We start from the raw sequence: 288,358 nt of genomic DNA, 5'->3' as shown, positions 1-288,358 counted from the left end.
CTTTACCAACTGAGTTACAAGGCTCAAAGCGTTGTAGTAGTTCCAAAGAAGTTATTACTTCTTTTATTTCATTAATTGCATTTATGACCTCATAAGTTGAAATGTTGAGATGTTAACTCAAAATGAGCATTTTAAAATTCTTTTGCTGCTTCTCTAGGTTTTCCAAAATACAAAATCCCAGCAGTCTTTGTTTCTCCAGTGGCAATTATAATTTGACTTCCCTTCTGAAGACTTTCGTAATAAATTTAAACAAAAATACTTCCACATCCATCTAAACACAATGAAAAGCTTTTTTTTTAATGAAAAGCTTTTAAAAAATATTTCCTTTTTGTTACTGATGGAAGAAATGTTCACACTGAAGTATGAGAAAGTCATTTTGTCTTAAACTTGATTTAATTTAAACCTTATGCTACCTAGAACAGCCTATTTTGTGGCCTATTAAACATGCATTGCACAAATGCTTTAACCATGAAAGAAAACAATGCATTTGAAAAACCAAAATGGGATAACTGTGGTTCAGACATTCAAAACAAAGTCTGATGGCCATTGTGGATGTGGTTTCAGACACATACCTGTGTTACTGAGAACTTGAGTTTTCAGAACTGTGATCAGACTCAAGGACACCACCAGCCTTTCTCAAAACAATGGCTGCTAGCAGCTACAACTTTATGGTCTCAACGCCTCCCCCATAACTATCACCATTTTGAACCCCAACCAATCCTCGATGAATAAGCAAACTACATTTTTGCCAGCTCCAATCCTAATTATTGACAAACAGCTTATCAGTTTTGTGGGCTTTGTCTTTTATAAGCCTCCCCCATTTTGTAGTCTGGCAGAACACAACTCAAGGGCCTCTCAAACCTGTCTCTGGGCTATTGTCTTCAGCTTGGCTCAGATGAAGTTCTTTTTTATTCTTCTCATAGATTGCTTATTGATTATTTTCATCAACATTACCATCGTATCACCTAAATCAGATTAGGTGGAATTGTATATATTGTGTGTGTGTGTTTGTGTGTGTGTGTGTGTGCGTGCATGCACATGTGTGTGTGTTAGTCTCTTAGATGTGTCCAACTCTTTGCGACCCCATGGACTGTAGCCTGCCAGGCTCTTCTGTCCATGGAATTCTCCAGGCAAGAAGACTGGAGTGGGTTGCCATTTCCTTCTCCAGAGGATCTTCCTGAACCAAGGACTGAACCTGGGTCTCCTGCATTGCGGGCAGATGCTTTACTGTCTGAGCTACTTGGGAAGCCCAATATAGCTCTGGAGCAGGCATCTTCAAGCACGAGATCTCTTGCATGGGTCCGTATGATCAGGCAGAGGTCAGGCGTGCAGGGCTGACTTAGTTTGATGGGAGAGACAGGCTGCTAGCATGAGAAGCTTCTGAGGGTAAGCACTGCACCCTGCGCAGGGCCTCTCGCCCCCACTGCTGCCGGCTTCCTCTATGCTAGGAAGTGTGTTTTCGTTCAACAACTCTCACCAACAGTGAAAAAGACAGTGAACTCAGAGCTCTTTGGTGCCATTCCTATGTTTCTCCTCGCTTGTCTCCAAAGGCCATTGGAAGTTCACTTTGGAGTCCATCACTGTCTCCAATCTGCTAAAAAAGAAAAACAAAAATTTAACCGAGTAAATTAGAAGATCTAATTGACTTTAATCATGAATCTGGTAGCATCTCATCTGGCAAACAGAGAGGTATTCCCAGAAGTAATTATTTCTTCAACTTATGTTACCTAGAAGGCTTGGTGGAGGGTGCAACATGAGAGCGAATCTTGATCTAAGCAGAGAAGTTTTTAATAAATTACATACAAGTTCACTAACTCTTATCCATAATTCTAGAACCCAAAATGTTTTTCCCCATCTGGGGGGATTCTGTCACTTTGGTGGAGTCAGAATTTATTTGGTGACAAATAAGAAATTGTCACATCTGTCTATAGTCTTTGTTTACCCAACATGATGTAAGTATTCATATATTTCTCTTCAGTAATATGAATATTTTTATGGCACTACCTCAGATCCCACTGAGGACATTATAAAACATACAGTGTATGCTCCTTGGAATGTTTTCCCAAATCCCAAACTTTCTAGATTCTGAAACACAGTTGGCTCCAAGCACTTCATCCATTTGTATCACCCCAAAGTGCAATCCTTCTTATGGAACAAGAAATTAGGGAAAGGCTGTGTGTAGTTCTTAATTTTGATTTTGCTGGGATTAAGCAAATAATTTTTTACTTTAATACTGCTTATTATAATACTTAAAAAGCTAGACTTAGTGTGAGTGAGAGACAATCATGACACTTTACTTGGTGCTATGAGCACAGAAATGACTGATTGAATAAGTTATAAGAAATTAGCTTTTAAGGAGAATTTTTTAAAAAATATTTTAGGCCACACCATACAGCTTATGAGATCTTAGTTCCCCAACTGGGGATCAGACCCGGGCCTACAGCAGGAACAGTGGGGAGTCCTAACCACTGGACTTCCAGGGAATTCCTTAAGGAGAAATTTTTGATGATAGAAGTCACAGTTAGGTTTAAGAGGGGTTGGCTGAAAAGAGACACAAGGGAACATTCTTTATCACAGTCTGGACAGGAGCCACTCAAGTGTATATATGTATAAACATTTATCAGATTTGAATGACATAACTTGCACACCTTACTGCACGAATTTTATATCCACTCCAACAAATACATGTTTGAAAAAATGAAAGTGAAAGTGTTAGCCGTTCAGTTCTGCCTGACTCTTTGTGACCACATGGACTGTATCCCGCCAGGCTCATCTGTCTGTGGAATTTTCCAGGCAAGAATACTGGAGTGGGTAGCCATTCCCTTCTCCAGGGGATCATAAAATAAAATATTTGCATTATGCATTGCTGTTTCTTTTGGACCAGACATTCCCCACGGAAACTCTGTTGTGGATCTAATACCTTTCTTCTAGGCTTCTTCCTTGTCCTCCACTGAATGCGCTAAGAAAAAGGAAGGGACCATTCTTGGCTGCCCAGAATGTGGCTCACCAGGCCTTGTGGGGTTGTCAAAATAGCCATGCAGGGAAGTTCCCTGGTGGCCTAGCAGTTAAGATTCCATGCTTTCACTTCCTTGGCCTGGGTTCAGTCCCTGGTAGGGAAAATGAGATCTCACAAAATTTGCAGAGCAGCCCAAAAAAATGTAGTCATGCAGAGAATAGAAAAAATGCTGAGCCTGGAAAGAAGGCCCAAGCTTTTCATGGAAGGGTAAATTACAAAGCAGATGATCAGGTAAAACAAGGTGCCAAGGCCCAAATCAACAGGCAACAGGAGGAGGAAATAGGTTATTGGGCTAGGTTACTGAACAAATAGAGAAGGACGTGGGTGGGGATTAGTTTGTGTGAGGCTGGGATCTCTGGGTTTGCCTTTGGTTTGGCTGGTTCACCTGTGAAGCGGGAGGGGCTATAAAGCGGCAGGCTGCTAGTGTACACCTAGCTACATGACTTTCCTATAAAACTCTTCATTAGGCAGACTTTAAGGATGTGTGTAGCCAGTTGTCTCGAGATGGATACACATTTGCCCACCTTCTCCAAATCCATGAAAAATGCTTGGAAAAACATGCCATGAAAATAGAGCAGTTTGATTTACTTACTTATTTTTAGGCCATGCCAAGCTGCTTTTTCCCCAATGGGGGATGAACCCAGGCCCCAGCAGTGAAAGCACTGAGTCCTAACCCTGGACTGCCAGGGAATTCTCCAGAGCAGCTTGATTTCATCCCAACACCACAGTGTGTTTCCATAGTGTTAGTCACTCAATTGTGTCTAACTCTTTGAGACCCCATGGACTGTAGCCCATCAGGCTCCTCTGTCCATGGAATTCTCCAGGCAAGAACACTGGAGTGGGTTGCCATTTCCTTCTCCAGAGGAACTTCCTGACCCAGGGATGGAGCCTGGGTCTCCCTCACAGCAGGCAGATTCTTTATGGTCTGAGCCACCAGGGAAGCCCATGTTTCCATAATGGAAATCCATATTATTGACATTCCAGAGAATCATGGAGGGTCAGTCTCTTTGTAATGAGAATGTACGTGAGCAGGATCATTGGTTTTAGGTTGGCACGTTATCTATAGCAAAAGCAGACTGTCCTAATCACTATATTTAGATTTACACAACTCTATCTGCTTTAGAATTGCAAGTATTAACTATGAATGCTTCTGTGGAGCTGGGAGTTATCCTTCAATAAATCAGGGTCATTAAAAATGCAAACTCTTTAAAAATATAAGAGAAAGTAAACAGTATAACACAAAAGATATTTGTGTTAGACACTGTAGCAACAAACCTGTTAGCCTAGTCTGGGAGTGAGACAGAAAAACATTTGGTGAAGGTAAATACTATCATTAAGAAACAATAATGTTTTTGCTGTTCCTAAAATACAATGACATGCTAATGATGATAATTACCTCCAAAAAAGTGCTAACAACTCCTTACATAATTAAATATAACTTTGCAGACTGTCTGAAAAAGTCAGCTAATACCATAATAAGCAGTGTCTTCATTACCAAAATATTTTAAGGAAAGTTCTGGAAATTTTTGTGAAGAACAGAGAGGTTAATATCATAGGCTTATTAATAATAAAAGAACCTTTACCCCCCAAGGAAAACTAGCATTTTGATGCCTATGGATGATATTGCATCACAATTGATTTTTCTCTAGGACTTTCAAGTAACCTGGAGAGAGTAAGGCAACAATTTACTACTGTCATTGTCATTGTGAAAATACCCTCTAAGTGATCCAAAGTGATTCGGTCTTGCTAAGGCTCCCCCTAAGATCTTCCTGAACTGGCTGCTTGGTGTTACTTATTCTATATCCTAGTCCTGGCACCATCATTGTCTATAACCCCTTAAGGGAGGACTCCAGGAATAGCAACTTTGGTATCACCTGGGAGCTTGTTAGGGCAGGTTCAGGTGGTTCCACGCACATTGGCACTTGAGAAGCACAGAAGACTCCTGAGGTCCTAGATTCTGTGATCTCATGTTGCTGTGAATGGGGAGTCTCAGTAACCTCATGGACTGTAGCATGCTAGGCTTCTCTGTCTTTCATTATCTCCTGGAGTTTGCTCAAATTCACGTCCATTGAGTCAGTGATGCTCTCTAACCATCTCATCCTCTGCCAACCCGTTCTTCTTTTGCCTTCAATCTTTCCCATCATCAGGGTCTTTTCCGATAAGTTGGCTCTTGGCATCAGGTGACCAAAGCATTGGAGCTTCAGCTCCAGCATCAGACCTTCCAAATGAATATTCAGGGTTGATTTCCTTTAGGATTGACTGATTTGACCTCCTTGCAATATAAGAAACTCTGAAGAGTCTTCTCCAGCACCACAATTCGAAAACATCATTCTTTGGTGCTCAGTTTTCTTTATGGTCCCCCTCTCACATCCATACATGACTACTGGAAAAACCATACCTTTGACTATATGGATCTTTGTTGGCAAAGAGATGTCTCTGCTTTTTAATACACTGTCTAGGTTTGTCGTGAATGTATGCGAGCTAAATTGCTTCAGACACGTCGACTCTTTGTGACTCTATAGACTGTAGCCCACCAGGCTCCTCTGAACATGGGATTCTCCAGGCAAAATATAGTGGAGTGGTTTGGCATGCCCTCCTCCAGGGGATCTACCACACCCAGGATCAAACCAGCATCTCTTACATCTTCTTCATTGGCAGGTGAGTTCTTTACTCTAGCGCCACCTGGGAAGCCCAGGTTTATCATAGCTTTTCTGTTATTTCTAAGTATAGAATAATAAGCCTGTGTTACTTTGTATACCTTCAAATATTTCCTGAGTCAGGGAAAACACAATTATTTTCTCCTTCTCATAGTGAGGATTTGTAATGCTTAAATCATGAGCAGTGCAATTTTTTTTTTGTTAATTTCCAGATGTGTAATTATGAGCTAGGCACCAGGTGGAATGTTTACATGGAATAGGACGCATGCAAGTCTCTGAGTGATGTCTAGGAACAAAATCTTAGGAAGGTTTGCATTGATTATCCAAATAGTGTTCCTGGTATCTTGAGTATAACTCTGTATACAGGTCCTTAATAGACCAGGCAGGCTTCGTGTTTCTTTGACTACATGGGATGAAAAGCTAGCTCTGCGGTTCTATCTCTTGGGGGCAGTACAGGGACATATTTCTATAAAGTGCTTAAGATTTCTCTGGCCAAGAGGGTAACTACAGAACCTGAATTCATAAAGAGAATTTGATTATCCAATATGTTTTCCTACTGAGCAATAAATGGGGAGTGCTCGGTACATGCAATATCAGAAACCTAAAACAGCTCTGACATTGTTAAATTGGATATTTCACCTTTCTTTACATCAAGAAGATGTGGTCTATCCACAAAGGAAACCTAGTTGCCTCTCCTCCAGTGCTCTTTGACCTTAGACTTACTAGCATTCTGAAATGCTTCCCAGAATGAATCACCTCCAGCAGCAAGCTGCTCTCCTGGGCTGGGAATTCTAGATATTCTTTCCGTAACCATTCATTGCCTTAGGAATATCTGGGGGACCCCAGGACATCTCTGGAGGTTTGACTCCATTCTGATGGTTCATGTCAGGGTCTATACCAGCTCCAGCAATTAATTGGGAGCATTCTGCTTCAACAGGCATCCAAAGGGAGGTAGAACATCTTTCCTTTATTACACTTGAACCAAAATTAAGTTGCACAGAACAACATGGAGTAAATGATTAGTCCTAAACAACACAACCTTGCAAACATTATATCCGGATTCTAGCTTATTAAGGCACCAAATGGTATAAATCTGGTTCATATCTTTCTGCCTGCAACTAGAAATGATGAACCATAAGCTTTATCCATAAAGTACCAGACCAGGGTACTTAATCTTCTGTGTGTAATGATCAGCACTGAGAGTCTGGTGAAGTTTACAGACTCTTCTGAATTTTTTTTTTAATGCATAAAATAAAATACATGGAATCACTGAAGATCTAATTATAATGAAATAAAGCTACAAAATATTTTTAAACCTCAAATTTCTGGCATAATGATACATATGCTACTTTATAATGCATTAAATAAAAATCTAGTGATAGGCTGAATAACTAGTAATGATGAGTGTAAATCATGTTACATAGTACCTGCAATAGTTGGAAGGTGGTACAGAAATTCATGGTTTCTATAATCCTAGCAGTTTGTTACCTACATCCATAATTGAAGAGAATGCTAAATTCCAGGTAGAGTTTACTGAAATGAATAAACTTTTCTCAGTCCGCGTTCACATACTCTCTGTACTAGGCTGTTTTTGTCCGAGTTCAGCTAAGAACCTCGTTCCACCTGTTGACAATTTATGAGTTCAACTCTCACTACTGGAAAATAGTCTTCTGTACCAATTTCTTTCATCACAGCTCCAATTTCACGGTTATGTTAAGACATTCTCTGTCAAAAGGTCTTTCGTGACTTTTAGTAAATTTCCCTCCGTTTTCACCTGTTGAGCGTTGCTTGGGACACTGTTGCCTGGGATTTCCCTCACTCTGGTGATTCAGCCTTATGACACAAAAGCAGATTTACCAGGCTAGCATTGTAGGGGTTGCTTTCAGGTTGAAACTTGGCTAGATTTCCCAGCCTCCGAGGTGTGCAATTTAGAAAACTCCTGTTAGTCATCTTCTGATCCTTAAGAGGCACTTGTTCACGTCTCTCCCTGTTGCCAGAGGCACATACTGTTAGACATGTTAAGAAAGTAATTTATTCTCTACGTTCTTACTCATGGAGTAAAACTGCTCTAGAATATGTTTTTTAAAAAGTCCATGAAGATATTTTTAAAAAGCATTTAAAATTTTTTTCTCTTGGTAGAAGAATGTATGTTAGCACCTTTTGTGGAAAAAAAAAAAAAAAGACTATGTTTTTAGATTTCATTCACAATTTCTGAATAGACATGAAAAACCACCAGAGTCCTTATGTAAGTTTGGGGAAGGAAGAGAATGTTATTTTATGCCAGCTGTGAAAATAGCATTCAATAAACATTATGCTAACAGCAAGAAATGGGAAATTGAACTCTCTGTCATGAATTCAACCCATTCTGTACATCTAAGAGCAGAAAGAGAAGGGAGAAGAAAACGTGAGAAGGAGTCTACTGGAGCTTCTTTTACTTTATCCAAATAGGGGAGCTGGACTCGCCTCCATGCTGCTAAGCCCTTTCAAGAAACAGCCCACGTTTCTGCTCTCTTCTGGGAAACCATTCCCTTCTTCATTTCATAAATCTGGCTTCCATTTCTACAATGTTTTTTAAAACTGTGTAGAACTTCCTTGTTTTAGAGGAATTCAAACACCCCCCCATTTTTTTTTTTTTAAGTCCTCAACTTCCTTATTCTTTCAGCAAAATATGACCCAGTGAACTTGTCCTTCCTTCTTGAAACTTTTTTTTTTTAACGTCCCTGGCAGAGTAATCCTCTGGATCTCTGGCCTTGCCTTTGCTATCTCCTCTCCCTCCTGCCCCTCAATGAAGGTTGACCCCCAAAGTTCAATCTTAAATCATCATCATTGTGATGATGCATAGATCTGGGTCCTACGATGAATTCCCACTTCTGATCCTGTTCTTTTCCCCTCAAGAGGCTCCATTCATTCAGTAGACATTTTTTCTTGAGTGTCTGCGTGCGTGCTCAGTTGCTAAGTGACATCTGACTCTCTGTGATCCCATGGACTGGGAAAAAAACCCTGATGCTGGGAAAGATTGAGGGCAGGAGGAAAAGGGGACAGCAGAGGATGAGATGGTTGGATGGCATCACCGATTCAATGGACACGAGTTTGAGCAAGCTCAGGGAGACAGTGAAGGACAAAGAAGCCTGGTGTGCTGCAGTCCATGGGGTCACAAAGAGTTGGAGATGACTGAGCAACTGAACAACAACCATGTATAATGGGGACACAGAGAGGACACACCTAACCCATCTGGGATAAGGGTGAGGAAACATTAATTTCATTTAATTGTGTCATATTATTTTTTATTCCAGTGTTACTGAGATATAATTGACACACAGCATTGCACAAGTTCAAGGTGTTCAGCATAAGGACTAGACTTATGTACATTATGAAACGGTTACCACAATAAGTTTAACGATCATCCATCATCTCATATAGAGATTAAATTAAAGGAAAGCATTCATTTTAACTCAAACATTAATTGGCATTCATCCAACAAACTGTAGCAAGAAACAAACCATAGCCAGGACCTACTATGTGCTGGCTATCAAGTCAGGCACTAAGACTTCAAGACAAGCCTAGTCCTTGCCTCTGTGGAGCTTGCAATCTACCAAGTGGGAGAAGCAGGCTTTAGACAAGTCATGCAATTTTATAATTGAGATATTTTCTCCAAAGAGAGAAGCATAAAGTGCCAGAGAGTGTTTAAGACGGGGAGGTGAACTGGCTTAGAAATCCATGAAGGGACTTTCCTAACTGTCCAGCGGTTGACTCCATGCTCCCAATGCAGGGGCACAGGTTCCAGCCCTGGTTGGGAAACTCAGCTCCCTCATGCCACACAGTGTGGCCCCCCCCAAAATGAAAACGAATCAGTGAAGGCTTTCCTGGGGAAATAAACATTTATGCTGAGGCCCGAAGCAGAGTAGAAAATGGGCAAAGTTAAGAAAGGGTATTCAGGATATATGATGACCCAGTAGAAGGAGACTTTGAGGAAGGACTGTTTGGTTGATACCAAGATGATGAGCTGCGAAGGACAGGCCCAAGATGATTTGCAGGACTTTGAAGTTAAATAGTTTAGCCTTTAAATTTTTAAAGACAAATTACTATTTTAAAACAAAGATCAACCAACCGTTTTTAAACAGCTGATTGACAAGATCAGATTTCCATTCCAAAAAGGTCAGTTTGACTGCTGCTGCTGCTGCTGCTGCTAAGTCACTTCAGTCGTGTCCGACTCTGTGCGACCCCATAGACGACAGCTCACCAGGCTCCCCCGTCCCTGGGATTCTCCAGGCAAGAACACTGGAGTGGGTTGCCATTGACTACAGAATAAGAAATTGAGGGAGGCAGGAACCAGCGAGGAGAGAGATTATTAACAGTCTTCTAGATTGTTCCTGGAGAACTGTTCAGTTTTGAGATATGTGTTGGAGGGAGAAACTCTAGAGTCTAGAGGTTGGATGTGCTGGTATAGGAGAGGTGTACATAGAAAACTTCCCAGGAGAATCTGCTTCGACAAGAAGTTAGGGGAACAAGACCTGGAAGAGCTAGAATATTGTGGGGGCAGAGTGGGATGTGGACAGGGTGCCATGATTCTGGAGGTGAAAAACTGAAAGAGGAGCTCAAGCTCTGGTCCTCTTTGAAGAAAGAATTCAGCAAAGAGACTAAAATTATGAAAATGATAAAAGCATTTATTAGAAGCAAACTATGTGTGGAAGAAGCGACATATGTGTGGAAAAAAACAAAATACATGTGGAAGAGCACACAAGTGAGTTTGGAGTGAGCTGCCCTCAATAAGGATGGCTTAAGTTGCTTATATAGGAGCAGTTTTCTGGGTTTTCTCCTAGCCAGTCATCTCCAGGTTTGGCCTTGGTGTGAGCATGCATCTGTCAGCCAAGATGGCTTCCAGTTGGCATCTTCCCCCTCCTTTAGGAACTTCCCCTAGACCGAGGGCTTCTCTGCACAAGGGTCAGGCAGGGAAACCCACAAGAATGCACGCAGTCAGGGCCAGTGCTCCTGCTGGCATCAGCGGCTGCTCAGCCTCAGGCCTGTCGTCTCCTACCTCAGCAGGACTAGGCCACCAGCGAGTCCAGTCTGGCTCTGACAGTGGGGGTGGAGCAGCCTGGGGACCAGTGACTGGCGGGTGGAGACACCTCTCTGCCTGCCTCGCCAGTTGTCATGCCTCACGACTCCAGAATCTTCTGAGTGCTGGGGAAGGGTTTCGAGCGGAGGCATCTGCCCTGAGTTTGTCTGCTTGCCATGAGTTTTAAATGAGTAGCCTGAGCTCCAAGGGGCTATGAAGGAGGAAAGGTTTTCCAGGCAGAGGAAATAAAAGATGAGAAATAGCAGGCATGCAGTTCTTTACCACTAGCACCACCTGGGAAGCCCAAGAAATAGCATAGCTCAGGCAATTCAGAATTGTTGGAGCAGGGGACAGGATGGGGAAGGGCAAGAGATGATGCCGGGGAGGAGGCAGGGCCAGAGGAGGGAAGGACAGGAGGGAGTCACCGGAGACTTTATTACAGGAAAGGAGAGACTTGGGCTTTGAGTGGACCACTTAGGCAGCTGTGTGAGTTAAGGGGGGCAAGAAGAGACAGAACATTGAGGAGGTCATGGAATCCTCCAGGGGCAAGCGAATGGAGGCCTAAACTGGAACCGTGGAGCAGAGCTGGAGCAGAAGGGAGGGAGGATCTGAAGAGATATCTGAGAGACAAAGAAGCTATTGAGAGGAGGAGCCTGCAGGCTTCTGGAGGAGCTAATGGGCTCAGGTGGGGCCTGGCGGAGCCAAAGAATGCAGGGTTAGAAGCAGGCTGAGGAGGAAAGATGACAAGTCCAGTTTGTAGCCTGTTCAATTTGTGAGCCACCACCCTGGAGATTTTGAGCAGGCAACTGAAGAGAAAAACATGTGTGAAGTTCAGTAGAAAGATACAAGTTTGGGTGTCACCATAAGAGTTTACTGGGGCTTCCCAGGTGGCGCTAGTGGTAAAGAACCCTCCTGTCAATGCAGGAGACTGAAGAGATGCATGTTTGATCCTCGGGTCAGGAAGATCCCCTGGAGGAGGGCATGGTAACCCACTCCAGTATTCTTGCCTGGAGAATCCCATGGACAGAGGAGCCTGGCGGGCTACAGGTTCATAGGGTTGCAAAGAGTCAGATACGACTGGATGCAACTTAGTCTGGTATGGCAGCAGGTAAGAGTTTACTACTAGAAAATTGAAAAGCCTCCTCTCAAGTGGGTTTAGTAGAATGGTGGGCCCAGGCTAGAACCCCAGGCTCAGCGTTCATGCAATGTCTCCAGCTCCACATCCGCCCTCTAGACTCTTCGCTGAGGCTACTGCTGGGACTTCTGGTCCCCCCTCCCCCCGCCCTGCCCCTGCCCCTCCTCCCCCTCCTCCCCCTCCTCCCCCTCCTCCCCCTCCTCCCCCTCCTCCCCCTCCTCCCCCTCCTCCCCCTCCTCCCCCTCACATTATCAGCTGGATTCCTGCTGGCTTCTGCCAGTGAGACCGCTAAGGGGAGACAGGGAGGCCTGAAGGGGGCAGAATGGACTTTCTTCCTGCTTGTAATTGTTACCATTGTCCCTCAAGTCTGAGCACGGAGCAGCTCGGTGAGGGTCCAGGTTCCAGCTGGACTGCATGGAAGAGGCCCTCTGAGAACGTCTAGTTGCCCCTTGGGGATGTGGGGGAGGGGACATTTCCCCTTGCTCTTCTCGTGCACTTTCGGCTGGCCCAATAATTAAAATGGATATAACACAGTTTAACAGGAGGAAAAAGAAACAGGTTCAATTTATACATGGAGGTCTTATAGACACGGTCAAAGCACTTTTATACTTTTTAGAGAAATGATAAATGTGTGAAGAATTGACAGGACAAAGAAACCTAGACTTTGGGTACGTAATTAATGAAGAATCTAAACAGAATTTGGGCTTGGGGTAGTACATTAAAGAGGTAACAAGGTTTGTGTGTACAGAACTGTCTGCGTGAATTCCCAACTCTGGCAACAAGGGTGTCCTTCTCCTTCCAGGGGCAAGGAGGGCACCTTTCACAGGGGAGATTCCTTTCCTGCTTTTAGGGAGGAGCGTCCAGGTGTTTCTCTCTTGGATAGGCTGTTCCTTTCCTGTTTGGGCCGCACCTTGGAGCAGGCAGGATTTAATACCCTGACCGGGGGTTGAACCCACAAGCGGTGGAAGCATGGATCTTAACCACTGGAGCGCCAGGCACCAGGGACATCCCCATAGGCTGTTTCTTAAGTAATTTTAATTCAAAATAATATGCCATGGTGGCTGAGCCCCAGCGATGATGAGGGTTCACCTCATCTCTTCCTTTGTTCCCCAGTTCTGGGAGTGGGAGTGACTTCCTGTGGCCATTGAGTTGGGCTACCTTGACATCCCCCTTCACATCTTCTCAACTTTCCATTGACTGTGTGTAATTGACTGTGTAACTGACCATCTTTCTGCATCAAAGACCCTCTTTTTGAAAGGCAGTTTCTGTTTTTCTGAATAGACCCTGATGGGTGCAGACCCCATAGGGCAGGCAAAGGGAGAGCCAGAAAGGAAATGGAGAAAGAAGGATACAAAGAGAACTGGATGTTTAAACAAGGATGGTGTCTCACAGAAGCAGTGCAGCAGAGAGCTTCAGGAAGGAGGAAACGACAGACTTTAAAAATGGAGCAGATGAAAAAAAAAAAAAATGGAGCAGATGGTCTGATCTAGCAATCCCACTTCTCTGGGTATCCTAAAGAATGGAAAGCAGGGTCTCAGAGAGATATTTTTGTACCTGTATTTGCAACAAACAGTAATCTAAGGTGGAAGCAACTGAAATGTCCATCAACAGATGAATGGATCAAGAAAATGTGGTCTCTCCATACAATGAAATGGTGTGCTGTGCTGTTGCTCAGTCGTGTCCAACTCTTTGCAACCCCATGGACCATAGCCTGCCAGGCTCCTCTGTCCATGGGGATTCTCCAGGCAAGAATGCTGGAGTGGGTTGCCATGCCTTCCTCCAGGGTACCTTCCCAACCCAGGGATTTAACCCAGGTCTCCTGCGTTGCAGGCAGATTCTTAACCTTCTGAGCCATAAGGGAAGCCCACAATGAAATGGTAGTCAGCCTTAAATAGAAAGGAAATTTTGACCCATGCTATAGTATGGATGAATTCTGAGAACATTGTGCTAAGTGAAATAAGTCACACACATACAGACACAGACACTTATATATGTTATCTAGAGTTGTCAGATTTAAAGAAATAAAGTGGAATGGTGGTTGCCAGAGGCTGAGGGGAATGGGGAGTTGTTTCACTGTTACAGAGTTTCAGTTTTACAAGATGGTTGCACAATGCATATACTTAACACTGCTTAACACTAAAGATGGTAAGACAGTACATTTTATGTTATGAGTGTTTTGCCACACCCCGACACAGAATAGAGCAGAGAGGTCCAGGAAGATAAAAACTCTCTCAGTTCAAACCGTTGTTTTATGAGCTGGTTGGAGGTGACAGTGAGGCTGCAGTGGGTTGAGGGGCAAATATGAAGTGAGGAAGTGGAGACTGACTCTCGAGCAGTCTGAGTGAGCAGCGGAGAAGTTGGGCAACAGCTAAGGGGACAAGTGAGGGCAGGGGAGGTCTAGGAGGAGAAGCTGGAGCACGTTTAGAAGCTGAAAGAAAGGAGTCGGCTGAGGAAGAGAGATGGCGTGTAGCTTGTGTGGGAGCAGAGGAGGCTGGGGCCTGGCCTTGGGCAGAAGGGACAGTCCATTCTCTGTCGTGGGAGGAAACACAGTAAGGAAGGGAGTGTGTGTTGATTCATTTCTAGATGGGAGGGTGACAGGGAGAGCATGCATGGCGCTCCTAAGGTTTTCTCTGTAACAGGAGGCAAGAGAGAAGGAGGGCTTCCTTGGTGACTCAGTGGTAAAAAATCCGCCTGCCAATGTAGGAGACTTGGCTTCAATCTCTGGGTGTGGAAGAGCCCCTGGAGAAGGAAATCACAACCCGCTCCAGCTACTCTTGCCTGGGAAATCCCATGGACAGAGGAGCCTGGTGGGCTATAGTCCAATGGGTCACAAAAGAGTTTGAAACAACTTAATGACTAAATAACAACAACAATTGACAGGGAAACCAAGCAGGGAAAGAATTGAGGTAGTTGCTGAGGGCCCAGCTGAAGCTGGAGGATTTGTAAGTGTTCTCTGCAAGATTGAGACATTTTTCTCTAGTAATTAAGTAAGCAGGAAGGCAGATTGTAACACTGAGCCAGGCTTGAAGTGTTGTTTGAGATGCCACAGAGGAAGAGGGTGCAAGGGAATAAAAGGTGCTGGTAAGAGCAGGATCTAAATGATCAGCCAAGAAGTCTGGGGTCATTTGAGGAGATGGAGGAGCCAAGAAGAGTAAAGAAAAGTAAATCAGGAAGATCAAGGGATCAATGTTTCCAGAAAGTCAAAGCATATGTAATGGGACATTACTTTGCCAACAAAGGTCCGTCTAGTCAAAGCTATGGTTTTTCTAGTAGTCATGTATGGATGTGAGAGTTGGACCATAAAGAAAGCTGAGCACCAAAGAAGTGATGCTTTTGAACTGTGGTGTTGGAGAAGACTCTTGAGAGTCCTTTGGACTGCAAGGAGATCCAACCAGTCCATTCTAAAGGAAATCAGTCCTGATTATTCATTGGAAGGACTGGTGCTGAAGCTGAAACTCCAATACATTGGCTACCTGATGTGAAGAACTGACTCATTAGAAAAGACCCTGATCCTGGGAAAGATTGAAGGCAGGAGGAAAAGGGGACAACAGAGGATGAGATGGTTGAATGGCATCCTTGACTTAATGGACATGAGTTTGAGCAAGCGCCAGGAGTTGGTGATGGACAGGGAAACCTGGCGTGCTGCAGTCCATGGGATCACAAAGAGTTGAACACAACTGAGCAACTGAACTGAACTGAATGGGAATGAGAAAATTGCAAACCTGGGAGGCTCAGCAGTCATGGGCAACAGGTAGGGTAACTGGGTGGAGCAGTTGCGTGAAATGGCTGAATCCAGTGTGACCTGGGGAAGAGGTGCAGTGGAGGCCTGGACTCTGGGGAAGGACTGCGTTTAAGTGAGTGGGGATGGAAAGCAAGACTGTGAGCCAGGTCAGCACTGAACATCTATCTCCAGGATGTCCCATCACGGCTCACTTTCATGGATCCAGAATCAAACCCAGCCTGTGTCCCTTCTGTGGGCCGCTCCTCCAGCTGTGCCATTTCTGTAAATCCCGCTTCTCTAGATCCATAATGTCTTTTTATAAAAATTTATTTGGTTTTTTTTTTTACTTTTGGCTATACTGGGTCTTTGCTTCTGTGCATGTGAGGGCTTTCTCTAGTTGCGATGCGTGGGCTTCTTATATTACTGAGAATGGGCTCTAGGGTGCGTGGGTTTCAGTAGTCACAGCACACAGCCTCAGTAGGTGTGGCATGTGGACTCCAGATTGCTCAGTAGTTGTGACACATGGACCTAGTTGCCATGAGGCACGTGGGATCTTCTGGGATCAAGGATAGAACACATGTCCTCTGCACTGGCAGGCAGATGCTTGATCACTGGACCACCAGGGAAGTCCCATAGATCCATAATGTCTTGAAAAGAACATGGAACTCGGAGTTAAGACATCTAGATTCAAATTCTATCATTTCCTAGCCATGGACCATGGTGATTTCCTCAATATCTCTTATAAAACTTCTTTCTGCAGGGTTGTTCTGAAGAGCAAATTAAATAGGCATGTGAAAGCACCTACCCAAGTATAAAACCAGAAATATAATCAATGCTCAATAGATCACAGTGGAGTCTGAATACGATATTTCCTTCATCTCCTATAATCCAGTTATCACCGAGACTCAATTGTTTCTCTTTATATTGCCTTCTCTAGCCTTCAGGAATTGCCACAACTCCTACCTGGTCACAATTCTGTCTCCCTTCTCTTCCAGAGCTCCTCCATCTCACTAATGGTTGTCTAATTTATCTTTCAAAAACAACATTTTTGTCACATTATGACCCCATGTCAGGGTAGTGGGAAGAAGCAGCGAACTTCAAGTCATAAGTCTAGAAAATATTTTGTTATTTTTAGATTCTTCATCTTTCTGGAATCCAGGCAGTCACAGAGTGAAGCCAGCACCAGCAGCAAGCCAGTACAAATTACAGGAGCCTAAAGGTGCAGAAGGGGGCTTGTCGAGATTTGTTCAAGGACTTTATTGATGGGGTGGGGTCCTGAAATATTTTATTCACCTGTAGATGAACCTGCTCACCGTCGCTTTATCTCACACAACTCTTAGGGTACTTACTGTGAAGATCAGATGAGATAAGGGAGGTTTTGTAAAAGTCTGAAGTCCAGTATTTTCTGCCCTCTTCCCCTTTCCTATATCAAGATCAGATTTTATAGCCCAACTCTCCAGACTTTCCATAAGTGGAGCTCATTTTGTTTCATCCCCACTTTGTTAATTTTTTTCAACTGTGTTAGTTTTAGTTTCCCTTTATACTTCCCACAGATGCAACAAAGTCATGCACTCAGAATATCTGATCAAGTGAAGGGACTGCTCCAGATTGCAGCATTAGAGTTAGAAGGGGAACCATGGTTCCCTCAGTGGCTGAGAACCAGCTAACACCCAGCTCCTCTGAATGCTGGGCCAGAACTCACCCAGAGGGTACCGCACTGCTGGGACAGTCGTCTGTCCGCTAGATACCTTTCTTTAGTGTCATGTGCAAGATGCTGGTCAAATCACCTTGTTTATCAATTAGCACCTTCATCAGCTGCTTCATCAGCTGACACACCAGGGAGCTCAGCAAGAACCTTTCCTGCAACCTTGCAAAGTTCTAAATCTAATCTCATCCCTCACTTGCTGGGACCTTGAATTTGTTCCTTATCTGTCTGGTTTCCTTTCTTCCTCTGACTCAGGGAATACAAAAGAACTGTGTAAAATGCCAGATAGGCATACAGTTATCAGGAATAGAACATACTTGGATTTATTATTATTTAAGTTTATCTTTGTATAGATTAACCTTTGGACTGAGAGTACAGTTATATGAGAAATGATTAACATAATTCCTGGCAAAGCTATTTATTGATACACAAAGTTGTGGACGAAACTCAACACTGGTTAAAGGACTTAACAAATAGTGTCTAAGGAAATTTATGTAAGGAGATGTATTAGATGTTGAAAGACATAAAAATCTTGGACTTCCCCTGGTGGTCCAGTGGTTGGGACTCTGTGTTCCCAATGCAGGTGTCCCGGTTACATCCCTGGTCAGAAACCCTGCATCCTGATCCTCAACTAAGGATCCTGCATAAGGCAGCAAGGATCCCACCTGCCGAAACTGGGACCTGGCGCAGTCAAATAAATTCTTAAAAAATCAATAGTACTTTCTTGGGCCTTTGGAGTTTGTGATTTGGAAGAGGAAATAGGATGTGAATATGTTGCTGTTGTTGCTGCTGCTGCTGCTAAGTCGCTTCAGTCGTGTCCAACTCAGTGTGACCCCATAGATGGCAGCCCACCGGGCTCCCCCGTCCCTGGGATTCTCTAGGCAAGAACACTGGAGTGGGTTGCCATTTCCTTCTCCAATGCATGAAACAAAAAGTGAAAGTGAAGTCGCGCAGTCGTGTCCCCCTCCTAGCGACCCCATGGACTGCAGCCTACCAGCTCCTCCATCCATGGGATTTTCCAGGCAAGAGTACTGGAGTGGGGTGCCATTGCCTTTCTGGTGAACATGTCACTGTGAAACAAATAGCAGGTGAGGGCTCTGGAGAAGGTGTGTGGAGGTGCTGTGAGCACAGAGTAAGGAGAAAGCATCTCAGGTGGTGAAAATCAAGGGAGGCTTGGGAAGGAGCGTCATTGTTTCTGAGCCTTGAAGGATTGCCCAGGTTTGTGTTTTAAATAGACTGTTTATTTTAGAGCAGTTTCAGGTTCACAGCAAAGCAGAGAGGAGGGTACAATGTTTCCATACACTGTGAGCCCACAGGTTGCACAGCACACACAGGATCAACACCACCCCAGAGCGGTCCATTTGTTGCAACTGATGAACCAAAGTCAGTACATCATTATCACCTAAAGTCCATAGTTTACATTAAGATTCACTCTTGGTGTCCATTCTATGGGTTTGTGCAAATGGATAACATATATCCATGGTTATGATGTTATGCAGAGTTAGTTTTGTTGCTGAATTGAACTTGGGTCCACTTGCCCATCGTGCACCAAAGCCAGTTGACTGACGCCACGTTGTGGTGAAGGAAAGTACAGTGTTTATTGCACACACCAAGCAGGGAGAATGTGTAATTAAGATCCGAGTACCTTGCTCAACCATTTTGGTGCAGTAGACCCAGTTAAAAATAGGAGGAAGAGTGACAACCCAAACATTAATAAATCTTGGGAAATCAGATCTCATTCCCTGAGGAATTCAGGAAAATAAGCCTGAGATTCAATCTGGACCTGGTGTTTCTGGGGAAATTTTGTTGAAGCCAGGTAGTCAGTTGCCTAATTTTATCTAAACTAGCTTTTAACTTCTGAAGTGGTATTATACACATAACAGAAGCTATGGCCATTACACATGTCTTATTTTTATGCTGAAATCTAATCTGAAGCAAAAAATTTAATAATTACACGAGGAGATCTTGAGACCATAAGGTTTCATTTCAGCTGCCAGCTTCCAGGGGACACTGCTTGAAAGCAACTGGTAGTGTGCCCAAGTCCAACAGAGTTCAGAAAATTCAAGTCCTCAGCAATACATTGTGTCCAAAATCTTATCCGCAGTGGCCACGCAGCCCCACTTTGGATGCCTGAACCACAGCCGCTCCATTTTGACTTTCAAATGCATTCCCTTCCTCAAGAGCCAAAGCAGATGTACAAAACATGATCAGTGGGCCCCAAACAGGCTACTCTGGTCATTATTAAGTTCAAGTTAAATTAGGACTTCCCTATACTTCAGAATGTGAGCTTTTCTCCTATCATTTCCCCTTTTGTTTGCAAATCTTTCAATATTTATCCCTTGACCCCAGGGTGATTACTTCCTGTCCCATGTCCATCCTATCCCTCCATGCTAGGTAGGCCTTCTCTGTGTGTGTGTTTACACACACACACACACACATTTGTGTAGTTTTCCACTTTAGGGGAAAAGTAATCAGACATTGTGAAGAAGCTCAGAGGTATGCTAATTTATAGGCTATGCATGTTATCAATCGTACCTGGTTATAATACCAATATTTTACATAGGCAGACGCTTTACCGTCTGAGCCACCAGGGAATCTCGCATGGGCTTTTAGCAGTGGACTTAAAGCAAGCAGTGATCCATGTCAGGAGCAGTACATACTCTGTGACTGGAGAATTTTCTTTTCATCCTAAACATTGGGGGCAACAGTAAGATTAGAAGTAAAGCAATACCACTCAATGTTACAGGGAGACAAACATTAGTTAAACAATTCAATTGAGTTAGGAGGATGGGTCTTACAGGCCTGGTCTGGGTTTCGGTTTCAACTTCCTTCCACTGCTATCTTCTTCTTGCACTGATATGGGTGGCATTTCAGGTCAGCAGTCGTTTCTATAGACCTGTCCAGGGCAGAGGCCCTTTCTAACTGGGAATTCACAATAAACTAGTTAAGAGTACCCAGTTGTTGTTGTTGTTGTTGAGTAGCTAAGTTGTGACTGACTCTTTTGAGACACCATGGACTGTAGCCTGCCAGGCTTCTCTGTCCACAGGTTTCTCCAGACAAAAACAGTGGAGTGGTTGCCACTTCCTTCTCCCAGTAAGGGTCCTTTTAGCTAGGATGGAGACAGTTCTTCAAATTATGCCCTTTCCAGTATGCATAATCTCCTGGTTGCAGGTTGTGGGGCATCTGATTTTTATCCAAAGATAGATCATTGTGATAAGCTTCAGAAACAAATTTAGAAACAAATTATCTTTTAATAATTCAATTAAACTTTACAGTTGTGTAACATAACAAAGAATTAGCTCAGAGGTGAGTCTTAGATACGGACCTCAACTAAGAAAACTAGAATTTAATATCCTTTGAAACATAATCTTTTCCTCTCTAAAATTGCCTTCATTTTCTGCCAAATATAGCCAAATTAAGATTAATTTGTTTGCTCAGACTGAACTTTTAAAAGGCCTCTCAAAAGCCATGCCAAGGGCTTTGCCTCCAGGTTCTATAGATTTGGGTGAATTCATCTCTTTTCAGGTTCTCCCAAATCTCTTGAGATTCCTTCAGCTGTCAGGCGGTGACCTTTCTTATTAACCTTAAGGCTGCTGGGAACCTAAGTTTCCAATTTCTGGAGGGAGGGGGTACACAGAAAAGATAAATGTCTCAATTTTACCTACAAAGTTACAATTTACCAAGTTGCTGTGAGTCATAATGAGTTTGAGGGAAGAGGTTTCCTTATATCTGGGAAACAGATTAAAAGCCAGTAATATTTCACAACCCCACTGGTAGGAGAGAAAGGACCCCCTAGCCAGGGCCCAAGCCAAGATTCCCTGGTTATGAATAAAGTTGCTATAGAACACCCGTGTGCAGGGTTTTGTGTAAATGATTGCTAGGGCTTTGATAAGTAAAAATGTATTCCAGACAGAGAGGTAGATTTGAAATCTTAGATCTTGTTCCAATAGCTGGAATGTAGACTATGAGAATGTAAGAGTGGCGGGTTGGGGCTCGGATGTGGAAGCCTAGAATACCATGCTCAGTAAGTTTCTCCTTGTTTTGTAAGCAATGGAGTTGCCCAAAATTTTAGGGGAGGTCATACCTGGATGGAGTGACAGTAGTCACATAATGAAAATGTGCTTTACAATGAAACATGTGTGTTATCATATGTGAAATACATGAAACAGGGTGCTCAGGGCTGGTGCACTGGGATGACCCTGAGGGGAGGGAGGGGTGGGGAGGAAGGTGGGAGGGAGGGATGGGGAGCAGGGTGGGAGGGAGGAATGGGATGGGGAGTGGGGTGGGAGGGAAGGCCAGGATGGGGAACACATGTACACCCATGGCTGATTCATGTGAGCGTATGGCAAAAACCACCACAATATTGTAAAGTAATTAGACTCCAATTAAAATTTTTTTAAAAATCAAAAAAAAAAAAAAAAAAAGAAAGAAAAGAAAAGAAAATGTGCTTTAGAAGTATCATTCTGGGATGATATCAGAGATCAAGTGATGAGGTGGAGGGCAGAGGGATAAGCTAGACTAGTTATCCTATAATATTAAGAGAACCTAAACCTGGACAATGGGGATGGAATGGAAAGGAAGGGATAGAGGATAGAGCTTGCAGTTTTGCGGGGGATGGAGGAATTATTCTAAATTTTAAAACCAGTTAGCTAAAAAAATAGACCTAAGAAAATGGAAAGTGGTCACTCTTTGGCCAGAGACGTGGAACAGGAGAGTCCTAGAAATGCAAACCACCTCCTGATAGAGGACAGTGAAACAGTTCTGTGAGCCCTGTCCACTCCTGGGGTGAAGATCCAGCCAGAAGAAGGGGGTGGGTGGTGAGCTTTGCCTCTAGAAACAGAGCCTGGGAACCCCCTAAGGCTGTGACTTTTGAACACTGAAAACTATGCAGTGTTTATTTATAGATAGCTAGTGTTCCTGTGCAGGGAGTGGCTACCAAACTCTTCCTAGGAAAAATGATTAAGCTTTGTTTTGTTTTGTGTGGTGTGAATAGTCATTATCTTTTTTTTTTTTTTTTTAACTTTTATTGAGGTAGAATTGATGCTGAAGCTGAAACTCCAATACTTTGGCCACCTGATGTGAAGAAATGACTCCTTAGAAAAGACCCTGATGCTGGGAAAGATTGAAGGTGGGAGGAGAAGGGGATAACAGAGGATGAGATGGTTGGATGGCATCACCAACTCGATGGACATGAGTCTGAGCAAGCTCTGGCAGTTGGTGATGGAAAGGGAAGCCTGGTGTGCTGCAGTCCATGGGGTCACAAAGAGTCGGACACGACTGAGCGACGGAACTGAGTTGATTTATAATGTGTTAGCTTCAGGTATGCAGTAAAGTGGTTCAGATATATAGACAGGTAAATATGTAGATACATATATATATATTCCTTCTCAGATTCTTTTCCACTGTAGGTTAGTATATGATACTGAGTATAGCTCCCTATGCTATATGGTAGGTGTGACTTTTTTTCTTTTTTCTTTCTTTCTTCTTCTTCTTCTTTTTTTTTTTTTTTTTACTTAATTTTGGCTTCAGTGGCAACTTTTGCATAAGGAGGGGAACTCTGGCTTCATCCCTGGAGTTTACAGCAGAGATGGGCGGAGATCCTGGCATCTGATTAGGCCCAAGAGAGAAAGAGCCTTTAGGGCTGGTTAGTAGATAGATCTAAAGGCTTCCTGACCTGGGAGAGTGAGGTTAAATCAAGGCTTGACGAATCAAGAAGAAAAGCAAACGATATGTGAAAAGGCGAAGGGTTCTATTCTGGACACTTGAGTCTGAGGTGCTGGCTCTAAGAAGACCAGACCTGAACTGATGTACTCAATGGTTGGAACGAAGCTAGTGTCAAATGAACATAGCTCTGAGTTGGCAAGGATGATCACACAGCAGTGTGTGGGTGATATGCCTCTATCTAAGACAGAAGGTTCTGCCCCACCCCCCACTGACCCAGGCTAAGATGATTTATCCAGACAGTGTCCCGGGTGAGCGAGAGACAGCCTGGCATTGTAAGAACTGGCTTGGACTTTGTTGAAGAAGAAATGATTTGGCTGAACAAGATGTTCCTGTGATTTCTTTGCAGGAACGAATCTGCTCATAGGCAGTTGAGAGAAATTCCTGAGTCAGTCAGTTGATTGCTCTCAGAGGAGCACTCCTTACATTCTAGGGAAGGAATTAACTTGGCTTCTCAGAGTGCAAGCCTGTCTGCAGTTACCACGTATACATGCCTAGCTCTCACTTCTTTCTGCTGGCAAGTCAACGCATTGAGCAAGCGGACCCAACAGGCAGGAGGAGAGACAAGGGAAGGTCATGAAACAAAGTATCTCCCATAAAGAAAATGTTCCCAGCTGCATCCCTCTCCCCCCTTTCTCTGCCCCTTGTTTAGACATAATCCCTTTCTCTTATCTGTTGGCTTTTTTTTTTTTCATTTATTTTTATTAGTTAGAGGCTAATTACTTTACAATATTGTAGTGGTTTTTGTCATACATTGACATGAATCAGCCTTGGATTTACATGTATTCCCCATCCCGATCCCCCCTCCTGCCTCCCTCTCTACCCGATCCCTCTGGGTCTTCCCAGTGCACCAGCCCCGAGCACTTGTCTCATGCATCCAACCTGGGCTGGTGATCTGTTTCACCCTAGATAATATATATGTTTCGATGCTGTTCTCTCGAAACATCCCACCCTCGCCTTCTCCCACAGAGGCCAAAAGTCTGTTCTGTACATCTGTGTCTCTTTTTCTGTTTTGCATATAGGGTTATCGTTACCATCTTTCTAAATTCCATATATATGTGTTAGTATACTGTAATGGTCTTTATCTTTCTGGCTTACTTCACTCTCTGTTGGTTTTTTAACCCAGCTCTCTTTCCTTTTCTGCTTCTACACTTTCTCTTGAATACTCTCTTAGAGGACTTCTCCAGGTAGAAAACCATTTCCTTTAACTTACAGACTTAAAAGTTTGTTAGCTGTTTTTTTTTTTTTTCCTTCTTCCTTTGCTTCATTCTTCCTTGAGTTTACTGAGAATCCATTTCTTGTAGGATCTTCTGCTAAATGTGCCTAGCTACACATGAAGTCCAAAGACTTTATTCTCAACACTGAGGACTTTACAACTGAATAGAGCAAGATTTTTTTACATCTTTTACTATAATATTCAGGTAGCACTAGTGGTAAAGAACCTGCCGGCTAATGCAGGAAACTTAAGACATGCAGTTTCGATTGCTGGGTCGGGAAGGTCCCCTGGAGGAGGGCATGGCAACCCACTCCAGTATTCTTGCCTGGACAATCCCATGGACAGAGGGGCCTGGTGGGCTACAGTCCATGGGGTCGCACAGAATCGTACGTGACTGAGCAACTTGCATAGCACAGCACTGTAACACTAAATGCAAAGTTGGAAGAAACTGAAAAGTGAGATAAAATACTATGAAACAAGACAGGAAGTTCAAAAAAGGGCAGATTGCTTCCGGCTGGAAGGGGTGGGGAAGACTTCTTGAAGGGGGAGGACATTTGCATTAAGCCTTGAAAATTAGAGACAAGTGAAACATGTACTGTGTAGATTACAAAAAGCTATGGAAAATTCTTCAAGAGATGGGAATCCCAGGCCCCCTTACCTGCCTCCTGAGAATTCTGTATGCTGGTCAAGAAGCAACAGTTAGAACTAGTCATGGAACAACAGGACTGGTTCTAAATCGAAGAAAGGAGTATGTCAAGGCTGTATATTGTCACTCTGCTTATTTAACTTATATGCAGAGTACATCATGCGAAATGCTGGGCTGGATGAAGCACAAGCTTGAATCAAGATTGCTGGGAGAAATAGCAATAACCTCAGATATGCAGATGACACCACCCCTATGGCAGAAAGTGAAGAGGAACTAAAGAGCCTCTTGATGAAAGTGAAAAAGGAAAGTGAAAAGGCTGGCTTAAAACTCAATATTTAAAAAACGACGATCATGGCATCTGGTTCTGTCACTTCATGGCAAATGGATGGGGAAACAATGCAAACAGTGAGAGACTTTATTTTTTGGGCTCCAAAATCCCTGCAGATGGTGACTGCAGCCATGAAATTAAAAGACACTTGCTCTTTGGAAGAAAAGCTGTGACCAACCTAGACAGCGTATTAAAAAGCAGAGACATTACTTTGCTGACAAAGGTCCATCAGATCAAAGCTATGGTTTTCCCAGTAGTCGTGTATGGTTGTGAGAGTTGGACTATAAAAAACGAATTGATGCTTTTAAACTGTGGTGTTGGAGAAGACTCTTGAGTCCCTTGGACTGCAAGGAGATCCAACCAGTCCATCTTAAAGGAAATCAATCCTGAATATTCATTGGAAGGACTGATGTTGAAGCTGAAACTCCGATACTTTGGCCACCTGATGCAAAGAACTGACTCATTGGAAAAGACCCTGATGCTGGGAAAAATTGAAGGCAGGAGGAGAAGGAGACGACAGAGGATGAGATGGCTGGATGGCATCACCGACTCGATGGACATGAGTTTGAGTAAACTCCGGGAGTTGGTGATGGACAGGGAGGCCTGGTGTGCTGCGTGCGATTCATGGGGTCGCAGAGTCAGACACGACTGAGCGACTGAACTGAACTGAACTGAACTGAACCTTCCTTCTTGTTTTTTTTTAATCGAAACATTGTTGACTTATAACATCATATTAGTTTCAAGTGTGAGCACAGTGATTCAGTATTTTCACAGAATTTACTCTGTAAAAGAGGTTTACTCTCTTTAAACCTATCACAATGGAGAAGGAAATGGCAACCCACTCCAGTATTCTTGCCTGGGAAATCCCATGGACAGAGAAGCCTGGCCGTCTACAGTCTATGGGGTCATGAAGAGCTGGACATGACTGAGCGACTGAACAACAAATTTTTTTTTACTCTAAAAGATAGTGTCATGTTTTTCAAAGGTGATTTGCAGGGGTGGTTTGATGCCTTTCAAATCTGAACACATAATGCACTTCTCAGCTCCTCCTGGAACCTCATCCCTTCATTACATGCAAGTGTCCAGGCAGCCAGCGGCCACTGGGGCTGGAATGCAATCTCCACTGTCTCCGCTTATGCTGGTGGACAGAATACATCCTCCATTTTTTTCTATATCAGCTGCAGTTTAGAAAGAAATTAGTTTCCAGAGGCTACTGTAACAGGACCTTAATTATGGACTTTGCGAGGAAGTAATCTACTCATTATAGCTAAAAAAAAAAAAAAAAAAAGTATCACAAGGTAGTGGCTGTAATTCCTTGTTCTGTATTCTCGTTACGTATCTATTTATATATAGTAGTTTATATCACTTAATCCCATACTCCTAATTTTCCTGTCCCTCATTCTCTCTTCCCTTTGTAACCACTAATTTTTTCCTATGTCTGTGAGCCTATTTTGCATATACAATTGTTTGTATTATTTTTTTAGATTCCACATGTAAGTGATATCATGCAGTATTTTATTTCACTAAGCTTACTAGTCTCAGATTTATCCATGTTGCTGCAAAGGCATTGTTTCATTTTTTATGGCTGAGTGATATTCCATTGTATATACGTTAGGTTGGTGCAAAAATAATTTCAGTTTTGCATTGTTGAACTTTTCCATTTGATATTGGAATACATTCTTAAATAAATGTGGTTGTGTTATACATCATTTTAATGCACATTTTTTGCTTTATGTTTTTTTGCTAATAAATTATTACTTGCTGTTTCTTTTATATATATATATTAGACTATGGAAATGGTGTTAGACAAAAAGAAAATTTGAGTGATTTTTTTATTCAAGTCCAAAATGGGTCATAAAGCAGTGGAGACAACTCACAACATCAACTATGCATTTGACTCAAGAACTGTTAAGAAATATACAGTGTGGTGGTGGTTCAAGAAGTTTGGCAAAGGAGATGAGAGCCTTGAAGATGAGGAGGCCAGCCATTGGAAGTTGACAATGACCAACTGGAAACAGTCAATGAAGGTGGTCCTCTCACAACTACACAAGAAGTTGCTGAAGAACTCAACATCGACCATCCTATGGTCATTTAGCATTTGAGGCAAATTGGAAAGGTCAAAAAGCTCCATAAGTAGATGCTGCATGAGCTGGCCACAAATAAAAAAAATTGTCATTTTGAAGTGTCATCTTCTCTTATTCTATGCAACAGCAACAGACCATATCTGGACTGGATTGTTATATGCAACCAAAAGCAGATTTTATGTGACAACCAGTGGCCACCAGCTCAGTGGTTAGACCAAGAAGAAGCGCCAAAGCACTTCCCAAAGCCAAGCTTACGCCAAAAACAGTCACGGGCACTGTTTGACGGTCTGCTGTTGGTCTGATCCACTACAGCTTTCTGAATCCCGGCAAGATCATTACATTTGAGAAGTATATTCAGCAAATGGATGAGCTTCACCAAAGACTGCAAGGTCTGCAGCCAGCATTGGTCAACAGAAAGGGCCCAATTCTTCTCCATGACAATTCCCAACTGCATGTTGCAAATCAATGTTTCAAAAATTGAATAAATTGGGCTACAAGGTTTGCCTCATCTGCCATATTTACCTGACCTCTTGCCCACTGACCACCACTTCTTCAAGCATCTCGACAACTTTTTTCAGAGAAAATGCTTCCACATTTTCCACACAGAAAATACTTTCCAAGAGTTCATTGAATCCTGAAACATGGATTTTTTTGCTGCAGGAATAAACAAACTTATTTCTTGTTGGCAAAAATGTGTTGATTGTAATGGTTCCTATTTTGATTAATATAGTGTGTTTGAGCCTAGTTATAATGATTTTAAATTCAGGTTCAAAACCATAATTACTTTTGCACCAGGGTTATACCATGTCTTTATCTATTCATCTGTTGATGGGCATTTGGGTTCCTTCCGTACCTTGGCTGTTGTAAATAGTGCAGCTATAATCATTGGGGTGGAGAAGGAAATGGCAACCCACTCCAGTATTCTTGCCTGGAGAATTCCACGGACGAGGAGCTTGGCAGGCTATAGTCCATGGGGTTGCAAAGCGTTGGACACGACTGAGCCAACTGTCACTCATAAACATTGGGGTAAAATATGTCATTTGGTTCTTCTATTTAATACATATTCCAATGCCAAAATTTTATATTTTCTATTTATAGATGATGAAATGGTGGACTTACTTGTGCCCTTATGCGCAGATGGGGAAGCTGGATTTAATACATCCTAGGTCACACAGAGGAAAAGAAATGATGTCAGGATGATAACAGATATCAGTCTGTGACTAAGTTTTCATTAGTCTGTGGTGAAATGAGACAAAGGGGTTGCAATGTGTTTTTAAAAATAAAGTAAATGTTTTAAACATAAGGTTTATCTTTTATCCAGAGACTAAGTTTTTGGCTTTAAAATGTCTTCTTAAAATCATATGATGGTAATGATTGGCAGCATGGTGTTGCTTGAAATAAAAAAACCTCCTTCCTTATCAAAGTAAATAGCTTCCAACCCTCTGAATATTCCATTGAAATACACTGGAGATACAGGAGTTTACTGGCCTGTGTGCTTTTAAAACTAAATGCTCAAACTAATTAAGTTGCTAATTTAAGGAGCAGAAGATGATTGTCTAGCATATGAAATAAAATAACACCAAAATTGAAGGGAATACAGAGATCATCTGGTTTGCACAAACTCATTTTACAGATAAGGAATCTGAGGCCTAGAAATGTTAAGTGACTTCCGCAATGATATGTTCTTTTATTTTTATATTTTCAAGTGGCACTATTTATAGTTTATCTGATTTGTGTGAAAGGGTATGTGATCAAACAAAACAATGTTCTGTGGTCAGAGAGCCTCAAATTCTGTACAAAATGAAGAGGGTTTCTGGACCCAGTTCCATCCGGTGTCCTTGGAGGCTTTCCCACACCAACAAGCGAGTCGTGGATGGCAGCAGGGTGTCCTGCAATTCAACTCAGTTCTGACACTGTCTCACCTGGAGATAGAATAAGATTCCACAGGGGAAGGGCTCAGTCGCACAAACTTGCCCCCTACTTCAGGGGCCAGGACAAAGTCCAGATTGTTACCTGTGTTTCTGACTGTTTGGCCATACATCAGAGGTTCCCACAACCCCCTCCTTGGGTTCCATTAATTTGCCAGAATGGTTTACAAAACTCAGAGAAGCATTTTACTTGCTAGAGTGCCAGTTTAATATAAAAGGATATTAAAGGGCATGAACCAACAGCCAGACGAAGAAATACATCAAGAGAAGTCCTGAACAAAGGAGCTTCTGTGGTTGATGTGTTTAGGATCTGGCTCAGGGAACACGAAAGTCTTCTGGTTCCCCAGCATGAAAGCTCCCCCAAAAGCAATCAAGAAGCTGTCCTTTTTGGGTTTTTATGGAGACTTCATTACATTATCATGATTGACTAAATCATTGACTAAAGGCAGCTGATTCAACCTCAGACCCCTCCATGTTCCCCAGAAATGAGAAACGTGGGGTGGAGATGGGGGTGGTACTGAAAGTTCCAACCCTCTAAAGGCAAGGTCAGTTCTTCTGGCAACCAGTCCATACTTGAAGGGACTCTAAATGTCAACTTCCCTAAAGTGTTTCTGGGAGCAGAAGACAAGAGACCAAATATCCCATTGCTCTTATTGCTCAGACAATTCCAAGGGTTTGGGGAGTTGTGAGTCAGGAACTGTGGATGAAGACCAAACATATATTATTCCTATAAATCACCACATTGCAGCCAACTTTAAGAAATATTTGACATCAACTCTTCTGAGTCTATACTACCATTTACAAGTACTCATGAAATAATTGTGTTTTATTATTCTGCACTCAAGAGAAGGATTGCAAGAGCTTACAAGACCAGGCAAAGTACTGACCTGTCAAAATGCCCTTCCTGGGCTTTATTGCCTGTATGAACGTGAAACATCCACACTACTCCTTAACTCTCTGCTCCACTAATTATAGTCAATGGGTGATATGACCTACGCTGTGGACTTCAAGGTTCCTTGGTGGTTCGTTTGGCTGGTACTTACTCCCTGCCTACTCAGTGTTACAATGCGGGATCGTTAAGACCAGCTTTGCCATCCAGAATTAGAAAGACTAGCGGAGGAATCTTGTTTGTGAAGGACTTCAAAAACCTGGTAGGGGATTACAGGCTGAAGTTGGAGGTGCCAGGGGGCCACCATTGTATGTGTTTGTGCTGAGGAATGACTCAATGAAGATGGCATCACAGGGGTTCTGGTATGGATGTATCAAGCAGATGAGATGGGGAGGAGCTTAGGGCAAGATGTGATCAGCATGTAGTTACTGAGGACCTGCCCTGGCTGAGGACCGAAGAAGGGAGGATGTGAGACTTTTCAAGGAAATAATGCTTGGAAATTGATGACTACAGGGATTAGGGCCACAAAAGAAAGAAAAGTGAGTCAAGGGTACTTCTTTTGGAATTTTAAGTGATTAAGAAATGGGCAATGGCATTACAACAAAGCTAGGGATATTGGGAAAGAAACCTTTTCCTTAAGTTGAGGAGAAGAAACTCTGGGTCCTAGTACTTCTCCTTGTTGACCTGGATCTGTCTGTACATTCAGGGTTCTATATTTCAATGAGTTCATATGAAAGTCAATTAATGCTGCTAATGGTAGCTTATTTTATTACTACTAGATAATTACATTATAGAGAAGCAAACACATAATCTGCATGAAAGTTCTGGTTTATCCTTTTTGATTACATCTCAAAAATAGACAAGCTCTGTCTTTGTTTTGGCTGAGGGAGAGGTATATGACTGGGCAGAGTTTGTGTCTCTTTGTAGAATCCCGGTCTTTTTCTACATTGAGGGTGGTGCACATTTCCAATTCTATTCTTGGACCTGAAGAGCTGGAAATTTGAGTGTGGACTGGCTTGTCAAGCTAGAAGGGGCATGAATTGAAGCAGGAGTATCAGAGCAACTTTGACCATGCTCTGACTTTTGATTCAAAATTGATGGGACTTGCCTGGTTGTCCAGTGTTTAGGACTCCAAGCTTCCAATGTGGAGGGGTTCGATCCCTGGTAGGGGAACTAAGGTCTTGCTTGCCACATGGCCATAAAAAAGTGCTACTGGGTCAGAGATCAGATTTTAGGACTGAAATATCTTTATACTGCAAAGCAAAGTTCAAGCAAGTGTCTATAAGCCTAACTCACTGATAAGAATTTGGCCCTAGCCTAGTTTGGCCATCAAACCAGAGCTGATTCTGGGTTTATTATGCTATTTTGCAATCCAGTACCTACCCCACCCCACTGTGCTGTGGACAGAGTATATAAACTTGTCTCCTACCATGCTTTCTTTTATAGAAACCCCATCACCCCAGAATAATTTTACTTATTTGTGTTATAAAACAGTAGTTACTAGGTGGGAATCTTCAAACTGCATGTCTTTGAAGATAGTGCTTGAAGCCTATGGGTCTAGAAGTTTGAGGGGGCTGCTAAGTGCTATGCTTGAAGTCACTTTAGTAAGGAAAAGTGACAAAAAGTCTAAAGAAACTAGCATCTTAGGGATGCACATAATTAGAAGGGAAATCCCCCTTCCTTGTATTTTAAATTGTTTTTCAACCAAAAAACTGTGTGACCCTTGACATAATTTATTGTGGCATTTCCCATCATCCTTTCTAAAGAGTGCAAAGAGAACTAATTGGTTTGCCTTTTCCAAGTGGGGATATTGTGGCAGCACTTCTGAACAATGAATATCATGTTTTTTTGCTGACATCCACATTATGAACCAAACCCTAGGTGTGTGGGTAGCTTGTGCTTCTGACTTGGATGGTTCTTTGCTCTCTGAGAAGGGCACTTTGTACCTGCTTCTAAGGGGGGATAAAAAAGATGCTTAAGCAGAAGACTGTAACACCCTGATGAACATAAGTACAAGAAGCAGATATCTAGCTCCACAATAATACAGCTGGGATAGCCATGGGATTTACTGACAGATGGAAAGATTCTTGGGAATATTAGTTCTTATTTTGTCACTTAGAAAAATGAGTATAACTGAACAGGTGGCTGTCTATCAGTATCTCAAATTCCTCCCTGGGGAGGAAGCCCTATGGTTTTTCTCAGCTAGATTCTAGTCCTGGACTAATCTCCAGGCCTCCATTTCCTTAATTATGAATAGAGCTTTAGATCCTTCCTCTGCTGGGGGTGGTGAATGGGGAGTAATTATTAATGGGTATGGAAATTCTTTCGGGGGTGATAAAACTGTCCTATATTTGATTACAGTGATGGTTGTGAAACCAAACAGGACCCTGTGGAGCCTTCCCAGATACAAAAGTCTCTCTGTTTCTCATTTGTAGGAAAAAGGTTTTTGTTTCCCAGTACTTCCCTGAGTTCCAAAGAACAGGCACTTCTGTTACTAATTAGGAAAGTGAAGGAACATGGAGACCAAAGAAAAGCAGTTGAGCAAAAAAAAAAAAAAAAAAAAAAGAAATGACAATCATTCAGCAATGAAGTAGAGTCCTAGTTCCACCTTGAGGGGTATGCATAACAATATGATACATAGCCTTGAACTGTTCTGTAGAAACTAAGATCCCCCCACCCACCCAAGTGTAGAATGGTGACTACCTACTGACCAGAAGCACGTAGACCCCAGACCAACTGGAAGAAAAAGGGTGATGGTTATCATTCCCCAAATATCACCCCATTACCTCACTACCAACCCATCAGAAGGAAGTCCATGAGCTGCAACCTTCACTCCAAATGCTGCCTTTAAAAACCTCTCCCTGGGGACTTCCTGGTGGCCCAGTGATTAAAACCCTGTGTTCCCAGTGTAGGGGGCGTAGGTTCAATCCCTGGTCAGGGAACTAGATTCCACATGCTGCATCTAACACCTGGTGCAGCCAAATAAATTAATTAATTAATTTTAAAAAACCCTCCCTGAAATTTATCTCAGGGTGCCCTACAAAAAAACATTCAGGTTTTTGGTGCCCTACAAATAAACGCTGTACTCTCCTTCACTACAATCCAGTGTCAGCTCATTGACTTTGCTGTGTAGCAGGTGAGTGGACCAGAGTTCAGCTGTAAACTCTGTGAATGTGTTAAAAAACAAACAAACAAACAAAAAAAAACATTGAATTACACACTTCCAGTGAGTGAACTGAATTGTTGCTGAATGCAAATTCATGTGTCGGATGCACCATGAGGCCAGGCAAACCAAAATTGTTGGTTTGGAGAAGAGAAAGGTTTATCGCAGGGCCAAGCATGGAGAATGGATAGCTCATGTTCAAAAAGCTCAGACACCCTGATAGTTTTCCAGGAAGAATTTTATAGGCAAAATATGCAGGGAGGGCTGCAGGGCATGTGAATTTTTCTGATTGGTTGGTCCTGAAGTAACAGAGTGGTATTCTAGGAGTCTCAACCATCAGCCCTCTGTTTCCATCCGGTCTGGGGTCTCAGCATGTGGTTATCATCCTCCAACAACTAAGGGTGGAGGCCTTAGTTTCTGTGGAAGAACTTGGAGATGTATTATATTGCTTGAGGAGGAACTCAGTTCAGTTCAGTCAGTTCAGTTGCTCAGTCGTGTCTGACTCTTTGCGACCCCATGAACTGCAGCTCACCAGGCCTCCCTGTCCATCACCAACTCCCAGAGTCCACCCAAACCCATGTCCATTGAGTCGGTGATGCCATCCAACCATCTCATCCTCTGTCATCCCCTTCTCCTCCTGCCCCCAATCCCTCCCAGCATCAGAGTCTTTTCCAATAAGTCAGCTCTTTGCATCAGGTGGCCAAAATATTGGAGTTTCAGCTTCAACATCAGTCCTGCCAATGAACACCCAGGACTGATCTCCTTTAGGATGGACTGGTTGGATCTCCTTGCAGTCCCAGGGACTCTCAAGAGTCTTCTCCAATACCACGGTTCAGAAGCATCAGTTCTTCTGCGCTCAGTTAAGAATCCTTGCTAGAGGAGGAACTAGGACTCTGCTTTGTTGTTGTTCGGTTGCTCAGTCGTGTCTGACTCTTTGTAACCCCATGGACTGCAGTACACCAGGCCTCCCTGTCCTTCACCATCTCATGCAGTTTGCTAAAACTCATGTTCACTGAGTCAGTGATGCCATCCAACCTTCTCATCCTCTCATCCCCTTCTCCTCCTGCTTTTGATCTTTCCCAGCAGCAGGGTCTTTTCCAATGAGTTGGCTATTTGCATCAGGTGGCCAAAGCATGGGAGCTTCAACTTCAGCATCAGTCCTTCCAATGAATATTCAGGGTTGATCTCCTTTAGGATTGACTCGTTGGATCTCCTTGCAGTCCAAGGGACTCTCAAGAGTCTTCTCCAACACCACAGTTCAAAAGGACTCTGCTTTATTGCTGCACTATTGTTTCTTGACTACTCTTCCTTTGTTTATGCATCCCCTCACTTCCCTGGTTAACAACTGTTTGAGTCTGTCTTTTGGTACTCAGGGAAGGTCTAGAAGGCTGAAGCCTTTTCTTTGCAAACGAGAAACAGGGGACACAGAAAGTCTTTGTACCAGGAGGGCCCCACAGGGTCCTGCTCAGTTTCAGAATGGTACCTTTACAGGCTGAATTGTGTCCCTCTCAAAAGCCATTTGTTGAGGTCTTAACCCTCAGCCTTTCATAATGTGACTATATTTGGAGAGAGGGTCTTTAAAGAAGCAGTTCATTTAAAAAGAGGTCACTAGGATGAAGACTAGTCCAATATGACTGGTGTCTATTTAAGAAGAGGAAATTAAGACACAGACACACAGAGGAAAGACCATGTGGAGTTCCAGGGAGAAGATGGTCATCTGCAAGCCAAGGAGAGTGGCCTCAGAAAAAAACAATGATGCAAACACCTTAATCTTAGACTTGAACACTCCAGATTTGTGGCAAAGTAACTCCTAGGCTTTAAGCCACGCAGTTTGTGATATTTTGTCATGGCTGCCTGCAAAGGTTACTTTTAAGCATCAACTTGGCAGAACAACCAGTGCCCATATATTTGGTTAAACATTATTTTGGAGTTTTCTGTCAAAGTGTTTTTGAATGAGATGAATGTTTGAATGGTGGACTTTGAGTAAAGCTGTTTACCTTCCCTAATGTGGGTGAGTCTCATCCAATCAATCAAAGCCTTAATAGAACAAAGACTGACGTTCCTGAGCAAGGAGTTCTGCCAGAAGACCGCGTTTGGGCTGCAGTTCCTCCCCGGGTCTCCAGCCTGCTGGCCTACCCTGTCGATTTTGGACTTGCACCTCCACAATTGTGTGAGACGATTCCTTAAAATTAATCAACAAATCTCTCTCTTTCTGTCTCTCTGTCTCTTTCTCTCTCTCTCTCTCACACACGCACACACAGACACCCTTTACTGTTTCACTGGAGAACCCTAACTGATATCTTGTCCTAACAAACTAATACAATAATACAATTAGTAATACAAACTAATGCTAGTACAACAATATAATGAATTGTATTTCGATAAGGTTGTGTAAAAAAAAATCTTAGAAGCTTATACCTAAAATATTAACAATAATTTGTTGGTAGAGTTTGGAGTATTTTAGTTTTATTTTTAGTTTAACTTTTCCAGACTTGTGATTTTTTGTGACCATGTTTTATTTCTGTAATGATAATATAAGAAAAGATTTCCATTCAGCAGAAAGTTTAGAAGCAAGGTCAGAAAACACAGAACCAGAGGACGTGGGAAGATGGTGGGATGCATGGTAATACCACTTATTTGAAGATTAGATGAAGCACGAATTGGATTACCTCTACTACAGTGAGAAAATCTCAGCATACAACACAATTCGCTTATGAAAGAGCTATTAAGCTTGTTCTGGAATATGGGGAGTAAATGAATTTCTTTTTCCTATCAACTATTTTTCTGCCATTTTCAGTGATTCGTTCAGTCAGCTAGCAAGCTTTTGCTGGTCACCAGCTATATCCAAGGACCTCACTAAATACCAGAGATTGAAAGGCAAACAAAACAGGCTCACTCCAATCAAGATGTTTACGCTATGGTGGGGGAGATAATACGGTACAACGTGCTAAGGGCTCCTATAGGGTTAAGAATTGTTTGTGCACATAGGACAGGCTGTCAGCCTGGGAAAGAAGGAGATGAGAGGAGGTTTTTTGAATCCTCAGCACAATCCTACAAGTTTATTATGACTCCATTTTGTAGATGAATGCACTGATGCTCGGGGCTTCTCTGGAGACTCAGCAGTAAAACAATCTGCCTGCAATGCAGAAGAGGCAGGAGACACGGGTTCGATCCCTGGGTCAGGAAGATTCCCCTGGAGGAGGAAATGGCAAACCAGTCCAGTGTTCTTGCCTGAAAAAATCCCATGGAAAGAGGAGCCTGGAAGGCTATAAGTCCATGGGGTCACAAAGAGCTAGACAAGACTGAGCGACTATGCACACATGTACCCTGAGGCTCAGAGAGGTTAGGTGATTTGCCCAAATGTCCCAGGAAGTAAAAGAGGGATGTGAGCACAGTCTGACTTTGAAGTCCATGTTCTTTCCACTGTATGCTATGTCCCTTATGCTTTGTTATGTGTGCAAGCAGACAAGTAGGATACACTGAAACACAGAAAATTTAATTTCCACTTTGAAGTAAGGACACAAGTCTATAAACTCTCTATTATTTGTCTTAGTCTGAATTACCTTATCCTACTCTTTGACCAGTTCTCATAGTTGCTAATAATTGTAACAATGATAATGAACATTTATTGTTTCCTTTTGTAACTGAAAGTGTGGCCTGGCTGCTCTCTGCTCAAAAGCCAATACTTAGTGGAAAGGAAAGTTTGCTGTATTTTGGATGCTGGCAAACAGGGAAGGCCATCCTGTCCAAAGGTTGACTCCCCACAACTAACGATCAGGGGGTTAGAGCGTTTGTAGACAGATGGAGAGGTCTACAAGCAGAAATAGCACAGTCAGCTCTGACAGTCATCTTGAAATTGTTCATCAGCTGTCTGACCAGTGTCATCTCGATTGTTTTACATACAGTTGATCTTCAGTTCAGGGTCTGTTTGCTTCCATTGTTGAGGCCAGTTCTCAGAACTGTGGCAGCTCATGTCATCTACAATCGGCCATGGCATAGTTAACTTCTCCTCCTGGTGCTGGTTTCGGTATCTGTAAGACAGCTCACAGGATATGGCTCAGAATATTATCTAGAGTCCTTGAGAAGGAACTAAAGGTCCTTGACTATGCTTAATGACTAAACCGTTATTATTTGGTCTCCTTTGACTGTTTTCCTTTGTTTCTGCACATTCTCACTTCCTTGATTAAACTTATTTATTGGCTGAAGTTTTTCACAGACTGTAAAGGGCAGGCAGAGGACATGCGGGCCAAGGACCACGGGGTCCTGCTCTGTTCACCTATGAGCCAGATACTATACTCGGTACTTAAGATCGGTTCTCTTAAACTTATGCTCATAAGAACCTAATGTGGTAGGTTGTGGAATTATCCCTATTTTATAGATAGAGAAACTGAGGCTTAGCAGGTTAAGTGATGTTAAGTGACAAAGCTGGGATTTGATCCCAGATCTAGATTTAGCCATTTTGCTGCAGTGCCAAAAACCAGACAAATGACAGATTAAAACCTCCTTGCTGCTTGCTAGCTTTTTTTAAACTAGAAGATTCTGGAATGCAATTGATCTTCCAGATCACACAGGAGTGATCAAGAATTTCTCTTCAGTTTCTGAGGAGTACCCCCTTAAGGAAGTTTGAGCGTTCATGTTTATCTGTGGACCATCACGATCTGATCCCCTCCACCGGGCTGCAAGCAGGTCAGAGGCTGAGGCTTATTGACTGCATTCATCACCAGATACCCCTGCCACAACCCCCCACCCCCCAGTCTCCTCCCAACACCCCACTCTCCTCCCCTGGACCCTCAGGCAGGGATGATCTAGCGCACACAGCAGGGAGACGGAAGCACAGAAGGGCAGATGGGATGGTGCAGGCCCCTGCAGGCTTGGCCCAGATCTGCAAGCTGGGTACAGCCTGTGAGCGGCGTGGGCACTGGGAGTTCGGATAGTGGTGGCCCTGCCCAGCGAGGGACGGGGAGGTTGCGGCTCCCGGGAAGAGCGACGCCTATGATGACAGTGCCGGTGGGGTGGGCGGTCATCACAGCCAGAAAAAACCAGCGCTCAGCATCCACGGCGTGAAAGAGAACGCCAGGGACAGGTACCTGTGACAGCATCTATGCTCAGGGGCCAAGAGCTCGTGCCGAGTGGCCGGATTGGCTGTTAGGCAGCAGTTTGGGCTAGCACAGGACAGATTAGGACCTGAAACTTCTGTTTGCTTATGACCCAGGGGCTTCCCTGGTGGCTCAGATGGTAAAGCGTCTGCCTGAAGTGCAGGAGGCCCGGGTTCAATCCCTGGGTTGGGAAGATCCCCTGGAGAAGGAAATGGCAACCCACTCCAGTACTCTTGCCTGGAAAATTCCATGGACGGAGGACCCTGGTAGGCTACAGTGCATGGGGTCACAAAGAGTTGGACATGACTGAGCTTCTTTACTTTCTTTCTTTCTCAGGGGCTTCCTGCTTTGTAGGATCTGTTCAGGACACTGTTTAGAGACTTTAGGGTCTATTTTATACAGCAGGTGGGGGCTGAGCCAAATTAAGGTTATCAAGCAGTCCTGGTAAACAGAATGATTTATTCTTTAAAAAAAAAAAGAGCATTTACTGAAGCTGGTTAACCTTTGAAAGCCTGCTCTCATCCTTCATTTTCACAAAATTTAAATGAGGGGTCGCAATGGTCGATGTCATATACACATACAGGCTTAGTGTTTGTTGAGTAAATCTACAAACATACGTACAAATCAGGTCGATTCAACAAATATTTGCTAGATGGTTATCAATGTCTTTATGAGGATTAGAGTCTAGATCAGTGACTTAATTTCTTACGCAGTAAGAAATACAGTTTATGTTGTGACCACACACACACACAAGTGGGAATAAAAAGTTTCACCAATTTTTATCTTATTTGATGAAATGCATTCTGATATTTTCCATTTTACTTTCTTCTATTCTACTTCTTTTTATAAAAGCTGATTAAGACCCACTGAACTGATTTCATGACCTGTTAATGAGTCACAATCTGCAGGTCAGAAGCACTCGTTGATATAAGAAGTCACTGAATTTTAAATTTCATCCATATTTAGCTAAAAGTTGAGGAAACGAATTCAGAACTTGGAGATCACAAGTAGACGCCTGCTCACTTGCTAGTGCTGTGTGCTCCTGTTCGTCAGGAGAGCAAAGTGACCGAAGAGAAAAAGTCAGTGACTTCCCATTGACCTTGAAGGAAAGTAGGAATTCACATTTGCCTTTTGGCTATTTTCCTATAAACCAGCAATCGTCAAGACAGACAATGACAAATAGATCTGTCATCACTGCAAACACAAAGGGTTTCCCCAACTAACAGGACTTTATTAAAGAGCTTATGACAGGGCCTACCCTGGTGATCCAGTGGCTAAGAGTGCTGGATCAATGCAGGGGGCCCAGGTTTGATCCCTGGTTGGGGCGCAAGATCTCTCATGCTTCGACTAAAAAATCCCGTGTACTTCACCTAAGACACGATATAACCAAAGAACTAAGAGTTTTGACATATGCCACTGTTAACTAAGGGAAGATACATCTGAGGAGTCCTTGAAGATACAATCAATTCAGAAAATGCTAGTTGTGGAAAAGGTCTCTGATGTTAAAGACTCAGATTCTTAAATTCTGACTCTATTTCATCAGGAACTGATGACTCTGGCCTTTCTGTCCTCCACCCTTATAATTCTCTGGTAGACATACGACACCCAATTTCTTATGTTATTGGCTTATAAATCTGGCTCTTCTACATTATAAACTGCTTATAGACCAAAAACATGGTTTCTTCTCCATTTTTACATTCCCAGAATGAGGCACAAAATAAGAGCTTTGTCAACGTTTGTAGAAAGATTAAATGATACTGGTTTGAATGGTATTAATAGGAAAAATACAGACAGTTAACTTATTCAGGAAAAAAAAGCCGCAAAAAAGAAAAAGTGGACTTTATGAAAATGATTTTATTTATTAAAAAAAACTTATCAAGTATAGCTGATTTACAATGTTGTGTTAATTTTTGCTATACAGCAAAGTGATTCAATTATATATATATATATTCTTTTTCTATTCTTTTCCATTATGTTTTATCACACGGTATTGAATACAGTTCCCTGTGCCATATAGTAGGACCTCGTTGTTTATCCATCCTGTATATAATAGTTTGCATCTACTAATTCCGAACTCCCAATCCTTCCTTTCCCCATTGCACTTCCCTCTTGGCAACCACAGGTCTGTTCTCTTTATCTGTGAGTCTGTTTCCATTTCATAGATATGTTTGGTAGTTAGTTTTAATTTTTTGAGGACCCTCCATACTTTTTGGAAGCCCTAAAGTCAAAATTTTCAAGCAGATAAAAATCAATAATTCTTCATTCCTATTTCCTTTAAAACAATCAACTTCCAACTAATTTAAAAATCTCCTTGATTTCAGAAACACATATACTGAGCAGTGTGAGCTTCCGTTTATTCACCTTCTGGCTATAATGTTCCCACGTTCCAGAGCACGTCTCCCGAAGGTGACCGGGTGCTTCCACATTTGGAACCGTTCCTGGTTGACAAAACCTATATTGATGGCAGTTGTAAAGTCATCATGGATTAGAGACACTCTGTACTGTTCTACATTCAGCAAGTGGTGCTTCTTTTGAGTTTTACGTCTTTAAGGCGGAAGAGGATTGATGCCTGGATGTGGAGGGAAGAAGGAGGAAAAACAGATCACAGAGAATTTTAGCTAACATCTTCCAAGAAAGATAGGCGTTTCTACTCAGTATTCTGAATTTGCTGGCCTAAACTATATTACCAAAATTAAACTGCATTATATAGTCACCGGATGAAGACAAACGTCTCCTCCGACAGGCCCTTAGCGTACTGCAACAGCAAGAAGAGGGAATGACTAGTCTCGAGGCCAGTGATTGGGCAGATTCAAGCTTTGGTCCATTCGGTTAATTCTAGGATGGATTTCACAAAAGCTCAGGTGGGATCAATACCGAAATAATTGTGATAGATCAAATGCCACTGTACAGAGCGAATGCCATTAGTAAAAACTATGCTAAGGGCCCCAGCCCACTAACTCCTCCAGGACACCATCTGTTTTTTTTTATTTTGTGTTGGAGTACAGCTGATCAATAATGTGACAGTTTCAGGCGGACAGCAAAGGGACCCAGCCGTACATATGCATGTATCCATTATTCCCCAAACTCCCCTCCTGTTCAGGCTGCCACATAACATTGAGCAGAGTTCCCTCTGCTATCTAGTGGGTCTATGTTCATTACCCACTTTAAACACAGCCCATGAATGGCACCATCTTGAGAAGTACTCTAACTCATGTGCTTAGATGCCCGTCTGTGCTGGATGTGTGGTATTTCCGACAATGAGGGAGTGCCTTAGCAATACATAGAAAACGCTACTTATAAAATTGGCTGCATCCAATTCTATTCCACAACACATTATCATCACCAGGAAAGAGAAGATCTTGCGATTGTTGCCCAGTTTGAAGAGGGTCACCAGGGTGATTCTTTATTAGAAGCCATTCAGTAGTAGCCCATAGACCTTCACCCAGTGGCCATCTCTTACACCATAAATAGAAAGCCTATTTTGTCCTAACCAATTTACTCCCTCCCTGCCACACAGAGGAAATTAGTGCTGAACAAAATGTTCATTTACTTAATCTGTTGTTGCATTTAATTAGCTGCTAGGGAAAAAAACACACACACATTTTTTCTTCTTTTTTAGCAAGCTAACTTCTTTTTTTTTTCCATTTATTTTTATTAGTTGGAGGCTAATTACTTTACAATATTGTAGTGGTTTTTGTCATACATTGACATGAATCAGCCATGGATTTACATGTATTCCCCATCCCGATCCCTCCTCCCACCTCCCTCTCCACCTGATCCCTCTGGGTCTTCCCAGTGCACCAGGCCCGAGCACTTATCTCATGCATCCAACCTGGGCTGGTGATCTGTTTCACCCAAGATAATATATATGTTTCGATGCTGTTCTCTCGAAACATCCCACCCTTGCCTTCTCCCACAGAGTCCAAAAGTCTGTTCTGTACATCTGTGTCTCTTTTTCTGTTTTGCATATAGGGTTATAGTTACCATGTTTCTAAATTCCATATATATGTGTTAGTATACTGTATTGGTCTTTATCTTTCTGGCTTACTTCACTTTGTATAATGGGCTCCAGTTTAATCCATCTCATTAGGACTGATTCAAATGAATTCTTTTTGATGGCTGAGTAATATTCCATGGTGTATATGTACCACAGCTTCCTTATCCATTCGTCTGCTGATGGGCATCTAGGTTGCTTCCATGTCCTGGCTATTATAAACAGCGCTGCGATGAACATTGGGGTGCACGTGTCTCTTTCAGATCTGGTTTCCTTGGTGTGTATGCCCAGAAATGGGATTGCTGGGTCACATGGCAGTTCTATTTCCAGTTTTTTAAGAAATCTCCACACTGTTCTCCATAGCAGCTGTACTAGTTTGCATTCCCACCAACAGTGTAAAAGGGTTCCCTTTTCTCCACACCCTCTCCAGCATTTATTGCTTGTAGACTTTTGGATAGCAGCCATCCTGACTGGGGTGTAATGGTACCTCGTTGTGGTTTTGATTTGCATTTCTCTGATAATGAGTGATGTTGAGCATCTTTTCATGTGTTTGTTAGCCATCTGTATGTCTTCTTTGGAGAAACGGCTGTTTAGTTCTTTGGCCCATTTTTGGATTGGGTCATTTATTTTTCTGGAATTGAGCTGCAGGAGTTGCTTGTATATTTTTGAGATTAATCCTTTGTCTGTTGCTTCATTTGCTATTGTTTTCTCCCAATCTGAAGGCTGTCTTTTCACCTTGCTTATAGTTTCCTTTGTTGTGCAAAAGCTTTTAAGTTTAATTAGGTCCCATTTGTTTATTTTTGCTTTTATTCCCAATATTCTGGGAGGTGGGTCATAGAGGATCCTGCTGTGAAAAAATATGGAACGTTTCACGAATTTGCGTGTCATCCTTGCACAGGGGCCATGCTAATCTTCTCTGTATTGTTCCAATTTTAGTATATGTGCTGCCGAAGTGAGCACAGCAAGCTAACTTCTTACAATTTCTATTTTGCTTCTGTAGAATTAAATTCAAGTGCTGGGAATGACTTAGATCAATGTTTGCTTTTGTTAAAGCAAAAAGAATCCCTAAAAATGTGCTGAAGATTGTAAAGAATCAGATAAATAAAGGAATCATTTGCTAAAACACTGGTCTACGGGACTATTTGGGCTCCTCCCTAAATCCTTATGTTGAAACTTAGTTCCCAGTGTGATGGTATTTGGAAGTGTGGCCTTTGCGAGGTGACGGGGTGCTGAGAGCAGAGCCCTCAGGAAAGGGGTTGGCGCCCTTACCAAGGAGAGCTGAGAGAGAACTTGCTTCTGTGTGAAAACACAGCAAGAAGACAGCCAGCCGTCTGCCAACCAGGAGGCCAGTCCTCGGCAGCCACTGCGCGGCTGGCTCCTTGGGCTTCACTGCCTCCTGTGAGCTGTGAGAACCGTGAGAAGTACAGGTGTCTGTTGTCAAACCACGCGGTCGGTGGTATCTGTTACAGCAACCTGCGTGGACTAAGACACACACCCATTAAAGCGCTGTACTGGGTCCCGAAGGTTTGGAGTGAAGTCTGCAAAGACTGGAACACAAGCCTTGCTTTCCACGGGCACCCGACCCCAGGTTGGGGAGACAGGTTCTTATGTAATAAACTGAATACAAATGGCTGGTGTTAATCTTGTAATAACCTATAATGGAAAAGAATCTGAAAAAGAATATACCATATATTATGGTATATAGTATATATATATAGTATGCATGTGCGCTAAGTCGCTGCAGCTGTGTCCGACTCTTTGTGACAGAGGAGCCTGGCGGGCTACAGTCCATGGGATTCTCTAAGCAAGAATACTGGAGTGGGTTGCCATGGCCTTCTCCAGGGGATCTTCCTGATTCCTGGGTTCGATCCCTGGGTCTCTTCTCTCTCCTGCATTGGCAATTGGGTTCTTTACCACTAGCACCACCTGGGAAGCCTACTATATAGTATAGAACTCAGATCTCACAAGCTGTGGCATGACCAAAAGAAAAAAGAACCCCAAACAAAACCCTATACTTCAATTAAAAATTAAAAAAATTTTTTTTGGGGAAAAGGAAAGACTTATTACTTACAATAAGACTCTGAAGCTGGGAAAGATTGAAGGCAAAAGGAGAAGCAGATGGCAGAAGATGAGATGGTTAGAGTATCACCGACTCAATGGACGTGAATGTGAGCAAACTTCAGGAGATGGTGAAGGACAGGGAAGCCTGGTGTGCTGCAGTCCGCAGAGGCACAGAGAGTCAGACACAACTGAGCAACTGAACAAGTAAGGAGAAGACCAGGGGTCTCTCCCAAAGCAGTGTCTCCAAAAAAATTAAAACTAGTTTTTAAAAAGTTGGCTGGTGATAAAGGCCATTGCAGGAATGCAAGTGCGTGGGGAGAAACTGACCAGGCTCTTAGGCCTGGGAAGGACGTTCAAGGTGGGGATTGAACAAGGCCTGGAAGAAATGGTTAAATTCAGGATGGTTACTGGGAGGGTAACCTGGGCATGAGAAATAGACCCCGAGTGTAAACACTTTCGGGGAGTGACTGAGATAAGCGTGAGTGTGTCAGTGAACTGGGAGAAGGGCAGCAGATGGGAGGAAAAGGCCGTGTGGGCAGCTCAGGCAGCCAGGTGGCCAGGGGATGCCGTCTGCCTTTGCTCACCCCTGGGAATGAGCGGCTCCTAGAATTTTGTCCTACTGGGTAAGTTGGCCTTACTTCAGTCCTGGCCCGAAATGCACAGGAAAAATCATCCTCATGGACGTTGGATGGAAAAGCCCGTAACCTGCCAGCCTGTGACCTCTTAGGGGGCAGGGATCATGTCTTTGTATTTATATATTTATTTTCATCTTCCCTATGTCCTCGTGTTGAGCAGAGAGCCTGGCACAGAGGAGACTCTCAATAAATGTTTATTGAATGAATAAATATTTGTTTAATGACACAGTCGGGGGGCACACAGGGCAAATGTGGTCAGCAAATAAACACTGGGCTCTAAATCATGTCTCCAAACAGAAATTCAGCAAAGTAGAAAGTGTATTTGTTACATTAATGGGTCGAGGGAAGACCTTCCCCTGGAGTTCAGTATTTAAAACTTACTTTCCAATGTGTAGAATGTGTATAACTTGTAATCAAAATCAAGGTCTGATACTCTTAACACTGGAACAAATGCATGATTCACCAAGCTCCGAAGTAGAAAAATGTTCTGTAAAAGTTATCACATTCAGTGTGTTCTCCTCCTACATCCCAGAGAGACTTTTAAAAGAAATACAAATAGTTCTTCCTTATAAAAAAAAAATAGAAATGTCACTTTATTGTTAGAGTTGGGGTTGCTACTTACTTAATGATATTCAATGTCACTTCTGCTCATCCAAGAACAATCATTCTTTCCTTCTCTCTCTTTTTCTTTTTGGAATTATGTATATTATGCCTAAATAAATATTCATTTGGGGAGAGTGAATTCTTGGCACAAAATTTGTAATAATGAATTCAGTTTTTTTTTTCATTCTAACGAAGTTTTAAATTCAAGAACAAATAGAGAGGAACGATTAGAATTCTCTTTTCTCCAGAGATCAAAGGGAGAAAGACAGCTCATCTGATTCTTCTACGCCCACTTTGTATTATAAAGTGAAATGACATACAATTATCAGCTTTCTACCGGGTCCCTCAGTTTTAAATGACAGGCAACTCAGGATGAGCTGAATTTACACCCAAACATGAGTTTAGTCTCTGTTTTCAGAGGCACAAAGTGAGAGGTGGAAATGTCCTAAGAGGTGCAGAGGATTCTGTCTTTCCGTTCCTCCACCAGCTTCCTACCCACTCCCACTCCTCAGCCCCACTGCTACAAGACAGAACACAGAACACTGGAGGCTGAGTGATACATTTATGCCCTTGACAAAGGTAACCAGGGTGGTATGCTGAATTTTATAAAAAAAAATTTACCACGTGAAGCAAATCAGTTAAGTAGATTGAATATGTCAAATTTAGATAAACCAGGAGTTTGCATATTAGCTAAATCTTTGTACTGGGCTTTGTTCTCTTTTTTACTATGTATTTCTCAAGTTACCTTAAATATTTATAAATTGAACTTTTACTAAAAAAAATTTTAGCAACAATATTTACAAACCAAAAAAAACACCATAGTTTATTTTTAAAATGTATTCTATGGGAGGATGTGCACAGCAATTAAAAAATGTTCCTTAGATATTTTTATGCTCAAAAGTGCAAGAATTAAAAAAGATCTGTAAGGACTTCCCTGGTGCTCCAGTGGCTAAGACTCCACTCCCAACGCTGGGGGCTCCAGTTGCATCTCTGGTCAGGGAGTTAGAACTCACAGGCTGCAGCTGAGGATCCCATGTATGCAACTAAGACCCAGTGTAGCCAAATAAATAAATAAACATTTATAAAATAAATAAAAATTTTAAAAGACCTGTAAATTTCTATTCTGATTACCCCTGTTGATTTTTTTTTAATTGAAAGCAATAAATACATTTGGTAAGAAAAATTCAAAGTACACAAAAAGGTATACATTTGAACGAAAAGCTTCCTTCCTCCCCGTTATTCTTCTCCAAAGAGACTCCTATTGATTTCTTGAGTGTCTTGGAAGAAAAAAAAAGGCTATATCAGATTTCTTTTAAAAATTTTACAACATTGAGTTATAATATATTCTCCTCTGAACCTTGCCTTTTTTACTTAGTAATATATCTTGAACATTTCTTTATATCAGCACATATAGATCTACAGTGGCCAGGACTGGAAAAGGTCAGTTTTCATTCCAATTTCAAAGAAAGGCAATGCCAAAGAATGCTCAAACTACTGCACAATTGCACTCATCTCACACACTAGCAAAGTAATGCTCAAAATTCTCCAAGCCAGACTTCAACAGTATGTGAACCGTGAACTTCCAGATGTTCAAGTTGGTTTTAGAAAAGGCAGAGGAACCAGAGATCAAATTGCCAACATCTGCTGGGTCATCGTAAAAGCAAGAGAGTTCCAGAAAAACATCTATATCTGCTTTATTGACTATGCCAAAGCCTTTGACTGTGTGGATCACAATAAACTGTGGAAAATTCTGAAAGAGATGGGAATACCAGACCACCTGACCTGCCTCTTGAGAAACCTATATGCAGGTCAGAGAGCAACAGTTAGAACTGGATATGGAACAACAGACTGGTTCCAAATCGGGAAAGGAGTACGTCAAGGCTGTATATTATCACTCTGCTTATTTAACTTATATGCAGAGTACATCATGAGAAACGCTGGGCTGAATGAAGCACAAGCTGGAATCAAGATTTCTGGGAGAAGTATCAGTCACCTCAGATATGCAGATGACACCACCCTTATGGCAGAAAGTAAAGAAGAACTGAAGAGCCTTTGGTGAAAATGAAAGAGGAGAGTGAAAAAGTTGACTTAAAGCTCAAAATTCAGAAAACTAAGATCATGGCTTCTGGTGCCATCACGTCATGGGAAATAGATGGGGAGACAATGGAAACAGTGTCAGACTTCATTTTTGGGGGGCTCCAAAATCACTGCAGATGGTGATTGCAGCCATGAAATTAAAAAGACTCTTACTTCTTGGAAACAAAGTTATTACCAACCTAGACAGCATATTAAAAAGCAGAGACATTACTTTGCCAACAAAGGTCCGTCTAGTCAAGGCTATGGTTTTTCCAGTAGTCATGTATGGATGTGAGAGTTGGACTATAAAGAAACCTGAGCACCAAAGAATTGATGCTTTTGAACTGTGGTGTTGGAGAAGACTCTTGAGAGTCCCTTGGACTGCAAGGAGATCCAACCAGTCCATCCTAAGGGAAATCCGTCCTGAATATCCATTGGAAGGACTGATGCTGAAGCTGAAACTCCAATACTTTGTCCACTTGATGCGAAGAGCCTCATTTGAAAAGACCCTGATGCTAGGAAAGATTGAAGGTGGGAAGAGAAGGGGACGACAGAGGATGAGATGGTTGGATGGCATCACCGATTCCATGGACATGAGTTTGAGTAAACTCCGAGACTTGGTGATGGACAGGGAAGCCTGGTGTGCTACAGTCCATGGGGTTGCAAAGGGTCGGACAGGACTGATTGATTGACTGAGCTGAACCGAACTGATAAATCTACTTTTTTATTCCTGTAAGGTTCCCTAGAATTCCATTATATAAACATACCCTAAATTTTTATGTAAACTGTCCCCTACCGATGGACATCACAACAATCATTTTGTTATTACAAAAAAAGTTTCTATCAAGATTTTTTAACATATATCCTGATGCTGTCCTTCGTATGTATTTATAAGGTAACCAGGGTTAATGTGGGCGTCCCAGGTGGCGCTAGTGGTAAAGAACCTTCCTGGCAATGCAGGAGACATAAGAGACGTCGGTTTGATCCCTGGATCAGGAAGATCTCCTGGAGGAGGGCATAGCAACCCACTCCAGTATTCTTGCCTGGAGAATCCCCATGGACAGAGGAACCTGACAGGCTACAGTCCATGGAATCACAAAGAGTCGGACACGACTGAAGCCACTGAACATGCATGCAGGCAGGGCCAACGTGGACAGTTGTACAGGTTGTACACTACACAAAGTGACTCCTTTGTAGGGGCATATATCACTTTGTAGACGTCATAACTTTAGTTTTTAAATTTTTCATTCTATTTAAAGATTTTTTTATTGGCCTATAGTTGATTTACAATGTTGTGTTAGTTTCAGGTGGATGTCACAAATGCAAATACTTATTATGATAATTTTCTGGCAGATAAACATAAAGTGTCTTGAGGAAGAAATCCTTTTTGTCTAATTTACAAAAAATCATCTCTGCCCTGGGTGAACAACGAGCAACAGAATTACTGAGTCAAAGGGCACATGGGGGCTTCCTGGTGGCTCAGTGGGAAAGAATCTGCCTGCCTGCGCAGGGGACACAGGTTTGATCCCTGGTCCGGGAACAATCTCCCATGCCTCGGAGCAAGTAAGACTGTGGGCCGCAACTGTTGAGCCTGCACTCTAGAGCCTGGGAGCTGCAACTACCAAAGCCCCCGTGCCCTAGGGCCCGTGCTCCGCAACGAGAGAAGCCACGGCGATGAGCAGCTCATGCACCACTACCTAGGGAGTAGCCCCTGCTCCCCACAGCCAGAGAGGGTCTGAGTGCAGCAGCCAAGACCCAGCACAGCCAGGGCAAAACTGGGCGATTTGCCTGCTACCTCCTCCCCCTTCCTTCCAGGGGACCATCTAATGTATCGTTTCTCGAAGGAACAAAGACCAGCAGGAAAGAGAAGCAGCTGCTGTAGAACCTAAAAGCCTACAGACTTGATTCCTAAGCAGATGTGTGTTGATCAAACTGACTTCTTTTGTTCTTCTCTGGAGGGGTTAAGTGAGCAATATCAGGAAAGGTGTAGGAATACTGTGATGGAGCTATGGTGGGATGTTGGTATTGTGGGATCAAAGATGGAATTGTTGAAATACATCTGTTGTGGGCTATTAGAAAGAGTGCTCTAGTATTATAATTTTCACCAGTCTCTCAAAGAAGAGTCAACCGTCCCAGTCGCAGCCTGGATCTCTTTCTTTCTTTTTCTTTTTTTTTAATGTTTGACCCCATCCCGTGACATGTGTGACCTTCGTTCCCCTGACCAGTATCACCAGTATCGAACTTGCAGCGGCAGACAGAGCCTTAACCCCTAGGCTGCCGGGAACGTTCCCCAGCCTGGGTTTCTGACCCAGCCCGGGTTTCTGACCCAGCCCACGTTATAGAGCACTTCTGAATGTGGATGTATTGTTCTGATGGCCAAACTGTGACTGAGGTCTTTCCCATTGTCATCACATGGCTACATGCTCATCAGTCGGGAATTCTACTGGCTTCTACTGTAAACGCACCACTGAAGGGAAAGTAAACACAATCCTAAAACCAAGTCGTTGGGGAGGAAGGAGCGTGTGTAGCGATGCCCACGGCGAACTGAAGACGGGGACAAGGGAGGTGGGGGAGGGGAGGAGAAACCAAGGTGGCAAAGGTCAGGGGTGAGAGAAGGGAAGACCGCAGAGGGTGGGAACGGCCTGTAGAGGTGAGTGCCGAACCCTCCCACGACTGTGGCTGCTCAGAGCAGGAGAGGAAGCCCGGTCCATCAACCAGCTTGGAGTCTTTGGGCAAGACCCCTATTCACTCTACCAGCCCCTCAGCCTCCCTGCTGTCGGAGAGGCCTGAGAGCGATCCCTTTCCTAGGACTGTGGGAGACAACAGGACGGAGAGCATGAGAACGCTGGGGATGTGAAAAGCAGGGAGAATGTGACCTGTGATCGCGTTGGTGGGCTTGGTCTGACTCTCGGGCTATCTATTGTTTCAAGTCTCTGCCGCAGTGAGGCTCCTGGGGCTCTCTCCCTGGGCCCTTGCAGAAACAGGAAATGAACACAAAACTTTTCAAAGTTTGCAAAACAGCATGGCCTGTAATGAATCTCTAGCAACTATCAGGGACAGATAGCCTAAAAAGGCCTTATTATGCATTTCCCACTCATGATAAAATGTCAGTCTGCTCTATGTTTCATCTTCAAGGACAAAAATGCAACTGACGGACGGCCAGCCCCGAGCTTGTTTAAAGGACTGCGATGTTCCTGGGAGTAATCACTTCGTCTTTCACCAGAATGAGTTCCGAGGAGGAGGCCTCATCACCCAGCTCAGGTAAGGCAGCAAGGAATATTTTCTGGATTCAACCAATTCTATTCAACACTGTCGCTCAACACAGTTCATTGATTGCCATAGATTGAACCAGTTGGGCTGGGAAATGTTCACATATTTCTAGGATTATTTTTGCAAGTAGTAGGGGCTTTGGTGATGGTGTGGGGGTACTGGTGATGGTGTGGGTAATTAATGTCTCAGCTAGGAAAGATGTTTAAACTTGAACTCTTAAAAAAGGAGAAGAAGACAAAAAAAAAAAAAAAAGGAGAAGAAGAATCGGCCTGCTAACTCAGGTTCAATCGCTGGGTCTGGAAAATCCCCTAAAGAAGGAAATGGCAACCTGCTCCAGTATTCTTGCCTGGGAAATCCCATGCATAGACAGAGGAGTCTGTCCATGGGGTCATAAACAAACAAACAAAAAACTTGAACTTCTTCTTTTTTTACTTTTATTTGCACTTACTTTATGCTGAATTTATTCCTGCACCATAAGGTTTTGCTTCTTCAGTTTCTTCTGGGGCATGGTTTTCTTCTGTGCAACCATCTGCCCTTTTTCAGTAAGGCTCACTGGCCAGTCGCAGGAGTTCATGGGGATTACTCTGACTGTGAGCTCTGTAGACCCAGAGGCATACCCTGGGGCTTTGCTCACCTGGATGAGCTCAGCGCCCAGTGAGAAGTGACATCAGATTAGTTCAGGATCACTCTCTGCGTGTTAAAGCATTTTCGGCAAACACGTAGCACTCTAGGGCTCACCAACCCTGTGCCAGCCCTCTTGGGCTGGGTGTTCGGCCACTGGGATGACGGAGGGGCACACGTTGCTTCTGCAAAGTGACATCTTTCAGAGACTTGCCGGCTTTTCAGATACGCACACTTCGATGATCTGGGCAGTGAACACGAAGATTTGAACCTCTGGATTTGCATGACTTTGTAGGTTTTCTGGGTTGAGTAGCAAACAGTTTTCCGAGGTCATCTCAGGCTACTTAACAAAAAAGTTGGAACATATTCTTGCTTTCAGTACTGACAATGGCTGTCAAGTGATATAGTCAGGAAAACAGACCGCAGGGCAGCCAGATGCTGGGCTGGACAAGGAAACGGCTGAGAGCAGCTACTTGCTCTTGGTTGGTAGAACTGGAGAGACTTCGTAGGTAGGCTCCTGCCTCCCTGTGCCGGAAGGGATTTAAAGAGGGAGAAACCCTGTGCATCTCCTAGTGCTATCTATTGTATTCAAAGATTTGAAACAAAAAGACTGTTGCTTTTGTATTAAAATAAACCAGCTCTGTAGTAGAAAGTGAAAAGTGAAAATCGCTCAGTTGTGTCCAACACTTTGTGACCCCCATAGACTCTACAGTCCATGGAATTCTCCAGGTCAGTATACCGGAGTGGGCAGGCTTTCCCTTCTCCAGGGGATCTTCCCAACCCAGGGATGGAACCCAAGGCTAGCCTGAGGGACTGTTCTTTGTCACCTCCTCTCCTGGGCCCTGAATGACTTCTACCGACACAGAAGACCACGTCTTCTCTCTGCCCTCTGCGGTCTCCAGAGGGTACCTGGGAGCTCTCTGCCTTGTTGAAGCGAGGAGCTCTATGAGCAACTGAAGAACAAGAATGAATGAGAAATTGGCATTCCTAATTTGTGGCTGAGCAGACAGTTGATTAGATTTCTTTTTAGAAGTGAAAATCAAGGGAGAGTTTGGCCTGACCTGGAGGTATTTCCTGAAAGAAGATGAGAGGGAAGAAACTCAAAACCATCCCCTTTAGGCAAGTTTCCTGATGCAACCACACACAAGTACAGAAGGAGGGTCTTCTGAACATCCTGACCCTAAACAGGAAACCATATTGATTGCTGCCAGCCATTTGTCCTCATGTGCCAGGTCTAAGTTGACAGTGAATTGCTGACCAGTTTAGTTCTGCCTGTTGTCTTTTTCATCAGTAACAGCAGACTCAATAATTACCCTCTTTGATTTTTCCAGAGGCATAAGCCCCTGAACTTCCGACAATAAGGAAATATTAATTGAGAGTGAAAATAGAGTTGTTAAACAATAAAATGAAATAATTACAGCATGTGAAGGATACTGTGTCATAAGTACATCAGTCTGTTGCAATCGAATTATCAAAGAGGCTTCTAATTCCCAGAAGAGCTGTGCTGTGACCCAAGGCCACATTAGGTGAACCTTTGTTGCTTCGGCATTATGTCTTGGTCTGGATGTTTCCCAGATTTTGCTGTGTCTGGGACTCTCTGAGGTCGTTGGCTGTGTCCATGCTCTTTGTGGGAAGTGTTTAACAGAGCAGAATTTGGATCAGCAAGGCTCCTGACTACCAATTCTGGTTGTGCCCAGATTTTCTCTATGACTTGAAGCCAAACAGGCAAACTTGTCTGCCTTTTGTTTTCCCGTTTGGCAAATGAGGAACACATTAATTCTCTGCCAAATGTCTCAACACCTGCATACAAAGAAACTTTAGACCTAAGGGGTTATTAATAGTCTATCTGTTGTATTTCCGTCCATGGGGGCAGGGGGGCAGGTATATTTCAGTCCTGAGTCACCCGTGAGACTTGGCAGAGAATCTTGACACTTGCAGCATAGATTTTATTTCTCCATCTGCTTGTGTGGCCTGGCTTAATTTTATCTGCTTTTTGGTCATCCTAAGCACTGCATAGATTAGTTCGGTGCAAGGATATGACCTCCTCAATCTTATTCCCACTCTTGGCAGATAATCCAACTCTGGTCTTCCTGAGAAGGTAGAGGCTGATTTGGATGAATCGAACTTGCTCATTCTTCTCATTTTCACGTTGATGCGTCTCCATCTCTGTGGCTGTCTCCCAGTTTCAGATAAAAATTGGGGAGTGGGGGTGGGGAGGGTCCTCTCTCTCCCCCCCAGAGCTAACTCTCTCCCCTGTCCCCTTGATCCCTCCATTCAGCGGTTCCTATCTTCCTATTTACTGCTTACACTACCTACCTCTTATGTCTCCTTTGCAACAGTTTTGAAACACATCCAAGCTGTATTCTATTTTAAAATCACCCAGCAACACCGGAGTGCCTTTCTTGACCTTGCTGTCTCCTCTAGTTTCTTTATTGCCTTCCTTTTGCAGTAAGATGCCTTCATTCCTCTCTCTCTTCCCCAGCTCTGTAGTCTAGTTTCTTTTCCCTGTTGAAACTGCATTTTCAGAGGTCATCTGGGTGCCCGTGTATGCCCAAAGAGGCTTTTGTTTTAGCCTCATTCTTATTTTCTCAAGGCATCCGTTTTCTCTCCCTCTGCTTTGTCTTCCAAACTTCCACTCTGATATACTTCAGTTTATATTTGTCCAACTGTCACCCAGTTAGATTTCCCAAACTTGCCCACTGCCCAGTATCATGGCTAAGGGTCTAAGCTCTGACATGAGCCCACTTGTGGTTGAATTCTAGCTCTGCCACTAATGAACCATTCGACCTTGAGCAAGGTCATCTCTGTGCTTCAATTTCCCCATTATGAAAATGAGAATCATAATTAAGAGTACTAACCTAAGAATCAAACAAGATGGTCTATGCACTATCTACCCCAGTGTTTGGCACTCAGAAATATTCAATAAACATTACCTATTAGCATAACCAGAAGCTCCTGAAACTTTAAAAAAATAGAACTTTTTGCTTTTTCCCACACGTTGCCCAAGTTACCCAACACACACTCAGACAGTAAATAATTATCAACAGATAGATTTATGCACTTGGGTGGAGAGTCCAGGGAAGAAAGAATGATGGAAGGGAGGCTCTTTAATTGCGCAAGGACTTTTTATACACAGGATTTTTGTTTGGCTTGGTTTTCCCAATAAATCATTTACCTTATTGAGAGTTCAAATCAGTGCTTTCAGGACCTGTTTGCTGTGCAGGAAGCGACATCAACGGCCAACGCTCTGGCTGGTGGTGCAGCAATCAGTCACAATGAAGCCGCTTGGCCGGGAACACAGTGTCCCGTCCTGAGATTCAAAACTATTCCAACTGGATTAGGGAGTGAAGCGCCGCAGCGCCTGCCGTTCGCAGGGCCTCCCTGGAACCGGTCCACTGAGCGATGCCGCCATCTAGCGTCCACCCCCGGGATCGCGGCTGGGCAGGGCCCTCTCATTCCGCGCAGGCGAAGCAGCCTCAGAATTGCAGTCCTTCCTTTAGAAACTGTGGGTGGGACTCGGAGTGAGGGGCGAATAAGGGGCAAACACGGCACAGAGAGGTGGGAAAACACCTCATCCCGGTCTGGGGAAGGAAAGGATACAAGGGGGCTTGTGTCCACCTAGGACAGGGCTGTGGTTATCAGAGGTCGGCCCCCTCCCCACCTTCAAGCCCATCTAAACTTTGATTTGTGTTGTTTCCCCTCATCTGAGACTTTCCAGCACTCTGCGCTGACCCGTTATCCTAAACAGACCCTGCTTCTCGTTTCCTTTCTTCTATGTTAGGAATTCAGGGCTGGGAAAATTGAGCCGAGTCATCCCATCAGGCGGCTACCCCGGGAACAGCAGCTCTGCGCGGTGACCCGGGCTCCGGCGCACCTGCCGCATCGCCACGTGACCGCAGGTAAGGGCCGGCTCCCGGCGGGGGCCACCGGGCTGCGGCTGGAAGAGGCCACGGTCCACTTGCATCCCCAGACCTGTCTGGAATGTCCCTTGGGTCACCGCATCAGAGAGTTGATATTCCCTTTGTAAAACTGTAGTAAGCGATTTGATGAAGACTTTTTTCTTTTCTTTTCACAAACTATGCTAATCTATGGCCAATAGATTATAGATTATTATATTAAGATCATTGTATTAAGAGCTTTAGATGAGGGTGGGGCTGAAAAGATACCGATACTTTCAACTCAAGTGTCTCTGTGGTGTGTCCTTACCTGGCCAGCACGCAGGATATCATCTAGGAGCTGGATACAGGCTTAGAACACAGTCATGGGAAGTGTAGTCTTGGCATCTGAAACTCTTCTCTGCTAGTAGCTATTTTACTTTGAGTTGTTTATGGTCTAACCAGGTGGCAGGTGGTCAAGAATCTGTCTGCCATGCAGGAGATGCAGGAGACCGGGTTTGATCCCTGGGTGGGGAAGATCCGCTGGAGGAGGAAATAGCAACCCACTCCAGTATCCTTTCCTGGAGAATCCCATTAACAGAGTAGCCTGGTGGGCTACAGTCCATAGGGTTGCAGAGTCCGACACGACTGAAGTGACTAAGCCTGCATACATAGACATGGGTTGTCTATATTACTCTAAACTTCAGTTTCTCCTCTAAAGTAGGCATAAGTAAACCTATCTGTCAAAATTATTGTAAAGGTTAAATGAAATAAAACAAAGACTTCTTATTTGAGAGATTGGGAATGGATTTTAGAGAACTTATGGTTGAAGGAGTGAATTACTGATATAAAACATGATATTGATACAAAACATGACATCAAATATTTTACCTTAAAAGGTAGAATTTCCCAGTTTTTAATGTGGGCCCATGGCCTTTTCTTTGAACGTAGAATCCTCCAGGGGGTGTTTTTTGAGCTTTTTTGCATAAGCCACATGCATAACACTTCATCTGTGAGGTCTAGGTTGGGTTTCTTTCAATGTAGTGAGAAATTAAAGACATCTGGGAAGACTCAGGTAAAAGAACTTTCTCTACGAACATTCCAATTCCAGTAAATCATTACAGATTATTAACACTGTTTTCAAACTTCTGTCCACCCACACAAATCTTAATTGGACGGCATTTTTTTTTTTGGCCGCTTCCCCATTGTTGAAACCTCCCAACATATTCAATTTTGTTTTCACAGAAACAACTCCCTTTCTCATATTTCATCAGTTTCTGTAATAGTTAAAATTCACAGTTACAGTAACAAGTACAGCTGTTATAAACTGATTCTTGGTAAGCATATGAGGACTAACGCAGCAGAAGTTAAGTGAGTACTATGAGCCACAAGCACTGGTGGGTATGTGCCATTCGCAGAGGGCCTGCAGAGTATGGTTAACCTGGCAGGTCGGTTCAGTAGAGGTCAGCTAAACAGCCTCTCCTGCAATGTATACAAAGTGCTAAATATAGTGTCTAGCATACACAAGTGTCCAGGAGTGGTAGCTACTAATATTATTATCATCATTAATAACTTCAGTGTTGGAAGGATTGTTGCAAACCTACCAATTTCTTTCCCTCTCCCTAACAGACAAGAATTTTGGTCTTCATAATATAGCTTTTAGTTTTAATGAGTTAAAAGATTATTGATTATAAACCTAACATTTTGAGTCAGAAGGAATTAAATCTGCAGAGGCATTTGGGAGTCAGCCTAAAGGGCAAAACTCATCTAAGTCATGTCTGTTCAGGAAGACTAGGTAAGAACACAACGAGGCCATGAAGACAAGCTTCAGGGTCGCTGTGATGGAGAAACTGTCCCCATCGGGGGCAGGTCATCAGCACAGAGGGAAGGACTTTCCAGACGGGGAAGAATTCACTGAAGAATGTGCACAGGGGCGAACAAAACTCCAAGCAGAGCCTGGCCTTAGGCTCAAGGCGTCCAGGTGTCCTCCGGACTGAGAGGACTCAGTCATGCTAGACAAGGCGTCTGAGTCACCCAGCAGAAGAACCCAACTCTCATAGCGAAGAACGGCTGTTTGGGGCCAGTGGGCTTATGAGTGGAATTGTGAACACCTGTGGAGAAGGAAATGGCAACCCACTCTGGTATTCTTGCCTGGGAAATCCCATGGACAGAGGGGCCTGGTGGGCTATGGTCCATGGGGTTCCAAAGAGTTAGACGTGACAGCAATTAAATCGGAGAAGGAAATGGCAACCCACACTCCAGTATTCTTGCCTGGAGAATCCCGTGGACAGAGGAGCCTGGTGGGCTGCTGTCCCTGGGGCCACACAGAGTTGGACACGACTGAAGCGATTTAGCATGCGTGCATGCGTGAACACCTAAGTCTTCAAATCCACACACTCTGTTTCTTCACAGGTTGTTTATAACATTCCTCTTGGAGATTCTGTCTTGCAGCAGGTGGAGCTGATCCTGTTGTTTGATTGGTTTGGGTTGAAAGGGCTGAATTTGCAGGGAGGAGGGGGGAGGCAGGCAGCAAGGCAGGTGGGTGAAGGGAGGCATTTGAGAGCCCACAAGCTCGGGAGACAAAACTCAGCAGCCCCAAAGTAACTTTTACGTCTGTTGCACTTTTTAAAACAAACCTTTAAGAATAGTATCCAAGAGGTATGTCCAAGTCACAGCCTGTACAGCTTGGCCTGATTTTAATTTTATTTTGAAAGAGAAATTCAATGTGCAGCCTTAAGTGAGTGGAGTTTGCCACTTCTGGAGTTGGTTAATTTCCTCCTGAATATCCCGGAGGTTCTTCTACGCCAGCTGTGTGGACCGTCACCGGGCATCTTGTAAATGCAATCAGGCCCTCCGCTCCCTGGGACTCTGATCCCGTAATTATGGAGCAGGCCTGGCACTTCTAACAAGCACTCTGGGGCATTCTGACATAGGAGGCCCAGCCAAGGTGGTGAGAAATGCTTTGCTTTCTCCACCCCAAAGGTGGAGATGAGCCCTGACACCTGGAGATTAAACAAGATGACAGTGTTTCTCTTCTGCTGGGGAGGTGGGAGTTGGTGAGCTGCTGTGGGCCCTGTGTTTTTCTAAACACAACTGAATCCCCCAGGCAGGGTGCTCAGCCTCACATACTTTGCTCAGCTTGACAGCCTTCTATGGCCTTAAATTCTGTTAGGTGTGCCTCTTAAGAAATGACGAGGCTGGGGCTTCCCTTGTGGTCCGGTGGCTAAGAGTCTGCCTGCCAGGGCAGGGGAAACGGGTTCGATCCCTGGTCCGGGAGGATCCCACGTACCATGGGGCAACTAAGCCTGCGTGCCACAACCTTTGTGCTTGTATCCTGTGCTTTAAAACCCAGAAATCAAAGCTGCTGAAGCCCATGCAGCCTAGGGCCCGCTAGCCGCAACTAGAGAGTAGGCTCTGCAACTGGAGAAAACCTGCCTGCAACAACAAAGACCCAGTGTAGCCAAAAATAAATAAATAGATAAATTTCTAAGAAAGAGGTGAGGCCTTTCCCTTCTGAGGCCTGGGGAAGCGGCCTGGGTGGTGAAAGCTGTGCTGTGCCAATCCTGCAAGAGAGGCCATAGTGAAGACCAGGGAAGCAGGTTGGCTTTCCTTCCTTCGGGCATGATGGGGAGAAGCTTCAGGCATGATTTTCTTATGCCTCAGAACAGGGACACCAGCTGTTTATTACTGAGGCCTGGGCCCTCCTTGGGGAGTGACCATCAGCTCGAGGGAACTTTCTTCTTCTAAGCTCTGCATACCCATGGCTCAGCGCCCGTCAGCTCCGATCCAAAGCATTCAGCCTGAGGAGTGGCAGGTTCCTTTGATACAAAAGGCTGTGTCCAGAAATTCCCCAGAAAGGAACAACCAAGCATTTTTTTTTTTTTTTTTTTTGCCTCAGTGCAAATTTTTAAATCCCTTCATTCTGGAAGGGGATGACGTAGTAATACTGTGGGGGGTTTTTTGTTTGTTTGTTTGTTTTAAAGGCCCTGGATCTCAAAGTGTGGTGGTGCCTGGACTGGGACCATCCCAGCATCACTTGAGAGCTGGTTACAAATGCAGATGGTGGGTCCTGCTTCAGGTGTATGGAATCAGAAACCCTGGGGACGGGCTCTGGGAGTCTGTGTTTTAACAGGTCCTCCAGGTGATTCCGATGTGCACTTAGGTGTGAGAACCACTGGCTCAGTGTGAAGTGTATGGGAACACCTTTATTCAAGAAACAAAAACCATCTTGCTAGGGGACTTCCCTGGTCCAGTGGTTAAGACTTCACTCTTCCAATGCAGCCAGTGTGGGTTTGATCCCTGGTCAGGAAACTAAGATCCCACATGCCACGTTGCCGTAAAAAAGAAAAAAATCTTGCTAGTTAGTGGGAGTGCAGTGTTCGGGGGTGGGGGGGTGGGGGTTTGGGGTCCCTCATTGCAGTGGTGAGGGGAGGTGTGCTGTCCAGGGATGAAGGAGCAATAGAGACAGGGGTTATAGGGTGAAGAGGTGTCTTCATGGGTCTCATGAGTGTCTTCTAACAAGAGAGCATTACTGAAACCAGCTTGGGTTGGAGTAGGGAGGCAAAGATGATGGAGAAACCAAATCCCCGTGTACCTCCAAGTCATAGAGTCAAATGTTCCGAAGCACAGCTGTTTAACAGGATTGAGTTCTAGCCGTCACCTGCATTAAATAAATTCAGAACTCTAGCGAAATTAGCAGGGCCAACTTGTCCTGGCTTGCCCAGGACTTTTCGGCTCTTAGCTCTGAAACTCCCATGTCCCAGGAAACCCATCAGGGCCAAGCCCCAGTGTGATTTTTTTGCACACCACCAATCTATTCTCCAGTTCCTGGGTGGGTACTGACTGGGTGCCCCACAATTCATTTCCATTTAGTTCAGTTCAGTTCAACTCAGACACTATCTACTTGGAGATAGCATCAGATCCCACAGGTTAAGGGCTCAGTCCCCATACTTTAGAGGCCAATCCCAAGTCCAGGTTGTCACCAGCGCTTGTGACCAGCCAGCTGTAGACTGAGGGATCCCACAGCCCACCCCTTGGGTTCGATTAATTTGCTAGAGCAGCTCATAAAACTCAGAGGAACATTTTACTTCCTGAATCACGGGTTTATTATAAAAGGATATAACTAAGAAACAGCCAGATGGAAGAGATGCATAGGGCAAGACGTGGAGAAAGGGAAAGGAGCTTGCGGCATCTCCAAGTACACAACCCTCCCTAAAGTTCCATGTGGTCACCAATCCATCCTTTTGGGGTTTTGTGGAGGCCTCTTTACCTAGGCACGGTTGATCAAATCATTCACCATTGGTTACTGAACTCAATCTCTAGCCCTCTCCTCCTAGGAGAAGAGGTGGTGAGACTGAAAGTTCCAGCCCTCTGATCACTGGATTGGTTCCCCTGACAACCAGCCCCCACCTTTAGATGATTTAGGGCCACCTCATTAGCATAAGAGAAGATGCTTTTATGGTTCTAATCACTTAGGGAATTCCCAGGGTTTTAGGACCTCTGTGCCAGGAATGGGGCCAAGACCAAATATATGTTTTTTCTTATAAATCACAATATCACCAGGGCAAAACAAGATGATTGGTCACTAGTCTATTCAGTAACTGCATATTGGAATTACTTGGTGAGTTTTTTAAAAATACTCATTCCCAGGCCCACCTCCAGAGATGATAGTAGACTTGGTCTAGGGTGTAGCTGCTGCTGCTGCTGCTGCTAAGTTGCTTCAGTCGTGTCCGATTCTGTGCAACCCCATAGACGGCAGCCCACCAGGCTCCCCGATCCCTGGGATTCTCCAGGCAAGAACACTGGAGTGGGTTGCCATTTCCTTCTCCAGTGCATGAAAGTGAAAAGTGAAAATGAAGTCACTCAGTCGTGTCCGACTCTTAGCGACCCCATGGACTGCAGCCTACTAGGCTCCTCCGTCCATGGGATTTTCCAGGCAAGAGCACTGGAGTGGGGTACCATTGCCTTCTCCGCTGGGTGTAGACAGGGCATTAATTGTTTCAAAGTTCCTTAGGTGATTCCAACATGAGCAGGGTTGAGAACCACTCTAGCTACATGCCTGTCAATTCTACTATAATTTTTTTTAAAAACCAAAACAAAGCTTAATGGTTTTGACGAAGCTGAACCCCAACTGCACACTATACACAAAAACTGACTCAAAATGGATGAACAGTCTAAGAGTTAAAACCATAAAAATCTTAGAAAGCATAGGGGTAAATATTTGTGACTGGATTTGGTAGTGAATTCTTAGATATAACACTTGAAAGCCTGAACAACAATGACAATAAAAATGGATAGACTTGGTTAAAACTAAAAACTATTGTGCATAAAAACATTATCAAAAAAATAAAAAGACAATGTACTGAATGGAAAAAGTATTTGTGAATCAAATGTCCAATAAGGGTCTTCGCTGTGCTAAGTCGCATCAGTCGTGTGTGACTCTGTGACCCCGTGGACTGTACCCACCAGGCTTCTCTGTCCATGGGATTCTCCAAGCAAGAATACTGGAGGGGGTTGCCATGCCCTCCACTAGAGGATCTTCCCAACCCAGGGATCGAACCCAGGTTTCTTAGGTCTCCTACTTTGGCAGGCGGGTTCTTTACCACTACACCACCTGGGAAACCCTTGATAAGGGTCTAGTATCCAGAGTATGGGGCTTCCCTGGTGGCTCAGATGGTAAAGAATCCACCTGCAATGTGGGAGACCCAAGTTCAATCCCTGGGTTGCAAAGATCCAAGGAGGACTTGGCAACTCACTCCACTTTCCTTGTCTGGAGAATCCCCATGGACAGAGGGCCTGGCAGGCTACAGTCCCTGGGGTCACGAAGAGCCGGACACCATTGAGCCACTAGGCACACGCATGCACACATCCAGAATATGTAAAGACCTCTACAACTAAAGAACAAAAAGGTAGACCAACTCAATTAAAAAATAGGCAAAGGATTTTAATAGACATTTCTTTGATAAAGGTATGCAAACTACAGACAAACATACTAAAAGATGCCAGTAGTCATTTAAAAAGTGCTAATCAAACCCAGAAGGGCTAACCACTTCACACCAACTAGGATGAATGTAATAAAAATTTTTAAAAACTGGAAACTAAGCTTTTGGTGATGTGGGAAGATTGGAACTCTTGCACATTATAGCCACTGTGGAAAACAGTTTGGCAGTTCCTCCAAAAGTTAAACATAGACTCACCTTGGTGATGGCTTAGTCGCTAAGTCATGTCTAACTCTTGTGACCCCCATGGACTGTAGCCCGCCAGCCTCTTCTGTCCATGGGATTCTCCAGGCAAGAATACTGGAGTGGGTTGCCATTTCCTTCTCTGGGGGATCTCCCCAACCCAGGAGTCAAACCCAAGTCTCCTACATTGCTGGTAGATTCTTTACCGACTGAGCTACGAGGGAAGCCCATATAGAATCACATATGACTCAGCAATTCCACTCCTGGGTATATACCAAGAATTGAAAGCAAACGCTCAAACACTTGTACACCATTGTTCATAGAAGTGCTATTCGAAGTACCCAGAAGGTGAAAACAACCCAGTGTCCATCAAAAGATGAAATGTGGCCTTTCCATACCATGAAATATTACCTAGACATGAACAGGAATAAAGTACCAGTATGTGTGACAACGTGGATAAACCTCAAAAACATCATGCCAAGGGAAAGAAGCCAGACCCAAAAGGCCATAGTATTGTTTGATTCCATTTATATTAAATATCCAGAATTAGGTAAATTCGTAGAGACAGAAATCCAATTAATGGTTGCCAGGACTGGGCGGGGAGGGTAAAATGGTGATTTCTTAATGGGTATGGGATTTTCTTTGATGAAAACGTTTTAGGACCTGATAAAGTTGGTGGTTGCACAACGTTATTAAAATAGTTAATTGTATGTTACATGGATTTCATCTAAAAAGAAATCAATGGTTCACTCATATACAAATTATAACTAAATTAAATTTAATTACATAATTAAACTAATCAAATTTAACTTAATAGTACAATTAAAACTATAAACTCTCCAGTCAGTCCTTCACGGCTGGCCTTAAACTACTTCCTGATGCCTTATCTTTTACCACTTTCCTGTTTTAATTGTTATTATTACCTCTCCTATGAAACATACTACATGGAATCCCACTGGAATCTCGATGCGTGCAGTATGCTTCAGCCTTTCCTTTAAAGCTCTCTTGCATGCAGTGGGACGTCTCTACCAGCACTTCTAGCACATAGCCTTTTCTTATCTCCTGTAGCTTCCAACTTTGCATCCTTGCTCTCAAAGCGTGGTACTCGGGATTGGCAGCCTTGATGTTACCTGGGAGCTTATAAGAAAGGCAGGAAACCCCACCCCAGACCCACTGAGTCTGAATCCGCATTTTAACAAGTTCCTCTGATAACTCATGTCTGATAACTCACGTCTGAGAAGCACTGGTTTACACCAGTGGGTCTCAAACCAGGTTGCAGATCAGAATCACTTTGCAAGCTATCTTTATTTATAATGTATTGAGTTGGCCAAAAGGTTCGTTTGGGTTTTTGGCCAACTCGATATATTTTAAATAATATACACACGTGGTAAAATTGCAAGCTGTATAGAAACAAAGAAGAACAAAGAGCTTGGCTTAGCACCTGGTTCTTTAAGGAATAAGCCCTAACCCACTGCAGGCTTTGACCGAGGGTGCACTCCCAGAGTTGGTATGTCACCGTGGTTTTGATCTGTGTTTCCCTGATGATTTGTGATGCCGATATTGCTCTTTATCTTCTGATGTGACTGGTCCATCTTCTTGGTGACAGCTTCCCCAGGACAGACCTCCAGGATGCTTCTTCTGTAAAGAAGCACCTGGCACTGGGCTTTGAGTGTCTGTGGCTCATATGATGATTTGTTCTTTTTTTAGTTCCATGGACCAAACACCGGGAAGAATGCTGGGCCAGCCCCTTTCCAGCCCCACCACCCAGCCCAAGAAGAAAAGCACGTCAGTGATGTCTTTCTTTTCCAAGGTCTGAGACAAATTATTGTGAACAAATGGCCTGTCTCAGCAGCCACTTTGGGATACGTGTGCTTGCGGGCTCTTTCCATTCCTTCTACTGAGGTGCCTCTTCTGAAAAAAGTTTGATGGCAGCTCTTAACACGAATGAATTGTTTATAGGATAACAAGTTAGGAAGAATTTAGCTTGCTGTGAACTTAATGATAATAATATAGAATGAACTGCAATGAATATTCAGAAATACTGGTGAGCCTTGGTAATCACACAAACACCAAATAGGGCTGTGGGTCTCATCTCCAGCCCCATCCCACACCCTCTACTAAGGATGATTAGGATCTTTGCCTGGATCTTGCCTGAGTCTTGCATTGTCTTGGTTCTGACTCCAACACGTTGCCGTGTTCTGTGATGCCCAGGACAACACGCCCTTCTTGGTATCAGGGCTCAAATCTCTAATATTCCGTCTCTTGCCCTACAGTTAGAGTTTAGACCTTGAAGTCCAGATTTCTGCATCAGCCACATAGTGCTTCCCAATATGCATTATTTGTGCATTTCTTTTCCTAATCTTCATTGCTCAGATGCTCGCATTCTGGGGTAGGACAGGTTTCAGGTGCCCTGAAATGCTTGTCGATGTGCTTTGCTAATTGTGTCAAAGGCTCTTGAGAGGTAGAGTGAAATGAGCACTGAGAATTGACCCTGGGATTTAGTCCTACTGGGGACAGAGAGTGGGGGGAGGGGTATGAGTGCCATCAGCCCGATGGGTGAAGGTTCAAGAAAGAATGGAGAAGAGGAGCTGGAGAAAGTGAGTATAGACTCGTTTTTCAAGGTTTAGCTACAAGGTGGAGCAGAAAAACAAGGAAGAGCCATGGGAGAAAGAAGGTCAAGGAAACCCTTTTTTGGGACTTGGGGAACACAGCTTCCCCTGTCCTATTAAAGAGATTGGGCTTCTCAGATCACATGAACACTTCTAAAGCTCCGTTGTGTCAGCTCTGTCACATCCACAGCTGCCCAGACACCCCTCTCTGTAATCCCCCCAAACCTACCTCAACATAAGCTCTGCATCATTTTTCTCCACCCCCTTTTCTCTTCCTCCAGTCTTTCCTCCAATACATAGATTAAACAATATATTCCCAACAAAAACCAGGTGTCTTTAGGTGGAGAAAGAAGGAGTAAAATCAAGCAGCAAAACAGGTTTTTCTTACAGGGAGGGATTAGGGTTGGTGATGTCACTCTGAACACTTCCAAATCAATATATTTTTGACCCACCACCTAGGTCTCTTGGAATCTGAGGCTTCAGAAGCAGGAACCTCTGAAGAATGTGTTTTTCACCTTGGCAGAGACAGCCCGGGACCCCAGTGTTAAAAAGCGTCATATGGTGATGAGAGGCCTGGGAACCATGGCCTGTGAGACCCCGGACAAGGTAGGAAGGGCAGGGGGCGCTCGGCCAGCCCTCGTGGCCTGGAGTCCCCAGGACTGGGGGTCCACTGCTGTGTAATGGATCTCCATGGCCTGGCATTCATATCTTGCCATTTTCTTGGGTCAGGAGTCCAGGTACAGTCCAGCTGGGTCCTCTGCCCAGGGGCCTGCAAGGCTGCCATCAAGGTGTGGGCCAGATTGCATTCTTTTCTGAAGTTCAAGGTCATCTTCCAAGCTTTGGGAGCTGTTGGAAGAATTGAGTTCTTTCCGGTTGTAGAACTAAGGTCCCTCTTTCCTTGCTGACTGGCCGTCCTCGGCTCCCAGAGGCTGCCCTTACACAGCATGGCAGCTTAGTTCTTCATGGTCAGCAGGAGAGTGTCTCCCCGTCCTGTCTGCCTTGGGATCTAAGGGAACCGTGGAACGACATCCATCACCACCGTGACGTTTGAGAGGTCAGAAGCTCTCAGAGTCACTGGCTCCTCCCATCCTCAAGGGCAGGAGACTGTCCAGAGGCTCATGTGACTCCGTTGGGGTCAGCTCAGGGTCATGATTCCTCAGTATCATCAGCCTTGGGATACAGAACCGCAGGCAAGGTTAACACACAGCTGGACATCACCCTCTGGTGAACTTAATTTTTCTAAGAATTTATGTTTAGTAAAAGAATTTAATTTTTCTAAGAATGTATGTTTGTTTAGGGAAAGATGTTTTCCCCACTTCTTCCTTCAGCATCTGCCAACTTCAGTGCTATTTCATCTCATCCCCTGTCAAAGTGCCCGATAGGCCATCGGTCCCTAGGTCACCCAGCCCACCACCCTCCGTTACGTGCCCTCCCCAGCCTCACCCACCCACAGGGCCAGGCTCCAGACTGCTCTTTCCATTCTTCCAAGGCCGAACTGGGCTCTTGGGTCAGATTATTGAAAGCTTTTGTTATCTTGCTGAGAGTTATTGCATCCTGTGCTGAAGAAAGCCACGACCTCTTAGTCCAAGTCCCAGGTTGGACTTGGATGATTAGAAGTGGAGTTGCTTTCCAAGCCATGCGGAGTGATTGCTGTGCTGCTAATGCTTTCCAAACCTTGCTAACAGGTGAGAAAGTATAAGAAGATTATCCTAGACCTGCTGGTGCACGGTCTGTATGACCCAGTGAGCTCTGAGGTCATCCATGAAAGCATGAAGACCCTGACCATCATCCTGGGCAAGATGCAGGGGAAAGCGCTGGGCTCCTTCTTCATAGACATCACCCTCCAGACCCGGACTCTGCTCGATGATGTAAGTGAGATGACAGGGGAAGATTCCAGGTTCCTAAAGTCACATGTGAGCCCCCGGTGATGCGTTGCTGAGGAAACAAGGCCTCTGTTATTCACTAGTTATTAAGAAATTGTGGCTCAGCTGGTGAAGAATCTGCCTGTCATGTGGGAGGCCTGGGTTCGATCCCTGGGTTGGGAAGATCCCCTGGAGAAGGGAAAGACTACCCACTCCAGTATTCTGGCCTGGAGAATTCCATGGGCTGTATAGTCCATGGGATTGCAAAGAGTCAGACTTGACTGAGCGGCTTTCACTTCCAACTTTCTTGTTGAGAGACTGGTACTGTGCTGGGGGTTAGGGAAGACATGTAAGGATAAGCAGGATTCCATCACCACCCCTCGAGGAGTGCTCGTCGTAATAGATCCGTGAGTGTATACACCCTTAACGGTGATGACGCCCACGTGCGTTCAACGGTTTCTTACAAACGTGATGATCAGAGTCGCTGCTGTTTAGTGACCTCCTACTGTGTGCAGGCGTGTTGCCAGGCAGTGAGCATGGGTCGTCTCATTTTCACGATAGCCCGGTGAGGCAGGCGCTGTTACCTTCACTTTATAGAGGAGGAGCCCAAGGCCCCGAAAGGTTAGACAACTTGCCCAGGGATCATGGAGCGAGTCAGTGGGTATGAAACTAGGCCCTCTGCTCAGGGCCTGCACTTTTTTTTTTTTCCTGTTTTTTAAAAAAGCTTTTTTAAATTGAATTCTGTTTTTATTGATGTGTAGTTGATTTACAATACTAGCTTCAGGCACACAGCATAGTGATTCAGTATTTTTACAGTTTACACTCCATTAAAAGTTGTTACAAGATAATGGTTGTAATTCTTAGTACAATATATCCTTGTTGCTTATCTATTTATTTTATTGTTTTAATTTTTAAAATTGATTTTTACACACACACACACACACACACAGAGAAAGGCAAGACCTGTAGACAGGGAACAGACCTTGCATTTACTCACAGAGCATCTTGCATGAGTTACGCACACCTGATTCCCCAGGAGTAGCTCTGTGAGAGCCGGGTGACTGCACCCCACGGGAGGAAGAGAAACCCGCCAAGTGTGTGGCTTGAAGCTTATGAGCAGCTGCTGGGACATTTGCCTCCCCTCCTGCTCAGGGAGACAGAGAGAGGCCTGTGTTCTGGGATGTGAACCAGGGCTCTCTGGGGTGGGGAGGGAGGTCTCCGCTCCACCTCCCTGGAATATTAAGCAGGTATCTCCAGGGAGGTGTCTCTAAGTCTCCCTGGAGGTGCCATCTTAATCGCCAGGGCTTGTTTGCCATGGATCTTGAGGGGTGGGTGGGGGAGGCACAGCATAAGCCTTTGTTCTAGAATTCCAGGCATGAGAGTCCCTGAAAGGAGTGTTCAGCCTTAGGGAAGAAGGGAGGGATATTTTAAATAGGGGATATTTTAAATAGGGGATCGGGGCATCGATCCTAATTTATCAAGTCTCAGGAATGTCATTGAGCACATGTGAGCGTCAATGTCATCAGTGTATATATACGCAGGGCTCCATTACAGTGAACCCTCCTGGGTGGGGTGGGCAGGGGTGATGGAATCCTATGTGTGTGTACGCGGTGGGCAAAGATGGGTCTTGAAAGAGGGAGGATTCTTTGTGCACATCAGCAACCAAGGTTCCGGCAAACTGGATTTCCTCCAGAGGAGGGGGAGCAGTTAGGCGTTAAGGTCGTGAGTGCGGGGGGCGCAGGAAGAGGAGCTGGGGAGGACGAGCGAGGACTTCGAGGAGGAGGAGCCGGGGAGGACGGAGACTTCGAGGGCCTCAGGGGAAACTCCTCAGCCCCCTTTCCAAGCGCATTTGCTTCGGGGGTACTGCTGCAGACCCTCCCGTGGGAGTGTTGTGTAATACATAAAATAAGCGCTTACGGACACTGAATCTGAGAGGCGAAAAATGGAATTCCAAGAAGTTTCTGGCCCCACGTTTCTTGGTTAAGGGAGTATGAGCTCTTTTTATCAGCTCCACCTTGCGACTGAGGAAACTCAGGCTGCGGGGGTCAAGGAACTTACCCCAGGCCTGGCTTTAAGGAGTAAAGAGGTAACCCATTTTCCCATGCAATCATTTTTTAAAGCCTGGTAGACTGTGATTTTTGATCAGAGAGCCCTTGTTGTGGTGAAACCTGGGGATACTCGTGGGGAGCTCTGGTTTGTAACTCTGTCAGAGCATCCTTCCCGGCCTGCCTGTGCTGTGTCCCCGTCAGATGACTGTCAGACTCCCGGGGGGACAGACACCGCCTTACATCTCATAGCATTAGGGCAGTGCTTCAGGTAGACTCAGGACTCAATGAGCACCAGCTGAATTGAATTAAACACACACACTGGTAGAACAGTGGAGAAAGTGCAACACTGAAGCAATTTCTGTCTGTGTCACATGTGCTAAACATTGTTTCACAAGAGATCAGTGGTGTCCAGTCTTGCTGAACGTCTGTGGCCCCCCAGTTCTAGGTGAGGAGGCCTGTCCCAGTCCGGTTCCCTCTGGTTCACCTGGAGCTGGTGAGGATCAGGAAGCATTGATTTATTCCTTCACCATGAGTCAGGAGACTGGATTACCACTCTGGTTCTCTGTTCCCTCATCCTGTGACTCTGGGCAAATCCCTGCTGTCTCCTCACCTGGGCAGGGAAATGCTTGGACCAGACAGCTCCCTGGGGAGATGGAGAAAGGACTGAAGCTGCTGACCTGCAGTCAGGGACACACCAGGCAATCAGATCCAGAGCTGGAGAGCTGGCAGAATGTCAGGAAAGAAACAATGGCTTCTGCTGCATGTGGGAGAATGCAGACCAAAGTAAAGAGAGATGGCCTGGCAAAAAAGCTGGGAGTATTAACAGGGAGTGGGTCATATGACACAGCACCCCTCCACCCCCCAAAAAAACCCTCATTTTGGATTGACATGGAAAAGAGCTCCCAGAAAGATTGATGAAAAAATCAAGGTGCCTAACAGTGAAATGGTCCATGTCCATTTGTGTAAAAATGTGGGAAAGGGCTATATAATAATATATATTTTATTTTTTCCTTCTTAATTTTCCAGAGGGCTGCATACAAAATATATGACTTCGTGCAGAGGGAACTTTGGTGGCAGGTGGAGAAGTGTAGGAAGGAGACGACGTACTTTTTGCTTTTTTATAAACCTTTTTGGTTTATTTTGAATTGATCAAACCTGGGTCTCCTGCATTGCAGGCAGATTCTTTACCATCTGAGCCACCAGGGAAGCCCATAATACTTGGTTATTTTGAATTTCAAACCCTATAAACATCGTCAATCTCCAAAACGTTAAATAATGAAGAAAACTTCTGGGGAGCTGGGAGTAGCCACAGGGATGCCCGCGTCTAACCCCGAGTCTGCTGGAGGAGAGCCTCAGCGCAGACTCAGGGGGTCTCCATCCCCCGGCCCAGCCGGCCGAGTGCTGAGATGGGAGGTCAGGGCCCACCTGGAACGTGCAGAGAATAGGGCCTCACGGTCCCGTGATGCAGCTCTTTGTGGTACTGACCGGGGCTTGTTGTTCTGTTCACGGGGGACCCGCAGGAGAATGACAGCCTGAGATACTCGGCCTTTGTCTTGTTTGGGCAACTGGCTGCCCTTGCTGGACGGAAGTGGAAGAGGTTCTTCACCCGTCAGGTGAAGCAGACTCAGGACTCCCTCCTGACCCACTTACAGGACAGGAATCCCCAGGTGGCCACGGTAAGTCTGAGCCTCTCCGGGCAACTGCCTGGAACCGTGGCACCATTTGCGGAGGTAGCGGGGAGGCAGCCCTGCTGAGTCGGGATGCCAGTTCCGTCGTGGACGCTCAGAGGAGCATCCGTGTGAGTCCTGGAGAAAGTGCCTCTCTGATGGCTGATTGATTCCTCTCTGAGCAGGGGTGTTCTTTTCCATCTGCTCCTGCCCTGCCTCCCTGGTCCCGGCCCCTGTCAATGCCAGACACAGTCAGGCTGATGGAGAGGGGGCAGGGAGGTGCTGGCTGACTCTCTGGGGCAGCAGCTCCTCTCAGAGGAGATTCGTTCTCTCCCAGCTAGCTTTTGTCATCACACCTGTTTCAGATTTGGCTTCTTAGCTTCCTATGAAAAGTGAGAAGTGTGTTAATGGCTCAGTTGTGTGTGACTCTTTGTGACTCCATGGACTGTAACCCACCAGGCTCCTCTGTCCATGAGATTCTCCAGGCAAGAATACTGGAGTGGGTTGCCATTCCCTTCTCCAGGAGATCTCCCTGACCCAGGGATTGAACCCGAGTCTCCTGCATTGCAGGCTGATTCTTTACTGTCTGAGCCACAAAACTTTTGTTTCATTCTTGGAGAAAATGTGTCCTAATGGGATTGGCTGGGCCTCAGAGCTGCTTTAGAGCAGGTGAGAGTTTCAAAACCATCAGGAGCAAGTGAAAGTGAAAGTCGCTCAGTCGTGTCTGACTCCTTGTCAGACCCCAGGGACTACAGAGTCCATGGAATTCTCCAGGCCAGAATACTGGAGTGGGTAGCCATTCCCTTCTCCAGGAGGCCTTCCAACCCAGGGATCGAGCCCTGGTCTCCCGCACTGCAGGTGGATTCTTTACCACCTGAGCTATCAGGGAAGCCCAGCAAAGCGTTCCACTAAATCACTGATCTTCTTTAAGGTGGTGCATGAAGGAAGGAGAGGGAGAGAGAGAGACTGAGATTGAAATTGAATTTATGAATCTAGGATGACTTTTTAAAATAGTTTTTTTTTTTAAACTTTTAATTTTGTGTTAGGGTATCACCAGTTAACAGTGTTGTGACAGTTTCAGGTGAATAGTGGAGGGACTCAGCCATACATACACATGCATCCATTCTCCCCCAAACTCCCCTCCCATCCAGGCTGCCCCGTAACACTGAGCAGAGTTCCATGTGCTGTACAGTAGGTCCTTGTTGGTTATCCATTTAAATAGAGCAGTCCACCACTTTTGTGGTAAACTCTAGCTTTGCCCTCCCCACCAGTCCGAAGTTATAGACATGGTCGTTGCATAAGCATAAATCCTCTCAAAGTTATGTGCCAACCTGGATGGGAGGAATTTGGGGGAGAATGCGTACATGTATACGAATGGCTGAGTCCCTTCTCCACGCACCTGAAACTATCACAACACTGTTCATCAGTTATACCCCAATACAAAATAAAAACCTTAAAGTCTGAAAAAATAAAATAAAAAACATAAGCATAAATCCTTTAAGATTCAAATCTTCAAACTTCCTGCGAGTGACTTTCACACACCCAGTGGTCCCCAGACCACAGATTGGTGCATTCCTTCCTCCTCCTTGGATTATAAAACTCTCATGTTTTTGACCATAACGTGGTAATATTATTTCTCTCAGGCCTGCAAAACAACTTTTCGAGCCTGTTCTCCGTATCTAAGACAAAGCAAGGACTACAGCTTCCAGAGTGAGGAGGATCAAAGGAACCCGAAACTCTGCCGGCAGCTGGTGAGTGAGCGAGGGCAGGAGACGTTCCTCCAATCCTTGCGCAGCCGGCGCCGCGTTAAGGCGGAAGGTGGTCGGCACGCCAGGGAGTCACCCCCATAAACAGCTCAGGCCGAGAATGTTTCAACTGTAATTGACCCACAACGCAATGCAAATGGTGAAACGCCCAGAGGACGGTGCACAAAATACATGGGCAGTTCCTGTTTAGATCTGTGTGTGTGTGTGTATTAGGTCGCTTAAGTTGTGTCCAACCCCATGGACTGTAGCCCGCCAGGCTCCTCTGTCCATGGGATCCTCCAGGCAAGAATACTGGAGTGGGTTGCCATGCCCTCCTCCAGGGGATCTTCCTGACCCAGGAATGGAACCTGCGTTATGTCTCCTGCAGTAGCAGGCGGGTTCTTTACCACTAGCACCACCTGTCTTAGATCTGTGGGTGAATGCAAGTGATGATTCCTCCTCCTCTGAGAACCTGAAAGTTGTTTATCCTCAAGCTCAGCCTTTGATGACCATCAACTCATTCTAGAGTCGAGGAGGTTTGCCGGATCCTTCCCTCACGTGTCCCTTTGCCAATTTCTTTCAGAGCCACTACCATCCCGAGCTCCTGCAGTTCTTCTATGCAAATAAAATCCTGTAAACACAGAGCGGCAGGGAGGTGGGTCCAGTGAGCGCATGGCTGGGGGCTGATATTTCCCCTCTTTTAACACTTTGGATGCTCTGTTGCCTCTGGTGATTGTGATAGAAAATGGAATGTTGGGAGAGCAATTGATGGCAAACTTAAGACCATGGAATTATATAGTTGCATCGAAACTAAATTCTAAATAGCTTATGTCTCATTTTCTTCCACACAAGTTTGATGACAAGGTGCGTCCTTTCTTTAAAGCATTTAAAGTATATGTGGATTCACTGCTTTTTTCTCAGCATTTTTCTTCTTAAGGATATCTCTGTCGCCAACTTTTCTTTTTAATTTTTAAGGCTTAGGAGAATATTACCTGAAGTGTTTTTTTTAATTTGCTATTGATCCTTTGCCATTTGCTATTAATACCTTTTTCTGGCGAGACCTATTTAAAGTTGGCCAAGGTACCAAGAAGTTATCGTGAAGGGCAATTTCTAGTTCATCGTCATCGACAGTCAGTATCTCCAAGATCATTCCAAACAAGAGTTAATAAAGAGGAAAAAAATCAATGAAGCATGTGTTGAAAAACCTTGAGCTAATGGTAATATGTGGAATACTAATAATGAATAATGTGTATTGAGCATGTTTATAGTTCACTGGGCACTCTCTAAGCACTTTGCAAGTATTATTTAATATTCACAACAAGCCGTGAGAAAGGTACTATTAGTACCCTCATTTTATAGGTGAGAAAACTAAAGTGAAAGTCACTCAGTCATGTCTGACTCTTTGCAACCCTGTGGACTATAGCCTGCCAGGCTCCTCTGTCCATGGAATTCTCCAGGCCAGAATACTGGAGTGGGTAGCCATTCCCTTCTCTAGGAGATCTTCCCCACCTGGGGACCAAACCCAGGTCTCCCGCATTGCAGGGGGATTCTTTACCATCTGAGCCACCAAGGAAGCCCAAGAAAACCAGGGCACAGGGAAATTAACTTGCCCAAGACTTCCCAGTAATTAATCGAACTGGAATTCAAATCCTGACTACAGGAGCCTACATTCAGTCAGCACACTGCCTTGTTATGGAATAACTGATGGATGGTTAGAAATGTAGAAAAATAAAACTAATTTAAAAAAACCACCACTGCTGCTCTTCTGTTTGACTCAGTTAACTTTTGCTTTTATGTGTACTGATGATACATTTTTATTAATCATCTCTTGGCTACTGTGTCAGTTTTTTGGTGATCAATCCTAGTTATAAGTGGGGTCACATTAGTCTTATAATGAGTTAAGTTTCACAGTCCCTTTTGTAAAAAATCTTATAAATTTATAAGAAGGAAAAAGTCTTATAAATCTTATAAAAAGGAAAATCTCACAGTCCCTCCCACGTTCCCTCCAGCCAGATGTCTTCTCAATCTTCTCCTGGAAATCCTGGTAATACTGCTCATCTTGGCATTTGGGTCATACCTGGACCAACTATGTCCAGCCTTGAAAATGGAAAACACAAGAAGGTCACAGATGCTACAGAGGGATCGTGATGTCAGTCTGAGCACCAGGAGCTCAGTTTTCTGTCCTCTCTCTCCAAAGACGGGACCGCATAACGCAGACGAGGGGGTGAGGCGTGTCCTGGGAGAGACAGGTTGTGGGAGGGGGCAGAAGGGACGGCTGGAGCCAGGCGTGAGTGGGCTGGCTTGCTTCCTGTCTTGACGCTTGGGTAGTAGACAGCAGGGGCTCTAGGGAGTCATCCAGACGCGGGACTGAGCAGGCAAGATGATTCTGAGCCGAGCCCTCTTCCTTCTCAGATGGTGGCCTGTTCAAAACTAAGCTGCGAGGTTGGTTCAGAACCACTGCGGTTCTAGTCAGTGATCAGTGACTGCATGAGAAATGACCGCGTTCAAACAGGTGGGGGTGGAGGCGGGCAGGCAGGCTCCACACCCGGAGGCACAAACATCTGTGCACTTAAGGCCCCTCGGCTGATTAAAGTTGTGGACGATGCTGTAGAATCACTGTAAGACTTGTGGTATATCGTTACTTTGGTGTCCTCCAGGGAGTCGGGCCTCCTGTCCTTGGGTGACTCTCTGCCCTCAAATCGGGGCTGGCTTCGGGACCTGCTTTAGCCAGTGGCACGTGCTGGCAGGGCCACCTGGCGGTTCTAGCTATGCTTTAAGAGCCCCAGCAGCTTCTGGTTTGCAGTCTGGGTGAAGCCAGCTGCTGCATCAACAGCCAGACTACCAGGAAGGAAGAAGAACGGCTGAAGTCTCCGTTTTGGAAGGAAGACCAAGGTAACCACATGGAGATGGCACGTGGAGGAGAACTGAAGACCCCTATTATGGGGTTCCCCCTCTCAAGAAGGTTGTCCTCTTGCTCTCTGGATAGGTCCTGCTTGGCCAGTCCCTGCTTCACTCACATGACTGTACAATCCTCTTAATTATAAGGCTTAATTATTCCCAGGTAACTGATGAGGCCACCTGATGTCAATTCCCCCTTATAAATGGTAGCCTCCTCCTTCCCGGAGTGGAGAAGGGGACTGCTGGCATATCCCGCCTGCCCTCTGCCACACATGCTGGGTTGTTGCTCCAGGAGCCTTTGTGTAAGATCCCCTGTCTAAGAAACTGTAGACGTCCCATTGCCATCTCTGGGCTTTTTCTTTGCTGTCTCTGGCCTCAAGGCTGGGCAACTACAAAGCTCACAGGCCTTCAAGGTGCAGGCCACCCCAGCCCTTGGTGAGATCTGAGACCCAGACGTATGACACAAGTTGGCCGTTCTAGCCAGACCCCAGTCAGTCAAGCTACCCCAGCTAGCACCACTTGGAAAAGTACCACTTGTCTCCATCAAGACCATCCCAAATTGCAGAATTGTGAGTAAGGAGTCAAGTGAGTGGGGTTTCCCAGGTGACGCTAGTGCTAAAGAACCCATCTACCAATGCAGAGGTGTATGAGAGTTGAGTTTGATCCCTGGGTCGGGAAGATCTCCTAGAGGAAGGCATGGCAACCCACTCCAGCATTCTTGCCTGGAGAATCCCAGAGACAGAGGAGCCTGGCGGGTTAGAGTCCATGGGGTCACAAAGAGTCGGACACGACTGAATCAGTTTAGCACATAATCAGGTGAGTGTTGTTTTTCAGTCACTGACTTTTGGGACAGCTTGTTACTCAGCAAAAAATATAAATAAATAAATTCTTGTCACTAGTGTTGCCTTTTAGCTGGTTTTGCCCTGCTCTTGATAAGGTGTCTTTGAGTTTAACCTATCCTTCTAGAAAGTTAAGTCATCATGGAATTCTGTGGTAAGAGCAAGGGCCCATGAATTGTTTTTCTGTCTCTATCTGATGTTGTCTATGATAAGGAAACGGGCTTCCCTTGTGGTTCAGCTGGTAAAGAGTCCGCCTGCAATGCAGGAGACCTGCATTCAATCCCTGGGCTGGGAAGATCCCCTGCAGAAGGGAAAGGCTACCCACTCCAGTATTCTGGCCTGGAGAATCCCTGGATGAGTCTATGGGATCACAAAGAGTCAGACACGACTGAGCTTGCACTTCACCTCACTTCGTGATAAGGAAACATTTGGTGAATGACTGAGTAGTTCCAAACTATTGGGAATGGAGTCCAAACTCTGCCATCCCGGGCTCTCAGCCATGGGCTCGCACGCTTCCTCTCCAGCCTATTCTGTTCCTCTCTCTGCTTCCGTTCAGTTTGGCTCCTGGGCTCCCTGCCTCTGCTCGGTCTGTTCCTCCTGCTTCAGATCCCCTCCCCCACTCACCCGGGCACACTTACCCGTACACGCATGCACATCTCACGTGTGTCTCTTGTCCGTCCTCCAAGACCTGGGTCAGATGCCTGATCCCTTCCGTCAGGGAAGAACTCCCCTCTCTGAATGCCCAGAGCATTCCAGCCACCTTATGCCACTTAACATGTTCTGCCTTATTGGGAACTTTTAACCTATAGGTCTGAAAGTGCTCAAGGCCACACCCTGCCTTGCACATTTTTGTGTCTCCTGCACAGAGCTGTGTTCAGCTGCTCCAATCATGTCTGACCCTTTGTGACCCCATGGACTGTAACCCACCAGGCTCCTCGGCCCATGGGATTCTCCAGGCAAGAATACTGGAGTGGGTTGCTGTGCCCTCCTCCAGGGGATCTTCCCTGACCCAGGGATTGAACCCGCATCTCCTGTGTCTCCCGCATTGCAGGCGGATTCTTTACTGCTGAGCCTTCGGGGGAACCCTTTTATCTCCTGTATGCCCTCAAAAGAACTCAGTAAGTGATTAGAAAATGCATGTTGACTGTGGGGAGGAAGAGTCTGAAAGTCATCTGAAGTTATCGCTCCTCGGGAAGAGCCCGTTTTGACAAATGAAAGTGATCCTTTCTCTCCTTATAACCCATCTACAGGTTACTTTTATAACATAAAATACATGTATTTCAAGTTTTTCTTTCCCCAGGCGGTGCTTGTTAATCTGAATGCCAGCCTAAGGCCGTGATTTGACATTTCTTACTTTTAAACCATAGACATAGGACTGTCGAATGAATGAGAGAGAAAGAAAAGTCAAGTGCTGCCAGGCTAAGCGGTCAGGGTGGGGATTGCATAAAGCTTGGCCCCTGCTTTAGGTCGCTCATGAGATGGGGTTTTCTCAAAGGGAGAAGAGGGAGAGAAAAAAACACAGAAGGAAGTTGAGGACCTAACGGGTGTGATCAGTACTGGTCGTCGGTGTGAACCGAATCCTGGGGAGTAATTGAGAGAATGCCTCACACATCAGAAAAACATCAGAGTGGATTTTGTTAAAAGAAACGGCAGCCAAGTAGGAGAGCCAGCAGGTAGTGCTATAAACCAGGCAGACACATATCTGTACTTTTTGACATTTTCCAAGTTTTCTGGAGTAAGCCTCTATTACTTTTATAATCATAAAACACACACCAAAATGGTCTTTTAAGGTAAAAATTAAATACCTATCAGTGTATGAAGTGATATGCTTTGAAAAGCCCGGGATGGCCATTGTTCACTCTCAGTAAATATGTGTTTGCCTTTTTTCTCTTGTGGCATTTTTGTTTTAACTTGATGACATAACCTGTTCATAAGTGAAACTGTTTATGGTTGACTATCGGTGTATTTATATTACAGAATTTACATTCTTCCAGTCTGACCATAGTACAGTAAGTGTTTTCCGTATTTATGTATGTATTAAATATTCTTAGAAAAAACTTGGGTCCTAGGTAAATCCAATACATCCCAATTTACTGCGGAGAGATGGTTTGATATCCAAAGGCTCCTATTATTTACCAAGTTAAGCACAGACCTCTAAGCCTGACACATAGATTCTTCATAGACACCAACCTCTAATTTCCCTTGGCACTTCTTAAATTCCTACTTCCTGAATGCTTCACCCTCCATGTCCTTGCTTCCACCTACCATTCCCTGGGTCAATTCCAACTGCCCTTCTTCCGAGGGAGGGCAGAGCAGTTGGGAGGATGGGGCCTGGAATTAGGCCCCACGAGTGTGAATCTGGCTTTGCCACTCACCCACGTGACCCTGTAAGACAGTACACCCCACCTCAGTTTGCTGATCTCTAAAATGGACACAATGACCCAACTCAGAGCTGTTGTTCTACAAAGATTCAATTAGATTACAGGGAGCACGTCACACAGTGCTTGGCTCATAGATGGTGCCCTACAAACACTGGTTAATTTTGTTCCTTACCCGCAACCCACTCCAGATATTGTTCCTTCTCTTCCCGGAGGCACCCAGGTGTTTAGCGAGGTCCATTCTGGCCTGTAGCGTGGGGATGTGAGTGTGATCCTGATGCTCCCCAGTGAATGATGGGCATCCCAGGGGCAGCTGTGCACCCTGCCCCTCACCAGCCACCCAAGACTAACTTTGAGCCTTGGCCCAACAAAGATGGCTGAGTTTATAGAATTGCAAATGCTGGTGCTTCAACAAAGCCTGAATCTGTCACCTTGTAGGCGCTGGAATGGCTTAATGCATTTTAATAAGGAAGAATCATAACTGAATAAGAATAACAAGTTGTTCTTTCCCGCTGGGTCCTTGCTGTGAACACTCAGAGCAGGAGCCAGGCCTTTTCTTGCTCCGGGAATGGCTTCAAGGGCTCTGTTCATTCCGTCCTAACATTCCCAACAGCACCGTTAATCATTCTGCGTAAATCTTTGGGGTGATATCATGTTAATAATTAACACCTCACCTTCTGTTTCCAAATGCGACTGCCATGATCGTGTTCCTTTCAAGCTAATGAGTTTCCTGCAGCGCTTTGCAAATGTTAATCAGGAAATGGCCCGAATGTCTCCCTTCAAGAAGAAATGTTTTTCAGAAATGTAGATCAGAGAGTTAAAATTGTTTCCTAAGCCTTGCTAGTAGAGGCACAGGGCTCTGCCATAGCAAAATAGGTGAACAGAAGTCTAAAGCTTTCCACGTGCTCGCTCACACTGACTACATCAGCAGATACAACTTCCCTGGAGAAAGAGAGAAGCTTGATTCCCTAATGTGACGTCGTGTGCGCCGGAAGGACACAGGACTCAGCACCTGAAGACTTGCACCCTGACTTTGTCATCTACTGGCTGGTTACCTTTGGGAAGTCACAGAACCTCTCAGAGCCTCAGTTCCTTCATCTGTGAAATGGGAGAGAAACTCACCACACAAGATATTCTGATGACCAAATGAAGCAATCTGTGTAAATTGTAAGTTGTTATTCCAAGATGAGGTGTTATTTACATACTAGTCAGTCATTATCGTAGCCTATTTATCCAAGCGAAAGTGGTGGAAAGAATGAACTACAATATTAACACAGGCTTCTATTTAAAAGTAACAGTCAATATACAAAAATCTTAAAAACAGTAAAATTGGCTTTGGTACATGGTTTACATCAGGATGCTTTGCCAGATAACAGGTCCCCCTGTTACTCTGTGAAATGGGATTCCATTTACAAGTTCAACGTGGATCTATTTTGTGACATTTAGTTACACCCAAACCTTTTCTCTATGATAGGAAGAGTCGTGTTCAGAAATCATGGCACTTTTCTTTTAGATCCCTCGAATATTGGGATCAAGTTTAACTCAAAACAGTTATGACTCTGTTAGGGAAAAGTAAAAGTTGCAATCTGTTTGGATTTAGAGCTGCTAGAGTGGCAGGTTATTTTTTTAGACCCTTATGAGCCTGAGAAGAACAATCCAAGGAATCAGATTTTCTGACCAGCAGGAAAATCAACACCATGTGCAGAATGCTGGATTAAATTAATTCACTAGTGAGCTCATTTTACAACCATAGCAAACAAATTCAATTCCCTAAACAGAATTTTATGACTTAAGGGAACAAATCCAATTTCCTGTATTAAACACAGTGTACTGGTTTAGATGGTTAACTGGTTTTATTTAGAAGTGTTGTTTCTTATTAACTCTTGGTAAACAAAGAAAGGATGTTATCTTGACAAGGGAATATACACAGTAAGTCTGTTTACAGTAGTCCTCAGTTTATTGAGCTTCACTGTATCGCCTTTCCCACATACTATACACTTTACAAATCGAAGGTTTGTGGCAACCCCGTGTTGAGCATGAGACTCTGGGTGCTGAGCAGACACAAAATCTCTGGGTCACATTTTGGTAATTCTTGCAATATTTCAGACTTTGGCATGATTATATTTGTTAAGATGATCTGTGATCTTTGATGTTACTTTTGTCATTGTTTTGGGGGCCACGAACATGCCCATGTAAGAAGGCAGACCCAATCCGTAAATGTTGAGTGTGTTCTGATCGCCCCACCATCCAGCTGTCCCCTCATCTTTCCCTCTAGTCGGGCCTCTCTGTGTCCTGAGACACAGCAACATTGAAATTAGGTCAGTTAACAACCCTACAGTAGCCGCTCAGAGTTCACGTGAAAGGAGGAGGAGCCCACCTCTCATTTTAAGCCTAGTCATTTCTAACTTCTGCTTTAATGAGGAAGGCATGTCAAAAGTGGGGCTTCCCAAATGGCACTAGTGGTAAAGAACCCTTTTGCCAACGCAGAAGACATGAGAGATGAAGGTTCGATCCCTGGGTTGCGAAGATCCCCTGGAGGAGGGCATGGCAACCCACTCCAGTATTCTTGCCTGGAGAACCCCATGGGCAGAGGAGCCTGATGGGCTACAGTCCATGGATTGCAAAGAGTCAGGTGACTTAGCACGCACGCATGTCAAAAGCTCTTGTGCCAAGCAGTTAGTGAACAAATGAATCATAGCAAAGTGAAACAGCCTACTGCTGACACAGAGAAAGTTTTAGTGGTCTGGATAGAAGATCAAACCAGTCCCAACATTCCTTTAATCCAAGGCCAAATCCAGAGCAAGGCCCTTATCTCTCAATTCTAAGTAGTCTGAGAGAGGAGAGAAAGCCACAGGAGAAAAGCTTGAAGCTAGGAGAGCTTGGTCCGTGAGGTTTAAGAAAAGAAGCCATTTCCATTATGTCAAAGTACAAGGGGAAGCAACAAGTGCTGACGTGGAAGCCACAGCACGTTATCCAGAATATCGAGGTGCGGTCTTTAATGTGGAGGAAGTAACTGCAGAGGTGGTGGAAATAGCAAGAGAGCTAGGGCTAGAAGTGGAGCCTGAAGATGTGACTGAATTGCTGCAACCTCATGATAAAACTTTAATGGAGGAGGGGTTTCTTCTTATAGATGGGTAAATAAAGAGGTTTCTTGAGATGGAAGCGACTCCTGGTGAAGATGCTGTGAAGACTGCTGAAATGGCAGCAAAGGATTTAGTAAAAGTAAAGTAAAGTGAAAGTCGCTCCGTCGTGTCTGACTCCATGGAGTTCTCTAGGCTAGAATACCGGAGTGGGTAGCTGTTCCCTTCTCCAGGGAATGTTCCCAACCCAGGGATTCAACCCAGGTCTCCTGCATTGCAGGCAGGTTCTTTACCAGCTGATCCACAAGGAAAGTCCAAGAATACTGGAATGTGTAGCCTATCCCTTCTCCAGGGGATCTTCCTGACCCAGGAATCGAACTGGGATCTCCTGCATTGCAGGTGTATTCTTTACCAACTGAGCTACCGGGGAAGCCAAGGATTTAGACTATTCCCTAAACTTAGTTGATACGGCAGTGGCAAAGTTTGAGAGAACTGACTCCGCTTTTAAAGAAGTTCTACTGTGGGTAAAATGCTTTCAAGCGGCATTGCATGCTACAGAGAAATAATTCATGAAAGGAGGAGGCAGTTAGTGTGGCAAACTCGATCATCTTATTTTAAGAAATTGCCACAGTGGCCCCAGGGAACCACCACCTTGATCAGTCCGCGGTCATCAATATCAAGCCAAGAATTCCTCCAGCAACAAGATTATGACCCACGGAAGGCTCGGATGACGGTTAGCATTTTTTAGGAATAAAGTATTTTAAAATTAAGGGTTTGTACGTTGCTTTTTGACAAGTGCTGTTGCACACTTAATAGACTACAGTATAGTGGAAACATAACTTCCATACGTACTGGGAAGCAAACAAAAGTCATGTGACTTAGTTTATTACAGTATTTGCTTTATTGCAGTGGTTTAGACCTGTAATAACGTTTGCTTACTTGGATCTGTGTTGATTTCTAGACCTAACTATGGATGAACCTCCTTGGGCTACTTTTCCCAAGAAGAGTAATGCTGGCCTAGCATTTTGGACGTCACAAGGTTTTTTATTAAATATGATTTAAACTTACATGTCAATAAATGAAGTCTGTCTGAGGGATCAAAGCCTGTAACTTCTGATTTCCCTTGTATCGATGCAAGGCTATTCCCAGTTGCCTCCCAGGAAGGTACTTCTCAGACTGTAGCGTAGGGAGGTAACAGGGGGGGAATGTGGGGTCATACCTTTTCTAAGGAAGCATCTAAATCTTACCCTGCGTGCCTCTAAGTGTTCCTAGGGTTGAAGCCTGTGGTGTGGCAAATGGCCTAAGTCCATGGAAGAGAACTGAACCTCAGGCTTTTTTCACTTACAGTGTTTTTTAGTAAGAGCTTTTCTGGTAGCTCAGGTGGGAAAGAATTTGCTTGCAATGCAGGAGACTCGGGTTTGATCCCTGGGTCGGGAAGATCCCCTGGAGACGGGAATGGCAACCACTCCAGTGTTCTTGCCTGGAGAATCTCATGGACAGAGGAGCCTGGAGGGCTACAGTCCATTGGGTTGTGAAGACTTGGACATGACTTGGCAACTACCACTTTCACTTTCACTTAGTAAGAGCGGTGAGTGGTGATCTCTCAAGCAGTGAAGGCATCAGAAAAAATGATTTTTTCCCCACGGGTGGGCATGAAACAGCCACTCAAAATGAAAAACCAACTGGCAACCGCCTTGTCTCTTTTCTCACTCCTCACTTCTCCTCTTTCTGACCCTCCCTTGGCTTCCCTGGGCTGAATAAATGTATTTTCTGCGCTTTGTGATGTTTTGCATGAAGAGGTGGTGGACAAAACTCAACAAGGGGCTCATTGAAAGGTTCCGGCTGGGATGGGATTTGGCTGGGTTGGGATTTGCCTGCTGGGTGTGCGGGGTGAGGGGGTGGAAATCATTTCTGGCCTCAAAACTCAATTCCTGGGACTTCCCCTGCCACGGGGGTGGGGTGGGGTGGGGGTGGGGTTTGGGTTTCCTCCCTGTGATTCCTGGCTGGGGAACTGAGATCCAGCTTGTTGCATGAACAAAGAAGAAAAGAAACAAATAAAAACCCTCAGCTCCGCCCGCCCCATTGTGAACAGATCTGCTCCCCAAGGGCCCAGCAGGCCCTTTTCCGTGTTCCTTTGAGCACAGCGCTTTCACTTCCAGGTCAGGTCCCTGAGTGACCCCTTGATACTCAGTTTAAGCTTCCTACACTTCTGCTGGTTTATTCACTGTTAGCGCAGGTTTGAAGGTTGCCTGAAGATCTCCAGGTACCCGACTCTGCCCTGCCCTTTCTAGGACTATTTAACAGCACAAGCTGAACTAACCGCACAGAATCTACGAGGAAGGCAAGCGTGGTCAGTTAGGACTGCTGTCCACCCCCCTCCTGTCATTAGGCTGCTATTTCTCGCCAAATTTAAGCCTATTCCTTTAACGGTATAACTTCCAGAACTCTGGGGCAGTGTGTGTGTGAGTGTGTGTGTGTGTGTGTGTACAAGATAAATGTTTGGGTAACTGCAGAGAGAAAAACTTTCCCAAAATATACACTGCTTATTGAAGAACCTGTATTTCAAGGAGTGCTAGAAAACTCAGTGGAGTTGCTTTAAAACCACCTGTATCTGCTGCAGCAAATAGCCCAATCTAACCGGGCTCACAAATTTCTCTTTTTTTCCCCCTGAAGCCCTTAGGATTTGACAACCAACTTTTGGGCTCGAGCAGTAAATCCCTTCTCCCATCCATCATTACATCCTTAAGAGTTCAGGGCTCTTGGAGACCAAGCAGGACCTTGGCACTTCTTGGAGAAGGACTTCTATATTAAGAACTGCTGATCTTTCCCTGGGAGCCCACTGGGAAGTGCTGCCTGCAGGATTCTACCCATGTGGCTGGCCTGGTATGAGCCAAGGTCTTCACCTTGGCTGCATGGAATATTCCTGGGAAGAGAGGCGCTCTGAGTGGGTAACAGCTAACAGTGATGGAGGCGCTAAGAGCTAGCTGGATGGAGTGGAGGCAGGGGTGAGGCCCTGCTCATTTCTCTCTGTAGCCCCGTGAGACGCCTTCTCACCTCCTCTTCTGAGAGTCCTTACCAGGGGCCCTCAGCTCTGGGTGTAATACCCTTTGCAGCCCCAAAGCCTGCTATCTCAGACCATGGGTCCCGGCAGAGAACTTCTAGTGGGGGACCCCTGCTCAGAGGCAGGTGGCAGGAGCCCCAGGTGAACCTGCCCTTCTTGGCCTGGCCCTGATTGTTTTTTCCCCCTGCTATTTTCTATTTCATAAGGGCCCTGTTCCTGTGCATTTATCCACGTGCCTCTTTTAGCTGTCAGGGCTGTTTGGAGCCCAGGCAGGGGTAAGGCCCTCACCAGGGCTGCATGAATCTGTCAGAGGTTCCCACAGCCTTGCCACTCATTCCGTACGAGGACAGCACAGAAAACTGCATGTCTGCCCTGTAACTTCCCTCCCTAAATGGAATTATTCTAGAATCTAGACTATCATAGGCAAGTGTGGTCATTATCACTATTTTTTTTTGAAGCTTAGCTTTCTCGAATATTAAGAGCAAATATTAATCCTAACTTGTTTCCAGCATCCAGTGGGGACGGCGCCCTCTGCAGGTCAATCGCCGCAGTTGGGGGCCGTCTGCATGGTGCGTTCCCAGCGTCACCGCCAGGGCGGGCTCTGTCAAAGGGTTTCCCTGGTGTTGAGCTGTCACTCAGGGTGTTGCTTAAGATGGCCTGTTCCTGAACATTCTGAACGAGTTGGTCAGAAGTGGGACATGCGAGGCTGGGGGCACCTCGGGTGAATCTGATGTGTAGCCTGGTTTGGGAACAGCGCTCAGCCTGGCTGAACATTGGAATCACCTGAAGGGTCTTAAAAACTCAGGTGCCTAGTTGTACTGCAGACCTATGACATCAGACTTTCTAGGGCTAAGAACAAGGCATCAGTAGTTATTAAAAATCTCCTCTGGTGCTTTCAAAGCTAGAATATTGATGAAGGCACTTCCCTGGTGGTCCAGTGGTTAAGACTCAATGCTTTCAATGCAGGGGTTGTAGGTTCAATCCCTGGTTAGGGAAGTAAGACTCCCACATGCTTTGCGGCAGAAAAGAAAGAAAGAGGAAAGGAAAGAGGGAAGGAAAAAAGAAAGGAAGAAAGAAAAAAATGCTGATAAAGACATTATGTGAAGTGTAAGAAGCCAAAGGACAAATACTATTAGGTTGGTACAAAAGTAATTGTGATTTCAGACCATGAATTTTAAGTCATTTTAACTAGACTCAAACACATCTTTATTAATCAAAATAGGAACCATTACAATCAACACATTTTTGCCAATGAGAAATAAGTGTGTTTATTCCTGTAATGTAAAAATCCATGCTTTGAGAACTCTTGGAAAGCATTTTCTGCCTCCTGCTGTTTGTGGAAGCATTTTCCCTGCAAAAGTTTGTCTAGATAGATGCTTGATGAAGTGATAGGCAGTTGGTGAGAGGTCACGTGAATCTGATGGATGAGGCAAAACCTCATAGCCCAATTCATTCAACTTTTGAAGTATTGGTTGTGCAACATGCTGTCGGGCTTTGTCATGGAGAAGAATTGGGCCTTCTCTGTTGACTAATGCCGGCTGCAGGCATTGCAGTTTTCAGTGGAGCTCATCCATTTGCTGAGCATTCTTCTCAGATATAATGGTTTCGCTGGTATTCAGAAAGCTGTAGTGGATCAGACGGGCAGCAGACCACCAGACAGTGACCATGACCTTTTTTTGGTTGTAAGTGTGGCTTTGGGAAGTGCTTTGGAGCTTCTTCTTGGTCTACCAACTGAGCTGGTCATCACCAGTTGTCGTAGAAAATCCACTTTTTATCACACATCACAATCTAATTGAGAAATTGTTCATTGTTGTTGCATAGAATAAGAGAAGATGACACTTCCAAACGACGATTTTTTTGATTTCCAGTCAGTTCATGAGTCACCCACTTATTTTCACCTTTCCAATTTGCTTCAAATGCTGAATGACTGTAGAATGGTTGATGTTGAGATCTACGGCAACTTCTCGTGTAGCTGTAAGAGGATCAGCGTCGATGATTGCTCTGAATTGGTTGTTGTCCGCCTCTGATGGATGGCCTGCACTCCTCGTCTTCAAAGCTCTCATCTCCTTTGAAAACTTATTCAACCACTACTGTGCTGTATATTCGTTAGCAGTTCCTGGGCCAGCTTGTTGATGTTGTGAGTTGTCCCCGCTGCTGTATGACTCATTTTGAATTGGAATAAAAAAATCGCTCTAATTTGCTTTTTGTCAATATAATTTCTGTAGTCTAAAATAAATATAAAATAAACAGTAAAAAGTCATTAGCAAAAAAACAGACAAATACTTATTAAAATGATGTGTAACATAACTACATTTATTTAAGAATGAATTCTGATATTAAACAGCAATGTTTAACAATGCAAAACTGCAATTACTTTTACATCAATATATTATATATTATATATACATATATATATATACTACCAGATATAAACCTAATAAGCCATTTCATCTGAAATTGATGTACATAGAGAAGTCACATGCCTAGGGGTTGCCAGGCTCTGGGGGAGAGGGAAGGGAGAGTTAGTGTTTATGCATATGGGGTTTCTGTTTGGGAAATGAAAATATCCTGATGATGGATGGTGGTGATATTTCTCAACAATATGAATAAACAAGAATCCACCTGCAATGCAGGAGATTCGAGTTCGATTCCTGGGTTGGAAAGATCCCCTGGAGGAGGGCATGGCAACCCACTCCCGTACTCTTGCCTGGAGAATCCCATGGACAGAGGAGCCTGGCGGGCTACATACAGTTCATAGGGTCACAGAGAGACACGTCTGAGCGACGAAGCACAGCACACCACTGAACCTTTCATGTAAAATGGTTCAAATGGTAAATTTCATTGTGCAGATAAAGGTTGCGCTGCTTTCACGACCCTGGTTTCCCAGCTTCTCAAACATCTCGAGGAGTGGAGCGAGTGCAGACTGTGGTCCCTTCAGCCAGCGGGTGAGACTCCCCTTAATCAGAGGGAGAAACGCCAAGCCGCCCAGTGACCGGAGGAGGGCGCCAACGCCCTGCCTTTCTTCCGCTCAGAGTCCTCCAGGGAAAAGGGTGGCGCAGGATTTCCAGGGCGCCCGGGAACTCTCAGACTGGAAAGGCTTTTGTTCTGCTGCTGCAGGTGGAGGTGGGAGGGGAAGGTACTTTAACCACAAAGACAGAAAGTGTCTTTCATTTCTGTCTCCAGCCCTTCGATAAGAATTTGCTGAAGCCTTTCTTGGTGCTTGGCTGGCAATGCCTAAGGCTCAGCCTACCTTGTTACCTAAGACTGCAGGTGCATGTCTGGGCTTTTGAGATGGCCCTGCCCTGCGGCTCGCCTTGGCTTGGGGCTGCCCCAGCGCCTCCCCCTGTTTCCTGGGGCTGGCTGATTCCCCTCACTCCATGCAAGCTCCTTGTTCATATGTTTTTTGTTTTATTTCACTTTTTAAATTTTTTTGGTGATAATACTTACACAACAGAAAACTCACTATGTAAATAACTTTAAGTGTAATATTCGATGGCTTTTAGTATATTGTGTCTTGCATTCATCCCCACTGTACAGTTCCGAACTTTCTCATCACCCCAAAGGAAAACCCTGTACCCTTTAAACACTCCTATTTCTCACCCCTCCCCCCCGCCCCCACCCCAAATCCTTGCAACCGCTGATCTACTTTCTGGGCATTTCCTATAAATGCAGTTGTACAATATATGGTCTTTTGTATCTGTCTTTTGTTTAGTGTTTTTAAGGTTCACCCAAGTTTAGTGTTGTTATGACACTGTGAAACAAACAGTTGTTACGTGGACCCCAGGGTGCTGGTGGTGAGGCCCCCAGTGCAACAAACCACACAAGAAACTGAAATAGAAGCGAGTGTAACTACAGGTCGTGGAGGAAGTAAGTGCATGGCGTGCCTCACGGGGCCATGTGGGCAGGTCAAGGCACAGACAAAGAGAGAGGCAAGACCTGGGGCCCGTGGCTTTGTTAGGCTCCGTGGGTGGAACTTTTTTTGTTTTTTTGTTTTGCCATGGAAGGGTTTTATTATTGCACGTCATCTTTCCTGAATTATTTTTTTTCAATTTTATTTTAATTGAAGTGTAGTTAATTTCCAATATTGGTGTCAAGTGTAGAACATAGTGATTCAATGTTTTTAGAGATTATACCACATTTAAGGTTATTGTAAAATATTGGCTGAATTCCCTGTGTTGTACAATATATTCTTGGAGCTGATTTATTTTATAAATGTAGTTTGTACCTGTTAATACTCTACCATTATCTTGCCCTTCGCCACTGGTAGCCACTTCCCCACTGGTGGTTTGCTCTCCGTATCTGTGAGTCTGTTTCTGTTTTGTTGTGTTCCCTCATCTGTTTCATTTTTCAGAGTCTACATATAAATGATAATATATGGTATTTACCTTTCTCTGTCTGACTTTTCTCCCAAGCGTAATATCCACTAGATCCATGCATGCTGTTGCACATGGCAGAATTTCATTATGTTTATGGCTGAGTAATCGTCCATTGCATACATGTGTATATACATATATGTACACACACATGCTAAAGGCTTCCCTGGTGGCTCAGCAATGAAGAATCCACCTGCCAATGCAGGAGACACAGGTTTGATCCCCGGGTCAGAAAGACCCCCTGGAGAAGAGAATGGCAACCCACTCCAGTACTCTTGTCTGGGGAAACCCAGGGACAGAGGAGCAAGGTGGGCTACAGTCCCCGGGGTCACAGAAGAGTAGGACAGGACTTAGCAACTGAATGAACGAATGAATACCGTGTCTGCCAAAGACCCACTCATTTTCTACAAGGGGTTTTAACTGTTCATGGTAAGGGTCAGACTTCTCAGTTTTTTACTTACCTTTCTTCTGGAAATTCCTTATGGCAGCTGTGAAAGTGGGTGCCCATCGGATGATCGTTCTTTGAGAAGTTGACCTCCTCTCATTTGTGTAACCTTGGAGGTTATGACTGTTAAGCTAGATAAACTCAGAGAGATCTGAAGAATTTAATCAAATGGCATTTTGCTGCATTCAAATGGATTTGTGGATTGTAGGGAGACTATGACAAGAATTCATGAGAGAAAAAAGTAAATAGTCACATCCCATCAAGTGACTGCCAGTGACTTAGGAACATGATCATTCAAACTCAAGAATGAGGAAAGGAAAAAAAAAAAAAGAATGAGGAAAGGTGTGATGAATTCAAGCAACTTAACCAGTAGGATCACCCTGTCAGATTGCGGTTAAGGTAATCCATTGGAATCACTCTACTAATAAACACACGTTGCACATAGACATGTCCCTTTAGCTAGGTGCCTAATGACAAGAAAAACAGTTCAGTCCTTTTCTATGAGTTGAGTTCATCTGAACCAGACAAGTGCTGTCATAGTGAATTAATTTGTCACCAAGATTGTTGGGAAAGATCAACCTCCTATGACAAGTGTAGCTTATAACTCCAAGTGAACAAACACCATTTTCTACAGTAAACATCCTCTCAAATGTAGTTATAAAAAACAAGCATATTAGTCAAGATTACAAGTCAAAATCCTTGGAAATATAAGGCTAAAACTTTTAATATCACAGCAAATATCTTTGCACTTCCTAGCAAACTAGACAACTCTGATGAGAAGATACAGAATGTGAACAGAATTAGCTTATGTTATTTGTTCGCAGGTGTCTAAATATTCACTACTATTTCCTGTTCTACCTAATAAGATTTAGTGGCTACCCCAGGACTTAAGTCTAGAGAGCACCTGTATCAACAATCTCTCATTTTCTCAGGATTCTTTAACAACGGCTGATTCTTGGGGATCTGCTTCCTCTCCCATTTTCTAGCCGAAGCTGAATGAAAGAATTTGTGGGTTATGATCTGTTTCCATAATCCCATTCAGAAGGCATGGGCTTTTAGACTCACACTGACATAATGGCTATGGAAGTTGTCTCGGTTTCTCTGCATTCTGGAGACCTACAGTTTCTGTTCTTACCTCCTGCCAGAATCTCTGGTCGGTTTGCAAAATGGCCAACTGAAGGGAAACCTCAAAGTTTGCTTGGAAACCCACTGCATGATTAGAATTACTTAATTGTTCCCTCTGTGGGTGTTATAAATTGAATTGAAAGATAAATTGAAGTTATAATTTCCAGTATCTCAGAATGTGATCCTAAATTTCCCTGGTGGTCCTGTGGTTAAGATTTCGAGCTCAATACAGGTGGGCCCTGGGTTCAATCCTTGGTCAGGGGAAAAGATCCGGAAGGCCACAACTAAGAGCCCTCGTTGTCACAACAGAGATTCTGAGTGCTGCAACTAAGACCCAGCATGGTCAAAAAAAAAAAAAAAGAATGTGATCTTATTTGGGAAATGGGTCTTTGCAGCTTTATCCAAGTTAAGATAAGGTCATTAGGGTAGGCCCTAATTCTGTGAGTGGTATCCTTACAGAAGGGGGAAAATTGGACTCAGATACACACAGAGGGAAGACAATGTGAAGAAACACAGTGAGAACGCCATATAAAAATGGAGGCAGAGTGGACCTGACCGATGAAGCTGTAAGCTGAAGGACTCTAAGGATTGCCCCCTGCCGTCGGAAGCTGGGAGAGGTAAGGACAGATTCTACCCAGAGGCTCACAGGGAGGGCAGTCCTGAAATCACCTTGATCTCAGACTTCCAGCCTCCAGAACTATGAGAGTTCTGGTTTTAAGAACTCTCTATGAGAGTTTCAGTGGTTTTAAGCCACCCAATTAGTGGAACCTTTAACCTGGGAGTGACTTAGAATTGACAACAGAGATTATGAGGCAAACCAAATCCATGGTATCACTATTGTGTGAAATCTGGTAATAATTTGTATGTACCACTATTTGTCTTAGCCCACACACCCCCATCCCAGCCACCACCTCACCCCGGGAAACAGAGCTACTGTGACGGGATTTGGGCAGGAAATTTGTTTTGATAAGAAATCCCAGGGAATAGAAGTAAAACAACAAAACTGCATCAGATGGTAAAGAATCTGCCTGCAATGCTGGAGACTCGGGTTCAATCCCTGGGTCAGGGCAGATCCCCTGGAGGAGGGCATGGCAACCCTCTGCAGTATTCTTGCCTGGAGAATCCCAGGGACAGGGGTGCCTGATGGGCTACAGTCCATGGGGTCACAAAGAGTCAGACATGACAGCGACTTCCACTCACTCACTCTCAATTGAGTTGGTCATTGCCGTGGGTCACTGAAGCCCCATCCTTCAAACACCTCTGAGCAACCTTGTGAAATATGCCAGAGAATTGTCTGCTCAAGGGGCAGTAGAGGAGACATAGGAAGAACCCAGTGCTTCTGGATTCTCCCACCTGACCTCAAATCCCTTACACTTCTGGATCTGTGCATGTGTTCAGGCATAGTGGCTTGCAAGGGGTCCTTGGCCTTGAAACTGAGAAGCAAGACAAGGGTGAAAAGCAAGGGACTGTGGATGGAAATGCTGTCAGACCTTGTCTGTGCAAAGCTGGGGCCCCAGCAGTGACCAGTGCAAAGGATCTGGAGAATTTGGCTTATTAGAGGACTGAGCAGTTCATCTAGATTTTAAGCTGAAATGTCCAAGTCTTTAAACAGCATTGGAATATTTAGAAGAGTTTAATCATCATCTTGGTAAATTTTATTAGATTTGTAAGAATTCCTTAGGTACTTGGAAAAGTTGCCAGCCACTGACTTACTTTAAAAAGGAAATTGAGTGTGCTGGCTTTATCAGTACACTAAATATCTAAAGGAATTAAATATTTAAAGGAATTCAATTAAATTATGAAAGTCTTCTTAAAATCATTTGTGAAAATTTGAAAGATTTATAAATAGAACTTATTTCTAATTTGAACTTAAAAACTTCAAGAAAACCAAACCTTTGAATGATTTGAGTATTAACTTTATTTATTTTTTTTTTTGAGTATTAACTTTAAATACCAAAGAAGTTCCTGAATGTTCTTTTCTTTACAAAAGAGCCACTCCTAAAGACTTAAAAAAAAAAAATCACAATTACATTTTTCCACCCTATGGAAATCATCATTCTTTTCTATACTGTTGTTCATCTGAAAAGTGAATTCTTCAAACATGGGATTAAATAGAACATATCCTTCTAATTTTCAACTTAACTTTTGTTTCAGTTGGGGTTTTCTGGTTGCAAACAACAGAAGGCAATCTTGGCAAAGCAAAGGGGATTTATTGGAAGGGGAGCTCAGAGAATCAGTGAAAAGGCTGGGATGTGGTCTCTGAAATGGATTAGCATCAGGTTTGATCAGTAATCTAAGCAGGGTGCATGGACTCTGCCCCAGGCAGATTCAGTTGCAGGTATCAATTGCTCCTCTGGCTTTCATCTGCAAAAAAAAGGATTTAATACTGGGGGCAGCGTGCTTCCAAGATCCTTGGACAGGCCAGAGGAATGGGCTGTAGAACACCATCAGAAGCCTTGCCTGCCAAGGGAGCGCTAATTTCATCATTGCCAGGACTCAGAGGGTCCTCTGAGCTGTCCTTCTTCACCCATAGCATCACTTCCTTGGCCCCAGAGCTTCGAAGTTCCCCGCAGGTCTCTCCTGGTGCTGGGATGACTGGTGCTCAAGCCACTTTCTCCTGCCTTGCCCTGGAGAGCTGTCCTCAGCACCTGGGGCCAGACTAGAGTCACCAGTGTCCTGAGCTCAGGTCCAGCTTTGTTGGGATTGATTCATTGCTGCAGAACAACTCTGTTGACACCTCAGGGTATAAAACAATGACCACCTGATGTCATGGAAATGGTGTGCTGGCAATGCAGATGGGCACAGGGGACAGGCCCTCCTCGGCTCTGCGGTGCCTGGGGAGATGTCCGTGTCTGGACTCTGGAGGCCAGAAGGCTTCTTGGCTCACCTATCAGGCGTCTCTCTGCAGCATGGGCTCGGCGGGGGCTGCCGTCCAGAGCTCTCCGTGTGGTCTCTCTGGGATGTCATTTTAGGAGAGTGGGATTTCATGCATGGAAGCTCAGTTCTCCAAGGACACAGGTTCCGATGAGCAGGATGGAAGTCCAAGGTCAAGGTGCCGCAGGTTGGGTGTCTGGTGAGAACCCACCTCCTCATAGATGGCTGTCTTGTCACCATAACTTTACACGGCAGGAGAGGCAAGGGGGCTTTCTCAAACCCTCTTACAGGAGCACTGACACCATTCGTGGCTCCACTCTCACGAACGTGTCACCTCCCAAAGGCCCTGCCTCCTAATCCCATCATCTTGGGGGTTAAAATTTCAACATGAGTTTTGGCGGGGCCCAAACCTCCAGCTTATAGCACCCACCTCTCCCCCCTGAGATCCCCCCATTACAGGCTACCCTTAAACCTTTGGGCCACCTGGGTGGGCCTCCAACCTTGGAGACCCAATTTCACAGCCCGGTCCAGCCATGAGCAGTTATGGAGCTGTGGACAGAACACTGAAGCCCCCCACACTTAGAGTTTTCATCTGGAGGTTTCCTCCCTTCCAGACTGTGTGAGGTCAGACGCGAAGGCCCTCTGCAAGCTCAGAAGAGGGCTCAATAGGGAGGCTGAAAGGCTCCCTATTTAGCTGAAGGGCTGTAGTATAGTATTTCGTTTTCCCCAACATTTCCCCGTTGGCTCTTGGCCCCAATCTCTGGGCTACAGTAGATCCTGACTCTATGCTCATTCATCGAGGGAATAAGTGAAGTGATTTTAAAGTTGTCCTGGTTTTGCAGGCCAGGAAACAGGCACTGAGGGAGGAGAGGTCTGACCCGAGCTGAGGGACAGGCGACATTTCAGATGGACACTTGCTCATCACCTGTTATCTTCACCTTGGATGTCTACCTCTTTTATTGTCTGGCTTTCCTGATAGCTCAGTTGGTAAAGAATCCACCTGCAATGCAGGAGACCCTGGTTCAATTCCTGGGTCGGGAAGATCTGCTGCAGAAGGGATACTCTACCCACTTCAGCATTCCTGGGCTTCCCTCCTGGCTCAGCTGGTAAAGAATCCGCCTGCAATGTGGGAGACCTGGGTTTGCTCCCTGGGTTGGGAAGATCCCCTGGAGAAGGGATAGGCTACCCACTCTAGTATTCTGGCCTGGAGAATTCCACGGACTGGATAGTCCATGGGCTTGCAAGGAGTCGGACACGACTGAGCAACTTTCACTTTTATTGTCTGGGTGGGTTGGAACAATGAGGCCCGAGGATCAGATTCAAACCATGGTCGCAAGAGCACTGAGGCTTCCTAAACTCAGCTTCTCTTTCTCCTCAACTCAGCCGGTTCCTTCTCACTTCATTTCTTCCCTGATTCTGATGGAAGTTGGCTCCAGGTGCCAGGTCTGCCGGGCTTCCCAGGTGGTGCTAGTGGTAAAGAATCCGCCTGCCAATGCAGGAAATGTAAGAGACCTGGGTTTGATCCCTGAGTTGGGAAGATCCTATGGAGGAGGGCATGCAACCCACTCCAGTATTCTTGCCTGGAGAATCCGGTGGATAGAGGAGCCTGGCGGACTACAGTTCATGGGGGTCGGAAAGAGTCAGACACGACTGGAGCAATGCATGCCAGGTCTGGAGTCAGGCTTTTGGAGGCAGAGTGGACATTCCTGGGCAAATCGTGCAGAGAAAAGCAGAGACCCTCTTTCTGGGTGTGAGAGGAGATCGCTGTGGATGCCTCTTGCCGGGGTCACCTTCCAAGGGTAGCAAGGACTCTGTTCCGCGTCTTTCTCGTGCCCCCTAGTTTTCCTGCTTGGTGCGGGTGTTCTGCAAGTGTCCAGATAGATGTCTGTCCTCAGCCTCCAGAAGGGCAGGTTGTGAATCAAGGGGGCTTGTGGGAAGAGGGCTGTTCGAGATGCTGATTAGAACAAATAGCTTCTGGGGGGAAATATACAAAGACCAAACTGAGTAGCATTCTCTTTCAAATGAAAACAAGCCCCTGGGTGGCTGATGCCAGATTAGATAAGTGGAAAACATGACATCATTATTCAGAGAGGAGTCTTTCTCTTTCTCTCTGCGTCCTACGCCCTCCCTCTCCTCTGAGTCTCTTTCCATCGCCTCTTGCTGCCTCCTTCCTTCTCCCACTGTTTTAATCTCGGGGTAAATTCCCGTCCTTGCTTTCTTCACCACTCTTGGGGGCATCTTGTCTCCTTTGGGGCCCTTCTGACAAGACCCATGTGAAATATTTCCTTTTCTTTCAGATAAACTCCGTAACAGGGAGGTACCAGCGACTGACGGCATGAAATCTGTAGATTTCCAAGGGTGCTAAATTGGCCTTTTGACAGAGGACAAACATCTCGGAGTCTCCTCCCCAGGAAGAAGGGGTCTCTGATAGTGGAACCTCCTTCCCCACCCTAGGAATAGGGGTGCTTTCTGGGCTTGGGTTTATTTTGGAGTCCTTTCCATCCTACAGTCCTACAGACCCTACCTACGAGGCTGGCAAATTCATGGTTCAGCTGAGTAGAGGCATTTGGGGAGGTGAGAAAGGAAGGGATACTTCCTTCTGGCTATCTCTTTCCAGAAGGAAGCGCGGTCTGTGTTGCGGGTCTGTGGGGCTGCCCACTGCCCCTCCCGCCTGGAGCAGGTGGTCAGCAGACCCCGGACAGGAGCCCGGTTCTGCCCATTCCTTTGTCTTTGCTCGGTCCGGTCAGATCTCATTTGCCTCTCCTCCAGGCCTTCGCAGCAGCTGCTGGCTGCTTTTTTGCAGCAATTTCCCCCTCCCTGCCTGCTGCCCACGCTTATCCCTCCCCCCGCCAGCACCCCCTGTCCTCCTTGCACTTCCTAGTAATTCTATCACCAGGCGTTTGATTCAATTTGGGGTGCACAGCCTCCCAGGAGTGGCAGATGGAAGGCACCAGAGTCCACAAGTGAAGAGCTGGCTTGGGACTGCGCCTGAGATTGGAGCTGCTCGAAGCCTAGGAGCAGCCACGGTGGATCCCTTTCCAGGAGGTCCTTTAGGATGGGAGTTTTGTGCGTCCTGCAGCTCAGCTCTGAGCACCACGGGGGTGCTTCAGTCAGCTGTATTTAACCCTGTCCCATCCTGTCTGGGGCTCTTGTTGCCATGGAGACTTGCACAGGGCCAACCTCTTGTGGCCCTGGAGCCATCCATCCTGGTGTGTGTCCACCTTAGCTCCGTCTTAGTAGTCACCTTTCCCACTACGCGTGTGTGCAGGACCTCGTAAGAGGGTGCGCTTCTGGACTCATCACGTGTGCGATGGGCACGGGACAGGGTTCACATCCCAAGCTGGGCAGGCGAGGAGCCCAGGACTCCTCTCTCCTGGCTCCGAGGTCTTCTTGCTACCACGCAAACATGTGCCCCCAGCCTTCTTGACATTTCTGCTTCCCTGCAGCCCACTTCACGGGAGATGAATCCATTCTCTGCCCTCTGTCTACCGGCCCCACCAGGTTTAAGCCTGGGCTCTGTAGCCTAGTCCCGCATCTCACAGCCCGAGCCCTGCTTCCCTTCCTCGGTCACTTGGATTTCACAGACGCTGCCCAGAGTGCAGCTCTGACTCAGCCAGACCCACCACTTGTGTTCTCACATCCTCCTCAGCACGGGGAGGCCTTCCTCTGGACCCTCCACTGAGCCTTAACTGGACCCTCTCCTTAACGCCCCCCACACCGCCCCTCACATTTGACACTGGTTCTGTGGGTATTTTTTCAGCAAGTTCTTAGCTTCTTGAGAGATCTAAAATTAATCTGCCTCCTCCCCCTATTTCGAACTATTAACCTCTCTGCTCAGTGTGAGGTTTGCATTTTAAAGCCCTGATTAAAGTTGCTTAATATTCCTTCATAGCTGACAGCCACCCCACTCCTCCCAGACTGGTTAGGAACACACAGCAGTAAAGGTAGAAACTGTGGTTCCTTTCATTGTGGTCATTATTTCTTGTTTTTTCCCCACTCGCCCCCAACACCCAGGGGAAGGGAGCTGGGAGCTGCGGGCGAGGGAGGGGATGACAGGCAGGTGGAGGGTGCCCTGGGGAGGAGGGAGCAAGATGCCCCTGGTGCAAGCCCAGAGGGACAACTCCGCTCGGCGGCGTCATCCTGGGGTGGTTGCTGATGACTGCCCCCTCTCAGTCGTGAGGCGATCAGAACGCACCGCCCTCCAAGTATATCCGCTTTAGCATAAAGAGTCTTTTGAGCTGAAGGCAATGGAGAATCAAAAGATGGAGAAAGAAACCTTCTGGGGCTGCTTTCCTCATCTGATTAGAAGCAAAAACATTCTGGGAAATAAGGCTGCTATAAATTCCTTCTACAGGGCAGATTTACCCCACGGAAGGGAGAACTCGAGTAAAATCCACACCAAATCCCTCCCCAGGGGGGTTTGAGGCCTTGGAGGAGATGGAAAGTTTATTACACTTGTGTTGTGGTGGTGCTCAGTCGTGTCCAACTCTTTGTGACTCCGTGGACCGGAGACCTCCAGGTTCACACTTGTATAGACAAATACTATCACAGACTTTATCTCTTGATTGCACTCCTAAAAACTCTTTTCCTTTTCCCCAGAGCCCATGAAAGCCTTTTCCGCCCCCTCCCTTTCCCCTTCTAGATGTATCCTCTGGCTTCAGCTGCCGTTGACCCTAAAGCAACGCAGGGGTTAATCTGTGTGTAATTTATAGTTGGACCCCCCCCCCGCCTCCATCCAAGGTTCCTCTGCATCTGTGGATTCAACCAACTCTGGGCCGAGTGGTATTGTAGTATTCGCTATTGAAAAAATATCTGTGACTAAGTGGACCCTCACAGTTCAGATCTGTGCTATTCAAGAGTCCATTGTGTTTAGTTACTTCTAAATACAGTTACTTCTTTTCTCCCCACATGTAGGCAAATAAACCTTTTTCTGTGGTCAGTCTTTTGTCAGTTTAAATCACAGACCCCAGCGTAAGAAAAGTCTTTCCTCTCCAACAGTTGAAGCTCATGATGTGGACAGTGACAGTCAGCAGCCTAGACTCTGGACCTGGGGTCAGATCCTTGGTTGACAGTCACAATCCTTTCAGGGACCCCCCGTCTTCCCGTGGGAACCCCATTCAGCTTCTCTGGAATACTGCAGAGAATTTTAACTTAGAAGGCACAATTTTCTGCTGCCCATTACCCTAGTCCCTAAAGTGAACATGTTAAGCCTTCATCTGAGGTGGTTTACAGAGGGGGACTGATATAATAATCATAATAATAAACAACTTCTTGCTTCATAGTCTTTACACACAACAATCCATACTCATCATTTTTCGCAGCATCCCTGAACTGGAAGTATAGCTATTAAAATCAAAGTGAGAGTGTTAGTGGCTCAGTCATGTCTGACTCTCTGCGACCCCATGGACTGTAGCCCGCCTGGCTTCTCTTGTCCATGGAAATCTCCAGGCAAGAATACTGGAGTGGGTTGCCACGCCCTCCTCCAGGGGATCTTCCCAACCCAGGGATCGATCCAGCATTGCAGGCAGATTCTTTACCATGACCTCCAACAAATGAGAGTTTGTCACCTTGTCCCCATCTATCAACTGCTTGCTTCTCACTAAAGCTTTGTAGAGCTTCGAGCCATGTAAATGGACAGTTACAATGAAGCATCGCACTTCCAGGGAAGGTCAAGGCCTGGCCCCAAGGAGTAATTATGTCCTTGGGGAGGGGAGATGCTGGGGACAGCAGGCTTCCAGCTCTTTCCTCTCTTGCCATCGCTCTCCTCTGGCTCCAGGAGGACCATTTGCTGTGCTGAGAAGGGGCCAGGGAGGTGGAACTGCCTTGGGGTTACTCCAGGGCTGGTTATCTAATAAATAGCTTCCCTCAGATGGAGACCCTTCAGGGTGCCTGGATTCTCAGTCACTCCTGTGGTGTCTCTCCTTGGTCCTTTTCCTCCTTGTAAGCCATCACTAAGTCAGATGGTGGAAGCTCTGGTCCCTGGGACACTAGTGGGGTCTGCAGGTGGGGCTGAGTCCTGCTTGACAGACCATAGGATCAAGCCGGCGATTAGAGCAGAGAATGCTGAGCTTGACTCTGATCTGTCAGCCGGGCCTCCCCAGGAATCCTCCCCCTAGAGGGGTCAATTCCTGACATTCCAGGCCATATTGATGACCAATCTGTCCTCCCACTGGTTTGTGCCAAAGAAACGTCTCCCTCAGGCTGGACAGCAGCAGGTGAGGGAAGAAGTGATGGGGAGATACTGAGGTGATTGATCTGGGCCAGCAGCCTCCACAGAGGGCGTGACAAGAGAAGGGAAAACAAAAGTTTTACAGAGCTCCTAAGAGGTTTTCCCTCGCACCCAGCTGGAGGTGTTAACAATGAGATTCTCCGCTCCGAACTGCTCTGGGCTTGGAGGCCCGGCTCCTGCCTTGTCTTTCCAGGCAGAGGGGCGGGGGGAGCCCCGGGAAGGTGGGAACAGCTGGGAACAGCTGGCAGGCCGCGAGATGATGACCGCCCCCCACGTACAAGCCAACCCCGGGGTCCTAAACTTGAAGGGCGACTTCACAGAGCCCAGCACCACAACCTAGGAGGATGTCCCCCTCCCTCTTTGAAGCCAGTAGACATTTTTCTAGAAGAGAAGAGCCAAAGAAGTGACCCACTTCTCACCTGCACGGTAGGGACGCTGGCCTGAGCCCCAGAGCTCAGACGGCCTGGCCCTGTCAGAGGCAGGTGGGGAGGACCTGCTGGGGTCGGTTTACCTCAGGAGGCTGAGCTTTCCCCCTCCCTCTGTCCGAGCGAAGGGAGCCTTGAAGCAGCAGGAAGAGGCAGGAAAATACAGAACGGAATCATGGAATCACGAGAGGCTCTGGCTTCCGCAGGAAGGGACCCTGAGGAGGCCTTCACGTAGCTTCCCTGCACCTGCTGCCTCGATGACGTGAGTCCCAGGGGCCTCCCAGGAAATGTGGCCTCTCGGAGCCTGAGCTGAGAGGGGCAGCATGGTAGGTGGCTTCTTCAGGGCACAGGAGAGACTGGCTAAGGCTGGGAGTCCTGCAGGTTCCCGCCAGAGAAGAGACAGAAACGCCACCCCGCTGCTGTTGCTACCACGGGCTGGCTGAGCTGTCTGACTGCGCGGCCTGGGAGAGCGTGGCAGTGTGGTCTCTAAGAGGAGAAAGGGTCCACCTGGGCCTCACTACCAAGGAGAGATCCACCGCAGGGCTCCAGGTTAGCAACCAGGCCAGCCCGGAAGAAGGCAGCATTTGAAATCCTGAAGGCTCCCAGTGTGGAAAGAAAGAAGGCCAAGTTCTGGGGCCCCGCGTTTCCAGGGCTTTCTGATCTGAGAGCTCCTCCTCCGAAATCCCCATCCTGTCATGTTCTCTCTGAGTCTGACCTGGCTTGCCCTCTCCTGTGACAGATTTCAGAGAGTTTGTCCAGAAAACCTTTCCCCAGAGGCTCTTAACCTCTGCTGGTGGAAATTCCCCTTCATTCTCAGCCCAGGTCAACCTCCATCATCAGGTGCACATTCTTCCACCTGGTTTCCGTCTTTCTTCCCTTGAACAGAAGTCTCGTAGGAGAGGCCAAACTTCACCTCTAAGTATCTTAGGTTTTCATTTGGGACTCTAATAAAAGATTAACAGGAGAAAACCTGTTTATTAACATGCAGTGCACATCAAATGCGAGAAACCCAAAATGAAGAGTAAATCAAAATGATGATTAACTGTGGAGAACTAAGCAGAGATTCCTTAAAAAGCTGGGACTAGAACTGCCATATGACCCAGCAATCCCACTGTTGGCATACACCCCGAGGAAACCAGAACTGAAAGAGCCACAAGCACCCCAATGTTCATTGCAGCATTATTTGCAATAGCCAGGACATGGAAGCAACCTAGATGTCCGTTGGCAGATGAGTGTATAAGGAAGTTGTGGTACATATACACAATGAAATATTACTTAGCTATTAAAAGGAATGCATTTGAGTCAGTTCTAATAGGTGGATGAACCTGGAACCAGTTATACAGAGTGAAGTAAGTCAGAAAGAGAAAGACAAATATTGTATATTAACACATATATATGAAATTTAGAAAGATGATAACGATGATCCTACATGCAGGGCAGCAAAGGAGACATGGATGTAAAGAACAGAATTTTGAACTCAGCGGGAAAAGGCGAGGGTGGGATGATCTGAGAGAATAGCAGTGAAATATGTACATTACCATATGTAAAACAGATGACCAGTGCAAATTCGATGCATAAAGCCAGGCACTCAAAGTTGGTGCTCTAGGACAACCCAGAGGGGTAAGGTGGGGAGGGAGTGGGGGCGGTTCAGGATGCGGGAGGAACACATGTATACCTGTGGCTGATTCATGTTGATACATGGCAAAAATCATCACAATACTATAATTATCCTCCAGTGAAAATAAACAAATCAATTTAAAAAATGGTGGCTCAGATCTCTGCTTTATATGGCATCTTCAACAGACGACAATGCGTCTGTAGAGAAACAACAGTCAAAGGAAGCAGTTTCAGGCTTCCAAGGGTGGCAAGTGCAGAAAGGTAAACGAATGGGAGGAAATAGAGTGAGGTTTGTTTGTAGAATCTTCTGGTGCCTTCTCTGGGCTGATAAGAATCTGTCTCCAATAAAGGGAAAATTTACATCTTCTCTTTAGGTAGAAAGAGGACAGATAGGGAGAACTTTCTTGGGCTTACTGCTTCTTTTTAAAAAAAAATTTTTTTTTTCATTTATTTTTATTAGTTGGAGGCTAATTACTTCACAACATTGCAGTGGGTTTTGTCATACACTGACATGAATCAGCCATGGAGTTACATGTGTTCCCCATCCCGATCCCCCCTCACTTACTGCTTCTTAATTGCCTTCAGTTCAATATAACTTTGGAACCAGTGTGGTTTATCTCGGGGTGGTATATTCCGCTACCCTTCATTCCATCAGAGGTTCAGACTTGTCCTTTTCTCTTGGGCTCTGCTCTCAATCTTAGCTGGCGAACAAGTTTCACCAGCTAGTGGTGAATTTAGCTGGTGCAATGTGTTTTTTCTTCCAGGTAATGTGGTGCATGGGAGAATGGAAGGACTGGGTTGGGAGATGTTGGTTCTGGGACAGGCTGGAGTAGCAGGGTCAGTGGGGGGGTTCTTCACTGCGGGGCTTTGCTCAGTCCATTTGGGGAGCATCTGGTACACTGGTGAGAGGTCTAGCCTTGGCCAACTTTTTAATCTGACCAGCTCCCATTAGGGTTTTAAGGGATGACTTTTGGTTTCTATAGTCTTCCACATATGCAGATCCTTGTAATAGAGAGCTATCTTACTGAGTTCCCTTCCCTTTTGACCTAATTTTGCAAGCTCCTTGACAGCAAGGAGGTTTGCTGCCCCCCCATTACTTGGCACTTGGATGTGCCAAGTGGCCATCCTTGGCACAGCACCTTCTGTTTTCTGATTCAGACTGAAATTTCCTCTACATGCACAAGGCAGACTCTTCTCATTGTCAAATCTAATAAATAAATCACAGTTCAGAGTGACGGGATCCAAATGTAAAATGCAGTGTCTGGCACCACTGGAGATAAAAAATTACCTGTAATCTGGTAAGCAGGTCATCTTGATCCTCCACTTTGTTCTGGTGGCTTCCGTGATTGATTTTGCTAAACTCAGAAGAAGCAGAAAGACATTCAGATACAGGGCTTCAAGTGAAATGAAAGTGGCTGGGCCAAGAGATGAGATAATAACACTTTTGCAAAGAGAAGTGAAGAGAGAAGAACTTTGACTCAGCTTCTTCAGGGCTTCTGTCTAGTCCCTCCTGAGGCTTGATTCTGCTTCTGGCCTTCAGATTTTGAGAAACACTATTGTACCTGGTTTTGTTGTTGTTGTTCAGTCACTAAGTCGTGTCCAACTCTGCAACCCCATGAACTGCAGCACGCCGGGGATAGATGCTATTTTTGTTTGTTTGTTTGTTTGTTTAGGGCAGCTTTTGCAAACAATCTTTAAGAGGCCAACACTTTTATAATTTGATTTGATTTGAAAGAGACCTGCCCCACACAGACTGAATGGAGTCTGGAGTTCAGTTAGGAGGGTCACTTTTCTTAGTTTGAAGACCTCACTGAAATGAAATATTATTGTAAAAGAATTAAGGCCATAATCAGCTCATAGCATCCTAGAACTGTGCTGTCCAACAGAAGTATATAATTGAAAACTTTTGCATTAGCCAGCTACATTAAAAGAAGTAAAAAGAGACAGTTTAAGTTGGTTTAATATGTTTTATTTAATATGATTTCAAAATGTTATACTTTTAATATGTAATCAATAGAAATAATTATGAATGAGATAGTCTACATTCTTTTGAATGAGATACTAAGTCTGGGAGATCTGGTGTGTATTTGACCCTTACAGCAGAGTCCCCAACCTTTCTGGCATCCGGGAACGGTTTTGTGGAAGGTAGTTTTTCCGTGGATGGCTGGGGGAGATGGTTTCGGGATGATTCAAGCACATTACATTTATTTCTATTATTATTACATCAGCTCCAGCTCAGATCATCAAGTATTAGATACAGGAGACTGGGGACTCCTGACTCACAGCACGTGGCAGGTAGGATGAGCTACATTTTAAGGGCTCAGTAGCCACATGTGGCCAGTGTCTACTGAATTGTATAGTGGCTGGAAATCATGCAGGAATAGGGCTTGCAGATGGGAGCTTCTCTGGATCAATGTCTGTCTTCTCCCAGGAAATGCAAATGTGATAGTGCAAAGGAGATAGGAGCAGATATGATACCCAGGGAGGGGGTCTAGAAAAGAGGGGACTGCAGGTATTTCTGAGAGCAGCTAAAGTGTCCAGTAAACATCTCAGGAAATTAGTTGGAGGGACAGAATGACTGGAGAACTGTAAGTTAAGAACACAATAAATAATGCAAGAAGGTTTTGCAGGGTGGCAGGAGTGGGTGAGGGTAATATATGGCTGTATCTACAAGAAAGCCCAAACACTGTGGTTTGAAACTTTTGCTTGTATGTTCTAGGAAAAGTCAGGCCCTTTGCAATAAAAGGCATAACCTTGAGCAGAAATATGCCACTGGGATCAGCCAAGAGATTGTCAAGCTATAGCAGCCCGGACTGCAACAGTGACAGGAATGAAGCAGAATAAAATAGTGGAGGAATTAGGGACCTTCAAATGAGTGTTTATTCACTGGGATGCATTCAGCATCCACCGGGAGGATTCCAAGTCTTGTAACTGAAGACTGATTGGCTTAATCATAAGGATATTTATTGTTTTCTTAACAAAAAATCTGAAAGGCAGATTTTCTAGGGCTGGTTCAGTAAACTTATGACATTGTTATGAACTTGGGCTCTTTCTATTCCTCTTTTGCACCTCCACAGTCTGTTTGACCTTTTGTCCTTTGGTTTGTTGCCTCATGATCTTAAGATGGCTTCAGCAGCTCCAGCATTGCATCCAAAAATAAAAAAACAGGGAGCAGAGGTAAAAGGTTTTTGTCTCATATGTACTGAGAAGTTTCTCAAGAAATACCCTTTTGTATCTCATTGACCAGAACTAGATCTCATGGCCATGGATTGCTTCCATGGTTGGAAAAGTTAAGTTTTCTGCCTCTAGGGACAGAGACAAAGGGAAATGGTGTTGGAAGTGACTGTTGGATAGCCAACCACAGTGAATGCCTCAAGTCCCAAGATAAGGCACCATCCTGCAGAAGGAAGAGCAGTAGGTTATGAGACAGGAGCCAACATCTTGCTATATGACCTTCCTCTGGTCAGCTGACCTCCCTAAACCTACGCTATCTCTAGGGTAAGATTCAGTAGACGATCTCTTTCTGCCCTAACGCTACTGGTTTTATTAAAGCTCCTAGAGGGCCTTGAATGAGCTATCCAGTGCTAATGTAATTAATTTAATGAGATCCATTTGGTGAAAAACAGCTGTGGCTCTTTTCCTTCTTACGGTCAGAGGACATTTGTTGGCTGGATAAACTCTCGAGCTCACAGATTTTGATGGAACTTTAATTGTAACAACATCCTAGTGTCCTTGATCCCTTAAAGTTTGTTCCCGATGAGAGTGTCAGAGTGTGCTGTTTAATAGAAGTAAAATGTGGGGCACTTATACAATTTAAAACTTTTGTATTAGCCTAGTCATGTTTTTTTTTTTTTTTAAACAAAGGAGACAGATGAAGTTAGTTTTAATGTATTTTATTTAATAAAACATCAAAAATGTTATGGGGGCTTCCCAGGTGGCTCAGTGCTTAAAGAATATGCTTACCAATGTAGGAGATATAGAAAATACGGGTTTGATCCCTGGGTTGGGAAGATGCCCTGGAGGAGGGCATGGCAACCCTCTCCAGTATTCTTACCTGGAGAATCCCATGGATAGAGGAGTCTGGTGGGCTACAGTCCACAGGGTGGCAAAGAGTTGGATGTGGCTGAAGCGACTGAGCATACATTCACGCACACACAAAAATGTTACGACTTTAATATGTAATCAATATAAATATTTATGAGTGAGATAGTTTACATTCTTTGAGGGGGGAGGTACTAAGTCTTTGAAATCTGAATGCATTTGGCACTTACAGCACATCTCAGGTCAAACCAGCTACCTTTCAACGGTTCAGAGGCCGCCTGCGGCCAGTGGCTAGCAACCTGGACGGTGGCTGAAATCACAAAAACGGAGCTTACAGGTGGGAGCTTCTCTTGCCACTGACCGACCGCTGCCCTGCTCAAGTCAGGGCAGCCTGAGGCAGAAGTCTGGAGGAGATGAAATTAGCCCTGAGGTTCTGCCACAGCTTCCCTCCCACCTGGCATCATTGCTCCCACATGGTTTCGTGCGTACGTGCTAAGTTGCTTCAGTCACATTCAACTCTGTGCACAGACCTTATGGACCATAGGTCGGGCCGCCAGGCTCCTCTGTCCATGGGATTCTCAGGCAAGAATACTGGAGTGCATTTCTGTGCTCTCCTTCAGGGGATGTTCCCGACCCAGGAATCAAACCCGCATTTGTCATGGCCACCTGCTTTGGCAGGCGGGTCCTTTACCACCAGCACCACCTGGGTTGGGTTCACCCAATTCTGGCCCAGGTGAAGGCTTTATCTAAGTCCCTCCCAGACTCTCTCACCTCATGGAATTCTATGCAGTTTCTTCCCTTTTGGGCAAAGCACTGCTCACAGGAGGCTGCTGTGATGAGCTACCTGTGCCAAAACATGAATGCATACTGGGGAGACAGGGGTCCCCCACATTCAGGTCAGGGGTGGGGGTTCAGCACGGGGCTTGGACAGGAAGGCAGCTGAGTCAAGGCTCTTCTCAGCTGTGAGAGTCCACTCAAGGGAGATGCACATAAAGGGGTGTTATTCTCAGGTCCTGGGGTAACCCAGGGGGACCAGGGGCCGGAGGTGTCGTCAGGGCCCCGTGAGCGACTGAAACTGGAGAAACCCGACCAGCACTAGGGCAGTTCAATGTCTCTCTCCGGCTCGCCTTCTCTATGCCGCTGCTTCACTCCTCTCCTTCTGGGGCTAAAGACTCTCACTGAACTTGGTCATCTCACAGTTCTGAGGTTGATTTGTCCTCAGTTCAAGCCACAGCAAACTGACAAATGTCTCTGCATCTTAAATCTACATTCCCAGGAGAGAGAACACGGTTGGTCCAGCTTGGGTCGGGTGTGTATCCTGGTCCAGTCACCAGGATGGGGGTGGGAAGGTTGAGGGCGGAAGGTCACCATAGCTCCAACTTGAATGGAGCGGCCTCTCCTGTGAATGGGGGGGAGCCGGAATACACTTCTCAGAGAAGGGAGGTTGTGGGCTGAGCAAATACTTCAAAGGGTGGGGTTTTACTGTTGATGTTTGTTTTTAACGGAGATGTGGATTTTCTACCTGTTTGATGTAGAGCAATAGAAAAATCGCAGAGAACAAATAAAATCGAAAGTATTATTTAGTAGGTACAAATTTTGAATCTGCCATTTAATAATCTTGTTTCTTTTAATTTACTCGCCAAACACATATAAAACACTTTCGACATGTCAAACACTGTATCATACAAACACTAAGTGCTTCACAGATTTTAACATCTTTAATGTTTGCAATGATTCTATGAGACAGGTATTATAATTACCCCCATTTTACAGATGAGGAAATGGAGGCATAGAAAGATGAACTTGCTCCAGGTCACACAGTGAGTAAATGATAGCACTGGAATTCCAGCCCAGGCCGTCTGGCTCAATTATTCCTGGCTGAAATCTTTTTTTACGCTGACCTTGGGTGAGTTAATTAACTTTTCTGTCCCTTGGTTCCACACTTGTAAAATGGGTTTGATGACATCTGCCTCCTCAGTTGTGGTGAGGATTAAAATGGATGGTACATGTCAAGCCCTGTGCTCCCACTAGTCAGGGCTCTCCAGAGAAACAGGCCGTTAAGATATGTGTGTGTGGGGGGGTGGGCTTGGGGGCCCCCAACACAGTCGCTTGGCTGAGAGTTCCATGGTAGGGGCGACGGTGGAGAGGTAGCTTTTAGGCACGTGAACAGCAGAAAGCTCATAATGAAAGGGCTGGAAATGGGCCTTGGCATGCCCAGCAGGTGGGGAACTTGGAAGGTCTCTTATTTGCACCTCAGAGGGTCTATGTGTTTGCCCCATTTCTCCATTCAAACCATAAAACTCTGCTGGGCCGGCCCCCTTTCTGCCACTTTATCCCCCCAGTGCTTAGCGTGGGGCTCTGTGATGTGGATGGTACCCTGCCCAGACGCCCTTCAGCAGGGAGTCTGCCCACTGTCCCGTGGCTGTGGGTTTGACCACTGCATGGCTCACAGCTGCTCCTAGAACTTCTTTTGGTGAATAGGTCCTGGCCCTCACCACCAACCCCCGCAGCCTGCAACCAAAGACTGACTGAGACGAAGGCACAAAATGCTGTCCTCTCCTCTTCAAGGCGGGGCCGATTCCACGGCGCAATCTGTGCTGCAGAGCTCTCCGTGTGGTCAGGCTGAAACTGGTTTCGAGCCTGGACCGTATACTTGCTGAGTACTTGTCCCCATCCCTCCTCTGTGTCCCGTACCCTCTGTCATCTTCAGGTATCTCCTCCATCAATCACTTGCTCAGGAATCCCCATCTTAAGATTCCCGAGAACGAAGCCAGGACAGCAGTGACTGAACTCTGGGACCGAACTCTGGGGCCACTGGGACCCCCACAACCATATTTTGACGCATCTCGGCACAGCTCGCGGTGTCTTTGTGTCTGCAAAGGAATCTCTCAGTCACATAAAGCTCTATCTTAGTACTGAGCCCATGAATTAAAGTGGAGAAGATGTTAAGTCTTGCTTTGGTCCAGAGTTCTGGAAGACAGGATGGAACAGTAGTTGAATATGCAGTTTGGCGCTCAGACACAAACTTGTCATTCACAAGTTTGTTTTCTCCCACAGCAGAGCTTGTTTTCGACAAGCCTGCCAACTAAGCTTGATGGAAGGGACTGGGGTGGGGTAGGTGCTCCGAAGGCCCATCTGATCCCATGGTAAGCACCTTGAGACTGATCATCACTCTAATGCTGTGAGTAGAGACAAAGCCAATCACTATTCATGAAATGAATGACCCAGAATATAGCTGAGTTGCCCAGCCAAAGCACTGTACCGAGGAGACTGGACCTGCAGGTTCAGTTGTCTGGTGGACTGGGCGCTGTTTCCTGACCACGATTGTTCTCAGAACCCTGTCATATTGTCATTCCCGTGGGAATTAGCCACTGGGTGCTAAAAGGTGTCAACGCGGAGTGTTAACATACCTGTTAGTCAAGAACGTGCAGAGCAAGAAAGAGACATCAGCGGAAACTAAGGAACTTGAACTCTGAATGTCTGGAAGGGTTTTTTAAGATCTTCGTGAAGTTCTTAGTGTAAAAAGCAAAAGTCACATCTCAAGGGTCAAAGTGGCCCTACGCACAGCTCTTGCAGGGACACCACAGGCCCTGCCAGTAGGGTCTGACACAAAGACCCCCATCGGTTTGACACTGAAACTTCTCAACAGTGACAGGGACGACTGATCCCAGAGTTGGATTAGTGGGACTCGTGGCGGGGACACAGATGCTGGGCTTGGGTTGTTTAGGAGATTGAAATGAAAAGCCATGGGTAGCTTAGGTAGCAGTCACCTTAGTACCTCCAGCCTTTCACCTCTGTGTACTGGGGTTTTAATTCTTGTAGGCAGTCAAGAGGGGATAGGAGGGGTTGAGAAACCTGGAGTGTGCTGCCAACACTAACAGGGGTTCTGAACCCTCTTCGAGTTAAATCCTACTGCTGACACCTGCGAGTGTTGGTGCTTTGCCAAGATCTACTTGGTCCTCGTCTTTCTGCACTTGCCACTCCCAACTTTCACCTGCCAGCACCTGTGCCCTTGTGCCTGTGGCCTTTCTGTGGCCACTGAAACCCATTCTGCTGCAGTGCAGGCCAGGCCAGAGGTGCTGGGAGGTAATGGCCCAAGAATGTGGTCATCCTCCAAGGGTGGGCAGGGTGGCGAGGTGGACGTTCCTCTCTAACGGAGCGCCCCACCGGGATCAAGCTGCTTTGCCCACAGTGGCGGCATGCACCCTTGCTGGCTTCCTTCCCCTCCCCATCACTTCCCTATCACCTATCTATGTCTCTTGATGTCATTTCTCCCGTCCCTTAATTACTTGCACTTGACTCTTTGTCTCTGAGTTTGCTTTTGAAGGAAACTAAGCCAGTGCTTCATCTGACTGTCCTCACTGATAGAGCTCCAAGCTAGGAAGCAGCTATGGGACCAAGAACCAACCTCGGTCAGAAGATTTAGAGTTGACTCCAAGAGATGGTTTGAAATGATGGACACTGGGTCTGACCCCGGGGATTGCGGAATGTCTTCCCTTTTTTTACCAATCTCGGTAGATTCTCTCCTCACCTCCCCTTCAACTTGCAACCCCTCAAAACACCTTGCCTTCATAGGTCCAGGGAGAATCCAGCCACATTCCGATGACGCAACTGCTGTTAAAGACAGCAGATAACGTGTAAATGAATGAGAGTGAGCATACGAACAAATGAATCTATGTTCCAATAAAACTTTATTTGGCCCATCCCGATCAAGTTTAATAATGTTTAATAGATATTTTTAAAACATGAGTAATAGCAATTCCTCTGTAATAACAATTATATATGAACTTCTTGTCAAGATCAGCAGCTTGTTCCTTTACCAAAAAAGTAAAGCCGCCCTCTGAGGACAAATGGCACATGAGAGCGGTGTATGTTTCCTTTTCTTAAAAAAAAAGGAAAAACAACAAAGAAACCACTTCATATTTACATATTTCCCAGGTAAAAATTGGTCACTATGGTTAATTGTTTTTAAATATAAGTTTCTAACGCGTTGCAGGTTTCAAGGTACAGATCCTAGTTACTGACTAGATTTAAGGTGCTGTTGAGGTGAGGGTGAACACAGCCTGCGATCAACACTGGGGGATCCTCTGTTTACAGACCGGCTCCTATGGGCATCTCTGGGGGGAGCTGAACGCCAGTGGTGGAAACGGAAGAGCGTTTGCCGAGGACCGGGCTCCATGCCCCTGCAGAGGGCCTGCCATGCTACACGCCGTCCCCTGAGGCTCTGTGAACGAGTGCACCTCTGGCGTGGCGTGCCCCAAATTCATCCTGGCCTAAGCTAGGGAGGACACGGTGGTCTCCAGTCTTTTCTTTTGCCGTGGGGTCCCCATGCTGGTACCTGACCCCTGAGGGTCCTCGATGTCGGCACCCCACTTTGCAGACCTTCCTGCCTTTCTGGATTCCTTGTGCCCAAGGGCCCTTGCTCTCCAGTGCATTTCTTCAGGGCCTGCTGTTTGCTGGGGCTAAATGGATGGTCCAAGTCAAGGGCAGAATTAACGAAGGTCGATGGGTCCTGTGTGAGAGCCACTCTCCCAGCATATCCACTCTGTTGCAGGCACTTCACTGCTTTCCTCCAAAGGGGCAATTTGGGCTGAGAGCAGAAGCTCCCAAGGTAGGTTTGGAGCGGGGCTGTGTGTACGAGGGGTGCGGGGCAGGCAGCAGGGATTCTTGGCATTGCTGTCTTCAGACTCACCAGGGTACGGCATTTCCTGGGGAACAAGAGCTGTGTCACTGTGTCTGCGCATGTGTCAGCAAAGTGCATAGGAAGTTCTGGAAAAGCTGTGTGCACAGGCCTGGGAGGATGGGTGGTTTTACCCACAGATCCCGAACTGGTCTGATCTGAAACTGAGAGTTCAGATCACACCGGGGTGAGGCAAGTGGGAATATTCAGTCCTTGAGGAGCCAGGAAAAAAAAAAAACACAAACACTTGGTGACAAGGGGAAAGAAGCTGGCTCAGTGTCCAATTTCAGAATTCACAGGACACGGCTTTGAGTAAAAGCACATGGAATGGGTAAGCTGGCAATGGACAGGGAAGAAACGTCTTGAACCAAGTTTTCTGAGAAAAAGGCCAGAGTGACCCCAGTAGAGGAAGACATTGTTTAGTGGACAGACACTGGCCTGGGGGCCAGGAGACTGGGATTCAAGGCTTGCCCTGACACAGACTAGGCCCCGATCTCATTAGCAGGTCACTTGGCTTCTCTGGACCTCACTGTGTTTCTCATCTGTCAGCTGAGGGTGTTGGACCAGAGAGTGCCAACCCTCTTTGCCAGGTTCCTCTCCACCCAGCCACCCAGGGGGGGCCTCTGACTGCTAAGACCTTTCTGTCCTGCGCACCACCAATGATAAAAACACAAGGGCTTCTTCTTTGCTGGGAAAGTGATCAACCCACACCCCCCCACCCCCCAAACTAGGCTCCTGTTCAAACACGCTCCCAGAGGTTAAAGGCTAGTTATTAAGGCAGTTTAAGAAATGGACATTCCTCTCGCTCCTCGGATCCTTCCTGTTCCGCTAACCCCAGGGCAGCAGAGAGAGGGCGGCAGGGCTGGTGGAGGTGCCAGAGGGGCGGTCCCCTCCAGCCGGGTCCGGCTTTCCCCGGATGGTTTCCAGGGGGTCGGCCTGGAGCACCCCTTCGCCCTCACCACCTTTCTTTGGAGAAGGCCTCGGTCTGCACGAGGTCGCCGGGGTGCTCGGAGATGCACGCGCCGTTGAGGTCGCCCAGTTTATTGTCCGGCAGGTCCTCGGGCTTGGTGCAGAGCTTCAGGGCGCGGGAGATGAACACGTCCAGGTCGAACTGCGGGCTGGCGCCCCCGTCGATGGGGGCCGGGCGGCCGGGTGGGGACAGGCTGCGTTCGGGGCCGTCGGGGGGCGGGCTGGCGCCGCGCTCGGGGCCGCCCTGCGTGCTCTTGACCCACTGCGCGATCTCCAGGAAGAGGCTGGCCGGCTCGTCGTCGCGCGGCCCGGGGTCCGCGGTCACCGCGGGTGCGCCGGCCCCCCCGGCGGCGGGGGGCGCGCCGGCCGCCTGCTTCCAGTGCGACAGGTCCAAGATGAGCTTGGGTTCCGAGTAGTGGTGCGGCTTGCTGTCGCGCCACAGCAGCTTGTCCAGGTACGACGGCGAGCCCACCTTGTAGTCGCAGGAGCGCCCGTAGTCGGCCTCGAAGGCGCGCTCCATGGACGAGTGCGACTGCTCCAGGAAGCGCTCCGAGCTGCTCTGCGAGTCCTTGCGCGGGTCCACCTGCACGTCCTCCGCCAGCGGCGCCGACCCCGCGCGCGGGTCGCGCTGCCCCTCGCCCGCGTCCTGGCATCGGTCGGGCCGCCACTCCAGGTCCGACGACAGGCTCACGGGGTACCTGCAGGTAAGACGAGACGCCCATTGGACACACCGCCCCCCGCCCGCCAGCCGGGGTGGCTTTGCGGAGGGAGCCAACCCCCCTCATCCCTGTCTGCCCCCCAACAGGCAGGCTTTCCATTCCTTCCCAGTCCCCCCAGTTCCTGCTGTCCCCCACCTCCAAGGTGGGAGGGACAGGGACAAAGGAACAGTAACGGTGAGCCCCCAGAGCGCAGGTGGAGGGACGATTGTATCCTCTTGTATTCATTCAAGGGGCTTCTCTCGTAGCTCAATTGGTAAAGAATCCGCCTGCAACTCAGGAGAGCCCGGTTCGATCCCTGGGTCGGGAAGATCCGCTGGAGAAGGGATAGACTACCCACTCCAGTATTCTTGGGCTTCCCTTGTGGCTCAGCTGATAAAGAATCCACCTACAATGCGGGAGACCTGGGTTCGATCCTTGGGTTGGGAAGATCCCCTGGAGAAGGGATAAGACTATCCACTCCAGTATTCTGGCCTGGAGAATTCGATGGAATTCATTCAATGTGTGTGCGTGCTAAGTCACTTCACTCATGTCCCACTGTTTGTGACCCCATGAACTGTAGCCCGCCAGGCTCCTCTGTCCATGGGATTCTCCAGGCAAGAATACTGGAGTGGGTAGCCATGCCCTCCTCCAGGGGCTCTTCTGGACCCAGGGATCAAACCTGCATTGGCAGGCCCTTTGCCACTAGGACCTCTTTGGAAGCCCATTCATTCAATACCCTACAAATATTTCTTGAGCACCTCCTCTGCGCCAGGTGCTGTACTGGGCATTACCGGACACAGCAGGGAACAAAATCCTTGTCACATTTTCTAGTGGATCCACCTATGCAGTGCTCCTCACACTGTGATGTCCACACAAATCACCTGGGGACCTTGTTAGAATGCAGATCTTGATCCAGTAGATGAGGCGGGGTCTGAGAATCTGTATGTCTAACAGGTTCCCAGGTGATGCTGATGCTACTGGTCAGCGGCCCACACTTTGAGTAGCAGGGCTCTGATGGGTGCTTCACTGCCTTGGCTCAGATTAGAAGTATGTGTGTGTGTGTGTGTTGGGGGGGAAGATGCTGATGCTACTGGTCAGCGGCCCACACTTTGAGTAACAGGGCTCTGATGGGTGCTTCACTGCCTTGGCTCAGATTAGAAGTGTCTGTGTGTGTGTGTGTGTGTGTGTGTGTGTGTGTTGGGGGGGAAGATGCTGATGCTACTGGTCAGCGGCCCACACTTTGAGTAGCAGGGCTCTGATGGGTGCTTCACTGCCTTGGCTCAGATTAGAAGTGTGTGTGTGTGTGTGTGTGTGTGTGTGTGTGTGTGTGTGTGTGTGTGTGTGTGTGTGTGTGTGTGTGTTGGGGGGGAAGATGCTGATGCTACTGGTCAGCGGCCCACACTTTGAGTAGCAGGGCTCTGATGGGTGCTTCACTGCCTTGGCTCAGATTAGAAGTGTGTGTGTGTGTGTGTGTGTGTCTCTGTGTGTGTGTGTGTGTGTGTGTGTGTGTGTGTGTTGGGGGGGAATTGAAAATAAAGTTCCATGCCTGCCCAGCGCCTCCAATGCTGATTCAGGATGTCTAGGGAAAGGCCCTGCAGCTGTTCATCAGACCTTTCCAGGTGTTTCTAAGCTCCAATCAGGGCCAAGAACCCCGTCTTAGTGGTTCTGGTTGGAGGCTCTGCAGCAGTTTGTGAGATGTGAGCAGGTGGGGCGTACCAAAGGGTTATAGGCACCCTCAAGAGAGGCCAAGGATCCTTGGAATTCTGCTCCCTGTTGGCTGTCCTGGGGCCTTGGAGAGCAGTCACCCAGTGAAGGGCAGGTGAGCAGGTGGGCAGGCCCTCAACTTGGGCTGAGCCCTCCATGTGTCAGGTGTTCTATGCGGAATTTAGGGGACGGGGAGGCGGGGAGCACAGAGGAAGCCTCTTGGAACAGGAGGCCGAGTGCTCACACGGGAAGAACCAAGGGCAGGCAGGTTCCGCTGTGTAGCTGGGCGGGCAGGAAGCTGCGGCCCATGCCCTGTGGTTTGTGAAGCACAGGAAGGTGCCAGTTCTGCCCATTGATGACAAGAGGGCAGGAGCCACTCCTCGAAGTGACCACTGCCTCCTCCCAGGAGGGTCCTTGAAACAGCAGAGATTTCTAGGAGGAAGAACTTGTGAAGAGCGTCACTTTTGGATGCTCTAATAGTTCTATTAGAAAGAAAGTTCTATTAGTTTGAGTTTTCAGAATCCCCCGAAACCAGGATCAGTATCTTGGTAAGGGTTAGGCCTGGACCCTGGACAGAGTGTGAGTATGTGCAGATGGCACGCCTGAGGATTCAGGGCTTCAGTGAACCGTGAGTGCTCCAGCTGCGTAACTCACTGAACTGTCTTGCCAGTTTCTACACTGGCTGGACTGGGCATAATTCAAAAAGGAAAAGCTCACATTCATTCCATTCTTCTGCAGCTCTGTGATAGCATTTAATAACACCCCAATGGGATGTCTTCCACTTTTGGCTGCTACATGCTAAGGGCCAAATGTATTGGGTTGACCAAAAAATTCATTCAGGCTTTTCCACAAGATGGTATGGAAAGCCCTAAGAAACTTTTCGGCCAACCTGATAAGTTGTCTGCAGTCTCCAGAGCAGCCCCGTGGAGTATTGTCACCTGCTCCATAGGTGAGGACACGCGCGTTCAGAAGTCAACAGCTTGCCCAGAGCAGCAGGGCCTGTGGGCAGGGCTTGTCACTGCCTTTGTCATCCACCTTCATCATGCAGGTGTGATGGGAAAAGTCAGACCAGAGGAGCCCCAGGTTTAGAAGTGGTCAGAGTGGATGGGCAGGGGCCAAAGAAACCCTGCTACAGTTTTTCTGGCTCCAGCCTCGGGCCATAGCCGTGATGAGCATAGGATGAACCCTGCCACGTCAATGCTCTGTGCCCCGGGATGCTGTGGAGTGGAGGGGGCGGGGCTGCAGGGACCACAGTCAGGGCAGGCCTAGCATGGGAGCAGCAGCAGAGAGGGTCTTCATTAATCTCAATTTGCTGGCAACTCTTGATTACAACTATCGACAACAACAAGCCTGTCCCAAAATAGCAACGTGGCCCTGACCCTCCCTCGGAGCCTCCTTAATTTGAAACCCACCATCTGTCAAATGACCGAAAAGGAGACATTGCTCATCTGTCACTTCTGTAACCAGCTGTCACCTTCTCACAGCAGCAGGGCTCCCACCTCGGCCCCCTCAGAGTCCTAGCTGCTAAGCCCTAGAGTTCTGTTTCTAAACGGAGCAGCTACCATCGCTCCCCTCCCAGAATTAGCAGGTGGTGATGCCTAAACGTTCAGCTGCCTGATCTAGAACATCAGAACGGGGAGGGCCCTGAGAGATCACTGTGTGCTTCTGTGGAGTTTGTAAAAAAAAAAAAAAAAAAAAAACAAAAACAGCAACAACAAAACGTATCTTCTCCCCAGCTCTGATTCATTGGTAGTGACTTCTGGGCACACTGGGTCGAGAAGGATTCTGAGGCCCGGCCCAGTTTAGGAGGGAAGAGTTCTGTGAGTGTTAGCGGTGTCTGACATGAGACAGGGGACTGCCCTTCGTGGCCAAGTTGTTAGCCGTGTAACACGACACCAATATCTAACCTCTCTCAGCGGTGGCTTCCCCCTGTGTCAGTGGGCAATAATGATAATGGTGCCTCCTTTACTGGCTTCTCAGGAGACGCAAAGGATGTGAATAGCAGGAAGGTGTTGTGTGATGGTGAATTGCATCTTGTTTTCTTGCATTGCTGCACTTTGCTTTTCTGGGGGAGATTCCCAGCCTGCAAGATGTGGGCTCCAGCCATGGGTGTGCATTAAATGCTTGCCCGACTCTGTTGAACCCCGGGTGTGCGGGGCACCTGGGCTGGGGAGGGAGGGGGCGGTGGCTGGGTGGTACAGAGGCAGGCCCCTGACCGCACATGCGGGACACGGCTGTCCATCTACAGGGAGTATCTAGGGGCAAGGAGAGACGGGCGGGAAGCCAAGCTGGGGAAAGCGTCCCATGGACTTTAGAACTCGGGAGACAGAAGGCGAGGTCACGGAGGATCAGAGGCAGGTGGAAATGGGAGGATGGGGTCGTGGGCCCCTGCAGCCGCACCTGTCCCAGTTGGAGAGCTGGCTCTGGCTGGTGGCCATCAGCAGGATGTCGTCAATCTCGTCCTCGATGCGGAAGGGGTGCTGCGAGGTGGGCTCGTCCTCGGGGCAAGAGTAGGGGCTCATGTAGGGGTGTTGCAGCCCCATCTCGGCGGTCAGGCGATCCATGGGGTTAAAGGTCAGGATCTTCTCCAGAAAGTCGATGGCTGTGGGGAGCAGAGCAGGCCAGGATGGTCACTGGTGCCCTTGCCAAGCTGAGAATGAGACTCCTCAGCGAGGGGATGCCCCCGAGTGTCTGTACTTTTCCATTTGTGAAGGGGCTTCTTACCCGTTCCCTTTCTCATGACCCTCACCACAGTCTAGGGACAAATTCAGAGCAGATGCTGCTTTCTGACTCCACAAATGAATTAACGGAGGGGTTACCCTGGTAGCTCAGCTGGTGAAGAATCCACCTGCAGTGCAGGAGACCCCGGTTTGATCCCTGGGTTGGGACGATCCCCTGGAGAGAAGGGATAGGCTACCCACTCCAGTATTCTGGCCTGGAGAATTCCATGGGCCGTATAGTCTATGGCGTCACAAAGAGTCGGGCATGACTGAGCGACTTTTATTTTCACTTTCAGAGGGGTTACGGTGTTCCCAGGTGGCACTTCTGGTAAAGAATCTGCCTGCCAATACAGGAGACGCAAAAGATGTGGGCTCGATCCCTAGGTCAGGAAAATCCCCTGAAATAGGAAATGGCAACCCACTCCACTATTCTTGCCTGGAAAATTCCATGGACAAGAGGAGCCTGGCGGGCTGCAGTCCATGCGGTCGCAAAGAGTCAGACATGACTGAGCGCCCACATACAATACATACAGAGGGATAGAAGTGACTTGTAAGATAAGGTCACTGTTGGTTATGGGAGGTCAGGGCTAGAACTTTGCCTTTGGCTGGATTTCTGCAGAGACAAAGAATGGGGTGGAGGCACTTTATGTGGCAGTGACCCCAGGAAGCACCCCCCCAGAAGGTGGGGGGTGGGGGAGAAGCCCGCTGAGGACGTGCCAGTGAGCAGTTCCTGCTGAAGGCACCTGGGGCTCCGTTCCACCGGGTCCTCCGAGTGACAGCATGGGACGCGCCTCAGAGGTGGTCCCACCTGGAGGGGGGAAGCGGGGCATCTCCACCCCCACCATCAGGTGTCGTGGGTTGAGTGCAGCTGTGGGAGGAGCTGGTGGAGGACCGTCCTGTAGGACCCAGCAGTAGAAAGCCTGAGTGAGAGCATTCACAGTGGAGGAGGGCCGGGGGACAGAGCCTGCCAGCCTGGGGCTCCTGGGTCCAGAGCTTTTCTCCCACATGTTGCCCCTGGAGGTTTGACAGATCAAGGCTGTCTTCTTCAAAACCTCCTGCAGGTCTTCTCTCTTCCCCCCCCACCACCCCCAGGCTTCAGCTGGAAGTTGGTGCCTGGGGAGCCTTGGAAGCTCTGATTGAAGATGGCAGATGGTTTGTGTCCCGGGCAGGGGCCCCCTCGTCTGGACTTGAGTCGATCAGTGACTACATTGCTAGCGGGTAGGCCACGGAGATTTCCCATCTATCAGCTACAGCACCGACTTCCCCTTAACTCATAACCGCCGCCCTCAGTCCCCAGCTCGTTCTCCTGCAAGTTCAACCTCCCACACGTTTTTGGTTTTGTTTTTGGTGTTTCTGATATAGTGTGGCTCTCGTCCCCTCCCCCAAATACCCAGAGCTCTCGCTGGCCCCTTAGGGTGCGTTCCTTCCTCTGCTCATCTCTGACAGCTATCCGTCTTTGCAGGCAGACCATCTATCATGTCTCTGGTTTCCCTGAGACGGGCCCACCATGTTCAGAGGGGCTGCTGTGTGTAGTGGTTTGGGAAGGGGCATGGATGACTCGTCCCTGATCCAGAATTTCTGAGAATTCTGAACCTCCTGTCACATGGCAGGATTTCTACAGAGGCCCAAGAATCAAAGAAAATGTGGATGGGCTGAGACTTAATTTGTGGGGAATCAAATTGCCTCTCTCCCTTAATAATGGGAAAGCTAAGACAGTTTATTGATTGAAAGGGGATCATGGCCAAAGACACTGTTAGTCCAAGTTCTTGGTTTCTTGATGGGGAGGAGTGTGGCAGAGATGGTAGCTTGTACCCATGTCTGTTCTCCTCTTTCATAGTCATGGACGTGGACACACAGTGGCTTTGGGATCAGTTTCTATCTCACAGCCTCACTGCAGCGAGGTGGGCCCAGGTGACTTAAGTTCTGGCCAGCAGGACATGAATGGAGGTGAAGTGTCCAAATCCTGGCTCATGACCTTAGAGGCAAGAGGCTGCCCTCCTCCCCCACCTTCCTCCAAGGGGTAAGGACAACCCCCTAAGGTGGTAGAGATATAAGACAGAAGGGGCCTTGGACCCCTGGATGACTGTAGACCAGGTCTACCTCAGTGGCCCTGGACTGTCTACTTTAGATTCTTATGTGAGAGAAATAAACTCCTTTTTTTTTTTTCTTAAATAAGAAATAAATGTCATTTAAGTTGTTGAGAATCTGGGTTTCTCTTACAATTGGCTAAACCTGTATCCTATCTGATATAGGAATTTCCTCAAGCAGAGGATGAGATGGCCAGATAGCATCACTGACTCACTGGACATGAATCTGAGTAAACTCTGGGGGCCAGTGGAGGACAGAGGAGCCTGATACTGCAGCCCAGGGGGTCTCAAAGAGTCAGACACGACCTAGTGACTGAACAACAACAAGGAAGCCTCTAGCAGATATGAGACTGGTGATGTTCTAACATCTCAGATAGTGGAGGAAATATCCTATGCCAAGGAATTTACAAATTCTGTTTTACTTGTCACAGTGACCCTATGTGTCATGTGTTATTATACCCATTTTACAGTTAGGGAAACTGAGATGCAGAGAAGTTAAGAAACTTGCCCAAAGCTAAACAGCTAGGCACTGGTGGAATTGGGAGCTGAGTCTGGGTCAGGCTTTGAAGCTGGTGAAACCGTACCAGGCCTTCCAGAGGGAAAAAAGTAAAGGGAGGTGGGGGAGAGGGAGGGGGGCAAGTGAGAACGAAGGAAAAGGAAGCAAAATCAGGGTTGAGTATGGAGGACCAGCAGTGGACTGCCTTGAGGGTGGCCTGATGGCTGAACTCGGTCTAGAAGCAGCGAGGACAAAGGCCCGCTACCAGGAGGTCCCCCGCTTCTGTGTCTAGGGACTCTGGTCTTTTGGGAGGAGACTGCCTGCTCTCGGGCCCCCGGGTGAAGCCACGGCGCAGGGCGCCCCCTCCGGACGCCGCCGGGCAGTCAGGCGGCGGTACCTTCGCTGTTCACTTCCGGGAGCAGCTTGCGCAGCGGCCGCTTCACCTCCCAGGTGCTGCTGACGAAGGAGGGCATCACCTTGAGCAGCTCGTCCTTGTCCTCCTCCCGGATCACGGGGACGGTCTCCAGGATGAGCTGCATCTGCTCCAGCTCGTGAGCCCCTGGGGAGGCAAACGCCAGACGGTTACACCTGCCGCCCACCCGGCTGGTGGGTGTGGAAACCCCAGCGCCTAGGAACCTAGGACAGTGGGAGCCCGGGGACCTGGGTTCACTCTGCTGCTAACTGCTGGGTGACGGTGGGCAGGTTGCTTGCCATCTCTGGGGCTTGGTCAAATGCAGAAAGAAGGGGTAGTCTCTGGGGCCCCATCCTTTCTCTTAGCATTCTGTGCCTCCGGAATGGTCCAGCCTCATACAGCCTGAGTCAGCCCGCGCTAAAGTGATGGGAGCAGCCCGACCCAGGGCTTTGCAAGCGTTCCTTCTTATGCACCTCTGTGCATGCCCTTTACCAGGCTGGGGGAGGAAGCGATTTTAAGCCTAGAAATGAGTCTTACCTTTTGGATTCCCATTAGGAGGGGAAAAAAAAAACCCAGGAATAGTAAATTAAGTTTGGGATATGTCATGAGCGCTCCTCCCGGCAGGGGGAGGAAGACCGGGTGTGCCAGGTCTGTGGGACGGGATGGAATGGCGCATTTAAGCACTCATTTACTCACTCATTCGTTCATTCAACAAATATTTATGGGGTGTCATCTCCCTGCCAAGGATCATGCTAGATGCTGGGAATGAATAGCATCTTCATCCATAAGAAGCTTCAGGCTTTCTGCTTCTCGGAAACTCAAGTCCTCTTTCACACCCAGGCCATCACTGACACTGTTTCAGAGCTTTGATGCTGCTGGGATGGGTCAGGTCTGAATCTTTGCTGCCCTCTCTGGCCTCTGGGCCATTCCATTCCTTTTGTTTTCCCTTTTTGCACGAGTAGCCTTGCCATTCACCTCTACTGGGTTAAATCCAACCAAGCCTGGTCTTCCTTCCTGACTCATCCAGCTGCACAGAGCGACCCCCCCACCCCAACCACCGATTTCTGTGGGGTCCCAGTCTTCCAGAAGCCGGAGGCCAAGGGCAGGGCTCTCCCGTGTCCCCCCGATGATGCTGTGTATGGCACTAGGCACATGTGAATGCTGACCCAGAAAGTGCCAAAGCGTCAGCATCTGCTCCGAAGGAGTCACTTGGCTTCTCCCTGCAGTGGACTCAGGTAGGGTCAGTTCAGGGACTCTGGGAGCCTGGTGCGGTCCCCTGTCTAAATGAGCACTCCGGATCGACCTCTCACAGTGGCAGGGAGAGGGGAGAAAGGAGCTGAAAAAGTAGGATGGGTGTTTTCATGGGTCAATCTCAAGGTATTTGAAGAGACATGATTTCTTGATTTTGGAAGTTTAGTGCTCAAGAAGGTTTTTTTTTTTTTTTTTTTTTTTAGCCTCTCTAGCATTTTGCCTGAAATGGTTGATAACAAGTTGCCTCCAAGTAGTGCCGTCAAAGTCAGAGGCAACCTCAAAGAGGAGGATAGCAGGTTTTGTGATTAGCATATTCCCCCCCCCCCCCCCCCCGCCTCCTTTATTGAGTTGCTGCAGAGGGGCAGGAGGGTGGCCCAGGGAGCAGCTTACCAGCAAAGAGCATCCTGCCCGTGAGCATCTCAGCCAGGATGCAGCCAGCGGCCCACATGTCGATGGCTTTGGTGTAGTTGTTAGGGGAGAGGAGTAGGCGCGGTGAGCGGTACCACTTCGTTACCAGCCCTTCTGACAGGTAACCCTGGAAGACAAAACCCCGGCTTCCAATGGTCAGTCATATGTAGACACCCTCCCTCCCAGAGGGCTTCCCTGCTGGCTCAGCTGGTAAAGAATCTGCCTGCAGTGCAGGAGACCTGGGTTCCATCCCTGGGTTGGGAAGATCCCCTGGAGAAGGGAGAGGCCACCCACTCCAGTATTCTGGCCTGGAGAAGTCCATGGACTGTATAGTCCATGGGGTCGCAGAGTCGGACATGACTGAGCGACTTTCACTCCCTCCCACACCTCTCTTCCTGTCTCTTCTCAGGGAGAAAAGACCCCTTTCACTCTCCATCCTTTCCTGTTGATCATCTGTTTAGAGGGGTTCAGGCAGGTTTGAGGGGCTCAAAGAGTTTGTAGGGGGAATCTTATGAGGCCGTGGAGTTCTGTTCTGTGGAATGGGACAGGATGCCACTATTTAAGGAGCAACGCTTTCCCAGCCCATCTTGATGTAACGACACGTAACACTCTACCCTCATCTAGTAAGAAGATGGATAAACAGGAGCCATACTTGAGTTCATTATCACCATCAACAGAGTAATGATGAGAAACTGGAATTTCATTTATTCAGTGGGCTGAATCTCAGAAATAGCTGGAAAATGGAAATCAAGCCAGTTGCTTTGGCGCTGATGATTAATTCTGCTACAATGCCAGACACCAGTCTCCTGCAGGGAATGGACGAAGCCAGATTCATCATGGGTGTGGGTGAAGGGCTTGGGGGAGTAGCCCTAAAAAGGCAGTCTTGGACACAGCTTTGGTTGGCCCAGAGGGTTCTGGGAGTTCTGCTGTGTGGGGTGGAGGTTCTAGCTGATTTCAGCCACTGCTCAGTGTGTGGCCTGGGGGGGAAGCCCTTCCTGTGGGAAATAATGACGTCATAGGTGCTTTAGGGAAATATAGCCAGGCCATGTGGAAATTGTTCTCTGTGTAATTCAGAAAGCATGTGCAACAGTGAAATCTGCAAAATGTCTAGTTGCATTACCTGGAACAGTCTCTCTAAAGTGAAAAAACAGACCTATTTGGTGGTCAAGGTCAGACAGTGAGCACCAGGGGTATCCAGTCAGGGAGTCTAGGGAACACTTTGTTATTTGCTGTTGTAATTTCCAATTTGGCATCTAATTTTCCTTTTTTGCTGAAGTAGAAAGTATCACAGACCCAGGTTAAAGCAGAGGTAAAAGTTAGGAAGCTCAAGTACCCGGGAGCTTTTAATCAATTAATCTGAAATCTCTTCACTTGTTGAGCAGATTTATTGTGTTTAAAACCCGAGGGCCCTCAGTTAAGGCAGTTTTCTCTCCTCTGTGACACATGGTTCTTCAGAGCGGGACCTCAAACTGGCGGAAGAAAGGAAGAAAAGACTAGAGCACCCTCATTTCCCAGCATCGAGGCTCCCAAATGACTTCTTTGTAATTTTTAAAACGTGCCCCCTTAAAAAAAATAAAAATAAAAAATACATGCTCCCTTTCTCTGTCCTTTAGGCCTTTGCGTGTGTTACCTTCCAGGGATGGGTGTCTTCACACCCGCTGTCCTTCCTGGCTAACTCACTCAGGCCTGCTTCCTCTCCAGAAGCTTCCCAGCTCCCTGGGATGAGGTTGAACGCCCCCTCCCAAGAGCTCCACCATCCTGTTTTGTCACTGTTTCTTTACTTCTCTGGGGCTTCCCTGGTGGCTCAGCGGTAAAAGAATCTGCCTGTAATTCAGGGGATGTGGGTTTGTTTTCTGAGTAGGGAAGATCTCTTGAAGAAGGAAGTGGCAACCCACTCCAGTATTCTTGCCTGGAAAATCCCACGGACAGAGGAGCCTGGTGGGCTGCAGCCCCTGGGGTGGCAAAGAGTGGGACACGACTGAGCGCTTCTCTGCAGTTGCCGTCCCACCTGCCTCACCCAGCCAACCCCCCGGACCACTGGACGATTCCCCCTCATGGGCAGAGGCTGTATCTTGTTTCACAGCCATTTCTGCCTTCCTCGACTCTGTCCCAGGTCTGCCTCCTAGGAAATGTCCAATGAACACTGTCGAGTGGATGGACAGATGAATGAGTAAGGAAAGTCTCGCATGGTCTGAGTCCTTTCAAAATGGGGCACCTTCTGCAGGAACCACTGATCCCTTTCTTTAACAGACCTGATTTTACAGGGAGATCCAATTCCCACTTTCAGCAGTGGGTGAGGAGTTTACAAAAGTGGATGGCTTTTGCCTTATGCTTTGCCTTGTTCCAGAAAGGATTGGCAAGTGTAATTTTTTTTTAAAGCCAGGTTTATTGATGTATAATTTATAAACAGTAAAATTCACTTTTTAGTGTATAGTTCCATGAGTTTTGAGTGTAACCACCGTCACAATCAAGATGTATAACAATTCTATTATCTCACACAATTCTCTCCTGCCCGCTTTGGGTCACCCCCCAGCCCCAGTTCCTTAGAAACCACTCTTTTCCACCCCTTTAGTTTTGCCTTGTACAGAATGCATATAAATGGAATCACAGTGTGTGGCCTTTTGAGTTGAAATTCCTTTGCTTAGCCTAATGCATCTGGACTCATCCCTGTGGTTGCAGTGGTTGGAGAGTAGTTTGTAAGGAGTTTAAGTCTGAGTCTCAAAATGAGAGACAAGCCCAACTGTAGGTGTGCACATCTGGGCAGGTGGGTTATAAATAAAGAATGGTCCGATGTTATTCTCCAGCCAGAGGGTACGAGTGTCAGAGGAAGGCTAAAGCAGAGTGCTCATTGGGGAGGATACTGAGGGGAGTTTACTCTGGTGAGCAGGCTGTTATGGAATTCCCTATAATTAACAGCTGTCTATCTGCAGAATCTGGGACTGAAGTGGATGCAGGGGGCTTCCTTCTGAAGCACCTGCCCTGAACGTAAAAGACGTTTGCAGAGGCAAGGCTGCCCCTGATGTGTTTCAGGAGCCATAGGACGGAGGTGAAGAATCTGCCTTCAGTGAAGGAGATGTGGGTTTGATCCCTGGGTCAGGAAGATGCCCTGGAGAAGGGAATGGCTACCCACTCCAGTATTTCTGCCTAGGAAGTCCCATGGAGAGAGGAGCCTGGCGGGCTACAGTCCATGGAGTGGCAAAGAGTTGGACATGACTGAGCGACTAACTCACTCTCTTTCGGTGGCTTCTGCCAGGCTGTGGCGCAAAAGGAGCCTTGGAGAAGGAGGGATGGGGACAGAGGGGTGCGGCCGTTTCTGGGTCAGGGCAGACATGGGGGTGGGGCTGGGGAGGGAGGGGAGGTGGGTAGGACGGGGATTTCTGTGGAAGGTCCCGGGGAGGCCTGTGCCTCTAGTAGGGCTCCTGCAGACTCCACTAGAGGGAGGGCATTTGTGGAGCCCTGATGGCGGCTGTAGGAAGCCTGGAGAGGCTTGCAACTCGGGTGCTCTCTGGGTAGCCAGGGGTTAACAGGTTCAGGAACGCCCCGGTGCACCAGGCTTCCCTGGAAGGGGGTAGGAATGCACACATGGATCCTGTCTGATCTCGAAGAAACTGGGTCAAGGGAAAGAGGAGTCAGGCTACGGAGAAGTAAGAACTTTTGAGCTTGAGGGGGTCAACAGGGTTGTGGCACGGATGCTGAGATTTTGTGGAGGCGCAAGTTCTCAGAAGAGCTCCTGGCGGATGTGCTGTGGAAATCAAAGGCACGTCACCCAAGGAATGGGAAAGACGGGGTGCTTAGAGCCTGGGGAACACTGCAGAGGGCATGAGAGCTGCCTCTGGACATACACAGGGCTGTCATACGGATGGGGAGTTAAGCTTGTTCTCTGAGGCTCTAGGGACAGACGTGAGCCATGGCATGAGGCAGAAATCCAGGCAGTATAATAATAGCTCACGCTTACTGAGATACTTGAACTGCTCTCATGCTTCCTAGGGATTAACTCTTTTAATCCCTGCGACAACCCCATGAGTTAGGGACTCTCATGACAGTCATTTGACAGGGAGGAATCGGAGGCACAGAGAAGGTAAGCAGTCTATCCATGGTCACCCAGGCGGCAAGCAGAGCTGGGATGCAACGCCAGTTTGGGACGATGTAGTCCGTGTGATCTGAGTAGATGGCTGAACTGCCTTTCGAAGAAAGAGAGCCCTCGAATCCACCAGGCTGTCCCAGGGCGGGGCTGGGCTCCTAGGCAGACAGGGATGGACAAGCTGATGGGAGATGAGCCAGTAGCACCCTCCAGGCCGCAGATCCTCAGACTCTGGCTCACACTTGAATTCTTGGGGACCTGGGCTAAACATGTGCAGATTCCATTTCATCAGGCCAACAAGGTGGTGCTGATGCTGCAGGTTGGGGGGCCGCATTTGGACCAGCAAAACCCTGGATGATCTTTAATATTCTGCCCTGCCCAAGGGATTGATGCTTTGCTCATAGGCCAGGCAGATTTCTCTAACTGAGCAGCAGACTGACCTGTAATAGGGGTTAATTCTTTGTGTTACAAGCACTCATCAAAAGATCATTTAGAAAAACACCACCTTCTCAGAGACCCAGTTTAAGCAGAAATACACGGCCTCCCTCTCCACAGCCTCCTTCCTCTGAAGGTATAATTCTTATTTGTGCCAATATCCATATCAGGCATGTTAGGAGCCTTTTAAAACAGAAAGAACACCACAGAGGAATCGCCTTTCTTCTTGTTGACTCCAGACTCATTCTGTTAAACTCATTTCCATGAAAATATGCAGCAGGGACTCTCTGAAGCTGAGGTAAGGAACGCACAGTCTTACAAGCCCAGTGTACAACACAATCATTGGTAAGTCACCGGGTACGTTCTGTTTACAGCTTCCCTGGTGGCCTAGTGGTAAAGAATCTGCCTGCTAATGCAGGACATGTGGGTTCCATCTCTGGATCTGGAAGATCCCCTGGAGAAGGAAGTGGCAGCCCACTCCATGGACAGAGAAGCCTGGTGCGCTGCAAAGAGTTGGACACCACTGAGCAACTGAGCATGCATGCACATTCTGTTTATGCAGCTAAAATACACATGGTGAACAGTGTGGTTAAATCAGCTGCCCTGAATTTTCATTAACTTCTCAAGTGAAAGTGTTAGTCGCTCAGTCATGTCCAACTCTTTGTAACCCCATGGACGCATGGAGCCTGCCAGGCTCCTCTGTCCATGGAATTCTTCAGGCAAGAATATTGGAGTAGGTAAGCCATTACTTTCTGCAGGAGATCTTTCCAACCCAGGGATTGAACCCGTGTCTCCTGCATTGCGGGCAGATTCTTTACCGTCCGAGCCATCATTAACCTCTAAGGTGGATGCCCCTTAAGTGCTGACCTGATGCCCTTCTTTCTCAGGGCTGCCCCCTCCCCGCTCCCTGCTCTGGATCCTCTCCAGTGAAATTCATCTCTCCCCTGGTTTCCATGGAAATAACCAAAAGCCCAGTTAAGTTCCTATAGGCCTGCAGCCCCCATGTGGTCCCTTCCTTCTCCACTAAAAAAAAAAAAAAAAAAAAAAAGAATTGCCTTAAAAAATGACTTATTTTTAAGTGTGGTAAAATACACATAAAATTCACCATTTTAACTGTTTTTAAGCACAAAATTCAGTAGTAGTAAGTACATTCACATTGTTGTCCCAGCATCACCACCATGTGCAAAACAAGTCAGTGCCTATTAAAACACAGCTCTCCATACTCCAGCCCCCAAAGCCCCGGTCGACCAGCTCTCTTTCTGGCGCTATTGAATGTGACTATTCATATAAGCGGGATCATACAGTATCTGTCTGTTTGTGACTGGCTTCTTTCACTCAGCATAATGTACTTCTCCCTACTTTAAACAGCAGGAAAGTGGGAGCAACGGAGCTGAGCTTCTTTTTAAAAAGCACTTTCTCAAAATGTGGTTGTCTTCTCACTCAACTAGAGCTCGTGTCACAGATAAAAGCTTTGCATATTATCCCTCTGGGATCCTGATCATCAGCTCTGAGTTCTGTTACAGTGCAAGACATGACAAAATGTTTCGTTTGTTTGGATCGCCAGTTCTAATACTGCCATCCTCGCCAGGACCAGGGCTGGGCTGGGTGGAAAGAAGGCTTGGTGCAGTTGCTTCAGCCTCAGTTTCCCCATTTGCTTGTGCTGCTGGCCTCTAGGCTTTCCTCTGTGGGGTGCTAGAGTCCTAGACATCTGCACCGCAGTCACTAGCAATCTCTAAGTGAGGTGACCCTGTGGGGCCAAAGTGATTAATTTTTAAAGGGCTGGACTGTGAGCGAATGGCCCCTTTTAGGAAGATGCATTAACCAGCAGGCCATAATTAGACACTTGTCTCTCGCTGACTTTCAAGGGGGAAATCTGGCAGCAGTCTGGAGCAGCGGCTCTCAAACCTGATACACATTAGAAGCACTTGGGCAACTGAAGACAAGTCCTGATGCTTAGGCCACCAACCATGCCGATGACATCAGAGTCTCTGGCAGAGCACCCAGGCATCAGTCATTTTTAAAACTCTCCAGGTGACCCCAATGTGCAGCCATATTTGAGAACCAGTATCCTGGGGATCCCTGGCTCATTGGCTTTGGAAAGGTAAGCAGTATTTTCACAGTTCCCCAATTAGCACAGGCTTCTATTTCTGGCTCCACTCAGGATGAGATGAATTTCTTGAGTGGCCACAGCAGTCTTCTCCGCAGTCTTCTCCTGCGGGCTGACCCGCAGGAAGGAAAATTTTACTGGAAGATAACCAATAACAACAACATCTGCCATTTATTGAGAACTTAGGATGTGCTGGGCACTGTGCCAAGTACTGCTTTATTATCAGTGCATTTAATCATCAAAATGACCCTATGAAGACAGAACAGGGAAGGGACCAGCCTGACCAAGGCCAAATTAGGTCCGAACTGGCAGTGCTGAGATTCCATCCTGGCAGAGAGCAAACCAAAGTCCTTGTAGACATGCATTTGGTAGGAAAGACAGCTGAGGGAGTGTGAGGAATAAAAAAATCGAGCAGGGTGAGGAGATAGAGTGAGGGACTGGGTGGGTGGTCTAGGAAGGCCTCTGTGACGAGGGACAAGTGAGCAGAGACCAGAGTGAATCAAAGGAGTGGCCACTGCGGAGAAGACCATCAGAGAAGTTGATCTCCGAGCCCAAGGCCTCCCTTTCTGTCTCCCTGTCCTGTCCCCAAATAGAAACACTATTTCTCACCTTCACCCTCTCACCCAGCAAGCCCTCTTCTCCGGCCCTCGTTAACCCCAGGTGTAAACCACTGACAACAGTTTAGGAGGAGGAGGGAACGAGTTTGGCATTATTAACTCAGCTGACCTCCTGACAACTCTGGAAGGTATTTATTTTTTTCATTTTCTCTCTGGGGAAATTCTTGCAGGTCCCTCCCCTCTGCTTGGCTTAGCTGGTAAGCCTTTGTGATCCTGGACCTCTTCATCTGCAGATCACAACTCCACAGAAGAGGAGGCCCTGAAGGCTGTTTTCTTTCCAGGGTAGATGCTCACTTTCAACGTGGTGACTGAATTGGATAAAAATCTAAGCCAAAGGAATGACTGATACGCCCGTGGTGGAATTTCAGACACTGATCACCGGTCAAGGGGAGATTATTTTGAAGTTCGTGGGCCATGCTTGAATTGTGGGGCAAAGGTAGTTGCCGTGTTCAAGTCCAGCCCTCTGAAATCTAGGGGCTCCCTCAGATGTGAGGTGTGGCTGTGGATTTCTGTTTGATGTGACCTTGATGCTGGGAGCTGGTCCCTTGGGGCCAACCTAGAGGTCAGATTCAGGGCCTAGTGCAATCCCTTCTAATTCACTCTCAAAAAAGAGAATATTCACCCCTCAAAGCCCTACTGAGTGATGCGGATGATAATCATGTTTGCCAGGAGCTGACCACATCCTAGGTATCACCTGAGCTCTGCATCCTTTCATTTGATTACCAGTTTCCTAAGGTGGGTGCTTCCCAGGTGGCGCTAGTTGGCAGGCGCTCCTGCCTGCCAATTCAGGAGACATGAGAGATGCGGTTTCATCCCTGGGTTGGGAAGATCCCCTGGAGGAGGAAATGGCAACCTACTCCAGTATTCTTGCCTGGACAATCCCCATGGACAGAGGAGCCTGGCGGGCTACTGTCCATAGGGTTGCACAGAGTCAGAGATGACTGAACGACTTAGCACACACGTACACTCACAAGGTGGGTGCTGTTACTATTCCTGATGGGAGGGGGTGGGAAGCTGGGGCAGAAGGTCGGTGACACAGTGCCAAGGTCACCAAGTCCCCCAGTGGACAGTTCAGTCTCCGAAGTTCCTCTCCTGCTCCCAGCCTCCTCCCTCACCCCAACCTCATTTCTGTTCACTCATCCCCTCACGGAAGGCTAAAATCCCCCCTTGTTCAGCTTGCAGGGAGAGCATACCCAGAAGAATGAAAGGCACTTCGTTGGACTACTCCCCTCCTCCGAAGGCTCTGGGGTGTAAACCACCACCGTTATTGAGGGTAACAAAGATGGACTCAATCGGCTAAAAAAAGGAAGAGAGAACCCTCGTGGTCTCGCTTGTTTTCATCCAGGATCAGGTGGAACTTAAAAGGCAGATTATTTCACAGATGACGGTGGGAGGGGTCAGGCCTTGGGCTGCAGGTGTTAGAAATCCCTCTCTCCTGGGTCCTGAGAAAGGGAGGAGATGGGGGGAGGCGGTGGTGGTCATTCAGGGCTCCGGATGCAAGAAGGCCGGTAAGTTGGTAGAAGGAGCCAGAAACGCCCCACAACTGTTGAATTTGACTATCCACCTGTCTTGGCGAGTCTCACCCACAGCTGCTGCTTGTAGTGAAGGCAGTATTTCCCTAGATGGGTCCACACCCCAGAGAGGCTACTAGGGGCAGGTAAGGCGTGTGGACAAACACCCTGGGACAGGTTGGCAGCGACTAGTAAGTTGTTGTTTTTTTTACCACCTCAGGGGCTAAGGATGCAGTCTTTAGTACTTCTCTTTGTCCACGTAACCACTTCTCATTTCTAGGTGCATCTTAGGGGCCAATCGTTCGCAGGATGCGCTGTGGGACGTGCCAGGTAAGGTCCTTGTTAATGTGTTTATCTGGGAGAGGAAACACACTGACCCTTTGCCCACTGTCTTCTACGGTCACCGTGGCCGCTACCGAGTGTGCTCTGTGTGGATGGAAATGCACAGCCTCCCCATTTATCTCTGAGCCTGCGAGGGCCGGGGCCGTTGGACTTGCTGAGCCAAGGCAGGGACAAGAGCCATTGGAGGTGTGGGGAGTGCAGGCGCTGAGGCCAGCCCACTGCCGAGGGCACGCGCGGGTGGCAGCGAGGTGGGAGACCGCAGACTCCAGCCCTTCTCCGCTGTTGCTTCTGGCGGGGTCTGAATGCAGGCTCAGTAACCCTGCCCAACCCTGACCTCGAGAAGGGTCTTCCCTCCTTGCCGACCAGGCAACCAGCCAACTCATGCTATCCATCAGGGGCCGCATCCTCTCTGCGGAAACCCTTCTCTTCCTCCCAAGCTGCAGGTCCCCGGCATGGGCCTTCTTTAGAAGTGTCCCAGTGCTGAGAGGCTGCCCGGGTCACCTGCGCCCGGGAACCCCGGTCCCATTTCAGACAGGTATTTTGACAGCATTTCTTCAGTGCTTCCGGTGGCGCTGGCCCTGTGTGTGATGCTCTGAGTTAGGGGACTGTCCTCGAGGAGCTTACAACCCAATTCTTGACAGTGAGTTTGCTGGCTCAACTGCAAAGACGGTCATTAAAGTCAGTGACAAGTCAACACTGGGTGAGGGAGGGAGCGGGGAGGAGGCAGTCACCGAGTGAAGAGTGGAGCAGAAGGGGGGCAGGGTGGATCCATGCTGGGGGGGTGGTCCTTAGAAATTGTGAACACAAAATTGGGTAGAAAGTGAATATTTATTTTTGAATCAGAAAAGTGCAGCAAATTAAAAATTCTGAAAAGCTGGAAAATAGCACAAACATCACAACAGTCATAAAAATAACATTTTTACTAAGTAGCTGCTTGGCAAACTGCGGGTAGCAAACACGTGAATGGATTTCATAATCTCTGATCTTGTCTATGACAGTTTTGTAATATAATTTTTTACAGGCAGAATTTAAAGCTAATTCAGTATTTGCAAGATAATTGAAAAGATAACTCAGTCTTTCCTCTAATACAGTCGATTCTTTAGTTGGGTAGATAGTCTAGAAGTTTCTTGTACCTTCAAAACTAGCTAGCAATGTCATATAAATTTTCAAGATTATTGTCAGATTTGGGAAAACCTTATTAGGTATTCTTTTCCTTATGAGCTGTAAGATTTGGGGGAATCTCCAGTTTTCTTTTGTGGTGACTAAACGTCTGTTCTTTGAGTTGATGACGCTCATCAACCAGGCTGTCCGTATGTCCTAGCTGTCGTCATGTACTGTGAGCTGTAGGGTGGGCCCTGCTGCTTTGTCGTGACACTCCTGAGTTGATTTAGTGAGCCACAGAGGTATTCCTAGAAGTTACTCCTACAGCAAGATGCTGGCACTAACTTAACTCGTTAAGTTAACTCTAGTAGAAGTAGCTGCATGAAAACACAGCCACAGTTAAAACCCTGGACACTGAAAGTTGAGTCAGTGTCCCCGGTTGGGGATACACATCAGTTTGCCGAGAGGGTGACCAAGAAGCTTCACATTTGGGCATCTCCTAGATCTTTCCCCACGGGCCTGTCTTTTGGCTAGTTGTGATCTATATCTGTAGTTTATTGGATTAGCTTTAAAAAGCCTTAATTACAGGGCTTTCCCGAGTTTTGTGAATTGTTCAAGTGAATGGGTGTGGGAGTCCTCAAATTTGTAGCGAGTTGGTTATTTCTGCAAGTGGCCTGGGAAGCCCTGAGTTTGTGGTTGAAGTGTAGGTCGTTCTGTGGGGGGAATGCCCTTAACCTGTGAGGTTTGTCCTAACTCTGGGTACGAACTGAGTCACCAAGTTACAATGTAGTTTGACTGTTGTTATAAATGGTATATTATTTAAGATTATGTTTTCTGCTTTCAGCCAGTGTATAGAAATGAAGTTGAATTTTATATACTGATCTTATTATATTCAGTAACACTACTAAAGCCTTTTTATTAAATCTATTAATTTGGCTGTGGATTGAGGCTTTATTTACACAGTCAAATCATCTGTGAATAATAACAGTTTTGCCTTATTTTGCTTGCCAGGACTAGTGAAATGATGAGCAGAAGTGACAACCTTAGCATGCTCCTAGCTTTAAAAAAAAAAAAAGGTTTTTAACATTTCATTGTTGAAAACATTGTTGAGATTTTTGGTAGAAACCATTTTTCAGTGAAGGAAATCCTTTTCTCCCTAGTTAGTATGAGTTTTTATCATTCACAGATACTGAATTTTCTAGAATGTTTTTCTGCATCTGTTGAAATGATCATGTTATCTTTTTTTCCCTCCTCTAATTTGCTTCTGATTTTGGTAGCAAGGTTTTATGTAGCAGGGTATTTCCTCTTTTTACGTTCTCTGTAAGAGTTTGATAAAACTTATATGTTATTTAAAAGTTTGCCTGTAAACTATAAGGCCTGAGGTTTTCGTTGTGAGCTTTTAAACTACTGATTTAGTTTCTTTAATGGTTATTGCATTGTTGAGGTGTTCTTTTTGAGTCAAATTTTGATAAAAATTGTATTTTTCTAAGAACTTATTCACTTCATATTACTAGTTAGTAAATATATGTATTTGATAAATGAACATTTATGGGCATAGGGTTCATAGTATATTCTTAACTCAGAATCTGTGGTTATATTCTTTGCTGTTTAGGGCTGTTGGGATGGTCTGACCCTGGAGGCCACTGGCCACTCTGTGGAAGGCTGACACTGAAACCTGCCGACTTGTTGCCCGATTTGATTTTATTTCCTGTTGATCTGAGATGTGCCACCCACAGGAGTGTCTGTGGGCAAGGCCCAGCAATGTAACCTAGGCCCTGACCGGGTTTCTGCCTTCAGGAGAATGAGAACCATGATCAGCTGTCATTTTGATTCCCAGAGGGAAAGAGCATTATTGTCCTTTAAGGAGCTCATTGTTGTGGTCTTGCTGTGGTTTGGCACTTTTCAGAGTGACAGGGGAATATGACTGAGCTCCTGTAACTAAGTTAATTGGCCTTGACAAGCCCGTCCCACAAAGCAGCTCTGAGAAATGGCTCACTGGGCAAGCAGGGCCCACGAACCCTGTGCCTCAGGCTGTCTGCCAACAGAGGGCCTCCCGTTGAGGAGTTAGGACCCAGACTCGTCTGGAAACCTCCAAGCTACTCAGGGGCCCTTGAGAACTCTCTAGATGGCAGAGTTACACTCTGTACTTGTTGGGCCCAAGGCCCAGAGGTGACCAGCGTTGTCCTGTTTCCTTCTGATCCCCCTGTGAACGAAATGACACTCTACCACCTCCTTTCTCCTCCCCATTTAGATATTTTTGTGCACAGTTAGAACCCTCAGAGGCTGAGGACCTGATCTTCTGACTTCTCTCTAAAAGGGATGGTGCAGGTCATTTCAGCCAAGCCTCTCATTTTGCAGAAGAGGAACTCCTAACCATCACCATCATCTGTGTCGATAACCCGCATGATCACGAAGCACTTACTAGATGCCTGCCAAGCACTGTATCAATACTTTACATGTAGAACTTCAACGAATACCTCACCATAGTCCTGTTGCATCACCAGCATAGCAACTATCTACTGAGCTGTTATGTTCCAGCTCTGAGTCCTGGGGCAGGGCAGTGAGCAAAGCAGAGAAGTTCCCACCTCTGCGGTCCACTTGCTGCTCCCATAGGGGAGGTGTTTTTATTCCCATTTTATAGACAAGTAAAGTAAGGCTCAGGCTTCCCTGGTGGCTCAGCGGTAAAGAACCCACCTGTGATGCAGAAGACACAGGAGACCTGGGTTTGATCCCTGGGTCAGGAAGATCCCCTGGAGGAGGGCATGGCCACCCACTCCAGTATAGTTGCCTGGGGAATCCCATGGACAGAGGGGCCTGGCAGGGGCTACAGTCCATGGGGTCGCAAAGAGTCAGACAGGACTAAAGCGTCTGAGCACGCACAAAGTAAGGCTTAGATAAAGACATGGTGACCCCGCTAGTTAAGTGTGGAAGCTGTGGCTGAGCCCCGTCTTGTCTTGAACAGCTTTGCGATGCTCTACGTCAGCAATTCTCAAACCGAAGCAGGTATCAGAGTTACCTGGAGGGCTTGTTAAATTCCGAGCCCCGGCTCCACCCTCAGAGTTTCAGAGTCAGTGGGTCTGGAACAGGGCCAGAGGACACGCTTGTCTACAAAGTTCCCAGGTGATGCTGATGCTATTACTCTGGGGCCCAGCCTTTGAGAACCACTGTTCTGTATACAGAACCAGAACTCTCTTGAGTTTCTCGCTGGTTCTTTCACACCCCACTTCTCCTCCTCACCACGCCTCTCCTCCAAGCATGTGCCAGGGGCCCCATGCCAGGCTGACTGCCTACACGTTCCCAGGACCTCAGCCCCACTGCGGCCAGCCAGCGCTGCGGTGTGCTGCCGTCACTGTCTGTCTGTGTGGATAATTACCCCAGTTAAACATGTTCTCAGTTACACTCCGTGTAAACAAGTTACGCTGGGAAAAGGGGCTGTTCTTGCCCCTGACTTCCCAGGCTGTGTTATGGGCGACACAGCTCACGACAGCTGATGCTGGCTGCTCTGGCCCTCAGCCAGTGGGGAGGAGGGTCCCTGGGCCCAGAAGAGACCCCAGATTGGAACCTCATAGTCTTTCCCGGGGTGTACGGTTAGGCCACTTGAGATGCCTGCTCTCGTGCATGCCCTGCTCGACCAGTCCCTGCTTCACTCGCATGACCATCCGTCCTCTTAATTATAAGGCTTAATCATCGCCCTCGGTAACTGACGAGCCTGCCTGACGTCACTTCCCCCTATAAATGGTAGCCGCCGCCTCCCCAGAGTAGTCAAGACGGCTACCGTGCCCTGCTCTGCACACGGTGCTGTGTTCCTCCGGGACCCTTTGCCTCCGACTTGTAAGATCTGCGGTCTCTGTCGCTGTCTCTGGGCTCTTTCTTTGGTCTCGAGGCCGGGCATCTACAAGGCCTGCGGGCCCACAAGGTACAACCCCACATACAGTGAGTGCAGTACGGCCACAGAATAACCCAACACACTGCTGTCTCGGAGCTGCAGTTTCTGCAGAATGACTTTTGCTTCTCCCCCAGGGAAGCTCACAATGTCCGCACGCAGCCTTGGGGTTGGACAGTGGGGTTCAACGCCAGGGAGCACTGTCTCGTGCTATTCCCTTGGCTCAAGTACCCGAGCCTCATCCCACCTCGAGGTCAGGACTTTGTGGTCTGTACTCTTCTACAATGCTCTGCTCTTGGGGTCCCCCAGGCCAGGAAGAGATCTTTAGAGGCCCTTAGGACTAATCTAGCATGGTGCTCCTTTCCTGTAGGTAATTCAAATAAAATCCACACAAACTATTAGTGTAAGGAAGCCTGTTGTAGGCTGAATTGTGTCCTCCGATATTCACACCTTGAAGTCCCAACCTCCAGCACCTCAAAAGGTGACCATATTTGGAAATAGGGTCACTGCAGATGTAACTAGTTAAGACGACGACATTAAGGTGGGTCTTGATCCAATATAGGAATATAGGTCTTCCCTGGTGGCTCAGACAGTCAAGAATGTGCCTGCAGTGCAGGAGACCTGGGTTTGATCTCTGGGTCGGGAAGATCCCCTGGAGAAGGGAATGGCAACCCACTCCAGTATTCTTACATGGAGAATTCCATGGACAGAGCCTGGCGGGCTATAGTCCATGGGATCACAAAGAGTCGGACATGACTGAGAGACTAACATTTTCACTAATCCAATATGGCCAGTCTTTCTAAAAAGGGGAGATCTGGACATGCACGCATGCTGGGAGAAGATGAAGGCAGATGTTGGGGTGATGCTCCCACAAGCCAAGGAATGCCAGAGATTGCCAGCAAACTGCCAGGAGCTAGAGGAGGGGCAGAGGACAGATTCTCCCTCACAGTTCTAGGAGAAACCAAACCAAATCTCCTTGATCTTGAACTTCCAGCCTGCAGAACTGTGAGACATTAGATTTCTGTTGTTCAAGTTTGTGGTGCTTCATTGCAATAGGCCTAGCAAACTAATACAGTGTCCAACAAGGGTCTAATTTTCTTCCCACAATGATGACTTTGATTTTTTGTTTGTTTTTAATAGCAAAAGTAAAATTTTTTACAAATCCTCCTGGGTGTTTCTGCCCTGCTGGGGCCCTGACTCTTGCACTGAAGTATCTTTGGACTTTCTTAGCAGGAGGACCTGGCTGCAGCTCCTCCAGTGCAGCCTGCACTGCCCCTCCAGACAAAGATTTCTACGACGCTGGGTATCTGTGTTGAGAATGTGAGCCTGGGTTCAAATCCTGGGCCAGTGATGTACTTGCTGGTGATTTGCAGTAATTTTCTTAACCTCTCTGAGCTTCAGACTCCTCATCTGCAACACAGAACTCACACTGCACCAGGTTGCTGTCAGGGTTCAAAAGGAACACTGCAGAAGCTCCTCTGCTTTCCCTCTCAGTCTCCGTGGTGAGAGAGACTTTAATGGTTCTTTTTCACTTGCATTGTCTTCATACTCCTCAGCCTGCTCTCTCGGGTTCTTCCTGCTCTGCCCCTCCCCCAGTCTCTCTTCTCCCCTGGAAAGGCTCCTCCCTCCCTTCCTATATACATCCTAACAACCCACAGGGTTGACTTCACACCCTACCCCCACCTCAAGACATCCTCTTTGACCCCTTCAGTTCTAAGTTCAGTTCAGTTGCTCAGTCGTATCTGACTGTGACCCCATGGACTACAGCACACCAGGCCTCCCTGTCCATTGCCAATTCCCAGAGTTTACCCAAACCCATGTCCACTGAGTTGGTGATGCCATCCAAGCATCTCATCCTCTGTCGTCCCCTTCTCCTCCCACCTTCAATCTTTCCCAGCATCAGGGTCTTTTCAAATGAGTCAGTTCTTCGCATCAGGTGGCCAAAGTATTGGAGCTTTAGCATCAGTCCTTCCAATGAACACGCAGGACTGATCTCCTTTAGGATGAGCTGGTTGGATCTCCTTGGAGTCCAAGGGACTCTCAAGAGTCTTCCCCAACACCACAGTTCGAGAGCGTCAATTCTTCGGTGCTCAGCTTTCTTTATAGTCCATCTCTCACATCCATATGTGTTTTCTTCTGATACGTTTCCCAACCCAGGCGTCGAACCAAGGTCTCCTGCATTGCAAGCAGATTCTTTACCAGTTGAGCCACGAGTGAAGCCCTTCAGCTCCAAAATGTCCTCTAACTGAGAGGGGAAAAATGGGGCCAGAAAGGGAGGCGGGAAAAGGAAAGTTTTCAACAAAGGATGTCATCATGTCACTCCCTCCATACTGGCTAGATGCCACCTTGTCTGTTTTGCTAAGATTTTAGTCTGTGTTCTGTCTTTCCCCTTGGACCATCAGTTCCAGTCATAGTCAACACTGCTATTTATCAAGTGCTTACAATTCAGACCGATTTCTTAGAGTGGCCAGGTGAAGGAGAAGTCGTATAATTTCCCTCTTAAAATACCCAGCCCAGACTGTCCGCATTTAGCAAGTGTCTGCCGGTGGTAACGGTGGTGACATAGGAATGACCAACACCTGGGTGTCACGCACGCTCTTTCCTCCTCTCGGTGAGGCGGCTGTGGGTGCAGAGTGACAAAGTGGGCCGGGCCAGCTCTTCCCAGGTGACTTATGGCCACCGGTGTGGTGTCAAAGAAGCTGTCTCTCTGCAGATAACGCTCCCGGGGACCTGTCGCGGGGCCCGATTGTCCTACTCTCAGATAAATGACATGGTGGTACCCTGGGGGACGTGAGGCCACTGTTAACATGCAGAAAGATAACTGTCATTCATTCAACAAGTACTAAGTTGTTGAAATACAACAGGTATGAGCCCCTGTGAAAAAATTGATGAATGGCTCTGTTGGGCAGAGAGGACTCCACGTGAAGTGATGGTGCTGGGTTAGTTGAGCATCACTGAGGAGTTTGACAGGTGTTGTCTTGAGGTGGGGAGGAAGAACACGTGTGGCCCATGAGAGGGACTGAAAACATCCTTGATGGCCCTGGGTGGCCTGGGGACCCTGCGTGCCCGTGTAGGGGATGGAGGAGGGGTGTGGAGAGTGCAGGCTGACATCTTTCCATTGAAGGTCAGTGATTGAGCCCACCTGGGCAGCCCTCAGAGAACCTGCCTCCAGCAGGACTGGACATCCCCAGAAAAAGCCCTTCTGGTCGGCTGAGGTTTCTGGAGAGCAGCAGGTCTCCCCTGTGTGCACACGGCCCCATGACTTTCTTTTAATTTTAATTGGATGGAAGTGTTCCCCCAATATTTCGGGCAACATTTTCAGCGACTTCACAGTTTTTCTTTCGTCCATTCTTTCCCCCCCCCCAGGCAGCAGGATCTTTTTTATTTTCCTCATCTAAAAACTCCTGTGGACAAATCGAATGAGGAACACTCCTCATTGGATCAGAGGTGGGAAATCACAGCCCTGCTTCGGTGGGGGGTGAGGGGGGTGGGGGCGGGGCGGGGAGGCAGTGTCCCTGCATCAGCCTCTGGGCAGAACCCTGGGGCTCTGGGAACACAGTTTGAAAACATCCAAGTGGTGGAAACAGCACTGGACTGCAAGTCAGAAGTCCTGGGGGAAGCCCAGCTCTAGTACGCACTAGTCTCGTGAGCCGAGGCCAGTGTCTTAGCCACTCTAAGGCTTCGTTTCGTCATCTGTCAAATGGGAGATGATAGCATGAGTCCTGCCTTTACCCCAGGATTATCACGGGAGTGAAGTGATAATGAAATCTGTGGACAGCCCATGCACACTTGAACGTTTCCCCACCCCAGGTTCTATTGTCCTTCACGTTATACACACCGCTGGCTGCTTAAAATGCGCTGGCTGTAACTGAGCATCCCCCTGCAGGGTCAAGAAATTGGACATCATAATTCTGAATTCTGAGACATCACACACCGCAGCTCTCAGAAATCAAAGGGAGGCAGACCCTCTTCCAGAGCCTGATGGCTGTGACTTCTTGTTAATTCTAATGTCTGTCTTTCTAGTTTTCTGCCTCCTTCCTTGGCAGACTCCCGGCCGTCACTTCTCTCTGCGCTTCCTGTCTCGCCCCTGGTTTGTTGCCTGTCATCCATGGTGGCCTTGACAACTGGATAATGAATTTTGTGAGAACTGTGTGTCAAGTGAAGGTACTCAGGCTCAGGTAAAGTGTATGACAAGTCATGCACCAGCTATGTACCATCTGCTCAGCAGCTAACGATCCTTTTAGCTTCTGTCTCGCCCGTGCCTCAGATGAGTGAGGCTGCATAACAGAGAAACTGCCGTCCTGCATTCTTGTTACTTACGAGCCATCATTTCCAATCTTGTGCTGGGCTTGGGAGCCACCAGCCAACCCTCACGCGTCCTCTCTTACTGCACAACCCATAGGAGGCCCCCGGATCAAAGCAATTGACAGGACCGGGTGTTCTGGTGCCAAGTTCTCTGACCCCAGGTTCTCGCTGCCTTTGGGATTTCTGGTTTTCTTTCCTCTCATGTGCCTTGCTCTCTGTTCCACCAAGTAAGAACTCAGATTTCCTGAGGGCTTCCGGCCTGCCAGGCCTCGTGCTGAGCCCTTCGCATTCTTTATCACAATCCATCCTTAATACAACACAAGGAAAGAGATGCCATTGTGTCCTCCTTCCAGGTAAGAAAGCTGAGCTGAGAGAGGGTGACTAGCTTGCTCAAGGTCACACAGCCTTTTAAATGAATTCGTTTGGCTGTGTTGGGTCTTAGTTGCGGCATGCAGGGTCTTTCACTGCAGCACGTGGACTCTCTAGTTCTGGCGTGCGGGCTTACTGGTTCCATGGTATGTGGGATTTTAGTTCCCTGACCAGGGATTGAACCCGTGTCCCCTGCATTGCAAGGCAGGTTCTTAACTGCTGCACCGCCAGGCAAGTCCCAAGGTCACACAGTGCTCTCTGAGTCCCCTCTTCTGGGCTCTCCACAGTGAACCCCAGACCCTGCCGGATCCTGGGTGTCCGGATTCTCTCCTGCAAAAGGTGAGTGGTCTGAGCCAGAAACCTGACACGCACCAGTTAGAGAACAATGGGAGGAGAAAAATGAGCAATGTGGAGAATAATGAAAAGTATCCTCCGGAGAGCAGACGGGGGGCCCTCAGGACTCGGGGAGGCCCTGTACTGAGTCTTGGCAGGAAGACCCAAGACCGAGGCAGCTTCAGGTGGCGTGCTTTCTGGAGCAGTAGGAAGGCTGCTTGAAAAATACTGCCTCCACCTGCTGGCTGTTGCCTGGAAATTCCCTTCCCTGGGATTCAACCTTCCATTTCACAGTCAAGAATAAAACTTAAGATATAAAGACCTCCTGCTTCTGTGGTCATATGTTAACATTCATACTAAAATGTAAATGACTGATACCAGCTCCTTTTAAGATCCGTGGAGGGTTTCGAGAGAAGGAAGAAGCACCCAGCGGTGCTCCTGTGGGTATAAGGAAGGATGGGAAAGGAGATGGGGATAGCAAAGTGAGGAGGGAAGCTCTAATGTGAGCCAAGGGATGCAGAGAGATACAGACAGTGAGAGATACAGACTCTACTAGCTCTGCAGTTTTGGCTAAAACTAGTGCTGGCTCCACACACACACACTCTGAGACCATCAGAGGTGTTCCCTGCACAAAGGTACATGGGGGTAAGACCCTCAGTTGGAAAGCTTTCAGTAGTAAAACCTGAGAGTGATAAAACCTATTGTGCAAAAAAAATTACCTTTTTTAATGCTTTGACCTGAAGATTGGTTTCGGAAAACTGTCTGTACTGAATGCTACATGGGCGTTTAAATGACCATGTGTGGGTGTGCAGGAAACCCCATACATACATAGAGGAGGCTCTCACCCAGAATATGCTCCAGGATTTGTTAAGTTCAATAGCACAGGCCTCCATCAGAAGGCAGAAAAAATGTCAAATTTCAACTGACCACGAATCCTCCCTTTACAAGTCAGAGTCAAATTCCTGCTCCTTCCTACCTCTCAGGCGCCCTGCCCTTCCTGAAGACGCTTTGCCTTCCTGGAAGATTCATTTCTGGAGCTTTCATTTTGCTGTCTTGCAAGACAGATTTTTGTTTTATTCTTTAATCGCAAATTGGTATAGGTTCACTTTAAAAATCTCAGCCAGTAAAGAAATAATCTTTCAAAGTGAGTCATTCCTTGATTCTCAAGGTACCACCCCCCCAAGCCCCATTCCCTAAAGGGAATCACAGTTTAGCATAATTCTCATTTTTGCCTTTCCTCTTTCCATCCACATACATATATACTTTCTTTTCAGAAATAAAATAATTCTATTATACTTTCCCTTCACCTGATATCTTCACCTCAATTACAGATGACTTCTCTTTAGGATAAAAGGAGCTTTATAAGTGGTTACATAGCGAGTGCCAAATTCTTTTGTCATTTACAATCTCTATTCGGAGCTCTTTAAATTTTTGTTCTGAATGTCTTGTTCTTGTGCATTTGGGTGCTCTGAAATATGTTGGCGAGGTTAACTCATTGTGTCAAGCATTGTTAGCAGCAAGATGCTTTTCTGGAAGGAAGTGAGGATAATTTATATATCAACTCACACCCGGATCTAAAAAAGTAGGGAGTGGGAGAGGCTTAGAAATGTGAAAGTCCAACCTGAACAGTATCACTTTAAAAGAGGAGTACAGCAATTACTTTCCTTTTCTGCTGCTTATTATTAAGGGGCCCTGGAGAGAAGCAAGGTCACAGCTGCCTGGTTGCATAGGTCACTGTAGTGACTTGAAACAGCACGGCAGGTGAAGCAGAAGAGTTAGCTTGGGAGAGATGAGCCTTCAGGGCTCTGACTCAGGTCTTGCATCCCTCCTTGCTGGACTTTCCCAGTCTAGGCTTTGTGGAGAAGGCTGCGGGCTAGGGGATCCTGAGTCTAAGGTGGGTTTGCCAGGGATCTCACATCCATCCTGTCTGGCTTCCTTGGTCTCGCTGCTCAAACTCCATGACCCAGTCCTGATTCTGCTCCTCTCTCCTCCAGTCAACCAGAGTGGAGTTGACAAAAGCAGTACCCCTTTCTGGGATGGTCGTGGGCACCTACATTGCCAAACAACTGAGGAAGATGTCAAGGAAGTCTCACTGCACAGAGCAGACGTGTCCCAGAAAACTTGGGCCCACGCTGGCTGCAGGAAGACCTCAATCTGCTTACCATGTACAAGCTTAAGGGGAAGCACGTTTGCAAAATGGACTTTGGGTTTGGAGTGTGAACAAACACACCTTGCGTTAGCTCTCCAACAGCACAGAGTAGGGTGGTTTGGTTTGCATAAATCAGGAGCCACCTCTGAGAAGAAAATCCATTGTTCAGCAAGGAAGCAGAGTGTTAAAGAATATCATGCAGAAGTTTCAGTGCTTTTGCGGAGATGATTTGGTTGGTGTTCTGGTTAAAAGAGGGTTAAGCACAAAAGGCTTTTTGTTTCAACCTCTGTGTCTGGAAATATCTCTGAAATGTCCCCATTTGATTTCCTGCCTTGGTGCCTAGCACCCAGGGAACAGAATTCAGTTTTTGATGACTGACTGACATTCTTCGCTTCCGGGTCTTTCTGCATTTTAGTTCATCATGGTGTCAGGCACCAGAGAGAAGCGTAGAAAATGTGGAAGACATTTGGCATTTGGCCTACAGAATATTCAAACTCGGAACCAATGGGAGGTTGACAGTCCAAAGGACAAGGGGACTCGTGATGCAACTTGTATTTGTTTTGTGGTCGTCTGTTTGCTCCTCAGAGTCAAGTCTAGACTTTACCATCATCTCAGGCAAGACACTTGTGGGCGGGCCTCCCTGGGCAGTGAGAGGAGCTGAAATCTAGGCTCTTACGTGGCCCTCACGTCTGTGTCCCTGAGAACCACGCCACTCTAGTTGCTCGAGCATTCCTGTTAATTGCTGTTTTGCTGAGTGCCGCCTGCCCCGAGCTGGTTGGGAAATTCATCAAGCACGGACACGCTGCCTCCAGCGGCAGGACCCGCCGTGAGAGCAGCAGACATACATCACGTGACCACAGAGCCCCCCGGGGAGCGGGGCACGCCGCGGGTCACCACCTGGCACCCCTCAGGACGATGACGGTCTTTAAACCTGGCTGCTTCTCCCGAACGCAGCCTGGGGGTGATGTGAACACAGCCGGGCAGAGACCCGATGATCGGGGATGAAGGGTGCTTTGATCCCACACAGCCTCGCCGCTAGAATTCTGGGGTCTTTGTCCTGCGATGGACTGAGGGGAAGACCCCGGGACGGGCGGGGGAGTCCTTGACCGCCTTGGTCATCAGTCTCCCCGCTGGTGCTCTGTGGTCGCTGTGTCTCCTCACGCACGCGTGGCATGTCCACGTCCCCAAGTGTGTCCTCTTCTTTGATCTTCCCCACGGCAGCGTGTGGGGAGCAGGTGCACTCTGTCATTTGACAGAGAGGAGGCTGAGCCCCGCGGGGCGGGGTGACTTGCTCAGGGTCACACTGGTAACATGGGGAGGCTGCGCTGTGACTGGGGACCCCGACGCCAGTCCCTTGGTCTGTCTTCTGGTCTTTGAAAGCAGCCCACATTGCTTTCAATTCTAATCGTGCCTCTGCGCCCTCAGAAGAGTGGCCACTGTTCCTGTTTCCAGATGGGGAAACCAAGGCACAGAGCAGTACTGTTTGCTCCTGGTCACTTGGTGAACTGGGAGTGGAAGGAAGCCTAGAAATCAGATTGAATCTCAGGCCAGGGATTTGCTCCCAAATGAGCAACTTCTTTAGTCCCATGCATTCCTGGTGGGCTGTGGGATGCCCACTGCAAGCGTCCTGAGCAAGGAGCCTCCACAAAGGAATCCGGAAGGTGTGACGGGGAGGGGAACGCCTGGTGAGCACAGGTGGGCTGGGATCACCTCCGGGGAGCCAGGTCTGCAAATGTGATGACCCCTGTGGGTCACCCCACACGCTGCTCCTGTCCCTCTGTCCCCAGTCCTGACAGGCCTGCCCAGAACCTGCTTCTCGATCCCTGCGACAGCCTCCACCCTATTCAGCTTCCTCCCTGGACCCCTCTGCCGATGGTCTCTAGAGCCCCCAGGGTGGGGGTCTTCCTCGGGACAGACCTTCCTCTCTCCTGCGTGGCCATTCTGAGGACATGGAGCTGCTCTAAGGAACCGATCCAGCCCTACCTGGTGAGGGCAGAGAGTCATCCCCCTCCACACCTCGCCTCCTGCTCTCCTGAAGACAGAGGCCACCCAAAGGAATGTCGGGACTCAGAGCTTGTCTGAGTCGCAATGACACAACCAGTGAAAGGAGTTTAAGCAAATAGGCTCCTCCAAGGGTGTTTGATGGAGGTTAGGGGGAGGAGAAAGTCTCCAAAAGACGAGAGGAACCACCATGCCTAAACCCCTTCCTGCTGGTCAGGGTAGGAACATGGATGGTGAGCCAGAGGCCTAAAGGGGAACCCCCAGAGAGAAAGAAAACCCAACCGTGGTTCTTCTGGGGCTAAAGCCCAGCTCCATGCAGCCCTGTATCCAGCCCTCCTGCACTTCTGGGAGGGAGGGGACGACTCCACCTGGAGCTGAAAGGATTGTGTGGGTGTACCTGGGGACTATTATGAAGTATCTAGTCTACCTAAGCTTCCCACTTAAATACAGACTCCATGATGTCAGAGCTCTTGTCTACAGTCTTGTGTTTGTCTCCCTGGCATCTAGACCATAGTTAGTATTCAAATATTCATTAATAGTTTATATATAATATTATGTTACAGATATATAACATAGTGACTCATAATTTTTAGAGGTTATACTCCATTTGTAGTTACTATAAAATATTGGTTATATTCACCATGTTGTACAATATATACTCGTAGTTTATTTTATACACAGTAGTTTGCACCTTTTAATCACCTGCCTCTATCTTGCCCCTTCCTCTTTCCCTCTCCCCACTGGTAACCACAAGCTTTTTCTCTGTATCTGTGAGTCTGTTTTGTTTTGTTGTTAACATTCCTAGTTTTATATTTTAGAGTCCATGTGTAAGTGATGTCATATAGTATTTGTCCTTCTGTGACCTGTTTCACTTAGCATAATACACTTCAAGTCCATTCATGTTGTTGCAAATGGCAAAATTTCATCCTTTTTTATGGCTGAGTAGTATCCCAATAGTATTCTTTACTCATCTGTTGACAGACGCTTAGATTGCTTCCATATCTTGGCTGTTATAAATAATGCTGCCATGAACACTTGGGTGCATGTGTCTTTTCAAATTAGTACTTTCATTTCTTCTGGGTATATATCCAGGAGTGGGATTGCTGGGTCAGGTGGTAGTTCTATTTTTAATTTTTTGAGAAACTTCCATACTGTTTTCCACAGTGACCACACCAATTTCCATTCCCACCAACAGTGTACTGGATTCCCTTTTTTCCACATGTTTGCCAACATTTTTATTTGTGGTCTTTTTGATGACAGCTGTTCTGACAGGTGTTTCTCTGATTATTAATGATGTTGAGTATCTCTTCATGTGCCTCTTGACTATCTATATGTCTTCTCTGGAAGAAGAGAAAAGACTTTTCTATTCAAGTCTTCTGCCCATTTTTAAATTGCATTTTTTTCCCTGATGTTGAGTTGTATGAGCCATTTATATATTTTGGATATTAATCCCTTATTGGTCATATCATTTGCAAACATTTTCTCCCATTCAGTAGGTTGTCTTTTCATTTTGTCTTTTCATGGGGGTTTACTTGGCTGTGCAATAGTTTTTAAGTTTAATTAGGCCCCATTTGTTTATTTTTGCTTTTGTTTCCTTTGCCTTAGGAAACAGATCCAAAAAAAAAAATATTGCCACATTTATGTCAATAATGTGTGTTCTGCCATGTTTTCTTTTAGGAGTTTTATAGTTTCCTGTCTTACATTCAGATTTTTAATAATTTTGAGTTTATTTCTGAATATGGTGTTAGAAAATGCTTTAATTTCATTCTTTTGCATGTAGCTGTCCAGTTGCCCTGGCACTGTATAATAAAGAGAATGTATCTTCTCTATTGTATATTCTTGCCTCCTTGTTATACATTGACTTTAAGTGTGTGGGTCTATTTCTGGGTTCTCTAGTCTGTTCCATTGATCTATATGTCTGTTTTTGTGCTAACACCATTAATATTTTGATTATTGTAGCTTTGTAGTATAGTCTAAAGGCAGGGAGCCTGATACCTTCAGCTATGTTTTTTCTCAAGATTGATTTGGCTATTAATGGGCTTTTGTGTTTCCATATAAATTTAAAAATTATTTGTCCTGTTTCTGTGGAAAATGCCATTGGTATTTTGATAGGGATTGCACTGAATCTGCAGATTGCTTTGGGTAGTATGGTCATTTTAACAACATTGATTCTTTTAGTCCAAAAACACAGCGTATCTTTCCGTCTATCTTATCTTCAGTTTCTATCATCAGTGTCTTAAGAGTGTGCTGAGTTCAGGTCTTTTACTTTCTTAGGTAGGTATATTCCTAGGTATTTTATTCTTATTGATGCAGTGGTAAATGGGATTGTTTGCTTAATTTCTATGATAGCTTGTTAGTATATAGAAATGCAACAGCTTTCTGTATATTAATTCTGTATTCTGAAACTTTACCAATTCATTGATGAGCTCTAGTAGTTTTCTGGTGGTGACTTTAGGATTTACTATGTATATTATCATGTCATCTGCAAACAGAGACAGCTTTACTTCTTCCTTTCCAAGTTGGATTCATTTATTGTTTGATTTTTGGGGCTAGGACTTCCAGCATTATGTTGAATAAAAGTGGTGACAGTGGGCATCCATGTCTTAATTCTGAGTGTAGGCTTTTTACCATTTAGTAAGATGTTAGCTGTAGGTTTGTCATATATGGCCTTTATTATGTTGAGGTAGGTTCCCTCTATACCCACTTTCTGGAGAGTTTTTATCATAAATGGATAATGATTTTATCAAAAACTTTTTCTAAACTTACGAGGTGATCATGTGCTTTTTATTCTTCAATTTGTTAATGTGGTGCCTCCTAGATGGCACAGTGATGAATCTGCCTGCCAATGCAGGAGACACAGAAGACATGGGTTTGATCCTTGGGTCAGGAAGATACCCTGGAGGAGGAAATGGCAACCCAGTTTTCTTGCCTGTAGAAGCCCATGGACAGGCAGCCTGGCAGACCACGGTCCGTGGGGTCGCAAAGAGATGGACACAACTGAGTGAGTGAGCATGCGTGTGCTTGTTAATGTGGTGTTTCACATTAATTTTGCAGATACTGAAAAATCCTCACACCCCTGAGATAAATCCCACTTGACCATGGTGTGTGATCCTTTTTATGTACAATTGGATTTGGTTTGCCAATATTTTGTTGAGAATTTTTGCATCTTTGTTCATCAATGATATTGGCTTGTAATTTTCTTTTTTTTGCAGTATCTTTGTCTGATTTTGGTATCAGAATGATGCAGGCCTTGAAGAATGAGTTTGGAAGCACTTCTTTGGTGCTTTTTTGGGGGGGGGGATAATTTTTGGGGGGATATTTTTCTGGGATAGTTTGAGAAGAAGTCATGTTAACTCTTCTAAATCTTTAGTAGAATTCACCTGTGTAGTCATTTGGTTGTGGACTTTTGTTCGTTGGGAGTTTATTTTTTTAAATCACTGATTCAATTTCATTACTGGTAACTGGTTGGTTCATATTTTCTCTTTCTTCCTGATTCAGTGTTGGGAGATTACACATTTCTAAGAATTTGTTCCTTTCTTCTAGGTTGTCCATTTTATTGGTCTATAGTTATCTGTGGTAGTCTTTTATGATCTTTTGTATTTTGTTGCTATCAGTTGTAACTTCTCCTTTTAAATGTCTGGTTTTATTGATTTGGGTCCTCTCTCTTTTTTTCTTTTGATCTCTCCAGCAAATCTAAATGAGAGCCTTGCTCTCATTCAGGTAGAATTTCTACTCAGGTAGAATATTCTTGGTTGTAGGTTTTTCTCTTTCATTAGCTGAAATATGTCATGCCATTCCCTTCTGGCCTACAGAATTTTTGCTGAAAAGTCAGTGGATAGCCTTATGGGAGTCCCCTAGTATGTTATTTGTTGTTTTTCCCTTGTTGCTTTTAATACTCTATTTTTTTTTTTTTTTTTGCCATTTACAGAGACTCTTGTGTTTCTCTTTGGGTTAATTCTGTTTGGGACTCTGTTCTTTCTGGACATGGATGTCTGTTTTCTTTCCCAGGTTAGGGAAGTTTTTCAGCTATTATGTCTTCAAGTGTGTTGTCAGTTCCTTTCTCTCTACTCCTTCTGGGACCCCTATAACATAAATATGAGTGTGTGTGATGTTGTCGCAGAGGTCTTTTAAACTGGCCTCATTTCTTTTCTCTGTTCAGCATTGGTGATTTCCACTCCTGTGTTCCAGCTCACTGATCCATTCTTCTATATCGTTTAGTTTACTACTGATTCCTTCTAGTATATTTTTCATTTTAGTTACTATATTCTTCATCTCTGTTTGTTCTTTATATTTTCTAACTCTTTTTGTTTAAATCTTCTAATTTCTTCCTCTGTGCATCACTTCTCCTGAGTTCTTTGATCATCTTTACAATCCTTACCCTGAACTCCTTCTTGGGTAGATTGTGTATCTCTACTTCACTTGGTTATTTTTCTGGGCTTTTAAAAATTTTATTTCTTAATGTGGAACATGTTGCTCTTCTGCCTAATTTCACCTAAATTGCTGGTTTTTATTGTTTATTTTTATATATCTGGTAGGGTGGTACCTTTCCCGACCTTGGAGAAGTGGCCTTCTGTAGAAGGTATCCAATGAATCCCAGCAGTGCAGCCCCCTCTGGTTACTCTATGAAGGCTGAGTAGGACCTAGTTTGTTCACATGGATGTTGATGGATCTGGGTGGCTTCTAGTTTTTCTCTGTGAAAAGAAAGCTGCTATAAAATTTATACACAAATCTTTGTATGCACATATGCTTTCATTTCTCTTGGGTAAATATATAGAAGTGCAATGTCTGAATCATGGTAGATGTAAGTTTAACTTTTAAAGAAACTGCAAATCATTTTCCAAAATGGTTATAACATTGATTTTCAAATATTAAGCCAAACTTGCATTCCTGAGATAAAACATACTTGACTGATGTGCATTTTCCTTTTTATATGTTGCTAAATTCAATTTGCTAGTTTTGTTTAGAAATTTTATATCAGTGTTAATGGGAAATATTAATCTGTTGTTTTCCTGTAATGGTTTTGTCAGGTTTTGCTTCACGGTATTGCTTAGAATGAACTGAGAAGTAGTCCATTCTCTTCAATATTTTGAAAGAGCTTATAGAATTGGTACTTACTTCCTTAAATACTTGGTAACATTTACCTATGAAGCTATTTGGGCCTGGGGTTTTCTTTGTGGGGTAGTTTTTAACTACAAATTTAATTTCTTAATTAGATACAGTGATATTCAAATGATCTGTTTCTTAATTTTTTGAGATATAATTCACATATCATAAAATTCACTATTTAAGAATCCAATGGTTTTCAGTACATTGGCAAGGTTATACAAGCATCATTACTACCTAATTCCAGAATGTTTTTGTCACCCCAACATAAAACTTCATTCTTATTGGAAGTCACACTCCATTTTTCCCCAACCTCTAGCCCCTAACATTACAAATATATTTTCTGTCTCTATGAATTTGCTTATATTTTGTATATTTCATATAAATGGATTCATACAGTATGTGGCCTTTTGTAACTGACTGCTTTCACTTAGCATTAACAGTTTCAAGATTCATCCTTATTACAGAATGTGTCCTTTTTTATGACCTAAATAGACAAAACAATCTTGAAAAAGAACAATGTTGTCAGACTCACACTCCTGATTTCAAAACTTATGACAAAAATCTCACATCTTATATAAAAGTTAACTCAAAATGCATCAAAGACCCATATGTAAGAATTAAAACTATAAACTTTGACCAATGATGGGTTAAATCTTCATGAACTTGGATTAGGCAATGGTTTCTTAGTTTTGACACCAAAAGCAAGAGCAAGAAAAGAAAAAGTACATCAACTGGATATCATCAAAAAGAAACACTTTTGGTTTCAAAGAGTAACACCAAGACAGTAAAAGAATAACCCAAAGAATGGAAGAAAATTTTTTTTTTTGCAAACTGTTTATATGATAAGAGATTTGCATCTAGAATATGTAAAGAATGTGTACAATTCTATAAAAATTTTAAAATGGATGGGCAGAGGATATGAATAGACAGTCCCTCAAAGAAGATACACAAATGAACGATAAACATGAAAAGATACTCAACATCATTAGACATCAGGGAAATGGAAACCAAAACCACAATGACATGCCACTTCACACCCACTAGGATGGCTAGAATAAAAACAAAATCTCAAGTGTGTGAATATTTAGAGAAACTGAACCCTCATACATTGCTGGTGAGAAAGTAAAACAGTGCTGCCATTTTGGAAAACATCCTAGTAATTCCTCCAATGGTACCATATGACTCAATAATTCAACTCCTATGTATATAATCCAAGAGAAATGAAAACCTCTGTAATTCAAAACTCAAAACTTGTACATGAACGTTCATAGCAGCATTAATCAAAACACCCCGAAGTGGAAACAGCTGACATATCCATCAGCTAAGGAATAGATAAGCAAAATGTTGTACATACAGTGGAATGTTATTTAGCAGTAAAAAGAAAGGAAGTACTAAAATCTTCCACCACATGGATGAATCTTGAAAACACTAAATAAAAGAAGTCAGTCACAAAGAATCACATATTGCACAATTCTATTTATGTGAAATGCCCAGAATAAGCAAATCTATAAAGAAAATTTCTTGCTTGCCTAGGATGGTGGGGAGGTATGGAGACTTTGGGGGATGGTGACTAAGGTGGGTGAGATCTCTTTGGAATATGTTTGAAGAAGTTTTAAAATTGATTCTGGTACTACATGCATGACTCTGAATATGCTAAAGCCATTGGATTGTACACTTTAAATGGGTGAATTGTTTATTTCAGCTGAACTGTTTTTAAAAGAGTTTAAAGGCAAATATAAGCCAGTATCCTACTGAAAAAGGGATACGCTAGCTGGTAGCACTTTTCCAGCTGGCTGAATGCTGGGGTACCAAGCTCTGGTCCCTTGGTGGGAGCCTGTGTTCCCAAGAAGCAGACCCTGGGCCTCAGTAAGTGTCCAGTGGGGAGAGATGGAAGGAGGAGGCCTGTGGGAGTGCTGGGGACAGCAGGAGGGACGTGGGAAGAGACCTGCAGAGAGGAGGGCGGGCCGAGGACACATGGACCATCAGTTCCTGTCTTGGTTCCCTCTCTGCTCACCATGGGGTGTGGGGAAGGTCACAGAACTGTTCTGTTTGTCTCGTGTCCCCTTGGGAAAGCAGAATCAAGTGCCCCCTGTTTTATGACTCTTCCCTCATCATGGAAGGCAGCAGGGGAGTTCTCGAGTTCTGAAGCTGAGCCCAGTTGCATCAGCTGCTCCGGGTCCCTAGAGGCAGGCCTGGTCCACCTCTGCTACTTATTAGCAGTGGGTCTTAGATGAACCTCTCAACCCCTGGGGCTCCCTAGTCCTCAGCTGTCAAGTGAGAACAGTAAGTAATGTGACCTGCCTTGCTCAGAGGGTTGGTGGGAGGATCCAGAGTTATCAAGGATGGGAAAGAATTTCCAGGATGCACTATTGTGAACTGCAGTAAAATCTTCAGGTTTGAAATGACGATATTGGTCCCTTAGCTATAGTAGCCATCACCTGTTTACACTCTCATTAGCGTCTGACCCACCCACCATATGCAAATTGGTTGGGGTCAGGGTTGAGGGCAGCTGGTGACCACAGAACAGAGCTCACATAAAAAGCCAAGACAACCAGACTTACAAGCTTAGTCTTCTGGCTTCAGACTCCTCTGCCTTCATCACATAATCTACAGACAACCTCCTTCCAGGGTGCTGGCCTGTGAAGCCAGGCCGGGATGGTCACTCTGGGCTTGCTCTCTTACACAGGGAACTGTGGCTCCAATTCCAAAATAAACAGTGTAGGGATGTAAAATGGGAAATATTCATCTCCAAGAAGATGAGTCCTGCAGATCACAACTGTTTAACTGAGATCACCTCCAGGAGAATGCATGGTTTCTGCAGAGGGCGGCAGTTCTGTGTAGAAGGTGCAACACAGAAGAACATCTTCATGGCCATACTCCAGAGGCCCTGACATCTTGAAAACCTGCCGTCCAGGTCATCTGGGGACACAGGAGGGGCCAGCATGGCCCAGCAGGGAGACTAAGGAACAGCTCCTCCATGCCTGCTGTCAGAGGTGTGGTGGAGAGCAGAGGGCAAGCATGAGGTCATGGACAAGAGAAGGAAGCAGGAATAAGAGCACAGGGCAGCTCTGGGACCAGGGCTTGGCGCTCGATTACTGCTCTGCGTGCCCAGATGTGGAGCTGCTGCTCATCTAAATTAGCCTCTCTGGGGAGGCCAGGCCTGCTCTCCAGGCTTTGTAGGGTGAGGTATGCAGAGGTAGGGGTTTGGGTGCTCATAGCAACCAGGATCCATGCTGATTGGTCATTACCAACATCTGTTTTGATTGGTTGGTCCCAAACGTGAGCAATGAAGTATTTTGAATATCACTCAGTGTATAACCTCTGTACTAGAATCACTTTGGCTAAATGGCCAAAGTGTTGAAACTAAGGCAGGCAGCTCCCTATTCTGGTCCCTCTTTGGGTTAAATACACTTCCCCCAGTGCACTGCTTCCTAATCCATCCATTTTGACAAGTGCATTCAAATAAAGGCTTTCTGAACTTTTCCTCTTCACTCCTTCCATTTGCATCTTAGAAGAGAAAATAAAACATGGTCAACTGTCTCAATAAAATTTACTGTTAGTGAAACTGAGCAGGACCCTGTGGGGCTCCTGGGCGTGGAAGCCATTCTGTGTCCCCCATTTCTTATTTGTAGGAAATAGGCTTCCGCCTCCATGACTGTGTTTGAGTCCTAAAGGGCAGGTTCAAAGAGTTACTAATAGGGATGGGAGGGGATGTAGAGGCAAGAGAGTTGCAGTGAAGAAACAATATAGTGCAGGCTTGGGCAGGGGCCTGGTTCTGCCTCAAAGGATACACGCGATATCTTTGAACTCGTCTACAGAACTGAAACTTCCAACAAATGGAAGATGTTAACTTGATGAAGCATTCTTCATTCCAGAAAGAAGGTCACAGTTTGATAACCTCAAGAACCAGAGACGCTTATCAGGAGACCACCTGAGGTCAGATTAAAGAAATGCAGTGAAAGTGAAAATTGCTCAGTCCTGTCTGACTCTTTGCGACCCCATGGACTGTAGCCTGCCAGGCTCCTCTGTCCATGGAATTCTCCAGGCAAGAATACTGGAGTGGGTGGCCGTTCCCTTCTGCAGGGGATCTTCCCAACCCAGGTCTCTCTCATTGCAGGTGGATTCTTTACCATCTGAGCCAGACCCCACACAAACTCTGATGCTTATTAGCAACCTCCCCTGACCCCAACCACTGCTATAAAACTCCTCACCAAATCCCCCCAGCTTGGGACACACAGATTTGAGAGTGTGAGCCTGCCATGTCAATAAAACTTTTCTACTTCACCCAAAACTTTTGAGAATCGATTCGGCACTGGTGTACAGAGGCTGAGTTTTGGCATCATTAGTGGTCAAATTTCAAGTATCAGAATTCCCTCCAATGGTGATTCATGATCATAGTAAAAAAAAAAAAAAAAAAAAAAAAAAAGGAGCTACTGTTCACTGAGTCCTTCCGAGACAGCTGACGCACACATTACAGACATCATCTTCTCGACTCTCACACAGCCCTGAGAAGTAGAATCTATCATGAGAGGATGGAGCCAGCCGTCAGAGGCTTGTGAAGAAGGTGAAGTAACTTGCTCAGGGTTCCACGGCAGCAGTGAGCATCTGGCCACCCTGCCTCTGAGGGGGGATGGTCCTGCTTCCCAGGGGATAGCACACCCAGGAGAGCCTGTCCCGTGTTCCCACGGAGGCAGTGGGCAGGGCACAGCTGCCACCCTGGGTGGGGAGGTAATATTCACACACTCGCCAGCACAGGCACCTCCAGGCAGAATGCAGCCGAGGGCCAGCATCTTCAGTCTCCTGGGCCGGAGCTCTTAGAGGCCACATGATCTGAGTTTACCTCTTTTGCAATAAACATGTTCTTGCAAGCTTACTACCTTCCCACCCAGCAAACAAACTTCCCCAGCTTCCTACAGGAAGAGATCACTGGGACAAAATTATGCATGTTCAGGCTTTCCTGGTGACTCAGTGGTAAAGAATCTGTCTGCCAATGCAGGAGACACAGGTTCGATCCCTGGTCCGGGAAGATCCCACGTGCTGCAGAGCAACGAAGCTCGTGTGCCACAGCCTTAAGCCTGTGCTTTAGAGCCTGGTAGCCACACCTGCCTAGCCCTTGCACACTTACGGAGGCCCGCAGGAGCTAGACCCCATGCTCCACGACGAGAGAAGCCACTGCGGTGAGAAGCCCGCATGCCGCAGCTCTCACTGTTGCAGTGAGCCCCTGCTCACTGCTGCTGCTAAGTCATCACTTCAGTTGTGTCCGACTCTCTGCAACCCCATAGGTGGCAGCCCACTGGCTCCTCTGTCCCTGGGATTCTTCAGGCAAGAATACTGGAGTGGGTTGCCATTTCCTTCTCCACCCTGCTCACTGCAACTGGAGCAACGAAGACCCAGCACAGCCACAAATAAATATTTTTAAAAAGTGTGCATGTTTACACTGTACTTTTGGAATGACTGGAAAAAAAAAAAAACACACCATGTATAGTCCAGTCATTAGCATTTTGGAGTTTTTCCTTCTCGTCTGTTTTTTATATATCATTCTTCTCTTCTCTCCTTGCTTTAAACTGTTATGATCATACCATCCATCCAATTCTGTATCTTCCTTTTTAAACCTTAATCCTTATTACATATACAGTTTCTACATTATTCTAAACGCTTCAAAGTCACCATTGAAAATGGCTGTATATCTTTCTATTTAATGGATGAACATAGTGTACTTAACCATGCCTTACCCTCCAACATGAATTTGTTAAGTTTAAATTTTCATGTCTCGGGTTTTCTTTAAGTAAAGAGGTAGTATTTGCCAAGATCTGAGTTCCATGTATCTAGGAATCATAGTTGGCTATGCAGGTTGAATTGGGATTTTTTACTTTGGGATGAATTTTAAATTGTACTGAGGTAGAATGAGAGGATACTATAGACGATGTCCCTGAATCTCAATAAAGCATTTAGCTCAATCTCTTAGGACATCTTTGTGGACGATGAAGAAACATTGGTCAGATCACTATAAAATTATGTAAATTCACAACTGGTTGGACAACTAAACCCAAAGAATTCTGAATTAGGGTCAGTGTCACCCTGGAAGGAAGTAGCTGGTGGCCATGAGACTAAGCCTTTCACCTAATCTCTTCACACATTTTAAAATGGTGATATGGGTGAAGTCATAGAAAATAGGCTTGTGAATTATGAAACTGTATGGGATAAGATTACGTGATAAAGCAAAGAGCCAAAAGATCTTGTCAGGCTGGAATATTTGCCAGAAGCCAGGAAGGTGAGACTTATCAGGTAGAAGGGTAAAGTTTGGTACTTGGGCTAAAAATCAACGATATGAATGTGAATAAACAAACAAATAGACAGTCGTGTCCAACTCTTTGCGAACCCATGGACTGTAGCCTACCAGGCTCCTCCATCCATGGGATTTTCCAGGCAAGAGTACTAGAGGGGGTTGCCATTTCCCTCTCCAGGGGATCTTCCCCACCCAGGGATCAAACCCAGGTTTCCCACATTGCAGGCAGATGCTTTATCCTCTAAGCCACCAGGGAAGCCCATGGACCTGAATAGGGGATACCAAACTTAACAGAAGTTAGTTGGCTACAACCTCAATATGAGCCGATAGGGTGACATGGCTGCCCTGCAAAATATCAGCACAACTACTTCTGCTTCGCTGACTACTCTAAAGCCTTAACTGTGTGGATCACAACAAATGGTGGACAATTCTTAAAGAGATGGGGATACCAAGCCATCTTACCTGCCTCCTGAGAAACCTGTATGCAGGTCAAGAAGCAACAGTTAGAACCAGACATGGAGCAATGGACTGGTTCAAAACTGGGAAGGGAGTATGTCAAGGCTGTATGTTGTTACCCTGTTTATTTAGCTTATATGCAGAGTACATCATGCAAAATGCCAGGCTGGAGGAAGCACAAGCTGGAATCAAGATTGCTGGGAGAAATTTCAATAACCTCAGATATGCAGATGACACCACCCTTATGGCAGAAAGAGAAGAGGAGCTAAGGAGCCTCTTGGTGAAGGTGAAAGAGGAGAGTGAAAAAGTTGGCTTAAAGCTCAACATTCAAAAAACTAAGATCATGGCATCCAGTCCCATCACTTCATGGGAAATAGATGGGGAGACAATGGAAACAATGACAGACTTTATTTATTTGGCTCCAAAATCACTGCAGATGGTGACTGCAGCCGTGAAATTAAAAGACACTTGCTCCTTGAAAGAAAAGCTATGACCAACCTAGACAGCATATTAAAAAGCAGAGATATTACTTTGTCGACAAAGGTCTGTCTAGTCAAAGCTATGGTTTTCCAGTAGTCATGTACGGATGTTAGAGCTGGACCATAAAGGCGGCTGAGCACCAAAGAATTGATGCTTTCGAACTGTGGTGTTGGAGAAGACTCTTGAGAGTCCCTTGGACTGCAAGGAGATCAAACCAGTCAATGCTAAAGGAAATAAACACTGAATATTCATTGGAAGGACTGATGCTGAAGCTCCAGTACTTTGGCCATCTGATGTGAAGAGCTGACTCATGGGAAAAGACCCTGATGCTGGGCAAGATTGAAGGTGGGAGGAGAAGGGGATGACAGAGGACGAGATGGTTGGATGGTATCACTGACTCAATGGACATGAATTTGAGCCCATTCCAGGAGATGGTGAAGGACAGGGAAATGTGGTGTGCTGCAGTCCATGGGGTCACAGAGAGTCAGACACAACTGAGCGACTGAACAACAACAAAATACCAACAACGTGAATGGAGAGTCATTTATGGAGCAGAGATGTCACGCTCCCACTGACTTCACAAGGTATCTGTTCTGGAAGATTTTAGGAAAGGGTGTGACAAGTAGGTCGGTCAGTGAAAGGACAGTCAGAATATGTGACCTCTAGAAACACTGTAAATAGCCAACAAGGCAGTATGCTCAGTGGATAAAGCATGACCTCTGAAGGCACTATGAGGTGGTTATTCTATTAGGCTTTGAAACTTTGAAACCCAACTCTGCCATTTACTAGCTGGGGGAACTGGCACGAGTTACTGTCTGTGCCTCAGCGTCTTCATATGATGAATGAGATACATACTGTTTTACTAAGGACCCTACTATCTATTGGGGTAGAGGCATCATCATAAATGTATAAGATAAATAATCACAATAGCATGGAGATAACTGCTAAGGACAACCAGAGGAAGGCGTAATTAACTCTCCCTGGAGAGCAGGTGAAGCTTTACAGAAGTGGGGCTTTTGAGTGGAGTTTGCGGGGGTAAGTAGGGGTATATGTGGGAGCAGAGGGGACAGTGTGGGGGACTAGATCTATCACCAGGTATTTTCCAGAAAATGATGAGAAGTCAGTGATGTTACGGCAAAAGATGATGGGGGTGGGAGCAAATGAGGCTACAGGTAAAGGTTGTTCTCTCCCAGCTCCAAGTATGGTACTGACTGAGAAGCTACCCATGAAAGTAAGGATAAACATAGCAATCTGATGCTCCCCTTGAGTCTTCTGTTTCGATACTGCTGTCTCCTCAACAGACTACCACAGTAAAGGATGAAGGAAGAAATCACATTTCAGGAGAAAATGAAAAAGGATTTGATCCAATTTTCTAATCCATCTTCTTCAGTATCAACATAGGAATATCTGCCTATAGAATAAGGCAGTGTGTCATGTTCCTGAGACATTTATAACCTTGGAGTCCCTAAGTAGATTGGAGCCAGTACTGGAACAACTGGGATCCTTCCCACCAAGACTGAAGGGATGGAAGATGCTATCTGAAGAGAGTTCCCTTCCCAGCACATCTCCTAGGCATAAACGAAGGAGGAACACGTTATTCAACACTTACTCCCAGACTCTCATTTCATTCCATTTAATAATATTCATTAAACATGCTACAGGGATGTAGAGATAAGTCATCAACACTTCCTTCAAGGTGCTTGTGTGCTAGCATGAAAAGATTCTCAGCCACGCAGATCTGTACATCATGAAATGTTAGGGCTGGCCATTTCTGATCATGATGGAGTAACCAGTGCTGGATTTGCCCTCCTGCTGAAATCAAGTATAAAACAAAACAAATATACACAGCAGTTTTTAGGGATTCAACAATAGAGTCCCTTGGACTGCAAACAGATCCAACCTAAAGGACATCAGTCCTGAGTGTTCATTGGAAGGACTGATGCTGAAACTCAAACTCCAATACTTTGGCCACCTGATTCAAAGAGCTGACTCATTTGAAAAGACCCTGATGCTAGGAAAGATTGAAGGCGGGAGGAGAAGGGGACAACAGAGGATGAGATGGTTGGATGGCACCACTGACTCAATGGACATGAGTTTGAGTAAACTCTGGGAGTTAGTGATGGACAGGGAGGCCTGGCGTGCTGCAGTCCATGGGGTCACAGAGAGCCGGACACGACTGAGCGACTGAACTGAAGAGGCTGTACATGATCCTTGAGAGAAGGGAAAGGAACACATCAGGTGAGCTTCGTGTTCACCTGTCGCTCTGCCTGCTTAGATTTCCGAACCACCGCACAGGAAGCTGGGATGGAGCAGAGCACGGCTGTCCTGCTGAGTTGAGGAGTTAGAGGCTGGGGTCTGCGGCTGCAGAAGCACTGGAGCCCGTGGGGCGGGATACTGGAGAGGAAGGAGCTTCATGCGGTAGGCGCTCAGGAGTTTGTAGGTGGGGGGAAATCCCCCCCAGACCTCTGGCTGAAGGCTGGTCTGCACATACACAGGGTGAGATCTAGCAAAGAGTAGTTACTTTGGAACTTACAGCAGAACGCGGATAGTAGAGGTTGCAGAAACCCTGGACATGTAGGAGTTTCGACCTAGCCAGAAGGGGAAACTCCTTATTCACATTCCAGACATTAAAGTGAGATAACAGCAAGGTCATACCACAGGAGTAAGGATCACGCTCTGGAGTCAGGTTCACTCTAGGCCTGCCCTGTTGAAGCATGAAATCAAGCTTAAACAGGATCAAGGATCCTGTAATTTACTATGGGTGAATTAACTCCCCATCAGAACAAAATTCAACACTCATTAAAAGAAGACAATATAATTCAAGCTTCTTTCAGGGTTTCAACTGTAATATCCACAACCAACCAAAAAGTACCAGAAATGCGGAGGAGCAGGAAAAGTGACCCAAATTCAAGGAAAACAAAGTCAATAGGAAACAGATGCCGAGATGTCCCAGATGTTCAAATTAGTAAAGGCTTTAAAGCAGTTTTCATATGTTCAAGGACGTAAAGAAAAATATGATCCCAGTGAGTAAAAAGATGGGGAAATCTCAGTATATAAGTGGAAACTATGAAAAAGAACCAAATAGAAATTCCAGTTAAGTACAGTACCCAAAATGAAAACTTCATCCAATGAGCTTAACAGCAAATTAAGATGGCAGAAGGAAAGGTCAAGGAAGTTGAAGACAGAACTGTAGAAATTATCCATTCAGAAAAAGAAAAAGATTGGAAGACAGTCTTTTGCGACATATCAAGCTGAGTAACATACACATTATCAGAGCCTGGAAGGAGAAGAGAAAATGGGGACTGGAAAAAATGATTGCTGAAAACATCCCAAATATGGTGGGGGAAAATACATATATCTGAGAAGCTCAATGAATTATCTAAATGGGATAAGTACAAAGAAAACCATACCTGGGCACATCACAATCAAGCTTCTGGAAGTTAAAGATCAAGAAAGAATCTTGAAAGCAGTTAGAGAAAGACATTACATACACAGGAAAAATGATCCATATGAAGACATTCTCTCGAGAAACGTTAGAGATAGAAAATAAAGCATGGACATTTTTAAGTCCTGAAGGAGAAAAATATAGATTCAGAGCTTTCTGTCCTGGGAAAATAAACTTTTTAAATGAGAATAAAATAAAGACACTTTCTAGATAAAAGAATATGTCACCAGCAAGCCTGAACTACATAAAATACTAGCCACTCTCTAGCATTCCTAGCAAGAAGGCTGACTTCCTGCTTCTTGAATTCATCTGGAGCTTTGGAGCTCACCATAGGAGATGGCAGCTCTAATTGTGAGTAGGTGAGTGAGTAGGCTGGTGTTGACAGTAAGGAGGGAGGTGGTGATCTCTTTGTGCTATTTAATCAACCATTCACCCCCAGTGGAGAACCGGACCCACAGGTGTATGGGAAGAGTGAACTTTGACATTCAGAGGAAGGCAGAAAAGGATGGCTGGTATGCACTGGTACAGTCAGGCCAGCTGTCAGAGCAATGAAGTACTTGCAGACTGGTTGGGAAGTAGACTGCTCCAAGCCCCGTTCCCTCGCTCATCACCTTGGCCTCATTCCCAGATACTCCCAGACATCCCTACGATCGCGCAATAAAGGATCAACTTCTGGCAAGCAGGGCACCTCCAGGACTCTGCCAGCTTCCTTTCGAATTGGTTGGTGCCTGGGTCAGGCCAGTTATTAAAGGTTTATAATATCACCACTGGAGCTAAGTGGGGTTGCTTCCCTGGGTGTAGGGTTCTGGCAGTGGGTAGAGAAGGACCCAGGAGGCCTAGGGACAGAATGAAGACTCTGCTCTTGGAGGCAGGGGTGCAGTAGGAACCAGGGAAGCTCTGAAAGCCAACAAAATGAACTTTTCCAGGTCAGTCTGCGGGTTCAGAGACACTTAACTCTAGAACAATCTCTGTTCTAATCCTCTAGGTCATAGTTTTCCCTTTTAAAATGAGATATTTCATAGCCTTTTAAATAAATCTTTTCACCTCCACTTGATTGAGAATAACATTCTCAGCAGCTTAAGAACTTCTAGCTGGCCGCCCCCTCCAAGCAAGTTGTCCTTCAACGAGTCCACTTTCTCATGAAACCCTGGATGTCAGGAGTGGCTGGACCCCTCCCAGTGCCTGCACTGTGGACCCCAGTCCTATTCTGGGATCCCAGGCAAGCCCTTCCTCCCTTCTTGCACCTACTTATCTGCATCCTCAAGGTGGAAGTCATGCAAAATACAGGCACACAGAACAACAAATGGACATTCTCTTGATCAGCAGCAAAGACTCTATTTCAGTCACAGAAATGGACTTTCCTCCCCCTAGGTTCAGGTTCAAAGGAATCTGTGTGTCTGCCTAGGCAGGCAGAGGAGGGTTATGTTGGCCTAGACAGACAAGAAGCCATCAAAGGCATGCAGAGTGGCCCAGAGGAGGAGGAGGTGTGGTGGATCAGCGCAATTTCACCAGCAAAAACACAGCTAATCAACGCTCTGTGCACAGCCTTCGGAAGCTGGCTGATACATTTTCCATCATGTACCTCTTTGCCTCCTTTGGGACCTGGAACCACAAGTCTTAACAAACTGCAGTAATTTGCTGAGCCCTCAATCAAACAGTCTCACTGAACTGTGAAAGCAATGTCTTGTCTTTAAATAACACCTAGTGAGGTAGTTTACACCAGGATAAAAAGCAGATGTTTTTTAAAATCATTGCTCGTATCACCTTGTTGTTTTTTTGCAAGTCTGTCTGACTCTTTGCGACCCTATGGACTGTAGCCAGACAGGCTCCTCTGTCCATGGGATTTCCCAGGAAAGAATACTGGAGTGTCATGCCACTTCCTTCTCTAGGGGATCTTCCCGACCCAGGGATCAAACCCATGTCTCCTGCTTGGCAGGCTTCCCTGGTGGCTCAGAGGGTAAAGCGTCTGCCTGTGATGCAGGAGACCCAGGTTCAATCCCTGGGTCAGGAAGATCCCCTGGAGAAGGAAATGGCAACCCACCCCAGTATTCTTGCCTGGAGAATCCCATGGACGGAGGAGCCTGGTAGGCTACAGTCCATGGGGTGGCAAAGAGTCAGTGACTTCACTTTCACTTTCACCTTCCTGCTTGGCAGGCAGATTCTTTCCCACTGAGCAGCCCGGGAAGCCCCAGTATCACCTAACTCTCGTGAAAGAGTTAAACCTAAACAGAACCAGCACTCCTGATGGACTGTTTGTGCAGTTTTCCACCAAGCTCAAGGGATGGTGGACCAGGCGGTTTCCAAGTGATGTGACTGAAGCCTTGAAAGTCAACCTGGCGGGGGAGGAGCCAAGATGGCGGAGGAGTAGGACGGAGAGACCACTTTCTCTCCTAGAAATTCATCAAAAAAATAACTGAACGCAGAGCAAACTTCACAAAACAACTTCTGATCGCTAGCTGAGGTCATCAGGCACCCAGAAAAGCAGCCCATTGTCTTCGAAAGGAGGTAGGACAAAATATAAAAGATAAAAAGCGAAACAAAAGAGCTAAGGACGGAGATCCGTCCCGGGAAGGGACTTAATAGAGGACGTTCCCAGACACCGGGAAACCCTCGCACTGGCGGGCCTGGGGGAAGTGTTGGAATCTCAAGAGTTTGAATCTGACTGGGAGGGATAGAATAAATAAAACCCACAGATTACGAGCCTAAAAGCAACTCCCAGCAGAAAAGTACCCCAGACGCCCGCATCCGCAACCAGCAAGTGGGGGCGGAACGGAGAGGAGCGGGCGGCATTACTTGGGGCTGGATCCGGGCCTGAGCGCCCTGAGGACAATCAGAGGGAGCTTTTGTGAGTTGCCAGCTTGAACTGTGGGAGAGCAAGAGAGAAAATTAACCGGCCCGAACACACTGCCGGCCGTTCGCAGAACAAAGGGACCGAGATTCTCGGCGGCCGAAGTCCGCCGGGAGGGTCGCGGCGAGACGGAGGGCGGGGGCGCCCGACCGGCGTGGGCGGGAACTGGGGCTGGGGACGCGGAGGGCAGAGGGCGCGCACGCCCGACTGGCGCCGGCGGGGACTGAGACTCGGACCGCGCAGGGCAGAAGACGCGCCGCACCCGGGGAGAGAGCGCCCGTCAGGCGCCTGGCTGCCTGGGCCGCTCGGGCGGCGTGGGGCCCGAGCGCGGGCCCAGCTTTGTGTGCCGCGCTTTTGTGAATCGCCCGAGGGCTGGAGCTGCGCGCAGCGTGGCGCGCGCTTCAGACAGAACAGCCCGGAGCCTGAGCAGCGCAGACCGAGAAAAGAGCGCAAGCCTCTCCCGGGAGCGCCGGCCCCTCCCCGCACGGCCCCTCCCCGCACAGCCCCTCCCCGCAGCGCGACGGAACTAGCTACCTGAATAAGAATCCACCTCCGCCCCCTGTGTCAGGGCGGAAATTAGGCGCGGAAGAGACCAGCAACAGAACCCAAATAAACAAAGGGAACCGCTTCAGAAGGGACCGGTGCAACAGATTAAAATCCCTGAAGAAACCACCGACTGACTACACCGGAAGGGCCTGTAGATATCGAGAAGTGTAAGCTGGAACGAGGAGCTATCTGAAGCTGAGCCGAACCCACACTGACCGCAACAGCTCCAGAGAAATTCCTAGATATATTTTTTCTTTTTCTTTTCTTTTCTTTTTTTTTTTTTTCTTCTTTTTTTTTTCTTTTTTTTTTTAAGTAAGGAAAAAAAAATTTTTTTTTCTTTTTTCTTGGTTCTCTTTTATTTTCCTTTAAAAATTCCTTATTACTCCCCCATTACTCCTTAACTTTCATAGATTTTTACGATTTTTTTTTAATTAGGCAAAACAATTTTTTTTCTCTTTCTTTTTTCTTTTTTTTCTTTTTCTTCTTTTTCTTCTTTTTTTCTGTTCTTTTTTCTTCTTCTCTTCTATTTTCTTTTTCTTTTTCTCTTATTTCTTTTAAAGCCCTCTAGCACTCCTTTTACTACGCCTTAATTTTCATTTTCAATCCACTATAACCTTACAGAAGAAAGGGGAAAAAAAAAAAAAAAAAAAAAAAGAAGAAGAGAAGCCCTATTTTTATACCAAACTTCATATATATTTCTAAAATTTCTTTTGTGTGTTTTGGTTTTTGTTTTTAATATAGTATTTTTAAGAGTCTAACCTCTACTCTAGATTTTTAATTTTTGTTTTTCAGTATATGATATAAATTGTGAGCATTTAAGAATCCAATATTCAGCTCCCATTTTTATTCACGAGTGTGTTGATTATTCTCTCCCAATCTTGACTCTGTTTTCTACCTCAGAACACCTCTATTTCCTCCTTTCCCCTTCTCTTCCCAATCCAATTCTGTGAATCTTTGTGGGTGTCTGGGCTACGGAGAACACTCTGGGATCAGACAACTTCTTAGATCTGTCTCTCTCCTCTTGAGTCCCCCTCTTTCTCCTCCTGCCCATCTCTATCTCCCTCCTCCCTCTCCTCCATGTAACTCGGTGAACCTCTCTGGGTATCCCTAACGGGGGAGAAACTTTCCACCATTAACATAGAAGTTTTATTATCAGTGCTGTATAGTTGGAGAAGTCCTGAGACTACAGGAAGAATAAAACTGAAATCCAGAAGCAGGAGACTTAAGCCCAAAACCTGAGAACACCAGAAAACTCCTGACTACATGGATCTTTAAGTAATAAGTGACCGTACAAAAGCCTCCATACCTGCACCGAAACCAACCACCACCCAAGAGCCAATAAGTTTTAGAGCACGACATACCACGCAAATTCTCCAGCAACGCAGGAACATTGCCCTGAACGTCAACATACAGACAGCCCAAGGTCACACCTAACACATAGACCCATCTCAAAACTCATTACTGGGCACTCCATTGCGATCCAAAGAGAAGAAATCAAGATCTGCATACCAGAACACTGACGCAAGCTTCGCTAATCAGGAAACCTTGACAAGCCAATCGTCTAACCCCACCCACTGGGTAAAACCTCCACAATAAAAAGGAACCACAGACCTGCAGAATACAGAAAGCCCACTCCAGACACAGCAATCTAAACAAGATGAAAAGGCAGAGAAATACCCAACAGGTAAAGGAACATGAAAAAAACCCACCAAGTCAAACAAAAGAGGAGGAGATAGGAAATCTACCTGAAAAAGAATTTAGAATAATGATAATAAAAATGATCCAAAATCTTGAAAGCAAAATGGAGGTACAGATAAATAGCCTGGAGACAAAGATTGAAAAGATGCAAGAAATGTTTAATAAAGATCTAGAAGAAATAAAAAAGAGTCAATTAAAAATGAATAATGCAATGAATGAGATCAAAAACACTCTGGAGGGAACCAAGAGTAGAATAACGGAGACAGAAGATAGGATAAGTGAGGTAGAAGATAAAATGGTGGAAATAAATGAAGCAGAGAGGAAAAAAGAAAAAAGGATCAAAAGAAATGAGGACAACCTCAGGGACCTCTGGGACAATGTGAAACGCCCCAACATTCGAATCATAGGAGTCCCAGAAGAAGAAGACAAAAAGAAAGGCCATGAGAAAATACTCGAGGAGATAATAGCTGAGAACTTCCCTAAAATGGGGAAGGAAATAGCCACCCAAGTCCAAGAAACCCAGAGAGTCCCAAACAGGATAAACCCAAGGCGAAACACCCCAAGACACATATTAATCAAATTAACAAAGATCAAACACAAAGAACAAATACTAAAAGCAGCAAGGGAGAAACAACAAATAACACACAAAGGGATTCCTATAAGGATAACAGCTGATCTATCAATAGAAACCCTCCAGGCCAGAAGGGAATGGCAGGACATACTGAAAGTAATGAAAGAGAATAACCTACAACCTAGATTACTGTACCCAGCAAGGATCTCATTCAGATATGAAGGAGAATTCAAAAGCTTTACAGACAAGCAAAAGCTGAGAGAATTCAGCACCACCAAACCAGCTCTTCAACAAATGCTAAAGGATCTTCTCTAGACAGGAAATGCAGAAAGGTTGTATAAACGTGAACCCAAAACAACAAAGTAAATGACAACGGGACCACACCTATCAATAATTACCTTAAATGTAAATGGGTTGAATGCCCCAACCAAAAGACAAAGATTGGCTGAATGGATACAAAAACAAGACCCCTATATATGCTGTCTACAAGAGACCCACCTCAAAACAAGGGACACATACAGACTGAAAGTGAAGGGCTGGAAAAAAATATTTCACGCAAACGGAGACCAAAAGAAAGCAGGAGTCGCAATACTCATATCAGATAAAATAGACTTCCAAATAAAGGATGTGAAAAGAGACAAAGAAGGACACTACATAATGATCAAAGGATCAATCCAAGAAGAAGATATAACAATTATAAATATATATGCACCCAACATAGGAGCACCGCAATATGTACGGCAAACACTAACGAGTATGAAAGAGGAAATTAATAGTAACACAATAATAGTGGGAGACTTTAATACCCCACTCACAACCATGGATAGATCAACTAAACAGAAAATCAACAAGGAAACACAAACCTTAAATGATACAATGGACCAGCTAGACCTAATTGATATCTATAGGACATTTCACCCCAAAACAATCAACTTCACCTTTTTCTCAAGTGCACACCGAACCTTCTCCAGAATAGATCACATCCTGGGCCATAAATCTGGTCTTGGAAAATTCAAAAAAATTGACATCATTCCAGTCATCTTTTCTGACCACAGTGCAGTAAGATTAGATCTCAATTACAGGAAAAAAATTGTTAAAAATTCCAACATATGGAGGCTAAATAACACGCTTCTGAATAACCAACAAATCATAGAAGAAATCAAAAAAGAAATCAAAGTATGTATAGAAATAAATGAAAATGAAAACACAACAACCCAAAACCTATGGGACACTGTAAAAGCAGTGCTAAGGGGAAGGTTCATAGCATTACAGGCACACATCAAGAAACAAGAAAAAAGCCAAATAAATAACCTAACTCTACACCTAAAGCAATTAGAGAAGGAAGAAATGAAGAACCCCAGGGTTAGCAGAAGGAAAGAAATCTTAAAAATCAGGGCAGAAATAAATGCGAAAGAAACTAAAGAGACCATAGCAAAAATCAACAAAGCTAAAAGCTGGTTTTTTGAAAAAATAAACAAAATTGACAAACCATTAGCAAGACTCATTAAGAAACAAAGAGAGAAGAACCAAATTAACAAAATAAGAAATGAAAAGGGTGAGATCACAACAGACAACACTGAAATACAAAGGATCATAAGAGACTACTACCAGCAGCTCTATGCCAATAAAATGGACAACTTGGATGAAATGGACAAATTCTTAGAAAAGTATAACTTTCCAAAACTGAACCAGGAAGAAATAGAAGATCTTAACAGAGTCATCACAAGCAAGGAAATCGAAACTGTAATCAGAAATCTTCCAGCAAACAAAAGCCCAGGACCAGATGGCTTCACAGCTGAATTCTACCAAAAATTTAGAGAAGAGCTAACACCTATCTTACTCAAACTCTTCCAGAAAATTGCAGAAGAAGGTAAACTTCCAAACTCATTCTATGAGGCCACCATCACCCTAATTCCAAAACCAGACAAAGATGCCACAAAAAAAGAAAACTACAGGCCAATATCACTGATGAACATAGATGCAAAAATCCTTAACAAAATTCTAGCAAACAGAATCCAACAACATATTAAAAAAATCATACACCATGACCAAGTGGGCTTTATCCCAGGAATGCAAGGATTCTTTAATATCCGCAAATCAATCAACGTAATACACCACATTAACAAATTGAAAGATAAAAACCATATGATTATCTCAATAGATGCAGAGAAAGCCTTTGACAAAATTCAACACTCATTTATGATTAAAACTCTCCAGAAAGCAGGAATAGAAGGAACATACCTCAACATAATAAAAGCTATATATGACAAACCCACAGCAAGCATCACCCTCAATGGTGAAAAATTGAAAGCATTTCCTCTGAAATCAGGAACAAGACAAGGGTGCCCACTCTCACCACTACTATTCAACATAGTGTTGGAAGTTTTGGCCACAGCAATCAGAGCAGAAAAAGACATAAAAGGAATCCAGATAGGAAAAGAAGAAGTGAAACTCTCGCTGTTTGCAGATGACATGATCCTCTACATAGAAAACCCTAAAGACTCTTCCAGAAAATTACTAGAGCTAATCAATGAATATAGTAAAGTTGCAGGATATAAAATTAACACACAGAAATCCCTTGCATTCCTATACACTAACAATGAAAAAACAGAAAGAGGAATTAAGGAAACAATACCATTCACCATTGCAACAAAAAGAATAAAATACTTAGGAGTATATCTACCTAAAGAAACAAAAGACCTATACATAGAAAACTATAAAACACTGATGAAAGAAATCAAAGAGGACACAAACAGATGGAGAAACATACCGTGCTCATGGATTGGAAGAATCAATATTATCAAAATGGCTATTCTACCCAAAGCAATCTATAGATTCAATGCAATCCCTATCAAGTTACCAACGGTATTTTTCACAGAACTAGAACAAATAATTTCACAATTTGTATGGAAATACAAAAAACCTCGAATAGCCAAAGTAATCTTGAGAAAGAAGAATGGAACTGGAGGAATCAACCTGCCTGACTTCAGACTCTACTACAAAGCCACAGTCATCAAGACAGTATGGTACTGGCACAAAGACAGAAATATAGATCAATGGAATAGAATAGAAAGCCCAGAGATAAATCCACGAACCTATGGACACCTCATCTTTGACAAAGGAGGCAAGGATATACAATGGAAAAAAGACAATCTCTTTAACAAGTGGTGCTGGGAAAACTGGTCAACCACTTGTAAAAGAATGAAACTAGAACACTTTCTAACACCATACACAAAAATAAACTCAAAATGGATTAAAGATCTAAATGTAAGACCAGAAACTATAAAACTCCTAGAGGAGAACATAGGCAAAACACTCTCCGACATAAATCACAGCAAGATCTTCTATGACCCACCTCCCAGAATATTGGAAATAAAAGCAAAAATAAACAAATGGGACCTAATGAAAATTAAAAGCTTTTGCACAACAAAGGAAACTATAAGTAAGGTGAAAAGACAGCCCTCAGATTGGGAGAAAATAATAACAAATGAGGAAACAGACAAAGGATTAATCTCAAAAATATACAAGCAACTCCTGAAGCTCAATTCCAGAAAAATAAACGACCCAATCAAAAAATGGGCCAAAGAACTAAACAGACATTTCTCCAAAGAAGACATACAGATGGCTAACAAACACATGAAAAGATGCTCAACATCACTTATCATCAGAGAAATGCAAATCAAAACCACAATGAGGTACCATTACACGCCAGTCAGGATGGCTGCTATCCAAAAGTCTACAAGCAATAAATGCTGGAGAGGCTGTGGAGAAAAGGGAACCCTCTTACACTGTTGGTGGGAATGCAAACTAGTACAGCCACTATGGAAAACAGTGTGGAGATTTCTTAAAAAACTGGAAATAGAACTGCCATATGACCCAGCAATACCACTTCTAGGCATACACACTGAGGAATCCAGATCTGAAAGAGACACGTGCACCCCAATGTTCATTGCAGCACTGTTTATAATAGCCAGGACATGGAAGCAACCCAGATGCCCATCAGCAGATGAATGGATAAGGAAGCTGTGGTACATATACACCATGGAATATTACTCAGCCGTTAAAAAGAATTCATTTGAATCAGTTCTAATGAGATGGATGAAACTGGAGCCCATTATACAGAGTGAAGTAAGCCAGAAAGATAAAGAACATTACAGTATACTAACACATATATACGGAATTTAGATAGATGGTGGCGATAACCCTATATGCAAAACAGAAAAAGTGACACAGAAGTACAGAACAGACTTTTGAACTCTGGGGGAGAATGTGAGGGTGGGATGTTTTGAAAGAACAGCATGTATATTATCTATGGTGAAACGGACCACCAGCCCAGGTGGGATACATGAGTCAGGTGCTCGGGCCTGGTGCACTGGGAGGACCCTGAGGAGTCGGGTGGAGAGGGAGGTGGGAGGGGGGATCGGGATGGGGAATACGTGTAACTGTATGGCTGATTCATGTCAATGTATGACAAAACCCACTGAAATGTTGTAAAGTGATTGGCCTCCAACTAATAAAATAATATTTAAAAAAAAAAAAAATAAAAAAAAAATAAAGAAGAAAAAAAAAAAAAAAAAAAAGAAAGTCAACCTGGCTAAAACCATCTTCACAATTCCCCCATCACAGTGCCTGATATCACCACCATTAAGTACCCCTTTTGGTTAAGGTACCTACTTCAAACACACCTATGTTACCTTGGAGGAGTTCTTAGCCTTCTTCATTGAGCTCAAGTTTGAGAACCTCAAAAGTGCAAGAATCAGCAGATACACCAGGAGTGTCCACTTTCTGGGGACTTCCTTGGTGATATGGTGGTTAAAAATCCACCTTGCAATGCAGGGGTCATGGGTTCGATCCCTGGGTGGGGAAATAAGATCACACATGCCTCGGAGCAACTAAGCTCTCACATCACAACTACTGAGCTCATGAGCTCAGCTAGAGAGTCAGTGCAGCGCAACAAGACCTCACACGATGCAACGATGATCCCGTGCCCCAGTTGAGACCTGATGTAACCAAATAAACAAATATTTAAAAAAAAACTATAAGGAACGCTCACAAAATAAAAGTAGCTTGCTCACAGACAAGCTACTCCACATCTTCAGATCAGTGATGCTTAAAAGTTCACCCTCATGAGAATCACCTGGAGGTGTGTTGAACTGCAGCTTGCTGGGCCCCTACGCTGAGTTTCTGATCCAGTAGGTCTGAGATGGGAACTGAGAACCTGCATGTCTAACAAGTGCCCAGGTAAGGCTGATGCTGCTTGCTGGTCCAGAGCCACGCTTTGAGGACGATGGTACTAGTTGATTTCTAAGGAAATCTTCATGAGATATGGAGGCAGAGTGTGAGAGCATTCCAATCACAAATTATAAGGTAAGAAGATGGAGGGTTCTGAAGGATTGGGTTGGCCAGAAAGCCCAGGTTTTTCCATAACATCCTATGGAACTTTCTGCATCTTAACAACCTTCTGGTCAACCCAAAAGAAAGGGGTCAGGACCCAAAGGCAGGCCAGCTTGGCAGAAAACTTACACTTGCTCGAATGATCCACCAAGACATATGCTATGGGCCTCTTTTTCTTGCTTGCTTTCCTTTGCAGGTTTCTCTGCTTACCGCTCCCAGGAAAGGCAGGCCGGCTGGCAACCCCCGGCAAGGACAAAAGATGGTTTCCCCTCACAGGCCCCTGCCTGGAGGGACGTGTTCACACAGCTAATCAGGCTGTCAACGTGCTGTTCAGCCTTCAGCACCCTCTCCTGGGGGCTCCTGACATTTCTCAGAATTTACACAGAACTTAGTGAAGTCTTAAAGTACATTTTCCCCCCTCTTTTGAGCTCATCTACTCCCTAATAGGATAAATTCAAGGGGAAACATGCTCTGATCTTCCAGCTGCCTCCTCTTGACAACACACACAAGGAACTAATTAGCAGGCCTGCCGAGGAGGCGGGCAGAAAAGGGTTCATGACAAGAACACAGGCCGGGCAGCCGCCCTCAGGAGGTGGGGCCTCCTGACTCGCCCTTCGGCCATCACGTCAGGTTGCTCGGTTGCTTGGTCACGTCTGACTCTTTGCCACCCTGTGGACTGCAGCATGTGCGCCCCCCCGGCCTTGGGTCCATATGTCGGTGGAGGGGAAGCTGACATCTGGGTGTCTGCCTGGTGTTCCCATGGCATCTACTGGGCAAGTGGTTGTGTTAGTGATTTAGCCTTTCGTGCATCAGGAAAGCCCTTGACATCCCTGCTTTCACTGATGCTAACAAGGATCCTATGAATTAAGCAGGAGGGGAATGATGGCCCCACTTGACAGATCAGACAGTTGGCAAGGAGCTCAGAAAAAGAACAGTGGGCATGGTACCCTTGGCTCAGCCAATCCTTGTGTGCTCTTAAACAGATCTCTTTCCTAGGCCTCAGTATTACCATTTGTGAAATGGAAGAAATGGACCAGATGATTGGGAGGTCTCCTTATGGAATCTCTTAGTCTGGGAATGAGCTACACAAGGGTAAAGGATCTGAGGTCATAGGATGAATGACACAGAGAAACCAGGGGTCCCCCATGTCGTGTCTGATGAGAGCCATCAGAGGACCCCATTGCTACCCACTGCCAAATTCTACTGTCAGGGTGGGTCAACCAGGGCCTCTAGCTGCCCTCTGCCTTGCAAAATCAAAGACCCTCGGCGTGGTGTGGGAAGGGGTCATGTGCCCAGAATGCTTGCTGACTGTAACTTGATGCTCAAAGCTGTCACACACTCATCAGAGAAGAGAAGGCCTTTTTCTCCATGAGACAAACACAGTGGACACATACCCTGGGCCAGGCCCTGTGCTAGACGAGGGGCGACGTGGACGGGAAGGAGACTTGCTGCCCACTCAGGACAAAGCTACGATGAGGACAACGAGCACCAGCTGCTGCACCCAGGTCCAGCTCCTCCCCCCGCTCCCGATCCCGCCGTCAGATGGCAAAGCCCGTCCCTGACCCTGGGCTGTAACCCACACACAGGCACTGGCTGCAGCCCAAATGTGCAAGTGTAGGATCCTTGAAGCTTTCAGAGGGGTCAAGTGTAGAGCGGCTCACGTGAAGGCAGTCGTCCTCCAAACACACCAGGGAGAGCAGGTGCACGTTCTGACTTCCGTCGGCTGGAAGAATGCCAAGTGTCTTTCTGAGAGTCAAACCTTCTAAGCACATGGAATCAGTGAGCCCAACTAGCTTGCCATCTGCAACGTGCTGGCCCATGACAATTCTTCCATTTGTTCAGGACAGTCAACACAGTCACCTGGGCCGTGTCTCGGGTACAGGATTAGACTCCCTGGAGGAAACCGAGATGAACATGATATGCCGCCAAGAACCACGGAGTTCTTAGCCTAAGAGAGCATAGGAGACACCGGCAGAAATACCATAAAGCAGACAATGGTGGGTGCTAAAAGATCCAGGTTATGGGGAGCAGGGGGGAAGCAGGGGAGGACTCAAAGGAAGGGAAGAGCCAGACAGCCTCCAAGGAGGAAATGGCGCATGGAAAGACCATCCTTAAAGATGCTAGAAGGCCAAATTCTTGTGTCCCTTCTGCCGCAGTCAGCCAAGTAATCTTGAGAAAGCCGGTTCTCTCCATCTTAAAATGGACCATTTGCCCAAAGTGCCTCACGGCATTATGAGAATTAAATGAGAACTGATTTAAATGCAATCAGATAAAGGCACCGAATATAAAGCTTTCGTCATCACTTGGGGAAGAGTAGGGAGGAAGCTAAAGGCAGCATACCAGGGAGGAGGCAGGTGGGGGTGGGGGACGCCTGCCAAACCCAGGGCTGATGTAGGCACCTACTGGGCCTGTCACTGGCTCCAGTCATTTTTTTTTTAAACCTCCCACAGCTAATTTTATTGAAGAGAGCCCACGGAAGAGTAAGTCAGAGCATCTAAATTCCTCTGCATCAGGAAAATGAAAAGTCCCAACCAGAGAGACGGTGGCTTCCCACCCCTGCAGGACAGGCGCACGGCCACGGCTGGTGGTCAGTGAACCTGGGGCTCCTCCGTGGCTCCCAGCATAGCTCCCAGGCCCCGTGTACTCAGCCAGCACTCTGAGCGGGGCGGGGTGGGGGGGTCCTTACTACTTTCTAAGGGACTTTGCTTCTATGTTCCATTTTGATTCATAACCACAAGCCAGGGGGGCAGGCAGGGCATAAACAATCACCTTTATCAAAGATGGGGAAATGGAGGCTCCCAGGGGGTGACTGTCCCAGGTAGCATCCCCAGAAGGGAGCCCAGGTCTCTGCCTCCAACACAACATCACCTCCTCACACCTCCTTAGGAATCACTGCCACAGACACTGTTTGCCCCAACAACCCCCCGCCCTCATTTTCCTGAAAGCCTCCACCATGTGCTGTTCTGCGCCCGTTCCCATAATAACACTTCACTTGCATCGAAGAAAAGCTCCTTTTATTATTTCCAAACGTCCTGGTTTATTCCAATCCAGAAGGTGGTTTTGGGCATCCCAGAAATAACAGTGTCACGGATTCTATGGTCCTTTTACCAAATAAGGGCAGATTTGGGTTAAAACTTTTGGTTCAATTGTTTGGAATCACTGCTCCTTTGAAAAAAAGAGAACCAGCACAGGGGATTAGGAAGACAGAAGGGAATGGCATTTTTTTTTTTTTCCCCCACCGTGGACATTCCTTCCTACAGACTCGACTGTCAGTTTTGACAGATGGCCTGGCTGCAGGAGCGGGGACAGAGGGCAAGCTCATGGTTCAGGCGGCACCAGGCAATGAGAGCCAGCTGGGCTGATTCGAGGTCTGAAATCTGAGCTGGAGCCCAGGTTCTAGCCAGGGAGGGGGGTCAGGCAGCCCTGCCCCCAGCCCCCTCCCCCCGCCACCCCACTGCAGCTGCGCCAGGCCGGTCAGCACCTTTTCTGAGTGTCTGTGACCTTCTGGCTGGAGGCAGAGAGGGTGGTAGGGGAGAGCAGAGGAAGGGGGCCTCAGAGAGAAAGCCGGAACACGTTCAAGGTCAGAGATGCCCTCCCCACTCACTGCCTGCCCCAGCCCTGTGGCTGGTAACAGGTAATGGTGCACCCACTTCCTGTGGAATGCATGTATTCTCTTGGGTTGGCCAGAAAGTTCATTCGGGTGTTTCTGCCCGATGTTACAGGAAAACCGGGACGAACTTTTTGGCCAACCCAGAAGTAAAAGTTCATGATCCACAAGTTTTGGCAGGAGGCTGGAAATCACAGCCACCCCACAGCTCTGTTGAGGGGTGCCTGGCTGAGATGCTCAGAGGCTCCCCTAAAGTCAGAGGAACTGGGGTAAGGAGAACAGAACTTTTGAGAACTCCTAGCTCCTGAAGGGCCCAGTGGATTAGGTAAGAAGTCGTCAGAGGCCTTGAGAACGAGTGTCAGTGTGGCCGGGTCAGCTCTGATCTCTGCAGCCACTGGAGCGTTTAGCTGACCACCATGCAACCAGACCCTGTGGCTTCACCATCACACTGCGGGTCCAGGGCATTGCGGGACCTGGGAGAGCTGAGCCCTTCGCTGGGTAAGGTACGCTGAGAATGAGTTTATCAGAGTCACCGTTCGTGCCTCTGTCCACAGAGAGACTGGAACACAGTGTCAGGCAGCTGTGATGGAAGGAGGAGGCGAGATGAGCCAGAGAGTCAGACTCAAACCCTGGGAGGCCTCCCGGGGAGTCCTGAGTAGAGGGTATGGAGAGGAAGAGGTTAGGCGGATGGCGGGGATAAAAAGGAGCTAGAGGCAAATTCACCAGCAGCACAAGTTTTTTTTTTTTTGGCCATGCCACACAGCTTACGGGATCCCCCATAAGAATGAACCCAGGCCGCGGCAGTAAAAACCTGGAATCCTAACCACTACACCACTGGGGAGCTCCCCAGCTGCACAATTATAAAGCCACAGAGTTTAGAGCTGGATCATCTAATCCAACCCCCTATGGGAGAGCCATGAATCATTGGTCCTGGCCACGTGGCAGAGGCAAGACTAAGAATCGGACCTCCCCTCTTTCTCTCATCCTCCAGCTTCCCCCCAAGTACTGACCCCAGTCCTTTGATTCCACTGGAGCTAGGAATACCCTCTCGAACACTGAGCGTTCTGGAGGATTCCATGGACCGCCCGTCTCAGCCGCTGCAGCCAGACATACCTTGTGTGAGTAGTGCTGGTCGACGATCCTCGCCAGTCCGAAATCGCCGATCTTGAGCACGAGGTCCTCGGTGCTGATGAAGATGTTGGCGGGCTTCAGGTCCCGGTGCAGCACGTTGGCGGAGTGGATGTACTTGAGCCCCCGGAGCAGCTGGTACATGAACAGCTTGGCGTGCTCCTCGGCCAGCGTGCCCCGCTCCAGCAGGCGCGCCAGGTCGGTCTCCATGTACTCCTGGACGATGTAGGCCACGCTGAACTTGAACAGCTCGCCCTGGAGGTCGGTGCCCTGGGGCCCCAGCACCTCGTACACCTTCACGATGTTGTCGTGGTCCAGGCGCTGGATAATCTTGATCTCCCGAAGCGCGTGCTTCCTGCTGCGGGCATCACTCAGGGTGATCTTCTTCACCGCCACCTTCCGGCGGGCCCTGCTGTCCACGGCCGACAGCACCAGCCCGTTGACGCCGAAACCCAGGGGCTGGAAGTCAACGAAGCGCCCGCCCAGGTCATACCCGTAGACACTGGCGAGGCAGTCGCCCTTCTCGGCCATGGTTGGCTCAGTGGTCAGGCGCTGCCCGTGAGACAGAGGGGCAGTCAGGAAAGACCAAGTCCCAGCTCCTGGCTTCCCCAGCCCTCCTCATTGTGTCAAGTCCCAAGGCTGAAGGATGCCTTTCCTCCTGGTGATGTCACTGGCTCTCTGGGGACAAGAGTGGCATCTGTCCATACCTGCTGAGCTGCAGAAGCTGGAGGCTCAGACTGTTCCCTTAGCCTTGCCCTGGGAAGGCTGTCCACCAACTCCCATGTACCCTGAGCCTCCCTGGAAGCTTAGCATGGCTCATGATTCTTTCAAATACAGTGTCTTGGAAAGAAAACCCAGTCCCATTATCTATGTGAATGGAAAGTTTTCTCTCATGATGGACCACAAAGTAAAGATGCAGAAACTCTCCCCTTTAAATCTTTTGTTATAAGAGGTTCCTTCTGGCTCAAATGTGGAGCCGATGCTGAGCTGTGTTCCTTTCCTTTAGATGGTCCAAAGTCTAGTGGTATCGCAGCCTCTGGCAGCCTGGGAGCTGCCCTCCGGGTCCCAAGCAGTATGAAGGGATCCCAACAGTGGATTTGAGAGGCTTGTAGGGACTTCTTGGTACCTCTGCCAGCTTTCCTTTCTACCAGCTCCTCTCAGATTCTGAAGCCCAAACAAGTCTGTTGAATGTTGGTGAAGAAAGCTGGAGAAATTCATGCACCTTTCATGAGCTCTACACCAAGCTGCACCTGAAGTCCCAGACCTGGGTCTCACCTGCCTAGCCTGGACCCTCCGGAGACTTCAGATGCAGGCAGCGTCCTCTGTCACCCCCTCATCCACATCACCGTGAAGGAGATTGTGTTCTGCTGGACCCAGAGAGGCTGGCAGGAATGCAGCATCTTTCAGACCGAGTCTCCTTCCCTGTCAAAGAAACAATGTTGGGTAAATTTCCACACTTCAGCTTCCAACACCTTCCCACTTGGGTGCCTTTTGTTAACCAGCCCAAGTGTTATTTGATCTGTCCAGCCAGCTGAAACATTGCTTGCTCAGGGGATTCCAGGCTTTGCACTGCCCAAGCCACCCAGTCTGCTGTGTGCAACGCTCCCCTGGAAGAGAGAGAAGATGGATTGATTTGATAAGATCATCAGCTCGTGTGCCTTTAATGTAAATGCCTTCTCCCTGAAGGTTAACATGCACAAACTGTGGGTGGCAGTGATCAGCTCTGACTTTTGTAAAAATCATTCATTATGCCCTCCAAGCACACACAGAAGCACTAGCTGAGAAGGGTAACAGAAAAAAGAAACTCATTGCAGATGGAAAATAAGGGATCAATAAATTTGTTTTTCTACTTGGACCCCTTTTCCTCCTTCTTTTGCAAATGTCTTTGAATATTTTGAGAGAATTTGCTAAACACAGATTTAATTATTTGCATCTCTTGCTTTCCATGTAATAGGACAAGAATGCATACATACAAACTATAAGGAAATTTTATTGCCACCCTAGAAAAGGAACTTTCTGCACAGCAAAGCAGGACACAGACTTCTTAGCATGACAGTAGGACTGGCACGATGAACTGTATTCTTTTAGATAATGGGGACCTAGCTCTTGAAAGCAATGAATCAGATCATATCCTGATTGCCCCTGACTCAAATTACAGGCAAAGGACTTAAGTGGGAAGGAAAAAAAATGGCAAAAATAGCAAGTTAGATCTCTGAAGTAAAGGCAATATTATAGCTTCTTAGGGAGTCACAGGTTTCATAAGTTTGTTAAGTCCACATATATACAGAGAACAAATACTGTATCCTATGCAAAGGAGTGAATCTAGCCACTTAATTCTCTTCATACCGTAGGGTCCCCTACAAGGCTATGTACACATCTGAACTTTGCAAATGGTAAATGAAGCAAGACAATTGTCAACTCAATGATCTAAAATTAAGGGGACAAATTAGAGGACACAAGTGATCTGAAATAGTAAACAATCAGATGCTGTCTAAAGACTTCTAATGAAAGGAATTTGCCAAGAATCTGAAACATGATAATTGCTCAAGAGATATTACCTGTTGCTGCTACTCTTAAAAATTCCCTTATACTTGAATAAGATGTACTTGCTATTCTGATGTTTCATCAACCTTCAGTAATTCTACTATACATGTTTTTATTGGGCCCAGGCACAAAATAATCAGAATTTCAGATTGGGAAGCAACTGTAGCAAACAAGTCCAGTGGTCCTTAACTGAGGGTGGTCCTGCCTTCTTTGGCTACTCTGACAAGGAGTCACTACAGGGCTTTAATGGGCAGAGCCGGCTTTGCTAACCATCCTGACGAGCATCTCCATCAATGAATAATGCCAGCATCTCCACTGAGAGACTGCAATTCTAGTCTGAGTTTCCACTTTGCAAATAAGGGCACTGAGGCTCAAAGAACGCCAGCTTAGTGCTTCTAGCACAGACAGGGTCAATAAACACTTGAGGAATTGATAAACACCATTCACTTTGAAGATTCCAAGCCAGTTAGAGATAGTGCTGAGACCACCCACTCAGTCAATCTGTGGCCTGTGCAGTGAAGTCCACTTGGTCACCTAATTCGGGGGAAGAAAAGAACCACCTGGGGCCCTATTCCATCCCTCCTCCAATTCCTGCTGCCCAAGTCAGGGAATAGAAACTAAACTGGAACTCCTTTCACTTTCTACCTGTACACTTGGCCTGGTTCCCAAGCGCACAGCAAACAGAGGCAATTGTATATTTTGCTTTATGAAGGGAGACACTGAAGGCTTCTTCCCTTTCCGGCCCCCACTGGGCGGTAAATAGAGAAGGACGGGAATGAGCACCTAAACAGGGAGATGACGTCACCAGCAAGCTGCAGGCAGGATTTGTTCCATATCAGCTGCAGTGCAGATAATCTGTGGATAATTAAGAGGGGCTCTATTTATTTTTAAAACTCTTTCTTCTTCCTCTCACAGACAGAGGGGCTGCTGTGTGTGTGTGTGTGTGAGAGAGAGAGAGAGAGAGAGAGAGAGAGAGAGAGAGAGAGAGAGAGAGAGTGGTCTGCTCAACAAACTATTGGCAGGTGCCTCTTCACCTTGGGAAGGCTCTATTCCAGCTACTCCACTGAACTCATGGCCCCTAAATATACTCTTTAACCTCCTTGCTTCTTTGCTTGCATCTTCCCAGTTCCTGAAATGTTCTGCTTCCTGCCCACTTGTTGAAACCCTGTCCATCATTCTGAGTCCAGATGAAGTCTCACTTCCCCTCTGAAGTGTCCTCAGTGACATTCCAATCTTTTCTGAACTCCTGTACATCCGTCTGCATATACTGTGTTTGACATTTGCCATATACTAATCTGGGCTGTTATTTAACTTTTTATACGTGTCCATCTCTCAACCTGACTTTAAGCTTCAAGTCCAGGACACGAAGCAGCACTCAGACCATAATCGGGGACTGGCGTTACCTTCGGTCCACTTGTTACGTCTACAGAACCGCAATGCCCACCTTCCCGAGACAGTCAGCCGGCCTCCCTTCCGCTGCTGCCCCAATGCAACGTGTTCATTGCTACAGAGCTCTTCACACGAGCCTCGGTTGCTCAGACAAACCAATATTTCTGAACAGAGATGCTGCCTCTCTCAGCATTTCAACACAAACCAGGCAGCCCTCATCTGATCATTTCTCTATTCCCATTTGAGTTTACTGTGATTCATCCCTTCTCAAACCTCCTATTTTCTAAGTTTTCCCATATCATTTCTCTATAATTTCTGCAATAAACCCTTTGCCTTTTCCCACAGGTGGACTGATTATGAAATACCAATTACCTAAGAAGTCTCGGATTAGTGCTTCTTTGCTGGCGTGGGCCCATCGGCCCTGGGGAGTCCCAGACCCCAACCCTGGATGTACCCTCCTGGGCAGAGGGTGGATGGCAGCTCTCGATGTGATGAAACTTCTAGAGCAAAGCAGAGCCGTTCCCCATCTGGAGGTGGTGGCTCAGAGCTGCTCTGAATCACAGGTGTGACTGGGAACTAGGGAGCTGGCATTCACCTTGAGAGGCGGAAAGGTCATGGCTCAGTTGGGCTCAAATGACACTCAGGGAGAAGAATGCATGTAATTCTTCTAAGGGCAGCAAGGCTCCCATGATTCCATGGGGAACGTTGTAATAAAACACACAAACAGAAAGCTCTACCCCCGGACTCCGTCCAGTGGAGCTTCTCCTCTCCACTGATTTCTCACCAACTTTCCACCAATCTCTTATCTGAGGCCAATTAATTATCCTCTCACGCATTCAGCTTTTAACATGCAGAGGCAAACCAGAGACGAGCTGGTGTGTGCCAACCGCCCCTTTCGAGGACTCCTGGGGCTCTGGTTTACAAAATGGCTTTGGAAAGTCTAAATTTAGACTCACCTCCTCTGATCCTCCCCAACCTCACATTGGCAGCTTTCAGCAGGAACTATGGCCCCCAGCGAGGTGCTGACATTTCCCAGACACTGCTTTCTTCCCACTCCTGAGCATCTAAAAACTTACAGGAAAGCCTCCCTGAGCAGGGCCGATGTTTACCATTGAACAGGCTATCCACTGCACAGTTCCAGGTGCTATCATTCATATCATAGTCGAGTCTGCCTGACTCAAAGTTTGGTGATCCTAAATGCTGTAGTCTATGTGAATGAAGTGCCCTAGCAGAGACTGACAATTTTTTTTTTCCTATAAAGGGTCAAGAATAAATATCTTAGGCTTTATAGCACCATCTCTGGTACAACTACTCAACCCTGTCTTTGTATGACAAGAGCAACCACAGACAATACCTAAATGAATGGCATGGCTGCATTTCAGGAACACTTTATTTACAAAAATAGGTGGGGGGCTGGGTTTGGTCAGGGGGTAAGTTGCTGACCCCTGCTCTGGATCATGTAGGAACATCTTCTAGCTTGTTCTCAAGGAGGCACTGAAGTATGCGGTAATCGGGCCCTTCCTACCCTACCTCATTTCCCCTCGGAGCTGCCCTAGGCCCCAAGACTGCCCTCCTTAGGAGGTTCCCTGGGCTCCAGACTCCATCAGGCTTAGTTCAGCTCATCTATACATTTCATGCCCTCAGGACCCAGCTTTCCAACAAACTACCTTCCAACTCTTTGATGATTCTATGGTGCTGTTGATGGGCCTCACTCCCAAACCCCACATGCATCTTCACAGAGGCTTTCTGAGGAAGTGGCAAAGACAACCTGATGAAGATGGGGTACCTACACACAGGGAGGGTTCACGCTGGGCCAAGGGACTGACATTAGTTGGTTGGGTCTTATGAGAGCGCCTTGGGATTGACATCATTCTCCCACAAAGCCCCCGAGGGAAACAACTTTCCCAAAGTCACACAAGCAGCCAGTGGCAAATCTGGGGGTGTAAACACGAGTGTGCCTGCTGCCAAAGTCCACACGTCTCATCCCTGTAACATATTAGCTGAGCCCAAGTAAGTGACTCCCACCAAGAACTATCTAGACCCAGTGCGACTCCCGGGATGAGTGAAGGACAAGTCTGGGGGAGGCACATCTTGGGGTTCTTAAAGCACAAAGCAGCCCCCTTTCCAGCATGTGTTCAGCCCCAGTGTGGAGATCACAGTTAATTAGCCCACTTGAAACAAAGAAAAATGGAGAAGTGAACCATTAAAATGAGATTGGGTGAAAGAAAACGTACCAAACACAAAAAAACAAAATCAATAAAAAAACAAACAAAACCTCTGCTAAGTTCAAACAACCATAACCCTGCCTTCCAACCAGTACCTGACCTCTTCTCTAACTGTAAGCCTCAGAGGCCAGAGCCCCTGGCTGCAGGGACTGGCCATCCTAGGGGGAGGGTCCCACCTCCCCAGGAACCACTCCCACTTCCTCCAATGGAACACAGACCAAGTCTGGGCCAACTCAGGGATGACCCGTGGTTGGATGGGGGGTCTACAGCAGAGCTTCTCAACATCAGCACAGTTAAGATTAAGTCACTCTTGGGGCTTCCCTGAGGGCTCAGATGGTAAAGAATCTGCCTGCAATGCAGGAAAGCCAGCTTCAATCCCTGGGTTGGGAAGATCCCCTGGAGTAAAGGAATGGCAACCCACTCCCGTATTCCTGCCTGGCATACCACAGTCGCAAAGAGTCAGACATGACTGAGCAACTAACATTTGCACTTTCGTTCTCAGCTGCAGGCCTGGCCTGTGAGTTGTAGGATATTCAGCAGCATCCCTGGCCTCTACCCACTAGACACCAGTAGTGACCCCTAGTTGTTGCAACCAAAATATCTCTAATCATTGAAAACTATCACCAGTGGAGGAGGCACAAAATCACACCCAGCAGAGAACCACAGGTCCTAAGCAGCACTTTCTAGCAGAGACAGCATTGCCAGTTTCACAGTAGAGTTATTTGTTTCGTGAGGCTCTGGGGACCTCCCAGGTGGTGCTGAGTGGTAAAGAACCTGCCTGCCAATGCAGGAGACATAAGAGATGTGGGTTCAACCCCTGGGCCAGGAAGAGCCCTTGGAGAAGCACATGGCAACCCACTCCAGTATTCTTGCCTGGGAAATGCCATGGACAGAGGAGCCTGGCGGGCTCGCAACAACACAGTACAGTATTACCAAAAGTTTAGCAACCCCAGCTCTGCCCCCACTAAATGCCAAGAGCACCGCTGGTTCCTGTGACAGCCTCACACATTACCAAAATCCCAGAGGGTGATGACATCTCCCACACCCCTCCCCACCGAGCGCCATGTGTCTAAGCCAATCGTGCTAATGCAACTCCCATTGGACAGTGCGTGGTTTAGAGGTGTCAAATGATCTAGTTCTGGACAATAGCCTTATAGGAAAGATCACTGGAAGGACTTCATTGAAACAGTTTTCTCTCCTTCCTCCCTGTCCTTAGATGAAGCTGTAGGAAGACGTGGTGTCAGTGTCACAGCAGCTATCTTGAGACCACGTGGGGACAAGCTTGGGGACAAAGCCAGCACACTGGAGTTGGCAGACGAGCATGGGGCCTTGCAGACATCGCTGAATAGCTAAGCTAAGACTGGAAATGCTTGCCTCCAGCTTTCCTGCCAAGTGACATGGTCAAGTTCTATTTTTGTTTAAGACATTTTTACTGGCTTGTTCCTAACCTGAAATACCTGATAGAAAGTATATGGTTGGTCTAAGTGGGAAATAAAGAGATGTGGAACATATGGCTCCTGACCTCAAGGAGCTTATATTCCTACAGGGAGAGTGGGCCCACAGAACAATTACAGAAACGGTGCAAGAATATTTGGGGGCCAACTTGGTGCTTCTCCTGTAAGTGGTGTAGGAGTTAGGACCAGGCAGGTCAGTCAGAGAAGCCTCCTGGAGGAGGGTGAGCTTGAGGGGACTGCAGCCCGCCCCGGAGGCCACGGCCCCACTGAAGTCTCACCCAGACCTTACACCACAGGCACCAGCTAAAAGCTGGGCCCAGAATCCTGACCCACAGAAACCGTGTGACGGCAAGTGCTGTTTAAGGGCATTAAATGTGGGGGTGTTTATTACAGGCCAGAGGCGACTAACGGAGGGGAGGGAGCTGGAGACCTCAGTTTCTGACATGGCCAAGACTTGGCCTGAGACCGTGAGTCTCCGGGTAGGTTTCCTGGGTCAGAGCTGGCTTAGATCCCATCAGATTCCAGAGCCAGACAGGATCCTGGGGAATCAGGGTTGCTGGGAAACCTTACCTTTCTTTATTCACTGACATAACCCCATGGGTGAGTCCAGTGTCTGACACACAGCAAGGATTCTAGAAATAAATGCCAGTTGACACAGGGATGGCTACCTGCTTGCAGTAAGATTAGGGTTATGACAAAGTATAACCCGTATGGAAAGACAACTGCCCCCGAGCCCAGATTAGAAAGCTTTTTGAATCCCTCCAGGGAGGAGTGGGCAGAGGAGGCTGGTTAGGGTTAGGGTTATGGCGAGCCACAGTCCACAGGGTCGTAAAGAGTCAGACACGACTGAGTGACTCACACACACAGAGACGGTGAGCTGGGGATGAAGGTGGGGCTCAAGCAAGGATGCCACACGAGCTCAGAAGAGAGGTGACCACGTGGCCTCACCGAGTAAAGGGCTGCTGATCCCGCGGCAGTGATCACAGGGTTCTCTCCGGTTTTTAGCGCTGAGCCTCTGGGCATCTTGCACTAGGCAGCAGCCGTGGGGCGCCCAGGAATCAAGGGGAACAACTCTTCCTGGTCTTTTGACTCGTGAAGTACCACTCCCTCCACCTGGGAGGTGAATAGGCTGGGGGGGCGTTGACGGGTAGAAAGGTGTCTGAGCCCGGAAGCCCTTTGTCTGTGGGAACCTATGTGCAGGAGCAGCTGGCTCTCCCCAGGGTCGACACCCATGATGCCGACTCAGGCTGCAGGTCCTACGCCCCAAGCCTCTCTCACCCCCAGGACACTCCAGCCGAGGTCCTAGGATAGCCCTTCACACGCCAGCCAGCAGTTCAGCCGCCAACCCCAGGCCCAAAGCATTGCTTGGCCTAAAATACACATATGTCCCAAGTGGGGAGCCACTGACAGGCCCTGGTCCCCAGGCCAGACCCAGTGAGCATCCCCCCATGAGATGTGCAAACGCCTTCATGTCCCTGCGAGGCAGCGATGCCACTGGCCCTGGCTGGTTTCCTGTATACGGCTTCCTCCAGAACATGTCAGTGGGGAGGCCAAGTATAAGAAACAGGAGGGGAACCTGTTTTATCTTCATCTCCTTGAGGCGGGGTGGGAGGAGAGCTCCAGAGGGGCTGGAAGGATAAAAGGAGCAGAGGGAACATCAGACTCTGGGGTTACTGCCTCCCCCCAAAGCAGACTCTGGAAGCATTCAGTTCAGTCTTTCCTCTGTCTTTTCTCTTGAAAATTACGTAACCAGCCAGGGAGAACAAAGGCTTCCCAAGCCTCCCAACAATACTGAAATAGCTCGGAGAGAAATTCCGGCGACCTCATTGGAGCTCCAAAGCCCACATCGGTGCAGAGCTGGGGGCGGGCAGTCTGGGTCCTCACATGGTGGGGAGTGGGTGCTGGTCTCCACGGGAACAGCATGGGGGCAGGAGCTGCACCTGCCCAGGCTGGAGGCTGCAAGTGTGACTTTCGGATCACAAGTGTGTGAGGCTGTGTGTGTGTGCCAGCACCGAAATCCTTCTGATTTGACACAACTTCTCCATTTGACCTTTATCTACGCAAAGGAAAAACTTTTTTTTCCTTAAGGAAGAAAACCTGGGATCACAGAAGATGTTGGCCTCTTTCAAAATCTAAATCAGGACAGCTATGACTTCAGTGGCTAAATAAGGTGAGCCCTTTGGGGCTTGCTTTGTTTGGACTGCGTTCTAAAGGGCAGAGATCCCAGCCAGGGTCTCAGCCTCCCCAAAGCAGAGCCTGCCTCCTTCATTTCTCCCACACTCACACTAGCACCCACTGCACGGGGCCCACGGGCCACTGTGCCTTCCTGAATTCCGAGACTACTCTCTCTGAGCCCAGATTTCATGAGCCATCGTGGTCCCTGGAGGAGCTTGGTGTTCAGATCTGGCTGTTCCTGCCAAACGCCGGGGCCCGAATGGGGAGCCACTTACTCCCCACCTGCAGGGTCAGCACATGGCAAGGATGCTGAAAGATCCCTGGTTTGTAGCTAGAGGATACAGCATTTAGATCAGAAATGGCAAATATGCATCACGTGTACTACTATCAACCCGTTTTTGCACCAACAGCAGATGCTGCTAACCAGTGATCACCCCTCTGCCCTGATGAGCCAGGAAGCCGAGAACCCCTCTCCATCAGCTTCCTGAGAGTCCCTGTTGACTGCGCGCAGCTGGTTCTCAGGGCAGAGCCGATCTGCGTAGACGGGCAGGCTCTCTCTGAGCTCCTGCCCCCACTGGGATCAAGCCCCCACCGTGTTCCCCAGGCACACAGTCTGACTTGCTGCTGTTTACTGAAGGCCTACTATGTGCTGGGCACCATCACACATGTTCAACAATGTTTGAAGCTCCATGGCCCATGCGGGGGAAGGCATAATTATTCTCGACGTGAATAAACACAGTGCCAGCGATTTGTGCAGGGCAGGCACCTGTCCCCTCCCCTCCCTTCCGTTTTGAGAGAAGTGAAGTGACTTGCTCAAGATCACACACTAGATGGGGGTTGAGCCCACTTCCTGATCCAGGCTTGGTTGCAACCCTCATGCATTCTGTCATCTCCTATGGGGGCTCCTGCCATGAAGTTCCCACCGCCGTCCCTCTCACAATTGAGGGCTCACTTTTGTTTCTTTAGTCTCCCCAGTTCCTTGGAGGAGAAGCACTTGCCTTGATCCTTTAAATCGCCTTGGAAACTGGCATCCCTTCTAATGGTATCAGCCTCTGACCTCACAGCTTCCTCGATTCTATTCACCAGCTATCCATTGAATACGTCATCTTCTCTCTTGCCTCTGGGCCTCCATGCAAGCCGTTTCCTCTCTTCCTCTGGCTAATTCTTACTTCTCCTCTGGGTCTAAGCTTAAATGAAGCCTTCCCTGATTGCTTTGTTCCCTCCCCAGATTAGCTTATCTGTCAGGCTGTGTTCTCCCCTCTTATACTACTTTCTCCCTTTTAGTCTGAGCTTTAATCCCTTGTCTTCAGTGTTTGATTGGAAGCTTGGAGAGGCAGTGACCCATGTGCATCACTCTGGCCCCAATGCCTAATTCTTAACTTACTTAATGATAAATAATATTTTGGCAGAACAATCTGCCTGCAATGCAGGCGATCCCGGTTTGATTCCTGTGTCGAGTAGATCCCCTGGAGAAGGGATAGGCTACCCACTCCAGTCTTCTTGGGCTTCCTTGGTGGTTCAGATGGTCAAGAATCCTCCTGCAACGCAGGAGGACCTGGGTTTGATCCCTGGGTTGGGAAGATCCCCTGGAGGAGGGCATGGCAACCTTCTTCAGTATTCCTGCCTGGAGAATTCCCATGGACAGAGGAACCTGGCGGGCTACAGTCTGTGGGGTCACAAAGAGTCAAACATGACTGAGTGACTAAGCACAGCACAGGGCAGAAGAAATGGATTCTGAGAAGCCCCGTGGTCCAGAGTGTCACCGACAAACTCAAATTTGTGATACTCACTTCTTTTCTCCTCATGAGATACCACCCAGATGCGAGAATGTCACAAGTTTTTTCCTGATTCGAATCCTGCGTGCGGTACAGTCCCTTTAATAAATTTCATGGAGTTCTTGACTTCCTTCCACTGGTCCACTTCCCAGGAACCTGGCCCTTTGTCCAGTGGATGCACCACACACTACCCCCTACTCTACCCTCGGAGGCTAATCATATCCAGGGGTTGCGCTCAAAGGTACGAAGAAATCATTCGTAGAGCAGAAAGAATGTTCTCTCTCCTGGTGATTGCATCCCCCTGTTCACAGTGACAGAAGAGGTGGTATTCTGACAGCTCAGATGACAGCAACAATCTCTGGTCCACGCGGCACTGTCACAGCCGAGGAGGAAAGCTGCGGGCGGGGGGCCAGCAGGCCAGGGTTCGAGTCCTCTCGCTGGCTGGGTGCTCTCCAGCAAGGAGCTACTAATCTGTGAAATGGGAATGACCAGACTTCCCCAGATCACAAGAAACAAACCTCAGGTAATTATAAGCCACTCAGTCTATGGTACTTTGTTGTAGGAGCCCAAACAGACTGAGACACCTAGTTCAGTTCAGTCGCTCAGTCGTGTCCAATTCTTTGCGACCCCATGGACTGCAGAATGCCAGACCTCCCTGTCCTTCAGCATCTGCCAGAGCTTGCTCAAACTCATGTCCATTGAATCAGTGATGCCATCCCACCATCTCAACCTCTGTCATCCCCTTCTCCTCCTGCCTTCAATCTTTTCTAGCATCAGGGTCTCTTCAGATGAGTCAGCTCTTCGCATCAAGTGGCCAAAGAATTGGAGTTTCAGCTTCAGCATCAGTCCTTCCAATGAATATTCAGGGTTGAATTCCTTTAGGATGAACTAGTTTGATCTCCTTGCTGTCCAAGGGACTCTCAAGAGTCTTCTCCAACACCACAGTTCAAAAGCATCAACTCTTCAGCACTCAGCCTTCTTTATGGTCCAACTCTCACATCCATACATGACTACTGGAAAAACCATAGCTTTGATTATATGGACCTTTGTAGGCAAAGTGATGTCTCTGCTTCTTCATACCAGGGGGCTAACCCAGCCCATCACAGTGAGGCCACTTGCTCTTAGTGTCCATCGCCCTCTCCTCCGCTCTCCCTGTGAACACCTCCTTCACTGAAAGGTTATGAGACTCCAAGACTCATGATCTCAAGCCACAGAGATCACATGGGAGGAACATGACCCACTGGAAGGGAAATGTGCTGATGGGTGCTTGTCTTTTCATTTTCCTCCTCGCTCTAGCTGGAGACATACCAGCGAGTGTCACTGGCCTCTTAGACGCAATGAGCCCCCGCAAGCCTGTGAGAGATTCTACATACAAACAGGCCTCTTATGTTTGATGGTCAAGGCCATTAAAACCTACTGGACGTGAAAGCAGGAGGGAAGGAAGTGATCAGCCTTTCGATTATGAGAACTCCCTGGAGAAGAATGGTTCCACTGCCTGGGAAGGGAGTGGAGGAAGATTGGAGAAAAAAGCAATGGAAGCAAGAGAGCAAGAGGAAGCAGGAAGGTGGGCAGGGACCACCCCCTCCCCTGAACCTGCCCGTCTCCCACCCTGGGGCTCTTGAGATAAATGAGGCAAAGAACAGGAGCCGAGATGGCGACACCAGGTTTTCCAGCTGGTACATGTATTCTTAGCTGGTTTTGACTTCATCTGGAGAAAGGTGAGCATCCTGGGTGTCAGAACACTGCCAGCTCAGCTCACACCAATCACCCTCACCCTTGCCAGGCAGCTCAGCCGGCAAAGAATCTGCCTGTAATGCGGGAGACCTGGGTTTGATCCCTGGGTCGGGAAGATCTCCTGGAGGAGGAAATGACAACCCACTCAGGTATTCTTGCCTGGGGAATCCCATGGACAGAGGAGCCTGGTGGGTTACAGGGTTACAGTTCATGGGGTCACAGAAGAGCAACTGACACTTTCAATTTGCCAGATGAGGAGACTGGGACCCAGAAAAAGACAATGACTCTTCAGGTCACTCAGAGAGGTGGGAATCAGGCTGTGTGGAGTGCCCTAGGCTGCCGGTTTGGGGCGCAGGCACCTCCAGTGGTTTCTTGGGCCTCAGGACCACCATGCAAAAGGCCAAGACAGCCTCCATCAAAGAGGAACGGCGTCCTGACCAGGTTGCCAGACAGCAGCAGGCGGCCAGGACTGGCGGGCTGGGAAGGAGCAGCCCCGCCTCCTCAAATCATTAAGTAATTATTCAGCAACGGGGAAAAGCGTGGCATATGGACCGTGTGGCAGCAGCTGTCAGCCTTCCAGACTGCGATCCTCTCCCCTCAGTGACAGTGGCGTTGGGAGCCAGGCCGGGCTGGGGGAGGAGGAGGGGCAAGGGGATGGTGACTTGGTCCCTGTCCCCACCGAGGAAGCGCAGGGCTGATGCCCAGCACGGTGCCGGACGGACCCTGGAGGGACGGAGCCAGTGTCTGCGGTGTCAGGAAGGCTCCAAGTCCATTTTGGACTGGGGAGAGCCGAGCCCCCACAGGCCAGGGGCAAGAGCCCCCGCTGTCTGTTCACGCAAAACCGAGACCATGAAGGAAACACAGGGGTGTGCGTGGACTTAAGCCTCAAGGTACCAGCGAGACAGTGGGCACTCCGAATCCTGAAAAGAGGCAAGGTGGGGCCCGAGCTGGAGGGGTGAACAAGGGGGAGAAGGAGACCAGGGAGCAGAAGTGAGGGGACAGAGAAGGGGTGTAAGGGAAGAAAGAGGGACCCCGCCCCACCTCACCCCCAGACGCCTCTCCTAACCCCTTACTGAGTTGCTGGGCGGTTGCGAGCACTTGGTACCCAGACCATCCTCGCTGCCCGGGAGCCTTAGACACACACATCATTAAAAGTCCTCACTGCAGAAAGTGCTGGAACTTTGAGAAGGGCAGCAGCGTGACCAACACAATACAGACAAACATAATCATGCCGCGGCCACTGACTCCACGCCTCTCCTGGGTACCGGGAGTCCCAGGCAGGGACTGGATTTTTTTTACCTGCTGGGCGTCGTTAGCTGGAAGCCTGGATCAGGCTGGTAGCTGGGCCAAGGCGGCGTGAGTGTCTGGGTGGAGCAGGGATGCAGGGAAGCGTTCCTTCACCTCACCCTTTCTCTACAGGCTCCAGATACACCAGCCTCAAGATTTAATGAATTCTGAGCAGCAGCAGAAACCAGGCTCTGTGTCCTCCTCATGCTGGAGTTCTCCAGTGCCGGGAACAAGAGAAAAGGCAAGGGTGTGGGCGGGGAGCTGCCTGGGGAAGCGCCCAGCCACTCCCAGGCTTAAAGGCAGATCCAGTCTCCAAGCCACATCTTGGGAGGAAGGCTACTGGGTAGATGTTGCCCTCAATACCTATCAATGCTCGGAGGCCAGAGCAAACTGGGGCTCAGAGGGGTAGGTAAGGCAGTTGACTGGCGTGCATCATAGACAGAGCTGCCTTCCAGAACAGCTTCTAGAAGGGGTGGGCTGGAAGGAGCTGTCCTGTACAGCACTGGTCACCTCTTATTTGGAGTAAGTAGAGAGAGATGACCATCATTCCCCAGGGTCTGTGGTCCAGGAAGTCCTGTGGATACCAAAATCTAAGGATGCTCAGTGCCTTACATAAAACGGCACAGTATCTGCAAATAACCTGCACACATCCTCCCGTACTCCAAATCTCAAGACTATGTACAATCCCTAATACAATAAGGGAGTCCCAGGTGGAGCTAGAGGTAAAGAACCTGCCCGCCAATGCTCGGAGATATAAGAGGCACAGGTCTGATTCCTGGGTTGGGAAGATTCCCCCGGAGGAGGGGAGTCTTGCCTGGAGAATCCCATGTACAGAGGAGCCTGGCAGGCTATTGTCCATTGGGTTCACAGACTCAGACATGACTGAGCGACTTGGTCTAGTACAGTAAAAACTGCTACGTTACTAGGTGCTGGAGCACGGAAAATTCAAGTTTTGCTTTTTGAAACTTTCTGGAAATTTTTTTCTAGCAGTTTTGACCTGCAGCTGTTTCAATCTGCAGATGCGGAACCCACAGATACAGAGGACTGATGCCCTTACTCACCAAGGGTGGTGGGAGCAACCCCTACCATCAGTGAGAACTTTCTAGGTGGGAAGAAGTTTGCTGTTACAGTAAGACTTTATATGACCAATGACAAAATAATTTTCTTTTTTCGAGCAACAATGTGACTTGTTTTTGGTTTAGAATCTGTCTTAACCGCCGAAACTGCAAATTAGGATCCCAAGTGTGGGTGGGTAGAGAGTCTTAGGGTGTACTGCCTGTGGCCACGAGGCGGGGCCCCAGGAAGTCTGGAGAGGACAGCAGGGGGGGTTTTGTCAGGATGGAGCCAAGGGGCTGGCAAGAGTCCTGACCGACCCGAACTGAGGCGGCGGGCCCAGGACCCACGGTCCACTCGTATCCCTTTGTTCAGTTTTATATGATAAAGTTGAGCTCTTCTTTGAAATAAAACAAAAAGCAAACCAAACACTGACTTTGATCATCCTCTCTCTGACCCGTGGATCGATCTGTTCCCTCGTTCTTCAACACAACTGCAGACAGAAATGGGCTGTTGGCTTCTACCCCACGCCCACAGGCTCCCAAGAGGCTCTGATTTCTTTTGGGTTGTCAGAAAAGGTGACGGGGACGAAGGCTTGGAGAAATCTGGGAGCCCCCCCACCCCCTGTGCCTATGCTCAGGGTGTTTCCTGAGCCTGGGCTTGCCTGTCTCTTCCCACGCGCTGCTGGGGTCTCCAGTGGGATCGCATCCCAGGGAAAGCTGGTGAGGGCTGTGATCGGAGAGAACAGGGGGAGGTGGTGATGTGGGGGAGATAAGACTTTTTCTTGGAAATATTGCCATCTGTCCCCTTTTTTTTTCAGCCACACAGCCTCAGCTTAGGTCCTGGATATTCTGACACGTCCAGAGCCTGCATCGGACCCCCTCTAGCTTTCACCCCACTGTAGCAGCAGGGTGCGAGAACCACGCACATTGGCTTCCCTGCAGCTGAGAGCACTGTAGCCCCTGTGGCTTCTTCCACGAACAGGTTTAGAGTGAATGAATGAATGAATGAAGCCTCAATAGCCCCTGTACGCTCACCAACTTCCTGCATTCTCTACAATCCATCCTCCTTTCTTCTTCCAGTGATATCTGAAATGCATCTGATCATTTCATTCTCCTGTTTTACAAAAAAAGATTTTCAATAGCTCCCCACTGTCCAGAGGTTGAAGCTCAAGCTTTCACACAGCTCCCGCATCGGACCTGATTATCTTCCTGTCTCAAATCCAACCACTCCCCAAACCGCACCCCACGACACAGAGACTGTGGCAGCAGTCCCTGACTCTGTTTTCCCAGCACACACAGCCTGTATGTCAGCAATCCTGTCCTCTTAGGGTCCTTGGAGCAGTGCCACCAAATGTCAACCCTGCCGACCTCAGAGTAAACTCCTTTCTCCAGGATGGTGGGCACAATGCCTATACCCAGGCAGTCATCTCACGCAGCTGCACCTATGTCCCGAAAGCAAAAGCACAGTGGCTGGTTCATCCTTATATCCCCGATCGTGTACAGTTTCTGATATACAGTAGATGCTCAATAAAAAGCTGATGGACAGATGAAGAGATGGGTGGCAGCAGGCTTAGGGACTCGAGAGTGGAAACTGTTTGGAAGGGGCACTTGGGGAAGTGGTTCCTAACGGCGCCTTGCCTGAGGGGCGCCGTGCTGGTGGAAGCGTGGTCAGTTCTCTGGACAACAGTAGGATGTTCACGGGGAACAAGGTGAACGCTGAAGATCAGGCCGGGCTTACAGACTGCGCTGGAACAGCACCCACCAAGGTGTGAGGGACAGTGAGGTCCGGTGGGAGCTGATCAGAGGTGTGGAGGCAGAAAGTTGATCTAGTGGGAGTGTTGCAGAGAGTCCAGCAGAACTGAAAGAAGTTGGGACCAGAGAAGGGCTTGTGCTGGCTGATTCCCAGTAACTGCTTTCGGGCATCATGGGCAGGCAGAAACAGACCAGCTCAAGCAAAAATAAACCCAGACGGCGACTGCAAGCCATTCCCTTAGGTGTTCGTTTTTTTCCTTCTCCCAGCTTATAGATCATCACACTGACAAACTCAGGATGCTAAATTCGGGTTGTTTACCAAGACTCCCTCCTCCGGCTCACTTGTCTACTTTCCTTCTTCAGAAGCAGACATGCCAAATAGCAGGGACTTCCTACGAACTGTCCTGCCTGATTTATCTGGGAGCCTCAGCTGCCACAGACTGTTCTCTCCTTGTGTGGTTACCCCACAGACAGCAGTAAAATGAAGATGAAAACACATTTGCAAAGCAACTTTCCACTGTCCAAAGCATTTGCATGTATTTTAAAATATTTAATACTTCCATGAAATATTTATTGCATCGTTTTGTACCAGGCAGGGGGGGGGGGAGCCCAGGGCAAACCAAGCAGACACGATCCCTGGCCCCAGGGAACTTACAGTCTGGGGTTGGAGAGGCAGGTATGACACAGATACTGGCACAAATAGAGCCTATGCGTGACTACAATTGTGATGAGCGTGTGATGGGAAAGTATAGGAGGCGACGGGCAGGGGGGACAAGGAGACTTGGATAAAAAATGGCAGATTCTCTGAAGAAGTGACATCTAAGCTGAGACCTGGGGAGTGAGTAGAGGCTCTCCAGCTGGTGGAGTGGAGATGGGAGGGCTCTGGGCTGGATGTCCTGGGAACAGTGGCCATGGCAGGCCCTCCGGCAGTCCTGGTGTATGCTCCCGACTCTCGGGTCCCCCTTGACTAGGCTTGGGTGCTCTGAGAGGGGTGGGGCGATTTGCTGAGGTGCTCAGGCTCCATCTCCTGTTCCCAGAAGCTGCCTACTCTGACTCACCAGCTTTAGGTGTGCCCCCAGGTGCAGAAGATGCAGGTGAAGAACCAGACAACGTCACCCAACTCTCAGGAAACAGCCAAGGGAGACGTACTCCTGTGATGTCCCATTTCTTTTTATGCAAAACTTCACGTGGATTTTTGGGGACTGCCTGGAGGAGGCAGCGTCTCCCCTGGAGAAGGTGCCCATTAGCTGCAGTGGAGTGGTGAGCCTCTGGCTTATGAAGGAACTCTGGGTTCACGTCCGACCTCTGCCACTCACAGAAGACATGACCTTGAGCCTCAGTTTCCACTACTAACCGGAATATTAACACCTTCCATATTATATCTCACAGGGCTTTTGTGAGAGTTAAAAGCAGTAGCCCTGAAGCAGTGTGAAAAGTAAATACCACATAAAAGACGCTGCAGTAATAATCCCCATAAATATTATACACCTCCCCACACTGAATGACAACAACTGATAACGATGTACCCCAGCTCATTTAACCTTCACAAGGATATTCCCAGGAACGTATCAGTATCGCCTCCATCTTACAAATGGGAAACTGAGGCACAGACTGGCAAAGGAACTTGCCCAAGCTTACCCAGCTGGGAAGTGGCAGGGCAGGACTTCAAAGCCCAACAGTCCGCCTCCAGACCCCACGCCCTTACCATGAGGCTATTAGACCCCATGGACTGCAGCTTCCCTGGCTTCCCTGTCCATCACGAACTCCCAGAGCTCACGCAAACTCATGTCCATTGAGTCGGTGATGCCATCCAACCATCTCTGTCATCCCCTTCTCCTCCCACCTTCAATCATTCCTGGCATCAGGGCCTTTTCAGATGAGTCAGCACTTCGCATCAGGTGGCCAAAGTATTGGAGTTTCACCTTCAGCATCAGTCCTTCCAATGAATATTCAGGACTGATTTCCTTTAGGATAGACTGGTTGGATCTCTTCGCAGTCCAAGGACTCTCAAGAGTCTTCTCCAACACTACAGTTCAAAAGCATCAATTCTTTGGCGCTCAGCTTTCTTTATAGTCCAACTCTCCCATCCATATATGACTACTGGAAAACTCAAAGCTTTGACTAGACGGACCTTTGTTGGCAAAGTAATGTCTCTGCTTTGACACGACTGAGCGACTGAACTGAACTGATGCTGTCTGAGTGAATTAAATGCCCCAGGGCAGTGAGTGCTAAGATTTGCCCCAGTAATCAGCCTATGGAGCTACTGAGCAAAGTGACACAACATTGCCTTAGCTTGCTCTGTGCCCCTTGACAAGGGACTGTCTTTCTCTTGCTTCCCTTTCCTTTTGTGACCAGGGGCAGCAATCACATTAATGGGCTCATGGTAGGAAACCCCAAGAAAGGTGACTAGCTCCTGTTGCAAGTATCAAGTGGCTATATATAGTGTCTAATAATCAGCCGGCAGCAAGATCCTACACAGACTCTCACGAGCCCATCCGTCTTCCAACCGCAGGCTAGTCAGTCTCTGCCACACTGGAGAGCCTGTGGTGCTCTGCCAAGTTCCAGGGCCACTTTGGATGGCTTGTCAGCATTCACCCCTAATCTCTAATCCCATAGCTCGGAATGTGCAGCAGAAGGCTCCTTTGCCTTCCGTCTTCGCTCTCTGCACTCTTTCCCGGCCATCCCCTTGATGAGCACCGCTCTCTCCTGCTGCCCTGTGTTCCATCTAGAGCGTTCTCCCCTGCTAGTCCTCATCCCATCCCATATTCTGCACTCCAACTCTGATCAATATCCCCTCAGAACAGCCACTTGGGAGTTTAGAAAAGAGGATGTGGGGGGGTGGGGTATGAGGCCAATGGAAGGATGGGGAGCAGCCAGTCACAGGCAAATGGTGAGGAAACATCTATCTGGATGATTCCAAGGTCACTTTCTGTTCCTTTTCTTTCTCTGCAACGTCCTCTCTACCACTTTTTTCAAACACCCAGACCCCTCCCCGTTAGCACCTCCAGGATTTGAGTCTAGCCATCTAGACTTCTCCGTAACTAAGATACCAGGTTCCCTCTCCCAGGGGATCTATGTTTTAAGCCTTAACACTAACCATGGAATGAAAACCTGTGTCCTGGTTAGGAAAGGTTAGGCATCACCTTGGCTATTTAGGGGAATGGTAAACTGACATCAGAGAGGTCATTTCCTCAGGTGCCAAAAAAAGGAGAAGAGAGGGTCATGGAGCCTCTTTGAGGAGAAGGGTAAATGATGTAGTACCGTCACCACCAAACACTGCTGCCTTTTGTCTCTGTTCAAACAGCTCCTGAGTCTTTTGCTTACACGACTGAACAGGTTTGGAACCCTCCAGATACCAACGTATTGGCAGGTGGATTCTTTACCACTGAGCCACCAGGGAAGCCCTTTGAATCAATATAAACCCAAAAAAGTGAAGACAACAGGAGCATAAAAGCCAAAAGACAAGCGTTTTCACAACATTTCTGAAAGGCTGGGAATTTGGAAGTCTCTGCCCAGGAGGCACGTTGAGGGCCGGGCAGGGGCAACAGAGCAGGGTGCTCTCCAGTCCACTGACACCCGGACTGAGGGTAACAGGCAGGTGGGAAGTAACTCCTGAAACTGGGATTCTGTGCAGGTTTGCGCGTGAAACCGCTGGATGCTCTTCTGCATCACCCCAGGGGTCTCCCTCCCCTTCCCGCTCTCCTCTTAAACCCCAAGTTCTGGGAACGTGGTTGTCACTTGCGGTGGAGAATCGGGCAGGATGAGAGTTACTGGGGAAGGGCACATTATTTTCACAAATCCACAATGCAAATGAATTTGACATCTACTGGTTTTCAATTTTTAGAATCAATCTATAGGTGCATATGTCACCAATAAAAGGTAAATATCATCAAATTTGACATGTAAAAGAAAAGAATCAGTAGCAAATAAAATTTGGAAGGGGGAAAGGAAGGAGGAGGGAAGGAAAATAAATACATTCTCAAACCAATTTGAAAGTCATTGCTGAACTCTAATGGAAAGAGAAAGGAAGATATAGTGACTATAAGGACTGGAAGTTAAAGGATAAAATATAAGCTCTTTAAAAAGTGATAATTACTATCAAAGTCAGGTATCACAATGCTTATTTTCTAGTGAGAGAGGAATTAAGGATTCACCAAAAAATAAATTACACCTGACAATATCAGGTTATTTCATAGGCAGACAAGCAGATTTTCACTCTCGAAATTACTCCCTTTTTGTCTTGTCCTTTTTTTCTAACAACAAAAATGAGCAAAACCAGAAAAACCACAACAGAACAAGTAAAGTACATTATTTAAAGATATGACACGAAACAAGAAAACAACTAAAGAAATGCTTGAAAGTTTGCAGTCAAAGATGGGAAAGATCCTGGTGGCTTTTCATTATGATTCCCTTTTGAACTTTTTTTAAAAAACCATGGCTTGCAGAGATTAAAGTGAGAAAGACTTGGAAGTCATCCACTTACTGTCAACCTCACGGTCACCAGGGCAAAGCAGAAAGGATGTTCTGAAGATGAAAAGTTGCTTTGGTTCCGTGGGACAAGATGTTGAGAAGAAGAGAGGGCTTTGAGAGCTGCCTAGAGAACCATCTTGTGAGAGCGTGGGTCTCTTGTCAGTGACTGGGCTTTTGTCTCACTGCCCACCCCATCCTTCTCCTCACCTTCATCAGGTGCCTTGACATTTAACCCACTGATTCTCAAACTTAGCAGCATATTAGAACCATCCGGGAACTTTTTAAGCTCCTGATGCCTCAAGAGAATGAGAAGATAAGCCAAAGGCTGGGAAAATATTTTTGCAAAAGACATATCTGATAAACAAATGCTATCTAAAATAGTCAAAGAACTCATAAAGCTCAACAATAAGAAAACAAATAACCCGATTAAAAAATGGACTAAAGATTTAAATGGACATCTCACCAAAGAAGATACACAGATGGCAAATAAGGATAAGAAAATACATTTCACATCAGCACACAGCCAAGAGGAGCTAGTTTTTCACTGCTACAGACAATTGTAGAGTGCTGTAGGGTAGATGCGTGTGTGTCCACGTGTGTGAGAGCAGCCACCATTCCTGCCGCTTCGGCAAGCCCATCCATACCATTTTCTGTCAGCAAGAAGAGGACTGTCCGGAACCAAAGCCAAATGAATACTTAGGGCATAAGCCCAAGCTTCCCCTGAGGTCAGTTGGTATGACGTCAACAGAAGTCCCTAGAACTGACTCCAGAATGGCCACCCTGCCCGGTGAGCCATGACCCAGAGCAGCGGTGCTTAAACTTGAATGAGCATCAGAAACACCTGGAAGGATCCTTCACCCACAGATGACTGGCCCCACCCCAGAATGTCTCATTCAGGAGGTCTGGGATGGGGTGAGACTGGAGAGTCTGCCTTTCTAGCAAGTTCCCAGGTGATGCTGATGTTACTGGTCTCAAGACCAGCCTTTGAGAACCACTGGCAAAGGAGAGACTTGGAAGATGGAGGGTAGGGGCAGAGACCCCTTTCCCAAGGCAATACGAAGCCATCAGGAAAATGATGGCACTGTAGCTGATCTGGTCTCACTTTGAAGGCTCAAGAATGACGCTGATTTGTTACCAACCACCCCCTGCAGGGTGCTAATCACAGAGGGGCATTTGAGCTTTGAACAAGTGATGCACCTGGCTACGCTATTCTCTGCTCACATATGCCATGATAGATCTCATACCCAGCACCATTTAACCCCTTGAAACATCAATAGTAATCAAATGAGGGGTATCCGTTCTGTCCAGGGATAGCAGCCGTAAAAAGGAGTTCTATTCAATACTTCCCTGAATTTATGTTATAGGACAAAGTTGCCCCTGAAAATAACTTCCCAACAGTCCTGCCTACCAGAGAAGGCAATGGCAACCCACTCCAGTACTCTTGCCTGGAAAATCCCATGGACAGAGGAGCCTGGTGGGCTGCCGTCTATGGGGTCGCACAGAGTCGGACACGACTGAGTGACTTAGCAGCAGCAGCAGCAGTCCTGCCTACTCGAGTTTAGGCAATTTCTTGGACTCTACTTATAAAACAAGGGAAGGAAGACGAAATGCATATACCAGCGAGGTTTCTCTAAACCAAAGTTGGAGTCAGTACTTAGTCATTTAATTTAGAATACTCAATTGAACAGTTGTCCAAAACCCATTCCTTAAAGTCCCCTGGGATGGAATTCTTTAGCACTGGTGCGTAGGCTAGTCTTTGCAATCTCCAAGTAAATTTCCTCTTCCCAAAAACACAATAATGCGTTTCAGTTGACAACCAACAGCAGCCAAGCAGTGGGGAAAATAATTAGCAAATTCACTAATTATGATTCTGCTTACAGTTCTTTTATAATGGTTATCATTTACTTAATTAGTTTTTAAATCCCCTGCCTTTCACTAAAACCGTTAAAGGTCATTAATGTATACTATAATGTTTGGAAGGCCACAAATGCATTTTGTTTTACATATAAAAATGTAATTTATGTAGAATGTCAAGTCTGAGGGTTTCTCAGAGGTAATGTTGCAGAACATTTTTTTAAAAAAAGATCTCACAGAAAACCAAATACAAATGATGGAAAAACACTAACATTCTAAATAACTTCTAACAATATCTATAAGACAGACTCTGAACTATGCTATTTAATTGATTCCATTTTCAGTATAAATTCTAAGCATTATAAAGACAATGAGAACATTGAACCTGATTCTTATGTCCAGTTTATGTCTAAATTTTATTAAATTTGTATTATTGAAAAAATCCTGATTCACTGAGGTAAATTATAGTAATTGTGTAAATAGCTTTTTGAAAAAAAATATAGTTTGCTCTGACAATCTTAAATTATTTTTAAGTTAAAAAGAGATGGCAGAATAAACTTTCAGGTGAGCTAAAATCAAATTAACACATTGAGTGTGCTATACACAACACATCTGAATGTGACTGGGGGTTATAATTCTTAAAAGAAATTTAAAATACATTTTAAAAGAAGTTCAATGCAAATATCTATGCAACACCAAAGTACCTTCAAATACAAAAGATAAAATCTTTATGAATTTTCTTTTTTTACAGATGAGGCTATCAGGGGGAAGACAGACAGGGAGACTTGCCCAAACCCCACAGAGGGATTAGTGATAGGGTAAGTTTTGAGTCAACTTCTCCTGACAGTATGGCCAGGCCACTTTTGGTGTTCCATGTTTCAGAGAGAGAACACCTGAAACAGATTATTTGTAGAAAGTGACTCCTCCAGGGTCCTAGGTGACTAGTGAAAAGACAAAGAACGGAGGCTGATTTTGTGTCACCAACTAGACTTATTCAACCATTTTTACAGGTGGCAGCTCAGATGATTCTCCTGAAATTGACAAACAATAATCTTGGGCAATAACAAAGTGAAAGAACAACACCGATTTGTGAATTTGTAAATAATTTGTGTGTGTGTGTGTGTGTGTGTGTGTGTGTATTTAGGCCAGTAGAAGGGTTGGAAGCAGTCATAATTCCTGTTCCTATGGCCAAGATCATTCCTAATTTGAGATTGGGGTATAAACCCAAGTTTCCTTGGTGCGATCCCCCAAGTGGCTTCTGAACAGCCATGCTGCTGATAGGAACCCAGGAGGGCAAAAATTCCATTTTGTAATAAGTCTTTGATTGTCAGTCTCCTTCAAAACATCTCATACCTCATTGTAATAGGAACTTTCCTATTCCTAATATGGTGGTCTTTGCCACTTGCCCTTTGCTTTTATGTATGTGTATATATAAAGATCAGGTTTACCCATTGGTTCAAGGGTAAAGAATTCACCTGCAATGCAGGAGATGCAGGAGACGCAGATTCAATCCCTGGGTTGGGAAGATACCCTGGAGGAGGGCATGGCAACCCACTCCAGTATTCTAGCCTGAAAACTCCCATGGACAGAGGAGCCTGGCGGGCTACAGTCCATGGCGTTGCAGAGTTGGACACAACTGAAACGACTGAGCATATATAAAGATCACATATGCGAGTGGATGTATATAAAGAACATTGGGTTGTGCCCACACTTCCCAAGATGAATCATCTTTCAGAATTAAAGGTTTGTGACACATTCCAACTGTTTCTATTAGGAGGACAAAAGAATGTGAAGTGGCTAAAAATAGCAGATACTGACACTAGTTCAGACCTCTGTTAGTTGATGTTAGAGATAATTACTAGAGAAAATTGTATATAAATAGCATTGATTTCCCAAAATAGACACCTTGCCCTGCTATTGGGAGCTCCCTAATGGTCATCTACCAGGTGAGCTAATCAAGGGAAGAAACTCTCAACCAACAAAAGGACTTAATTAGATCATGGTACATCACCCATTAGGGAGAAAAACTTCCATTCAAAAAGAACAACATTTAAAGAGATTAGAAAATGTGCAGGATATAGCACTAAGTGATAAAGGGTTACAAAGTATGATCATTTTTTTTGGTTTTAAAATTATATAGAAAAGAGATTGGAAAGGTGGTCTTTAAAATTTTTGATTGCTATCTGCAAGCAGTAGATTATAGAAATTTTTCCTCTTTATAATTTCCTGTGTTAGTCACACTAATTTCCTGCAATAACCATAATTTTACACTCAGAAAAAAATCGGTAAAGGAAAGGTGGTTTGACATTGAGATTACAGTTCTTTCCCATTCTTCCCAAACTCTCCTAATAGAATACAAAACTTTCAGAGATCACTCAAATCAGCAGCAGGAATAAAGTCCTTTTAGTGTGCAAATTAGTCACCTCTCCATCTCCACTGGTCCTACCTCCATAGATACCAAGAACCGACTACAGGACTTAAGCACCCGGGGATTTTGGTATCCGCTGAGGTCCTGGAATCAATCTCCCACAGACACAGAGAAAAGGCAGATGACAAGCTGCTGTCTTGGAATTGAGCTAATTTGGCTCGACTGTAAGAATTTCTGCTTTCCAGGTTCACTCCCTTTCCAGTCATCAAGCTTGGCATCAGCCCTGAAGGAATTGCTTTCGTTTCTTCAAGGCAGCTTGCTTACTCTCCCCATAGGCAGAGGTTGAGCTGTAATTTTGCTGTGTTTTTCTCCATCCCCTGGATATCTGAAGGGGCGAGTTCATTTCAGCTCTGGGCTCCAGGTGCTCCTTTGTGATTTCAGAGGCAGCTCTTCTGCCCCATCCATCTGGTCACCCACGTGATGTTCCCGGGCTGTGCCCCAGGAGTCCCTGAGCAGGCTCCCTGCTCTGGCTTTGGACACTGGCTCTGCTGCTGAGGAGCTAAGACTCCTTGGGTGAGTTGTTTAGCCTCCCCGAGCCTCAGTGCCTTGTCTGAAGGAAGGGGAATCCTCAAACCTGCTCTGAGGGCTGAGATCACACACCTACAGAGTTCTGCTCAGTGCTTGGCACGTAACAGGCTCTCACTCCATCAACAGCAGTTGCTATTTTTTTAATGATGCTGCTGTTGCTGCTTCTCGGTTCTTCCTTCCACGGAAGAATCTGGTCTGTCTCTAAAGGCTCCCACATCTCTTTTTTAAAAATCCATATTAAACTTTTAACAGAAATGCTAATTAAAGACACTTTCAATCAGGCATTTTAAAAAAGACTTTTCTTTTAATTTTAATTTTATATTGGAGTATAACTTATACATCACTGTGATAGTTTCAGGGACAGCGAAGGGACTCAGCCATACATATACATGGATCCATTCTTGCTTAAACACCCCTCCCATCCAGGCTGCCACATAAACATTGAGCAGGGTTCTCCATGCAATACAGTAGGTCCTTGTTGGCTATTAATTTCACATACAGCAGTGTGTACATGTCCATCCCAAACACCCCAACTATCCCTTCCCTCCACCGTTCCCCCCACCCCACCTCCCCTGCAACCATAGTTCTTTCTCTAAGTCTGTGAGTCTGTTTCTGTTTTGTAGACAAGTCCATTTGTATCACTTCCTCTTAGATTCCACATGGAAGGGATGTCTTTCATGCCCACGTCACCATGTTAGCGCATCTTCAGTAACTCAGAAGCACTAAATTCATGTTTCTGTTCTCCCGGGTCCTCCTCTTGGCCAGCTCACCTCCTACCTTCTGTGACTTCAGAAAGGTGGGCTCCCAGGAGGAAAGGGAGGCCAGAAGCAAACACAGGAAGGGCCAGGGTACAGCAGTGTGGAGCTCCAAGATTCCTCTTGTCGTTTGTATGGGAAGTGTTAATGCCTCAGTTATTCAGCTGCAAGAGGAGGGAGGCACTGCCTTAGTGGAGGCAGAAGGAGAAACTGACAAATGAAAGGCCAGCTACCACCCTTGGATGAAGTATGTCATGCAAGTTGGAAGGCTTGTGACTTATCATAATATTTTTCTAAGACTTCAAGGCCTCCAGTGTTAATTCGAGGGCTGTAAACTCTGCCATAAGTGATCTAAAATGAGGGAGAGATTTTTTTTTCCACTCTAGAAATAGCTGCCAAAGAGACAGATTCCACCCAATGCTCACTCACATGCTGCCAACAGAGCGTCAAGTCTCATCATTACCCTGGGATAAAAAGATGGACATGGAGTCAGAACCGGCAGAGAGAGAAGAAGGTCCAGCATTAACTGAGTGCTTAACTCAGGTACTCTATTGAACACAATGTCCTTGAAGCTGCACAAAACTCTCTTTGGGGCTGTTGAGGGCTGGATTGTGTACCTCCTAAATTCACATGTTGAAACCCTAACTGCCAGGATCACAGAATGTGACTGTATCAAGTAAAATGAGATCATATAGGTGGGTCCTAATGGACACCAATAAGACTGGTGTCATTAGAAGAGGAGATTAGGATACAGACGTGCAGAAATACAGAGGTAAGGCCATGTGAGGACACAGTGAGACGTGCCACCTGCAAGCCAAGGGGAGAGGCCTCAGAAGAAACCAAAGTTGCTGACACCTTGATCTCGGACTTCTAGCTTCCAGACTGTGAGAAAATAAATGTCTAGAGTATTTTGTTACAGCAGCCCAAGAGACCTGATACACCTGCTACAGGTACCACTCCCATCTTTCACATATGGGAAAATAGGCGGACAGACTGCCCACGTTGGAATCAGACGGCTAACAGCTGGCAGTCAGTCCTCAAACCAGATCAGTTTGATCCAAAGCCTGGTCTACTTTACTCTAGTGACTTCTACTTCACCTGGTGAAGAGTGAGGGCTTCGGAGCCAGTGATCCTAGGTGGTTTGAATCCTAGCCCTGTCATTTCCTGGCTCTGTGGTGTTGAGCAAGTTACTTAACTTCACTGAGTCTGAGTTTCAACATCTGTAAAACTAAGCCACAGAAAGAGCGCTACTTGGTTGCTTGTAGAGGGGATTAAAGAACTTAAAATTGGTGTGAAATAAAAAGATATATATATATGTCTCTGCTCTGTCACTTGCTACTATTTAGTCTTTGATCTTGCTTCCTGACACAGAGCTCTTACATTCTTTGGAATTTCTTGAGTGATCAGAGCATCTCTTGTTCTATTGAGATGATTTTTGGTGGGCTCCTGGATGGAGGCTGATGACCAGCAAGACTAAGCCATGATAAGCTTGGAACTTTCAGCTCCACTTCTCATTTTCCAGAGAGGAGACAGGGGCTAGAAGTTAATAATTGATTACACCTATGTGGTGAAGCCTCCATAAATCCTTAAAACATGGGTCTGGAAAGCTCCCAAGTTGGTGAATAAGAATGCATCCAGGTGCTGGGAGGTGGTACACCCCAAACTCAACAGGGACAGAAGCTCCTGTGTTCAGGACCCTTCTGGATCTCACCTTATGTATCCTTTAATATCCTTTGCAATACACCAGACACCTAGTACATAAACTGTTTTCCTGGGTTCTGTGAGCCATCCTAGCAAATTAATTGAATCTAAGTAGACAGTCATGAGAACTTCTGATGAACAGCCAACTGGTCAGAAGCACAGGTGACAATCTGGACTTGCGATTGGTGTCTGCAGTGGAGACAGTCTTGCAGGATCACACCCTTCACCTGGAGAATCTGATGTTAACTCCAGGCAGACAGTGTCGGAACGGAATTGCAGGACACCCAGCTGGTGTCAGTGACTGGTCAGTGTCACAGAAAAGCCCACACAATCTGGGGTCAGAAGTGTTGTAAGAAAGAACAAAGGAAAAACAGCATTTTCCCAAGACAATGTAAAATACTGACACATAGTGCTTGATACACGGTGCCCAGTAAGTACTAGCTAATATTATTATTACTACAATTTTCACCATTAGTATTACTGTTACCATTATGATGACTGAAGGATCCTTAATAATCTGGTCTAAACTTTTCATTTTATGAAATCAGTAAAGTGAACTCCAGAAATGAGAAATGCCTTAGAAGGTAACAAAAACCAGTAATTAGGATCAAGGCTAATGCTCTATCCATTGATGTTCAAAGAAACAACTGTTTGGAGGCAGGCTTTAGTTTCTAGTGGTTTTTAAAGTGAGGGGAGGGTGCACGGTGGATTAAAGGCAAGCAGGAGGCTGTGATGGGAACGGGGAGACTGCAGTCCTGGACCCTGTGTTTCTCATCTATAAACACAGATCCTCTCACACACCCCACTCAGCCCTCCGAGCATCACTATGAGGCCACAAACACTTGTGTAAAAGCACATGGATGACGTAAGGCACTGGCATGGGCTCTATAAAAAAAGAGCAACTCCTGAAATCCCTTGCGGGCCAAAGGGCAGGACAGAAGATACACCTTAAGCCCGAAAAATTAAGATTTGGGAAAGTTCTAAGGAGATTCAGAAACATCAAAAGATTCCCATAGAAAAGCAATTGATGGACGTGGATATTAATAGATCTTTAGGAGGCTGCTGAAAATAGGGCAAAGCAGATGCGTCACGTGGAATCTTTCATACAACTGTGCAGCTAGGAACCAGCACGGGGTCTCAGGCAGGAGAGGAAGCCGCTGCCTAACAGAAGAGGAGGCAAGAGAAGTCACAGCTCCTCCCAGGCACGGAGGCCCGGGACCAAAAAGGCCAGGCATTCAGTCCGCAAGGGTTTCCTGCGCACATTCTAGGTGTTCTGCCCGGCGCTCAGCACGGGGGAGAGAACAAGCACAGTCAGACCCAGCCCTGCCTTCCCGTGGCTGCAGTCAGGCGGGGCAGAGAATCACTCAGGTGGAAGGTGAGCCACACACTGAGGTAAAAACACTCGTGGAGAAGACAGCCTGCGGCCACAGGACCACACGACAAAAGAGTTTCTAACGGTCTAAGAAGGCTTTACTGGGATGAGGGCGCTTAAGTCGAGAACTGAAGGAGCAGCAGCAATTAACAAGGCAAAGAGGGAGGGGCGTGTGGGGAGAGCACCTGGGGAGAGGCCCCAAGACTGGAAGTAGCGGAAGATTCAAGGAAGGGAAAGAAAGCCAGAGTGGCTGGAGAGCAAAGATGTGGCAGAGCGTGGACTGAACTGAGACTGAGAAAGCGGGTCAGACCCTGGGGTCTAGTGGACAGGCCACTGGGACGGGAGGACCAGACCATGGCGTCTTGTCAACAGGATTAAAGAGTTTGGTCCCCAACTGCAGTGGCATGTCACCGAAGGGCTTCAATCAACAGGCCACACGATCACATTTGCGCTTAGTAAAGATGATTCTGACTGGTGTGGGCAGTGGACTGGTGAGGCTGGGCTGCGTGCAGGCAGCTGGCTGGGCAGTTCTGAGGTAGTTCAGGGGACTGAGGGTAGGACCACGGATTGAGGATGTGGGTGAGGATGGAAACAAACGTGTAATTGTGAGGCAGATTTAGTGTAAAATCCACATAGTGGAGCTAGTGGTAAAGAAACCGCCTACCAATGTAGGCAACATAAGAGACATGGGTTCGATCCCTGGGTCCTGAAGAGCCCCTGGAGAAGGAAACGGCAACCCACTCCAGTATTCTTGCTTGGAGAATCCCCATGGACAGAGGAGCCTGGTGGGCCACAGTCCAAGGGGTTGCAAAGAGCCGGACACGACTGAAGAGGCTTAGCATGCACATTCCATAATGAAGGGCTGGGAAGCTGGGCAGGGCTGGGAGGGGAGATGAACCTTAAGCTCCAGCTTGAACCACTAGACAGATGGGGATGCGAATGCTGAGATGAGGAAGACCCAGAAGAGGGACGGGCGGGTCCTAGAATCGCACTGTTTGAAGTTCTGTGACACCCATGAGGAGAGATGGTGAAACAGGAGGCATTGACATGTGCTGAACACTCACTCTGTGCCAGGCATTCTAGGAGGCCCTGGAGACAAAACAATGACTAGATTCCCCTCCTTCAAACACCGCGTGCTCAGCCTTGGCCGCACGCTGGGATCACCTGCGAGTCTGACAGCTACTGATGCTTAGGTTCCACCTAGGGGGTCTCAACTACTAGGGCATCAAGGTGTGGAGGACTGGGCCTGGGTGACTCTGTGGCGGAAGTCAGGGTTGAGAAACTCCACTGCAGAGCAGGCAAGACCCAGCTCGGCCTGCGTCTAGTCACATAGGAGGGAGAAGTAGCAAAATGACTCAAGCTCTTAGGCCTCAGAGATTTAGAACAGAAATATAAAACACATGGGTATCATAGGGATAATATTCTTTGGATATTGAACCAATATATTTTCATCCTTAGTAATTTCTGGTTCCTAGATGTTCCCTGGCTCCCTCATTAAGAACTGGGCTGGGCTGTCTTGGATCATAGAGCTTCTCCCGTGATACACAGAAAACACCTCTCATGGTTATGGGAGAAACAAAGATGAATGACAGATGATCCCTTCTCTGAAAGAGCTGATACTATAATACAAGATGGAAGTCAAGTGTAACATAAGGCAGGGTGTGACCCATGCCAACATCTAGGACAAAATAAATGCCAATGGACATCAGCCTGCTCGTGTTGTACACTTCTTTCCAAGTCACTTCAATGAACCACTCAGATTCCTCACTCCTGGAATTGAACTCACCTTGCCCTTGAACTCACTCTCAAAGCAGACATTCCTCAATTTTCCTGGAAAGAAAAAAACCGGGCAGCCAGGCTGAAAAGAAGTAGCATGTGCCAGGCAAACCCCACGTCAGCCGCAGAGCCCAGAGCTCGCATCCTGCCCCCTCCGGGAGCAGCGCCCAGCACCGCTCAGAACCTTCCCACTCACCTTTGCTTTGGGCTGATGGGAAGGGAGGGCCCGGGTTTCATCAGGCCTGCTTGAAAAGGAGAAAAATGAGGCACCTGGGAGATAAGAAATGTGGGAGTGGCAAGGACCCCCCCAAAAAAAACAAACCTGAACTTCAACCTCCAACAAAACTAGTGTTCCCCACCCTCTGCCCTGACCTCACTGTCTGCTCAGTGCTCAGTGCTCCCCGAATTCTTCCTGATGCCCTCTGACTAGAAGCAAAGTAACATCCCACTGTGAGACCCACAGTGCTGGACTCTGCTTTCTCTGAATGCCTTAGAATGGAGAGCCGGCTGACAGACAGAACCTTCTAGAGTCCTGCCATTCTCCAGAAGTGACCACAGATAAAATCAAACCAACACTCAGCACCACTGTCCATCTCCACTCTCCTGAGGAGACTGGTAAGGAGCATCAGAGGGGGGCCCGGACCTCCGGGATTTCAGAGTAAGGCGGAAGGAGTTAAAGGTTTTATCCCTTCAGCAGTGTGAGGTTGAGAGGATCACGGTGTTTAAGTGAGACAGATCTGGCTGCCCAAGTGGTTTGGCCTGGTGAGTCACTAAACAAAAGGTGGAGGCGACAAGAATCACACCCTCAGAAGCTCACGTGTCCTCCACTATCCCAGAGATGCACTAGAACATTCTCTGAGCCAGTGCGTGTGACAGTATTTCAATCAACTAGGGCCCCTGCTCACTGATCGGGAAGCAGGACTCCTGGGCCCTCTGGCCACCCCGGCTCAGGCCACTGGACCCGGCCCCGGCTGCCTGGGAATAGCTGTCCCTTTCCAGGCAAGTCCTTGTTTCCAGGCAATCATCTTCAGAAAGAAGGATGTCACTTTTCCCTAAAGATCCCCGGTGAAAGGGACTCCTCAGTGCCCTCGGGTCTTCTAGACTTGACCAGGACTTCCTCGTGTCCCTCCCAGCCCTCTCACCACGAGGCAGAGAGGAGCTAAGCTGACGCGCCCCCTAGGCACGGACACCTGGGACAGGTGACAGCCTGACTTAGTCCACTTCCTTATTGCCCCCGGGACGCTGGTGTAAAACTGTAACCTCTGTTAAGGTTTCCAGTAAGTGACTCCATCAGTCCAATAGATCATTTATGACCTTCTCGGTATTGTACTCAGCACAGTTCAGTTCAGTCGCTCAGTCGTGTCCGACTCTTTGCAACCCCATGGACTGCAGCACACCAGGCTTCCCTGTACATCACCAACTCCCGGAGCCTACCCAAACTCATGTCCATCAGCACAGTAGTACATATTAAAAAAAACAACAAAACAGATCCAGTCTCTGTCCTCAAGGAAGATTAAAGACCAGAAGATGCTTAATATTACTTACAAATGTCCACAAGGAGAGACAGCACGTGAATGGGAAAGAATCCAAGAGAACCAGTTGAGGGAAACACCACAGACAGAGGGCTCCCGTCAGCGGATGCTTCGAAATTGAAAGATTAGGACAGTGGATTGTGACAAACCACAGAGAAAAACCCCACAAATCTAATTATGTGGAAATCAAGGCAATGGCACCCCGCTCCAGTACTCTTGCCTGTAAAATCCCATGGACGGACGAGCCTGGTGGGCTGCAGTCCATGGGGTCACTAAGAGTCGGACACGACTGAGTGACTTCACTTTCACTTTTCACTTTCATGCACTGGAGAAGGAAATGGCAACCCACTCCAGCGTTCTTGCCTGGAGAATCCCAGGGACGGGAGAGCCTGGTGGGCTGCCGTCTATGGGGTCGCACAGAGTCGGACACGACTGAAGCGACTTAGCAGCAGCAGCAGCAAGCAACAAGAAGAAAAACTGACTTCTCTCAAATAAATAGAAGAAACACGGGTTTACGTACCACCAACCACAGCACCCATGGGCTTGGGAGAATCCCCGCAGCCCAGGGACAGGGCAGCCGAGCCCCATCGGTGACCACTCCAGGCCACGTGACCTCCAGAGAGTAGGCGGCACTTCCGGGAGGCAGCAGCCTGGGAACACCCACCCCGGGCCATCTGAAACCCCACTTTCTCCCCTCAGCAGGTTGGACACGGTGGGATCCTGGCTGGTGTCCCGTTGGCCTGGAGTTCAGGCAGCCCCCGACCCCCCAGGGTCCCTCCCTACAGCCACCCATGGATTCCAACAACAAAGAACACTCACGTGGCACTTCCAAAGCTCACTTTGTGCTTTTACAAAGATCTCTGATTCTGCCACATCCCTGGGGGGCAGGCGCTGTGTGGTTTTTCCTGCAGCTCACGGTTCTGTTAAACCATTCCCCGCTGGGTCTAGCACCTCTCCGTAAGCACATTCCACTCTAACAATTTTTCCACCTTTGGCTTCGGGACATCTTCATTATCCACCTCCCTGGGAAGGACGATGTGAGGGCCAGTGGTCTTCTGCCCTCAAGGGACTTAGTGTCCATCTGGGGGTCACAACTGGAGAGTTAATGTTGAGGAGGCACCAGAAGGCGGGGTTTGGGTGAGTACTCAACAAAATGCACAGACCCTGATGCAAAATCAACTCACAAGACAGAGAAAGCACTGGTCTGGATAAAGCAGGAAGCGACAAAGTACCAGAGGGGTTTGAACGATGTCTGACAGTAGAAACACAAGGTTTTTGTGGTGGGCAGGGGCAAGGTTGATTCTCATTATTCGTGGTAGTTATGTCCTATATGGCCTCCCCAGGTGGTGCTAGTGGTAAAGAACCTGCCTGCCAATGCAGGAGATGTAAGAGATGCAGGTTCGATCCCTGGGTCAGGAAGATCCCCTGGAGGCAGGCATGACAACCCACTCCAGTATTCTTACCTGGAGAATTCCATGGACAGAGGAGCCTTGATCTCTACAGATACTGAATTAGTTACCTCGGAATCACTGCTCCCAGGGAAAATATAGGGCCAGGTCCCTTGGAGCCTCCCTTGGTTAGAACAGTGGAGCCACTTGACATACATGTTGCTGAATTTCCCCTTCCTTTTTCTGGGTGTACCATACTGTGGACGCATTAACACTGAACTCTGGGTCAGCAGCACCATTACACACACTTGAAGGACGCGTATCAGATGTGTGCTACACGCATACTCTCCTGAGGGCACATCACAGTCTTCTTGCCCTTGGGAACGCTAGACAGCCCTGCAGCTCTCCACTCAGGAGCATTTTAAACAATGAAATCACCGACAAAATGCACAAAGATGGCACTAAACAGGCACAGAAAGGATGCTTGTCTAGCATCTGAGAGCGGAAACAAGAAGCCCGTGTTACCTTTGCTGTATCTCAGCTGGGAATGCGAGCGACTCAAAATTTTGCCTTTCTGCTCTGACCATGAACAGCAGTGAAAGCCGCAGAGAAGTCCTGAGCTGGGGGCTTACAAATCAGCGTTGGTGGGTAGGCGCGTTGGCAAACGCAGACTCCGTGAATAACAACAATCATCTGTACTTTGTTACAGAAGGGCTGTGAGGAGAGGCACTCGGTCCCCACCTGTGGATTGAATCTGACTGTAAACCCAGGTGAAGGAGGCTCTCAGCTGGGGGAAATGATGGAGGCTGACGACGTGAGGGTGGGAAGCTGGTTTTGGGGTAATGTGGTGATGGGAGGGGGCGTGGCCAGCGAGGCAGGGGTGGTCAGATGCAGGGAGGGCCGTGACGATCGGGACAAGGGATCTTTACCCAGTGGATCACAGAGAACCTGGCAAGGGTAGGACTGGAAAAGAGCATAATTTTAGGACCTTGAAGGATGGGTCAGGGGAGGATGCTCAGGACTCAGAGGCTGGTTGAGGTCAGCACCGGGCCACCCCTGGATCCTTAGAATGGCGCTGAGAGGCTGATCTAGAGTGAGTGAGAAGAGGAAATAGCTTTGTGGTGTCAGACTCCCAAGTCTCGGTATCCGTCCAAAAGGAACAAGCCAGGATCCAGGCAGGCCGAACGCCCAGAGGGCGGCCTTCCCCAACCCCATCCTCCAGCTCCCTCTTGCATGTGCCCAGGGCTCCCCAGGTTCCTGTTTACCTGCCTGTCGTCTTTGCTGACATCCGTTAAAGCCCTTGAGGTGTCCAGACATTTGCACACGATAATTCATGATAGCCATAGTCCTCACACCAGAGGTGGGAGTTATTATCATTCAGCCCATTTGCAGATGGGAAATGTGCAAGGTTATTGGAGCTCTTAAAACTCTCCGAGCTGACAGGCAGATGCCAGAGCCCTCAGCTGTAACCACACACCCAGCATCTCCTGCTTGCTCACGGCTGAACCCCCGCGGCTTAGAAGTGACTTGGGGCATCCAAGTGACTCCAGAAATATAATCTGAAAGCCTTTCATCTCTGACCTTCCAGGCAGCGCCACTTGGTTCACAGACCCCTCCTCTAGCCCAGAGATTATAACGTCCCTTCTCCAGGGGCTTCCAGCCTATGCAACCTCACAGGGTCCCACCCACGCTCAGAAGGACCTTGTATTTGGTTCAATGCTCTGCTGTGGCCGTCTTGAAAATTCTTAATTTTCAAGCAAGGGGCCCCATCTTCCTTTTGCACTGGGCGCCTCAGATTCCACAGCCGGTACCGCCCCTGACTCCCCCATCTCCTCTCCCACAAGTCAGTGCAAGCGGCCTCCGCTTTGTTGAAAACTTTCCATCCCAGATTAACATGTACATTTCTATTCTGGTTATGGAGCCAACTAATGCGTGTAACCTAATCACACTGTTGTTTGCTCAGTCTGGCTGTAAACCATGTAAACTCCATCCTCCCAGGAGCTTTCGCTGCCGCTTGGGGAATTAACAACACACGTCAAGCTCGTTACATGACTCTCCCAGGGTTCTGCTCCGATGTCTGCTCGCAGAATTTCTAACCCTGAGCAGGCTGCATTTCAGCCCTGAGAGATGCCTGCCCTTCAATTACTGAATGTGGGCACCTACCCTTAAAGTCCCCTCCGATCAGAAAGAACAAGCCCAAACAAAGAAACTCTAACCACATACTGTTTCCATCTCTGCTCACGGATAAATGACACTTAAGACCTGAAACCTGTCTCCATAAAGTGTTTCCAAAAAGATATGAAAAATGGATCCTTTTCTCCTCCCTAATCTGGATATAAAATGAAATTTAAATCAACAAATAGGTGACTGTGCCTGAGCCTCAGTTTATTAATCAAACAAGTGGGTCGAGCAACTTATCTAAATTTAATACCTTGGCCAAACAGAACTGCATTCAGCTCTCAGCTGTGAGAATCATGAGATAGAAATACCCAGCACTGCTGGGCAGCTCGTCTGAGCCCACCTCCCTGGTGGCTCAGGTGGGCTGAGAGACACAGGGGGCTCGAGAGGAAGAATGTGCACAGGGGGAAAGGTTGGCAGGGCTACCAGGAGGCCCTGGATCTGGCCCCAGTTTCTGCTACTGGTTAGCTCTTGGAGTTGGGTGGACAGCACTTCACTCTCTGGACTTTGATTTCCTACTCTAAAAAATACTGACATAAAAATATTTGGTGATAGTGAGATTAAATAAGACCATCAATCCGAAAAACACTTTGTGAAACCTTAAAGTTTTATCTAAAATATGAGATGCTATTGGGACAAGATCTTGCACATCCTAAAGGGCCTTCAGAAGGTGCCCATTTGACTCAAGCAGGTCCCAGAGCCACTGCCTGGACCCCTAAAGGGTTTCAAGAAACTCAGGCTCCAAGGAGGCCAGATGAGAATGCAATGGAAAGAATTTTACTCCCCTGGCCTGCCAGCCCTTGGCCTCCTAAAGCGATCAGATGCTGGATTTGGAAACAGTCAACCCGATAGAATTCTTCACACTTCTAATTACTTCATGATTTGTACACATTTTGGCGGTCGCTTCAAGGCTGTTTTTATTAATTCACAGATTTTCACTATTTTTGTTTCTCCTTCTCTTGCCAATTAGCTGAGCTGGCTGCAACTTGGCATCTGGGGAGCGCTTCAATGGGAACCAGCCTCCCCCTGCAACCCCCTGGACCCCACCCCCTGGGAACTGCAGCTCAGCGTGGGAGTCACAAGTCACCACGGGGCCCAGATGGGTGGGGGCGGCCTGCTGGGAGCTAATTCCCTGGTGACCAAACCTCCGCTTGGAGAGAAGAACCTGGGTCAGCTCGCCCACTCCCCGGCCCCATGGCTCCACTTAGAACCTAACACCGCGGGGGGACGCGGCCATCACCAGACTTGCCTCACTGACCTCACGAAGACGCTTCCTTCAGGCCCCAGGAAACCACGAGAGAGCACCCCGTGCAGCCAGGTCTCTGGGGGGGCCTGTAAACACCCTCCTAAGGCATGGCCACGGGAGACCCTGCCCTCCACGCCATTCCTGGGCAGGCCGTACTGGGCTCAGGATCTGGTTCAAGTCTGCCACTCAGGGGCCTCCCCTGACCTCACAGAACAGGGATGCTCACATGCTGTGTCCTCCTCATGCGGATGCTGTGAGGGACAGAATGATCTCTTTCCCACCAGGCCAATCTGCTTTGAATGCACCCTGGTGGTGGGGTGTTTTGGTTCCACTTTCCAAATCATTTTCAGGTCAGAAGGATCTCGACGCTGACTTCTGGAAGGAGGAGGAAGTGTGGTTGAAGCCTCTCCTTTCCCCGGACCCCAGGCCAGCGCCGAAGCAGGTGGCGAGGAGCTGGAAGGAATGTTCTGGAGGGGGCTGTCTTCTGCTTCCTCACTGCTATCCACTGTACCCGCCTAGATGATTTTTGTCAGCTTTTTGCTTCTAGAACCCCACCTTCCAAGGGAGGCCCAGGCAGTATCTAACTGAGGAGACACAAAGGGAGCTGAAATAGAAGCCACTTGGCCAAGACTTGAGAGGGGAACGCGAAAGTGCGTTGGAAAGGAAAGTTGGAATGCTCTACCCTCCTGTAGGTACAGGGCCAAATGAAAACCCCCATCTGTCTTGCAGATTGATGGGGGGCTGGGGAGAGCAAGGAGGATCTGTGCAGGGAACACATAGAGGCTCCCTTAAATTACACCTACGTGATAAATGACATCACACACCAATTAACACCCACCAAAAGCCACTTGGGCACCAGGTGTGGGGATACCAACAACAAAGGCTTTCTCTGAACATCACAGAAGCCTGGGCACGTGACACCATGGACCGAGGCTGTGGCTCTTTCTGAGGATTTGGAATGAAGCTCCCTTGCTCGAGCCTCTTGTGACTGCTGGTGAGCCAGATGGGCCATGTCCTGTCTGAGGTTTAACCTGAGAGAGGACAGCAAGAAAAGATAGGAAGACAAAATGGAGGAGAAAGAGGTCAAGTAAAAGGAAAAACAGGTTCTCATGGTGGGACAGTATGGGGGCAAGTAGGCCAAAAGAAATGGCTTTGACGACTCCTTGAGCCAAAGGTCACCAACCCCTTTAGCCACGCCAGCATCCTTGCAGCCTCTAGTGAGATGTTTGGTAGAGGGTCATGGGACACAGACCACCCCCCACCCCAAACCCCTCCTGTGGCTGAATATTCAAGGACAGTAGGCCCCATGAAGCCCAAGGATGGCCCACCCTCACCTCTCCTGAGGAGCCTTCTCTGCCTGCTCTGTCCACAGCGATCCTTCCCTCTGCTGACCTCACATCCAGAGATGGATGTACCAGGTGAGATGGGTAGTTTTATATGCTAACTTGGCTGGGCCATAGTGCGAGATATTAGGTCAAATACTAATCAGGAAGTTTTAGTGGGGGTGTTTTGGGGTAGGATTTACGTTTTAATCAGGACACTGAGTAAGGCAGATCGCCCTCCATAGTATGGGTGGGTCTCATCCAACAGAACAAAATGCTGGCCTCTTCCAAGCGAGAGAGAATTCCGCCAGCAGCCACCCTTTGGAGTTCAGCTCCAACATCGGCTCTTCCTGGGCACCCAGGCTACCGGCCCGCCCTGCAGGTTTTTAATTTGCCAGTCTCCACAATCGAGTAAGCCAATTCCTTAAAATAAATCATGTATCTTTCTCTCTCTCTAAGATATATGAAATCTCTTTATGTGTGTGTGTGTCTGTGTGTGTGTGTGTACACACACACATCCTATTGGTTGTTTCTCTGGAGAACTCTAACACACCAGGAAACTAACAAACCTTAAGCCAAGGGTTCCTCACTCTCAGGGCCCCTTTCAGAGTCCTGGGAGGGGGCCGAGTAGCTCATCTCTCTCCTTTTTGAGAAGGCCTCCAATGTGGCACAACCTTTCGGCCTCTCCAGGCCTGGATCCGGCCTGGCCTTTGAACTGGGCACTTGCTCCTCACGTCCACCCTGGCGTCCACATCTCCACTCTGTCCTGCCCACAGGAGCACGCCCACCCTCTCTCCTCCTGGTGGAAGCTCCACGACGGGGAGACAGTTCTGCCCCTTGGCCTCTGCTGTGTGTCACGGTCCTGGCGCCTGCTAAGGGCCTGATGCACGTTCATTTACAGAACGTTGGTCCTCGACTTTGGTGGGTCTATGGAAGGAAGAGGCCAGACAGGGGCTCTCAGAGAGGAATGCTGGGGCCCAGGAGAGGAAACAGACCAAGATCAGGGGCAGGGTGAAGGGAGGAAGGAGAAAAACCTCACCATTTCAAGCCCAGCACCCTTGCTCTCCCTTAGCATCCCAGGACTCCGGTCACCAGAGGCCCAGTTTCCTGAGGTCAAGACCCCAGGCCCCCCCAGTGTGGCCCCTTTCTGAGGCCAGTCTCAGCTCCCCTGATCTGCACCCACTCCGCGCCTTCCTCCGCACCCCAGTCTGCCCAGGGAAGCACAAGGCCGGCTGAGTGTGCAGGGCGGCCTGAGCTTCAGTGGGTCATGCTGGTTCCCATCAAAGGATGAGGCTCTGGCTTAGCCGTGGGCTCTGACAAAACCTAGAGCTGAATCAGCACTCCTTCGGCAAGCCGCTGGCTGCTCTCAAGAGTCATTTTCTGAACACAACAGGTTCTCTGGAGACCCCAAGGCAGTCACAACTTCCCGGGAGGCTGCGCCAGGAGAGTGTACCAGACAAGGCCCTCCAGGAAGGGATTTTTCTTAAAACAAGATTATCACCAATGACATCACTACCACCACCTCCGCAAAGCTCCTGTCGCAGCTGATTCACGAAAAGCAAATGAACCAAGGTATGAAAAGTTGGATTTAAGTAAAAAAAAAACAAACAAAGCTGATGCTCATTCTTTATTCCATGAAAGGATTCACCATTAGTATGTTTAAGAAGAAAAACAACAAACACAGCTGCTGCTTTTAAAAAGATGACAGGATTTCCCTGCCGGTACAGCAGATAAGAGTCTGTCTGCCAATGCAGGGGACACAGGTTCGATCCCTGACCTGGGAAGATTCCTCACGCCTCGGAGCAACTAAACCTGTGTGCTACAACTGCTGAAGACTGTGCGCCCTGGAGCCTGGGCTTTGCAACAAGAGAAGCTACAGCAAGCAGAAGCCTGAGCTCCCCACCAAAGCAGAGTAGACCCTGCTCACTGCAGCTAGAGAAAGCCCACACGCAGCAATGAAGACCCAGTGCAACCAAAACTAAAGCAACAAAGAAAAAAAAAAAAAAAAAAAACGATTACAAATTCACCATACAAAAATCAGACAATAAAAATAAGAAAAACAAAGAATAACTTTAACACTCTGGATAATCCTGGCTAACACTTCGATAATACCCTTCTAACCTTTGCTATATAATTGCGGTAACATTTTTAAAAAATTTATTTACTTTTAATTGAAGGATAATTGCTTTAGAGTACTGTGTTGGTTTCTGCCAAACATCATTATGAATCAGCCATAGGTATACATATGTTCCCTCCCTCTTGAACCTCCCTCCCACCTCCCTCCCCATCCCACCCCTCTAGGTTATAAATAGATATAGTAACATTTTTTAAAGGAAAAAAGGATCACATAGTATGGGCTGTCTTATAAGCAATATACTATAAAAAAAAAAACCTTAAGAGAAAAAAAAAAAACCCTAAGAGGAGACGCTGCATCATCTAAGAGCTCTGGACAGCATCATACAGAGTGCTACAATTCACTCCTGTGTTAGTTTCCTATAGATAGTGTGTCCTGCTTTAATAAAATATTTGCGAATTACAGCTTCATGTGCAAACCTCTAGGAATATCATTAGGAAATCAGCACTCGGCTGATGCCCTGTATTCTGCTTCCATCTGAACAGCAGGCCCTGGAAAACTTATATATTTTCCTGTTCATTCTTTCTTTTACCATATGCTGATTACATGCCTCCTACGTTCCCATCATTGTGTTAGCAATGAGATATTACAGTAAACCAGTAAACAAAAGGTTCCTGCTCTAATGGAACTTGCACTGCAGTGAGAGAAGACAGTTTTTTTTTAAAAAAGAGAGTGATTTTTAACAAAAACAGATTGTGATAAGGGCCATGGATGAAAAAAAAAAAAAAAAAACAGACAGGTGATGTAACAACTATCTCAGGAGAGAGGGTTGTTTTAGCTAGAAGGCCTTTCTGAAAAGATATTGTTTGGGTTGAGACTTGAAAGAGAAGGAGTCATCCATGTAAACAGCTGAAGGAAGAGCAAGCAATGCAGGGAAAACAGCAAGTGCAAACGCCCTGGGGCAGGAAGGAGGCTGGTATATTCAGGAAGGAGGCTGGTGGGGCTGAAGCAATAAGAGCAGTGTGGGAGGAGGTTGAAGAGGAGGCTCCCATAGGGTCTTGTATGTTATAAAAAGCACTTTCAACTTCATCCCACTGTACCAGGAAGCCATGAAGTGCTCGGGTAGAGCAGTGATGTGATCTAATTTGCACGTTTATAAGTTCCCTCTGGCTGATTCCTGAAATGCAAAGAATATATTCAGGGGAAGTAAGTATGAAAACAGGGAGACCGGTAAGGAGGTCCACGTGGGCAGTGATGGTGACTTGGATGTCAAAGTCAAGGAGGAGGGGTTTAGAGAGACACTAGGTGAATTCTGGAAGTGGAACTAATATGTGCTACTAGGTGAGCTATAAAGAATGAGGACAGGTAGAACTAAAGCAAGATTCCTAATGATTTTGTTTCACTGACCAGGGGTTTATGGTACCATTTACATGGATTAGAAAGTCTAGGGGACACGCAGATTTGGGAGGAGTCTAAATGAGTTGGTAGAAAACTACGCTGCTGTACAATGTTTATAAATCTTCTGTGATCCATTCCCCCTGCCTCCAAGGAACTTGGTGCTTCAAGCACTGAGACACAGGTGGTCCAGGTTCTTCAGGGAATTTTCCTTACTTTATGGAGATTCCCCATCTTAGCAAAATAAATAGAATAAGTGCTCCCTTCATAACTCCTACGGCTCTCTTAAAGGCTGAGAAATTATATCCAAAGTATTTCAACTCCTGGAAAGGACGGTTACCATAAATTATTTTGTTTCTTAGGCTGGCTCCTGAATTAACTAACAGTTGTGTACACAGAGAGATTTATCTTACTCCAAGGGCTCTCTGTTTCTGAAAAAAATATCTTTGGGGGACAGAATCTGAAATAATACCATTTATCTGACTGTACAAGTCACTAATTCCTCCCCAACCATCACTAATTGGCTTGGGAACACTGCCTTCCCTCTCATTACAAATGAGGCTGGTATTTTAAAGCCCGAAACCCATACACTAGGCCATTTGTGGTGGCTGCTACTCAACCCTTCACAAAATGGTCTTTCTTGGTCTGGAAAATTATTATTTTTTAAACCAATGCGGCAATTCCAACCCTACTCTGTCTGCATCACAGCCACAAGTCATGGACCCAGAGCCATGGAGACTGCTGCTCTCAGTCAACATGTCCACTGCTCATGGACCTGCCTGCTGCTCAGCGCCCCCTTCAGGAAAGGAGGACTTACTGCACCGACGCCAGGGGCTACAGCGCGGACTCAGAACAGCCTCCTCTGTTTTCCTCCAGAATACAGCTGAGGCATGCTCCCTTCCTGGGGCAGCCCACGTCCAGGGATAAACTGACAGGTGAGCACAAAGGCCCCTGAGTCAGGGCAACTCTGAAGAACATTTCAGCTGCACGAGTCTCCAGCGTGTCAGACGAGGCTGTCACTGGGATGGTTTCACGGCCCAACTTAAGCAGAGCTCAACTCTGCTTCCTTCTTTCTTCTTAGCAAACTCCCTTTACACAAATCTGTCTCATGGAGCCTGCCTCCCAGGAAAGCCCCAACAGCCACTGCCTCTGACGTGTAAAGCAAGGGGTAGCACCCCAAGGAAGACGTGGTGGAACCCCACACCGTCACAGCTGCTCTGGTCTGGGCAGCAAGACAGACCTGCTGGAAGGACCCTCACTAAAACCTCCTACATAACTCCAGTCCTTCCACAGAGCCCCCTTTTGAGGCCCGCCTTCTCCAGAAGACGAGCTCCTTATAAACCCCAGGCCACACCAGGCCTCGTGGCCTCTCCCGCCTCCTATTCTTTGGCTCGCTTTGGGTCTGTCCTCTTAACTTGTGGCCTTCATCTTCCTCCTTTTATAATGAAGTCCACTGAGATCACAGTGAACTCTAAGGGCTGTGAGTTGACCTAAGGGGTTCTGTCTCCCCAGACAGGTCATAAACACCCAACGGCAGGGCCTTAACCTGCTTTCCACGCCTAGCACAGTGCAGTGCCCAAGAGAGTAACTGTCACACGTGAAAAGATGCTCAACGTCACTGACCCATCAGGCAAGCGCAAGTCAAAACCACAGTGAGTTATCACCTCACACCTGTCACAATGGCTATTATCAAAAAGACAACAAATAGCAAATGTTGGTGAGGATGTGAAGAAAACAGAACCCTTGCACACTGTTGGCAGGAATGTAAATTAGTGCAGTCGCTGCAGAAAACAGTAAGGAGGTTCCTCAAAATATTAAACATACCACGGTGGTGGTTTAGTCGCTAAGCAGTATCCAACTCTTGCAACCCCATAGACTGTGGTCCACCAGGCTCCTGTGTCCCTGGGATTCTCCAGGCAAGAATACAGGAGTCGGTGACCATTTCCTTCTTCATGGGATCTTCCCAACCCAGGGATTGAACCCGGGTCTCCTGCATTGCAGGCAGATTCTTTACTGACTGAGCTACAAGGGAAGCCCATATAAATCACCAATTCCACTTCTGGGTATTTTTCTGAAGAAAATAGAAACATTAATTTGAATAGATATACACACCCCTGTGTTAACTGCAGCATTATTATAATTGCAGCCAAGGTATGGAAGCAAGTTAAATGTCCATCAAGAAATAAATGGATAAAGAAGATGTACACACACACACACACACACACACACACACACGGAGGAATATTATTCATCCAGATAAAAGAACGAGAACATGTCACTTGTGAAAACATGGATGGACCTAAAGGGTATTCTGTTTAGTAAAATATGTCAGAAGAGAAAGACAAATACTTTATGATTTCAGTTATATGTGGAATCTAAAAAACAAAAACAAACAGAACAAGACAGAAACAGACTCAGAGCTACAGAGGTTGCCAGAGGGAAAGGGTGGGAGGGAATTAAACAGGTAAAGGGAACCAAGAGCTACAAACTTGCAGTTACAGAATAAAAGAGTCACAGGGGTGAACCATACAGCGGTAAGGAATAGAGTCAATAATATTGTAACAGTGGTGACACGGTAAGCAGATTTATCATGGTGGTTATTTTGTAATTTATACACGTATCAAACCACTACGTTGCACACCTGAAACTAATATAATATTTTAAGTGAATTATACCTCAATTTTTAAAGAGATAGTAAGTGCCAGTTGATGTCACAGGCAGTGATGACTAGTACATGAAATGACAACATGTCGCTCTTGGGCTCGGGTCTAGGCTGCGTTAACATGGCAAAACGCACCAAGAAGGTCGAAATCGTGGGCAAATACGGGACCTGTTATGGTGCCTCCCTCAGGAAAATGGTGAAGAAAATTGAAATCAGCCAGCACGCCAAGTATACCTGCTCCTTCTGTGGCAAAACCAAGATGAAGAGAAGAGCTGTGGGCATTTGGCACTGTGGTTCCTGCATGAAAACAGTAGCTGGTGGTGCCTGGACCTACAACACCACTTCTGCTGTCACAGTAAAGTCTGCCATCAGAAGACTGAAGGAATTGAAGGACCAGTAGAAGCACCACCATTTGATAATGTTGCTAGCCTATAATAAATGGGTTAATTTATGTAAAAAAAAAAAAAAAAAGAAAAGAAAAGAAATGACAACATGTCTAATGCTAAAGTCAAATGAAAGCATCGTGGAAAGTTGGGGAACAGAGAGATTGAAGAAACTCCAGGGAAATCACAAGAAAATTTTTCTAATAACTAACTCACTGGGGACAATGGAGATTTCATTTCTGGGAAGAACCCTGCTCCTGGGAGCACCTATACCCTGAATTATTAATGTAATCCCCCGGCTTGCCATCCCTCTTCCCTCTCATTTGGGGTCCTGGCTGTGATGATTAACAGCTCTGGAGAGAGGAAAAAAGAGTCAAATCCCAAATCTGTAGTGGCTCTGGCAAAGGATCTGCTTGGGGAGTCAGCCAAAATGGATGGCTTTTAGCAGACTGGGGCTCTCTGTGACTTTCCATTTGACGGAGTTACTCCCTTGACCCCTATCCTATAGTAGCAGCCTCCATCACCAGGATGAAGTGTCTTTTTCCTCCCTTGCATTCAAAAGCTTCCAATCCAGTAAATATTTCCCTGTACTTCCTCCCTACAGCACCATGTATCTTTAGCACACGTTTTAGAAATTAAATACACTTGTTCTTGCTGTCCTCTGGTTGTTTTCTGTTTAGGAATGTCTCCTTTCTTCACAGAGATGAGGACCTGAAGTTCAGGCATCTCTGTCTTTATCTGAATGTTTGGAAAGCAGTGTGGTGAAGAAGAGCATGGGCTTTGGAGTAGGAGGGTTTGAATCTCAGCTTTGCTTCCCAACCAGAAAACTTGATTACAAGCCACTTAGCCTTTCCAAGCCTCAGTGTTCTTATCTGGAAAATGGGGATAATAGAACTTGCTTCATAAGGTCAATATGATTAAATGAGTGAATGTGTGTAAAACACTGAGTACAGTGCCCAGTAATGTACCAGATGCTCAATAACATTTAATACTATTTTAATTAATTTAATTAATACTTCAATAGCTTTGGAGAGCCTCGTTTCTTAGGAAGTCAAATAACAAAGCCTACTTGGCTCAAAGGAAGTGAAAATAAGGTAATAGAATTATTAGGTTGACAGATAACCTCTCCAAAGATGACAGGGTAGGTAGATGATAGATAGGCTGATAGGGAGCTTGGCTATGGGTGGATTTCTTCTACTTTCTATGTTACTTCAATGATTTGATCATGTTCTTTGTGCTGTAATTTTTTAATGAGTAAGGGATATGACAATCTTCATATTTAACTGAGTAGCTTCACCAGGTGAATGCAAGTAGAAGGTAAAGGTTGATAAGCCAGTGTGACCTAGTGCACACAAGACATCTTAGATCACAGAGGTGCACATTCAACAGGCAGATTCCACATCAGAATTTCTAAAGAGGGAAAACTAAGACTCTGAATTTTATTAAATAAGTCCCTCAGGTGCTTATTGGAAAAGACCCTGATGGATTGGATCAGGAGAAGGGGATGACAGAGGACGAGATTGTTGGATGGCATCACCGACTCAACGGACATGAGTTTGAGCAAGCTCCAGGAGATGGTAGAGGACAGGGAAGCCTGGCATGCTGCCGTCCACGGGGTTGCAAAGAGTTGGACACGACTGAACCATTGAACAACAACAACAGCAGGTGCTTATGTTATTAAATAAGTCCCTCATGTGCTTACATGCGCCCCAAAGTTTGAGAGGTTCTCGAAAGAACTCTGGATGTGGAATCAGAAGATCCAAGCTCTAATCTTAGCCCTGCTGCTAACTGTAGACACAGTCTGTGTCCTCCCGGGTCCCTTTTTGCTTTTCTGCTCTAATGCTGCCAAGTCGATGAGCAATAAGGCCCCTTCTGAAGGGAGAAGGGGGTCAATCACATTCCCCTCTGGGAACCTATGCCAAAGGAGAAAAGCTGGCCAGAGAGTCTGGATTCCTGAGGATAACTAAATAATCTTGGGGACAAATAAATATTCAGCAAGCGATAGGGCCCCAGCAAAAGTGAAGCACATGACTTGTGTTGCCAACCCAAACAGAGAGGCTGCACGACCTGCATGTCCTCAGAGAGTCAGGCCCCCGGTTCCGTTCCATGGCCAGCGACCCTGCAGCACAGGCCAGCACCCTGTGGGCTGGCCAGAGGCTGGGCTTCCTCTCTCACCAGCGCTGCAGAGAGAAAGGCCTGCAGAGAAGGAGGAAAAGCAACATCAACTTGGTTCACGGTACTCAGGTTTGGCAAAAGGACCAAGAGGTTAAAAATGAAGCCCAGAAGATTTCCTTGGTATAAGCGTGCTCCCTGCTTGGGGAAGGAAAGATGACGGCAGGAGCGGGCAGTGGTCAATGATAATTCAGATCTGCTTGTCTCATTGGGTAAGTCAAGGGTTCTAGGTCTAGTTTAATGTAAACTCCTGAATTTTGATAAGGCAGTTCATATGACTGGGTAAATATGTAATGACTCATGGGAAAACACACCATGGCGGATCATTTAATTTTTTTCTGCTGAATATTTCATCACTTTTTCAGACAGCATAATTAAAATGATACATTTTTCATGTTTCACTTTCTATTCACCTTCTTCTTTTTTTAAAAATATAGTATGTAATGACTTTGACCCACATGTCTTTAGACATGCTATAGAAAGGCAGTTACTTAAGCCAGGAGCCTGAGTCTTGGAAGTGTCAAATGCCCAACACAGTGACACTCAGTATTCTGCACAGCAAAGTGCATTACCTCTCCAGGTTTGGGATGGTCTTGTTTACCTTGATCCATCCCTTCAAACGAGAAGGCTCACTCCATTATGATGACGACACTGTTATCACAGAGCAAATGCTTTCTCATCAGTGTTTTAGATGGTGCTTAAATGCTAGTGATCTCTAACATTTCTAAAGATAGATTTTTAAAGTACCTTAATACATTTTAGAGGTAATTAAAAAACACAAGCACAAGTATCCTCAAAGTCAAGGGAAATGTAGTAAATAAATAAAAGATGTAGCCGTTACCCTCCAGGTTTACTATGAAGGTCTGAAATAGAGGAATGGCCACTGGAAAAGGTCTGAGAGACTTGGCAGACCTCAGATTTACATCTGAATCATTATGACAAAACCATTTTTAGAGCCCATCTTGGTACAGAAATATATGTAGAGAAATAGAACTTAAGGGCCCACATACATTCCTCCTCTTATTTTCCCCAACATTAATCAAGCCATTATGGGGGGTATCACGCACAGCTTCTAAAGTGAAGTGGGGAGGGACTTATCTGGTAGTACAGGGGGAAGATTCCATGCTCCCAATATAAGGAGCTGGGGTTCAATCCCTGGTCAGGGAACCAGATCTCCAAATGCCCCAACAAAGAGTTTGCATCCCGCAACTGAAGATCCTGCATGCCAAAACTAAGACCCAGCACAGCCAAATAAACAAATAAATATTAAAAAATAATAAAGTTAAATGGGGAAAAATGGAAAAATAAGAGTGAGAGCTGGCACAGGGTATGATAACTGGTTTGGTTCATTCACTTTAACAAACACACTTTCATCAAAACCAAGGAAGCCCGGAGGGAATGATCAGGTGGTTAAGGGCATCATGACATATGAGGGATGCTGAGAGCATATGAAGGCTGAAGATGGAAGTGGGTTGGCTTCATATATTTCAAAGACCACCTGCAAAGAGGGATCAATTTTAAGCAGGGTTGATCTGGAAGGTAAAAAAGGCTGTCAGATATATACATACATGTACAATACACATATACCAGAAAAGCAAGTTTCAGGGCAAAAGAAAAATTTTCAAATAAGTTGGCTCTTTCCTCTAAAGGAGTGGCTGCCTCCTAACAAAGCCATGAGCTCCTTGTCATGGGGACACAGTCAGGAAGGAGCAGTAACAATCTGTCAAAGATGATATGAAGAAGACTCTGGCATTGCATAAACTCTGAGCATCACTTCAGTGCTCAGATTTTCAGGTTCTATAAACAAGAATCATTACAGAGCTAGAAAACAAGATGGATGGGGTGTAGTCAAAGGCCTTATGGTTATAAGTCAGAGTAAAGATTTAACAGTCCCCAACCTTGGCTCCCTGGTGGGTCAGATGGTAAAGAATCTGCCTGCAGTGCAGGAGACCTGGGTTCGATCCCTGGTTGGGAAGATTCCCCTGGACAGGGCATGGCAACCCACTCCAGTATTCTTGCCTGGAGAATCCCCATGGACAGAGGATCCTGACAGGCTACAGTCTACGGGGTCACAAAGAGTGGACATGACTGAGCGACTAAATACCACACAGCACTCATCTTAAGATTTAAAATCCTCTCTCGCACATTCCTGCTAAATCTTCTGAAGTTGAAGTGTTCGTCGCTTAGTTGTGTCCGACTCTTTGTGACCCCATGGACTGTAGCCCACCAATCTTCTCCATCCATGGAATTCTCCAGGCAACAATACCAGAGTGGGTTGCCATTCCCTTCTCCAGGGGATCTACCCCACCCAGGGATCGAGCCCTGGTCTCCTGCGTTGCAGGAGGATTCTTTACCATCTGAGCCACCATAAGATGAGTGGGTGGATCCAAAGACCCATTACACTTCTTCCACTTGATTCTGGGTACAACATCAGTTGGCCCACAAGGATGGCTGCAGTCAGTGACCTCCAAGTCTCTCAGTTCCAGGATCACACGGTTCTGCGCTGTTGCTTCATCGGCTCTGTAATGTGGAGACTGTAATATGACCCCCTCATGTGCAACTGCTGAGTGGAATACACTGGAGTTTGTCAAGGGTTTAACAAACTGGAATAAGCAGGGGTCTAAACTCAAAAGCAGCTTTAATCCCTAGAAAGTCAAGATTGACAAAAAGTCATATCATGGGATTTTCCTGCTTATCCTTCTGGTTAACTATTTAAAGTGCTAGTAACTCTGCATTTTATTTCCTGCCATGTGCAGACTTGATTCATTTTCTCCTTGAACTAAAAGACTGAAATTGTTTCCCTCTGTTGAAAAAAAATTATTTAAATATTGTCTCTGAAATTACAGAACTCTATATCTTACTTATGTCTAAACTGTTTTACCCAGGATGGGCTAACTCAAGTGTGCCTCATTTAGAGAAAACCTGCAAAAATCCAGGTGTAAAGAGAAAAACCCATGGGTAGCCATTTATTTCATAGAAAGGTCCTTCATTATGTGCGTCAATTCACAGAAACACAAAGCTTTACAGCCCAAAGCTGAAGCCTTAGAGATGAGATTGGTGATAGTGATAATGATTAACAATGGTTCCCATTTATTAGACACATCTGTTACACCAGATCCTCTAAGGTAAGCCCTCTCAGATATATTACCTCATTTAAGCTTTAAGACAGTCCCAAGAGGTAAATAACAGTAATGATATTTTATAAATGAGGAAGCAATACTTAAAACTCAGGAAAGGGGAAGACCTCAGCATAAGGTAAGTGGCAAAGTTGAGGTTGAAATTCAGGCAGTCTGATCCCTCAGTCACTCAGTCGACAAGTCATGTGTGACTCTCTCTGACCCCATGAACTGCAGCACGCCAGGCTTCCTTGTCCTTCACTATCTCCCCAAGTTTGCTCAAACTCATATCCATTGAGTCCGACCTCTATATCCTACTATATCCACTAGGCGCCCCAGTGTGCAGGCATTTTCAAACTTTCATTTTGGCAATAGAAGCTGTCTTGCCTTTTTTTCTTTATCACACAATCAATACAAATTAATACACAGGAAATTAAATTAATTAGAATTAATACATAGGGAAGAAAGGTTCAGAACCAATCCCTAGCATCTTAAGTGACTCTGAGGATCTCTAAGGTTCCATGGTACCCGGTTTGTAACCAGTAACTCTAATACAAAGCCCTCATTTTACTAAAAAGCAAACTGGGGCCAACAGATGTAACTGGATCAAGGTCACTTTAGTTGTTTGTGGCTGGTTGTGGATCTGAACCCAGTTCAGTTTTCCACCCACTCAGCTTAACATTTCTGGCAGCCCCAGCCTGCAATGTGCTTAAAACCATCCAAAGCTCTTTCCTAGAAGTCTGTTGTTTTGTGAAATACAACTGAACTTGGGCAACCTTGTATCCATGATTCTAAATGATTATCCTTCCAAACTTACATAAAAAAATACATACTTGTGACAGAGATTACTGGCTGTCACCCAAACTGTGTTCTCCCCTTCTCTCACAGAAGACTTAATTTTTAGCTGGACATGAGAACACCCAGTAGAAGACCACATTTCTTAGCCATCTGTGAACAGCGGGACATGTGCAGAATTGGTATGCGCACCTTCAGGGTCAGACTCTTAACAAGAGGGACAAGCCCTGCTTCTCGTCCCTTCTTCTTCCTTCTGGCTGAATTAGAGATACGGTGGGAACCATCTTGAGCCATGTTGGCGAGGGCAACAACCTAGGGGAAAGGGAACAGCCAGAGGGAAACAGCCTGGGTCCTGGAGACTGTGAAGCCATTGAGCTGCCATCCCATCAAGGACTATTATTTGTTGTCGTTCACTTGCTAAGTTGTGTCCGACTCATTGTGACCCCATGGACTACAGCATAGCAAGCTTCCCTGTTCTTCACTATCTCCTGGAGTTTGCTCAAATTCATGTTCATCGAGTCGGTGATGCTATCTAACCATCTCATCCTTTGCCAACCGCCCCCTCCCTTTTGCCTTCAGTCTTTCCCAGCATCAAGGTGTTTCCAGTGAGTCAGCTCGTCACATCAGGTGGCCAAAGCCTTAGAGGTTCAAGACTGTTACGCTTGCCAACTAATGTGAGAAGGAAGGCAAGGGTTATACTGATTGAAAAGCTAATATTTGGGGCAGCAAACACTCCCTTGGACTCAAACAAGAAGGATGCATGCATGGGAACCCACACTTCTGAAAGCAATGGATCTCTCTCTCTCTCTTTCACACACACACACACACACACACACACACACACACTTATTAAAGAACCCATGGGTGATCCAATCACTTGGGACCCAGCGCTGACACAGCATGATCAGCAACCGAAGCATCCGCTTGCATGATGAACATCATTCAAGCCCCAGGGAAACATGTCTCCACATTTCTTGCCTTAGCCCTCGAAACAAAAGGCCACTGTGTCCAAACGCTGTGAAAGATTGGGGACTTTGCCACCGCCAGGATCGGGGACAGATGCAGCCGCAGAGGATGGAGAATTTGATCAGTGCCAGCACAGGGGGGATTAACTCATCAAATCTTTCTTCACAGAGCATCAGTGCAACAGATTTCTGCATAATGAAGAGGTATTGTTTCCCAGAAGGCCAGAATATCTGTGGGTTTTGTTTTTTTTTTTGCTTCTCTTCATCTTCTAGTTCTTGATTTCATCAGTACCACTGAATCAATGTGCAACAAGAGTTGCATATGGAAAGTGGAGGGATAGTTTGCAATAATAACCTGGGTCTAGAAATAATATACATGAAATGTGACCCTGATTCTTTACGTTGGCCCCTAGATGAACTTTAAAAGCTACAATTACAAGTAGTTCTCTTTTTAAAATAATATTTTAAAGATGACATCTGCCATTTTAAAATAATATTTTATAAGATCTTAAACTAAATGTTTAAGAAACTGAAAATTCAGCTGTATTTAAAATGCTAAGTTTTGTATAATTTGTAACTGGTATGTTTGCTATTTAGTTTTCATAGATTTGTGAATACTTTGGAAAAAACTATTTGAAAACTTTCACTTAAATTTTAAGTTTTTGACTACTTTAAATTTATATTTTGATGAAAATATAACATTCAAATTTGGCACACAATCTAGTTTTTAATCCTTTAGAGTCTTACTGTCAATCTAACATCCACTATGTTAAACAAAATAATTAGTGACCTTTTCCTGAAATGGAAGCAAGAAAATATATTTTATGGAAAATACAATAATATATGAATTAAACATTTTGTTACTCTGTTCAAATATTTTCCATCAGCTGAATAGCCAAGAATGCAAAATAATAATTACATTTCATTATCTTTAATATTTTGCCATTCTTCAGTGATATAAAGACCTTTACACATATATTGTTATTACAATACATATTCATCAACATGGCAGATTATATTACATGTAACAGTGATTTATAACTTTTCATTCTTTAGACATATGGTATGTCATCCATTTGCATTCTTGCCCCAGACCCTACAAATGTTAGAAAAGGGGCTGATTGATACCGGGTCTCTCTCAGAACAGCTAAACTTAGGTCCTATACAATGCCCTTATTTACTTCTTATAGAAGTCAAGTCCAAAACAGTGTGAAAGTAAAATGTTATTATAAATAGCAATCCTTCAAGGAATTCATTGGCCACTTCTACATCCACCGACTCAATGGACATGAGTTTGAGTAAACTCCAGGAACTGGTGATGGACAGGGAGGCCTGGCATACTGCAATCCATGGGGTCACAAAGAGTTGGACGCAACTGAGCAACTGAACTGAACTGAACTGAACATCCTCATTACAGCATGCAGGACTCAGAGTATCTGCAGAGCCATGTGTCACTCAGGGGTTATTTTGACACAACAAATGCTTGCAGATAAGTATGTGTATTAGTTATCTATTGCCATGTAACAAATTACCACAAAGCTATCAGCTTAAAGTAACACATGTTCATCATCTCAGTTTCTGTGAGTCAGGTGTCTACTCTGCTCAGGTTTCAGGGTATTGAATGGGCTGCATTTTCATCTGGAGGCTTGACCAGGGAAGAATCCAAGCTCATTCATGTTGTTAGTAGAATTCATTTCCTTGCAGCTCTAAGCCTTAGAGCCCCAGTTTCTTACCAGCAGTTGGCTGGAGGCCACTCAGGTCCTTGAGGCCACCTACAGTTGCCTGCCACGTGGCCCTCTGCACCGACCTTCTCACAATCTGGCTGTACACTTTATCAAGGCCAACAGGAGACTCCCTCTCTAGTCTGCTAAGGCAGAGTCTTATGTAACACAATTATGAAAAAAAATTATGAGACTGACATCCTATCATCTTTCCCATATAATGTAGCCTAATTAAGAGAATGACCCCCCCCCCCACCCTAGTCACCTTTGCCATATTCTGTTGGTTAGAAGCCAAGTCATAGGTTCCATCACGCTCAAGAGGAGGGGGTTATACGGGGTATCATGAAGGGGTTATACTCACTGAGGGTCACGTGATGACATCTGCCACAGTGTGTTCTCTTATGTTCTGACAGAAGGGAGAGATCTTCAAAAAGTTCCCACCTATCTAGAGAAGCAAGCTGATGTACATAATTTCCAGAAATTCATACTGGGCCCTGTGTTTACCTGACCTAGAAAGTTCCACGCCAGGAACTCTGCTGAAACTGTCATTGTTGTTTACCATTGATCTTTCTAGGTGTCTAATCAAATCAAGGAAGTAACCTGTTACTTTCTGCTCTCTGCCTAGTTAGAAAGTTCTAGGTGTGGTATTCATGCTCTTAGAGAAGACATGTTGTAATGTTTGGAGATTTTTGGTCATGAATGCCTGTTAGCTCCACGAATGCAAGATCCTATAAGCGATACACAGACGATGACCCCAACCCTACCTGTCTTCTTAAATTCTGCAGCCCTGTTGATAAGAAAACAATAAAGATGAAATTTTGTTCTAATATCGTTTCCTCCTTCCTGAGTCCTCCAGTCACAGTCACTGCCTCTTCCTCTTTTACTTCTCCTCTCCATTCTCCTCCAGGCTTCCACATAAAGACACAGCTCCTTGTACAGACTTCTACACCCTCTACACCTTAATTATCCTCCTAAAAAATTTCACTCCCATTACACTGGGAGATCTTTGAAGGCAGGGTGATTTTACTCATATCTACATGTCCAGCACCTGGAACCATCCCTGACATAGAGCCATCTTTCAACATGAGTTTGCAAGGATGGGCAGAAGGACAGACAGATGGATGGTTGCAGGGTAAAAAGCTGTGCGATGACTGCAGGTGTCAAACCTTGTTTAACCATGCCACTTCTCTGAGTTGTTTCTACTTTTCCCAACAGTAGAAAAAAAATTAGAATTGTACAATACTTAGCAAAAGAAAAAGACATAACTGAATATATTTTCTATGATTCCATTTATAGGACAGTCAAAGCCAGACAAAGCTAATATTTAGCGGAGAGAACTGTCTGGGAGTGGGGGCATGAAGAATTTTAGGGAACTAAGTCTATAGTCTTATCTGCTTGCATAGGGTATACATGGAAAAAAATCCATCAAGCTGTATGTTTAAGATTCGTAAGCTTTACCCTGAGCTGCATACTCCAATACGTAAAAATCTAAATGAAAAAGAGGGGAGTGTGCCCAAGGGCGCTGTGCGAAGAACACAGCCCCATTCCTGCACAAGAACTCGGGCAAAGCAGGGTCAACAGTGTGATCACCTCGAAGGAATCCAGCATCAGAGAGTCCCTCTCAGTCGTTTCATCCAGTGCCCATCCCCACGTCGTGCTGACATGGACAGGGGCCGCTGAAGGAATGCTACCTTCTCCTCTGGGCCACCTTATCCTTCTCTGCAGACCTTGAAGATCAAGTGCTGCTTCATTAAATGAGTCCCTGAAGCCTTCCCCTGAGGCCAGGGAATGGTGCCCCAGCCGTCAGCTCTCCCTGGGGTGACATCTGCAAGGGAACACTCTGGGCCAGGCCCAGATAAGGAGCTCCGAGATGCCTTCCAGCCAAAGGTCCTCTCTGCTCACTTATTTGGTGGAGCTTTGTGAGGATGCATCCAGGGCTGCTCCCGAGGGAATTCCTCTGAGACAGATTTTCTGCAGCCACGAACAAGTAACTATGCTGAATGTTCTCTTGGTGTCTCAAACATTCATTTTTTAACGTAGCAAGATGCATACTATTGGGTTCACTGTGGGATGATGATGTTGAGGAAAAGCACAATATAAGCGATACCAGATGACAGAGGCAGCAGAATCAATAGCTTCTCCCAACACACATGTCTTTGGAGTAATTGTGTCTCCAGGTGAGTACACGAGAGATGGGTAAGAAACCAGATCCTCTTGAAAACCTCCTACTCCAAGCAATGAGGATCTCTATCCCTTCCCTGGACTCAAACTCCACCTGAATCTACTAAAACTTGAGACTTTTCATTGGGGCTTCCCTGGTAACTCAGAGACAGCAAAGAATCCACCTGCCATGCAGAAGACCTCGGTTCAATTCCTAGGTCGGGAAGATCCCCTGGAGATGAAAATGGCAATCCACTCCAGTATTCTTGTCATCAGAAAGGTAAAAAAACCTGCTCTCTGCTTACTGGGTTTATCACTTTATAATAAGACTATAAGCTCATTCACAGCCAGGCCATGCCTCATGCATGGTCTGCTTCCCTGGCCCTGGGCCGGATACAGTCTGTAGTTATTGAATACTTGGTGACTTGCATATATTAAAAATTCAATAATTAAATATCTCAAGCATACAATGAGTGTCCCCTGTAAGCACTGTCCTTGGCACTAGGCAAGAACTGGGAGCGGGGGAGGCATATGAGGCCTCAGAATGCTTACTTACCACTGAGCGCAGAGCGGGGAGGAGGGAACCTGATTGGCTCTATGTTTTGCTGTGACTGAAGCCTAGGAGAGGGTCAAGAGTGCCATTCGCCACCCTGCGCACCACGTGCTCGATCTCATCACGTGATAAATAAAGAAGTGGGGGCAGAGAGGGTGCACCTGCCGTGACGCACTTATCTCAGCTCTGAACTACCTACCTGTCAGTTCTCTGCCATTTGCAAGCCTCCTTTGAGAGCGGGAGCCCTGTCAGTTTCTGCCAACAGTGGGCACTAGAGGGAAACTAAAACTAAACTGCAAGTGGAAGGAGGGCTGTTCCTGGCAGTGGGACCCCAGCAAAGGCCCTTTGCCCAGGAGTTATCGTTGTGGAAAAGGAAGGGAACCTGCCCGATCTCAAGTGCTCTGATTGAGCACAGTCTTAGATGGTACCCAAGAACCTCCTCCTAGGATGAGGCCAGCCGTGGCTCTCAGTTTCACTCTGACTTGCCCCAATATGGGCACGTGAAGTCTTCATTATAACTTAAACCTCATCTACTTCCAAGATGGAATTTCAGTAACCTACAACAGCATGTTACACGATTTAAAACTTAAAGTCGGAAACAGAGATCTGAACCCAGCGGTGAAGGAGGAGGGGGGAATGGGTAGATAATCTACTCTGATCCTGAGTCCAAGAGGGTATTATCCCCAAGTATCAAATAAATCCTGCTTCCCAACAGCCAAGGTAAAAAGGGAAACATAATCGCTTATGTAATTCTCACTGGTGATTAGGACAAGGGATCATTTTAACGAGAGAAAACTTTCCATGACACTAAATAGAGAAATTTAATTAAGTGAGACTTTAAATAAGAAATATTGAATAACAGAATGGATAGTATCTTCAGTGGTAGCTCTTCAGAAGTTATAAGAACTCATTACATGGTTTCTTATTACTTGATCAAATAGAACTAGGCCTTTGTAACACCAGATTGGAAAATTATCTGCCAAGCCATCAAAGATGGCAGTCAGAGCTCGAAAGCTTGTTCAGAGCTTTGTCAGGCCAGGAAGGCGAGTAACACAATTTCTCAAGACTGTTTCGGAATATAATTTTTTTTTAAATTGCTTCAAAGAAAGACAAGAACATGAATGAGCAAGGAAAGAGGACAGCGTGCCTGGGAGGTGACTGACAGAAATACGGGAAATACAAGACTGAGAGCCATTGCTCAGATCTGCCAGTCCCCAAAGCGGTCCTCCTCCTGGGAGCGTCTGAGCTGCAAACCTGATCCATCCCTCTGGTTACTTCCATCTACCTCCTCCACTGCCCAGACCAGCGCTTTTCTGGAAGCAAGGGTCTTTCTTCTCTCTCCGCCTGCTGCCAGAGCCACTGCGGGTCCTGTCAAAACAGGACACATTGCCAAGAGCAGTAATCAAAGAGGTGAAGGGATAAAAGAAAAAAAAATCATAATCCAAAGACCCGAACCCGAGGCGGGATACATAGAAGTTAAGAATTTAGAAGAGCTGGGCTCAAACCCCAGTTCCCACACTTAACCCTTTGTGAGATGGCGGGCAAGTTATTTCACCTCTCTGAACTTCCCTTTCTTGTTTCTGCGAAAGGCGGTGCAAGGGAAGGAGTTACTGAAACCAAGCTGGTAATGTCCCCCAGGAAGGGCTTGCAGATACCAGCTGTGACAGTGAGGACTAGGAGGAGGAGGATGCTGATGGATGATGGCGACACTGTGTACGCAGGGATGATGCCGGATCACTCATCACTCATCACAGACACGGCTTATGCTACAATAAGCAACACCACCAGCGTCTCCATGGCTCCCCACTGCCGAGTGTATGTCTCATTCATGCCACATGCTCACGTAGGGTCCCGGACTGGCAGAGGCTTCACTTTCACATGTGCTTCTGTGGTCATCACACGCCCCGATCAGAGCTTTTCTCACTCACAGTGCATTGGTTCAGGGGTTGCAAACTACAGCCCTTGGGCCAGCTGCCTGTTCTTGTACATCAAGTTTTACCGGAACACGGTGACACCTGCTCCCGGGTACACCCTCTGCTTCCACACCATGACAGCAGAGTTGAGCAGGTGCGGCAGTGACTGCAGGACCCAGGAGCTGAAAATACGTATTCACTGTCTGTTCCTTCAAGAGAAAGCTCACCGACCCCAGCACGGGTCTCAGCAAGTCACTCAGCCACACCTAACTTTGAAGCAGGAAAACGTAAACCTGCTACTGTCCCAGAAAACAGAACTGGAACTACTTGGAGGACAGCACTGATGTCTAGCATAGTGACTCACACCAGGCCACCGACAGGGCAGCATTTCCGAAATGGCCGCGAGCTTTCTCCAGGAGCAGGCATGGATTTGAATGGGAACTAATACTGCTGAGCTAATCTCACTGGAACACTATTTCACCGGGTGACATCCCTGCTCAGGAAACATGACTGGATCCATTTTAATAAATAAATAAAATTTTATTTTAATAAATAAAATTCCTTTTTTTTTTTTACTTTTTTTTATTTAAATTTTTCAGTGGGTTTTGTCATACATTGATGTGAATCAGCCATAGAGTTACACGAATTCCCCATCCCAGTCTCCCATCCCACCTCCCTCTCCACACGATTCCTCTGGGTCTTCCCAGCCCAACAGGCCCGAGCACTTGACTCAAGCCTCCCACCTGGACTGGTGGTCTGTTTCACCACAGATAATATACATGCTGTTCTTTCGAAACATCCCACCCTCCCCTTCTCCCACAGAGTTCAAAAGTCTGTTCTGAACCTCTGCGTCTCTTCTTCTGATTCCAACCCCTCTGCCTGACACTCAAGACTTTCAAAAATCTGGTGCATACACACACACACACACACACACACACACACACACTCTTAGTCACTCAGTCATGTCTGACTCTTTGCGACCCTATGGACTGTAGATTTTTCAGGCAAGAATGCCAGAGTGGGTAGCCATTTCCTTCTCCAGGCGATCTTCCTGACCTAGGGATCGAATCTGTGTCTACTCATGTCTCCTGCATTGCAGGAGGATTCTTTACCACTGAGCCATTGTGGAAGCCAACATGTGTATATGTGTGTGTGTGTGTGTGCGTGTATAAAATACTATCCACCCTATAATATTTTCCACTATTCTTAACAAGGATTCCTTTGCCTCTATCTATCTAATCTCCCTCAGAAATTAAGAAAATGTCCACGGCTACACAGCCAGGGACGGGGCCTTCTCCCCACGTCCATCTGACACCAGGGCAGAGGCCAGTCCTCTGCAAGTGCTCCTGTGTTACCAGGATACCTGTTCCCAGCTTCCCCCATGAGAAACCCAGGCCCTCACTTCCCGCTGCAGCCCAGAAAGCCCTGTGTTTCGGGACATCTTGCAGAGCACCAGGATGAAGCAATGGTTGGCGCAGACCTCTCCTGCCCTTTGAGGTCGTGGCCCTTTCCCTGACCTTCCCCTCTGACTGCCGCTCACGAATGGACAAGAGGATCCTGAGGAACTGGGTTCAGGCTGAGCCCATGGACAGAAGCTGCCGTGTTCCCCGGGCAAGCGGGGCAGCAGTCAAGTCAGCTGAAGAGAAGGGGGACAGAGGGCCGGACCCCAGGAGAGCAGGCATCCTGCCTGGGGGCCCAGCCTCCGGAAGGAAGTTTGCAGGGCCGATGCTCTTCCTCTCTACCTCCTGGGAGACATCCCCCACGAAAACAAGGCGAGGTCTGAACTGAAAACCTAAGGAGATCAGCAGTGGAGCTGCCCAGTCAGAGGTGACCCTGAACAAGGCCCTGCGTCGGGGCACATTGGCCGTGGGGGCCGGGGCACAGAGAGCGTCCCCCGGGCGGTGGGAGGGACACCCCGGCGGTTCCTGTGTGTTGCTCTGATCCTAGAACACAGGGCCCACTCCACAAGGAGGGTTAAGACCAGGCAGTGGGCCTGAGGCCCCATCCAAATGGCTGCGTACCTTCATCCCTGGCATGTCTCTCTCGAGCAGAACTTGCATCCTCCCAGGAGCCCTCTCCTGGCCCCTCTCTGTACACCAAGACCCAGGTCGGGCTGGTCCCGGGGGGAGGGGTGTCCCCAGGTGCTCACCTCGTCATTAAAAGCACAGCCTTGCCATCTGTCCAGAGGCAGACAGATCTGGATCTCAACTTCGGTTCCTTCTCTTCTGGGCTGTGTGACTTTGGCTAAGTCACTAAGCCTCCCTGAGCCTCAGTCTCCTCATTCTACAAAGTGCCGACCTTATGGGGTTGAGAGCAGCTGAGCAGAAGTGTTGATCTGTGCACGGTGCCTGGCACGTGGTAAGAGCTCCATGTAAGGTAACGGCCATGGCAATGATGTCAGAAAGTAATTACCATCCTCCTCCTCAGTGGGGAGCGCGTTCAGCAATTTCAAGCTCTGTCTCTTTCTATATCATCTGTCACAGACCTTCAAATCCCTTACCTATTTAACCCGAGTATTTAACCCAGACTGGGTCAGGTCTGAGTCACTGGTGGGGCAAAACCCCCACTCTGGGCCCTCTACCCTTGAGACAAGCTGCTCCCAAAAGGCCAAGGCAAAACTTGGTGACCAGGAAAGTCTTTGCAGCCAAAGCAAAATATTCCACAGGCCTTTCCCTGGTACCTCTAAAATACATCTGTTCCCAACTTAGCAAAACATAACAGTGGATAAGGCCTTCTAGGGAAAGACAGAAAGCAGAAGTTAAAAATAGAAATTAGGAAAGGGCTGCTTTATTTACAGGCTTCAGCCTCTTCCTCAGATCTATTATCCTCCACGCTCTGTGTTCTCACGTGTGTCTATAAAACTCCTTCAGATCTGGCAGGAGTCAGATTTGGAGGTTGTTTCTCTAGTAGTGTAACCAAGCTTGTATCTCATGAATTAGGGGATATTTTAACAAACATTAACAGCCATAACTATGTAAAGTGATGCCTCATTTATCCAGCATGATCGGGGCCCTGGATATGTTATACAAATCTCCTTAACAAATAAAATGATGATTTCTCACTCTCAGCATCAAAACGAACATTTACCCCTTTGCTGAAAGTTCCAAAGCTTGTCACATTCTTTCCGGCCTCTTTAAACAAAGCAAGCTAAAAATCATTGAATCATCTCAATCATTCAGGGCCATCATTACAAGCATCAACCATTCCAGTGGGCTTTTAAAACAATGACACCATTCAAGAACTACTGAGGTATGGGGCTATTCTGGGTTTGTTTCTACCCCCAAAGATTCCAGAATTTAAAAGTTCTTTTGTCTGATTTTATATTTATATGCCTCTTCCTTCACTTTCAGCAGTCGCTTCTTGCTGCTTTGAGGACGCCAGCCACAAATTCCTTCCAATGTGCCTTTTCTAATCTTCTATGAAGTTGCAAAACAAATCAAGCTTATTAGAACTCCATGCAAACCAAGAGCAAATAAGATTAAGTAAGGGCTGACCTAAAGGACTGTTTTCTGAGTAAAGAACTGAACGTTAGTACAAGGTCTTGGTGACATCTATCTTGTTTCATAGATAGATGTTTAATAGAAGTCTGATCCAAACTTCCAAGGAGGAATACAACTCATTCATTCCTCACCAGTGTAACAAGTCCAAGTGTTAAGAAAAAGTTTTAATAATTAAGAATAAAGAAAGAAAGAAGGAAAGGAGGGAGGAAGAAAGAAAATACAGGAAGGAAAGGCAAGAGGAGTGAGGGAGAAAAGGGGAGAGGGAGAAAGAGAGAGAGGGGGGAAGGAAGGGAGCAAGGAGGGGAAAGGAAAGGAAGGATGAACAGGCACAGTGTACAGTGAGCTGGGCAGCGAGTGCTCCAGGACCTGTGCATGTGTGAGCTCGTTTCCCTGCAACAGGCCCATGAAAGGGATCCTGTTATTATACCCGTTTTCCCAGTATGGACTCTTGAGGCACAGCGAAGATAAGACTGAACACAAGAGCCTGGGGTGGAGGACTGGGTTCTGGGAGGGATGCCACTACAGGCTCCTACAGAACCCTCAGAGTGATGGGGGGTGGAGCAGAAGACATGGAGGGCAGGGCTCCTGCAGGAACTTGTGAGTGGTTGTCGAGTGCAAAGGTCCCCTCTTTGTGGTCATAGAGGAGAGATGTCAGTGTCCAGGCTTACAGGTCCCTGATGCAGATGCATTTACTAAGGGGGACAAAGGAGATGTAGGAAACGACAGCCCATTGACTACAAAGCTTGGGGCAGCTGATGACTCCTTGCCTGGCTCAGCATCATGTCCAGTTCCAGCACCAGAGGGGTGAGGGGTGGGTCTGAGCTTGCTGTAACCTGCGGGGACTGACCCCTCTGCTGACTGCACAAACTGTCTGCGAGACTGTTCTGGTAACTCAGCAGATGTCATCACCGACTCGATGGGCATGAGTTTGAGCAAACTTCCGGAGATGGTGAAGGGAAGCTTGGCGAGCTGCAGTCCATGGGGTTGCAAAGAGTCGGACATGACTGAGCGACTGAGCTGAAACCATCTCCACCACCTCCCTACCAGCTAGTATGATACAACTGAAGCGAGTCTTTGGTGAAATTCAGCTGACTGGTTAACATTTCTTGGCTGGCCTGCAAACACAGTCACGTGAATAGTGCCGACAGCTCAGGAAGGCCCCAGCTTGGCCCCCCGACACCGAGGCCAGCACCTTGTTTTCCAGGAGGCTGTTTCGAACACAGGCAGCCAGGGTCCTCCACAAAACAGGGATCTCAGGACCCTCAGGGCACCCAACTCCTGGGCCCGGGGATTCACCCTTCCTCACACAGGAGGCGTGACCTCAACAATCTTTCCAACTGATCACTGATCTTGAACACCGTTCAGTACCTCCATGAAGAATCATTATCAAACATCCTATGCTAATTAGCCCCCGGGGATAGACACCAGGTACGCCTGGGATGCTGGGTACCTATCTCTAGAATGTTGGTTCCTGATTAGGGCATCTCAAATATTAGGCACTTAGCACGGGCAGGTGGACTGGAGTTAAACTGTGTCCACACTCCTGCTGCAGTTTTTATATGGAAATATTTGAGAGTAAGCTATCACACAGACACTCCTGTGCACCAGGCTCTGGGGGTAGGGTGGGGGGCTGGCCATCCTACGGCAGAGATCGGGAGGGAGGTATTCTGGGTAAGGAAGCCCCGGAGCCAGGGCTTGGAGGTGGCAGAGCTCAAACAGGTTCAGGGAATTCTAAGTTCTACTCAGGGGGATCCACCGGCTACCCAATAAACTGGGGAGGGAGGTACCAAGGGAAAAGGGGGTTGAGGGGCGTTACGGTCACGTAAGTTCATCATATAAGCTAAGCACTTGTTTTTAGTCTTTATCCAGGGTCATTGGGAACTATACTGTATGGAACCAGGGCTCCCTGGAGGCTCAGATGGTCAAGAATCTGCCTGCAGTGCAGAAGACTTGGGTTCGTTCCCTGGGTCAGGAGGATCCCCTGGAGGAGGGAATGGCTACCCACTCCAGTATTCCTGCCCGGAGAATCCCATGGGCAGAGGAGCCGGGTGGGCTACAGTCCATGGGGTTGCAGAGTTGGACATGACTAAGTGACTAATGCTTTCTTTCAAAATGTTTGGAGACTCACTGAGAAGGTCTGTGGCATTTTTCAAGTTACTCAGTCTATGGAACCATTTTTCTACAGAGCATCTTAGGGGACTATATTCCAAGGAAGATAATGCAAGAAACATGGTATAAAAATACAGGGGGCTAGAGGTGAATTATACCAGCTGGGAAATACCATGCAGTTGGTTGGAGAGAAAAAAGAAATTTACTTACTGGGCTAAGGCTTAAGATACTCAATTAATGGCTCTTTCCCTGAGGATGGAGGGAAAACAAACTGATGTGTCCGTGGAGGTGGAGAGAAATCTCCTCGTAAACCCCTACAGTGAGCTGCTGTGGAGGCATCAGGCAAGACCAAGGAAGATGAGTAGAGTGGAGAATGTGCCTGGTGACCAAGCAACTATAGGGAAAGGTGAGAAACAATAGTCCTGGGCCTAAATTCCAGGAAAAGACCCTGATGCTGGGAAAGACTGAAGGCAGGAGGAGAAGGGGAAGACAGAGGATGAGATGGTTGGATGGCATCACCGACTTGATGGACATGAGTTTGAGCAAACTCCAACTTGGTGTTGGTGATGGACAGCAAAGTCTGGCATGCTGCAGCCCACGGGGGTCGCAAAGAATCGGACACAACTGAGGGACTGAACTGAACTGAATTCCTATTAGGTGTCAGCTTGCAGAGCCTTGATGAATAAAAGTTAATGCCATGAAACAGCAAATAGGATCTCCAGGAAATCAGGGTGGACACTAGTGAAGGGTGTGTCCTATTCCCAAGACAGAGAGGCTGAAACTAACCCTGCCTCCAGGAAGACAGCTCTGTGGACATCTGCCCACAAGAGGATTGTCTGAAGAAAGGGAGAGAAAGGATGCCACGTGGAAGGGCAGAAGGGACTGAGAGCAAACAACTTTTGGAGGAGAGAGCTGCAGGGGTTTCGGAGGAGGTGACGGATCAAGATTACTTACACCAGCTCCACACTGCAGGCACACCAGCACAGAACAGATCGGTCCACTCCACCTCAAATATTTTATTTCATAGCATCAAACATGAACAATGTCAAGTTTGAACTATCATGTAATGAATAAGTTTATGGGGGAAAAAAACACTGATTAGGACCAAATACTACATATTCTTTAAAAATTTCTAACTGGTTTGAAATGACTTTCCCAAAGTGAACTAGAGTTTCTTGTTCAATCATAATCTCCTTTTCCAAAGAGGACCTGTGTCACTAAAATCAATCAGGAAAAAATATTTATGGATAATTCTGCATTATCCATAAACACACAATGTATTTAGGATACATTATTATATATTATTCAGGATGCCTTTGGATGCAAGTAATGAGAAACTTATCTCAAAGTGGCTTAAACAGCATAAGCACATCTGTTGTTTCACAAGACTGAAAGGCACAGACCCATGACGCAGACCCCAGCCTTTGCCTGAGATTCTTCCAGCTTTGTGCTCCCACTGGAGCGGGGAGGAGGCTCCCGCATCTCTGATCTTCACAGGTACAAATGAAGATGTCCATAGGCAAAGGGACCAACTCACATCCCCCTGTAGCTTTTTCTTTTTTTTTTTAATGGGAGGAAGTTTTTATCAGAAGCTCCCAGCAAGCTCTCTCATGGCCTATTTGGGGTCATGTGTACATCCTAAGCTGATCATAAGTCAGAAAGATGAATGTCCTTAAACAAATCAGGTCCACTCTTGGAGCTAAGGACTGGTCAGTTTCTCCTGAGGTGCCTGGCTGAGGAGGGGCAGAGGGTACCTGAATAAACTGGGGTTCTATTGGGTAGAAGGCAAGGCATAAATGGGTGCTGCATAGACAATCAGCCGATCACTACAGGAGACAAAGCTATAAGTCACAAAATACACCTTTAAAACATTTAGGGTACGATTGAGGAAATGCACAGGTGAATATACATGGAAAATAATTATAATATACAAGGCGATATATTTAAGCACCAAATACAATACCTTCTACTAGACAGAATCCAAGACAGATTCATCCTAAACCAAACTGTGTTCTATTAGAAACCAAGTCATAAAGAGACTGCGTTGTTTTGAGAGTGAAGATATTACATAATTAATGTCATAATCGGCTTTGCACTCCTTAGAAAAAGGTGCTCCGTTTTGAGTTCATAATATAATAAACAGATTAAAATCCAAGGCTATTTTCATGAACATATTCTTTGAAATGACTTAGGATAATGCTTCACAGGAAAGTAGAAAATAATGAGTAAAATATCTGCGGAGAGTTACCCATGCTGAGACTCTGCAGATAAGCCCTTTAGAAACACACTCATAGACGTAGACTTCCTTGACATACATCTCAGCTTAGAAGTGAAGACAGATGGGTTTTTGGAAAAATTGTTCTATGTACAGATCAGTGAAATGAGAATTAGTGAGATTCTGCTATAATGGCTAATTAGGATTAATTAGCTAATGTTCTCAAAGCAAAGAGCAAGGATGAAACGTAGTATAAGGTTGAAATGTACTGTGGTAGAGGCTGAATAATAATTCTATTCAAGAAACTTCACCCAATAGGGAGACTGGGACTGATACATATACATTATTGATAACTATGTAAAATAGATAACTAATGAGAACCTGGTATATAGCACAGGGAACTCTATCCAGTGTTCTGTGGCAACCAAAATGGGAAGGAAATCCAAAAAAGAGGGGATATATGTATTTTTGTTGTTCAATAACTCAGTCATGTCCGACTCTTTGTGACCCCATGGACCGCGGCACGCCAGGCCTCCCTGTCCATCACCAACTCCTGGAGTTTACTCAAACTCATGTCCACTGAGGCGGTGATACCATCCAACTATCTCGTCCTCTGTTGTCCCCTTCTCCTCTTGCCCTCAATCTTTCCCAGTATCACAGTCTTTTCAAATGAGTCAGATCTTTGTATCAGGTGGCCAAAGTATTGTAGCTTCAGCATCAGTCCTTCCAATGAATATTCAGGATTGATTTCCTTTAGAATTGACTGATTTGATCTCCTCGCTGTCCAAGGAACTCTCAAGAGTGTTCTCCAACACCACAGTTCAAAAGCATCAGTTCTTCAACGCTCAGTCTTCTTTATGGCCCAACTCTCACATCCATATATGACCACTGGAAAAACCATAGCTTTGACTAAACCTTTGTTGGCTAGGTAATGTCTCTGCGTTTTAATATGCTGTCTAGGTTGGTCATAGCTTTTCTTCCAAGGAGCAAACGACTTTTAATTTCATGGCTGCCGTCACCATCTGCAGTGATTTTGGAGCCCAAGAAAATAAAGTCTGTCACTGTTTCCATTGTCTCCCCATCTACTTGCCATGAAGTGATGTGTGTAAACATACAGCTGATTCACTTTGCGGCACAGTAGAAACTAACACGACATTGCAAAGCAACTATATGCCAAAAAAATTTTTTAAAAACAAACAAAAAATTCACCCAAATAATATATGTAGATACTCTGCTGCAGGAGGTAACTCTTACAGTGTGCTAGACTGAATGGCCCACTTCCTAAGAAGAGAGTATACAAAGGGGAAAAGAGTAGCTTTCTATGGCGGAAGAAACCGTGGGAAACACCTCCTCAATCACCGCTAACATCATCAGTGCTGTCTGTGAATGCCCTGCACCTCGAGATGATGTGACAAGAAGGTCACTTCGCCTCTGTAGGGTTCTTTCCAAAAACCTATAACCCTAGCCTGATCGTGAGAAGAACGTCAGATAAACCCAGACTGGGGGACAGGACACTGAACCAGTACTCCTCAAGACTGCCAAGGTCATGAACAAACATGGGATGGTGGAGAAGTTATCACAGACCAGGGGAGACTGGAAAGGCAAAACAACTAAGTGTGCTGCCTTACTCTAGACTGGCTCAAGACTGGAACGGGAGAGGACATTAATGGATGGAAAAGCTGGTGAAATGCAGATAAAGTGTGGCACTTAGTTAAAAAAAATAAATAAAAGAAGAAGAAGAGAGCTCAGGGTATGAATGATGAAGATAAAGGTGTGTGGAAACTTTTAAAACAAAAACCATCCATAAATTGAGAACACAATAACCGCAAGTTTATTTATGTCTCTTTCAAAAGATAAGAGTAATTTATTTTGGGCCTGTCTTAGAAGTCCAGGAAAGGATTTTTTTCTTGGCTAGGCCATTCTTCATTGTAGAAAGGAAACTCTGGAATCATTTAATGTGTGACAAAGCAGAGACTCGGACAAATCAAGATGAACTAGTAAGAAGACCGGTAACCGTGTTAGTTAGTGAGTAAAAGAGAGGGGCATGATTTCCTTGAGATTCTTCTCCTTGTGTAAAGGATCTGACCAAGTTGTAAATTGCTGGAAGGCAGGAGCTATTTCTTACTCATTTTTATAAACTTCACAGTGCTTGGCACACAGTAGATATTTAATATTAAATTCAGTTGACTCGATTTAGATCGAGTTTCAGAGTCTAACATTTCTCAGGGTTTTGGCTGTGAGGGGAGGGAGTCTTAAAGGATGAATGACAAAGGATAAATTTTCAAATACACAGGGGCTGAAAAAGTTGTTTTACAGCCTCAAGCCCAACAATTGTATTGTTTTGGTTTTCTACTAGCTCAGCTTCTTCAAGGAGCCATAGTGATGGCTTTTACAGACCAAGTTCCCTAATGTCACACTGCTTTTATACACTTTCAGACCTCTAACCACTTCATAGCTCACTTACCCTTTACCTATAATCTTGAGATAGAGACACCACATTAATCCCAATTTTCAGTTGAGGACTTTGCAGCCCAGAGAAACTAAGTGTATACGCAGAGCTGACCTATGATGAATTTCCCAGGAAAACTGAGGTATGCCTTCTTTATCAAGCACACGCACTAGGCCAGCAGTCCCCAACCTGTTTGGCACCAGGGATCAGTTTCGTGGAAGAAAATTTTCCCACAAATCAGGGCGGCTGGGGCGGGGGTGGGGTGTGTGTGTGTGGTGATTTAGGGATGATTCTCATAAGGAGCATGCCACCTACATGATCGCTTGCACTCACAGTTCACAGTAGGCTTGCACCCATATGAGAATCTAATGCCACTGCTGATGAGATGGTAATTCTGATCAGCAGAATTATGGAGTTCAAGTGGTAATGCAAGTGATGGGGAGCTCCTGTAAATACAGATGACGCTTCACTCACTCACCAACCACTCACATCCTGCTGTGAAGCCCAGTTCCTAGCAGACCATGGGCCTGAACTGGTCCTGCACTGGGCTGTGGCCCAGGCGTTGGGGAGCCCTGCCTACACATCTCTCCCAAACACATCTCCCTGTGTCCTGTGAGTGCCTCCTGGCCCAACATAATCTCATGTCTTCTTTCTGACTGAGTTTAAGGCCAATTTGACATAGTCTATTAAGAAAGCAGATCATTAAAAGGTCTAAATAAGACTTGTATCTCACCAACTGGAGCTTTCTAGGCAATTCAATGCATCCTTTGGCATGAAAAACCAGAAGCCTATGCTTTCATCTAGCAGGACTCCCTGGGACCACCGGTCTAGAAGGAAAATGAGCAGGACAGGGTCATGATTTTAGCATAGGTGAGTGTCCTCCAAGATTGGCTGTGAGTTGTGGACAGCAGTGTTCCCAGCTGGTAAGATCAAATCTGCCCCTGCAACAAACCACTTCCAGTATATGACACCCCTTTCCAAGGGATGCTTCCCCTGGGTCTGTGACCATACAAAGTGCTTGGTAAATGTTAGTAAACAAAAATTCCAGTCTGGTCCAGGAGACCTCTGCCCTCTGGATCAAAATATGTTTTTGGTGAGGATGAGTGGGAATTGACTTAAGACAGGGAAATGAGGAAACTTTTGGGGATAACAGGAATATCCTGTATCTTGATTGTGGTGATGGTTATATGGGTGGACATAGTCAGTAAACTGGGCTTAATGATCCCTGGGTCAGGAAGATCCCCTGGAGAAGGGCATGGCAACCCATTCCAATATCCTTGCCTAGAAAATCCCATGGACAGAGGAGCCTAGCAGGCTACAGTCCATAGGGTCACAAAGAGTTGGACACAACTGAAGTGACTTAGCACATTCATTAAACTAAACACTTGATATCTGTGTAAAATCTTCCTAAATGTTAAAATGTAATAATAATGACATCTGAAATTGAGTACATTAAGATTTATTCTAAGCTGGGGCGAGTGCTTTGGGACTATTATTCCATATTCTGAATGTGTGTGCATGCTCAGTCACTCAGTTGTGTCTGACTCTTTGCCATTCTATTTCTATTAATGTAGTTTGAGTTTGATTTCACTTTTATTTTTTTGTAAGCAGCGTCATCACACTCTTGCCATTTATGGAATTTGTGGCTAATGATAACTGCCAAGTCTCTCTTCCTTTCAGGCATGAGTTGCTACCTGGCAGTGTATCCCGATCTGACTTTATGTAACTGATGGTTAGATATGTAGAAAGTAGCATGCACCTTCAGGGCTAATTGATGGTATTTAAGGAATTCTTTGAACTTGGGTGTGTGGAGAAAGACTGTGAAGGCTGGGCTTGGAATAAGGTCTGGAGATCACAAGGGACATTTTTCCCTCACTGTGTTCAGCTGCCCCTTCACAGACAGGTTCTCCCACAAGAGTCATGTAAGGAATTCGTGAAGTGCTCAGGGAAGTAAACCTAGATTGAGCTATTCCAAGAAGATTAAACAGAGACAGAACAGGTCAAAACAAAGTGTCAGAATATCAAGCAGAAGCAAACCCGGGGTCAGGTAGAGTGCTCCTAGCCCAGGAGCTAAGAGCAGAGTTTGGGGCATCAGAGCTACCAGGATGTGAATTCCAGCTCCATCTCTTACTGACCACGTGACCTTGGACCAGAAGTCGTTTACTCCCACTGTGTCTCAGATCACCCCATCCCATGAAAAGGGCATAACAGTAACATCTCTCCCAGAGAGGGGCTTCCCTGGAGGCTCAGACAGTAATGAATCCACCTGCAGTGCAGCAGACTCAGGTTCAATCCCCGGGTCGGGAGAAGGGAATGGCTACCCACTCCAGTATTCTTGCCTGGAGAATTCCACGGACAGAGGAGCCTGGCGGGCTACAGTCCATGGGGGCACAGAGTTGGACATGACTGAGGGACTAGCACTTTCACTTTCTCCCACAGAGTTGTTCTGAGAGTTAAATTGGCAAATGTGTGTAAAGCCCCAGAGAATGCCCAGCAGTCAGCTGGACCTCATTTTAAGTTATTGTTATGATTTACAGCATTACTCCATCTTCTGAAAGATCTCCTTTGTTTATCTAAGTTCCACTTACTCCTTCAAAAGCTACCTGTAGACCCACTTAGATAAACAAAAAAAGGCATTTCAGAAAGGAGCACTGCTTGGTAGTGATTCAAGCTTGAAAGAAAGAGAGACTTGGTAGTTTTCATTAGCCACAAATTCCATAAATGGCAAGAGTATAATGAAGTTGCTGCTTAAAAAGAAAAAAGTAAATGCCATCTCAGGCCACATTAATAGAAGTAGAAAGTATAAACCATGGAAATAAAAGCACCTGCTACTCTTTAAATCATTAGCATATTCAATTTCAGATAGCTTGATTGTTCTAAAGTGTTTAGGTAGAATTTATACAGTGCTTAAGTATATAACAAGTCCTCATGACTATGTCCACCTATATAACCATCACCCCAAGCAAGAAACAGAATGTTTCTTCCCCCTAGAAAATTTCCTCTCAGCCCCTTCCAGTCAATTCCCACCCACTCCTGATAAAGGCAAACACTGTTCTAATTTCTATCACAGACTATTAGTCTTATCTGTTCCTGAACTTCACATCAATAATTTAGGAAGTATTCTTTCTTTCTGGTTTTTCCCTCCACTCACTATTTTGTTTTTGAGACTCTGTTGTGTACATCAGTATTTCACTCTTTCTTATTGCTGAGTATTATTCCCTTTTCCATGATCATAACACAATTTATTCATTCATTCCCTGTTGATGAGCTCTTGGGTTGATTCCAGTTTGGGACTATTATGAATAAAGCTGCTACAGACATTCTCATATAAGTCTTTTTATGGACATATGTTTTCATTTCTCCTGTATAAAGATCTATTGATAAGAGCGAAACAGCTGGGTCATAGATGTATATTGACTTTATAACAACTTACAAACAGTTCTCCAAGTTGATTATATCATTTAACACACCCAGCAGTATTGTATAAGCATCTCAGTTGCTCCATTTTCTTCCCAACATTTGATATTCCCAGCTTTTCTGATTTTTGTTATTCTAGCAATCATGAATAGCATCTCATTTAATTTGCATTTCCCTTATGACAAATGATGCAAGCTCTTCACTGGGTTTTGCATATCTTATTCTGTTCAAATCTGTTGTGCATGTTTTTCATTGGGTTATTTGTCTCATTATTGATTTGTAGGAGTTGTTTATTACACTTTAACTAAGTCTTATTTATATGGGCTTCCTAGGTGGCACAGTGGAAAAGAATCTGCCTGCCAATGCAGGAGACACAGGAGAAGTGGGTCTGACCCCTGGGTCAGAAATATCCCCTGGAGGAGGAAATGGCAACCCTCTACAGTATCCTCACCTGGAAAAGCCCATGGCCAGAGGTCACAAAGAGGCAGACATGATGCAACAAATAAGCAAGCACACCCTTATTTATATGTGTTGTAAATAGTTCTTCCCAGTCATAAGATAGTCTGCTCATTTTATTAGTAATATTTCTTGTATATTATTTATATTATAATAAATAATAATACATTATTTCTTATATATTATTTCTAATAATATTTCTTATAATAATATTAATAATATTTCTTCAGGAACAAAAATATCCAGTTTTGATGAAGTTCAATATATCTTTTTTCCTTTTATGGTTAATGTTTCTTGTGTCTCAATCTCTGACTAATCACAATTCTTAGTCTCCTGCATTGTCTTCTTGAAGTTTTATGTCTCGCTTTCACATTAAGTCTATGATCTAACATCAGTTTCAATGTGTACAGTGGAGTTGGGGTCAAGGTTCCTTTTCTTTAGAGACAGAGACCCACTGTTTTCTGGGCCTCCCCAATGGCTCCGTGGCTAAAGGATCCAGCTGCAAGGCAGGACACACAGGGAACATGATTTGATCCCTGGTCAGGTCGATCCCCTGGAGAAGGAAATGGCAACCCACTCCACTAATCTTGCCTGGGAAATCTCATGGACAGGGGAGCCTGGCAGACTACAGTCCAAAGGGTCACAAAGAGTCAGACACAACTGACAGCTAAGCACACGCACAAACACCCATTTTTTCCAACGCCATCTGTTAAACAGCCCTTTTGACTTGACTTTGCTTTTTTGTAAAAAAAATCAATTAATTGTAGACATGTAAGTCTATTTCTAGACTCTATTCTGCTTCATTGATCTATGTTTTTCCTATGTCAGAATTACACTATCTTTGATACTATAGCTTTATAGTAAATCTTGAAATCAGATGGAGTCCTCCAACTTTGTACTTCTTTTTCACTATTGTTTAGCATTTTCATATAAATTTAGATTGGCCTATCAGTTTCTTCAAATGAGTCAGCTAAGGTTTTGCTTGAGATTGTTTTATTCTACAGATCAATTTTAGAGGAATGAATACAGATGTCATTATTATAGTTAGATAGTTACAACAAAGTAACATACATCTTTTATGGAGCTCACACTGTGAATACTACCCTTGCTCATCTTTACAATGACCCCAGGAAGCTTATTTAGTCTAATTTCACAAATGAAGGACCCTTTGCCGAGAAAAACTGATAAAACATCTGCTCAAGTTTATATAGCTAGTAAGCAGGGGGGCTGAGATTTCAGCTTAAGTCTGATCTTAAATCTCAGGTGCTTTTCACCAATCTATTGCATGCAGGAAACTGCATGCAACCAGAGGACATACCAAGAGCATGCAAATCATATGAAAGACCCTGGAAGAGAAGACGCAAGGGATCAATTTGATGCAAAATAAGAAACAAACAGTAATTACTCTGATAAGCAATTACTTATCAGAGAGGTAGCAAAGTTGGTGGGTAAGTACACAGACTATGGAGTCAGACTGCCTGGGTTCCAGTCCTATCTATCTCTGTTACTTAACCTCTCTGCCTCAATTTCTTCATTTATAAAATAGGGATAAAAGTTGTGTTAGCCCCATGACTAAGTAAGGACCCACACCAATCAGTGTCTGGCACATGGTAGATGCTATGTCAACATCAATAGGTAAAAAAAATGAGATGGAAGGGGTCATTTCCTGAGACAGTACAGGCATACACTGGAGATATTGCAGGTTCACTTCCAGACCACAGCAATAAAGTGAACATTGCAATAAAGTATCTATTTTTCTATTGGTTTCTCAGTGCATACAAAAGTTACATTTACACTCTACTATAGACTACAAAGTGTGCAGTATCATTATGACTAAAAAAAGACAATGTATACACCCTAATTAAAAAATACTTTATTGCTAAGAATGCTATCCATCATTTGACAATGCAGGATTGTCACAAACCTTCAATCTGTAAAAACTGCAATATCAGCAAAGTGCAATAAAGGGTAATAAAATGAGGTATGCCTAGAAATTCTGACTCTCTGAAAAGTGTTCCCAAATTTCTGAATTGCTATCAATTTATGTAATTGCAGAAAACTTGAATGTACCTGCATTTGATGAAAAGTTGAACTACCCAGTTTCTAGGGTTCCTTTTTTGAGTTCTAAGATCCAGGGATTCTAAGTCAGCTCCTTCCAAAGTTAGGAACTGTACAAAAGGCATGACAATCCTCTCCTCTCATCCAATCAGCTCTTCTCCCTTCACTCCATCAGTAAATTCCCAGCTTGCTTGAAGACAAAAGCCTCTATAACTGGTATGAGGAAATCTGTATCAGCCTGTGCCCTCCATCACACAAAGGAGACAGAAAATAGAAAGAAAACAACAGAAAAGTAGAAAAATAAAATGAAAAGAAAAGAAAGCAAGAGGAGGAGTTACAGCGAGTTTGCTCCCAACATGAGCTGGTTGCTTTCTCTGGTGTGGCCTTGACTCTGTTACTGAGATCTTTCAAAGTCCATGGCGAGGGGGAAAGGCATTATTCTAACTCAGAGCAAGTAAGTATTCTGGCCCTCAGTTTCTGTTCTAGCTCTGGCCTTCATAGATTTGCACAATATTTGTCTAAAATTCCTTGCCCCTTGGGTGCTCCCTGATCCAAATGAGAAACCAAACAGTTTCCCTGTGGAAGGAGCCACTGGCCTGTCTTGAACCCTTTTCTGGGCCTTTCTTTTTTATCGTCTCCAACCTCTGTGGGCCTCTAGAATTTTCCCGTTTCTTCCTCATGACAGGCAGGGTCTGCAAGCCTTAAAAACCCTCTCCTTCCTAAGTCCTTTGCCCATCTCTGCTTACCTTTTGTCCACTTGGCTTCATCTGAAAATGAGCTGCTTCACTTCACCTCTCACCAGTGTGGTGTCAAGAGACCACGCTTGTCCTTCATGGAGGAGACTCCAGCTCAGCCTCTCACGAGGGGCTCATTCGGAGCCCTGTGGCTCTGGAGTCAAAGCCTCTCTCCCGAGTTTAACCACATGCTCGGAAATCTCCATGAAATTAGGAATGCAGGGCCAGGAGGAGGTCAACTGTCAGAAATACTCGCGCTCTGAGCCAAGCACTGCCTTTTACTTGCTGTGTCACCTTGAGCAATCCACTCGATCTTTCCGAGCCTCCTTCCTCCTCTGTTAGGGAAAAATGATGATCGTAAGACCTCTCACTTGTGCTTTACATGTCTGATGCATCAAACAGATGCTGCAAACAGGGCAAGAAAATTGCCTTGCAAACCATAAAAGCACTAAACAAATAGAAGGCCTGTGTAATGAGGGTGCCCCTTGGCCACACGAGATGAGTAAACTAGCAACGATGCGTGTTCCAGAGTAACCACCTTCTGTGCGGTCACCGAGGTCGGCATGCTACAGCTTCACCCCTTTCACTGGGTCTTCAGTTTCACCGGGCCTTAAGAGAAACATCTTAAGCCAACATGGTCAAATATAGCCGTTGGGGGCCTCTACAAAAGGTGGGATTAAGACAAGGATGTAGAGTCAAAAGGTGGGAAAAGCCTTGGTTCCAGTTTTTGCGGTATTATTAATAAGCTGTGGGATTCTCTCTCTAACTCTAGTTCCACTGAAGAGGGCTGCTGTGAGAACGATTGACTAAGTTACCGACACAGCGGAGGATATTATTATGAGGATGTAACTGATGCCTCCACGAGGAACCAGAGACACCTTTTCCCATATGCTCAACTGAATCCAAAGCCGGCAGAGGTCAAGCCTGTTACTGTGCCAACAAGCATTTTCACTTTTAAGAATAAGAGCCAATCAAGAGAAAAGCCCTTATTTCAACTTCTAGGGTCAAGGAGAACAGGTTCATTAAAGCACAAAATAAAGCTCGGGGTGGGAAGTGGGGGGTGCATGGGATAAATTGGGAGATTGGGATTGACAGACACTTTCTACTGATACTATTCCCAGGTGGCGCCAGTGGTAAAGAATCCACCTGCCAACGCAGGAGACGCAAGAGATGTGGGTTCGATCCCTGGGTCGGGAAGATCCCCTGGAGCGGGAAATGAAAATGCACTCCAGTATTTCTGCCTGGAGAATTCCATGGACAGAGGAGTCTAGCGGGCTATATCCCATGGGGTCGCAAAGAGTCAGACATGACCGAGTGCACACGCACGCATAAAATAGGGAACACAAGAGAACCCACTGCATAGCCCAGGGGAATACTCAATGCCCCGTGGGGACCTAAACTGGAAGGAAACTCAAAAAGAAGGGATGTTATGTATACATACAGCTGATTCACCTTGCTGTATGGCAGAAGATAACACAACACTGTAAACCAACTATACACCAATAAAAATTAATTAAAAATAAAATAAAAAGCACAAAATATACACTGTGTGGTCACTTCCCTGCATACGTTACTGGCTTGTCAAGGAAAGGGACTAACCTTCCCTGGGGCGCCGTGAGCTTCACGCTTCGGGGGCTATATAATTATCACCCAAACAGAACAGCTCTGGGAGTAAAAGGAAACATACTACAGAACAATTACAGGAGGATGAGAAACTGTACTGAGACTATCACTGGTCAACCAGAATGCATGGTCCCCCCATCTCTGCACAGCTCATAACATGGTCTCAAAGAACTCCAAGGACAACAGGATCACTAACCCACACTAGCCTTTTCGCATATGGCATAACATTATTATTCCACTCCAGTGATAAACCTATGTTTATCTTTCAGCTCTAATTTTAGCACAGCAGAAAAGCCCATTAATTGCTATTGACAAAGTTTCCTCTTGAATCTGCATGTGGGGCTCTGAGCCAGCTGGTGGCTCCACAGGGTTGCCAATGGGCCCTCACCTGTCCACCTCCTGGGCAGTAAAGATCCGAGTGGGCACCGTGGAAGAGCTTCAGCCCCTGATGAGCACCCTGCCCTTATTCCTGTCCTATGTGATGCTCAGGTCCGTGAAGGAATGAATGAGCTCAAATCTCCCTCCAAAGAGAAAGCCACCATCAGGGCTGGCTAACACGTTCCTGCTGTCCCCTCCACTGGCTGTGAAAAGCAAATTTTTACACCATTAACTGAAATTCTACTTAAAGATGCATATGTTTGCATCTTAACTTCAAGACCAAGGCTGTTGTAAAGCTCCTAACAAATGTCGTAGCCTAAGAACTGTTCTTTCATCATGACTGGTCACCATGCCCTGGGCATTAGGGTAGACAGATTATAAGCTGGATATGTGGAATAGAGGAGAAAACACTGAAAAAAAGGACAATAAGTCTGGCTTTGCCACTTCTTGACCAAATTTGTAACAATGTATTGACCAGAGACATATTAGTACATTTTTTGTTACCTGAATGTTATTGATTGAAGAGTTTCAATATGCACTTATGTAACAAATCATCAGCCACAGGCATTAGTTTCGGCAAAAATCCCCCCCCCCCCCCACCCAATCAATAATGTGTTAACATCATTGGACTTCTATTTCCTTCTTTCTGCAAGGGAGCAATCTTACTCAGTGTTATCTTAGGATATTGCCATGAAAATTAAAATGTAATAATACATCTGAAAGCTCTCTGAAAAAAATAAAGAGCTCTACAAATACAATGGCAATGCAAATTTGCAGGTGAGAGGACAACCATGCAGAACAATAGAAGCTCCAGCTGGGAATTCTGTTAATTGCAATTTGAACTCTTGTATCCTATTCTCTCAATGCAGTTAAGAGCTAACAAAAAAGCTTGCTCAGGAACTAAGAATGTGGTTGGGTGGATGGACAGAAAAACTGAGAGAGAGGGACCATTTTCTAGACAAAAACAATTGGAGAAGTACATATTTGAGCATATTTAAATTTGAACCATAATTCAGATTCAAATAAAAGGCTTTGGACATACCATTATTATGACATGAAGAGTTCATATTTCTCTAACATCTAACAAGCTAACTTTTAGGCCATATTTCCAAGTTTTTTCCTCTATTTATAAATATCTATCTGAACTGAGTTTGGGTTAGACGCAAAAATAATTTTTTTTTTGTCTTATTTTTTAAACTTAATTTATTTCAATTGGAGGCTAATTACTTTACAATATTGTAGTGGTTTTTGCCATACATTGACATGAATCCTCCATGGGTATACATGTGTCCCCCATCCTGGACCCCCCTCCCTCCCCATCCCATCCCTCAGGGTCATCCCAGTGCTCCGGCCCGGAACACCCTGTCTCATGTCTCAAACCTGAACCGGCGATCTATTTCACATATGGTAATATACATGTTTTAGCGCTAGAACAGACTTTTGGACTCTGTGGGAGAAGGCAAGGGTGGGATGACTTGAGAGAATAGCATTGAAACATAAAGTAATCTTTAAGACCAAGGCCATGATTCCTGGAGCTGCCTGCAGTCCCAGAAAAGAGTCCCTATGAGAGTCTGGTCTGCAATAGGCAGAGAGAGGACCCATGTCCCAGGGCTGTTCCTCCCCCTAATCTTCACATTGGGCTGAACTTGTTATTCCTGAATTTTCACAAATGCCTTATGCACACTTGGTGGATTTAACAGATAGTTTTTCCTCATGCCTGCGGACGGTGAGTTTTGCTTAGCAAGTGGACACACGAATGTTATTGTACTAAATAGAGTCCTAATTTGGACACCAGCATCTCCTCCCATCATTGCGTGTGCATGCTACCCTGCACACCAAGAAGTGGAGTCCGTTTCTCCTCCCTGTGAGTCTGGCTCGGCCGTGTGACTAACTCGAACCAGCAGAGGGTGACGGGAATGATGCTCACTCTGGGGCTCTGGAGCCTGGGTCTCAAGAGAACCGTCAACTGCTGCTTGCTGCCTCAGGAGCCAGCCTCTCCATAAGAAGTCCGGCTACCCTGAGACAAGCATGCTGTGAGGAAGCCCAAGCCAGACACGGAGACGGATCACATCGGAAGAACACAAGGTGTGAGGCGTGTGAGCGAAGCCTTCTCGGACCTTCTGGCCCAACACGACCCAGTCAGCAGCTGAGAGCAGCTAAACGAGTAGTCCCATTTGATGCCGCATGAAGCAGAATCATCACCCAGCCAGGCACTGCCCAAATCACACAATCATGAGAAATAATAAGTCACTATTGTGTGAAGACATCAAGTTTTGGGGTGGGTTTCTTGTGCTGTGTGCTCAGTCACGTCCAATTCTTTGCCACCCCATGGGCTGTAGCCCGCCAGGCTCCTCTCCTCATGGAGTTTTCCAGACAAGAGTACTACTATGGGTTGCCATTCCTTCTCCAGGGGATCTTCCCTACCCAGGAATTGAACCTGCATCTCTTGCATCTCCTGCATTGGCAAGCGGAGTCTTTAACCACTGCGCCACCAGGGACGCCTACAAGGCCGGTTTGTTAGGCTGCAGTGTAACAGAAACAGCGAGGTCTCTTCTCCCACAAAAAAAGAACACTCAGCAATACTTACACAAAAGACATCATCAGCCATGTGGACAGAGAATTGCAAGCCCTTCTGTGAAGCAAACAGCTGAAATCTTGTATTCAGCAGCAGTTTGGGAAGTGAAATGTCTTTCATGCGCCCCTTCTTCCCACTTTACTTAATAAACCCTCTTCAGGAGCATCTGCCACCAGCTCTGCTGGTGTAGACCTGGAGGCCTGAGTTCCAGCCCTCACTCTTGGTCTACTGACTTACTCCGAGCTTTGGGCAATGTTTCGGTCTCTACTACCTGTTTCCCGTCTATAATGTAGAGATGATAACGCCTGTTCTATTTACTCTACAGAATTTTTGTCGTAGCCAAGTGAGGTAGAGTTTATTAAATGAGCTTTGAAAGGTATGATGCAAATTTTCTCCAAGCTGTCATTTCACAACTATCTTTTCAAATTGAAAACATTTTAAAAGATATAAAGTGAAAGTGTCAGTCACCCAGTTGGGTTTGACTCTTTGCAACCCCAAGGACTAGTCCACCAGGCTCCTCTGTCCATTGAATTCTCTAGGCAAGAATACTGGAGTGAGTAGGCATTCCCTTCTCCAAGGGATCTTCCCAACCCAGGCAAAGAACCTGGGTCTCCTGTAGGGCAGGCAGATTCTTTACCAACTGAGCCACCAGGGTGCATGTCTCAAAAAACCCTGCAATTTAAGGGTGTCACCACCAGGTGGCAATCCCATCCCCAAAGTAAAGATTTAGATGAAAAATGAGCTTCATATTCCCAGGAATATATAGAAGCACTTGCCCGCAGTGACTGTACTGGTATGTCTCCTAGTCAATAACTGTTGTAAGAGTAACTCTAAATTCTGTAACTGGGTATCCCAACCATTTTTCACCCTCAACAGCTCACGGGAGTTCTCTAGAGCAGGCTCCACGTCACCCACCTGAAAAGGTGAGTTCTTAGTAGAGAATGGACTCAGCCACCTCTGCTCATCCCTTTGCTCAGACCCAGGAACCCACATACTTCATGTGGTTTAACTTATGTTCAAAGGGAGGAACTGAGGCCTCTAGCCAACAGCCACACGTGAACTTGACCCCTCCTTCTCCCGCCCAGGGCAAGTCGTCAGATGTCTGTGACCCCAGCCAACATCTTGACTACAACTTCACCAGAGACCCTAAACTAGATGCACTCAGCCGAGCCACTTCCAAATTCCAGACCCATAACAACTATAAGATAATAAATGCTTACCATTTTAAGCTTTCAAATTGTGGAGTCATTTGTTGCACAGCAACAGACAACTAATAGATCCTGTTTCCTCACTTTTTAAGTAAAAACACTAGTGCATCTTGGTACATTGAGAAGACCCAGGATGAATATGCAGACTATGACCCTTATTACTCACAGAGTGAAGGAGGAATAAATGCCTCAAGCATTCCTACCGGGCCAGTGTAAGGCAAAAGGCCCCAAGAGCAGCATAAAGGCAGACACATTCCGATAACAAGTTGACTCGGAGCCAAAGGGAACTCGGGCACCTAGATCAAGCATACAGTTAGACAACAGCGGCTGTGTGATGAAAAATGGAAAGCAAGAGGGTGGTAGGAAAGACGTTCAGTAATATGTTTACGTTCCTGACTTAAAAGATTTATTAAGCATCTGACTAGCACATTCAATGTCATTAGAGAATTAAACAATTTGTATTCTAGTGCTGGTCTACTGGGGTTTCCCAGGTGGCATGAGTGATAAAGGATCCATCTGCCAAGGCAGGAGACATAAGAGATGTGGGTTCGATCCCTGGGTTGGGAAGATCCCCTGGAGGGAGGCATGGCAACCCACTCCAGTATTCTCACCTGGAGAATCCCATGGACAGAGGAGCCTGGTGGGCTATGGTCCATACGGTGGCAAAGAGACACAGCTGAATAGACTTAGCACGCACGCAGGTCTACTGAGCAGGGCCGACAGTAAACACCAAGAGAGAGAGAGAGAGCAGAGCCCCCTCAGGTGGCCTAAGTACAGACTTCCAAGATGGTGCCCACTATATGGTGAGTTTCCTTCAGAGACAAACAGCAGATGGAATCAGGATAAAAGCAGCTCTGCCTTAACTAGCCAAAAGTCAAGGAAAATCCGCTTGGACATTCGGCAAACCTTTTTAGCAGCCCTCCAGCAAGAAGCAGCCCAGCTGGCCGTGTCACCAGCAAAAAGCCCGGGGCAGCCCTCACTGAGGCACTCAGGCTGTGCCTCTTTGGACAGCATCCGGTGGCCAGAGCAAACGCCAACCAAGGGTCACGCCAGTCCTTTCTGCTCTCACTCTTGCCATCTGAGGCGGGCTGCCAGCAATTCATTCTGCAATCAAGTCTCACATCTACCGTGTTGCTGTGAAGCAGCAAAGCCACCTCGGCACTGATGACCTGTAAATCTTGATGCCATTACCTCAGAGCACAGACTGCTCACTGACGCAGGTCATCAGTCTACTTAAGGGGACCCCTGCCTCCCGCAGCAGCAGCCCACTCACAGCTCCTGAGGGAGCCCCTCACTCAGCCGATGGAGAAACCCCACAACCTGCAGGAGGAAGGGGTGCAAAGGGGAGAAGGAGCCTCCAACATCCCTGGAAGGCTCTGTGGGTCCTGACGAGACCTGTAGGAATTAATTTCCTCAAGAGCCACTTGTTGGAGATGGATCAATTACACTGAGCTGAAGAGCCTTATGAGAGGAAACCACAAATCAAATTTTCATTACCAGATGAAGTATGAAGGACCACAAGCAGAATCCACCAGTGTTGATTTTTTTTTTTAAGATGGGTCAGGGACAGATGAGAACTTGCTCTCTACCCAAGCACTAGGTCACTGCAGCCCTCTGTGAGGTTTCCTTCATGCACAATTCCTTAATTACTGCGGTGGGCATGCATGGGTCTTATCCGCTTTGAACATCCCTGTTCCTCCATGATGCCCAGCACTCAAGCCATCTCCAGGGTACTAGGAAATTAGGAAACTGCCCTGGGTAAGTCCCCAGACCGAAGGGCACGGCGGTGGGGGAAGACAGCTGCCAGCAGGTGGCCGCACTAAGACACGGATTTGGAATCTGTTCTCAAGGTAGGGAGCAAGAGAGGGAAGAGTGATTCCCAGCTAGAACCATAAAGGAAAAACTTAGACACACACCAGACAGACAACATGCAGAGACCACACCTCCCCGACCTCATCCAGACTAAACAGGTGGAAATGTCCGACCCCTTCCACACAGGCCCTTCATGCAGGGCTCACCTGTTCCAAAGTTGCCCTTGACGTTCACTTTAACTTAATTTTCCTTTAAACACAGCATCTCTATAGCAGAAGCACAAGACTGATTGCCTGGTTCCACTCTAAAAGCACACACAGCAGACACTATAGAAATCAGCTAATACACCCGCTGGGAATGATTCTGAGTGTCTGAAACATGAGCAGAGGCAGAGGCTGATGCAAGGACAGGTGACGTAAAGGTCACGTCCCCTGTGGCCGCATCACTTCCCAGGGGGACTCCCATGACAGTCTCCCGTGCCTCCTGAAGGCACTTGCTCCCTGTAGCCCATTTTCCAACTCGCAGGCAAAGCTGATGCTGTTACTCATCTACTTAAAACCCCTCAGTGACCGTTCTGGCTTTTGGATCAGCCCAGACTCTTCCATGTGGAAGACAGGCATCCCCGGGATCTGGCCCCTGCCTGCCTGTCCATACTAAGCTCTCTCCCCCCATCAATCACCCTAAACCACGTGGGACTCCCCACACCAGGCGTGCTCATCTTCCAGCTCATCTTTGCTCATGCTGCCCCTGGAACTCTGCCCCACCTTCTTCACCTGGCAGACCCCTAGTCATCCTCCAGGATCCCACCCCAGAATCACCTACTCCTGGAAGCCAACCCTGAGCCACACTCCCCCTGCCCATGTGTGTCCCAACGGAGCCCGGGCACTCCCTCTAAGCGGTCAGTACTGTGCTTGTCCCCTTACTGCTGCGTCACCCACCCCCCAAGACAAGCTGCTCAGTGAGGAACCACATCTTCCTCTTCCTTGTAGCAACAAGGCTTGCACAACGCCTAGCACGTAGTCATAATTTTAAAAAATCAATTAACCTATCAATTTTACAGTTGGAGGTGATTTCAATTGATCCTGTGACCACTAGGTAAATTTGCAGCAATCAAGTAACGTCCTTTTGCTAAATCACACAGGTGCCATCTGGGTCCTTCCTCCTATATTACACATGCAAGTTCCTGGCCCCACCCCTGTCCGACCGAATCAGAAAATCTGGGAGCTGCCCCAGTGATCTGTAGTTTAACACAACTCCAGGGGATTCTGATCCACTCGAGTTTCGGCATCAGTGCCCTAGAGCCTTCAAAGACCAACAGGAGGGAGGGTTCAGATTTTGCCCTGTAAGCAGCTGCGGTGAACTCCTTGCCTGGCAGTCTCCCCCTTTCCAGGGTGGTGGAGCCTCTCCACGGCTGAAAGCAGCCAGATGCGGAAATACTTCCTTCCCAGTACCCCTTGGACTAATCAGGAATCACCTAGGGAACAAAGGAAACCAGGCAACTCTGTGCTCTGGGCTCCAGAGAGCTCTCCCTAACCCCTGGCAGGGTGGGCTGGGAGGGCCCTCGCAGATGCTGGCTGCCCGGGACAGAGTTCATCTCAGGCTGAATCCAGGGCTGGAGCACTGAGATCTCACAGAAGCCAGCTTCTGGTTATTTCTCTTTAAAACACAACGTGGGACACATCAGGAGTGTGACAGGCAGATCGCCCCACCCATCACAAGCAGATATAATGGAATAGAGCAATTAGGAAGATCTTGGCTGTCAGTTTCAGCTGGAAGTTTCACTGGCGGCCACAACAAAGGCTATGGTTGTGAGCTGAATTGATGAGGTTTTTGACGCCCCACTCTCCCCCCAAATCACTGCATCACATATTCAGGCCTGCAGAAAGGCCCGAAGAACAAGGAATGTACAATTTTTCAGCACTGACTTTTCTTACAAATTCTTCTATCTAGTTTTCATTTCAGAGTGAACCATTTTTCTTGAGAACCTACTATGCACAAGGTAGCCAGGTTTTGCTCACTAACCCAGTAGATTGCAACCTTGACTGCATATTAGAATCGCATGGCAGGGGGAGGGGGGTTAATAAGATTCTGATGCCAAGACAAGACCCCAAACCAATTAAACTAGAGTGTCTGAAGTCAGACCCAGGTGTCAGCAATTTGGTGAACCATGGTTTTAAATAATATGGATGTCTGGACTCCATCCGAAACCATGTAAATCAGAATCTCAAGAGCTGGAGCCTGGGCAAGTATGTATAAGGGCTAACAACATGCTAGTCGCTCAGTTGTGTCTGACTGTTTGCAACCCCACTGGCTGCAGCCCACCAGGCTCCTCTGTCCCTGGGATTCTCCAGGCAGGAATATAGGAGTGGGTAGCCATTCCCATCTCCAGGGGATCTTCCTGGCCCAGGGATCAAACCCAGGTCTCCTGCTTTGTAGCCAGATTCTTTACCATCTGAGCCACCATGGAAGCTGTCCATGTATATTATGCATCTGGGTATATATGCACATGCACATACATGCTTATACACACATGCATTTGTATACACACGTGTGCATATGTTTATGGTTATATACACATGCACACATATGTACAGACATATATATATAGTTCAGGTGATTCTAATATAGTCAGTCAAGGCTGAGAACCACTCCACAGACCACTAATTCCCAAATTTGACTGCAGTTTTAGAATTCTCTTTTCAACTATTGCAAACCTTAGGCCACATCCCAAACCAGCTGGATCACGAGCTCAATCGGGGGTGGTGGACTAGACACAGATCTTAGTGATTTTTGAGGGTCCCTAGATGATTCTGACATGCAGACAAGTTTGGAGAGCACAGCACAGACTCCAGTCTCCAGAAAAGCTGGGCCAGTCTTCTGCTATTTTTACCGTAACTCTCCTACAGCACCTACCGTAAATATTTGTTGAACTGAACTGAATTTTTAAAGATGTCTGTTCCCCTGATGTCTTTTACAACTATGCCCACTGGAGCTGGTGCCTTTGAGGACTGTATGAATCCAAAGGCGGTGGCACAAAAAAAAATGTACTTCATAAAAAGGCATCTGTCTCATTAGAGAAGCGACGCCCAGGGCTCCCCCAGTTCTCACATTTCTGATACTGTCACCCTATTTGGAATTTATCCTTCTGTTTCTCCTCTGCATAGCTTCAGACAAAAAAAAAAAAAAAAAAAAAAAGGGTCTTTCCAGCTCCCTTCTCAGCATATTTGAAAACTGGGAATCACTTTCGAGCATTCAGGTACCCAGGGGTGAATTTAGGAACTGGAGGACTCGTCACTCCTCATTTAAGAGGAGAACAGGTGGCTTATTCACCAAGCCAGGAATGGCTCGCATTTTAAAAAGCCAACAAGTAAAATAGAAAACACTATTAATTCCTCGTTCACAACTTTGATGTTATGCACCTAGATTTGCCCACAAGCAAGGGTGATCTGACTCTATTGCAAATGCTCAAGGTGGGATTACTTATCATCTAAAAGATTCCTACTCCCAATCCTTTTGTGGAAATGCTGGCATGTATATACCAAGTTTGCTTTAAAAGGACATAAACTGCAAAATCATTCACTAAAACATGGAAAAATCAGCTCAATACCTCATTTTCTTTTTGAGGTTACCACTTCATGGCTACTGCTTTAAGTGTGACCTATCTTTTGCCGACATTGACCATTCATCTAAATGCCTGATGACCAGAAGAATAAGTGTCTGTAATGATTGCTGCAGTAGGAGCCAGGCTGGGCTGAAAGAGAACCGTCCTCTGATACCAAGTCACCTCTCACTCCCTGTGTGATCTTGAGCCACTTATTTGATCTTCAGGTTCCTCATTTATGAAACAAAATAAATACTCAGAAAGATGGTTTTCTTCCAGCTCAAACATTATGTGGCTTGAATTCTCTTGTGGACAATGTGATATCAGTCTTGTGGAAATGGCTTTTACTATTTTGTTTTCCTAAAAATGGATTATTATGTAGGAGAAAGTACCTTGAGTATCCAATTCCATAAAACAAAGATTAAGAATTAATATATGCATCAAATGGACCAGACACAGAAAGGCTAGAGAAAGAAGAGAGACAGACTAGGGTGATAAAAAATTAATGAGGAAAACAATTACACATCTAACCATGATATAAGACAGAATGAAATAGATGCTATGGTATGAAACCGGAGAGGAGACAGCTTGGAATATTTTTTTAATGTTCAAAATAAATGTCTAAGTTCTTTCTACAAGGGTTAAAGGAACACTGAACTTGACTTCTAGTTATGAACGTCATGGATAGTGAACATGTCACCTCTGATAAGTCACCTGTCTTTCTTAAGCTTCAGTCTTTTCACCTGTAAAATGGGAATCATATAATACCAGTCCAACATACTAGACAGTGCCACTCCGAGGCTCAAAGGAAACACAGACATGAAAGGGATTGAAAACATGCTACATAAGATAAGTGACACAAAACCATGGAGGATGACATAACTGAGTCGATACAGACTTGGATCTGATGACTCATAAAAGCTAGAATTTCCACTGAGAAAAGAATCCAGAGGTTAAATTCAGAGCTGCAGGATGTCATATACAGTGGTTTCTTTTCTTTTTTCTGTTTTCTCATTTTTCCCCATATTTACTTATTAAATAAAAATATAGGTTCATGCTAAAAATTATATAGTATGGAAAAGTACAAAATTTAAAAATCCCTTCCCTCACCTCTACTTCTGCTTCACTGACTACGCTCAAGCCTTTGTGTAGATCACAACAAACTATGAAAATTTTTCAAGAGATGGGAATACCGACCACCTTACCTGCCTCCTGTGAAATCTATATGCAGGTCAAGAAGCAACAGTTAGAACTGGACATGGAACAACAGATTGATTCTAAATTGGGAAAGGAGTATGTTAAGGCTGTATATTGTCACCTTGCTTATTTAACTTATTTGCAGAGTATATCATGTGAAGTGCCAGGCTGGATGAATCTCAAGCCAGAATCAAGATTGCCAGGGAGAAATATCAGTAACCTCAGATGACACCACCTTTAAGGCAGAAAGTGAAGAGGAACTAAACAGCCTCTTGATAAAGGTGAGAGAGGAGAGTGAAAAAGCTGGCCTAAAACTTAACAAGTAAAAAACAAAGATCATGGCATCCAGTCCCATCACTTCATGGCAAATAGATGGGGAAACAATGGAAACAGTGACAGACTTTATTTTCTTGGGCTCCAAAATCACTGCAGATGGTGACTGCAGCCATGAAATTAAAAGACGCTTACTCCTTGGAAGAAAAGCTAAGACCAACCTAGACAGCATATTAAAAAGCAGAGACGTTGCTTGGCCGACAAAGGTCCGTCTAGTCGAAGCTATGGTTTTTCCAGTAGTCACGTGTGGATGTGAGAGTTGGACTATAAAGAATGCTAAGCGCTGAAGAACTGATGCTTTTGAAGTGTGGTGTTGGAGAAGACTCCTGAGAGTCCCTTGGGACTGCAAGGAGATCCAACCAGTCCATTCTAAAGGAGATCAGTCCTGAATATTCATTGGAAGGACTGATGCTGAAGCTGAAGGTCCAATGCTTTGGCCACATGATGCAAAGAGCCAACTCACTGGAAAAGCCCCTGATGTTAGGAAAGATTGAAGGCAGGCGGAGAAGGGGACGACAGAGGATGAGATGGTTGGATGGCATCACCTACTCAATGGACATAAGTTTGGGCAAGCTCTGGGAGACGGTGAGGGACAGGGAAGCCTGGCATGCTGCAGTCCACGGGGTCGCAAAGAGTCGGACATGACTGAGCAACTGAACACCACCACCTGTGTGACCAGTTCCTTCTTACCTTGCCACCACTCACAATGTCTCATGTGTCCTTCCAGAGACAAAGCTTATGGTTACCAATCACGACTATGTATGTAAATATTCCTGATTCTACTCCCTGTGTCTATAGCTATCCACCTCCTTTTCTAGGTATCCATTACTGGACAGGAAAGATCTTATTTCAAACAATCTCAGTTTAAGACAATATAGTTTTAGATTACTGAAATCTGACATAGCTTCGAGTGGTGATAATTAAATAATAATGCTCTTATTATTTCTTACCAATAGGAAAGGTGGAACAGAAGATGAGAAGGTTATTTAATATATTGTGGTGGCAGTGGTGGTTTAGTTGCTAAATCCTCAACTCAGGAGTGCAGAGCAAAACGGTATTGTTTGTTGGTGAAATAAAATTCAGCTGCTAAAGGACCTATACATGGATCTCTGGTTCTGGGGATCTGTTTCTGAATCAATCAGAGAGAGAAGTCAAAGGACTTTTTTTTTTTAACCTCCTCTTGTTCTTTAAATGCCTTTCAGGTTCAAAGACTGCTCATAAGAAGGGGGCTTTCAGGATTAACAAATTCAGTGAATGACTCCTGAAGAATGAAAGCATGCACAAAAATTCAGAAACAAGACATCAAGCTTTTAACTAAAATAATAAACTATGAGCATTTTCCTGCTGGACTCCTCCTTATCATCCTTCATCTAGAGACGTAACAAAATTAGTTAAGGCTCTAAGCCTTTTATTTGTCTTTAATTTCCATTCAGTTCAAGAAAATGATAAAGTATAGGAAAATTTTTACAGTTATTTAGGCCACGACATGCCCAGAACTATTTACTAGAGAAATTCTCATAGTGTAGAAAAAGAAAATTCTCTCTCTCTTTACTCTGTACACCCTAAAGTTCTGCCTGTCCATTTGATGGCCCGTATTTCACTGGCTTTATTACACAGCAGATGGGTGGGTTGTTAGAGTAATTGGTCAAGACGTTTTTCATTTTCACTCCTTCTTTCCAGAAAGCTCAAAACAGTCACTGTGGTTACTCTATTGTTAACATACTTCTCATCTCCTCTTCTAAGTGATTTATTGCAATCATCTTCCTTATTCTCTTCTTACCAATAAAATCACTGCAGATTTCTGCATTTCTCTATCTCTTTTATTTCTGTTGAAAGAGCTATCACACTTTACTGTTCTGAGTCTTCTAAAAAGTTCTGACTATTTGGTAGAAAGTTTGGTAAAAGGCACTATCGCTACTGGGACTTCCCAGGTGGCGCTAGTGGTAAAGAACCCACCTGCCAATGCTGGAGACATAAGAGATGCGGGTTCGATCCCTGGGTCAGGAAGATCCCCTGGAGGAGGGCAGGGCAACCCACTCCAGTGTTCTTGCCTGGAGAATCCCACGGACAGAGGAGACTGGTGGGCTACAGTCCATAGGGTCTCAAGGAGTTGGACACAACTGAAGCGACTTAGCATTCACTCACACCATCACAGACACATTCTGAAGGCAGTGTCCAGCTCTCTATGACAAGTACAGAAATTTGCTCAGCTAACTCTGTCTGAACTTCCTGTAGTTCTCACACATGTTATTGAAATCACAGCATATTATCTCTTATTAGCAGACAAACAGTCTCAAAATGGCTGGGAAAAACCTCAGCTTCAAATAAATGGAAAATCTGATGTTAGAAATATAGACTATGGCCTTGATGTCAAAATAATTATACCTCTTTAGAAAAATCAGTTTAAGAGTCTAAGTTACTGGTAAATAGAGGAAGCTGGCTTGTACCTGAAATGAATCATGCTGGAGGAATTAATTCACTTCCTTTCAGGCTGAAGAGTTTTCAGACATCTTGGTTCATAAGTTCTTATGGTTGGTGGGGTTTTCTAGTAGTTCTGCCTCCAAAAATAATCATGGGGGGGGGGCACATTTTCTGGGAGAATAGAAATTTTGCTTCTTCAAAATTAATTAAGTCATTTATCATTTCTTCCAAAGGGATCAGTTACAATTTAGAATTACTTAGGAGTGGAATGACAGACTTGTTGCTTAAGGACAGTTATTCTTTTATCTTTTAAAAAATATTTGTGTATTTATCAGTTTATCTGTTTGGCTGCTCTGGGTCTTATTTGCAGCATGCAAACTCTTAGCTGCAATGTGTGGGATCTAGTTCCCTGACCAGGGATCGAACCCAAGCCCCCTGCATTGGGAGTGCAGAGTCTGAACCAGTGGACCACTAGGGAAGTCCCTAAGGACAGTTATTAAAAGCTAATTGGAGGGTTTCCATCTCTAGCAATATGCATAGTTATATGCAATATCTTACAATAGTTATATGTAATCTTTCCTATGTGTGAAATACTGTAAAAGTAAGTGAAAATCCAAATAAGCTGAATAAATCATCATGGAATACACAAAAGGTAAGAGGTGGTCTCCGAACAGGTGGTAGGGATACCCTACCCCCTCAAACAAGCCTTTCTAGAAAGACAGGTCCCTGATAACATACCTTTCATCACTACACCCAATGGCTACACTTCTGACCTGCAGTCCCCTGGGCAGAAGCAATTTTCTGAGATGACAGTTCTAAGGTTTTCAGGGAGAAAAAAAAAAAAAAGAGCCCAAAATAAACACAAAAGCCCTCCCCATTCAAAAAAAGGCCAATGGAGGCTCTGATCTGGTGGGCGGGAGGGCTTCCTGCCATTCTGTGCCCCTTCACCCAACTTTTTCAAACTCAATACAAACATTTTTCTCATGGTAAATTTCTCTGGCTTCATGAAAGCTGCTGGGAAAACATCTCTGAGAGCTGGATTGAGGCAGGGGGAGAATACAATTGGCAGCTGATTTTGAGAAACCATAGGAAACCATATGCCTTTGAAAAGCCAGAAAGGAACACAGAGCTTCTTTTGAAAAATAAGATTTAAGGAGAGTCCTCTGGAAAGGCCACCCTGAGCCTTGTAGACACGATAGGTCAGTTTCCGCAAGGAACAGCCTCGGCCACGGGTGAGAAATTCCACTCTCCAAATGGAAATGCCGGGGCCCATGCTGAAGGGACGAAATCTCACCTAGCTCAAATATGGGCTAGTTTTTTGTTTTACTTCTAACAGTTGTTGGAACACAAAGCATCTTGCTCCCTCATTGGTCCTAAATCCCCATCTTTCTGCAGGACAGTAGGACAGTAGGAATGAGAAGGAAGAAGCCAGGCGGAAATTGATGGGGATCCAGAAGCAACTCCTAGAACCGCTTTCTCTGCCAAGTCACCCACCTTGTTAAGAAAAGCCTGCGGAATTCGTCTCTTTATTATATAGAGAAGTATATCTATGTTTAGCTATATCCAGTTTGTGGAAATGTATTCATCCCAACCTCCACTTTCCAGTTACAACCCGGATGACATACTAGGAGTGGATGGAGGAAGTTCCCTAACCATGAGCTAGCAAAGAGCAGCTGGTATTCCACGCTCTTCTGTCAGTCTCTAAGATAGGTGAGATTCACTACTGCCTCCATCCGACAGCGATAAAGTGCATAACTAGAACCAACCTTCCCAGCGACCACGACAAAGAAACCCAGATGAAATGCTTCAATTATTCCTAGAAGCTTCCCAGGTGGCACCGTGGTAACGAATCCACCTGCCAACGCAGGGCGTGTAAGAGACTTGAGATTTGATCCCTGGGTCAGGAAGATCCCCTGGAGGAAGACATGGCAGCCCACTCCAGCACTTTGCCTGGAGAATCCCACGGACAGAGGAGCCTGGAGGACTACAGTCCATGGGGTCGCAAAGAGTCGGACACGACTGAGCGTCTGAACACAGCACACAAAAGTATCAAAGAGCTTATGAGAGAGGGGGATTCAGGCTTCAGATCTGGAACACGAGCCTGAGATGTGGCCCTAGGCCTTAGAAGCCCCTCTGACCGAGTTGGGGGGAATCTGTCAAGCAGGACGAGAGCTGGAAAGCTGAGCATCACCTTCACAGCCTCAGGGGTCAGGGGCCCAGGGCATCCACAAGGTTAAAGCCTGACTAGCCACTTCACGCCTATGGTTGCGACCTCAACAACTAAGCCCCACAAGTAAGAGAGAACAGAAAGTAAACTTCCAGTCATCTGAATGGCCTACAAAATCTCAAGGGCCCAAGCTGATCTGGGATTGCTGGTACCCGGAGAGCCTGCAGAGGTTATTTAAAAGGCTCTCTACAACTCTTGTCATGTTTATCATCATTCAAAGCCTCAGATTATTTCATTTCATCAACCTTCAGTACTGCTAATTACATGATGCACTATTTTTTTTTTTAGGTATGAGCCAATGAAAAAGAGGAAAATGCTACAAACTGTAAACGTACATCTTGATCAACTGTAAATTACATTGGAATTTCAGAGATTAAAATGTGAAAAAAATGTACTTAATTGATGAAATATGGTATTTATACAATTTTTTTTTCCAAAACCACATCTAACACAGATTCAAAGATAACAAGGCACACGAGGAGATAAGATGGCATAAATACGAATAACATGAGAATTAGGACAAACACCAAACGGAAGAAACAGACATATCCCAGATGGAAAAATTACCAGACACAGAATGTAAGACAACGATATAGTACTTAACTATGCCCATGGTGATAGAAGTTAGGCTTAAAAATTTCAGAACAAGGAACCAGGACTATATAAAGTAACATTAAAGATCTGAAAAAGAGCTAAAAATTCTAGAACTGAAATTCAGTAACTGAAATTAAGAATGCAACAGATGGATTTAACTGCAGATTAGACCCAGCTGAAGAGACACGGTGAGACTTAGAAGATAGGTCAGAAGCACTACCAGATGTAGCTAGGAGATATAAAAAGGATGGAGAAGCAGAAGAGAGGCTAAGAGACATAAAAGTTAAGAAGATGATTAAGGTAGCAAAATTACCTTACACCACAAAGTTCTCCCAGTAATAGGTAGTGGAATTTCGAAAAAGTTGCTAATTTTCCTAAGCCCAGCTTCCTCAAAGACTAATGGAGGCAGGTCACCTTGGGGAAGACTCAGAGGTTGGACAACAGTGGTGGAAAGTTGTAATGTTGTGGACTTGCCTGGTGGTCCAGTGGTTTAGAATCTGCCTGCCAATGCAGGGGACACAGGTTCGATCCCTGGTCCAGGAAGATTCCATATGCCATGGGGCAACTAAGCCCATGTGCCACAACTATTGACCCGCACGCCTTAGAGCCTGTGGTCATCAACAAGAGAGGCAACAAGAAGTCCATGCACTGCAACTAGAGAAAGTCAACATACAGCAAAAAAGACCCAGCACAGCCAAAAATAAATAGATTCATCATTGTGATTTACAAGGAACATGTATCTGCCTGTTTAGATGAACAGAATATGTTTTCCATATATACGGTCTTCATATCAATGGTTCCTGGCTCATAGCTCCCCAAAACCTTGGAATTTCCTGAGCCATATATGCAATGGGAATATCTTTTGTTACAATATTGTCCTTTGTCCTCAGATCCTGAAATTGCTTCAGAGCCAGAAAGGTAAAATGGGTGTCTCCGTATTCATAATACACTCCCATTCCAGCACACCTGGGTTTATATTCATGAGGCGGTTTTGGAAAGTACCTAGGGAATGGGGGCTGGTCGTCAAGGAAACCAACCATGGAAAAAGAGATGGAACTTTCAGTCCCACCCCCTGATTTCCAGGTTGGGGCAAGGAGCTGGAGATTGAATCAACAGCCAGTGGCCGGTGATTTGACCAATAATGCCTTTGTAATGAAGCCTCCATAAAAATCCAAAAGGTTTGGAGAGCTTCCAGGTTGGAGAACGAGAATGCTTCCACATGCCACCATCCTGGGCCCCAAACTCCACAAGGACAGAACCTCCTAGGTTCAGGCCCTCACCCTGGCTAGCTCTTCATCTGGCTATTGATTTGCATACTTTAATATCCTTCATAATAAACCAGTAATCTAGAGAGTAAATGGCTTTTCCTAAGTCTGTGACCACTCTAGCAAATTAATTGAACTCAAGGAGGGAGTCCTGAGAACTTTTGATTTAACTTCCCTGGTGGCCCAGACAGTTTATGAGTCTGCCTGCAAAGTGGGAGACCCAGGTTCAGTCCCTGGGTTGGAAAGATTCCCCTGGAGAAGGAAATGGCAATCCACTCCAGTATTCTTGCCTGGAGAATTCCACGGACAGAGGAGCCTGGTGGGCTACAGTCCATGGGGTCACAAAGAGTCGGATATGACTAAGCGACTAACACTTTTCACTTTTGTCAGAGACACAGGTGACAACCTGGCTTGAGACTGGAACTGGAGGGCAGTCTTGTGGGACTGAGGCCATAACCCATCAGATCTGATGCTATCTCAGGCAGAGCATGTCAGAATCAAGAGAAACCGCAGGACACCCAGCTGGTGTCACAGAGACTTTATCAGATGTGTGGGGAAACCCCAGGTGTGCTGGAATGGGTGGTCGGAACCCTTTAAAAGGTATATGGGACCATGGTTACTTTAGCTTTCTGCACATCGCTCTCCTGATACCTAAATGGATATAGTAAAACGGTACCCACTTCACAAAGTAAGGATTGAGAATTAATGCCTGGGAAGCACTGAGTAAGTGCTCTCTGCCTGCTGGCTGGACAGGAGGACAGAGCTCCCTGTCCACGTAAGCTTGCTTCAGGAATGGAACAGGCAGCTCCCTCACCATGACAAAGAGTTCAGCCTGAAATACAGCCCTTGAAGTATTGCAACTGTGGAGCATTACGGTTAGATGGAACCCTTCATAAAATATCCGTGCAATCAGAGGTTTATTGTTTTCGTCTTAAAAAACGGGTTTTCTACAAGCAGATCAATCTTTTTTTTAAAGCACTAAACCCAAATAGAAAAGTAGATAATTAACAAAAAAATACAAACAGGTAATAGTTCTTACAGAGAAATGTTTAGCCATGTTGGTAACCAAAATGCAAATGAAAGCAACATATTTTTCACCTTAATTAAATAGTTGAAAAAAATAAAAGACCCTATGCTGTCAATGATGTGGTAAAATCGTTTCCAGTTCTGGAAAGCAAGGTATTAACGTGGTGCTTTCCCAGTGCTTTTCCTGGCTGACTAATTTCACTATCTGGAAATATTTACTAAGAAAACAACTTTAATTGTAGAAAAGTATAAGTGCAAAGCTACTCACTGTCATGCCACAGTGATCAGAATTGGGAGAAAATAATGCCCACTAATAACAAAATATTGTAATAAGTTAACAGGGTTCCAAAGTACTGAATTACATAGTCATTGAAAATATGTTTACAAAGCATTTGTAATAACATGGAAATTGCTTATAAGCTGAGAGAAAACAAGATAAAAAATTAAAATTATATGCATGGGCTTCCCTGGTGGCACCAGTGGTAAAGAACTCGCCTGCCAACGTAAGAGACTTAAGAGATGCAGGTTGGATCCCCGGGTCTGGAAGAGTCCCTGGAGGAGGAAATGACAACCCATCCCAGTATTCCTGCTTAGAGAATCCCATGGACAGAGGAGCCTGGCCGGCTACAGTTCACAGAGTCGGACGCGACTGAAGCAACTTATCACAACACAACACAGAATCATCTCAGTTGTGTTTAAAAATGAGCTGAGGAGAAAACACTAAAAATAAACATAGCACAATATGATCAGATCAGTCTATCACAGGTAGAAAGATCACTTTGATTCACCTTGCTACTTTCCATAATGAATCCGTATTCCTTTCCCCAATAGGGAAATAAATGTTTCATTCTATTTACTGTAAAGAGAATAAAAAACAACATTAAAGAAAGTTAAAAATTTTTTTTCAAAAATTTTATTGAGATGTAATTGACATGTAACATTGTATTAGTTTCAGATGTAAAACAATGATCCAGTATTTGTATTTATACCAGGAATGTTCACCACAATAAGTCATCACCATGCAAAGCTACAATTTTTTTCTTGTGATGAGAACATTAAAAATCTACTCTATTCAGTTCAGTTCAGTTCCGCTCCGTCGCTCAGTTGTGTCTGACTCTTTGCGACCCCGTGAATCACAGCACGCCAGCCCTCCCTGTCCATCACAAACTCCCAGAGTCCACTCAAACTCATGCTCATCGAGTCGGTAATGCTATCCAGCCATCTCATCCTCTGTCGTCCCCTTCTCCTCCTGCCCCCAATCCCTCCCAGCATCAGGGTCTTTTCCAATGAGTCAACTCTTCGCATGAGGTGGCCAAAGTATTGGAGTTTCAGCTTCAGCATCAGTCCGTCCAATGAACACCCAGGACTGATCTCCTTCAGGATGGACTGGTTGGATCTCCTTGCAGTCCAAGGGACTCTCAAGAGTCTTCTTCAACACCATAGTTCAAAAGCATCAATTTTTCAGCACTCAGTTTTCTTCACCGTCCAACTCTCACATCCATACATGATCACTGGAAAAACCATAGCCTTGACCAGATGGACCTTTGTTGGCAAAGTAATGTCTCTGCTTTTTAATATGCTATCTAGGTTAGTCACAACTTTCCTTCCAAGGAGTAAGCGTCTTTTAATAATCTACTCTATTAGCAACTTTCAAACATATGATACAGCATTGCTAACTATAGTCACTGTGTTGTACATAGGAAGTTTTATAAAACAATCTCGTTCTACTAATCCAACTGTTTCAGGTTTTATTCAGTGTGACCTGTGCATGCACACACCTTTGGGACAGATGTAATCAGTCTGAGTCAGTGATTAGTTCTATTAGGACTAGGCGACATGGAAATGAGACCAGTTATCAAGCTCTTTTCCTTCCCAGCTCTTCCTCCACCAACATTCACCTGGAAAGACGGAAAGCCTGAAATATACAGGGGTTTTATTTGTTTGTTTAATTACGTTTTTAAGTACTCGAGTTATCTCCCCTGTGGTACTGAGTGTTCAAGAGAATGGGACAAACTCCTGACTCCTTGCCCAGCCATGGCCCTGACCTCTGTGTGACCTTGGCAAACCACCTAACATCTCTCAGCCTCAGTTTCCCCATTTACACAGTGGGGCAAGGAGAGCTGGTCACTGACCCCCAAGATCCCTTGCAGGTCTACGTACTTAGATAATGTGTAAATTTGACCCCAAATCTCCAAACTGATCTTGATTCTTGAAAAGTTTTATAAAACTTGAATCACTTCAAACAGAAATAGAAAAACTACTAATTTTTAAAAGAATCCCTCCTACATCAGATTTTCTAATAAGAGTCTTTATTTTTGTTAAATGTAGACAATGGCAATATTGGCAGATCACTTTCATGCACAGCCAGGCACATTTAGATACAAATCACAGCACTTTCTCTTCCTCCTTGAAAATAGGTCAGTTTAGATTAAGGAAAAAGACTGTAGGTGAATGAAAAGCCTGAAATATAGAGGGGTTTTATTTGTTTGTTTTATTAAGTATTTAAGTACTGGAGTTATTTTCCCACCTTGCCCCCAAAAGGTATTTCCTATCTGGCCTGCCTTAATGACAGGAAAAGTCTCACCCCACACTGGGGTGGTCCAAAATAGAAGTCTGAATCCAAATCTTACTGTAAACTTTTCAAATACAATTATAGTGACCTCAAAAAGAGTTTCAGTCACTTTCGGAAGCAATAACTTGGGCAGCAGACCAATCTCACTTACAAGGTCCATTAAGTTACTTCCATCCACTGGACAGAACTCACGAATCCTGCCGCTAAACATGAACTAGCCATGCCCCTTCTTCCATCCTACAAAGGTGCAGCTGCTGCTACCGCTGCGGAAGTTCTACTTTCGAAGGCAGATAGGGATAGAAGTACTGGCTGCCCTGTGTTCAACCATCCTGTTTTGACCTCTGTACTCTCCTGAAGTCAAGTCTTTGAGAAGCTTCTCTCAGTTCTCGACAGTCACAGGTAGCAGCAAGCCTCCAGGTTCCTGTTTGTGCAGCCACTGCTGTCAACAATGCCCAGAGGCAGCTTCACCTGAAGCAAATAGAACTGAAACCTCAGAGCCCCACCCAGGGCCAGTGAAGGGCCCGAGCATACGCTCACGTGGTCACTGTCTTTCGTAAACAGGAGTCCTCAGTTTATATCAGCATCCTATCCCACCAGAACTGGATCCTCGCCCACCGCTTCCCACCTCCACTACCACCCACCAGCCACTGTCCGAGCAGCGGGCTGAGATGACCCTGTGGGCAATCATAGTTGCCAATGGTGGTTCCACTACCTGCATTTCTGCTAAATAAATCAAACACATGCTAGGGGAAGAAGCTGAGAGGTATTTTGTGGGGTTTTTTTTTTGGGGGGGGGGGTGGTAGTTGTTGCTTTGTCTCAAAAGATTGACTGATGACCAGATTAGGATATGTGACCTGCAAAGGATGTTTATTCTGATTCAAGAAATTATTCACCTGGAAAATGCCACAATGTACATTACACACTTGTGGGCCTCCCAGCTGGTTCTAGTGGTAAAGAACCAGCCTGCTAGTGCAGGAGATGTAAGAGATGCAGGTTCGATTCCCGCATCAGGAAGATCCCCTGGAGGAGGGCATGGCAACAAACCCTAGTATTCTTGCCTGGAGAATCCCCCGGGGCAGAGGACCCTGGTGGGCTACAGTCCATAGGGTCGCAAAGAGTCAGACATGACTGAAGTAACTTAACACATACACGCATTATATTTACCAAGTTATCTGTCTTGAAAACCAAGTTACAATAAAGGGGACCTCTCCCCGAAAAGCGGGAATGGTTACACAGCACTGCACAGAGAACCCGTACCCCTCAGAACAGCTGTTCACAGCAGGGGGTGATTCTGCTCCCCAGGGGACACCTGATAATAACTGGGGACACTTGTCATTCTCACACCTTGGGGAGGGGACGTGGGGTGCGACTGGCATGCAGCAGGTAGAGGCCGGGGCTGCTGCTAAACGTGCTACAACGCACAGGGCAGGCCCCACAACGGGTGTTCCAGCTCACGACACCAGGAGTGCCCAGGTGGAGAATCCCAGCCTTAGGATAACGGCACATGTAGGGAAGGAAGGAAGAATCCTCTCTGGAAAAGGATTAACCTTTAAAGAACAGAGCGAGTGAAGGCCGGGCTGACAGCACACGCCGGGCTGCTCTCTGACCTCAGCCACCACGCCGGCCACCAAGCAACGAAGGCGCCAGACTTTTGTGGACTGTGGGACCGCAGGGACCTTTGCCAAGACTGGCTACATGAGGAGGTGGTAGCAGCATCATTTCAGAAGCACCAAGAAAGGCACTTCGCCTCCCCAGTTACCTCCAACACCCACTTGTCTAAGCCTGAAATCTCTTGGTGGATAAAGCCTTTCGTTCCATAATGAGGCTTCAAATGCAAGGACCCCTGGAAGACAGAACAGTGACCTACACTCCTAGTCAAGAGAAAGGGGCTGATGACAGGTTGGCTTTGTCCTAAGTTTTCATACAGTGAAAGGCTCTGAGGAGCTGAAAGTGGTAAAGAGGGAGAAAGGTCAGGCCCTGAGGAAGTAGGAAAAGAGGGAAGGAATGGACAATCCAAGGTTCTGGAATAAAAGTCACCTACCCTGCAGACTACACCCGAGCCTCCAGGGAGGGAAGGATGCAGAGAAAAGACCAAGTCACATTCTTGGCTTTGAAGAAGATTACAATCAAGTTCAGCTCAGGTGAAAAAAACCCTAGGAATGTTTGAAAGAATGGTAAGGATGCACTGCTCCCTGTAGCTGGAACAGGAGACAAGGGTTCTCACCAGCCATCAGTCATGGGAATTACAGTGAACGCCAGGCCATGCTGGGTGAAGCCCCCACCTGACACCTCGCAAAACATGGGCACAGAGCTAAACGATCGGGCAGCGCTTCGAAACTCTTCCAGATGAAGAGCTATCAGAGTTCTAAAGTGCTCGAAAGATGGTTTGTTTTCCATCACACTTAGGCTAACATCCTTTCCCACAATTTAGAAGGGAGGTCTTTGTTCATCTTCTTTGCCTATCTAAATCACATTCTGTCTTTCAAGGCCAGTTTATATTTTCCCTGTAATTCCTGATTTTGACTTTTTTTTTTAAATTAGAGGATAATTGCTTTACATTGTTGCGTTGGTTTCTGTCATACAACAATATGAATCAGTCCTAAGTATACATATGTCCCCTCCCTCGTGAACCTCTCTCCCCGCCCCACCCCACCCCCTAGGTAGTCACAGAGCACCGTGGGAGCTCCCAGTGTTTTGCAGTGACGTCCCACTATCTGTTGCACCTACAGTAGTGTATATGTTTCAGCGCTACTCTCTCAGTTCACCCCACCCTCCCCTTCCCCCGCTCCCATGTCCACAGGTCTGTGCTCTATGTCTATGTCTCTATTCCTGCCCTGAAAATAGATTGATTTTGACCTTTTTTCCCTCCCTCCTCTTGTAAGTACAGGGCCTCCAAGTCATTCATCTATACTTCCTAGGTATACATCATACTATATTTCCTAGGTATCTTTCATAATGGGGCTACTTCCAGAAAAGATCTGAAGGGGGCTTTCAAGTTCATAACAAAAAATTAATACACTTGTAGTTTTTTAAAAAATGCTTTTTTCAAGGGCTGCTGGAAATGATTTGAGAAGAAAAAGATCATCCGACCAAGAAACTAGGGGAAAGCAGTTACCAGGAACTGCTGGAGGCCAAGTTAAAAAGACTTAGGCCACCTGATGCGAAGAACTGACTCATTGGAAAAGACCTTGATGCTGGGAAAGATTGAAGGCAGGAGGAGAAGGGAATGACAAGAAGATGAGATAGTTGGATGCCATCTCCGACTCAATGGACATGAGTTTGAGAAAGTTGCGGGAGTTGATGGACAGGGAAACCTGGCGTGCTGCAGTCCATGGGGTCACGGAGTTGGACACAACTGAGCGACTGAACTAAACTGAAGTTAAAAAGACAACCATACTAGACACAGAGCAATTTCTCACTGTCTGATAAAAGGAAAGTCACAATTCTATGAGCACAGAATTTTGTTTTTGACATTAAATTCTAGGAAGACTTTGCTCCTAGCTTTTCACCTATGCTGCCCAACCAGCCCGTTTATGTGTTTATCACAAGAACTCCTACTAGACTACATCATACCTACTAGTCTACATTTTCCTGATAACAGCCTATATACAACTATATGCCAAGAGGCTGAGGACCCATGGTTTTCTTGCCAATCTGGATATTCCAGTGTGTCTCAAGATTCCATCAAAGTAACAGACTCATCTAATCTTTTAGTAGGTAGGACCCTCAGGCCATTTGATTCTGCCTCTATGTCCCCAGCCACCAGAAGGATAGAATTTTAAAGCCACTCTCAACAGGGTCGTGGTTTTGAGCCAGCGGCTGGGGGTGGGGGTGGGGGGAGGGGGGTGTCCATCCTAGTCCTACCTTCATGCCCCACCCCACAAGCTTCTGGCTTCTCTTTTGTCTGTCTTTCTGTCCCCACCATAGACTTTCCCCCCTCTCTAAGTGTCAATGCTTTGCCTCATTAACCTTTGATTCCCTGCAATAACTACCACCGTGTGCTTTGCACAAAGGCAACTCCCTCCTCCCTCCTTCTTTTTAAAGCGAAGAAACTGAGTTGGAAAGAGGTCCCAGAGTAGCCTTTTCATTACTCTGCCCTGCTCCCGTCTGATAAACCCCTCAAGCTGGAGTGTACCAGACCAGCTCTTCCTACATCACACAGCAAGCAGTCCGGGAAAGTTAACGGCAGGTTAGCAAAGGGATTGCAGAGCTCGAAGACATATTTTGACTTTCTTGCCTCCACGTGTCCCCCGCCCCCAAAGATACACTGGGCAGCCCTTCAGAAACAAAACAAAACAGAAACGACCTTGTATGCTGCAGTTGCTCAGTAAATATCTATTAAGATACGGTCAGAGCATCGGTACCGTGAATACAGCAAGTACTCAATAAACTCCACTAAACTGAAAAGTTCATAACACACCTGCTTTGCACACAGTAGGTGCTCCATTAGTATCTCTTAGGATAATAGTAGGGCTGCTGCCTTGCACACAGTAGGCCCCTATAAACGGCTATTAAATTGAACGGAAGCTGACGCTCGCTCCTCAGAGAACCCGGGAAGAGGTGACATTAATCAAGACCCAGACACAGATCCGTGAATGGCGATGCGCGGCTCGAAGAAGCGTTTCCGAGAGTGCGGGAGTGGCGCGTGACGGCGCGCGGCCGCGGCGGACATCCCACTCAGGCTGGCGGCCGATCCACTGCTTGCTCCCAAGCACTGATCAGTGATCGGGATCTCTTCCCCACTCGGGGGCGGGAGGCAGCTGCCGCCTCCAATTGTCACTTTGGGCTTGCACCTGGAGCTTCCACCAAGGTCCCCCTCCCGGGGGTATCGGCCCGCCCCGGCTTCTCCCCGGATTCCGGAGAGTTACCGGCAGAACAAAAGCAAAAAAAAAATAAGACAGAAAAAGGCAGCGGGGATTCCTTTTCTGACCGAGGGCAGCCCGGGAAGAGGCTGGGGGAGCGGCCCGGGACCACGCTGTGATGTCAAACCTCCTTCTCCGCTGGCAGCCGCCCGCCCTCCTGCCGCAGATTGGCGTTTGGGGTTCCCCCAGCCGGGAACGCGGCGGGGCTTCCTCCCTCCCAGGCGTCCGAAGCCCCCGCCCTGGGGCCGCGAAGGGGCAGAGTGGGAGCCTCGGTGGGGTGGGGCGTAGGGGGCGCTATATTAACCCTGAAGAAGACAGGGAGAAGGCTGGAAAGGAGGGTGCGAGAGGACTGGGGCAGACCCCATAACCGAGATCCAAATCTGAACTTGCAGTGAGAACCGCCCCTCGGCGCTCCAGAACACGCCGAGCAGTCCTTGGCGATGGGGGTCCCCTCGCGGCAACCGGTCCCCACGACCTCCTCCCCTACACCCCCCGCCCCTCCGCCCCAGGGTAGCCCAGCGCCCACTTCCACGTCCAAACCGCCGATCCAGGGTCTACACCCGCGCGCTCAGTCGGTGGAGCAAGGGGTCACAGAGGGCGGCAGCGCCGATCCCACGGGGGACGTCCCACCGCTCGGAAACTCGCGAGTGTGAAACCGGCTAGCGTTTTTGTTCAGGAATTTTTTTTAAAGGTGTACTGAGGGCTGCAGAGAGAGCGGGGAAGTGTCATTTCTTCCTTTCTCTCCGGCTTCTCGGGAGCCCGTGGAACTCCGAGCAGGCAGCCGGGAGAAGAAAGAAGGCGCAGGGGGGAGCCACTTACCCAAGGCAGAGCCCGAGAGCGCGGCGGCCCGGGAGCGAGCAGCGCCTTTGTCTGCGGCCGCGGCGCCGGCGCGCTCTGCCCCGCCGGTCCCAGCCCCGGCGCGCGGCGAGCTCCCGCGGGCGCCCGGACAGCCCGGCGCGCGGCTCCGGCTCCGGCTGCCTCTCTGGCCCCGACCCGGGTCTTCGCCGCCCCGCTCTCCGCCGCGGCTCCGCCCCGAGCCGGGCCCCGCCCCCGGCCCGCCGGGCCCCCACCTGCTGCGGCGGCGGGCGCGCGGGGGAGCCCGGCCTTGGGCGGCAGGGGGCGGCTGCCTCCCCCGCGCTCCCGGCTCCCTCCTCCCGCAAGCCCCGGGGCCGCTCCGCCGCGCTGTTCCGGGGCGGAGCGCGCGCGGTGTAGACCAGCCTTCTCTGACCCAGCCCTCTCGAAGGCAACCTCACCTGGGGGGCGAGAGACCCGCGTTCTCTGAGTCGAACCCAGGTCCCCGGGGTAGCCTGCCCTTCCTGCCTGGGCGCACGCTCCCCAGAGTCCTCCATCACCTTTGGAGCTCGTCCTCACTCCTGCCCGGGGGAGGGGACCCCGTTGAGCTCTGCCCGCGAGGGATGGGCGGCGGGAAGCGGAGTGCTTCTGCGCTTGGCCGAAACCCTGGCCTCTCTGCCGGGTCCGCCCCGCTCTGATGCAGCGACCGGAGGCGGGGGCGCCCGGGAGGTGAAGGAGCCAGCCCGGACTAGGTGGCGCGGCAGAAGGGACCTCGCCGAAGGTTGAGGGGGCGCCGAGCGCACGTGCACTAGTCCAGAGCTTGGCGCCGGGGCTGTGGATCTGTGCTCCTTTGCACGGCCGAGATAAAACTAACACAAGGGAAGCAACACTTAGGAAGCCAGAGAAAAGGAAAGCAGAAGCCAGTAAACCCATAAACTAGTAATAATTAGTGTTTAGGTGGTGCCTTCGGGCAAATCCAAAGTGGTCCACACTGATTAGGGGCGTCGCTTAATGCAGTGCGTGCGCCGCAATGGGATGATTGAGAAGCCGCTTTTCTAGGCAGAGAAAAATATGATAACCTAAATATTGTATAATGAGGTCACTAGTGGCTTTAGCTGCCCATGAGCCCTCCCTTCTCCTAACTTCCAAAGCAATCAGTGTGAGAACCTCACTTCGACAATCTGGAGGGTCTGCCATGTACTCTGGTTCTGCTTCACACCCCCCTCAGCCTCCAGGGCCTCGTACAATTCCAGGTGTGTAATAGGCGCTGGATAACTGCTGAAAGAATTAATGTGTGAATCATATAACTGTGCTAATTGTAACATGGGCAAAAACAAAAAATTTAAATTATGAGATCCTATTAGAAAAATGCATTAAGTGGTTAGAATAGTGATGTCCATGTGAAGGATAATAAATGGTAGCTGTAATTACTGTGCAGATACAATTGCTATTAATTATCTGTGTGTTGGTTATAGGTTTAAGTGTGTGTGCTTAGTTGTGTCCAACTGCCTAGGACACAAGGGCTTAGGAGCCCTATGGACTGTAGTCCACCAGGCTCCTCTGTCCATGGAATTTTCCAGGCAAGAATACTGGAGTGGGTTGTCATTTCCTTCTCCAGAGGATCTTCCTGACCCAGGGAGTGAACCTGTGTCTCCTGTGTCTCCTGCATTAACAGGCAGATTCTTTACCACTGCTGCCACCAATAGGTTTAGGAATAGATTCTAAATTAGAGACAGCAGTGATTGGATCCTCATTAACCTAAAAGAATACACTGGGATAAGGAGAGAGTGTGCAAGAAACAGATATGTGTACATCAGTGGTGAGACATTCCAGTGTATCCTCCCAAAAGAGAACATTTTAACATTTTGCTTCTTTAATTTTCATTACAAATAAGTGTTATCAATTCAGTGGGTAGGCATAAATCTGAAATGCTCTGTGTTGATTTATTCATTTTATAACATATTTCCTAGGAAGGAAGAATAAGAGGTTCAAGGATGCTCATGTTATCCAAAAAAGCTGGAAAGGCAAACAAATGTCCCAACTCATCTGACCAGGAAGACCCCAGGAAATCTCAATCTCCCTCCTGGGTGCTTTAGATCAGTGTCTTGGGTCTGTGGAACTGCTGTGGAAGCAGTGTTCTTATCCACGTGAGATAATTTATCTCTTTCATTTGGCAACTGGGAAAATGTAATTTTCTCTGTGTGATGAGCATGAGTGAATGGCTCATGCATAGTGAATGGCCATCCTCCAAATCGGGGGACAAGGGTGTGAAATATGCATTTTAATATCGGAGTCCATTAGTGCACAATGCCAGGGGAATGAATAGGAACTAGGCTCCCTCCATCACATTGATATCACATGCTGTCATCCTCCTGTGGATGCTGCTACCAAGAAACAGGTTGTTCCTTATTTTTACCCTCAAGAGAAGACACCTAAAGAAACAGCTGGCCTAAGTAGGGGTGAAGCAGCAGAAAATAACCACACAGAGAGCTTCCAGGTTGGGAAAGCCACCAGGTTATTTTGGACTTCTTTTTTCCTGGGGGAAAAAATACACCAGCATTTTCCCACTGTCTATGACTGGATATGCAAGTTGTACCTTGGTGGCTAGGCCAGGGTGCTGATGTCTGCAGTGGTCCTGGAGGACACAAACAGGGATTTGCTGCCTTAATCAGGAAAATGCCATGTCCACCATGCTTAGGGTGGATAGATATAATTTTTTAAAATTATTGTGGCTATAGAATGAATATTTGTGTCTCCTCAAAATTCATACTTTGAAACCTAATCCCCAGTGTGATGGTATCTGGGGACTTTGGGGGGTGACTAGGTCATGAGGGTGGAACCCTCAACAATGGGATTAGTGCCCTTATAAAAGGGTACAGGGTGAAGACAATGATCTAAGAACCAGGAAGCTGGCTCTCACCAGATGCCAAATCTGCCAGCACCCTGATCTTGAACTTCCCAGGCTCCAGAGATGGGAGAAATAAATGTTTGCATCAGCCACTCAGTCTATGGTATTTTTGTTATATCAGTCCAAAGGGACCACAACAGTTGTGCTAGCTAAATCAATCTCTTGTGACACCCATTTTTGACTTGGGCCTAGGTGGAGGAGGGGAGGTAATTTAGATTTACTAAACAATTTTTCCCCACCCCACTCCTTCTATTCCAAGGAGAATTTGGCATCAGGGATTATGACTTTGTGGCCTCTCTCCTTGTGGTATGGACTGGACTATGACTTCTAGAAGGTGGAGTCCCAGTAGCAGGGACATAAAAGTAAGCCTGTGCTGGGCCAGGTGTCCTGCTCCCTCTTAGGGTGCTCTGTTTGGGGAGAGATCTCACCTATATTCATTCTATCTACCTGTCTGTCTGTCTGTCTGTCTATGTATCTATCTATCTATCCATGTGTCTGTCTATCTAACTCCTCTCTATTCTCATATGTGCAGTTTGTACAGTCAGGAAAGTAAGACAGGCCTAGGGTTGTTCTCACTGTGTGGGACCTAAGGTTGACAAATTGAGGCAACTCACTCTTCACCATCACCCCAGGATGCTCTGGATATGCTCTTTTCTCACCAATAGAAAAATGAGACACAAGCATAGAGCTGGAGGAGAAGAGCAATAAGCCCTTTGGTTTGCTTGGTTTTAACTATCGGCCAGTGACTCCAAACCTACATGTACACTAGAATCACCCAGAAAATCTTTAAATACACTGAACAAAAGAAGTAATAGGAGACTACAATGACCCACTCACCAGTGTCTGTCCCCATTTGTCCTATTCTGCCTTCTCTCCTTTTATTGTAAATAAGCTGTCCCTGCTCTATCTGAAGTCACCTCCCACTTACCTGCAAGACCCATCCTCTCACTTAAGGACATGACTTTATAAATGCTCCCCTCTATCTGCAATCATTGGAGAAGGAAATGGTAACCCACTCCAGTATTCTTGCCTGGAAAATTCCATGGACAGAGGAGCCTGGTGGGTTAGAGTCCATGGGGTCGCAAAGAGTTGGACACAACTCAGCGACTAAGCATACTCTTTGATCATTAGTTTGTCCTCATAAAGAGGTCATAAGCAGTGGCTTCCCCATAGGATTTAATGTCTTGAATCTTGAAAATAACAATACAAAACAAAAACTCTTTTGATTCTGTTCCTTTGGCAGCCCTCCCAAATCTCTTCCTTCTTCTATAACAAATCTTGGCAAAACAAAACTTATCTCTGCTTGGTGTCTCTAATTCTTCTGTTCTTTCTTTAACCAATTCTAGTTACTACTGTATGGAAACTGCTCTTGTCAAGGTCATCAGTGACCTCCATGATTTTAAATCTAAAGACCAATTCTCAGGCTTTGTCTTACTTGACCCATCCAGCATTTGACATGGTTAATCACTCCTGTCTTGAAATGGTTCCCAGGACACTTCTGGTTTTCATTCAACCAGTAAGGGCCAGTAAGGTCTCTCAAGAAAAAGTAAACACAAACTGCTCAAAATAGCACAGCAAACAGCATAAAAAATAGAAAAATACTAAAGTCATTTCCACCAAATTCAGGAACAAGAGAGAGATGTGTGCTATCATCAATGTTGTTAACATTGTTTAAGTGGCTAAAATAAAGCAATAAGATATGAAAATGAAATAGTAAATACAACTTTTCAAGAGAAAGATACAAAACAGTCTTTACTGTAGATGCTGTAACTGTTCAATGAAAAATCTTAGGCCTCTAGCTAATTTTTTATATAAAACTACCAGAGCTAATAAGAGTATGTGGTTCAGTGGTTAGAAATAGTAGGAAAAAAGAAAATAAAACCAAAACCTGGTTATCTGAGAGGAGCAATAAAATTGATAATTATTTCAGAAGTCTTGGGGGGAAAAAGAAAGAAAAAATAAATATAATGAAAAAAGAAAGGTAAGCATAAATTTAAGAGATATTTTATTTATTTATTTATTCGTGGCTGCTCTGGGTCTTTGTTGCTGCTCACAGGCTTTCTCTAGTTGCAGCAAGCCGGGGCTACTCTCTAGTTGCCCTGGGCAGGCTTACCATTGTGGTGGCTTCTCCTGTTGCAGAGCATGGATTCTACAGCATAGGTGCAGTAGTTGTGGTGAATGGGTTTAGTTGCCTTGCAGCATGTGGGATCCTCTTGGACCAGGAATGGAATCCATGACTCCTAACCACTAGACCACTAGGGAAGCCTGATATATTTTTAAGAAATTGAGTGCCGACCTCTAGTAAGACATTTAATTTAAATTCATTGTTTTAACTGCTTTTTTTTTTTATCAGTTACTGTTCTTGCTTTCATGGAGCTCATAGTCTAGTGGGGCGACATGTATTAAATACATTCTTACACAAATAATTGAATTTCCTGGTATGGAAGTTCTAACTGGCAGATCTAGTTTCATTCCAATATGTGTGGGGGGTGGGATCAAGAAAGGATTCATGGGGCAGCAAAAATTGGGTTGTGTGTGGAATAAGAAAAGTGGCTTAAGGGGAGGGAACAGTGCAGGGAAGGCCAAGGAAACAGCAAGAGCATTTGAAGTGATCACAGGCTGCCCAGCAGGGTGGGCAGATGGAAGAGCAGTCAGAGAGAGGGCCAGAGCACAAATCATTAGGGCTGTGTGGCCTGTAGCAAAAATTTTGGCCTTAATCATAAATGTCAAGGAAAGCTGGTATTTTAAATTGGGAAGAGTTGCGTCTCTACAATGTAAATTACCTATCTGTAAGGTCTGCAGAGATTATGACAACACAACAGGGCGGCACTTCCCACCAATGTCTGGTCCCTAGCATCACTCAACATCCGCTGGATCACAGAAAAAGCAAGAGAATTCCAGAAAAACATCTACTTCTGCTTCATTTACTACACTAAAGCCTTTGACTATAGTTTGTTTCC

The 288,358-nt window shown here is 46.3% G+C and overlaps 3 protein-coding genes and 3 non-coding genes across 13 annotated transcripts; 4 read left to right on the top strand and 2 right to left on the bottom strand.

Moving 5' to 3' along the window:
* Nucleotides 1-35,348: 35,348 nt before the first annotated feature.
* Nucleotides 35,349-74,309, top strand: MRO (maestro). Of its 5 annotated transcripts, XM_065935179.1 has the most exons (9): nt 35,349-35,433; nt 50,866-50,991; nt 55,403-55,520; nt 64,385-64,487; nt 65,746-65,892; nt 66,972-67,154; nt 70,717-70,872; nt 72,507-72,614; nt 73,192-74,309. In XM_065935179.1, the coding sequence occupies exons 4-9, from the start codon at nt 64,389-64,391 to the stop codon at nt 73,243-73,245; spliced, it is 747 nt and encodes a 248-aa protein (XP_065791251.1). In that variant the 5' UTR covers nt 35,349-35,433; nt 50,866-50,991; nt 55,403-55,520; nt 64,385-64,388; the 3' UTR covers nt 73,246-74,309. The 5 variants fall into 5 exon arrangements, with proteins under 5 accessions (XP_065791251.1, XP_065791254.1, XP_065791249.1 ...); XM_065935182.1 differs by lacking the exon at nt 70,717-70,872; XM_065935177.1 differs by having other exon boundaries at nt 72,507-74,309.
* On the top strand, nt 38,483-38,554 carry TRNAF-GAA (transfer RNA phenylalanine (anticodon GAA)). The gene has a single exon. It is a non-coding gene; the product is annotated as a tRNA-Phe (tRNA).
* Nucleotides 43,209-43,315, bottom strand: LOC136167971 (U6 spliceosomal RNA). The gene has a single exon (XR_010663141.1). It is a non-coding gene; the product is annotated as a U6 spliceosomal RNA (small nuclear RNA).
* Nucleotides 74,310-110,675: 36,366 nt separating the features above from the next.
* On the bottom strand, nt 110,676-283,113 carry MAPK4 (mitogen-activated protein kinase 4). 4 transcript variants are annotated; one of them, XM_065932742.1, is made up of 7 exons: nt 282,952-283,113; nt 254,017-254,339; nt 177,203-178,639; nt 122,401-122,545; nt 120,745-120,906; nt 117,445-117,646; nt 110,676-113,340 (listed from the first exon to the last, which is right to left on the bottom strand). In XM_065932742.1, the coding sequence occupies exons 3-7, from the start codon at nt 177,746-177,748 to the stop codon at nt 112,629-112,631; spliced, it is 1,767 nt and encodes a 588-aa protein (XP_065788814.1). In that variant the 5' UTR covers nt 177,749-178,639; nt 254,017-254,339; nt 282,952-283,113; the 3' UTR covers nt 110,676-112,628. The 4 variants fall into 4 exon arrangements, with proteins under 4 accessions (XP_065788814.1, XP_065788812.1, XP_065788816.1 ...); XM_065932740.1 differs by lacking the exon at nt 282,952-283,113 and adding an exon at nt 282,518-282,666; XM_065932744.1 differs by lacking the exon at nt 254,017-254,339.
* On the top strand, nt 163,365-163,437 carry TRNAH-GUG (transfer RNA histidin (anticodon GUG)). The gene has a single exon. It is a non-coding gene; the product is annotated as a tRNA-His (tRNA).
* On the top strand, nt 223,385-223,773 carry LOC136167678 (large ribosomal subunit protein eL43-like). The gene has a single exon (XM_065935176.1). It carries the CDS (start codon nt 223,410-223,412, stop codon nt 223,686-223,688), a length of 279 nt encoding a protein of 92 aa, XP_065791248.1. The 5' UTR covers nt 223,385-223,409; the 3' UTR covers nt 223,689-223,773.
* Nucleotides 283,114-288,358: the final 5,245 nt, after the last annotated feature.

Source organism: Muntiacus reevesi, chromosome 4, assembly GCF_963930625.1.
Source record: "Muntiacus reevesi chromosome 4, mMunRee1.1, whole genome shotgun sequence".
In the NCBI taxonomy this organism is placed as follows: Eukaryota; Metazoa; Chordata; class Mammalia; order Artiodactyla; family Cervidae; genus Muntiacus; species Muntiacus reevesi.
Note: the sequence above shows the minus strand (reverse complement) of the source record. Positions and strands in the feature narration are given on the sequence as shown.

Bases quoted from the DNA above. Each gene is read 5' to 3' on its own strand.
- LOC136167678 (XM_065935176.1), top strand. From the start codon at position 223,410: ATGGCAAAACGCACCAAGAAGGTCGAAATCGTGGGCAAATACGGGACC.
- MRO (XM_065935177.1), top strand. From the start codon at position 64,389: ATGGACCAAACACCGGGAAGAATGCTGGGCCAGCCCCTTTCCAGCCCC. The intron at 64,488-65,745 runs GTCTGAGACAAA...CCCACCACCTAG, and splicing joins TGATGTCTTTCTTTTCCAAG to GTCTCTTGGAATCTGAGGCT. The intron at 65,893-66,971 runs GTAGGAAGGGCA...CCTTGCTAACAG, and splicing joins CCTGTGAGACCCCGGACAAG to GTGAGAAAGTATAAGAAGAT.
- MAPK4 (XM_065932742.1), bottom strand. From the start codon at position 177,748: ATGGCCGAGAAGGGCGACTGCCTCGCCAGTGTCTACGGGTATGACCTG. The intron at 122,546-177,202 runs GTATGTCTGGCT...TTTGTCTTCCAG, and splicing joins ACCAGCACTACTCACACAAG to GGTTACCTGTCAGAAGGGCT. The intron at 113,341-117,444 runs GTGCGGCTGCAG...TCTTACCTGCAG, and splicing joins CAGCTCTCCAACTGGGACAG to GTACCCCGTGAGCCTGTCGT.